Here is a 288,358-nt window from a genome sequence, read left to right as displayed (position 1 = left end):
TGCTCCTATGTACAAGAATATAACTACTATAATACTGCTCCTATGTACAAGAATATAACTACTATAATACTGCTCCTATGTACAAGAATATAACTACTATAATACTGCTCCTATGTACAAGAATATAACTACTATAATACTGCTCCTACGTACAAGAATATAACTACTATAATACTGCTCCTATGTACAAGAATATAACTACTATAATACTGCTTCCTATGTACAAGAATATAACTACCATACTACTGCCCCCTATGTACAAGAATATAACTACTATAATACTGCTCCTATGTACAAGAATATAACTACTATAATACTGCTTCCTATGTACAAGAATATAACTATCATAATACTGCCCCCTATGTACAAGAATATAACTACTATAATACTGCCCCTATGTACAAGAATATAACTACTATAATACTGCTCCTATGTACAAGAATATAACTACTATAATACTGCTCCTATGTACAAGAATGTAACTACTATAATACTGCCCCTATGTACAAGAATATAACTACTATAATACTGCCCCCTATGTACAAGAATATAACTACTACAATACTGCTCCTATGTACAAGAATATAACTACTATAATACTGCTCCTACGTACAAGAATATAACTACTATAATACTGCTTCCTATTTACAAGAATATAACTACTACAATACTGCCCCCTATGTACAAGAATATAACTACTATAATACTGCTCCTATGTACAAGAATATAACTACTATAGTACTGCTCCTATGTACAAGAATATAACTACTATAATACTGCTCCTATGTACAAGAATATAACTACTATAATACTGCTCCTATGTACAAGAATATAACTACTATAATACTGCTTCTATGTACAAGAATATAACTACTATAATACTGCTCCTATGTACAAGAATATAACTACTATAATCCTGCTCCTATGTACAAGAATATAACTACTATAATACTGCTTCCTATGTACAAGAATATAACTACCATAATACTGCCCCCTGTGTACAAGAATATAACTACTATAATACTGCTCCTATGTACAAGAATATAAGTACTATAATACTGCTTCCTATGTACAAGAATATAACTACAATAATACTGCCCCCTATGTACAAGAATATAACTACTATAATACTGCTCCTATGTACAAGAATATAACTACTATAATAATGCCCCTATGTATAGGAATATAACTACTATAATACTGCCCCCTATGTACAAGAATATAACTACTATAATACTGCCCCTATGTACAAGAATATAACTACTATAATACTGCTCCTATGTACAAGAATATATCTACTATAATACTGCTCCTATGTACAGGAATATAACTACTATAATACTGCCCCCTATACAAGAATATAACTACTATAATACTGCTCCTATGTACAAGAATATAACTACTATAATACTGCCCCCTATGTACAAGAATATAACTACTATAATACTGCTCCTATGTACTGGAATATAACTACTATAATACTGCTCCTATGTACAAGAATATAACTACTATAATACTTCCCCTATGTAGAAGAATATAACTTCTATAATGCTGCCTCCTATGTACAAGACTATAACTACTATAATACTGCCCCCTATGTACAAGAATATAACTACTATAATACTGCTGTTAGAACCTTGCTGTTAGGTTTTTTTTCCTTTGCTGGTCACATGACCTTGTTGGCCTATTTAATCCTGCTCCGCCCTTCTGGCTTTGCTGGACTTCATTGTATATCTACTTTCTAGCTAGCCTGTGCTCTGTGTCTTGCTCTGTTAGTTTGCTTGGTTTACTGACCTCTATGTTCTTTATATTTTGTTTGTTCGTCTGTCTGCTACTATTTCTGTTAGGAGGTGTCCCATATTCCTCCCAGTCCTTAGTACTTGTAGGGATTCCTCCCCCACATCTATAGGTCTTCGTACAGACTAGCTTAGGACTTTAGCAGGTCTGATCGCAGGATCAGGTTCCCTGTTACATCGTAGGGATTCAGCTGAGTTCTATCGTAGGGACAGATCTCCTCTCTTTCCTTAGCTCTGGTAGCAGAACATAACAGTAAGTCCAGCCAGCAAATTCTCTAAGGAAAGATTTTTCTGTTCCATCATGGTGTCGGTTCAGGATTTGGCTCATCGCCTGCAGGGACTCTCTCTGGAAGTGGCCGAGCTCCGTCAGCACGTGAGTAACTGTTCTGGAGCACATTTCTTGGAGCCTAAGGTATGTTTGCCGGATTTATTTTTTGGTGAACATCGAGAATTTTTTTCATTTAAAAATGCTTGCTTATTGTATTTTCGTTTGAGACCCAAGTCCTCTGGGGATGAATCCCAGCGCGTAGGGTTCATAATGTCACTTTTGCGCAAAGAGCCTCAGGAGTGGGCCTTTTCTTTGCAACCTAGTGATACATGCTTCAGATCAGTGGATAGTTTTTTTTCTGCTTTAGGACTATTATATGATGATCCTGACCGTGTCGCATCAGCTGAGACTGAGTTGAGACGTTTAAAACAAGGATCAGGTAATGTGGAAAAATATTGTACACATTTTCGTCGTTGGTCCACTCAAACAGGGTGGAACGATTCTGCTCTGAAAAGTCTATTTCTTGCTGGGCTCAGTGAAAGGGTTAAAGACCTGCTAATTGCTTATCCTACACCTGAGGATTTGCAACAGGCTATGCAATTAGCTATACGGGTGGATAGAAGACTGCGTGCTAGGGTTAATGAGAGCAAATCCTCTGCTATGTCAGTTTCTGGTTATGATAATGTGTGTACTAACAGTGGTGAACCGATGGAGATTGGATCGGTGGCACCTCGCTCTCAAGAAAAAGACCGTCGTTTTTCGAAAGGCTTGTGTTTCTATTGCGGAAAATCTGGTCATTTGATTAAAGGCTGTGAGCTTCGTATGAAGAAAGAAAAAAAAATGGTCAGTCACGCCCGTATTGCCTGTTTAAATTCCAAGGGTATATTTTTAGCTGCTTCCACGATTGCTCAGGAAAAATTAATGGAATTTCGGGTGTTTGTTGATTGCGGGTCTACACTGAATGTAATTGATGGGGGATTCGTGGAAAGACTCAATTTAAAACCTGAACCTTTGTCATCCCCCATTGCTGTGGTTTCTGTGGATGGTTCCCCTTTGAAGAATATTACTCTCAAGGTCAGTGAATTTCCTCTCACTATTAATGGTGTTCACCATGAGAAATTGGATTTGGTAGTTTTGAATAACTTGCCTTCTCCAGTAATATTGGGATTGCCTTGGTTAAAATGTCACAATCCTGTACTGGATTGGTCTACCAGTGAAATTAAATCCTGGAGCCATAAATGTTATGACAAGTGTTGTAACGGGCGTATTGCAGCTTTGGATAGGGGAGAATTGCCTGTTCCTATTCAGGATTTTTGGAGAGTTTTTTCTGAGAAGGAATCGCAGGTTTTGCCTCCCCATAGAGACTATGATTGTTCTATTGAATTTGTCCCTGGAGCGACTCTTCCTAAAAGTGGTTTATTTAACCTTACTATTCCTGAGAGGAAGGCTTTGGAGGAATACATACAGACAAGCTTGGCCGCCGGTCACATTAGGCCCTCTAAGTCTCCTGTGGCGGTTGGATTTTTTTTTGTAAAAAAAAAGGACGGCGGTTTACGTCCTTGTCTGGATTTTCGTGAGATTAACAAAATTACGGTACGCAATCCTTACCCACTGCCATTGATTCCTGATCTGTTTAACCAGTTATTGGGGGCCAAGTGGTTCTCTAAAATTGACCTTAAGGGGGCATACAATCTGTTGCGCATGAAGGAGGGTGATGAATGGAAGACTGCTTTTAACACTCCTGTGGGTCATTTTGAGAATCTGGTTATGCCTTTTGGTCTTACTAATGCTCCTGCATTTTTTCAGAATCTGATTAATGACATCCTTAGACCTTTGATCGGTAAAAATGTGGTTGTGTATTTGGATGACATTTTGATTTATTCGCCAGATCTGGAGTCTCATTGGCGGAGCGTGCGTGAGGTATTACAGTTATTAATGGACAATTCGCTTTTTGCTAAGCTGGAGAAATGTGAGTTCGCTGTACAGAGAATTAGTTTTTTGGGCTACATTATCTCCAGCAAAGGTTTTGAGATGGATCCGGTTAAGGTTCAGGCTGTGCAGGAATGGCCTAGGCCTATTGGTTTGAAATCGATACAGAGGTTTTTGGGTTTCGCCAATTACTATAGAAAATTCATAAAAAATTTTTCTAGTATTGTCAAACCTCTGACTGATCTCACCAGGAAAGGTGCTGATGCGGTTCAGTGGTCTTCTGAGGCCATTGAAGCTTTTGTGTATCTCAAGGAGAGGTTCACCTCTGCTCCCATCCTTATGCAGCCTGATGTTACTAGGCCGTTTTTGGTTGAGGTTGATGCTTCCTCTGTGGGGGTTGGCGCAGTATTGTCTCAGGATAACGGGGATGGATTACATCCCTGTGCCTTTTTTTCAAAAAAAATTTCGGAGACTGAATTGAATTACGATATTGGTAATCGGGAATTATTGGCTATTAAACTCGCATTTGAACACTGGCGCCACTTCTTGGAAGGTGCGGAATTTCCCGTTCAGGTTCTTACGGATCATAAAAATCTGATATATCTTGACGCTGCCAAGCGCCTGAATGCCCGTCAGGCTAGGTGGGCACTGTTTTTCTCGCGGTTTAATTTCTCCGTTACTTACATCCCTGGTACTAAGAATGTTAAGGCGGATGCCTTGTCTCGCAGTTTTTCTCCCATAGTCGGTGCTGAGAAAGAGGAAAACATTTTACAAGAAGGTGTTGTGATAGCTGCTTTAGACTCCGTTTTGGAAGATGAGATTCTTAAAGCTCAGGAGAATGCCCCATCTAACACTCCTCATGGGAGGTTGTTTGTGCCTGGGACCTTTAGGAGAGATTTGTTTGTTGAGTGTCACGAATCTCGGTTGGCAGGTCATCCCGGAATCTCTGAGACCAAGAGACTGGTGGGTCGCAGTTTTTGGTGGCCTGGATGGCAGGAGGAAGTCATTAAGTGGGTGCGCCAATGTACTATATGTGCTAGATCTAAGTCCTCACATACTCCTGCTGCGGGGTTGCTTTGTCCTTTGGAGGTCCCCAGTGCTCCTTGGACACATTTGGCTATGGACTTTATAACTGACCTTCCCCCCTCTGAGGGTTTTACTGTCATCTGGGTGGTTGTGGACCGTTTTAGCAAGATGTGTCACTTGGTTCCCTTCGTCAAACTGCCCTGCGCTAAAACTCTCGCTAAGGCCTTTGTCAAGGAAATTGTCAGACTTCATGGCGTTCCTACTGACATTGTTTCTGATAGGGGTCCTCAGTTCGTGGCTCGTTTTTGGCGTGCCTTTTGTGACAGGTTGGGAATTCATTTGTCGTTTTCGTCCGGATATCATCCTGAATCTAATGGCCAGACAGAAAGGAAAAACCAGGATGTTGAGCAGTTCTTGCGTTGTTTTGTGGCAGACAATCAAGAGGGGTGGTCTGAGTTTCTGCCACTTGCCGAATTTGCTCTGAACAATCATACATCTTCTTCTGCTGGTTGTTCGCCTTTTTTTTGTTGTTCTGGGAGACATCCGTCGTTTGGGTCGTTCTCCAAGTTGGGATCTGCCGTGCCTGAGGAGGAGAATTTTTCCGGTGATTTGGAAAGAGTTTGGACGGATGTGCGTGGTAATCTTCAGGAGGCCAACAGAAAATCTAAAGACTACTTTGATAGGAAACGACAGGAGGTTTTGTTCGCTGTTGGTGACATGGTTTGGTTGTCCTCTAGGAATCTGCGGTTGAGGATTCCTTCTAAGAAATTGGGTCCCAAGTTTGTAGGGCCCTTTAAGGTGCTTCAGGTTGTCAACCAATCTGCTGTTAGGTTGGAGGTTCCTACCTCCTGGAGAATTAATCCGGTCTTTCATGTCTCTCTGTTAAAAAAAGCTGTTGTGTCGGATGGTGACGCCTCTGCCTCTGTTCCTCCGGTGGTGGAGGACGGGGAATATGAAATTTCTCGCATCCTTGACTCTAGACGGTATAGAGGTAGTTTGCAGTATCTTGTGGCCTGGAAAGGTTTCGGACCCGAGGATAACTCTTGGGTGAGGTCAGATGATGTTTCCGCGTCCAGACTTATCAGAGCGTTTCACAGGAAATTTCCTGATAAGCCTGGTCCTAGGGGATCCGGAGGATCCTCTTAGAAGGGGGGGTACTGTTAGAACCTTGCTGTTAGGTTTTTTTTCCTTTGCTGGTCACATGACCTTGTTGGCCTATTTAATCCTGCTCCGCCCTTCTGGCTTTGCTGGACTTCATTGTATATCTACTTTCTAGCTAGCCTGTGCTCTGTGTCTTGCTCTGTTAGTTTGCTTGGTTTACTGACCTCTATGTTCTTTATATTTTGTTTGTTCGTCTGTCTGCTACTATTTCTGTTAGGAGGTGTCCCATATTCCTCCCAGTCCTTAGTACTTGTAGGGATTTCTCCCCCACATCTATAGGTCTCCGTACAGACTAGCTTAGGACTTTAGCAGGTCTGATCGCAGGATCAGGTTCCCTGTTACATCGTAGGGATTCAGCTGAGTTCTATCGTAGGGACAGATCTCCTCTCTTTCCTTAGCTCTGGTAGCAGAACATAACAACTGCCCCTATGTATAAGAATATAACTACTATAATACTGCTCCTATGTACAAGAATATAACTACTATAATACTGCTCCTATGCACAAGAATATAACTACTATAATACTGCCCCCTATGTAGAAGAATATAACTACTATAATACTGCCCCTATGTATAAGAATATAACTATTATAATACTGCTCCTATGTACAAGAATATAACTACTATAATACTGCCCCCTATGTACAAGAATATAACTACTATAATACTGCCCCCTATGTACAAGAATATAACTACTATAATACTGCCCCCTATGTATAAGAATATAACTACTATAATACTGCTCCTATGTACAAGAATATAACTACTATAATACTGCCCCTATGTACAAGAATATAACTACTATAATACTGCTCCTATGTACAAGAATATATCTACGATAATACTGCTCCTATGTACAGGTATATAACTACTATAATACTGCTCCTATGTACAAGAATATAATTACTATAATACTGCCCCCTATGTACAAGAATATAACTACTATAATACTGCCCCCTATGTATAAGAATATAACTACTATAATACTGCCCCTATGTACAAGAATATAACTACTATAATACTGCTCCTATGTACAAGAATATAACAACTATAATACTGCCCCTATGTACAAGCATATAACTACTATAATACTGCTCCTATGTACAAGAATATAACTACTATAATACTGCCCCTATGTACAGGAATATAACTACTATAATACTGCCCCCTATGTACAAGAATATAACTACTATAATACTGCCCCTATGTACAAGAATATAACTACTATAATACTGCTCCTATGTACAGGAATATAACTACTATAATACTGCCCCCTATACAAGAATATAACTACTATAATACTGCTCCTATGTACAAAAATATAACTACTATAATACTGCCCCCTATGTACAAGAATATAACTACTATAATACTGCTCCTATGTACTGGAATATAACTACTATAATACTGCCCCTATGTACAAGAATATAACTACTATAATACTGCTCCCATGTACAAGAATATAACTACTATAATACTGCTCCCATGTACAAGAATATAACTACTATAATACTGCTCCTATGTACAAGAATATAACTACTATAATACTGCTCCCATGTACAAGAATATAACTACTATAATACTGCTCCCATGTACAAGAATATAACTACTATAATACTGCTCCTATGTACAAGAATATAACTACTATAATACTGCCCCCTATATACAAGAATATAACTACTATAATACTGCCCCCTATGTACAAGAATATAGGTACTATAATACTGCCCCCTATGTACAAGAATATAACTACTATAATACTGCTCCTATGTACAAGAATATAACTACTATAATACTGCTCCTATGTACAAGAATATATCTACTATAATACTGCTCCTATGTACAGGAATATAACTACTATAATACTGCCCCCTATACAAGAATATAACTACTATAATACTGCCCCCTATGTACAAGAATATAACTACTATAATACTGCCCCCTATGTACAAGAATATAGGTACTATAATACTGCCCCCTATGTACAAGAATATAACTACTATAATACTGCTCCTATGTACAAGAATATAACTACTATAATACTGCTCCTATGTACAAGAATATATCTACTATAATACTGCTCCTATGTACAGGAATATAACTACTATAATACTGCCCCCTATACAAGAATATAACTACTATAATACTGCCCCCTATGTACAAGAATATAACTACTATAATACTGCCCCCTATGTACAAGAATATAGCTACTATAATACTGCCCCCTATGTACAAGAATATAACTACTATAATACTGCTCCTATGTACAAGAATATAACTACTATAATACTGCCCCCTATGTACAAGAATATAACTACTATAATACTGCTCCTATGTGCAAGAATGTAACTACTATAACACTGGCCCCTATGTACAAGAATATAACTACTACAATACTGCTCCTATTTCCAAGAATATAACTACTATAATACTGCCCCCTATGTACAAGAATATAACTACTATAATACTGTTCCTATGTACAAGAATATAACTACTATAATACTGCTTCCTATGTACAAGAATATAACTACCATAATGCTGCCCCCTATGTGCAAGAATATAACTACTACAATACTGCTCCTATGTACAAGAATATAACTACTATAATACTGCCCCCTATGTACAAGAATATAACTACTATAATACTGCCCCCTATGTACAAGAATATAACTACTACAATACTGCTCCTATGTACAAGAATATAACTACTATAATACTGCCCCCTATGTACAAGAATATAACTACTACAATACTGCTCCTATGTACAAGAATATAACTACTATAATACTGCTCCTACGTACAAGAATATAACTACTATAATACTGCTTCCTATTTACAAGAATATAACTACTACAATACTGCCCCCTATGTACAAGAATATAACTACTACAATACTGCTCCTATGTACAAGAATATAACTACTATAATACTGCCCCTATGTACAAGAATATAACTACTGTAATACTGCTCCTATGTACAAGAATATAACTACTATAATACTGCCCCCTATGTACAAGAATATAACTACTGTAATACTGCTCCTATGTACAAGAATATAACTACTATAATACTGCTCCTATGTACAAGAATATAACTACTATAATACTGCTCCTATGTACAAGAATATAACTACTATAATACTGCTCCTATGTACAAGAATATAACTACTATAATACTGCTCCTATGTACAAGAATATAACTCCTATAATACTGCTCCTATGTACAAGAATATAACTACTATAATACTGCTCCTATGTACAAGAATATAACTACTATAATATTGCTCCTACGTACAAGAATATAACTACTATAATACTGCTCCTATGTACAAGAATATAACTACTATAATACTGCTTCCTATGTACAAGAATATAACTACCATAATACTGCCCCCTATGTACAAGAATAAAACTACTATAATACTGCTCCTATGTACAAGAATATAACTACTATAATACTGCTTCCTATGTACAAGAATATAACTACTATAATACTGCTCCTATGTACAAGAATATAACTACTATAATACTGCTCCTATGTACAAGAATATAACTACTATAATACTGCTCCTATGTACAAGAATATAACTACTATAATACTGCTCCTATGTACAAGAATATAACTACTATAATACTGCTCCTATGTACAAGAATATAACTACTATAATACTGCTCCTATGTACAAGAATGTAACTACTATAATACTGCCCCTATGTACAAGAATATAACTACTATAATACTGCCCCCTATGTACAAGAATATAACTACTATAATACTGCCCCCTATGTACAAGAATATAACTACTACAATACTGCTCCTATGTACAAGAATATAACTAATATAATACTGCTCCTACGTACAAGAATATAACTACTATAATACTGCTTCCTATTTACAAGAATATAACTACTACAATACTGCCCCCTATGTACAAGAATATAACTACTACAATACTGCTCCTATGTACAAGAATATAACTACTATAATACTGCCCCCTATGTACAAGAATATAACTACTATAATACTGCCCCCTATGTACAAGAATATAACTACTATAATACTGCTCCTATGTACAAGAATATAACTACTATAATACTGCTTCCTATGTACAAGAATATAACTACCATAATACTGCCCCCTATGTACAAGAATATAACTACTATAATACTGCTCCTATGTACAAGAATATAACTACTATAATACTGCTCCTATGTACAAGAATATAACTACTATAATACTGCCCCCTATGTACAAGAATATAACTACTATAATACTGCCCCCTATGTATAAGAATATAACTACTATAATACTGCCCCTATGTACAAGAATATAACTACTATAATATTGCTCCTATGTACAAGAATATAACTACTATAATACTGCCCCTATGTACAAGAATATAACTACTATAATACTGCTCCTATGTACAAGAATATAACTACTATAATACTGCTCTATGTACAAGAATATAACTACTATAATACTGCCCCCTATGTACAAGAGTATAACTACTATAATACTGCTCCTACGTACAAGAATATAACTACTATAATATTGCTTCCTATGTACAAGAATATAACTACTACAATACTGCTCCTATGTGCAAGAATATAACTACTATAATACTGCTCCTATGTACAAGAATGTAACTACTATAACACTGCCTCCTATGTACAACAATATAAGTACTATAATACTGCTCCTATGTACAAGAATATAACTACTATAATACTGCTCTATGTACAAGAATATAACTACTATAATACTGCTCCTATGTACAAGAATATAACTACTATAATACTGCTCCTATGTGCAAGAATATAACTACTATAATACTGCCCCCTATGTACAAGAATATAACTACTATTATACTGCCCTTATGTACAAGAATATAACTACTATAATACTGCTCCCTATGTACAAGAATATAACTACTATAATACTGCCCCCTATGTACAAGAATATAACTACTATAATACTGCTCCTATGTACAAGAATATAACTACTATAATACTGCCCCCTATGTACAAGAATATAACTACTATAATACTGCTCCTATGTGCAAGAATGTAACTACTTTAACACTGGCCCCTATGAACAAGAATATAACTACTACAATACTGCTCCTATTTAAAAGAATATAACTACTATAATACTGCCCCCTATGTACAAGAATTTAACTACTATAATACTGTTCCTATGTACAAGAATATAACTACTATAATACTGCTTCCTATGTACAAGAATATAACTACCATAATGCTGCCCCCTATGTGCAAGAATATAACTACTACAATACTGCTCCTATGTACAAGAATATAACTACTATAATACTGCCCCCTATGTACAAGAATATAACTACTACAATACTGCTCCTATTTACAAGAATATAACTACTATAATACTGCCCCCTATGTACAAGAATTTAACTACTACAATACTGCTCCTATTTACAAGAATATAACTACTATAATACTGCCCCCTATGTACAAGAATTTAACTACTATAATACTGTTCCTATGTACAAGAATATAACTACTATAATACTGCTTCCTATGTACAAGAATATAACTACCATAATGCTGCCCCCTATGTGCAAGAATATAACTACTACAATACTGCTCCTATGTACAAGAATATAACTACTATAATACTGCCCCCTATGTACAAGAATATAACTACTACAATACTGCTCCTATGTACAAGAATATAGCTACTATAATACTGCTCCTACGTATAAGAATATAACTACTATAATACTGCTTCCTATTTACAAGAATATAACTACTACAATACTGCCCCCTATGTACAAGAATATAACTACTACAATACTGCTCCTATGTACAAGAATATAACTACTATAATACTGCCCCCTATGTACAAGAATATAACTACTATAATACTGCCCCCTATGTACAAGAATATAACTACTACAATACTGCTCCTATGTACAAGAATATAACTACTATAATACTGCCCCCTATGTACAAGAATATAACTACTACAATACTGCTCCTATGTACAAGAATATAGCTACTATAATACTGCTCCTACGTACAAGAATATAACTACTATAATACTGCTTCCTATTTACAAGAATATAACTACTACAATACTGCCCCCTATGTACAAGAATATAACTACTACAATACTGCTCCTATGTACAAGAATATAACTAATATTATACTGCCCCCTATGTAAAAGAATATAACTACTGTAATACTGCTCCTATGTACAAGAATATAACTACTATAATACTGCTCCTATGTACAAGAATATAACTACTATAATACTGCCCCTATGTACAAGAATATAACTACTATAATACTGCTCCTATGTACAAGAATATAACTACTATAATACTGCTCCTATGTACAAGAATATAACTACTATAATACTGCTCCTATGTACAAGAATATAACTACTATAATACTGCTCCTATGTACAAGAATATAACTACTATAATACTGCTCCTATGTACAAGAATATAACTACTATAATACTGCTCCTACGTACAAGAATATAACTACTATAATACTGCTCCTATGTACAAGAATATAACTACTATAATACTGCTTCCTATGTACAAGAATGTAACTACCATACTACTGCCCCCTATGTACAAGAATATAACTACTATAATACTGCTCCTATGTACAAGAATATAACTACTATAATACTGCTTCCTATGTACAAGAATATAACTACCATAATACTGCCCCCTATGTACAAGAATATAACTAGTATAATACTGCCCCTATGTACAAGAATATAACTACTATAATACTGCTCCTATGTACAAGAATATAACTACTATAATACTGCTCCTATGTACAAGAATATAACTACTATAATACTGCTCCTATGTACAAGAATATAACTACTATAATACTGCTCCTATGTACAAGAATATAACTACTATAATACTGCTCCTATGTACAAGAATATAACTACTATAATCCTGCTCCTATGTACAAGAATATAACTACTATAATACTGCTTCCTATGTCCAAGAATATAACTACCATAATACTGCCCCCTGTGTACAAGAATATAACTACTATAATACTGCTCCTATGTACAAGAATATAACTACTATAATACTGCTTCCTCTGTACAAGAATATAACTACCATAATACTGCCCCCTATGTACAAGAATATAACTACTATAATACTGCTCCTATGTACAAGAATATAACTACTATAATACTGCTCCTATGTACAAGAATGTAACTACTATAATACTGCCCCTATGTACAAGAATATAACTACTATAATACTGCTCCTATGTACAAGAATGTAACTACTATAATACTGCCCCCTATGGGCATAAATGTTACTACTATAATACTGCCCCCTATGTACAAGAATATAACTACTATAATACTGCCCCTATGTACAAGAATATAACTACTATAATAATGTCCCCTATGTACTAGAATATAACTACTATAATACTGCCCCCTTTGTACAAGAATATAACTACTATAATACTGCTCCCATGTACAAGAATATAACTATAATACTGCTCCCTATGTACAAGAATATAACTACTATAATACTGCCCCCTATGTACAAGAATATAACTACTATAATACTGCCCCTATGTACAAGAATTTAACTACTATAATACTGCTCCTATGTACAGGAATATAACTACTATAATACTGCTTCCTATGTACAAGAATATAACTACTATAATACTGCTTCCTATTTACAAGAATATAACTACTACAATACTGCCCCCTATAGGCATGAATGTTACTACTATAATACTGCCCCCTATGTACAAGAATATAACTACTATAATACTGCCCCTATGTACAAGAATAAAACTACTATAATAATGCCCCCTATGTACTAGAATATAACTACTATAATACTGCCCCCTATGTACAAGAATATAACTACTATAATACTGCTCCCATGTACAAGAATATAACTACTATAATACTGCTCCCTATGTTCAAGAATATAACTACTATAATACTGCCCCCTATGTACAAGAATATGACTACTATAATACTGCCCCTATGTACAAGAATACAACTACTATAATACTGCTCCCATGTACAAGAACATAACTACTATAATACTGCTCCTATGTACAAGAATATAACTACTATAATACTGTCCCCTATGTACAAGAATATAACTACTATAATACTGCCCCCTATGTACAAGAATATAACTACTATAATACTGCCCCCTATGTACAAGAATATAACTACTATAATACGGCCCCCTATGTACAAGAATATAACTACTATAATACTGCTCCTATGTAAAAGAATATAACTACTATAATACTGCTCCTATGTACAAGAATATAACTACTATAATACTGCTTCCTATGTACAAGAATATAACTACCATAATACTGCCCCCTATGTACAATAATATAACTACTATAATACTGCTCCTATGTACAAGAATATTACTACTATAATACTTCCCCTATGTAGAAGAATATAACTACTATAATACTGCCTCCTATGTACAAGAATATAACTACTATAATACTGCCCCTATGTACAAGAATATAACTACTATAATGCTGCCCCTATGTATAAGAATATAACTACTATAATACTGCTCCTATGTACAAGAATATTACTACTATAATACTGCTCCTATGCACAAGAATATAACTACTATAATACTGCCCCCTATGTAGAAGAATATAACTACTATAATACTGCCCCTATGTATAAGAATATAACTACTATAATACTGCTCCTATGTACAAGAATATAACTACTATAATACTGCCCCCTATGTACAAGAATATAACTACTATAATACTGCCCCCTATGTATAAGAATATAACTACTATAATACTGCCCCTATATACAAGAATATAACTACTATAATACTGCTCCTATGTACAAGAATATAACTACTATAATACTGCTCCTATGTACAAGAATATAACTACTATAATACTGCTCCTATGTACAAGAATATATCTACGATAATACTGCTCCTATGTACAGGAATATAACTACTATAATACTGCCCCCTATGTACAAGAATATAACTACTATAATACTGCCCCTATGTATAGGAATATAACTACTATAATACTGCTCCTATGTTCAAGAATATAACTACTATAATACTGCCCCCTATGTACAAGAATATATCTACTATAATACTGCCCCCTATGTACAAGAATATAACTACTATAATACGGCCCCCTATGTACAAGAATATAACTACTATAATACTGCTCCTATGTACAAGAATATAACTACTATAATACTGCTCCTATGTACAAGAATATAACTACTATAATACTGCTTCCTATGTACAAGAATATAACTACCATAATACTGCCCCCTATGTACAAGAATATAACTACTATAATACTGCTCCTATGTACAAGAATATAACTACTATAATACTTCCCCTATGTACAAGAATATAACTACTATAATACTGCCTCCTATGTACAAGAATATAACTACTATAATACTGCCCCTATGTACAAGAATATAACTACTATAATACTGCCCCTATGTATAAGAATATAACTACTATAATACTGTTCCTATGTACTAGAATATTACTACTATAATACTGCTCCTATGCACAAGAATATAACTACTATAATACTGCCCCCTATGTAGAAGAATATAACTACTATAATACTGCCCCTATGTATAAGAATATAACTACTATAATACTGCTCCTATGTACAAGAATATAACTACTATAATACTGCCCCCTATGTACAAGAATATAACTACTATAATACTGCCCCCTATGTATAAGAATATAACTACTATAATACTGCCCCTATGTACAAGAATATAACTACTATAATACTGCTCCTATGTACAAGAATATAACTACTATAATACTGCCCCTATGTACAAGAATATAACTACTATAATACTGCTCCTATGTACAATAATATATCTACGATAATACTGCTCCTATGTACAGGAATATAACTACTATAATACTGCCCCCTATGTATAAGAATATAACTACTATAATACTGCTCCTATGTACAAGAATATAACTACTATAATACTGCCCCTATGTACAGGAATATAACTTCTATAATACTGCCCCCTATGTACAAGAATATAACTACTATAATACTGCCCCTATGTACAAGAATATAACTACTATAATACTGCGCCTATGTACAAGAATATATCTACTATAATACTGCTCCTATGTACAGGAATATAACTACTATAATACTGCCCCCTATACAAGAATATAACTACTATAATACTGCTCCTATGTACAAGAATATAACTACTATAATTCTGCCCCCTATGTACAAGAATATAACTACTATAATACTGCTCCTATGTACTGGAATATAACTACTATAATACTGCCCCCTATGTACAAGAATATAACTACTATAATACTGCTCCTATGTACAAGAATATAACTACTATAATACTGCCCCCTATGTACAAGAATATACCTACTATAATACTGCTCCTATGTACAAGAATATAACTACTATAATACTGCCCCTATGTACAAGAATATAACTACTATAATACTGCCCCTATGTACAAGAATATAACTACTATAATACTGCTCCTATGTACAAGAATATATCTACTATAATACTGCTCCTATGTACAGGAATATAACTACTATAATACTGCTCCTATGTACAGGAATATAACTACTATAATACTGCTCCTATGTACAAGAATATAACTACTATAATACTGCCCCCTATGTACAAGAATATACCTACTATAATACTGCTCCTATGTACAAGAATATAACTACTATAATACTGCCCCTATGTACAAGAATATAGCTACTATAATACTGCTCCCTATGTACAAGAATATAACTACTATAATACTGCTCCTATGTACAAGAATATATCTACTATAATACTGCTCCTATGTACAGGAATATAACTACTATAATACTGCTCCTATGTACAGGAATATAACTACTATAATACTGCTCCTATGTACAAGAATATAACTACTATAATACTGCCCCCTATGTACAAGAATATACCTACTATAATACTGCTCCTATGTACAAGAATATAACTACTATAATACTGCCCCTATGTACAAGAATATAACTACTATAATACTGCTCCCTATGTACAAGAATATAACTACTATAATACTGCTCCTATGTACAAGAATATATCTACTATAATACTGCCCCTATGTACAAGAATATAACTACTATAATACTGCCCCCTATGTACAAGAATATAACTACTATAATACTGCCCCTATGTACAAGAATATAACTACTATAATACTGCCCCTATGTACAAGAATATAACTACTATAATACTGCTCCTATGTACAAGAATATAACTACTATAATACTGCTCCTATGTACAAGAATATAACTGTTAGAACCTTGCTCTTAGGTTTTTTCCTTTGCTGGTCACATGACCTTGTTGGCCTATTTAATCCTGCTCCGCCCTTCTGGCTTTGCTGGACTTCATTGTATAACTACTTTCTAGCTAGCCTGTGCTCTGTATCTAACTCTGTTAGTTTGCTTGGTCTACGGACCTCTATGTTCTATATATTTTGTTTGTTCGTCTGTCTGCTACTATTTCTGTTAGGAGGTGTCCCATTTTCCTCCCAGTCCTTAGTACTTGTAGGGATTCCTTCCCCACATCTATAGGTCTCCGTACAGACTAGCTTAGGACTTTAGCAGGTCTGATCGCAGGATCAGGTTCCCTGTTACATCGTAGGGATCAAGCTGAGTTCTATTGTAGGGACAGATCTCCTCTCTTTCCTTAGCTCTGGTAGCAGAACATAACAGTAAGTCCAGCCCGCAAATTCTCTAAGGAAAGATTTTTCTGTTCCATCATGGTGTCGGTTCAGGATTTGGCTCATCGCCTGCAGGGACTCTCTTTGGAGGTGACTGAGCTCCGTCAGCACGTGAGTAACTGTCCTGGAGCACATTTCTTGGAGCCTAAGGTATGTTTGCCGGATTTATTTTTTGGTGAACACCGAGAATTTTTTTCATTTAAAAATGCTTGCTTATTGTATTTTCGTTTGAGACCCAAGTCGTCTGGGGATGAATCCCAGCGCATTGGGTTCATAATGTCACTTTTGCGCAAAGAGCCTCAGGAGTGGGCCTTTTCTTTGCAACCTAGTGATACATGCTTCAGATCAGTGGATAGTTTTTTTTTTGCTTTGGGACTATTATATGATGATCCTGACCGTGTCGCATCAGCTGAGACTGAGTTGAGACGTTTGAGACAGGGATCAGGTAATGTGGAAAAATATTGTACTCATTTCCGTCGTTGGTCTACTCAAACAGGGTGGAACGATTCTGCTCTGAAAAGTCTATTTCTTGCTGGGCTCAATGAAAGGGTTAAAGACCTGCTAATTGCTTATCCTACACCTGAAGATTTGCAACAGGCTATGCAATTAGCTATACGGGTGGATAGGAGACTGCGTGCAAGGGTTAATGAGAGCAAATCCTCTGCTATGTCAGTTTCTGGTTATGAGAATGTGTGTACTAACAGTGGTGAACCGATGGAGATTGGATCGGTGGCACCTCGCTCTCAAGAAAAAGACCGTCGATTTTCTGAAGGCTTGTGTTTCTATTGCGGAAAATCTGGTCATTTGATTAAAGGCTGTGAGCTTCGTATGAAGAAAGAAAAAAAATGGTCAGTCACGCCCGTATTGCCTGTTTAAATTCCAAGGGTGTATTTTTAGCTGCTTCCACGATTGCTCAGGAAAAATTAATGGAATTTCGGGTGTTTGTCGATTGTGGGTCTACTCTGAATGTAATTGATGGGGGATTCTTGGAAAGACTCAATTTAAAACCTGAACCTTTATCATCCCCCATTGCTGTGGTTTCTGTGGATGGTTCCCCTTTGAAGAATATTACTCTCAAGGTCAGTGAATTTCCTCTCACTATTAATGGTGTTCACCATGAGAAATTGGATTTGGTAGTTTTGAATAACTTGCCTTCTCCAGTAATATTGGGATTGCCCTGGTTAAAATTTCACAATCCTGTACTGGATTGGTCTACCAGTGAAATTAAATCCTGGAGCCCTAAGTGTTATGACAAGTGTTGTAACGGACGTATTGCTGCTGTGGATAAAGGGGAATTGCCTGTTCCTATTCAGGATTTTTGGAGAGTTTTTTCTGAGGAGGAGTCACAAATTTTGCCTCCCCATAGAGACTATGATTGTACCATTGAATTTGTCCCTGGAGCGACTCTTCCTAAAAGTCGTTTATTTAACCTTACTATTCCTGAGAGAAAGGCTTTGGAGGAATACATACAGACAAGCTTGGCCGCCGGTCACATTAGGCCCTCTAAGTCTCCTGTGGCGGTTGGATTTTTTTTTGTAAAAAAAAAGGACGGCGGTTTACGTCCTTGTCTGGATTTTCGTGAGATTAACAAAATTACGGTACGCAATCCTTACCCACTGCCATTGATTCCTGATCTGTTTAACCAGTTATTGGGGGCCAAGTGGTTCTCTAAAATTGACCTTAAGGGGGCATACAATCTGTTGCGCATGAAGGAGGGTGATGAATGGAAGACTGCTTTTAACACTCCTGTGGGTCATTTTGAGAATCTGGTTATGCCTTTTGGTCTTACTAATGCTCCTGCATTTTTTCAGAATCTTATTAATGACATCCTTAGACCTTTGATCGGCAAAAATGTGGTTGTGTATTTGGATGACATTTTGATTTATTCGCCGGATCTGGAGTCTCATTGGCGGAGCGTGCGTGAGGTATTACAGTTGTTAATGGACAATTCGCTTTTTGCTAAGCTGGAGAAATGTGAGTTCGCTGTACAGAGAATTAGTTTTTTGGGCTACATTATCTCCAGCGAAGGTTTTGAGATGGATCCGGTTAAGGTTCAGGCTGTACAGGAATGGCCTAGGCCTATTGGTTTGAAATCGATACAGAGGTTTTTGGGTTTCGAAAATTATTACAGAAAATTCATAAAAATTTTTTCTAGTATTGTCAAACCGCTGACCGATCTCACCAGGAAAGGTGCTGATGCGGTTCAGTGTTCTTCTGAGGCCATTGAAGCTTTTGTGTATCTCAAGGAGAGGTTCACCTCTGCTCCCATCCTTATGCAGCCTGATGTGACTAAGCCGTTTTTGGTTGAGGTTGATGCTTCCTCTGTGGGGGTTGGCGCAGTATTGTCTCAGGATAACGGGGATGGATTACATCCCTGTGCCTTTTTTTCAAAAAAATTTTCGGAGACTGAATTGAATTACGATATTGGTAATCGGGAATTATTGGCTATTAAACTCGCATTTGAACACTGGCGCCACTTCTTGGAAGGTGCGGAATTTCCCGTTCAGGTTCTTACGGATCATAAAAATCTGATATATCTTGATGCTGCCAAGCGCCTGAATGCCCGTCAGGCTAGGTGGGCACTGTTTTTCTCGCGGTTTAATTTCTCCGTTACTTACATCCCTGGTACTAAGAATGTTAAGGCGGATGCCTTGTCTTGCAGTTTTTCTCCCATAGTCGGTGCTGAGAAAGAGGAGAACATTTTACAAGAAGGTGTTGTGATAGCTGCTTTGGACTCCGTTTTGGAAGATGAGATTCTTAAAGCACAGGAGAATGCCCCTTCTAACACTCCTCATGGGAGGTTGTTTGTGCCTGGGACCTTTAGGAGAGATTTGTTTGTTGAGTGTCACGAATCTCGGTTGGCAGGTCATCCCGGAATCTCTGAGACCAAAAGACTGGTGGGTCGCAGTTTTTGGTGGCCTGGATGGCAGAAGGAAGTCATTAAGTGGGTGCGTCAATGTACTATTTGTGCTAGATCTAAGTCCTCACACTCCTCATCTAAGTCCTCATACTCCTTCTGCGGGGTTGCTTTGGCCTCTGGAGGTTCCCAGTGCTCCTTGGACACATTTGGCTATGGACTTTATAACTGACCTTCCCCCCTCTGAGGGTTTTACTGTCATCTGGGTGGTCATGGACCGTTTTAGCAAGATGTGTCACTTGGTTCCCTTCGTCAAACTGCCCTGCGCTAAAACTCTCGCTAAGGCCTTTGTCAAGGAAATTGTCAGACTTCATGGCGTTCCTACTGACATTGTTTCTGATAGGGGTCCTCAGTTCGTGGCTCGTTTTTGGCGTGCCTTTTGTGACAGGTTGGGAGTTCATTTGTCGTTCTCGTCCGGATATCATCCTGAATCTAATGGCCAGACAGAAAGGAAAAACCAGGATGTTGAGCAGTTCTTGCGTTGTTTTGTGGCAGACAATCAAGAGGGGTGGTCTGAGTTTCTGCCACTTGCTGAATTTGCTCTGAACAATCATACATCTTCTTCTGCTGGTTGTTCGCCTTTTTTTTGTTGTTCTGGGAGACATCCGTCGTTTGGGTCGTTCTCCAAGTTGGGATCTGCCGTGCCTGAGGAGGAGAATTTTTCCGGTGATTTGGAAAGAGTTTGGACGGATGTGCGTGGTAATCTTCAGGAGGCCAACAGAAAATCTAAAGACTACTTTGATAGGAAACGACAGGAGGTTTTGTTCGCTGTTGGTGACATGGTTTGGTTGTCCTCTAGGAATCTGCGGTTGAGGACTCCTTCTAAGAAATTGGGTCCCAAGTTTGTAGGGCCCTTTAAGGTGCTTCAGGTTGTCAACCAATCTGCTGTTAGGTTGGAGGTTCCTACCTCCTGGAGAATTAATCCGGTATTTCATGTCTCTCTGTTAAAAAAAGCTGTTGTGTAGGATGGTGACGCCTCTGCCTCTGTTCCTCCGGTGGTGGAGGACGGGGAATATGAAATTTCTCGCATCCTTAACTCTAGACGGTATAGAGGTAGTTTGCAGTATCTTGTGGCCTGGAAAGGTTTCGGACCCGAGGATAACTCTTGGGTGAGGTCGGATGATGTTTCCACGTCCAGACTTATCAGAGCGTTTCACAGGAGATTTCCTGATAAGCCTGGTCCTAGGGGATCCGGAGGATCCTCTTAGAAGGGGGGGTACTGTTACAACCTTGCTCTTAGGTTTTTTCCTTTGCTGGTCACATGACCTTGTTGGCCTATTTAATCCTGCTCCGCCCTTCTGGCTTTGCTGGACTTCATTGTATAACTACTTTCTAGCTAGCCTGTGCTCTGTATCTAACTCTGTTAGTTTGCTTGGTCTACGGACCTCTTTGTTCTATTTAATTTGTTTGTTTGTCTGTCTGCTACTATTTCTGTTAGGAGGTGTCCCATTTTCCTCCCAGTCCTTAGTACTTGTAGGGATTCCTTCCCCACATCTATAGGTCTCCGTACAGACTAGCTTAGGACTTTAGCAGGTCTGATCGCAGGATCAGGTTCCCTGTTACATCGTAGGGATCAAGCTAAGTTCTATCGTAGGGACAGATCTCCTCTCTTTACTTAGCTCTGGTAGCAGAACATAACAATAACTACTATAATACTGCCCCTATGTACAAGAATATAACTACTATAATACTGCTCCTATGTACAAGAATATATCTACTATAATACTGCTCCTATGTACAGGAATATAACTACTATAATACTGCCCCCTATGTACAAGAATATAACTACTATAATACTGCCCCTATGTACAAGAATATAACTACTATAATACTGCTCCTATGTACAAGAATATATCTACGATAATACTGCCCCCTATGTATAAGAATATAACTACTATAATACTGCCCCTATGTACAAGAATATAACTACTATAATACTGCTCCCATGTACAAGAATATAACTACTATAATACTGCTCCCATGTACAAGAATATAACTACTATAATACTGCTCCTATGTACAAGAATATAACTACTATATTACTGCCCCCTATGTACAAGAATATAACTACTATAATACTGCCCCCTATGTACAAGAATATAACTACTATAATACTGCCCCCTATGTACAAGAATATAACTACTATAATACTGCTCCTATGTACAAGAATATAACTACTATAATACTGCCCCCTATGTACAAGAATATAACTACTATAATACTGCTCCTATGTACTGGAATATAACTACTATAATACTGCTCCTATGTACAAGAATATAACTACTATAATACTGCTCCTATGTACAAGAATATAACTACTATAATACTGCCCCCTATGTACAAGAATATACCTACTATAATACTGCTCCTATGTACAAGAATATAACTACTATAATACTGCCCCTATGTACAAGAATATAACTACTATAATACTGCTCCCTATGTACAAGAATATAACTACTATAATACTGCTCCTATGTACAAGAATATATCTACTATAATACTGCTCCTATGTACAGGAATATAACTACTATAATACTGCCCCCTATGTACAAGAATATAACTACTATAATACTGCCCCTATGTACAAGAATATAACTACTATAATACTGCCCTTATGTACAAGAATATAACTACTATAATACTGCCCCTATGCACAAGAATATAACTACTATAATACTGCTCCTATGTACAAGAATATAACTACTATAATACTGCTCCTATGTACAAGAATATAACTACTATAATACTGCTCCTATGTACAAGAATATAACTACTATAATACTGCCCCTATGTACAAGAATATAACTACTATAATACTGCTCCTATGTACAAGAATATATCTACTATAATACTGCTCCTATGTACAGGAATATAACTACTATAATACTGCCCCCATGTACAAGAATATAACTACTATAATACTGCCCCTATGTACAAGAATATAACTACTATAATACTGCTCCTATGTACAAGAATATATCTACTATAATACTGCTCCTATGTACAGGAATATAACTACTATAATACTGCCCCCTATGTACAAGAATATAACTACTATAATACTGCTCCTATGTACTAGAATGTAACTACTATAATACTGCCCCTATGTACATGAATATAACTACTATAATACTGCCCCTATGTACAAGAATATAACTACTATAATACTGCCCCTATGTACAAGAATATAACTACTATAATACTGCCCCTATGTACAAGAATATAACTACTATAATACTGCCCCTATGTACAAGAATATAACTACTATAATACTGCCCCTATGTACAAGAATATAACTACTATAATACTGCTCCCATGTACAAGAATATAACTACTATAATACTGCCCCCTATGTACAAGAATATAACTACTATAATACTGCTCCTATGTACAAGAATATAACTACTATAATACTGCCCCTATGTACAAGAATATAACTACTATAATACTGCTCCTATGTACAAGAATATATCTACTATAATACTGTTCCTATGTACAGGAATATAACTACTATAATACTGCCCCCTATGTACAAGAATATAACTACTATAATACTGCCCCTATGTACAAGAATATAACTACTATAATACTGCTCCTATGTACAAGAATATAACTACTATAATACTGCTCCTATGTACAAGAATATAACTACTATAATACTGCCCCTATGTACAAGAATATAACTACTATAATACTGCTCCTATGTACAAGAATATATCTACTATAATACTGCTCCTATGAACAGGAATATAACTACTATAATGCTGCCCCCTTTGTACAAGAATATAACTACTATAATACTGCTCCTATGTACAAGAATGTAACTACTATAATACTGCCCCTAGGTACATGAATATAACTACTATAATACTGCCCCTATGTACAAGAATATAACTACTATAATACTGCCCCTATGTACAAGAATATAACTACTATAATACTGCCCCTATGTACAAGAACATAACTACTATAATACTGCCCCTATGTACAAGAATATAACTAATATAATACTGCTCCCATGTACAAGAATATAACTACTATAATACTGCTCCCATGTACAAGAATATAACTACTATAATACTGCCCCTATTTATAAGAATATAACTACTATAATACTGCTCCTATATACAAGAATATAACTACTATAATACTGCCCCTATGTATAAGAATATAACTGCTATAATACTGCCCCCTATGTACAAGAATATAATTACTATAATACTGCCCCCTGTGTATAAGAATATAACTACTATAATACTGCTCCTATGTACAGGAATATAACTACTATAATACTGCCCCCTATGTACAAGAATAGAACTACTATAATACTGCCCCTATGTACAAGAATATAACTACTATAATACTGCCCCTATGTACAAGAATGTAACTACTATAATACTGCCCCTATGTACATGAATATAACTACTATAATACTGCCCCTATGTACAAGAATATAACTACTATAATACTGCCCCTATGTACAAGAATATAACTACTATAATACTGCCCCTATGTACAAGAATATAACTACTATAATACTGCCCCCATGTACAATAATATAACTACTATAATACTGCCCCTATGTACAAGAATATAACTACAATAATAGTGCCCCCTATGTACAAGAATATAACTACTATAATACTGCCCATATGTACAAGAATATAGCTACTATTATACTGCCCCTATGTACAAGAATATATCTCCTATAATACTGCTCCCTATGTACAAGAATATAACTACTATAATACTGCCCCCTATATACAAGAATATAACTACTATAATACTGCCCATATGTACAGGAATATAGCTACTATAATACTGCCCCTATGTATAAGAATATAACAACTATAATACTGCTCCTATGTACAAGAATATAACTACTATAATACTGCCCCTATGTATAAGAATATAACTACTATAATACTGCCCCCTATGTACAAGAATATAACTACTATAATACTGCCCCCTATGTATAAGAATATAACTACTATAATACTGCCCCCTATGTACAAGAATATAACTACTATAATACTGCCCCTATGTATAAGAATATAACTACTATAATACTGCCCCCTATGTACAAGAATATAACTACTATAATACTGCCCCTATGTACAAGAATATAACTACTATAATACTGCTCCTATGTACAAGAATATATCTACTATAATACTGCTCCTATGTACAGGAATATAACTACTATAATACTGCCCCTTATACAAGAATATAACTACTATAATACTGCTCCTATGTACAAGAATATAACTACTATAATACTGCCCCCTATGTACAAGAATATAACTACTATAATACTGCTCCTATGTACTGGAATATAACTACTATAATACTGCTCCTATGTACAAGAATATAACTACTATAATACTGCTCCTATGTACAAGAATATAACTACTATAATACTGCCCCCTATGTACAAGAATATACCTACTATAATACTGCTCCTATGTACAAGAATATAACTACTATAATACTGCCCCTATGTGCAAGAATATAACTACTATAATACTGCTCCCTATGTACAAGAATATAACTACTATAATACTGCTCCTATGTACAAGAATATATCTACTATAATACTGCTCCTATGTACAGGAATATAACTACTATAATACTGCCCCCTATGTACAAGAATATAACTACTATAATACTGCCCCTATGTACAAGAATATAACTACTATAATACTGCCCATATGTACAAGAATATAACTACTATAATACTGCCCCTATGCACAAGAATATAACTACTATAATACTGCTCCTATGTACAAGAATATAACTACTATAATACTGCTCCTATGTACAAGAATATAACTACTATAATACTGCTCCTATGTACAAGAATATAACTACTATAATACTGCCCCTATGTACAAGAATATAACTACTATAATACTGCTCCTATGTACAAGAATATATCTACTATAATACTGCTCCTATGTACAGGAATATAACTACTATAATACTGCCCCCATGTACAAGAATATAACTACTATAATACTGCCCCTATGTACAAGAATATAACTTCTATAATACTGCTCCTATGTACAAGAATATATCTACTATAATACTGCTCCTATGTACAGGAATATAACTACTATAATACTGCCCCCTATGTACAGGAATATAACTACTATAATACTGCTCCTATGTACTAGAATGTAACTACTATAATACTGCCCCTATGTACATGAATATAACTACTATAATACTGCCCCTATGTACAAGAATATAACTACTATAATACTGCCCCATGTACAAGAATATAACTACTATAATACTGCCCCAATGTACAAGAATATAACTACTATAATACTGCCCCTATGTACAAGAATATAACTACTATAATACTGCCCCCTATGTACAAGAATATAACTACTATAATACTGCTCCTATGTACAAGAATATAACTACTATAATACTGCCCCTATGTACAAGAATATAACTACTATAATACTGCTCCTATGTACAAGAATATATCTACTATAATACTGTTCCTATGTACAGGAATATAACAACTATAATACTGCCCCCTATGTACAAGAATATAACTACTATAATACTGCCCCTATGTACAAGAATATAACTACTATAATACTGCTCCTATGTACAAGAATATAACTACTATAATACTGCTCCTATGTACAAGAATATAACTACTATAATACTGCCCCTATGTACAAGAATATAACTACTATAATACTGCTCCTATGTACAAGAATATATCTACTATAATACTGCTCCTATGTACAGGAATATAACTACTATAATACTGCCCCCTTTGTACAAGAATATAACTACTATAATACTGCTCCTATGTACAAGAATGTAACTACTATAATACTGCCCCTATGTACATGAATATAACTACTATAATACTGCCCCTATGTACAAGAATATAACTACTATAATACTGCCCCTATGTACAAGAATATAACTACTATAATACTGCCCCTATGTACAAGAATATAAATACTATAATACTGCCCCTATGTACAAGAATATAACTACTATAATACTGCTCCCATGTACAAGAATATAACTACTATAATACTGCTCCCATGTACAAGAATATAACTACTATAATACTGCCCCTATTTATAAGAATATAACTACTATAATACTGCTCCTATATACAAGAATATAACTACTATAATACTGCCCCTATGTATAAGAATATAACTGCTATAATACTGCCCCCTATGTACAAGAATATAATTACTATAATACTGCCCCCTGTGTATAAGAATATAACTACTATAATACTGCTCCTATGTACAGGAATATAACTACTATAATACTGCCCCCTATGTACAAGAATATAACTACTATAATACTGCTCCTATGTACAAGAATGTAACTACTATAATACTGCCCCTATGTACATGAATATAACTACTATAATACTGCCCCTATGTACAAGAATATAACTACTATAATACTGCCCCTATGTACAAGAATATAACTACTATAATACTGCCCCTATGTACAAGAATATAACTACTATAATACTGCCCCTATGTACAAGAATATAACTACTATAATACTGCTCCCATGTACAAGAATATAACTACTATAATACTGCTCCCATGTACAAGAATATAACTACTATAATACTGCCCCTATTTATAAGAATATAACTACTATAATACTGATCCTATATACAAGAATATAACTACTATAATACTGCCCCTATGTATAAGAATATAACTACTATAATACTGCCCACTATGTACAAGAATATAACTACTATAATACTGCCCCCTGTGTATAAGAATATAACTACTATAATACTGCCCCTATGTACAAGAATATAACTAGTATAATACTGCTCCTATGTACAAGAATATAACTACTATAATACTGCCCCCATGTACAATAATATAACTACTATAATACTGCCCCTATGTACAAGAATATAACTAAAATAATAGTGCCCCCTATGTACAAGAATATAACTACTATAATACTGCCCATATGTACAAGAATATAGCTACTATTATACTGCCCCTATGTACAAGAATATATCTACTATAATACTGCTCCCTATGTACAAGAATATAACTACTATAATACTGCCCCCTATATACAAGAATATAACTACTATAATACTGCCCATATGTACAAGAATATAGCTACTATAATACTGCCCCTATGTATAAGAATATAACAACTATAATACTGCTCCTATGTACAAGAATATAACTACTATAATACTGCCCCTATGTATAAGAATATAACTACTATAATACTGCCCCCTATGTTCAAGAATATAAATACTATAATACTGCCCCCTATGTATAAGAATATAACTACTATAATACTGCCCCCTATGTACAAGAATATAACTACTATAATACTGCCCCTATGTATAAGAATATAACTACTATAATACTGCCCCCTATGTACAAGAATATAACTACTATAATACTGCCCTTATGTACAAGAATATAACTACTATAATACTGCTCCTATGTACAAGAATATAACTACTATAATACTGCTCCTATGTACAAGAATGTAACTACTATAATACTGCCCCTATGTACATGAATATAACTACTATAATACTGCCCCTATGTACAAGAATATAACTACTATACTACTGCCCCTATGTACAAGAATATAACTACTATAATACTGCCCCTATGTACAAGAATATAACTACTATAATACTGCCCCTATGTACAAGAATATAACTACTATAATATTGCTCCCATGTACAAGAATATAACTACTATAATACTGCTCCCATGTACAAGAATATAACTACTATAATACTGCTCCTATGTACAAGAATATAACTACTATAATACTGCCCCCTATGTACAAGAATATAACTACTATAAAACTGCCCCCTATGTACAAGAATATAACTACTATAATACTGCCCCCTATGTACAAGAATATAACTACTATAATACTGCTCCTATGTACAAGAATATAACTACTATAATACTGCTCCTATGTACAAGAATATAACTACTATAATACTGCTTCCTATGTACAAGAATATAACTACCATAATACTGCCCCCTATGTACAAGAATATAACTACTATAATACTGCTCCTATGTACAAGAATATAACTACTATAATACTTCCCCTATGTAGAAGAATATAACTTCTATAATACTGCCTCCTATGTACAAGACTATAACTACTATAATACTGCCCCCTATGTACAAGAATATAACTACTATAATACTGCCCCTATGTATAATAATATAACTACTATAATACTGCTCCTATGTACAAGAATATAACTACTATAATACTGCTCCTATGCACAAGAATATGACTACTATAATACTGCCCCCTATGTAGAAGAATATAACTACTATAATACTGCCCCTATGTATAAGAATATAACTACTATAATACTGCTCCTATGTACAAGAATATAACTACTATAATACTGCCCCCTATGTACAAGAATATAACTACTATAATACTGCCCCCTATGTATAAGAATATAACTACTATAATACTGCTCCTATGTACAAGAATATAACTACTATAATACTGCCCCTATGAACAAGAATATAACTACTATAATACTGCTCCTATGTACAAGAATATATCTACGATAATACTGCTCCTATGTACAGGTATATAACTACTATAATACTGCCCCCTATGTACAAGAATATAACTACTATAATACTGCCCCTATGTATAAGAATATAACTACTATAATACTGCTCCTATGTACAAGAATATAATTACTATAATACTGCCCCCTATGTACAAGAATATAACTACTATAATACTGCCCCCTATGTATAAGAATATAACTACTATAATACTGCCCCTATGTACAAGAATATAACTATTATAATACTGCTCCTATGTACAAGAATATAACTACTATAATACTGCCCCTATGTACAAGAATATAACTACTATAATACTGCTCCTATGTACAAGAATATAACTACTATAATACTGCCCCTATGTACAGGAATATAACTACTATAATACTGCCCCCTATGTACAAGAATATAACTACTATAATACTGCCCCTATGTACAAGAATATAACTACTATAATACTGCTCCTATGTACAAGAATATATCTACTATAATACTGCTCCTATGTACAGGAATATAACTACTATAATACTGCCCCCTATACAAGAATATAACTACTATAATACTGCTCCTATGTACAAGAATATAACTACTATAATACTGCCCCCTATGTACAAGAATATAACTACTATAATACTGCTCCTATGTACTGGAATATAACTACTATAATACTGCCCCCTATGTACAAGAATATAACTACTATAATACTGCTCCTATGTACAAGAATATAACTACTATAATACTGCCCCCTATGTACAAGAATATACCTACTATAATACTGCTCCAATGTACAAGAATATAACTACTATAATACTGCCCCTATGTACAAGAATATAACTACTATAATACTGCTCCCTATGTACAAGAATATAACTACTATAATACTGCTCCTATGTACAAGAATATATCTACTATAATACTGCTCCTATGTACAGGAATATAACTACTATAATACTGCCCCCTATGTACAAGAATATAACTACTATAATACTGCCCCTATGTACAAGAATATAACTACTATAATACTGCCCTTATGTACAAGAATATAACTACTATAATACTGCCCCTATGCACAAGAATATAACTACTATAATACTGCTCCTATGTACAAGAATATAACTACTATAATACTGCTCCTATGTACAAGAATATAACTACTATAATACTGCTCCTATGTACAAGAATATAACTACTATAATACTGCCCCTATGTACAAGAATATAACTACTATAATACTGCTCCTATGTACAAGAATATATCTACTATAATACTGCTCCTATGTACAGGAATATAACTACTATAATACTGCCCCCATGTACAAGAATATAACTACTATAATACTGCCCCTATGTACAAGAATATAACTACTATAATACTGCTCCTATGTACAAGAATATATCTACTATAATACTGCTCCTATGTACAGGAATATAACTACTATAATACTGCCCCCTATGTACAAGAATATAACTACTATAATACTGCTCCTATGTACTAGAATGTAACTACTATAATACTGCCCCTATGTACATGAATATAACTACTATAATACTGCCCCTATGTACAAGAATATAACTACTATAATACTGCCCCTATGTACAAGAATATAACTACTATAATACTGCCCCTATGTACAAGAATATAACTACTATAATACTGCCCCTATGTACAAGAATATAACTACTATAATACTGCCCCTATGTACAAGAATATAACTACTATAATACTGCTCCCATGTACAAGAATATAACTACTATAATACTGCCCCCTATGTACAAGAATATAACTACTATAATACTGCTCCTATGTACAAGAATATAACTACTATAATACTGCCCCTATGTACAAGAATATAACTACTATAATACTGCTCCTATGTACAAGAATATATCTACTATAATACTGTTCCTATGTACAGGAATATAACTACTATAATACTGCCCCCTATGTACAAGAATATAACTACTATAATACTGCCCCTATGTACAAGAATATAACTACTATAATACTGCTCCTATGTACAAGAATATAACTACTATAATACTGCTCCTATGTACAAGAATATAACTACTATAATACTGCCCCTATGTACAAGAATATAACTACTATAATACTGCTCCTATGTACAAGAATATATCTACTATAATACTGCTCCTATGAACAGGAATATAACTACTATAATGCTGCCCCCTTTGTACAAGAATATAACTACTATAATACTGCTCCTATGTACAAGAATGTAACTACTATAATACTGCCCCTAGGTACATGAATATAACTACTATAATACTGCCCCTATGTACAAGAATATAACTACTATAATACTGCCCCTATGTACAAGAATATAACTACTATAATACTGCCCCTATGTACAAGAACATAACTACTATAATACTGCCCCTATGTACAAGAATATAACTAATATAATACTGCTCCCATGTACAAGAATATAACTACTATAATACTGCTCCCATGTACAAGAATATAACTACTATAATACTGCCCCTATTTATAAGAATATAACTACTATAATACTGCTCCTATATACAAGAATATAACTACTATAATACTGCCCCTATGTATAAGAATATAACTGCTATAATACTGCCCCCTATGTACAAGAATATAATTACTATAATACTGCCCCCTGTGTATAAGAATATAACTACTATAATACTGCTCCTATGTACAGGAATATAACTACTATAATACTGCCCCCTATGTACAAGAATAGAACTACTATAATACTGCCCCTATGTACAAGAATATAACTACTATAATACTGCCCCTATGTACAAGAATGTAACTACTATAATACTGCCCCTATGTACATGAATATAACTACTATAATACTGCCCCTATGTACAAGAATATAACTACTATAATACTGCCCCTATGTACAAGAATATAACTACTATAATACTGCCCCTATGTACAAGAATATAACTACTATAATACTGCCCCCATGTACAATAATATAACTACTATAATACTGCCCCTATGTACAAGAATATAACTACAATAATAGTGCCCCCTATGTACAAGAATATAACTACTATAATACTGCCCATATGTACAAGAATATAGCTACTATTATACTGCCCCTATGTACAAGAATATATCTCCTATAATACTGCTCCCTATGTACAAGAATATAACTACTATAATACTGCCCCCTATATACAAGAATATAACTACTATAATACTGCCCATATGTACAGGAATATAGCTACTATAATACTGCCCCTATGTATAAGAATATAACAACTATAATACTGCTCCTATGTACAAGAATATAACTACTATAATACTGCCCCTATGTATAAGAATATAACTACTATAATACTGCCCCCTATGTACAAGAATATAACTACTATAATACTGCCCCCTATGTATAAGAATATAACTACTATAATACTGCCCCCTATGTACAAGAATATAACTACTATAATACTGCCCCTATGTATAAGAATATAACTACTATAATACTGCCCCCTATGTACAAGAATATAACTACTATAATACTGCCCCTATGTACAAGAATATAACTACTATAATACTGCTCCTATGTACAAGAATATATCTACTATAATACTGCTCCTATGTACAGGAATATAACTACTATAATACTGCCCCTTATACAAGAATATAACTACTATAATACTGCTCCTATGTACAAGAATATAACTACTATAATACTGCCCCCTATGTACAAGAATATAACTACTATAATACTGCTCCTATGTACTGGAATATAACTACTATAATACTGCTCCTATGTACAAGAATATAACTACTATAATACTGCTCCTATGTACAAGAATATAACTACTATAATACTGCCCCCTATGTACAAGAATATACCTACTATAATACTGCTCCTATGTACAAGAATATAACTACTATAATACTGCCCCTATGTGCAAGAATATAACTACTATAATACTGCTCCCTATGTACAAGAATATAACTACTATAATACTGCTCCTATGTACAAGAATATATCTACTATAATACTGCTCCTATGTACAGGAATATAACTACTATAATACTGCCCCCTATGTACAAGAATATAACTACTATAATACTGCCCCTATGTACAAGAATATAACTACTATAATACTGCCCATATGTACAAGAATATAACTACTATAATACTGCCCCTATGCACAAGAATATAACTACTATAATACTGCTCCTATGTACAAGAATATAACTACTATAATACTGCTCCTATGTACAAGAATATAACTACTATAATACTGCTCCTATGTACAAGAATATAACTACTATAATACTGCCCCTATGTACAAGAATATAACTACTATAATACTGCTCCTATGTACAAGAATATATCTACTATAATACTGCTCCTATGTACAGGAATATAACTACTATAATACTGCCCCCATGTACAAGAATATAACTACTATAATACTGCCCCTATGTACAAGAATATAACTTCTATAATACTGCTCCTATGTACAAGAATATATCTACTATAATACTGCTCCTATGTACAGGAATATAACTACTATAATACTGCCCCCTATGTACAGGAATATAACTACTATAATACTGCTCCTATGTACTAGAATGTAACTACTATAATACTGCCCCTATGTACATGAATATAACTACTATAATACTGCCCCTATGTACAAGAATATAACTACTATAATACTGCCCCATGTACAAGAATATAACTACTATAATACTGCCCCAATGTACAAGAATATAACTACTATAATACTGCCCCTATGTACAAGAATATAACTACTATAATACTGCCCCCTATGTACAAGAATATAACTACTATAATACTGCTCCTATGTACAAGAATATAACTACTATAATACTGCCCCTATGTACAAGAATATAACTACTATAATACTGCTCCTATGTACAAGAATATATCTACTATAATACTGTTCCTATGTACAGGAATATAACAACTATAATACTGCCCCCTATGTACAAGAATATAACTACTATAATACTGCCCCTATGTACAAGAATATAACTACTATAATACTGCTCCTATGTACAAGAATATAACTACTATAATACTGCTCCTATGTACAAGAATATAACTACTATAATACTGCCCCTATGTACAAGAATATAACTACTATAATACTGCTCCTATGTACAAGAATATATCTACTATAATACTGCTCCTATGTACAGGAATATAACTACTATAATACTGCCCCCTTTGTACAAGAATATAACTACTATAATACTGCTCCTATGTACAAGAATGTAACTACTATAATACTGCCCCTATGTACATGAATATAACTACTATAATACTGCCCCTATGTACAAGAATATAACTACTATAATACTGCCCCTATGTACAAGAATATAACTACTATAATACTGCCCCTATGTACAAGAATATAACTACTATAATACTGCCCCTATGTACAAGAATATAACTACTATAATACTGCTCCCATGTACAAGAATATAACTACTATAATACTGCTCCCATGTACAAGAATATAACTACTATAATACTGCCCCTATTTATAAGAATATAACTACTATAATACTGCTCCTATATACAAGAATATAACTACTATAATACTGCCCCTATGTATAAGAATATAACTGCTATAATACTGCCCCCTATGTACAAGAATATAATTACTATAATACTGCCCCCTGTGTATAAGAATATAACTACTATAATACTGCTCCTATGTACAGGAATATAACTACTATAATACTGCCCCCTATGTACAAGAATATAACTACTATAATACTGCTCCTATGTACAAGAATGTAACTACTATAATACTGCCCCTATGTACATGAATATAACTACTATAATACTGCCCCTATGTACAAGAATATAACTACTATAATACTGCCCCTATGTACAAGAATATAACTACTATAATACTGCCCCTATGTACAAGAATATAACTACTATAATACTGCCCCTATGTACAAGAATATAACTACTATAATACTGCTCCCATGTACAAGAATATAACTACTATAATACTGCTCCCATGTACAAGAATATAACTACTATAATACTGCCCCTATTTATAAGAATATAACTACTATAATACTGATCCTATATACAAGAATATAACTACTATAATACTGCCCCTATGTATAAGAATATAACTACTATAATACTGCCCACTATGTACAAGAATATAACTACTATAATACTGCCCCCTGTGTATAAGAATATAACTACTATAATACTGCCCCTATGTACAAGAATATAACTAGTATAATACTGCTCCTATGTACAAGAATATAACTACTATAATACTGCCCCCATGTACAATAATATAACTACTATAATACTGCCCCTATGTACAAGAATATAACTAAAATAATAGTGCCCCCTATGTACAAGAATATAACTACTATAATACTGCCCATATGTACAAGAATATAGCTACTATTATACTGCCCCTATGTACAAGAATATATCTACTATAATACTGCTCCCTATGTACAAGAATATAACTACTATAATACTGCCCCCTATATACAAGAATATAACTACTATAATACTGCCCATATGTACAAGAATATAGCTACTATAATACTGCCCCTATGTATAAGAATATAACAACTATAATACTGCTCCTATGTACAAGAATATAACTACTATAATACTGCCCCTATGTATAAGAATATAACTACTATAATACTGCCCCCTATGTTCAAGAATATAAATACTATAATACTGCCCCCTATGTATAAGAATATAACTACTATAATACTGCCCCCTATGTACAAGAATATAACTACTATAATACTGCCCCTATGTATAAGAATATAACTACTATAATACTGCCCCCTATGTACAAGAATATAACTACTATAATACTGCCCTTATGTACAAGAATATAACTACTATAATACTGCTCCTATGTACAAGAATATAACTACTATAATACTGCTCCTATGTACAAGAATGTAACTACTATAATACTGCCCCTATGTACATGAATATAACTACTATAATACTGCCCCTATGTACAAGAATATAACTACTATACTACTGCCCCTATGTACAAGAATATAACTACTATAATACTGCCCCTATGTACAAGAATATAACTACTATAATACTGCCCCTATGTACAAGAATATAACTACTATAATATTGCTCCCATGTACAAGAATATAACTACTATAATACTGCTCCCATGTACAAGAATTTAACTACTATAATACTGCTCCTATGTACAAGAATATAACTACTATAATACTGCCCCCTATGTACAAGAATATAACTACTATAAAACTGCCCCCTATGTACAAGAATATAACTACTATAATACTGCCCCCTATGTACAAGAATATAACTACTATAATACTGCTCCTATGTACAAGAATATAACTACTATAATACTGCTCCTATGTACAAGAATATAACTACTATAATACTGCTTCCTATGTACAAGAATATAACTACCATAATACTGCCCCCTATGTACAAGAATATAACTACTATAATACTGCTCCTATGTACAAGAATATAACTACTATAATACTTCCCCTATGTAGAAGAATATAACTTCTATAATACTGCCTCCTATGTACAAGACTATAACTACTATAATACTGCCCCCTATGTACAAGAATATAACTACTATAATACTGCCCCTATGTATAATAATATAACTACTATAATACTGCTCCTATGTACAAGAATATAACTACTATAATACTGCTCCTATGCACAAGAATATGACTACTATAATACTGCCCCCTATGTAGAAGAATATAACTACTATAATACTGCCCCTATGTATAAGAATATAACTACTATAATACTGCTCCTATGTACAAGAATATAACTACTATAATACTGCCCCCTATGTACAAGAATATAACTACTATAATACTGCCCCCTATGTATAAGAATATAACTACTATAATACTGCTCCTATGTACAAGAATATAACTACTATAATACTGCCCCTATGAACAAGAATATAACTACTATAATACTGCTCCTATGTACAAGAATATATCTACGATAATACTGCTCCTATGTACAGGTATATAACTACTATAATACTGCCCCCTATGTACAAGAATATAACTACTATAATACTGCCCCTATGTATAAGAATATAACTACTATAATACTGCTCCTATGTACAAGAATATAATTACTATAATACTGCCCCCTATGTACAAGAATATAACTACTATAATACTGCCCCCTATGTATAAGAATATAACTACTATAATACTGCCCCTATGTACAAGAATATAACTATTATAATACTGCTCCTATGTACAAGAATATAACTACTATAATACTGCCCCTATGTACAAGAATATAACTACTATAATACTGCTCCTATGTACAAGAATATAACTACTATAATACTGCCCCTATGTACAGGAATATAACTACTATAATACTGCCCCCTATGTACAAGAATATAACTACTATAATACTGCCCCTATGTACAAGAATATAACTACTATAATACTGCTCCTATGTACAAGAATATATCTACTATAATACTGCTCCTATGTACAGGAATATAACTACTATAATACTGCCCCCTATACAAGAATATAACTACTATAATACTGCTCCTATGTACAAGAATATAACTACTATAATACTGCCCCCTATGTACAAGAATATAACTACTATAATACTGCTCCTATGTACTGGAATATAACTACTATAATACTGCCCCCTATGTACAAGAATATAACTACTATAATACTGCTCCTATGTACAAGAATATAACTACTATAATACTGCCCCCTATGTACAAGAATATACCTACTATAATACTGCTCCAATGTACAAGAATATAACTACTATAATACTGCCCCTATGTACAAGAATATAACTACTATAATACTGCTCCCTATGTACAAGAATATAACTACTATAATACTGCTCCTATGTACAAGAATATATCTACTATAATACTGCTCCTATGTACAGGAATATAACTACTATAATACTGCCCCCTATGTACAAGAATATAACTACTATAATACTGCCCCTATGTACAAGAATATAACTACTATAATACTGCCCTTATGTACAAGAATATAACTACTATAATACTGCCCCTATGCACAAGAATATAACTACTATAATACTGCTCCTATGTACAAGAATATAAGTACTATAATACTGCTCCTATGTACAAGAATATAACTACTATAATACTGCCCCTATGTACAAGAATGTAACTACTATAATACTGCCCCTATGTACAAGAATATAACTACTATAATACTGCTCCTATGTACAAGAATATATCTACTATAATACTGCTCCTATGTACAGGAATATAACTACTATAATACTGCCCCCATGTACAAGAATATAACTACTATAATACTGCCCCTATGTACAAGAATATAACTACTATAATACTGCTCCTATGTACAAGAATATATCTACTATAATACTGCTCCTATGTACAAGAATATAACTACTGTAACATACCTGGCGGCGTCCTTGCATGGTGGTCCATCTCCCACTGTGCAAGAGCGCGCACTTGATCTCCAGTCCAGGGTGTCTCTCTGGCTTCCCTCCATGCTGTCTGTTTGTGTCTGTTTCTGCTGCTTAAGGGCGGCGCCCGATCACTTCCTGCTTTTTGTACCTGCTGTGGGTCACACCTCTTGTGCGTCCTCAGCCTATTGCTGTCTGTCACCTGGTATATAGCTCAGCTGCGCCCATCTATCCCTGCCTGAGCATAGTGTTTCATTCAGTGTGTGCTTGCACTCTGAAGGTGCCAGGTCCCGTTCTGTGTTCTCTTGTCTGCCTATCCTGGAGGCTGTATTTCCAGGCCTGTCTGAACACGCTCCTAGCCTGTTCCTCCTGCCTTCTAGGGGCTGATTACCTAGACCCGCTCCTGTATCTTGTTTGTCCTGTCTGAACACGCTCCTAGCCTGTTCCTCCCGCCTTCTAGGGGCCGATTACCTAGACTCGCTCCTGTATCTTGTCTGTCCTGTCTGAACACGCTCCTAGCCTGTTCCTCCCGCCTTCTAGGGGCCGATTACCTAGACCCGCTCCTGTATCTTGTCTGTCCTGTCTGAACATGCTCCTTGCCTGTTCGTCCTGCCTCTCTGGGGGCCGTATTCCCAGACCCGCTCCTGTATCCCGCTGCAGTGTCGGTCTCCTCCGTACGCTCAGTTCCAGTCTGAACTCTCTCCTATCCTTTACCTGTTTTGCCTCTATGTCCGTTCCTTTCCTTTTTCTGCAGAGTCTGAACTTGTACCTAACTCCTGTTTGTTGTCTCTGTACTCCCGTTTGTGAGTTTGTGGTCCACTCGTTACTTCACTGCAAGTACCCTGTGGGTATCTGGCTCTGCCTTTCTCTTCCTGTCTGTTCCGTGTGAACAGAGCCCTGTCCCCCCTACTCAGCCTTGCCTGCTCTGACTCCTTTGCTCACTGCTCCGGCGGTTCTAGCCTGCTCTGACTCCTTTGCTCACCGCTCCGGCGGTTCTAGTCTGCTCTGACTCCTTTGCTCACCGCTCCGGCGGTTCTAGTCTGCTCTGACTCCTTTGCTCACCGCTCCGGCGGTTCTAGTCTGCTCTGACTCCTTTGCTTACCGCTCCGGCGGTTCTAGCCTGCTCTGACTCCTTTGCTCGCTGCTCCGGCAGCCTTGCTCCGCTCTGACCCTTTTGCTCGCTGCTCCGGCAGTCTCTCTCCACTCTTGCTCACCGCTCCAGGCGGCCTCGTCCTGCTTTACTCTTGCTCACTGCTCCAGCAGTCTCGCTCAGCTCTGATCCTTTGTTCACCGCTCCTGGCGGCCTTGTCCTGCTCTACTCTTGCTCACCGCTCCAGGCGGCCTTGTCCTGCCCTGTTCTCGCTCACCTCTCTGGGCGGCCTCACTCTGCTGTGTTTGTCCGCCACATCTGTGGTTCTGTTCCTGAGTCCCAGTGTGTACTGGGTCCTATCCCGCCAGTGTCCCTACCTGCTAGTGCCTCCCTGTCTGCACTCTAGCTGTGCTTGCCTGTACCCCTCTGCCTGTATTGTTCCTGAGTCCCAGTGTGTACTGGGTCCTATCCCGCCTGTGTTCCTACCTGCTAGTGCCTCCCTGTCTGCACTCTAGCTGTGCTTGCCTGTACCCCCCTGCCTGCATACCCGCCTGCCTGCATACCCGCCTGCCTGCATACCAGTCGTGCCTGCCTATACCCACCAGTCTGTGTGCCAGCCTACCAGTCTGTTCCTGTATTCGCCTGTGTGGGTCAACAGCCGTGTCCGGGGTCTGTCCTGGAGTAGCACCTGGTCCCTCTGCTCGGTTCCTCCTTGGTGCACTGGCGTCGTATGCCGTCGTGCAACCCTGGTCGGATCGGGTGAATACCTAGTTACGCCCCTCCAGGCATTCACTCTCCGGCACGGTCCAGTGGAATCACTACAATCACACGCACACGCCGCTCAGCCCGGGCGTGTGCATAACAGCATGCTCAGGCCATGGTTCCCGTTGAGCCCCACGGCCTTCGCTCTCTGAGAAGTTTTCCAGCGAGTACATGCATTAAAATAAATAAATACATTTTTTTTTTCCTTAGCTGAGTTCCAGGCGAATTACGAACCGTCCAGATGGATCTATCAGCTCTCGTTCCTGCGGATCCGCCACGTTACTATGGGGATCCAAGACAGTGTCGTGCATTTGTGGAGCAATGCATGCTACACTTTAAGGCCTACCCTCTCTATTTTCCTTCCGATTGGGCTAAAGTGGCCTTTATGATTGACTACCTAGCGGTTGATGCCTTGAAATGGGTCACCCCCCTATGGGAAGCATGGGATCCTGTCGTCCTTGACCTGCAGGCCTTCCTGGTGGCCTTTCGTATGGTCTTCGAGGACCCTAACCCTGAAGCCCCTGCTGAAGCTTCACTTCCCAATATCCCGGAGCAGCCCCGACGGGTAATGTGTGTGGGTAGCGCAATAGTCCTCCAGCCCAATGAGACTACTGCCCACCCAGAATCCTCACAGGGTGACTACGCTTTCCGGAATACTTCTCCCAACCTCAAGAGGCAGTCCAGACGTGCTAGACGTAGAGGCAAGCCGTCACGCCAGGGTCTGTCCTCCCTGAGACCTCCTGACCCCAACCTTGAAGTCCCTACTGAAGCTTCATCTCCCTGTATCCCGGAGAAGCCCCAACGGGTAATGTGCATGGGTAGTGCACCAGTTCTCCTGCCCGAAGAGACTTCTGCCCATCCAGACTCCACACAGGAGAACTTCCTGCACCCGGCATCAGATGCTTCACCCACTTTAACCGGTGTGCATGTCCAAGGATGCTCCAAAGCTGTGGTTACCTCAGAGTCTGTGCACCTCTACTACCTGGTGGAGGACCCCCTGTTGCCTCCTGAATCCTCCGGGATACCGCTCGATGACAAATGGAGAGAGACTTCTCTACACCCGGTACTCGATACTTTGTCCGCTTCGTCCTGTGAGCCTGACAATGGGTACCCCAAAGTGGTAGTTACCCCCGAGTCTCTACACCCCTCCGACCAGGCGGAGGACCTCCAGTTGTCTCCTGAACCCTTCGGGGTGCTACCTGGTAGCGAAAGGACAGAGACTCTCCTATACTCTGTACCTGATACCTCGCTCGCTTCGTCCAGTGAGTCCAACCTAGTGTACTCCGAAGCAGAGGTTACTCCCGAGTCTCTACACCCCTCCGACCAGGCGGAGGACCTCCAGTTGTCTCCAGAACCCTTCGGGGTGCTACCTGGTAGCGAAAGGACAGAGACTCTCCTATACTCTGTACCTGATACCTCGCTCGCTTCGTCCACTGAGTCCAACCTAGTGTACTCCGAAGCAGTGGTTACTCCCGAGTCTCTACACCCCTCCGACCAGGCGGAGGACCTCCAGTTGTCTCCAGAACCCTTCTGGGTGCCACCTGGTGGTGAATGGACAGAGACTTTCCTATATCCTAGATCTGATACCTCACTTGCTTCGTCCAGTGAGTCCGACCTAGTGTACTCTGAAGCAGAGGTTACCCGTGAGTCTCTACACCCCTCTGACCAGGCGGAGGACCGCCAGTTGTCTCCAGAACCCTTCGGGTTGCCACCTGGTGGTGAATGGACAGAGACTTTCCTATACTCGGTACCCGATACCTCGCCTGCTTCGTCCAGTGAGTCTGACCTAGTGTACTCTGAAGCAGATGTTTTCTCTGAGCCTCTGCACTCTTCTGACCCGGCGGAGGACCTCCAGTTGTTTCCTGAATCCTCCGGGGTACCACCAGATAACAAAGAGACAGTGACTTTTCCTCATTATGTACCTGATAACCCGTCTATTTCTTCGTGTGAGCTTAACAAGATGTACCTCGAATCAGAGATTACCCCCAAGTCTCTGTCCCCCTGCAACCCGGTGAAGGACTTCCAGTTGTCTCCTGTACCCTCTGGGGTGCCACCTGAAAATATGTGGAGAGAGACTTCCTTGTGTGCTGTTCCTGGTACTCCACCCGTTTCGTCTGTTGCTGAGGATGGCTGGATAGGAGGTAGCATCCTAGCTAACCAGATGAGATCAGTTTTTCCTGTGGACAGTGGAAGTGATCTCCTTGAAGTGAACGACTGGTCCTCGAATTCCCTGCGGAAGATTCTGGCAGGCCTGAAGAAGAGGGGGCGTAAGGGGGGGGGTACTGTAACATACCTGGCGGCGTCCTTGCATGGTGGTCCATCTCCCACTGTGCAAGAGCGCGCACTTGATCTCCAGTCCAGAATGTCTCTCTGGCTTCCCTCCATGCTGTCTGTTTGTGTCTGTTTCTGCTGCTTAAGGGCGGCGCCCGATCACTTCCTGCTTTTTGTACCTGCTGTGGGTCACACCCCTTGTGCGTCCTCAGCCTATTGCTGTCTGTCACCTGGTATATAGCTCAGCTGCTCCCATCTATCCCTGCCTGAGCATAGTGTTTCATTCAGTGTGTGCTTGCACTCTGAAGGTGCCAGGTCCCGTTCTGTGTTCTCTTGTCTGCCTATCCTGGAGGCTGTATTTCCAGGCCTGTCTGAACACGCTCCTAGCCTGTTCGTCCTGCCTTCTAGGGGCTGATTACCTAGACCCGCTCCTGTATCTTGTCTGTCCTGTCTGAACACGCTCCTAGCCTGTTCCTGCCGCCTTCTAGGGGCCGATTACCTAGACCCGCTCCTGTATCTTGTCTGTCCTGTCTGAACACGCTCCTAGCCTGTTCCTCCCGCCTTCTAGGGGCCGATTACCTAGACCCGCTCCTGTATCTTGTCTGTCCTGTCTGAACACGCTCCTTGCCTGTTCGTCCCGCCTCTCTGGGGGCCGTATTCCCAGACCCGCTCCTGTATCCCGCTGCAGTGTCGGTCTCCTCCGTACGCTCAGTTCCAGTCTGAACTCTCTCCTATCCTTTACCTGTTTTGCCTCTATGTCCGTTCCTTTCCTTTTTCTGCAGAGTCTGAACTTGTACCTAACTCCTGTTTGTTGTCTCTGTACTCCCGTTTGTGAGTTTGTGGTCCACTCGTTACTTCACTGCAAGTACCCTGTGGGTATCTGGCTCTGCCTTTCTCTTCCTGTCTGTTCCGTGTGAACAGAGCCCTGTCCCCCCTACTCAGCCTTGCCTGCTCTGACTCCTTTGCTCACCGCTCCGGCGGTTCTAGTCTGCTCTGACTCCTTTGCTCGCTGCTCCGGCAGCCTTGCTCCGCTCTGACCCTTTTGCTCGCTGCTCCGGCAGTCTCGCTCCACTCTTGCTCACCGCTCCAGGCGGCCTCGTCCTGCTTTACTCTTGCTCACTGCTCCAGCAGTCTCGCTCAGCTCTGATCCTTTGTTCACCGCTCCTGGCGGCCTTGTCCTGCTCTACTCTTGCTCACCGCTCCAGGCGGCCTTGTCCTGCCCTGTTCTCGCTCACCTCTCTGGGCGGCCTCACTCTGCTGTGTTTGTCCGCCAAATCTGTGGTTCTGTTCCTGAGTCCCAGTGTGTACTGGGTCCTATCCCGCCAGTGTCCCTACCTGCTAGTGCCTCCCTGTCTGCACTCTAGCTGTGCTTGCCTGTACCCCTCTGCCTGTATTGTTCCTGAGTCCCAGTGTGTACTGGGTCCTATCCCGCCTGTGTTCCTACCTGCTAGTGCCTCCCTGTCTGCACTCTAGCTGTGCTTGCCTGTACCCCACTGCCTGCATACCCGCCTGCCTGCATACCAGTCGTGCCTGCCTATACCCACCAGTCTGTGTGCCAGCCTACCAGTCTGTTCCTGTATTCGCCTGTGTGGGTCAACAGCCGTGTCCGGGGTCTGTCCTGGAGTAGCACCTGGTCCCTCTGCTCGGTTCCTCCTTGGTGCACTGGCGTCGTATGCCGTCGTGCGACCCTGGTCTGATCGGGTGAATACCTAGTTACCCCCCTCCAGGCATTCACTCTCCGGCACGGTCCAGTGGAATCACTACAATCACACGCACACGCCGCTCAGCCCGGGCGTGTGCATAACAACTACTATAATACTGCTCCTATGTACTAGAATGTAACTACTATAATACTGCCCCTATGTACATGAATATAACTACTATAATACTGCCCCTATGTACAAGAATATAACTACTATAATACTGCCCCTATGTACAAGAATATAACTACTATAATACTGACCCTATGTACAAGAATATAACTACTATAATACTGCTCCCATGTACAAGAATATAACTACTATAATACTGCCCCCTATGTACAAGAATATAACTACTATAATACTGCTCCTATGTACAAGAATATAACTACTATAATACTGCCCCTATATACAAGAATATAACTACTATAATACTGCCCCTATGTACAAGAATATAACTACTATAATACTGCTCCTATGTACAAGAATATAACTACTATAATACTGCTCCTATGTACAAGAATATAACTACTATAATACTGCCCCCTATATACAAGAGTATAACTACTATAATAATGCTCCTATGTACAAGAATATATCTACTATAATACTGCTCCTATGTACAGGAATATAACTACTATAATACTGCCCCCTATGTACAAGAATATAACTACTATAATACTGCTCCTATGTACAAGAATGTAACTACTATAATACTGCCCCTATGTACATGAATATAACTACTATAATACTGCCCCTATGTACAAAAATATAACTACTATAATACTGCCCCTATGTACAAGAATATAACTACTATAATACTGCCCCTATGTACAAGAATATAACTACTATAATACTGCCCCTATGTACAAGAATATAACTACTATGATACTGCTCCCATGTACAAGAATATAACTACTATAATACTGCTCCCATGTACAAGAATATAACTACTATAATACTGCCCCTATTTATAAGAATATAACTACTATAATACTGCTCCTATATACAAGAATATAACTACTATAATACTGCCCCTATGTATAAGAATATAACTACTATAATACTGCCCCCTATGTACAAGAATATAACTACTATAATACTGAGCCCTGTGTATAAGAATATAACTACTATAATACTGCCCCTATGTACAAGAATATAACTAGTATAATACTGCTCCTATGTACAAGAATATAACTACTATAATACTGCCCCATGTACAATAATATAACTACTATAATACTGCCCCTATGTACAAGAATATAACTACAATAATAGTGCCCCCTATGTACAAGAATATAACTACTATAATACTGCCCATATGTACAAGAATATAGCTACTATTATACTGCCCCTATGAACAAGAATATATCTACTATAATACTGCCCCCTATATACAAGAATATAACTACTATAATACTGCCCCCTATATACAAGAATATAACTACTATAATACTGCCCCTATGTATAAGAATATAACAACTATAATACTGCTCCTATGTACAAGAATATAACTACTATAATACTGCCCCTATGTATAAGAATATAACTACTATAATACTGCCCCCTATGTACAAGAATATAACTACTATAATACTGCCCCCTATGTATAAGAATATAACTACTATAATACTGCCCCCTATGTACAAGAATATAACTACTATAATACTGCCCCTATGTCTAAGAATATAACTACTATAATACTGCCCCCTATGTACAAGAATGTAACTACTATAATACTGCCCCCTATGTACAAGAATGTAACTACTATAATACTGCCCCCTATGTACAAGAATATAACTACTATAATACTGTCCCCTATGTACAAGAATATAACTACTATAATACTGTCCCCTATGTACAAGAATATAACTACTATAATACTGCCCCCTATGTACAAGAATATAACTACTATAATGCTGCTCCTATGTACAAGAATATAAGTACTATAATACTGCCCCCTATGTACAAGAATATAACTACTATAATACTGCCCCTATGTACAAGAATATAACTACAAAAATACTGCCCCCTATGGGCAAGAATGTAACTACCTATAACACTGCCCCCTATGAGCAAGAATATAACTACTATAATACTGCTCCTATGCACAAGAATATAACTACAATAATACTGCTCCCTATGTACAAGAATATAACTACTATAATACTGCCCCTATGTATAAGAATATAACTACTATAATACTGCCCCCTATGTACAAGAATATAACTACTATAATACTGCCCCCTATGTACAAGAATATAACTACTATAATACTGTCCCCTATGTACAAGAATATAACTACTATAATACTGCCCCCTATGTACAAGAATATAACTACTATAATACTGCTCCTATGTACAAGAATATAACTACTATAATACTGCCCCCTATGTACAAGAATATAACTACTATAATACTGCCCCTATGTACAAGAATATAACAACTATAATACTGCTCCTATGTACAAGAATATAACTACTATAATACTGGCCCCTATGTACAAGAATATAACTACTATAATACTGCCCCTATGTACAAGAATATAACTACTATAATACTGCCCCCTATGTACAAGAATATATCTACTATAATACTGCCACTATGTACAAGAATATAACTACTATAATACTGCTCCCTATGTACAAGAATATAACTACTATAATACTGCCACTATGTACAAGAATATAACTACTATAATACTGCGCCCAATGTACAAGAATATAACTGCTATAATACTGCCCCCTATGTACAAGAATATAACTACTATAATACTGCCCCTATGTACAAGAATATAATTACTATAATACTGCCCCCTATGTGCAAGAATATAACTACTATAATACTGCCCCCTATGTACAAGAATATAACTACTATAATACTGCCCTCTATGTACAAGAATATAACTACTATAATACTGCTCCTATGTACAAGATTATAACTACTAAAATACTGCCCCCTATGGTAAAGAATGTAACTACCTATAACACTGCCCCCTATGGGCAAGAATGTAACTACTATAATACTGCCACTATGTAGAAGAATATAACTACTATAACACTGCCCCCTATGAGCAAGAATATAACTACTATAATACTGCTCCTATGCACAAGAATATAACTACAATAATACTGCTCCTATGTACAAGAATATAACTACTATAATACTGCACCTATGTACAAGAATATAACTACTATAATACTGCTCCTATGTACAAGAATATAACTACTATAATACTGCACCTATGTACAAGAATATAACTACTATAATACTGCCCCCTATGTACAAGAATATAACTACTATAATACTGCTCCCTATGTAGAAGAATATAACTACTATAATACTGCACCTATGTACAAGAATATAACTACTTTAATACTGCTCCTATGTACAAGAATATAACTACAATAATACTGCCCCCTATGTACAAGAATATAACTACTATAATACTGCTCCTATGTACAAGAATATAACTACTATAATACTGCCCCTATGTAGAAGAATATAACTACTATAATACTGCCCCCTATGGGCAAGAATGTAACTACCTATAACACTGCCCCCTATGAGCAAGAATGTAACTACTATAATACTGCCCCTACGTAGAAGAATATAACTACTATAATACTGCCCCCTATGGGCAAGAATGTAACTACCTATAACACTGCCCCCTATGGGCAAGAATATAACTACTATAATACTTCTATGTACAAGAATATAACTGCTATAATACAGCCCCCTATGTACAAGAATATAACTACTATAATACTGCTCCTATGTACAAGAATATAACTACTATAATACTGCTCCTATGTACAAGAATATAACTACTATAATACTGCTTCCTATGTACAAGAATATAACTACTATAATACTGCCCCTATGTACAAGAATATAACTACTATAATACTGCCTCTATGTACAAGAATATAACTACTAAAATACTGCTCCTATGTACAAGAATATAACTACTATAATACTGCCCCCTATGTACAAGAATATAGCTAATATAATACTGCTCCTATGTGCAAGAATGTAACTACTATAACACTGGCCCCTATGTACAAGAATATAACTACTACAATACTGCCCCCTATATACAAGAATATAAGTACTATAATACTGCTTCTATGTACAAGAATATAACTACTATAATACTGCTCCTATTTACAAGAATATAAGTACTATAATACTGCTTCTATGTACAAGAATATAACTACTATAATACTGCTTCCTATGTACAAGAATATAACTACTATAATACTGCTCCTATGAACAAGAATATAACTACTATAATACTGCTCCTATGTACAAGAATATAACTACTATAATACTGCTTCCTATGTACAAGAATATAACTACTATAATACTGCTCCTATGTACAAGAATATAACTACTATAATACTGCCCCCTATGTACAAGAATATAACTACTATAATACTGCTCCTATGTGCAAGAATGTAACTACTATAACACTGGCCCCTATGTACAAGAATATAACTACTACAATACTGCTCCTATTTACAAGAATATAACTACTATAATACTGCCCCCTATGTACAAGAATATAACTACTACAATACTGCTCCTATTTACAAGAATATAACTACCATAATGCTGCCCCCTGTGTGCAAGAATATAACTACTACAACACTGCTCCTATGTACAAGAATATAACTACTATAATACTGCCCCCTATGTACAAGAATATAACTACTATAATACTGCCCCCTATGTACAAGAATATAACTACTACAATACTGCTCCTATGTACAAGAATATAACTACTATAATACTGCTCCTATGTACAAGAATATAACTACTATAATACTGCCCCTATGTACAAGAATATAACTACTATAATACTGCCTCCATGTACAAGAATATAACTACTAAAATACTGCTCCCTATGTACAAGAATATAACTAGTATAATACTGCTCCTATGTACAAGAATATAACTACTATAATACTGCTTCCTATGTACAAGAATATAGCTACTATAATACTGCTCCTATGTACAAGAATATAACTACTATAATACTGCTTCCTATGTACAAGAATATAACTACTATAATACTGCTCCTATAAACAAGAATATAACTACTATAATACTGCTCCTATGTACAAGAATATAACTACTATAATACTGCTTCCTATGTACAAGAATATAACTACTATAATACTGCTCCTATGTACAAGAATATAACTACTATAATACTGCCCCCTATGTACAAGAATATAGCTACTATAATACTGCTCCTATGTGCAAGAATGTAACTACTATAAAACTGCTCCTATGAACAAGAATATAACTACTATAATACTGCTCCTATGTACAAGAATATAACTACTATAATACTGCTTCCTATGTACAAGAATATAACTACTATAATACTGCTCCTATGTACAAGAATATAACTACTATAATACTGCCCTCTATGTACAAGAATATAACTACTATAATACTGCTCCTATGTGCAAGAATGTAACTACTATAACACTGGCCCCTATGTACAAGAATATAACTACTACAATACTGCTCCTAATTGCAAGAATATAACTACTATAATACTGCCCCCTATGTACAAGAATATATCTACTATAATACTGCTCCTATGTACAAGAATATAACTACTATAATACTGCTTCCTATGTACAAGAATATAACTACCATAATGCTGCCCCCTATGTGCAAGAATATAACTACTACAATACTGCTCCTATGTACAAGAATATAACTACTATAATACTGCCCCCTATGTACAAGAATATAACTACTACAATACTGCTCCTATGTACAAGAATATAACTACTATAATACTGCTCCTACGTACAAGAATATAACTACTATAATACTGCTTCCTATGTACAAGAATATAACTACTACAATACTGCTCCTATGTACAAGAATATAACTACTATAATACTGCTCCTATGTACAAGAATATAACTACTATAATACTGCTCCTATGTACAAGAATATAACTACTATAATACTGCCCCCTATGTACAAGAATATAACTACTATAATACTGCTCCTATGTACAAGAATATAACTACTATAATACTGCTCCTATGTACAAGAATATAACTACTATAATACTGCCCCTATGTACAAGAATATAACTACTATAATACTGCTCCTATGTACAAGAATATAACTACTATAATACTGCTCCTATGAACAAGAATATAACTACTATAATACTGCTCCTATGTACAAGAATATAACTACTATAATACTGCTCCTATGTACAAGAATATAACTACTATAATACTGCCCCCTATGTACAAGAATATAACTACTATAATACTGCTCCTATGTGCAAGAATGTAACTACTATAACACTGGCCCCTATGTACAAGAATATAACTACTACAATACTGCTCCTATTTACAAGAATATAACTACTATAATACTGCCCCCTATGTACAAGAATATATCTACTATAATACTGCTCCTATGTACAAGAATATAACTACTATAATACTGCCCCCTATGTACAAGAATATAACTACTATAATACTGCCCCCTATGTACAAGAATATAACTACTACAATACTGCTCCTATGTACAAGAATATAACTACTATAATACTGCTCCTATGTACAAGATGTAACTAGTATAATACTGCTCCTATGTACAAGAATATAACTACTATAATACTGCCCCTATGTACAAGAATATAACTACTATAATACTGCCTCTATGTACAAGAATATAACTACTAAAATTCTGCTCCCTATGTACAAGAATATAACTAGTATAATACTGCTCCTATGTACAAGAATATAACTACTATAATACTGCTTCCTTTGTACAAGAATATAACTACTATAATACTGCTCCTATGTACAAGAATATAACTACTATAATATTGCTTCCTATGTACAAGAATATAACTACTATAATACTGCTCCTATAAACAAGAATATAACTACTATAATACTGCTCCTATGTACAAGAATATAACTACTATAATACTGCTTCCTATGTACAAGAATATAACTACTATAATACTGCTCCTATCTACAAGAATATAACTACTATAATACTGCCCCCTATGTACAAGAATATAGCTACTATAATACTGCTCCTATGTGCAAGAATGTAACTACTATAACACTGGCCCCTATGTACAAGAATATAACTACTATAATACTGCTCCTATAAACAAGAATATAACTACTATAATACTGTTCCTATGTACAAGAATATAACTACTATAATACTGCCCCCTATGTACAAGAATATAACTACTACAATACTGCTCCTATTTACAAGAATATAAGTACTATAATACTGCTCCTATGTACAAGAATATAACTACTATAATACTGCTTCCTATGTACAAGAATATAACTACTATAATACTGCTCCTATGAACAAGAATATAACTACTATAATACTGCTCCTATGTACAAGAATATAACTACTATAATACTGCTTCCTATGTACAAGAATGTAACTACTATAATACTGCTCCTATGTACAAGAATATAACTACTATAATACTGCCCCCTATGTACAAGAATATAACTACTATAATACTGCTCCTATGTGCAAGAATGTAACTACTATAACACTGGCCCCTATGTACAAGAATATAACTACTACAATACTGCTCCTATTTACAAGAATATAACTACTATAATACTGCCCCCTATGTACAAGAATATATCTACTATAATACTGCTCCTATGTACAAGAATATAACTACTATAATACTGCTTCCTATGTACAAGAATATAACTACCATAATGCTGCCCCCTATGTGCAAGAATCTAACTACTACAATACTGCTCCTATGTACAAGAATATAACCACTATAATACTGCCCCTAATGTACAAGAATATAACTACTATAATACTGCCCCCTATGTACAAGAATATAACTACTACAATACTGCTCCTATGTACAAGAATATAACTACTATAATACTGCCCCCTATGTACAAGAATATAACTACTACAATACTGCTCCTATGTAAAAGAATATAACTACTATAATACTGCTCCTACGTACAAGAATATAACTACTATAATACTGCTTCCTATGTACAAGAATATAACTACTACAATACTGCTCCTATGTACAAGAATATAACTACTATAATACTGCTCCTATGTACAAGAATATAACTACTATAATACTGCTCCTATGTACAAGAATATAACTACTATAATACTGCCCCCTATGTACAAGAATATAACTACTATAATACTGCTCCTATGTACAAGAATATAACTACTATAATACTGCTCCTATGTACAAGAATATAACTACTATAATACTGCCCCTATGTACAAGAATATAACTACTATAATGCTGCTCCTATGTACAAGAATATAACTACTATAATACTGCTCCTATGTACAAGAATATAACTACTATAATACTGCTCCTATGTACAAGAATATAACTACTATAATACTGCTTCCTATGTACAAGAATATAACTACCATAATACTGCCCCCTATGTACAAGAATATAACTACTATAATACTGCTCCTATGTACAAGAATATAACTACTATAATACTGCCCCTATGTACAAGAATATAACTACTATAATACTGCTCCTATGTACAAGAATATAACTACTATAATACTGCTCCTATGTACAAGAATATAACTACTATAATACTGCCCCCTATGTACAAGAATATAACTACTATAATACTGCTCCTATGTAAAAGAATATAACTACTATAATACTGCTCCTATGTACAAGAATATAACTACTATAATACTGCCCCTATGTACAAGAATATAACTACTATAATACTGCCCCTATGTACAAGAATATAACTACTATAATACTGCCTGTATGTACAAGAATATAACTACTATAATACTGCCCCTATGTACAAGAATATAACTACTATAATACTGCCCCTATGTACAAGAATATAACTACTATAATACTGCTCCTATGTACAAGAATATAACTACTATAATACTGCCCCTATGTACAAGAATATAACTACTATAATACTGCTCCTATGTACAAGAATATAACTACTATAATACTGCCCCCTATGTACAAGAATATATCTACTATAATACTGCTCCTATGTACAAGAATATAACTACTATAATACTGCTCCTATGTACAAGAATATAACTACTATAATACTGCCCCCTATGTACAAGAATATATCTACTATAATACTGCTCCTATGTACAAGAATATAACTACTATAATACTGCTCCTATGTACAAGAATATAACTACTATAATACTGCCCCTATTAGAGTCTACACCTCTTTACAGGACCTGACAATTGTTTTGTCACCGTTGTTATAACGAATGAGTTTCTCTTCACATCGTGCTTTGTTTAATATTTGATATTCGGGGGTCCCGCCGGCCCCGCACGACACATTGCCGTGGAGAATGTGCAGATAACAGAGAGCACTTCCTCAGTTTACTCTCATCTCATCCTTTATGATTTGTTTCCTATATACAAAGCGATGTCCCCCCTTCTCCTCCCGAGGGGTCGGCATGTAATATAAATAATGGGGGGGGCTGTTATTACAAGAGCTGTTAGCGTGGGGCAGGGGTCCTCTGCTGGATACGATTTCACAATTTACATTACCCCTAAATATGATGGAGACCCCCAGGCGGAGAAGTTTCTACAGACAAGGAGACAGGATGGAATAAACTTCAGCAGATTCTCATGCAACTTTTCTGAGACTTTGTGATTAAATTCTCCAACAGTTTAAGATCTCTGTTTGTTGTCAGTGGAGGGGAAAATTCTTGTAAGATCTCAGACTTCCTACAGCTGAGGGTTTGTTACAGTTGTGTCAGGTCCATTCTCTGTGGGATAAACACCCTGAACCTCAGACTGATACATTGTAACAAACTATCAGGACAGCAGAGGTTTGTGCTGCTGATGTCTGCACTTCTCTGCACTTTGGGAAAGTTTTCATTCTTTGAAAGCGAGCGGCGATCTGAAACGCCAAATCTATTAGAAAGTTGTAGAACGTCTCACAGATATTGAACAGTTTTTATATATAAAAGCCCAGAAAACAATGAGCGACCAAGGGCCTAGCGCCAGCTCTCGACCACGGCGGACATTGCTACTTGTGACTTTGAATGCAGCTTTGGTTGTAACTGGAGAAAAATGAAAAGAAAATCTGAAGGTAATTCAGTGTTTCCCCTGTTACTAAGTCAGACTCTGCAATGGAGGGTGCGGGTGGGAGTGGGGGGTGTTTGCTTTTGGAAATGGGTCCTTGTGGAAGCATTGATGGGAGTGACGATGTCTGGCGTCTTCTACTTCTTGGATACAATGGAGGATCCAGTGGAAACATCCGGAGACAGGACCCTGAGGAGAACATGTGCTCCGGTGCCCAGGACTGTGGGTCAAGTGGGCAGAACATCCGCCGTGGATGGAGTCCAGCCAGCGGCTGCCGGGATCATGGACCTCGTGGGAATGTTACATTGTAACCAGATACAAAGGTATTCATCAATAAAATGGAGTCTGCAGACCGTCGCCCCCCAACCACTGCCGGGGGTCTATAAGGGTCACCTACCATCCCCATAAAGTGTGTCCCGGCCATAAACACATACACAAGGGACCAACAACTGCCCTCAACTACCAAAAGTGAGCCTGAGATCCCCCACAGTGATACATGACACCCCCAGAGGCAGAGAGGTACAACCTGACACCCCCAGAGTTACAGAGGTACAACCTGACACCCCCAGAGTTAGAGAGGTGCAACCTGGCTCCCCCAGAGGCAGAGAGGTACAACCTGACACCCCTAGAGTTACAGAGGTACAACCTGACACCCCCAGAGTTAGAGAGGTGCAACATGGCACCCCCAGAGTTAGAGAGGTGCAACATGGCACCCCCAGAGTTACAGAGGTACAACCTGACACCCCCAGAGTTAGAGAGGTGCAACCTGGCTCCCCCAGAGGCAGAGAGGTACAACCTGACACCCCTAGAGTTACAGAGGTACAACCTGACACCCCCAGAGTTAGAGAGGTGTAACATGGCACCCCCAGAGTTAGAGAGGTGCAATATGACACCCCCAGAGTTAGAGAGGTGCAACATGGCACCCCCAGAGTTAGAGAGGTGCAACATGGCACCCCCAGAGTTAGAGAAGTGCAACATGACACCCCCAGAGTTAGAGAGGTGCAACATGACACCCCCAGAGTTAGAGAGGTGCAACATGACACCCCCAGAGTTAGTGAGGTGCAACATGACACCCCCAGAGTTAGAGAGGTGCAACATGACACCCCCAGAGTTACAGAGGTGCAACATGGTACCCCCGGAGTTAGTGAGGTGCAACATGACACCCCTAGAGTTAGAGAGGTGCACCATGGCACCCCAGAGGTACAGTAGTATATAGGAGGGTGCTTGCGCTGTACCCCAGTATATTGATGGGCGATTCATATTGAGGTGACAGATGTGTGGATAATGGGACACGGGAGGCATCCAGCAGGAATCTGGTGCGGAGCCCCCCCTTACACCCTTATATGCAGGGTTCCCTATTAATAGTTGCCGCCTGTTTGGAGCAGATATGAGGAGCAGCACAAACCCCCAAATCTCAGAGATCGAGCCCCTGAGGAATGTGGAGAGCAGATGAGGCGGCAGATTTATGTGCAGGCCCAGTCCTGGGTGTGGGGGGTGTGGGGGGCAGGATGTGGGGGTCTGGACCGGACTCCATGATTTGTCCACTTGTTTGGCTTTGACTTTGTGGAATGTTTATATGGAAACAACCAGAGATGGTCCTGACCCGTCCTGCCCATAAATAACACCCCACTCCAGCCCTGGGGCCAGACTTAACCCCTTCAGCTCCACCAACCCATAAACTAGTACTGCAAACATGAAAAATAACAGCGCCCCCTGCAGTTGAGAACACAGCATATATGATGTACGAATATGTCCTGCTCACACAGCTGGGGGTTTGTGACAATGGATAAATGGAGCCTAAAGCCCAGAACAGGAGAGACATTTGTGCTATGCACTTATATTATTGCTGTTATTTATTTACACTGATACATTGTTACAGACCCTCTGCAGTGAGCAGCATTAGGTCTGGACAGGTTTACAGAACAGATGACAGTATTTTAGTGCAGGAACATAAGCGTCTGTAATATGAGAGACATTTAGCAGGAAAAGTGCGACATTTTACAGAAAGTATCGCTGGAAAGTAGAAACAATGTTCAGTCTGAGCGCTGTCTCCCCCGGTGGAGACTTGTGGTATTACACACATTCTCTCGCCAGCTCTTGTGATGCCCTGAGGCTTCAGATCAAAGAGAACATGAAGGGCGAGAAAGCGGCTCCAGACCCTGATTAAAAACTGTCTGCGATTGTGTCCTCACAAGAGCCGCATTCACTGCAGCCCCCAACCTGAGAGCGGCGAGTGACAGGCGGGAGACGACAGCCCGGAATCACAGTGACAGCCTGGAATCACGACGACAGACACCCCGGAATCACGAAGACACCCCGGAATCACGAAGACACCCCGGAATCATGGCGACAAACAGTCCGGAATCACAACGACAAACAGTCCGGAATCACGGCGACAGCCTGGAATCACAACGACAGACACCCCGGAATCACGAAGACACCCCGGAATCACGACGACAAACAGTCCAGAATCACGACGACAAACAGTCCGGAATCACAACGACAAACAGTCCGGAATCACGACGACAGACACCCCGGAATCACGAAGACACCCCGGAATCATGGCGACAAACAGTCCGGAATCACAACAACAAACAGTCCGGAATCACGGCGACAGCCTGGAATCACAACGACAGACACCCCGGAATCACGAAGACACCCCGGAATCACAACGACAAACAGTCCAGAATCACGACGACAAACAGTCCGGAATCACAACGACAAACAGTCCGGAATCACAACGACAAACACCCCGGAATCACAACGACAAGCAGTCCAGAATCACGACGACAAACAGTCCGGAATCACAACGAGAAACACCCCGGAATCACAACGACAGACACCCCGGAATCACAACGACAAACAGTCCAGAATCACGACGACAAACAGTCCGGAATCACGACGACAAACAGTCCGGAATCACAACGACAAACACCCCGGAATCACGAAGACACCCCGGAATCACAACGACAAACAGTCCAGAATCACGACGACAAACAGTCCGGAATCACGACGACAAACAGTCCGGAATCACAACGACAAACAGTCCAGAATCACGACGACAAACAGTCCGGAATCACGACGACAAACAGTCCGGAATCACAACGACAAACACCCCGGAATCACGAAGACACCCCGGAATCACAACGACAAACAGTCCAGAATCACGACGACAAACAGTCCAGAATCACAACGACAAACAGTCCGGAATCACGACGACAAACAGTCCGGAATCACAACGACAAACACCCCGGAATCACAACGACAGACACCCCGGAATCACGGCGACAGCCCGGAATCATGACAAGACACACACCCTGGAATAACGATGACAGCCCAAATTACGAAAACAGCCCGAATCACGGAGACAGACACCCCAGAATCACAACGATAGTCCCGAATCACGATAACTGCCCAGAATCACGGCGAGACACACACCCCAGAATCACGACAACAGACACCCCAGAATCACGACAACAGACACCCCAGAATCACAACAACAGACACCCCAGAATCACGACAACAGACACCCCAGAATCACGACAACAGACACCCCGGAATCACAATGACAGCCCGGAATCACAGCAGCAACCTGGAATCACGGCGACAGTCCGGAATCACTGCGAGACACACACCCTGGAATCACGACGACAGCCCAGAGTCACGACAACAGACACCCCGGAATCACGGCGACACCCCGGAATCACAGCGACAGCCCAGAATCACGACGACAACTCGGAATCACGGCGACAGCTCGGAATCACGACGACAGCTCAGAATCACAGCAACAGCCGGAATCATGACAACAGACACCCTGGAATCACAGCGACACCCCAGAATCACGACAACAGACACTCCAGAATCACGACAACAGACACCCTGGAATCACGATGACAGCCTGGAATCACAGCAACAACCTGGAACACGACGACAGCCCGGAATCACGACAACAGGCCGGAATCACGACAACAGGCCGGAATCACGACGACAGCCCGGAATCACGACGACACCCCGGAATCACGACAACACCCCGGAATCACAGCGAAAGCCCGGAATCATGGCGACACCCCGGAATCACGGCAACACTCCGGAATCACAGCGACAGCCCGGAATCACGACAACAGGCCAGAATCACGATGACAGCTCGGAATCACGACGACACCCCGGAATCAAGACAACAGACACCCCAGAATCACGGAGACAGCCCGGAATCACAGCAACAACCTGGAATCACAGCGACAGCCCAGAATCACGGGGACAGCCTAAAATCACGGCGACAGCCAGGAATCACGACAACAGACACCTCGGAATCACGATGACAGCCCGGAATCATTGCGACAACCTGGAATCATTGCGACAACCCAGAATCACGACGACAGCCCGGAATCACAATGACAGCCCGGAATCACGGAAACAGAAACCCTGGAATCAAGATGAAAGACACTCCAGAATCACGGCGACAGGATGGAATCACGTCGAAACACACACCCCGGAATCACGGCGACAGCCAGGAATCACGACGAGACACACACCCCGGAATCACGACAAGAGCCCGGAATCATGACGACAACCTGGAATCACGATGACAGCCCGGAATCATGGCAACGGACACCCTGGAATCATGAAAGACACCCCGGAATCACGGCGACAGGCCGGAATCATGACAAGACACACACCCTGGAATCACAGAGACAGACCGGAATCACGGCGACAGTCCAGAATCACGATGAGACACACACCCCGGAATCACGACGACAGCCTGGAATCATGGAGACAGCCTGGAATCAAGGAGACCTTGGAATCACAATGACATCTCGGCATCATAACAACACCTTGGAATCACGACGACAGTCCGGAATCACGACGACAGCCCGGAATCACGGCAACAGACACCCTGGAATCATGATGAAAGACACCCCGGAATCACGGCGACAGGCCGGAATCACAGAGATGGCCCAGAATCACGGCGACAGCCCAGAATCACGGCGACAGCCCAGAATCACGACGAGACACCCCGGAATCACAGAGACAGCCCGGAATCACGGCGACAACCCGGAATCATGATGACAGTTCAGAATCATGGCAACAGACACCCTGGAATCATGATGAAAGACACCCCGGAATCACGGCGACATCTCGGAATCACAATGACAGTCCAGAATCATGACGACAGACCGGAATAACTGTGACAAACCCAGAATTAACGCAACACCCTGGAATCACTACACCCCGGAATCACGACGAAAGCCAGAAATTACGGTGACAGCCCGGAATCACGAAAACTCCCCAGAATCTCTGCGATAGCCAGGAATCACAGATATCCCACGAAGCAGCACTGTTCATAGGTGCTGATAGAAGGGTTACCCCATGTTTATAGGCCGTCCCCCACAGATGCAGATGCATAGCGTGCAATGTGCAGATTTGGAGTCTTTTTCCAATCTTCAGTTCTTCTACCTGATTGGACGTTTGTCATTAATGTGATATGGATTCAGCTGCCCATGGCCATGTGAACAGAGCTCAGAGCTCCCAGATGTCTCCCCCTCCTGTCTCACAGCAGCAGCATCTCCCTCCTCCCTCTCTGTTACTGTAAGTGGGCATCCAGACTCCTGTCCCACTCTTAAAGTCTCCTCTGTCCTTTTCCCTCCAGACCCCCTCTGTCCTCCGCCCTCCAGCATCTCCCTCCTCCCTCTCTGTTACTGTAAGTGGGCATTCACTCCCTCCAGACTCCTCTGTCCCTCTCCGTACCGCTCCTAGTCTCCTTCGTTCCCTTCCTCGTCTCCTCCTAGTCTCCTCCTTCCCCCTCCTAGTCTCCTCCTTCCCCCTCCTAGTCTCCTCCGTCCGCCTACCGGTCTCCTCTGTCCCCCTACCGGTGTCCTCCGGAAGCAGGACGGTCTCCTCCGTCCCCCTACCAGTCTCCTCCGTCCCCCTACCAGTCTCCTCCATCCCCCTACCAGTCTCCTCCATCCCCCTACCAGTCTCCTCCGTCCCGCTCCCAGTCTCCTCCGTCCCGCTCTCAGTCTCCTCCGTCCCCCTACCAGTCTCCTCCTTCCCGCTCCCAGTCTCCTCCGTCCCCCTACCGGTCTCCTCTGTCCCCCTACCGGTGTCCTCCGTCCTGCTTCCGGTCTCCTCCGTCCCCCTACCAGTCTCCTCCGTCCCGCTCCCAGTCTCCTCCGTCCCGCTCCCAGTCTCCTCCGTCCCGCTCTCAGTCTCCTCCGTCCCCCTACCAGTCTCCTCCTTCCCGCTCCCAGTCTCCTCCGTCCCGCTCCCAGTCTCCTCCGTCCCCCTACCAGTCTCCTCCGCCCCGCTCCCAGTCTCCTCCGCCCCGCTCCCAGTCTCATCCGCCCCGCTCCCAGTCTCCTCCGCCCCGCTCCCAGTCTCCTCCGTCCCGCTCCCAGTCTCCTCCGTCCCGCTCCCAGTCTCCTCCGTCCCGCTCCCAGTCTCCTCCTCCCCGCTCCCAGTCTCCTCCGCCCCGCTCCCAGACTCCTCCGTCCCGCTCCCAGTCTCCTCCGTCCCGCTCCGTCTCCTCCTCCCCGCTCCCAGTCTCCTCCGCCCCCTCCCAGTCTCCTCCGTTCCTCTACCAGTCTCCTCCATCCCGCTCCCAGTCTCCTCCATCCCGCTCCCAGTCTCCTCCGTCCCGTTCCCAGTCTCCTCCGTCCCGCTCCCAGTCTCCTCCGTCCCGTTCCCAGTCTCCTCCGCCCCGCTCCCAGTCTCCTCCGCCCCGCTCCCAGTCTCCTCCGCCCCGCTCCCAGTCTCCTCCGTCCCCCTACCAGTCTGCTCCGTACCGCTCCCAGTCTCCTCCGCCCCGCTCCCAGTCTCCTCCGTCCCCCTACCAGTCTCCTCCGTCCCGCTCCCAGTCTCCTCCGTCCCGCTCCCAGTCTCCTCCGTCCCCCTACCAGTCTCCTCCGTCCCCCTACCAGTCTCCTCCGCCCCGCTCCCAGTCTCCTCCGCCCCGCTCCCAGTCTCCTCCGTCCCCCTACCAGTCTGCTCCGTACCGCTCCCAGTCTCCTCCGTACCGCTCCCAGTCTCCTCCGCCCCGCTCCCAGTCTCCTCCGTCCCCCTACCAGTCTCCTCCGTCCCGCTCCCAGTCTCCTCCGTCCGGCTCCCAGTCTCCTCCGTCCGGCTCCCAGTCTCCTCCGTCCGGCTCCCAGTCTCCTCCGTCCCCCTACCAGTCTCCTCTGCCCCGCTCCCAGTCTCCTCCGCCCCGCTCCCAGTCTCCTCCGCCCCGCTCCCAGTCTCCTCCATCCCGCTCCCAGTCTCCTCCGCCCCGCTCCCAGTCTCCTCCGCCCCGCTCCCAGTCTCCTCCGTCCCCCTACCAGTCTCCTCCGTCCCCCTACCAGTCTCCTCCGTCCCGCTCCCAGTCTCCTCCGTCCCGTTCCCAGTCTCCTCCGTCCCGTTCCCAGTCTCCTCCGCCCCGCTCCCAGTCTCCTCCGCCCCGCTCCCAGTCTCCTCCGTCCCGCTCCCAGTCTCCTCCGTCCCGCTCCCAGTCTCCTCCGTCCCGCTCCCAGTCTCCTCCGTCCCCCTACCAGTCTCCTCCGTCCAGCTCCCAGTCTCCTCCGTCCCGTTCCCAGTCTCCTCCGCCCCGCTCCCAGTCTCCTCCGCCCCGCTCCCAGTCTCCTCCGTCCCGCTCCCAGTCTCCTCCGCCCCCTCCCAGTCTCCTCCGCCCCGCTCCCAGTCTCCTCCGTCCCCCTACCAGTGTCCTCCGTACCGCTCCCAGTCTCCTCCATACCGCTCCCAGTCTCCTCCGCCCCGCTCCCAGTCTCCTCCGCCCCGCTCCCAGTCTCCTCCGCCCCGCTCCCAGTCTCCTCCGCCCCGCTCCCAGTCTCCTCCGCCCCGCTCCCAGTCTCTTCCGTCCCCCTACCAGTCTCCTCCGTCCCGTTCCCAGTCTCCTCCGTCCCGTTCCCAGTCTCCTCCGCCCCGCTCCCAGTCTCCTCCGCCCCGCTCCCAGTGTCCTCCGTCCCGCTCCCAGTCTCCTCCGTCCCCCTCCCAGTCTCCTCCGTCCCGCTCCCAGTCTCCTCCGTCCCGCTCCCTACAGATTACTCTGGAAGCTGCTTATCTAAATGTAGACCTAAGGGATCTCCCAAGGAATTTCAATGTGCTCCTCACCCCCCGACAGCATCTATCCGGAGGCCGCCATACACATCAGACCGTTAGCCGATTCTACCAATATCTGCGGACTTGGCTGACTGTAGTCTAATGTGTATGGGGGCATAAACGAGTGGACTGAGGAGAAACAGAAAGGAGACGCCTTTCCCAAATAATAACCCTTATGTCTGGGCCTCATTAGTCAGTGGAATAGTCACTGTACATAGAGGTAAGACACTCCTGTGGGGTCCGGAAGATGCACAGCCCCCTCCTCTATGGGATCTTGTTCTGTATTGGGAATGGTGATTGGTGAAGCGGGAGAACAAGGCTGTTATCCTGGAGATGGAGGAGGGTGGCGGGAATAGTTAAGGCAACTAACCCATGACAACACTTCTTGTACTGTCCTGCTGGGTCCAAATCACTATTCACACTTAATTACAGCTACTCCTTCCCGGCAGGAGAAAGCTATTGATGTGAATGGTGACTTGGTTCCACATAAAATCCTGACAGCAAGAAGTGCTGTCATGGGGTCACAGGATGAAGGACTTTGGGTCTGCAACTGAAAACCTTGATAACCCAAAAGACTGGACTGAACAATGAGATGGAACCAAAAGTACATGCACATGGAGTATACAGCAGAGTATATAGCACCCCGATATTCAGGAGAGTTCTCATTTCCTTCTATGACAGAATCACTGACTGGGTGGATCAGGGAAATGCTGTAGATATAGTATATCTTGACTTCAGCAAAGCATTTGACAAAGTATCTCACACCATCCTTATTGAAAAAATGACCAAGTATGCAATGGACCAGGCAACTGTTAGGTGGATTCATAACTGGCTTAGTGATCGGACTCAAAGGGTGGTTGTAAATGGCTTCACATCCAGCTGGATGAATGTCTCAAGTGGGGTACCACAGGGCTCCGTCCTGGGACCTGTATTGTTCAACATCTTTATCAATGATTTAGATGAAGGAATTGAGGGTAAACTGATTAAATTTGCTGATGACACAAAGCTAGGAGGGATAGCTAATACTAGAGAAGAGAGAGAGAGGATTCAAAAAGACCTAAATAAACTGGAGCAGTGGGCAGCAACCAACAGAATGGTTTTTAACAGGGAAAAATGCAAAGTACTACATCTGGGCAATAAAAATGAAAAAAGCATATACAGAATGGGAGGAATAGAGCTAAGCAACAGTACATGTGAAAAAGACTTAGGTATACTAATAGATCATAGACTGAACATGAGTCAACAGTGTGATGCAGCAGCAAAAAAGGCAAATACAATTCTGGGATGTATTAACAGAAGCATACAGTCTAGATCACGTGAAGTCATTATCGGTCTCTACTCCTCTTTGGTCAGACCTCATCTGGAATACTGTGTACAGTTTTGGGCACCACATTTTAAAAAAGACATAGACAAACTGGAGCAAGTTCAGAGAAGAGCGACCAGAATGGTGACTGGTCTGCAAACCATGTCCTATGAGGAACGGTTGCAGGATTTGGGAATGTTTAGCTTGCAAAAAAGAAGACTGAGAGGAGACTTAATAGCTGTCTACAAATATGTCAAGGGCTGTCACATTGTAGAAGGATCATCTTTATTCTCATTTGCACAAGGAAAGACTAGAAGCAATGGGATGAAACTAAATGGGAGGAGACACAGATTAGATATTAGAAAAAACTTTTTGACAGTTAGGGTGATTAATGAGTGGAACAGGCGGCCACGAGAGGTGGTGAGTTCCCCTTCAATGGACGTCTTCAAACAGAGGCTGGACAGACATCTGTCTGAGATGATCTAGTGAATCCTGCTTTGAGCAGGGGGTTGGACCAGATGACCCAGGAGGTCCCTTCCAACTCTACCATTCTATGATTCTATGATTCTATGATCTCATGGGAACATTTCTCATTCTGTAATTATTTATAAAGCCAAAAAACCCTGAAAACTGACCAGCATCTCCGAACAGAATAAAGTGTGAACAGGACCAAGCTGCTGCGACTGCATTATGTACAAACCAGAGCACACAGCCGTCTATATACACCGGGTTATGTGCCGGATGGGGGGGATTGCACCACGTTATGTGCGGGATGGGGGGGATTGCCCAATTTGTGCTCCAAGTCATAGGGGTCAGAAGCAGGGACACATTGACTCAAGGACAATGCTAACAGTAAGGGCTGCACTGCCCCCTGCTGGCTAACAGTGGGAATGCAGTTTGATATTTGGCTCTTGCTGGTATTTACTGCCCCCTAGTGGCACATAAGGTTTATTTCTGATCATTTGATGAATCTAAACCAGGATTTCTGAAATTACTTTCTTTTGGGGACCCAGCGGACAGAAGATTGTGGCTGCCCAGCTGGGGCGCAGCATTTCTTTTATCAGGATTGAGGACATTTTGTTATTTTGAGGGGTTTGTGATTAGTAGTTTAGGTGAGGTTCGGATAGTTGGGTTGGAGGGATTACAAAGTTAAAGTTTCAGTGGTCAGGAATGAAGGTTAATATTGGATACAATTGTGGGAAGTTACAGTGGGTTTAGGATGGGAGTTTGAGTTAAATTATTGGGGTCTATTATTGAGGTGAAATGCAGGGGGATTGGAGAGTGAACAGGTTTTTTCTTATGCTGTGGTTCAGGTACCGTAGTGGGTACGTTCCCCAGCTCTAATGGGTGATATACTGTCATATTTCTCTCATTGTGGCCCCTGCATGCTGACTATGGGGGCAGGATGATGGGTTATGTCATGGCGTCACTGTGGCCCCTGCATGCTAACTATTGGGGCAGGATGACAGGCTATGTCATGGATTCACTGTGGCCCCTGCATGGTGATGGACTATGTCATGGAGTCAGTGTGGCCCCCGTATGCTATTATAGGGGCTGTATGGCAGGCTATGTCATGGAGTCACTGTGGCCCCTGCATGCTGACTATTGGGGCAGGATGATTGGCTATGTCATGGACTCACTGTGGCCCCTGCATGCTATTATAGGGGCTGTGACGATACAGAGTAAAATCTTAATTATGCCAGACATACTTTCTGATGGCAAGAGCAGCATACCTTTATTTATATGTTGACTCTTTAATCTGTGTTCTTCTTTAGTTGATTAACACAGATTTGTTGATTTGTATAACCCTGAATGTTATCTGCTCTTTGATTCTGAAACAATGATGTCTATTTACAAGAGTCCCTGTGATACAACCATGTAAATAGATTAGCTAGAACAATGAAGGTTTGCTAGATATCTTAAATACCATTGTAGGGTGTTTGCCAGTCCATCTTGGGGAATGAGCTGTGGATACTCAAGCCCTATGGAATAATATCATCCCTAATTCTTAACCTGTGGATGTGTATTTAAGAAGGGACATGTGTTAATGTGTCACCCCAGATCTGGATGCCACAAATATTAAAGGCTGTGGCTGAGAGCAGGAGGGAGGTTCCCTGGTTAGGGACAATTAGCATACAGCACCTCCTGTCCCAGGCCAGTAGGGGGAGCTGGCTGCCCCTATAAAAGCTGGAACTGGGGGCAGGGTTAGAGAGAACTGGACGACCTAGCTCAGGACTGAGACTACTCCAAGAGAAGAAGGGACAGTTCAGCTGTAGCTGAGGAGTCCGTGAGGCAGAGGAGAAACTGCAGGCCAGGGACAGAGGCGACGAGAGCCGGTCCTGGCAAAGATCCAATCTACCGGACATTGGGGTCCGAGGCTGTCAGGGTTATAAGCCCAGCAGCAGAGAACCAACCCACAAGTGATTTCAGGTCCCTTGGCCTAAGAAGCCCGGAGGCTCCGCCACAACAGAAGGGACCAGCAAGGCCAAGAGAGGCCAAAGGTAAAAGGAACCCAAGCTGCAAGCCATACGGGCGAGAAGTACACGGCCAGCTCAGGGACGTGGGCTATTACACCATGAAGAGGGGGATAGTCAGAAAGAGCATAGAGAGAACGGTAGGCCTACACACTCACCCTGACCAGTGGGGCTCGCCCGAATGCTCTCAGATACCCAGGCCCATTCCTAACCAGTACCACCGTTGGGTCAGTAATAATACCTACAATAAAGACCCTGGACTGTTTGAAGTGGACTCTGAACTCTTACTATTGCGGCCTGCACTATCACTCCCAGCATCCACCTACACTGCCCTGAGGCTATACTCTTCCCGTCGGGAGTTATCCTACCCCTGTGCTGCACACCAACACCAGCCTCAGCGGTCTGCCTTGCAGCGGCTGTTATCCCTGACCGCAATCCACAGGTGGCGGAGTCGGACATTCAAAACACTGATAAATAGACTGCCACAATTTGGTCTGACCACCCTGAGCCACGGGATCGGGTTGCCACTACTACCCCCAGCATCGCATAGAAGCCCAGTTCCGGGTACCCCACGGTCCAGGGGGCGAGTCATTTCTGTGACAGAATGAGACTTGGCACAGAAATTGGAAAGAGACTTTACAGGGAGAGTCAAGGATCAGACTCTCTGAGAACATCAGCTTGAAAGCATGGATTTTACCTAAAGAGACACAGATTTGAATTCTATATGATTCTAGTCTAAGGGTACCGGTCCTGACTGGAAAGGTTTGGATCTGCTCCAGGAACCATCAGAAAGACATGGATACATTTTGGGGAGTCCAGGAGAGGACGAAGAAGCCACCTGGCTCCATGGATATGTTGTTTGGGGTTGCTAGGAGGGACCCACTGGTCGTCTAGAACCCATGGAGACATTTCGAGTTGCTAAGAGGGACCCACCGGTCGCCTGGTCCCATGGAAACTCTCAGAGAGGCCAGGGTGGGACCCTCGGGTCTCCTGGTCTTGTACCTCGATGGACTTCTAGCTTCCTAAACTTGCCGTTACCTCCTCTCTGTGGGGGCCCACCAGAAGCAGGGGGCCACTGGTTGAGGTAGTTGGCCCTGGAAGTCACAGCTGTTCTATCCCAGGCGGACGGAGAAGGAAGGGTGAGACTGTGTAATGTTGCACCATCTTGAGTATTTGCTGGGACTGTTCTATCTGTTTATTGTCCGCTTTGTGGTTCAATAAAGTATTGTCACACTGGTTTACCCTCACCCTGTGTTGTCTGAGTAGCGATATGCCCACGAAAGACCCCCCCGGGGGCTGTATGACCGGTTATGTCATGGACTCACTGTGGCCCTTGCGTGCTATTATTGGAGCAGGATGACTGGCTACGTCATGGAGTCACGAAGGAGTCTGAAACTTGATATAGGGGCTGAATGACTGACTGTTATGGAGTCACTGTGGCCCCTCCATGCTGTTATTGGGGCAGGATGATTGGCTATGTCATGGAGTCACTGTGGCCCCTGCCTGCTGAGTATTGGGGCAGGATGACGGGCTATGTTATGGAGTCAGTGTGGCCCCTGCATGCTATAATTGGGGCAGGATGATTGGCTATGTCATGGAGTCACTGTACCCCTGCATGCTATTATTGGGTAAAAACCTGCAAGAAGCAAAAATGAACAAAAACCCTGCTGTAAAAAAAATAAAAAGCAAAAGTGCATTTATATAGCTTCCCTGCCCTTATTCACACACTGAGGTCAACTTTGACACATGGTAAGGTTTTAAATATTAGACAGAGTAGGACCATCCCGAATATGGGGTCACCGTGCCGTGGTTGGACGGCTTTTACACTATTTTTGATCAAAAACAGTGTTGCTAAAAACCCTATGTTATTTAAATGCACTTTTGCTTTTTATTTTTTTTACAGCAGGGATTTTGTTCATTTTTGCTTCTTGTAGTTTTTTTTTTGGAATTATGGTCAGTTTAAACGTGCATTTAAGTGCTGCATGCATACCAACTTAAACCAAGCTCAGTTTTTGTGTTTATGCTATTATTGGGGCAGGATGATTGGCTAGGTCATGGAGTCACTGTGGCCCCTGCATGCTATTATTGGGGCAGGATGACGGGCTATGTCATGGAGTCACTGTGGCCCCTGCATGCTATTATTGGGGCAGGATGACGGGCTATGTCATGGAGTCACTGTGGCCCCTGCATGCTATTATTGGGGCAGGATGATTGGCTAGGTCATGGAGTCACTGTCGCCCCTGCCTGCTGAGTATTGGGGCAGGATGACGGGCTATGTCATGGAGTCAGTGTAGCCCCCGCATGCTATTATTGGGGCAGGATGACAGGCTATGCTATGGAGTCACTGTGGCCCCTGCTTGCTATTATAAGGGCTGGAAGACGGCTACGTCATGGAGTCGCTGTGGCCCCTGCTTGCTATTATTGGGGCAGGATGACGGGCTATGTTATGGAGTCACTGTGACCCCTGCATGCTATTATTGGGGCAGGATGACGGGCTATGTTATGGAGTCACTGTGGCCCCGGCATGCTATTATTGGGGCAGGATGACGGGCTATGTTATGGAGTCACTGTGACCCCTGCATGCTATTATTGGGGCAGGATGATGGGCTATGTTATGGAGTCACTGTGGCCCCTGCATGCTATTATTGGGGCAGGATGATGGGCTATGTCATGGAGTCACTGTGGCCCCTGCATGCTATTATTGGGGCAGGATGACGGGCTATGTCATGGAGTCACTGTGGCCCCTGCATGCTATTATTGGGGCAGGATGACTGGCTATGTCATGAAGTCACTGTGGCCCCTGCATGCTATTATTGGGGCAGGATGACGGGCTATGTTATGGAGTCACTGAGGCCCCGGCATGCTATTATTGGGGCAGGATGACTGGCTATGTCATGGAGTCACTGTGGCCCCTGCATGCTATTATAAGGGCTGGAAGACGGCTACGTCATGGAGTCGCTGTGGCCCCTGCTTGCTATTATTGGGGCAGGATGACGGGCTATGTTATGGAGTCACTGTGACCCCTGCTTGCTATTATTGGGGCAGGATGACGGGCTATGTTATGGAGTCACTGTGGCCCCGGCATGCTATTATTGGGGCAGGATGACGGGCTATGTTATGGAGTCACTGTGGCCCCTGCATGCTATTATTGGGGCAGGATGATGGGCTATGTCATGGAGTCACTGTGGCCCCTGCATGCTATTATTGGGGGAGGATGACGGGCTATGTCATGGAGTCACTGTGGCCCCTGCATGCTATTATTGGGGCAGGATGACTGGCTATGTCATGAAGTCACTGTGGCCCCTGCATGCTATTATTTGGGCAGGATGACGGGCTATGTTATGGAGTCACTGAGGCCCCGGCATGCTATTATTGGGGCAGGATGACTGGCTATGTCATGAAGTCACTGTGGCCCCTGCATGCTATTATTGGGGCAGGATGACTGGCTATGTCATGAAGTCACTGTGGCCCCTGCCTGCTATTATTTGGGCAGGATGACGGGCTATGTTATGGAGTCACTGAGGCCCCGGCATGCTATTATTAGGGCAGGATGACGGGCTATGTAATGAAGTCACTGTGGCCCCTGCATGCTATTATTTGGGCAGGATGATGGGCTATGTTATGGAGTCATTGTGGTCCCTGCATGCTATTATTGGGGCAGGATGATGGGCTATGTTATGGAGTCACTGTGGCCCCTGCATGCTATTATTGGGGCAGGATGATGGGCTATGTCATGGAGTCACTGTGGCCCCTGCATGCTATTATTGGGGCAGGATGACGGGCTATGTTATGGAGTCATTGTGGTCCCTGCATGCTATTATTGGGGCAGGATGATGGGCTATGTTATGGAGTCACTGTGGCCCCTGCATGCTATTATTGGGGCAGAATGACGGGCTATGTTATGGAGTCGCTGTGGCCCCTGCTTACTATTATTGGGGCAGGATGACGGGCTATGTTATGGAGTCATTGTGGTCCCTGCATGCTATTATTGGGGCAGGATGACGGGCTATGTTATGGAGTCACTGTGGCCCCGGCATGCTATTATTGGGCAGGATGACGGGCTACGTCATGGAGTCACTGTGGCCCCTGCATGCTATTATTGGGGCAGGATGACGGGCTACGTCATGGAGTCACTGTGGCCCCTGCATGCTATTATTGGGGCAGGATGACGGGCTATGTCATGGAGTCACTATGGCCCTGGCATGCTATTATTGGGGCAGGATGACGGGCTATGTTATGGAGTCATTGTGGTCCCTGCATGCTATTAATGGGGCAGGATGACGGGCTATGTTATGGAGTCACTGTGGCCCCTGCATGCTATTATTGGGGCAGAATGACGGGCTATGTCATGGAGTCGCTGTGGCCCCTGCATGCTATTATTGGGGCAGGATGACAGGTTATGTCATGGAGTCACTGTGGCCCCTGCTTACTATTATTGGGGCAGGATGACGGGCTATGTTATGGAGTCACTGTGGCCCCTGCATGCTATTATTGGGGCAGGATGACGGGCTATGTTATGGAGTCACTGTGGTCCCTGCATGCTATTATTGGGGCAGGATGACGGGCTATGTTATGGAGTCACTGTGGCCCCTGCTTGCTATTATTGGGGCAGGATGACGGGCTATGTCATGGAGTCACTGTGACCCCTGCATGCTATTATTAGGGCAGGATGATGGGCTATGTTATGGAGTCACTGTGGCCCCTGCATGCTATTATTGGGGCAGGATGACAGGCTATGTTATGGAGCCACTGTGGTCCCTGCATGCTATTATTGGGGCAGGAAGACGGGCTATGTTATGGAGTCACTGTGGACCCTGCATGCTATTATTGGGACAGGATGATGGGCTATGTCATGGAGTCACTGTGGCCCCTGCTTGCTATTATTGGGGCAGGATGACGGGCTATGTCATGGAGTCACTGTGGCCCCGGCATGCTATTATTGGGGCAGGATGACGGGCTATGTTATGGAGTCACTGTGGCCCCGGCATGCTATTATTGGGGCAGGATGACGGGCTATGTTATGGAGTCACTGTGGCCCCAGCCTGCTGAGTACTGGGGCAGGATGACAGGTTATGTCATGGAGTCACTGTGGCCCCTGCAGGCTATTATTGGGGCAGGATGACGGGCTATGTCATGGAGTCACTGTGGCCCCGGCATGCTATTATTGGGGCAGGATGACTGGTAATGTCATGGAGTCACTGTGGCCCCTGCATGCTATTATTGGGGCAGGATGACGGGCTATGTTATGGAGTCACTGTGGCCCCAGCCTGCTGAGTACTGGGGCAGGATGACAGGTTATGTCATGGAGTCACTGTGGCCCCTGCAGGCTATTATTGGGGCAGGATGACGGGCTATGTCATGGAGTCACTGTGGCCCCTGCTTGCTATTATTGGGGCAGGATGACGGGCTATGTCATGGAGTCGCAGTGGCCCCTGCATGCTATTATTGGGGCAGGATGACGGGCTATGTCATGGAGTCGCAGTGGCCTCTGCTTGCTATTATTGGGGCAGGATGACGGGCTATGTCATGGAGTCACTGTGGCCCCTGCATGCTATTATTGGGGTACGATGACGGGCTATGTTATGGAGTCACTGTGGCCCCTGCATGCTATTATTGGGGCAGGATGACTGGCTATGTCATGAAGTCATTGTGGCCCCTGCATGCTATTATTTGGGCAGGATGACGGGCTATGTTATGGAGTCACTGAGGCCCCGGCATGCTATTATTGGGGCAGGATGACTGGCTATGTCATGAAGTCACTATGGCCCCTGCATGCTATTATTGGGGCAGGATGATGGGCTATGTCATGGAGTCACTGTGGCCACGGCATGCTATTATTGGGGCAGGATGACTGGCTATGTTATGGAGTCACTGTGACCCCTGCATGCTATTATTAGGGCAGGATGATGGGCTACGTTATGGAGTCACTGTGGCCCCTGCATGCTATTATTGGGGCAGGATGACTGGCTATGTTATGGAGTCACTGTGGCCCCTGCATGCTATTATTGGGGCAGGATGACGGGCTATGTTATGGAGTCACTTTGGCCCCTGCATGCTATTATTGGGGCAGGATGACGGGCTATGTTATGGAGTCACTGTGGCCCCTGCATGCTATTATTGGGGCAGGATGACGGCTATGTTATGGAGTCACTTTGGCCCCTGCATGCTATTATTGGGGCAGGATGACGGGCTATGTCATGGAGTCACTGAGGCCCCTGCATGCTATTATTGGGGCAGGATGACGGGCTATGTCATGGAGTCACTGTGGCCCCTGCTTGCTATTATTGGGGCAGGATGACGGGCTATGTCATGGAGTCACTGTGGCCCCTGCATGCTATTATTGGGGCAGGATGACGGGCTATGTCATGGAGTCACTGTGGCCCCTGCTTGCTATTATTGGGGCAGGATGACGGGCTATGTCATGGAGTCACTGTGGCCCCTGCTTGCTATTATTGGGGCAGGATGACGGGCTATGTTATGGAGTCGCTGTGGCCCCTGCATGCTATTATTACTGCAGGATGACTGGCTATGTCATGGAGTCACTGTGGCCCCTGCTTGCTATTATTGGGGCAGGATGACGGGCTATGTCATGGAGTCACTGTGGCCCCTGCATGCTATTATTGGGGCAGGATGATGGGCTATGTCATGGAGTCACTGAACCCCCAGAATGCTATTATTGGGGCAGGATGACGGACTATGTCATGGAGTCACTGTGGCCCCTGCATGCTATTATTGGGGCAGGATGACGGGCTATGTCATGGAGTCACTGTGGCCCCTACTTGCTATTATTGGGGCAGGATGATGGGCTATGTTATGGAGTCACTGTGGCCCCTGCATGCTATTATTTGGGCAGGATGATGGGCTATGTCATGGAGTCACTGTGGCCCCTGCATGCTATTATTGGTGCAGGATGACGGGCTATGTCATGGAGTCTCTGTGGCCCCTGCATGCTATTATTGGGGCAGGATGACGGGCTATGTCATGGAGTCACTGTGGCTCCTGCATGCTATTATTGGGGCAGGATGATGGGCTATGTTATGGAGTCACTGTGGCCCCTGCATGCTATTATTGGGGCAGGATGACGGGCTATGTTATGGAGTCACTGTGGCCCCTGCTTGCTATTATTGGGGCAGGATGACGGGCTATGTCATGGAGTCACTGTGGCTCCTGCATGCTATTATTTGGGCAGGATGATGGGCTATGTTATGGAGTCACTGTGGCCCCTGCATGCTATTATTGGGACAGGATGATGGGCTATGCTATGGAGTCACTGTGGCCACGGCATGCTATTATTGGGACAGGATGATGGGCTATGTCATGGAGTCACTGTGGCCCCTGCATGCTATTATTGGGGCAGGATGACGGGCTATGTCATGGAGTCACTGTGGCCCCTGCTTGCTATTATTGGGGCAGGATGACGGGCTATGTCATGGAGTCACTGTGGCCCCTGCTTGCTATTATTGGGGCAGGATGACGGGCTATGTTATGGAGTCGCTGTGGCCCCTGCATGCTATTATTAGGGCAGGATGACTGGCTATGTCATGGAGTCACTGTGGCCCCTGCTTGCTATTATTGGGGCAGGATGACGGGCTATGTCATGGAGTCACTGTGGCCCCTGCATGCTATTATTGGGGCAGGATGATGGGCTATGTCATGGAGTCACTGAACCCCCAGAATGCTATTATTGGGGCAGGATGACGGACTATGTCATGGAGTCACTATGGCCCCTGCATGCTATTATTGGGGCAGGATGACGGGCTATGTCATGGAGTCACTGTGGCCCCTACTTGCTATTATTGGGGCAGGATGACGGGCTATGTCATGGAGTCACTGTGGCCCCTGCATGCTATTATTTGGGCAGGATGATGGGCTATGTCATGGAGTCACTGTGGCCCCTGCATGCTATTATTGGTGCAGGATGACGGGCTATGTCATGGAGTCTCTGTGGCCCCTGCATGCTATTATTGGGGCAGGATGACGGGCTATGTCATGGAGTCACTGTGGCCCCTGCATGCTATTATTGGGGCAGGATGATGGGCTATGTTATGGAGTCACTGTGGCCCCTGCATGCTATTATTGGGGCAGGATGACGGGCTATGTTATGGAGTCACTGTGGCCCCTGCTTGCTATTATTGGGGCAGGATGACGGGCTATGTCATGGAGTCACTGTGGCTCCTGCATGCTATTATTGGGGCAGGATGATGGGCTATGTTATGGAGTCACTGTGGCCCCTGCATGCTATTATTGGGACAGGATGATGGGCTATGCTATGGAGTCACTGTGGCCACGGCATGCTATTATTGGGGCAGGATGACGGGCTATGTTATGGAGTCACTGTGGCCCCGGCATGCTATTATTGGGGCAGGATGACGGGCTATGTCATGGAGTCACTGTGGCCCCTGCATGCTATTATTGGGGCAGGATGACGGGCTATGTTATGGAGTCACTGTGGCCTCTGCATGCTATTATTGGGGCAGGATGACGGGCTATGCTATGGAGTCACTGTGGCCCCGGCATGCTATTATTGGGGCAGGATGACGCGCTATGTCATGGAGTCACTGTGGCCCCTGCATGCTATTATTGGGACAGGATGACGGGCTATGCTATGGAGTCACTGTGGCCCCGGCATGCTATTATTGGGGCAGGATGACTGGCTATGTTATGGAGTCACTGTGGCCCCTGCTTGCTATTATTGGGGCAGGATGATGGGCTATGTTATGGAGTCACTGTGGCCCCTGCATGCTATTATTGGGGCAGGATGATGGGCTATGTTATGGAGTCGCTGTGGCCCCTGCATGCTATTATTGGGGCAGGATGACGGGCTATGTTATGGAGTCACTGTGGCCCCGGCATGCTATTATTGGGGCAGGATGACGGGCTATGTTATGAAGTCACTGTGGCCCCTGCATGCTATTATTGGGGCAGGATAACGGGCTATGTTATGGAGTCGCTGTGGCCCCTGCATGCTATTATTGGGGCAGGATGACGGGCTATGTTATGGAGTCGCTGTGGCCCCGGCATGCTATTATTGGCGCAGGATGACGGGCTATGCTATGGAGTCACTGTGGCCCCGGCATGCTATTATTGGGGCAGGATGACGGGCTATGTCATGGAGTCACTGTGGCCCCTGCATGCTATTATTGGGACAGGATGACGGGCTATGTTATGGAGTCACTGTGGCCCCTGCTTGCTATTATTGGGGCAGGATGATGGGCTATGTCATGGAGTCACTGTGGCCCCTGCATGCTATTATTGGGGCAGGATGACGGGCTATGTTATGGAGTCACTGTGGCCCCTGCTTGCTATTATTGGGGCAGGAAGACGGGCTATGTCATGGAGTCACTGTGGCCCCTGCATGCTATTATTGGGGCAGGATGACGGGCTATGTCATGGAGTCACTGTGGCCCCTGCTTGCTATTATTGGGGCAGGATGACGGGCTATGTCATGGAGTCACTGTGGCCCCTGCTTGCTATTATTGGGTCAGGATGACGGGCTATGTTATGGAGTCGCTGTGGCCCCTGCATGCTATTATTAGGGCAGGATGACTGGCTATGTCATGGAGTCACTGTGGCCCCTACTTGCTATTATTGGGGCAGGATGACGGACTATGTCATGGAGTCACTGTGGCCCCTGCATGCTATTATTGGGGCAGGATGACGGACTATGTCATGGAGTCACTGTGGCCCCTGCATGCTATTATTGGGGCAGGATGACGGGCTATGTCATGGAGTCACTGTGGCCCCTACTTGCTATTATTGGGGCAGGATGATGGGCTATGTCATGGAGTCACTGTGGCCCCTGCATGCTATTATTTGGGCAGGATGACGGGCTATGTCATGGAGTCACTGTGGCCCCTGCATGCTATTATTGGTGCAGGATGACGGGCTATGTCATGGAGTCTCTGTGGCCCCTGCATGCTATTATTGGGGCAGGATGACGGGCTATGTCATGGAGTCACTGTGGCTCCTGCATGCTATTATTGGGGCAGGATGATGGGCTATGTTATGGAGTCACTGTGGCCCCTGCATGCTATTATTGGGGCAGGATGACGGGCTATGTTATGGAGTCACTGTGGCCCCTGCTTGCTATTATTGGGGCAGGATGACGGGCTATGTCATGGAGTCACTGTGGCTCCTGCATGCTATTATTGGGGCAGGATGATGGGCTATGTTATGGAGTCACTGTGGCCCCTGCATGCTATTATTGGGACAGGATGATGGGCTATGCTATGGAGTCACTGTGGCCACGGCATGCTATTATTGGGGCAGGATGACGGGCTATGTTATGGAGTCACTGTGGCCCCGGCATGCTATTATTGGGGCAGGATGACGGGCTATGTCATGGAGTCACTGTGGCCCCTGCATGCTATTATTGGGGCAGGATGACGGGCTATGTTATGGAGTCACTGTGGCCTCTGCATGCTATTATTGGGGCAGGATGACGGGCTATGCTATGGAGTCACTGTGGCCCCGGCATGCTATTATTGGGGCAGGATGACGCGCTATGTCATGGAGTCACTGTGGCCCCTGCATGCTATTATTGGGACAGGATGACGGGCTATGCTATGGAGTCACTGTGGCCCCGGCATGCTATTATTGGGGCAGGATGACTGGCTATGTTATGGAGTCACTGTGGCCCCTGCTTGCTATTATTGGGGCAGGATGATGGGCTATGTTATGGAGTCACTGTGGCCCCTGCATGCTATTATTGGGGCAGGATGACGGGCTATGTTATGGAGTCACTGTGGCCCCGGCATGCTATTATTGGGGCAGGATGACGGGCTATGTTATGGAGTCACTGTGGCCCCTGCATGCTATTATTGGGGCAGGATGACGGGCTATGTTATGGAGTCGCTGTGGCCCCTGCATGCTATTATTGGGGCAGGATGACGGGCTATGTTATGGAGTCGCTGTGGCCCCGGCATGCTATTATTGGCGCAGGATGACGGGCTATGCTATGGAGTCACTGTGGCCCCGGCATGCTATTATTGGGGCAGGATGACGGGCTATGTCATGGAGTCACTGTGGCCCCTGCATGCTATTATTGGGACAGGATGACGGGCTATGTTATGGAGTCACTGTGGCCCCTGCTTGCTATTATTGGGGCAGGATGATGGGCTATGTCATGGAGTCACTGTGGCCCCTGCATGCTATTATTGGGGCAGGATGACGGGCTATGTTATGGAGTCACTGTGGCCCCTGCTTGCTATTATTGGGGCAGGATGACGGGCTATGTCATGGAGTCACTGTGGCCCCTGCATGCTATTATTGGGGCAGGATGACGGGCTATGTCATGGAGTCACTGTGGCCCCTGCTTGCTATTATTGGGGCAGGATGACGGGCTATGTCATGGAGTCACTGTGGCCCCTGCTTGCTATTATTGGGTCAGGATGACGGGCTATGTTATGGAGTCGCTGTGGCCCCTGCATGCTATTATTAGGGCAGGATGACTGGCTATGTCATGGAGTCACTGTGGCCCCTGCTTGCTATTATTGGGGTAGGATGACGGGCTATGTCATGGAGTCACTGTGGCCCCTGCATGCTATTATTGGGGCAGGATGATCGGCTATGTCATGGAGTCACTGAACCCCCAGAATGCTATTATTGGGGCAGGATGACGGACTATGTCATGGAGTCACTGTGGCCCCTGCATGCTATTATTGGGGCAGGATGACGGGCTATGTCATGGAGTCACTGTGGCCCCTACTTGCTATTATTGGGGCAGGATGATGGGCTATGTCATGGAGTCACTGTGGCCCCTGCATGCTATTATTGGGGCAGGATGATGGGCTATGTCATGGAGTCACTGTGGCCCCTGCATGCTATTATTGGGGCAGGATGACGGGCTATGTCATGGAGTCACTGTGGCCCCTGCATGCTATTATTGGGGCAGGATGACGGGCTATGTCATGGAGTCACTCTGGCTCCTGCATGCTATTATTGGGGCAGGATGACGGGCTATGTTATGGAGTCACTGTGGCCCCTGCATGCTATTATTGGGGCAGGATGACGGGCTATGTTATGGAGTCACTGTGGCCCCTGCTTGCTATTATTGGGGCAGGATGACGGGCTATGTCATGGAGTCACTGTGGCTCCTGCATGCTATTATTGGGGCAGGATGATGGGCTATGTTATGGAGTCACTGTGGCCCCTGCATGCTATTATTGGGACAGGATGACGGGCTATGCTATGGAGTCACTGTGGCCCCGGCATGCTATTATTGGGGCAGGATGACTGGCTATGTTATGGAGTCACTGTGGCCCCTGCTTGCTATTATTGGGGCAGGATGATGGGCTATGTTATGGAGTCACTGTGGCCCCTGCATGCTATTATTGGGGCAGGATGACTGGCTATGTTATGGAGTCACTGTGGCCCCTCCTTGCTATTATTGGGGCAGGATGATGGGCTATGTTATGGAGTCACTGTGGCCCCGGCATGCTATTATTGGGGCAGGATGACGGGCTATGTTTTGGAGTCACTGTGGCCCCTGCATGCTATTATTGGGGCAGGATGACGGGCTATGTTATGGAGTCGCTGTGGCCCCTGCATGCTATTATTGGGGCAGGATGACGGGCTATGTTATGGAGTCACTGTGGCCCCTGCATGCTATTATTGGGACAGGATGACGGGCTATGCTATGGAGTCACTGTGGCCACGGCATGCTATTATTGGGGCAGGATGACGGGCTATGTTATGGAGTCACTGTGGCCCCGGCAGGCTATTATTGGGGCAGGATGACGGGCTATGTCATGGAGTCACTGTGGCCCCTGCATGCTATTATTGGGGCAGGATGACGGGCTATCTTATGGAGTCACTGTGGCCTCTGCATGCTATTATTGGGGCAGGATGACGGGCTATGCTATGGAGTCACTGTGGCCCCGGCATGCTATTATTGGGGCAGGATGACGTGCTATGTCATGGAGTCACTGTGGCCCCTGCATGCTATTATTGGGACAGGATGACGGGCTATGCTATGGAGTCACTGTGGCCCCGGCATGCTATTATTGGGGCAGGATGACTGGCTATGTTATGGAGTCACTGTGGCCCCTGCTTGCTATTATTGGGGCAGGATGATGGGCTATGTTATGGAGTCACTGTGGCCCCTGCATGCTATTATTGGGGCAGGATGATGGGCTATGTTATGGAGTCGCTGTGGCCCCTGCATGCTATTATTGGGGCAGGATGACGGGCTATGTTATGGAGTCACTGTGGCCCCGGCATTCTATTATTGGGGCAGGATGACGGGCTATGTTATGGAGTCACTGTGGCCCCTGCATGCTATTATTGGGGCAGGATGACGGGCTATGTTATGGAGTCGCTGTGGCCCCTGCATGCTATTATTGGGGCAGGATGACGGGCTATGTTATGGAGTCACTGTGGCCCCGGCATGCTATTATTGGGGCAGGATGACGGGCTATGCTATGGAGTCACTGTGGCCCCTGCATGCTATTATTGGGGCAGGATGACGGGCTATGTTATGGAGTCACTGTGGCCCCTGCATGCTATTATTGGGGCAGGATGACGGGCTATGTCATGGAGTCACTGTGGCCCCTGCATGCTATTATTGGGGCAGGATGACGGGCTATGTTATGGAGTCACTGTGGCCCCTGCTTGCTATTATTGGGGCAGGATGATGGGCTATGTCATGGAGTCACTGTGGCCCCTGCATGCTATTATTGGGGCAGGATGATGGGCTATGTCATGGAGTCACTGTGGCCCCTGCTTGCTATTATTGGGGCAGGATGATGGGCTATGTCATGGAGTCACTGTGGCCCCTGCATGCTATTATTGGGGCAGGATGACGGGCTATGTTATGGAGTCACTGTTGCCCCTGCTTGCTATTATTGGGGCAGGATGACGGGCTATGTCATGGAGTCACTGTGGCCCCTGCCTGCTATTATAAGGGTTGGATGACGTCTACGTCATGGAGTCACTGAGGCCCCTGAAAATCATGGAAAGGTATACTCAGTATGCTGCATATACTTATGTCCCACTTTGCAATTACCACACGTTGGAGAAATACATTCACCCTGCCCCAATGAGTGATGACACAGGTGGTCAGGGCATGCTGGGAGTTGTAGTTAAGTTATTAGAACATACTTTGTATCACTCGCGAAGAACGCACAGGACGCAGGAAGTGAATAGAAAACACAATCTTTATGGTCCACATTACAGTCATCAGGGAGGCAGGTGCTGCTTCAAGTTTAAGGCAACATTTATACCAATATCAGTTTTTGTGCTTGATCTTTTGAAGATTAAGAGGAAGAAGAGGAGCTGGCGGGATCCCTCACTTACATCCGTAACGAGGAGAGAATGCATCGAAAAAAGAGTCCATGATGGCCGCCGGGCTCAGACTGGAAGCACCGACCCATTGGTCACTATTGTGATTGGTACCGGTAGGTGGATAACAACATAATAAACAGGATACAGAATGCTGTAAAGTAAAGATGCGGGTATAGAAATGTATTATGTGCCAAGTAACAGTTATATGACAACTAATACCCAGACGGCAACCATCTCTTTATAATCTCTGTACCAAGCTAAAATTGGGGCGGAAAATGAGGGTACAATAGTGAAAAATAAACAGGCAGTGACATGACAACTGACGTTACAGCAAGGTTACACCCTTGCACCTACAACAGAAATTGTGCATGAAAAGTGAGAAAAGAATGAGTCCAACTTTTACCCCCAAAAAGTCAAATTATAGCACCTCTAACCCAATAAGAAGCAGATGTGACCTTTAAGCATCGACAACACACAATATTGTCCACCAGTAGAGATTGCAGTCACTAATTAAAATGTTAAATGTGGCGTGTCTGCGTCCCCCATCGCTGTCCCCTCTGTTTATGAATTATAAGGTGAGACATTGGTGATTGCTCAGATTTATCAGCATAATAAGCCATATTAATATAGGAAGAAAAAACTAAAATTATCCATTGTAATCAGTGATATACCCATAACTAGGGAGAGGAAGCAATCAGGAATTCATTTTTTGCAAACTTTTTGCAAAAGAGCTCAAAATACAGGCGAAATATAAACCTTTCGTCACAATGACTTCAAGATTCAGCATCAAGACCCACCCATCCATGTCATTTATACAGGGCAAGGACCATCTCCAATAAAAGGCAGTGGTTTAGTCCCATAATCTGTTACAATTCAGAAGGGTTAAGCTTCAGCCAGTCACAACTCACACAGGTACCGGTCTTCCAAATGTATGCCCACTTTTTTTTTTTTTTTTTTTTTACAGGAAACAGTGGGGTTTTTTTCACGTTGAATCAATGAAATACATATTGCACATTGAGAATTAAAAATCATAAAAAAAGTTATAAAAAAAAAATATAGGGGGCACTGTCTGCCACATTTGTAACATTTTGGGAAACTAACAAGATTGGTGCATTGATTTCTGCAATTTCCTATAAAAATTTTTTAAAAGATTTTCGTTAAAAAAAATATTTCAAAAATTCTCACCCCCCACACCCAAAAAAAAAAAAAAAAAAAAGGACCAAAAATGCTCCCACCCACTACCAGTGATACAGTCCATAGCGCCATACAGGCTTTTTGCACTCGTTGCATATAAAAAAAAACAAAAAAAAAAACAGAATTGTAACAATAGCGTCATATAAGAGCAAGAATTTTAGAAATTTAGTGCAAATATCAGTAAAGACCCCCAAAACACAGAGCCCATAACCCCACCTCAAAGTAGTATTCACCCCATTAAATACCCATAAGACAATCCTGTACATCATAGGCCCAGACCAGCGACTCTCAACCACTGTCCTCGATGGCGATAAACCCATCGAATCCGCACAAAAAGCCGTAAACAATTCAATACATCCCCCCGCAGCGACCCCTGTCCACCCCACGCATTGCACGTCCCACCCTTTTTGTACGAAAAGAAGAAAATAAATCTCATATTTTGGTTTTCTCTGAATGGATCCATTTCAGTAACAGAAAGAAAATGATATAAAACGCGACGTGTCCTCAGGACGCAGCAGGAAAAGACGACAACGCGTCACAGCGACCCGCGCCGGACCAGGCGAAGAGACGGGATTAAGTGCAACATCCGCTCCGTCCGTCCACCACATAAAATGTCTGACAGTGTTCACTACAAAAGTCAATAAAAAATACAGGAACGCGATAAAACGGCGGCAGGATGCGGATACGAGCGCCCGCCCCGAGCAGCAGCGGTGACCTCAGCCTAATGGCGAGCGTACGGTGCCGTCCATCCAACAACGGAACATTGGGGTGAACGCAAAAAGTCTAAATCCCCTCAGAAACCATGAAACACGAGCGGCTGCTTCTCCTGTAAGGCAACGAGTCAATGAGAAGGTGCGTGACCCCATGTTATTGCTTGTGGAGAGTGCAGGACCCCGATATGTCCAAACACTGATCCGGAATGGGGCCGATGCTCTACAGGGACCACTGGCCGCGTCATATCCAACCCAAAGGGTCCACATCCAGGAGGAGAGCCGGGCGACGGCGTCATGGAGGCCGGAGTCCTGTCAGGTGCTCCAGGTTTCCCATCTCTCAGACGTCCATCACTTGGACTCAGTCGGTCTGTATTCGGTTTCACCAGAAGACACTTGTGAGATGCGGCGGGTGGAACCCCAGAGTTTCCTGGTGAATTGTCCTGTTCTCAACTACAGAGAAAAACAGGATCAGAAATCAGCTAAAAGTATGATAACTTATTCTGTATTATACTCCAGAGCTCCACTCACTGTGTACATACATTACTGATTCTGTATTATACTCCAGAGCTGCACTCACTATTCTGCTGGTGCAGTCACTGTGTACATACATTACATTACTCATCCTGTATTATACTCCAGAGCTGCCCTCACTATTCTGCTGGTGCAGTCACTGTGTACATACATTACATTACTGGTCCTGAGTTACATCCTGTATTATACTCCAGAGCTGCACTCACTATTCTGCTGGTGCAGTCACTGTGTACATACATTACATTACTGGTCCTGAGTTACATCCTGTATTATACTCCAGAGCTGCACTCACTATTCTGCTGGTGCAGTCACTGTGTACATACATTACATTACTCATCCTGAGTTATATCCTGTATTATACTCCAGAGCTGCACTCACTATTCTGCTGGTGCAGTCACTGTGTACATACATTACATTACTGGTCCTGAGTTACATCCTGTATTATACTCCAGAGCTGCACTCACTATTCTGCTGGTGCAGTCACTGTGTACATACATTACATTACTGATCCTGAGTTACCTCCTGTATTATACTCCAGAGCTGCACTCACTATTCTGCTGGAGCAGTCACTGTGTACATACATTACATTACTGGTCCTGAGTTACATCCTGTATTATACTCCAGAGCTGCACTCACTATTCTGCTGGTGCAGTCACTGTGTACATACATTACATTACTCATCCTGAGTTATATCCTGTATTATACTCCAGAGCTGCACTCACTATTCTGCTGGTGCAGTCACGGTGTACATACATTACATTACTGGTCCTGAGTTACATCCTGTATTATACTCCAGAGCTGCACTCACTATTCTGCTGGTGCAGTCACTGTGTACATACATTACATTACTGATCCTGAGTTACCTCCTGTATTATACTCCAGAGCTGCACTCACTATTCTGCTGGAGCAGTCACTGTGTACATACATTACATTACTGATCCTGAGTTACATCCTGTATTATACCCCAGAGCTGCACTCACTATTCTGCTGGTGCAGTCACTGTGTACATACATTACATTACTGATCCTGAGTTACCTCCTGTATTATACTCCAGAGCTGCACTCACTATTCTGCTGGAGCAGTCACTGTGTACATACATTACATTACTGATCCTGAGTTACCTCCTGTATTATACTCCAGAGCTGCACTCACTATTCTGCTGGTGCAGTCACTGTGCACATACATTACTAATCCTGAGTTACCTCCTGTATTATACTCCAGAGCTGCACTCACTATTCTGCTGGTGCAGTCACTGTGTACATACATTACATTACTGATCCTGAGTTACATCCTGTATTATACTCCAGAGCTGCACTCACTATTCTGCTGGTGCAGTCACTGTGTACACACATTACATTACTGATCCTGAGTTACCTCCTGTATTATACTCCAGAGCTGCACTCACTATTCTGCTGGTGCAGTCACTGTGTACATACATTACATTACTGATCCTGAGTTACCTCCTGTATTATACTCCAGAGCTGCACTCACTATTCTGCTGGTGCAGTCACTGTGTACATACATTACATTACTGATCCTGAGTTACATCCTGTATTATACTCCAGAGCTGCATTCACTATTCTGCTGGTGCAGTCACTGTGTACATACATTACATTACTGATCCGGAGTTACATCCTGTATTATACTCCAGAGCTGCACTCACTATTCTGCTGGTGCAGTCACTGTGTACATACATTACATTACTGATCCTGAGTTACATCCTGTATTATACTCCAGAGCTGCACTCACTATTCCGCTGGTGGAGTCACTGTGTACATACATTACATTACTGATCCTGAGTTACATCCTGTATTATATCCCAGAGCTGCACTCACTATTCTGCTGGTGCAGTCACTGTGTACATACATTACATTACTGATCCTGAGTTACATCCTGTATTATACTCCAGAGCTGCACTCACTATTCCGCTGGTGGAGTCACTGTGTACATACATTATATTACTGATCCTGAGTTACCTCCTGTATTATACTCCAGAGCTGCACTCACTATTCTGCTGGTGCAGTTACTGTGTACATACATTACATTACTGATCCTGAGTTACCTCCTGTATTATCCTCCAGAGCTGCACTCACTATTCTGCTGGTGCAGTCACTGTGTACATACATTATATTACTGATCCTGAGTTACCTCCTGTATTATACTCCAGAGCTGCACTCACTATTCTGCTGGTGCAGTCACTGTGTACATACATTACATTACTGATCCTGAGTTACATCCTGTATTATACCCCAGAGCTGCACTCACTATTCTGCTGGTGCAGTCACTGTGTACATACATTACATTACTGATCCTGAGTTACCTCCTGTACTATACTCCAGAGCTGCACTCACTATTCTGCTGGTGCTGTCACTCTGTACATACATTACATTACTGATCCTGAGTTACCTCCTGTATTATACTCCAGAGCTGCACTCACTATTCTGCTGGTGCAGTCACTGTGTACATACATTACATTACTGATCCGGAGTTACATCCTTTATTATATTCCAGAGCTGCACTCACTATTCTGCTGGTGCAGTCACTGTGTACATACATTACATTACTGATCCTGAGTTACATCCTGTATTATACTCCAGAGCTGCACTCACTATTCTGCTGGTGCAGTCACTGTGTACATACATTACATTACTGATCCTGAGTTACATCCTGTATTATACCCCAGAGCTGCACTCACTATTCTGCTGGTGCTGTCACTCTGTACATACATTACATTACTGATCCTGAGTTACCTCCTGTATTATACTCCAGAGCTGCACTCACTATTCTGCTGGTGCAGTCACTGTGTACATACATTATATTACTGATCCTGAGTTACCTCCTGTATTATACTCCAGAGCTGCGCTCACTATTCTGCTGGTGCAGTCACTGTGTACATACATTACATTACTGATCCTGAGTTACATCCTGTATTATACCCCAGAGCTGCACTCACTATTCTGCTGGTGCAGTCACTGTGTACATACATTACATTACTGATCCTGAGTTACCTCCTGAACTATACTCCAGAGCTGCACTCACTATTCTGCTGGTGCTGTCACTCTGTACATACATTACATTACTGATCCTGAGTTACCTCCTGTATTATACTCCAGAGCTGCACTCACTATTCTGCTGGTGCAGTCACTGTGTACATACATTACATTACTGATCCTGAGTTACATCCTGTATTATACCCCAGAGCTGCACTCACTATTCTGCTGGTGCAGTCACTGTGTACATACATTACATTACTGATCCTGAGTTACCTCCTGTACTATACTCCAGAGCTGCACTCACTATTCTGCTGGTGCTGTCACTCTGTACATACATTACATTACTGATCCTGAGTTACCTCCTGTATTATACTCCAGAGCTGCACTCACTATTCTGCTGGTGGAGTCACTGTGTACATACATTACATTACTGATCCTGAGTTACATCCTGTATTATACTCCAGAGCTGCACTCACTATTCTGCTGGTGCAGTCACTGTGTACATACATTACATTACTGATCCTGATTTACATCCTGTATTATACTCCAGAGCTGCATTCACTATTCTGCTGGTGCAGTCACTGTGTACATACATTACATTACTGATCCTGAGTTACCTCCTGTATTATACTCCAGAGCTGCACTCACTATTCTGCTGGTGCAGTCGCTGTGTATATATACATTACATTACTGATCCTGAGTTACATCCTGTATTATACTCCAGAGCTGCACTCACTATTCTGCTGGTGCAGTCACTGTGTACATACATTACATTACTCATCCTGAGTTATATCCTGTATTATACTCCAGAGCTGCACTCACTATTCTGCTGGTGCAGTCACTGTGTACATACATTACATTACTGGTCCTGAGTTACATCCTGTATTATACTCCAGAGCTGCACTCACTATTCTGCTGGTGCAGTCACTGTGTACATACATTACATTACTGATCCTGAGTTACCTCCTGTATTATACTCCAGAGCTGCACTCACTATTCTGCTGGAGCAGTCACTGTGTACATACATTACATTACTGGTCCTGAGTTACATCCTGTATTATACTCCAGAGCTGCACTCACTATTCTGCTGGTGCAGTCACTGTGTACATACATTACATTACTCATCCTGAGTTATATCCTGTATTATACTCCAGAGCTGCACTCACTATTCTGCTGGTGCAGTCACTGTGTACATACATTACATTACTGGTCCTGAGTTACATCCTGTATTATACTCCAGAGCTGCACTCACTATTCTGCTGGTGCAGTCACTGTGTACATACATTACATTACTGATCCTGAGTTACCTCCTGTATTATACTCCAGAGCTGCACTCACTATTCTGCTGGAGCAGTCACTGTGTACATACATTACATTACTGATCCTGAGTTACATCCTGTATTATACCCCAGAGCTGCACTCACTATTCTGCTGGTGCAGTCACTGTGTACATACATTACATTACTGATCCTGAGTTACCTCCTGTATTATACTCCAGAGCTGCACTCACTATTCTGCTGGAGCAGTCACTGTGTACATACATTACATTACTGATCCTGAGTTACCTCCTGTATTATACTCCAGAGCTGCACTCACTATTCTGCTGGTGCAGTCACTGTGCACATACATTACTAATCCTGAGTTACCTCCTGTATTATACTCCAGAGCTGCACTCACTATTCTGCTGGTGCAGTCACTGTGTACATACATTACATTACTGATCCTGAGTTACATCCTGTATTATACTCCAGAGCTGCACTCACTATTCTGCTGGTGCAGTCACTGTGTACACACATTACATTACTGATCCTGAGTTACCTCCTGTATTATACTCCAGAGCTGCACTCACTATTCTGCTGGTGCAGTCACTGTGTACATACATTACATTACTGATCCTGAGTTACCTCCTGTATTATACTCCAGAGCTGCACTCACTATTCTGCTGGTGCAGTCACTGTGTACATACATTACATTACTGATCCTGAGTTACATCCTGTATTATACTCCAGAGCTGCATTCACTATTCTGCTGGTGCAGTCACTGTGTACATACATTACATTACTGATCCGGAGTTACATCCTGTATTATACTCCAGAGCTGCACTCACTATTCTGCTGGTGCAGTCACTGTGTACATACATTACATTACTGATCCTGAGTTACATCCTGTATTATACTCCAGAGCTGCACTCACTATTCCGCTGGTGGAGTCACTGTGTACATACATTACATTACTGATCCTGAGTTACATCCTGTATTATATCCCAGAGCTGCACTCACTATTCTGCTGGTGCAGTCACTGTGTACATACATTACATTACTGATCCTGAGTTACATCCTGTATTATACTCCAGAGCTGCACTCACTATTCCGCTGGTGGAGTCACTGTGTACATACATTATATTACTGATCCTGAGTTACCTCCTGTATTATACTCCAGAGCTGCACTCACTATTCTGCTGGTGCAGTTACTGTGTACATACATTACATTACTGATCCTGAGTTACCTCCTGTATTATCCTCCAGAGCTGCACTCACTATTCTGCTGGTGCAGTCACTGTGTACATACATTATATTACTGATCCTGAGTTACCTCCTGTATTATACTCCAGAGCTGCACTCACTATTCTGCTGGTGCAGTCACTGTGTACATACATTACATTACTGATCCTGAGTTACATCCTGTATTATACCCCAGAGCTGCACTCACTATTCTGCTGGTGCAGTCACTGTGTACATACATTACATTACTGATCCTGAGTTACCTCCTGTACTATACTCCAGAGCTGCACTCACTATTCTGCTGGTGCTGTCACTCTGTACATACATTACATTACTGATCCTGAGTTACCTCCTGTATTATACTCCAGAGCTGCACTCACTATTCTGCTGGTGCAGTCACTGTGTACATACATTACATTACTGATCCGGAGTTACATCCTTTATTATATTCCAGAGCTGCACTCACTATTCTGCTGGTGCAGTCACTGTGTACATACATTACATTACTGATCCTGAGTTACATCCTGTATTATACTCCAGAGCTGCACTCACTATTCTGCTGGTGCAGTCACTGTGTACATACATTACATTACTGATCCTGAGTTACATCCTGTATTATACCCCAGAGCTGCACTCACTATTCTGCTGGTGCTGTCACTCTGTACATACATTACATTACTGATCCTGAGTTACCTCCTGTATTATACTCCAGAGCTGCACTCACTATTCTGCTGGTGCAGTCACTGTGTACATACATTATATTACTGATCCTGAGTTACCTCCTGTATTATACTCCAGAGCTGCGCTCACTATTCTGCTGGTGCAGTCACTGTGTACATACATTACATTACTGATCCTGAGTTACATCCTGTATTATACCCCAGAGCTGCACTCACTATTCTGCTGGTGCAGTCACTGTGTACATACATTACATTACTGATCCTGAGTTACCTCCTGAACTATACTCCAGAGCTGCACTCACTATTCTGCTGGTGCTGTCACTCTGTACATACATTACATTACTGATCCTGAGTTACCTCCTGTATTATACTCCAGAGCTGCACTCACTATTCTGCTGGTGCAGTCACTGTGTACATACATTACATTACTGATCCTGAGTTACATCCTGTATTATACCCCAGAGCTGCACTCACTATTCTGCTGGTGCAGTCACTGTGTACATACATTACATTACTGATCCTGAGTTACCTCCTGTACTATACTCCAGAGCTGCACTCACTATTCTGCTGGTGCTGTCACTCTGTACATACATTACATTACTGATCCTGAGTTACCTCCTGTATTATACTCCAGAGCTGCACTCACTATTCTGCTGGTGGAGTCACTGTGTACATACATTACATTACTGATCCTGAGTTACATCCTGTATTATACTCCAGAGCTGCACTCACTATTCTGCTGGTGCAGTCACTGTGTACATACATTACATTACTGATCCTGATTTACATCCTGTATTATACTCCAGAGCTGCATTCACTATTCTGCTGGTGCAGTCACTGTGTACATACATTACATTACTGATCCTGAGTTACCTCCTGTATTATACTCCAGAGCTGCACTCACTATTCTGCTGGTGCAGTCGCTGTGTATATATACATTACATTACTGATCCTGAGTTACATCCTGTATTATACTCCAGAGCTGCACTCACTATTCTGCTGGTGCAGTCACTGTGTACATACATTACTGATCCTGAGTTACATCCTGTATTATACTCCAGAGCTGCACTCACTATTCTGCTGGTGCAGTCACTGTGTACATACATTACTGATCCTGAGTTACATCCTGTATTATACTCCAGAGCTGCACTCACTATTCTGCTGGTGCAGTCACTGTGTACATACATTACATTACTGATCCTGAGTTACCTCCTGTATTATACTCCAGAGCTGCACTCACTATTCTGCTGGTGCTGTCACTGTGTACATACATTACATTACTGATTCTGAGTTACCTCCTGTATTATACTCCAGAGCTGCACTCACTATTCTGCTGGTGCCGTCACTGTGTACATACATTACTGATCCTGTACTGATCCTGAGTTACCTCCTGTATTATACTCCAGAGCTGCAATCACTATTCTGCTGGTGCAGTCACTGTGTACATACATTACATTACTGATCCTGAGTTACATCCTGTATTATACTCCAGAGCTGCATTCACTATTCTGCTGGTGCAGTCACTGTGTACATACATTACATTACTGATCCTGAGTTACGTCCTGTATTATACTCCAGAGCTGCACTCACTGTGTACATACATTACATTGCTGATCCGGAGTTACATCCTGTATTATACTCCAGAGCTGCAATCACTATTCTGCTGGTGCAGTCACTGTGTACATACATTACATTGCTGATCCGGAGTTACATCCTGTATTATACTCCAGAGCTGCAATCACTATTCTGCTGGTGCAGTCACTGTGTACATACATTACATCACTGATCCTGAGTTTCATCCTGTATTATACTCCAGAGCTGCACTCACTATTCTGCTGGTGCTGTCACTGTGTACATACATTACATTACTGATTCTGAGTTACCTCCTGTATTATACTCCAGAGCTGCACTCACTATTCTGCTGGTGCCGTCACTGTGTACATACATTACTGATCCTGTACTGATCCTGAGTTACCTCCTGTATTATACTCCAGAGCTGCAATCACTATTCTGCTGGTGCAGTCACTGTGTACATACATTACATTACTGATCCTGAGTTACATCCTGTATTATACTTCAGAGCTGCACTCACTATTCTGCTGGTGCAGTCACTGTGTACATACATTACATCACTGATCCTGAGTTTCATCCTGTATTATGTTCCAGAGCTGCACTCACCATTCTGCTGGTGCTGTCACTGTGTACATACATTACATTACTGATTCTGAGTTACCTCCTGTATTATACTCCAGAGCTGCACTCACTCTTCTGCTGGTGCCGTCACTGTGTACATACATTACTGATCCTGAGTTACCTCCTGTATTATACTACAGAGCTGCAATCACTATTCTGCTGGTGCAGTCACTGTGTACATACATTACTGATCCTGAGTTACATCCTGTATTATACTCCAGAGCTGCACTCACTATTCTGCTGGTGCAGTCACTGTGTACATACATTACATTACTGATCCTGAGTTACATCCTGTATTATACTTCAGAGCTGCACTCACTATTCTGCTGGTGCAGTCACTGTGTACATACATTACTGATCCTGAGTTACATCCTGTATTATACTCCAGAGCTGCACTCACTATTCTGCTGGTGCAGTCACTGTGTACATACATTACATTACTGATCCTGAGTTACATCCTGTATTATACTCCAGAGCTGCACTCACTATTCTGCTGGTGCAGTCACTGTGTACATACATTACATTACTGATCCTGTACTGATCCTGAGTTACATCCTGTATTATACTCCAGAGCTGCACTCACTATTCTGCTGGTGCAGTCACTGTGTACATACATTACATTACTGATCCTGAGTTACATCCTGTATTATACTCCAGAGCTGCACTCACTATTCTGCTGGTGCAGTCACTGTGTACATACATTACATTACTGATCCTGAGTTACATCCTGTATTATACTCCAGAGCTGCACTCACTATTCTGCTGGTGCAGTCACTGTGTACATACATTACATTACTGATCCTGAGTTACATCCTGTATTATACTCCAGAGCTGCACTCACTATTCTGCTGGTGCAGTCACTGTGTACATACATTACATTACTGATCCTGAGTTACCTCCTGTATTATACTCCAGAGCTGCACTCACTATTCTGCTGGTGCAGTCACTGTGTACATACATTACATTACTGATCCTGAGTTACATCCGGTATTATACCCAGAGCTGCACTCACTATTCTGCTGGGCAGTCACTTTGTACATACATTACATTACTGATCCTGAGTTACCTCCTGTATTATACTCCAGAGCTGCACTCACTATTCTGCTGGTGCAGTCACTGTGTACATACATTACATTACTGATCCTGAGTTACATCCTGTATTATACTCCAGAGCTGCACTCACTATTCTGCTGGTGCAGTCACTGTGTACATACATTACATTACTGATCCTGAGTTACATCCTGTATTATACTCCAGAGCTGCACTCACTATTCTGCTGGTGCAGTCACTGTGTACATACATTACATTACTGATCCTGAGTTACATCCTGTATTATACTCCAGAGCTGCGCTCACTATTCTGCTGGTGCGGGTGTGTGATCACAGTAGTGTACAGTCAGTGGATCCCGACCTCTAGCGGTTGTCCAGCTCCCACCACGATCAGTTTTCCGTCCTCTAAGCCCACCAGGATGTGACTATTTTCTTTGGTCACGGACACACAATGTACAGGAACCTTCATGGGCAGCGGAGAGACTGCGAGGCCGAGGCTGTGGAGAAGGGAGATTATTACATCAGATAGGGAGGATGCAGCTTTGGATGTGACTAGAGCAGACAACATGAGGGCACAGGTGAATGGTCAGGGAAGCAGGGTGGGGATCAGTGGGGACGCGGCGGTTCTCACCTGCGGAGGTCCCGTATCTGCAGAGAGCAGTGCGTGGTGCCGAGGACCACGTAGTCCTGGGTGGCGCACAGAGCGGAGGCCGGCTCCTCCAGGCACACGGAGGACAGGTGCTTCCCGTTCACGGAGTATAGGTGCAGCGAAAACTTATCCTAGAAAGCAGAGGACGTTAGGATGGGGGGGGGGGGGTCTGCGGACTGGTGCATAGAACAGTCCTGGGAGACCACCAGAATTGAGGAGGGAGATGCAGCTGCAGGAGCGACCGAGGGGCGGGGAGGTCAGATCTGTGCGGGGTCCTCACCTTCAGCGAGCTCCTGCCTTCGATGGTGCTGTGGAAGACAATCTGCCCCTCCAGGCCCACAGCGAGGTGGGAGACCGTCAGCGGGAGGGAGCTCTCGCAGGGGGGCCGAATGCTCCTCATGAAGTGCCCCCGCCGGATGGTGTGGACGATGACCGTCCCGTCCTGCAGCGATACAGAAAAGCATTGGGCTAATTCATCACCGCTGGTAAGATCTCTGCTTGCTGTAAGAAGATGGCGACATTTCTGTTACATCGTCATTCTCACAGCTGGGGGTCTGTTACAATTGTATCCTCTGTGAGCTCCGGACTGTTACAATGTATCAGGGCAGGTAATGAGAGATCTGCGCTAGTGCGATCAGTTCATGCTGGATTCTCTAGTTTGACACATAGTAACGAACCCTCAGTTGTGAGAAGCATCAGGTTTATGCCTCTGGATGGAAGAAAGTTTCCGTTCCCTGACAGCAAGCAGATGTTCACAATATAGTCATTTTTCATTCAGCTACAGTCTTGATGCTGTGGTGGCACTACATCTCCCAGCACGGCCTGACACCACCGCTAGGAACGACTGCAATCGTGAAAGCCGACATGAGGACATCACCTTGGATCCAGAGACGGCCATGTCCAGCTCCGTGCTGATGGCCACACAGGTCACCTCGTGGTCGTGGCCGTACAGCACCTGCACCGGCTTAGGGGACAACCCAGCAGAAAGGCCGCCCTGCGACCAGAAGAAAAACATCGTCAATATACCGCACCCCAAAATATACCGCAGAATATAGGAGCAGGCCCCTCACCTGCTGCAGAACCTCCCAGATCATACACGTGGTGTCCCGAGAGCCAGATATGAGGTATATCCCGCACAGGTCCAGGGCCAGGCACGTCACCACATCTACCCCGGAAACAGACGGCACGGGTCAGACCACACAGGGGCCCCACCAAGGCTCTCAAAGTGTGGCCCCCATAATTACCGATGTGTCTGGTGATGTGACCGATGACTTTGCCCCGGCTCAGGGAGGTGACCCGCAGGCTGTTGTCCCAGTGGCCGCCACTGAACAGTAACTTTGCATCATGAGACACGACCAGGATTGTAGCGGAGAGGTCAGCGCCCGAAGCGAAGGGGCCGGAGAGGAAGCGATGGGTCCTAGACAAAGAGATGTGGTGATCAGGCTGTATACAGCGCCACATACACCCCGCCGTGGTGGGACAACCACAACGAGCAGACCACCATAGGCTAGGCTCTCCAGCAGGGCCATATGCGGCGGGTCGAGGGGTGCTCACCTGGTGTTGGAGATGGTGGGGTCCTTTGTGAAGCTGAAGTAATTGGAGAAGTTCTTGTCGTAGGGCAGCCAGCCGTGAGTGCCCAGGAGGCCGTTGGCACTGACCGTGACCTGTGAGGGCAGAGAGGTGGCTATGAGGACATCGGGAGATGATCTATGGGCCGACGTCCAGACCGAGGACTCACCAGCACGTCTGGAGACCCCTGAGTCATGAAGGAATGAGCCTGGTATTTGGGGACCATGGCCTGCACCAACGGGACCCCTTCCATCATACCCTGCAGGATGGACAGATGGCATTATACGGTTGCAATATAATAACTCTGTGCCGACAGCCGAAGGCGAATGTGGAGGCGCCCCCCCAACCACGTGAGCGGCCTCGCCCCGCGACCTCACCTCCACGAAGAACGGCTTCAGCTCCGATAACTTCTCAAACAGATTGGGCGAGTAGGTGTCCATCCTGGAGAGTCTCCGGGCGGCGTGCTCGGCGGTCAGCCGTGGCGGATGAGGCTCCTACATAGAATGAAATGATCCAGTTGATATAAATGCTCCGACGCCGTGCGAGAAAGTGACGCAAAAACTAACACTGTGGGGTGGCGGGTTTATGTGACAAGCAGCCATGGTTTTCTAATCACCTGCAAAAAACGTGGTACCACTCACACGTCATTAACCCTATGTAACAACAATACCTTGAGGAGCTGGCAGGGCGTCTGCCCAAAGTTACTGATGATCCCCTCCAAAGCTTTCCTCTCCGTCTCATCCGCTATAGCATCCAAGTCCACCACACCTGCCAAAGAGAGAACGAGCTGGACACAAACCCAAAGGAGCGAGAGCCCATTACATCTACATAAACCCCCTGTAACAGTCCAAGGGCTGCAAGGCTTCTGCCCTGTCCTAGGACCGCCTGCATGGTGGCCGCCATCCCTCTCTCCACATGGCAGTCACATCTCCTCTGTCCTAGGACCGCCTGCATGGTGGCCGCCATCCCTCTCTCCACAAGGCAGTCACATCTCCTCTGTCCTAGGACCGCCTGCATGGTGGCCGCCATCCCTCACTCCACATGGCAGTCACATCTCCTCTGTCCTAGGACCGCCTGCATGGTGGCCGCCATCCCTCTCTCCACATGGCAGTCACATCTCCTCTGTCCTAGGACCGCCTGCATGGTGGCCGCCATCCCTCCCTCCACATGGCAGTCATATCTCCTCTGTCCTAGGACCGCCTGCATGGTGGCCGCCATCCCTCTCTCCACATGGCAGTCACATCTCCTCTGTTCTAGGACCGCCTGCATGGTGGCCGCCATCCCTCTCTCCACATGGCAGTCACATCTCCTCTGTCCTAGGACCGCCTGCATGGTGGCCGCCATCCCTCTCTCCACATGGCAGTCATATCTTCTCTGTCCTAGGACCGCCTGCAAGGTGGCCGCCATCCCTCTCTCCACATGGCAGTCACATCTCCTCTGTCCTAGGACCGCCTGCATGGTGGCCGCCATCCCTCTCTCCACATGGCAGTCATATCTTCTCTGTCCTAGGACCGCCTGCATGGTGGCCGCCATCCCTCTCTCCACATGGCAGTCATATCTTCTCTGTCCTAGGACCGCCTGCAAGGTGGCCGCCATCCCTCTCTCCACATGGCAGTCACATCTCCTCTGTCCTAGGACCGCCTGCATGGTGGCCGCCATCCCTCTCTCCACATGGCAGTCATATCTTCTCTGTCCTAGGACCGCCTGCATGGTGGCCGCCATCCCTCTCTCCACATGGCAGTCATATCTCCTCTGTCCTAGGACCGCCTGCATGGTGGCCGCCATCCCTCTCTCCACATGGCAGTCACATCTCCTCTGTCCTAGGACCGCCTGCATGGTGGCCACCATCCCTCCCTCCACATGGCAGTCACATCTCCTCTGTCCTAGGACCGCCTGCATAGTGGCCGCCATCCCTCCCTCCACATGGCAGTCATATCTCCTCTGTCCTAGGACCGCCTGCATGGTGGCCGCCATCCCTCCCTCCACATGGCAGTCACATCTCCTCTGTCCTAGGACCGCCTGCATGGTGGCCGCCATCCCTCCCTCCACATGGCAGTCATATCTCCTCTGTCCTAGGACCGCCTGCATGGTGGCCGCCATCCCTCCCTCCACATGGCAGTCACATCTCCTCTGTCCTAGGACCGCCTGCATGGTGGCCGCCATCCCTCTCTCCACATGGCAGTCACATCTCCTCTGTCCTAGGACCGCCTGCATGGTGGCCGCCATCCCTCCCTCCACATGGCAGTCACATCTCCTCTGTCCTAGGACCACCTGCATGGTGGCCGCCATCCCTCACTCCACATGGCAGTCACATCTCCTCTGTCCTAGGACCGCCTGCATGGTGGCCACCATCCCTCCCTCCACATGGCAGTCACATCTCCTCTGTCCTAGGACCGCCTGCATGGTGGCTGCCATCCCTCCCTCCACATGGCAGTCACATCTCCTCTGTCCTAGGACCGCCTGCATGGTGGCCGCCATCCCTCCCTCCACAGAGTGGTCACATCTCCTCTGTCCTAGGACCGCCTGCATGGTGGCCGCCATCCCTCTCTCCACAGAGTGGTCACATCTCCTCTGTCCTAGGACCGCCTGCATGGTGGCCACCATCCCTCCCTCCACATGGCAGTCACATCTCCTCTGTCCTAGGACCGCCTGCATGGTGGCCGCCATCCCTCCCTCCACATGGCAGTCACATCTCCTCTGTCCTAGGACCGCCTGCATGGTGGCCGCCATCCCTCCCTCCACATGGCGGTCATATCTCCTCTGTCCTAGGACCGCCTGCATGGTGGCCACCATCCCTCCCTCCACAGAGTGGTCACATCTCCTCTGTCCTAGGACCGCCTGCATGGTGGCCGCCATCCCTCCCTCCACAGAGTGGTCACATCTCCTCTGTCCTAGGACCGCCTGCATGGTGGCCACCATCCCTCCCTCCACATGGCAGTCACATCTCCTCTGTCCTAGGACCGCCTGCATGGTGGCCGCCATCCCACCCTCCACATGGCAGTCACATCTCCTCTGTCCTAGGACCGCCTGCATGGTGGCCGCCATCCCTCCCTCCACATGGCGGTCATATCTCCTCTGTCCTAGGACCGCCTGCATGGTGGCCACCATCCCTCCCTCCACATGGCAGTCACATCTCCTCTGTCCTAGGACCGCCTGCATGGTGGCTGCCATCCCTCCCTCCACATGGCAATCATATCTCCTCTGTCCTAGGACCGCCTGCATGGTGGCTGCCATCCCTCCCTCCACATGGCAGTCACATCTCCTCTGTCCTAGGACCGCCTGCATGGTGGCCGCCATCCCTCCCTCCACATGGCAATCATATCTCCCCTGTCCTAGGACCGCCTGCATGGTGGCTGCCATCCCTCCCTCCACATGGCAATCATATCTCCCCTGTCCTAGGACCGCCTGCATGGTGGCTGCCATCCCTCCCTCCACATGGCAATCATATCTCCTCTGTCCTAGGACCGCCTGCATGGTGGCCGCCATCCCTCCCTCCACATGGCGGTCATATCTCCTCTGTCCTAGGACCGCCTGCATGGTGGCCGCCATCCCTCTCTCCACATGGCTGTCACATCTCCTCTGTCCTAGGACCGCCTGCATGGTGGCCACCATCCCTCCCTCCACATGGCAGTCACATCTCCTCTGTCCTAGGACCGCCTGCATGGTGGCCGCCATCCCTCTCTCCACATGGCAGTCATATCTCCTCTGTCCTAGGACCGCCTGCATGGTGGCCGCCATCCCTCCCTCCACATGGCTGTCACATCTCCTCTGTCCTAGGACCGCCTGCATGGTGGCCACCATCCCTCCCTCCACATGGCAGTCACATCTCCTCTGTCCTAGGACCGCCTGCATGGTGGCCGCCATCCCTCCCTCCACATGGCAGTCATATCTCCCCTGTCCTAGGACCGCCTGCATGGTGGCCGCCATCCCTCCCTCCGGTCATATCTCCCTTGTCCTCTCACCTTCATAAGTGCAATAATAAAAGACGTTTAGCGCCTCCACAGCAGCCTCCCCCCGCTGCTTGCAACCGAAGATCAAGTCTATCCATTCATGAAGATGTGCAGAGACGAACTCTGATTCCTGGCGGGGAAGACGCCACATCCCGTTATTACAGTGATCGCGGTCCGCCATGACAGAAATGTGGCGCAGACGTCACAGACAGAGGAGAACCTACCAGAGCCTGCCGGTGCTTGTGGAGGAAGTCCTCCCGGGATGAGGCCCAGCGCGGCAACACCACATCAGCCACCGGACTATTGGAGACCTGGAGACACCCCAGATCGAAACCTGGAAGAAGCAAAGGGGTTACTGGGGGCGGGATTACTTCATATACGGACCCCTCCCCCTCGTAATACACTGACCCCCTCCCCCACGTAATACACACTAACCCCTCCCGACCCCACCCTGTAATGCACTTACCCCTCTCCCGCGTAAGACACACTGACCCCTCCCCTGCGTATAACATCGACCCCCTCCCCCGCATAATGCACTGACCCCCTCCCCCACGTAATGCACTGACCCCCTCCCCTGCATAATACACACTGCCCCCCTGTGCATCAAACAAAAAATAACAAATTTAAGAAAAATAAATTATATATATATATATATAAAAATATATAAACGTCGCCCGGCTGGAGGGAGGGTAAGGGGTGCAGGTCAGGATGGCGCTCTGTGGCTGCTTCCTTCCACCTTGCCCCCCCCACAATCGCTGACGCTGCGCCCCTCCCCCGACTACCATTCTCATTCTCCAGGAATTCAGGAAAATAGAAGAACTCTGGAATCAGCTCTTTGACGTCCACGGGGTTCTCCATGCGGGCCTGCCAGGCGGCGGGGATGGAGTGGAACTGACGGTCTGAGCAATCAAACCTGAGAAAGGGGGGAAAGAAGAGATGAGCAAGGACTGCACAAATGCCCCCCGTGCAGCATCCGGCAGGATGATGGCCGCCCCCCGCCTCACCGGCCGCTCTGCAGCTGAATGTGCAGGGTGGTGAACGGCTCCATGCGGATCATGTAATGCATCACTCCCGCTGCGTTGGAGTAGTGGGTGCCATAATGGAACTTGTCCACTGTTCCTGTGGGGTCTTCAAAGCTCTCGTACCTGCGGGGGGATAAAAAGAGAGAATGACGCCTGTCACCGGATCTCCATCCACATCACAGCTCCTCGGAGGCAAAGTGCTGTGCAACGATGGGGGCTGTGCTCCCCACTTACTTCTCTTTCACCTCCCGGGCGTGCCGCTCATTCACCACCCCGATGGGTTTGGAGAGGTCGCGGAAGACCTCCGGGTCACTCAGGTCCAGGGTTTCAGAAATAAAATCTCTTAATATCCAAGGGAACTAGAATGGATGAAATAGAGAAGCAGAAACCTGTGTAATAGAGCAGGAATGAAAATGTATGGCTGTTGCATCACATCTCCAATCACATCCAAAGCTGCGTTCAGTACACTGATGGCTGCAGGCACTACAAGTCACAGCCGGAGACTGCCAGCTGACAGCTTCCGATCAGCTCGGAGGGAGATGTAGCCTTATAAACCAGCAATATCATTTATAGGCAGTGAATGACCTGGCAGAATTCTGAATGCAGCTCTAAATGTGACATATCGTGTGTGCTCACCACAGGATACTGCGACAGGTCGTTGTACGTCCTCCCGGCGATCGTGTTCAGCTGCATAAGGTACTCGAAATTAGAAATCTCCCTCCACACCCATTTCTGCAGAGAGATAGATAAGTCCAGTGAGAAGATGGGGCACAGCAGCAAAATGCCGCGCGGCGGGTGCAAAATGCAGCACGGCGGGTGCAAAACGGCGCGCGGCGGGTGCAAAATGACGCGCGGCGGGTGCAGATTCCTGGGGCGTCACTGAAAATAAAGGGGTTCATGCACATAACACCAAAAAAAGGATTTTCTGAAATTTCCCCGACCACTTCAGCCGCGATGGTCCCTGATGGTCTTTGTTTATTTCCTTGCAGCAATGACATGATGCACATCACTTGACCACTGCAGCCAATCATTTGTCTCAGTGGTCTTGAGTCACACATGCTTGCATCACCGATGAGGTGAGTGATTGACTGCAGGGTGACCTAGATGTCCATGACATCATCCCATTGGCTCCAGATGCCCACTGAGTGTCACATACCTGGGTCAGTCCTGAGGCCTGAAGAAGCTCCTGAGGGGACCGCCTCCCGAATAGAAACTGGTTGGGGGGATTTAATCCTAGAATCCGGGAATACACCACATTCCTGACCTGCAAAACAACAAGAAAAGTGACCAATCCGAGAAAAGGGAAAACTATAAATGTGGTATTGACTGCAAGGATCCCCCTAATGGTGGCTGTATAAATCTGTATGTAGTGAGCTCCCTCTAGTGGTGGCTGTATAAATCTGTATGTAGTGAGCTCCCCGTAGTGGTGGCTGTATAAATCTGTATATAGTGAGCTCCCCCTAATGGTGGCTGTATAAATCTGTATGTAGTGAACTCCCCCTAGTGGTGGCTGTATAAATCTGTATGTAGTGAGCTCCCTCTAGTGGTGGCTGTATAAATCTGTATGTAGTGAGCTCCCTCTAGTGGTGGCTGTATAAATCTGTATGTAGTGAGCTCCCTCTAGTGGTTGCTGTATAAATCTGTATGTAGTGAACTCCCTCTAGTGGTGGCTGTATAAATCTGTATGTAGTGAGCTCCCTCTAGTGGTGGCTGTATAAATCTGTATGTAGTGAGCTCCCTCTAGTGGTGGCTGTATAAATCTGTATGTAGTGAGCTCCCCCTAGTGGTGGCTGTATAAATCTGTATGTAGTGAGCTCCCTCTAGTGGTGGCTGTATAAATCTGTATGTAGTGAGCTCCCTCTAGTGGTGGCTGTATAAATCTGTATGTAGTGAGCTCCCTCTAGTGGTGGCTTTATAAATCTGTATGTAGTGAGCTCCCTCTAGTGGTTGCTGTATAAATCTGTATGTAGTGAGCTCCCCCTGGTGCTGGCTGTATAAATCTGTATGTAATGAGCTCCTCCTAGTGGTGACTGTATAAATCTGTATGCAGTGAGCTCCCTCTAGTGGTGGCTGTATAAATCTGTATGTAGTGAGCTCCCCCTGGTGCTGGCTGTATAAATCTGTATGTAGTGAGCTCCCCCTGGTGCTGGCTGTATAAAGCTGTATGTAGTGAGCTCCTCCTAGTGGTGACTGTATAAATCTGTATGTAGTGAGCTCCCTCTAGTGGTGGCTGTATAAATCTGTATGTAGTGATCTCCCTCTAGTGGTGGCTGTATAAATCTGTATGTAGTGAGCTCCCCCTGGTGCTGGCTGTATAAATCTGTATGTAGTGAGCTCCCCCTAGTGATGGTTGTATAAATCTGTATGTAGTGAGCTCCCTCTAGTGGTGGCTGTATAAATCTGTATGTAGTGAGCTCCCCCTGGTGCTGGCTGTATAAATCTGTATATAGTGAGCCCCCCCTAGTGGTTGCTGTATAAATCTGTATGTAGTGAGCTCCCCCTGGTGCTGGCTGTATAAATCTGTATGTAATGAGCTCCCTCTAGTGGTGGCTGTATAAATCTGTATGTAGTGAGCTCCCTCTAGTGGTGACTGCATAAATCTGTATGTAGTGAGCTCCCTCTAGTGGTGACTGCATAAATCTGTATGTAGTGAGCTCCCTCTAGTGGTGGCTGTATAAATCTGTATGTAGTGAGCTCCCTCTAGTGGTGACTGCATAAATCTGTATGTAGTGAGCTCCCTCTAGTGGTGACTGTATAAATCTGTATGTAGTAAGCTCCCCCTAGTGGTGGCTGTATAATCTGTATGTAGTGAGCTCCCTCTAGTGGTGGCTGTATAAATCTGTATGTAGTGAGCTCCCTCTAGTGGTGGCTGTATAAATCTGTATGTAGTGAGCTCCCTCTAGTGGTGGCTGTATAAATCTATATATAGTGAGCTCCCACTAGTGGTGGCTGTATAAATCTGTATATAGTGAGCTCCCACTAGTGGTGGCTGTATAAATCTGTATGTTGTGAGCTCCCTGTAGTGGTGGCTGTATAAATCTGTATGTAGTGAGCTCCCTCTAGTGGTGGCTGTATAAATCTGTATGTAGTGAGCTCCCCCTAGTGGTGGCTGTATAAATCTGTATATAGTGAGCTCCCCCTAGTGGTGGCTGTATAAATCTGTATGTAGTGAGCTCCCTCTAGTGGTGGCTGTATAAATCTATATGTAGTGAGCTCCCTCTGGTGGTGGCTGTATAAATCTGTATGTAGTGAGCTCCCCCTAGTGGTGGCTGTATAAATCTGTATGTAGTGAGCTCCCTCTAGTGGTTGCTGTATAAATCTATATGTAGTGAGCTCCCTCTGGTGGTGGCTGTATAAATCTGTATGTAGTGAGCTCCCCCTAGTGGTGGCTGTATAAATCTGTATATAGTGAGCTCCCCCTAGTGGTGGCTGTATAAATCTGTATGTAGTGAGCTTCCTCTAGTGGTGGCTGTATAAATCTGTATGTAGTGAGCTCCTCCTAGTGGTGGCTGTATAAATCTGTATGTAGTGAGCTCCCTCTAGTGGTGGCTGTATAAATCTGTATGTAGTGAGCTCCCCCTAGTGGTGGCTGTATAAATCTGTATGTAGTGAGCTCCCTCTAGTGGTGGCTGTATAAATCTGTGTGTAGTGAGCTCCCTCTAGTTGTGGCTGTATAAATCTGTATGTAGTGAGCTCCCTCTAGTGGTGGCTGTATAAATCTATATGTAGTGAGCTCCCTCTAGTGGTGGCTGTATAAATCTGTATGTAGTGAGCTCCCCCTAGTGGTAGCTGTATAAATCTGTATGTAGTGAGCTCCCCATAGTGGTGGCTGTATAAATCTGTATATAGTGAGCTCCCACTAGTGGTGGCTGTATAAATCTGTATGTAATGAGCTCCCCCTAGTGGTGGCTGTATAAATCTGTATGTAATGAGCTCCCACTAGTGGTGGCTGTATAAATCTGTATGTAGTGAGCTCCCTGTAGTGGTGGCTGTATAAATCTGTATGTAGTGAGCTCCCTCTAGTGGAGGCTGTATAAATCTGTATGTAGTGAGCTCCCTCTAGTTGTGGCTGTATAAATCTCAATGTAGTGAGCTCCCTCTAGTGGTGGCTATATAAATCTGTATGTAGTGAGCTCCCCCTAGTGGTGGCTGTATAAATCTGTATGTAGTGAGCTCCCTCTAGTGGTGGCTGTATAAATCTATATGTAGTGAGCTCCCTCTGGTGGTGGCTGTATAAATCAGTATGTAATGAGCTCCCTCTAGTGGTGGCTGTATAAATCTGTATGTAGTGAGCTCCCCCTAGTGGTGGCTGTATAAATCTGTATGTAGTGAGCTCCCCCTAGTGGTGGCTGTATAAATCTGTATGTAGTGAGCTCCCTCTAGTGGTGGCTGTATAAATCTGTATGTAGTGAGCTCCCCTAGTGGTGGCTGCTTAAATCTATATGTAGTGAGCTCCCCCTAATGGTGGCTGTATAAATCTGTATGTAGTGAGCTCCCTCTGGTGGTGGCTGTATAAATCTGTATGTAGTGAGCTCCCTCAAGTGGTGGCTGTATAAATCTGTATGTAGTGAGCTCCCTCTAGTGGTGGCTGTATAAATCTGTATGTAGTGAGCTCCCTCTAGTGGTGGCTGTATAAATCTGTATGTAGTGAGCTCCCTCTAGTGGTGGCTGTATAAATCTGTATGTAGTGAGCTCCCCCTAGTGGTGGCTGTATAAATCTGTATGTAGTGAGCTCCCCCTAGTGGTGGCTGTATAAATCTGTATGTAGTGAGCTCCTCCTAGTGGTGGCTGTATAAATCTGTATGTAGTGAGCTCCCTCTAGTGGTGGCTGTATGAATCTGTATGTAGTGAGCTCCCTCTAGTGGTGGCTGTATAAATCTGTATGTAGTGAGCTCCCTCTAGTGGTGGCTGTATAAATCTGTATGTAGTGAGCTCCCCCTAGTGGTGGCTGTATAAATCTGTATGTAGTGAGCTCCCTCTAGTGGTGGCTGTATAAATCTATATGTAGTGAGCTCCCTCTGGTGGTGGCTGTATAAATCTGTATGTAGTGAGCTCCCTCTAGTGGTGGCTGTATAAATCTATATGTAGTGAGCTCCCCCTAGTGGTGGCTGTATAAATCTGTATGTAGTGAGCTCCCCCTAGTGGTGGCTGTATAAATCTGTATGTAATGAGCTCCCTCTAGTGGTGGCTGTATAAATCTGTATGTAGTGAGCTCCCTGTAGTGGTGACTGTATAAATCTGTATGTAGTGAGCTCCCTCTAGTGGTGGCTGTATAAATCTGTATGCAGTGAGCTCCCCCTAGTGGTGGCTGTATAAATCTGAATGTAGTGAGCTCCCTCTAGTGGAGGCTGTATAAATCTGTATGTAGTGAGCTCCCTCTAGTGGTGGCTGTATAAATCTGTATGTAGTGAGCTCCCCCTAGTGGTGGCTGTATAAATCTGTATATAGTGAGCTCCCCCTAGTGGTGGCTGTATAAATCTGTATGTAGTGAGCTCCGCCTAGTGGTAGCTGTATAAATCTGTATGTAGTGAGCTCCCTGTAGTGGTGACTGTATAAATCTGTATGTAGTGAGCTCCCTCTAGTGGTGGCTGTATAAATCTGTATGCAGTGAGCTCCCCCTAGTGGTGGCTGTATAAATCTGAATGTAGTGAGCTCCCTCTAGTGGTGGCTGTATAAATCTGAATGTAGTGAGCTCCCTCTAGTGGAGGCTGTATAAATCTGAATGTAGTGAGCTCCCTCTAGTGGAGGCTGTATAAATCTGAATGTAGTGAGCTCCCTCTAGTGGAGGCTGTATAGATCTGTATGTAGTGAGCTCCCTCTAGTGGAGGCTGTATAAATCTGTATGTAGTGAGCTCCTCCTAGTGGTGGCTGTATAAATCTGTATGTAATGAGCTCCCTCTAGTGGTGGCTGTATAAATCTGTATGTAATGAGCTCCCTCTAGTGGTGGCTGTATAAATCTGTATGTAGTGAGCTCCCTCTAGTGGAGGCTGTATAAATCTGAATGTAGTGAGCTCCCTCTAGTGGAGGCTGTATAGATCTGTATGTAGTGAGCTCCCTCTAGTGGAGGCTGTATAAATCTGAATGTAGTGAGCTCCCTCTAGTGGTGGCTGTATAAATCTGTATGTAGTGAGCTCCCTCTAGTGGTGACTGCATAAATCTGTATGTACTGAGCTCCCTCTAGTGGTGGCTGTATAAATCTGTATGTAGTGAGCTCCCCCTAGTGGTGGCTGTATAAATCTGTATGTAGTGAGCTCCCCCTAGTGGTGGCTGTATAAATCTGTGTGTAGTGAGCTCCCTCTAGTTGTGGCTGTATAAATCTATATGTAGTGAGCTCCCTCTAGTGGTGGCTGTATAAATCTATATGTAGTGAGCTCCCTCTGGTGGTGGCTGTATAAATCTGTATGTAGTGAGCTCCCCCTAGTGGTGGCTGTATAAATCTATATATAGTGAGCTCCCCCTAGTGGTGGCTGTATAAATCTGTATATAGTGAGCTCCCACTAGTGGTGGCTGTATAAATCTGTATATAGTGAGCTCCCACTAGTGGTGGCTGTATAAATCTGTATGTTGTGAGCTCCCTGTAGTGGTGGCTGTATAAATCTGTATGTAGTGAGCTCCCTCTAGTGGTGGCTGTATAAATCTGTATGTAGTGAGCTCCCCCTAGTGGTAGCTGTATAAATCTGTATGTAGTGAGCTCCCCCTAGTGGTGGCTGTATAAATCTGTATATAGTGAGCTCCCACTAGTGGTGGCTGTATAAATCTGTATGTAATGAGCTCCCCCTAGTGGTGGCTGTATAAATCTGTATGTAATGAGCTCCCACTAGTGGTGGCTGTATAAATCTGTATATAGTGAGCTCCCTCTAGTTGTGGCTGTATAAATCTATATGTAGTGAGCTCCCTCTAGTGGTGGCTGTATAAATCTATATGTAGTGAGCTCCCTCTGGTGGTGGCTGTATAAATCTGTATGTAGTGAGCTCCCCCTAGTGGTGGCTGTATAAATCTATATATAGTGAGCTCCCCCTAGTGGTGGCTGTATAAATCTGTATGTAATGAGCTCCCACTAGTGGTGGCTGTATAAATCTGTATATAGTGAGCTCCCACTAGTGGTGGCTGTATAGATCTGTATGTAGTGAGCTCCCTGTAGTGGTGGCTGTATAAATCTGTATGTAGTGAGCTCCCTCTAGTGGTGGCTGTATAAATCTGTATGTAGTGAGCTCCCCCTAGTGGTGGCTGTATAAATCTGTATGTAGTGAGCTCCCCCTAGTGGTGGCTGTATAAATCTGTATGTAGTGAGCTCCCTCTAGTGGTGGCTGTATAAATCTGTATGTAGTGAGCTCCCCTAGTGGTGGCTGTTTAAATCTATATGTAGTGAGCTCCCCCTAATGGTGGCTGTATAAATCTGTATGTAGTGAGCTCCCTCTAGTGGTGGCTGTATAAATCTGTATGTGGTGAGCTCCTCCTAGTGGTGGCTGTATAAATCTGTATGTAGTGAGCTCCCTCTAGTGGTGGCTGTATAAATCTGTATGTAGTGAGCTCCCTCTAGTGGTGGCTGTATAAATCTGTATGTAGTGAGCTCCCTCTAGTGGTGGCTGTATAAATCTGTATGTAGTGAGCTCCCCCTAGTGGTGACTGTATAAATCTGTATGTAGTGAGCTCCCCCTAGTGGTGGCTGTATAAATCTGTATGTAGTGAGCTCCTCCTAGTGGTGGCTGTATAAATCTGTATGTAGTGAGCTCCCTCTAGTGGTGGCTGTATAAATCTGTATGTAGTGAGCTCCCTCTAGTGGTGGCTGTATAAATCTGTATGTAGTGAGCTCCCCCTAGTGGTGGCTGTATAAATCTGTATGTAGTGTGCTCCCCCTAGTGGTGGCTGTATAAATCTATATGTAGTGAGCTCCCTCTGGTGGTGGCTGTATAAATCTGTATGTAGTGAGCTCCCTCTAGTGGTGGCTGTATAAATCTGTATGTAGTGAGCTGCCCCTAGTGGTGGCTGTATAAATCTGTATGTAGTGAGCTCCCCCTAGTGGTGGCTGTATAAATCTGTATGTAATGAGCTCCCTCTAGTGGTTGCTGTATAAATCTGTATGTAGTGAGCTCCCCCTAGTGGTGGCTGTATAAATCTGTATGTAGTGAGCTCCCTGTAGTGGTGACTGTATAAATCTGTATGTAATGAGCTCCCTCTAGTGGTTGCTGTATAAATCTGTATGTAGTGAGCTCCCTCTAGTGGTGGCTGTATAAATCTGTATGCAGTGAACTCCCCCTAGTGGTGGCTGTATAAATCTGAATGTAGTGAGCTCCCTCTAGTGGAGGCTGTATAAATCTGTATGTAGTGAGCTCCCTCTAGTGGTGGCTGTATAAATCTGTATGTAGTGAGCTCCCTCTAGTGGTGGCTGTATAAATCTGTATGTAGTGAGCTCCCCCTAGTGGTGGCTGTATAAATCTGTATGTAGTGAGCTCCCCCTAGTGGTGGCTGTATAAATCTGTATGTAATGAGCTCCCTCTAGTGGTTGCTGTATAAATCTGTATGTAGTGAGCTCCGCCTAGTGGTAGCTGTATAAATCTGTATGTAGTGAGCTCCCTGTAGTGGTGACTGTATAAATCTTTATGTAGTGAGCTCCCTCTAGTGGTGGCTGTATAAATCTGTATGCAGTGAGCTCCCCCTAGTGGTGGCTGTATAAATCTGAATGTAGTGAGCTCCCTCTAGTGGTGGCTGTATAAATCTGTATGTAGTGAGCTCCCTCTAGTGGAGGCTGTATAAATCTGAATGTAGTGAGCTCCCTCTAGTGGAGGCTGTATAGATCTGTATGTAGTGAGCTCCCTCTAGTGGAGGCTGTATAGATCTGTATGTAGTGAGCTCCCTCTAGTGGAGGCTGTATAAATCTATATGTAGTGAGCTCCCTCTAGTGGTGACTGTATAAATCTGTATGTAGTGAGCTTCCTCTAGTGGTGGCTGTATAAATCTGTATGTAGTGAGCTCCCTCTAGTGGTGGCTGTATAAATCTGTATGTAGTGAGCTTCCTCTAGTGGTGGCTGTATAAATCTGTGTGTAGTGAGCTCCCTCTAGTGGTGGCTGTATAAATCTGTATGTAGTGAGCTCCCTCTAGTGGTGGCTGTATAAATCTGTATGTAGTGAGCTTCCTCTAGTGGTGGCTGTATAAATCTGTGTGTAGTGAGCTCCCTCTAGTGGTGACTGTATAAATCTGTATGTAGTGAGCTTCCTCTAGTGGTTGCTGTATAAATCTGTATGTAGTGAGCTCCCTCTAGTGGAGGCTGTATGTATCTGTATGTGGTCAGCCCCCCCTGGTGGTGGCTGTATAAATATGTAGTGAGCTCCCCCTAGTGGTGGCCGTAGACCTGTATAATCCATCTGAGCCGATATTATTGTGCCTTTGGCTGGTAGTGTGACATTGATCAGTTGCCCCTGGTCGCTGCCCCCTAGGGGTGAAGATGACCGCCCCGGCAGACAGAGATGAGTGCTGCTATAATAACCTTTTTCTTAAAGTTCACAAAGTAATTGGCCTGATCGATGAAGAAGAACTCCAGAGCGGATCTCCGCAGATTATACCTCCGCAGATGGACCTCGCGGAGCTGCGACAGGGGGCGTTTAAAGTCATAGCCAATACCTGCACACAGAAGGAAATCATGCCGCATTATACTTATTTTCAAGATCTCTGCCTGCGGTCAGTGAACGTGAAGAGCTGTAGAAAACGCCAGCGTCGTTACCTTCCTCCGTCTCCTCCTTCTCGCTGCTGAGGTCATAGAAGTAAATGTGCTGCGTGGTGACCTCCAGACGCCCGGGGATGACCGCCACGATGGTGATGAGCTCGCAGTCCTCCGAGATCACCAGCTTCTCCTTCTGACTCGGCTCCTGGATCTCCACGCTGCGGCACAGGAGGCAGGGGATCAGAGGGGGCAGCGGACACCCGGCCGCACACGATGGAGGCGGAGGGGCTTAGTGCCCAGGAATCAAGGGGTCTTCCTAGATTATGGGTTCGCGAGGTCACTGCTCCCACTGGTGACTGGCCCCTTCCTCACCCCCCCCCCACTATCAAGGTGGTATAAAAGTAATAACCGGCACAGCAGCCGAAAATCACATTAGATCAATGATCACTGAACCAATCCCACTAATTTCCAATAGAGAAATAGATTGTGAACTTCTAAAGTCATAGATGATGGGAGTTACACATTGCATGATAGGGAGAGTAGATCATGGGCTTCTGGGCTCATGGATATAGGAAGCGATCAATGAGACCAAACTGTGAACCCCTGGAGAGATGGATGATGGGAGTGATACATTCAGTATGTGACAGGGAGATAAGATTGTGAGCTCCTAGGTTCATAGACGATGGGAGTGATTTTTGCTCACTGGTAAATATTCTGCAGGTCTTCCTCGGCCAACTGATCGTCCTCCTGTTCATTCACTTTTGCCTCCTTTGCAACAGCAAGCGGGAAAGAATCTGTCACTATCAGGCCAGCATCAGTACCTGAGGGGAAGGTAAATGTCATTAATGGCAGCCGTCCATGTGTCACTGCCCCCTGAGCTATGATCTGGACACAGCATGCACACAGCCGTCCATGTGCCACTTACCCACCACCACCCGTCAGTTGTGATCCTGGGACAACATGCACACAGCCGTCCATGTCTCACTGACCCACCACCACTCCTAAGCTGTGATCCAGAGACAGCATGCACACAGCCATCCATGTGTCACTGATGCACCACCGCCCCTGAGCTGTGTTCCGGAGACAGCATGCATAGCGCTGTCCATGTGTCACTGACCCCTCCACCGCCCCTGAGCAGTGATCTGAAGACAGCATGCACACAGCTGTCCATGTGTCACTGTCCCCTCCACCGCCCCTGAGCTGTGATCTAGAGACAGCATGCAAACAGCTGTCCATGTGTCACTGACCCCTCCACCGCCCCTGAGCTGTGATCTGGAGAGCGCATGGACACAGCCGTCCATGTGTCACTGACCCCTCCACCGCCCCTGAGCTGTGATCTAGAGACAGCATGCACACAGCCGTCCATGTGTCACTGACCCCTCCACCGCCCCTGAGCTGTGATCTAGAGACAGCATGCACACAGCTGTCCATGTGTCACTGACCCCTCCACCGCCCCTGAGCTGTGATCTGGAGAGCGCATGCACACAGCCGTCCATGTGTCACTGACCCCTCCACCGCCCCTGAGCTGTGATCTAGAGACAGCATGCACACAGCCGTCCATGTGTCACTGACCCCTCCACTGCCCCTGAGCTGTGATCTAGAGACAGCATGCACACAGCCGTCCATGTGTCACTGACCCCTCCACCGCCCCTGAGCTGTGATCTGGAGAGCGCATGCACACAGCTGTCCATGTGTCACAATGTCAGGGTAAAAAAGAATGTATATATATTTTCTCTACTTTTATACGCTTTATGTACTAACCACCATTTTGTGTCTTATAACAATAAGCTTTCCTTGCTACGTATTACTTAAATCGAAACTTAAACTAAGACAGTTCCAGTGTTGCCAAGACTTATTTCAGAGAAACGAAACAAGATTATAAGCTGACGGCTGCAATATCTGCCCAGAGACTGAGATAAGGAGATGTGGTCCAATCAGGAGTGGCCAGACACTGGACTTTCATGGCTTACCCCGCCCCGGACAACCCCTTTCCCCTCCCCATTATGTAGTGTATTTAGGTTTGTGTATGTAGGAATAAACACAGAACATTGCTGAGAACGTTGTCTGTAGTAGTCTTCTGAGCGTGCTCTGAGTTTGAACCAGCTTGTTGTCTGACTCATTCTTTGAATGGTTGACCCATGCTCATAGCCTTAATTTGGAGTGACTGGAGGACGAGTGGAATGTCATCACGACCCCCACAACTGTCCCCTCCACCGCCCCTGAGCTGTGATCTGAAGACAGCATGCACACAGCTGTCCATGTGTCACTGTCCCCTCCACCGCCCCTGAGCTGTGATCTAGAGACAGCATGCACACAGCCGTCCATGTGTCACTGACCCCTCCACCGCCCCTGAGCTGTGATCTGGAGAGCGCATGGACACAGCCGTCCATGTGTCACTGACCCCTCCACCGCCCCTGAGCTGTGATCTGGAGAGCGCATGGACACAGCCGTCCATGTGTCACTGACCCCTCCACCGCCCCCCGAGCTATGATCCTGGGACAGCATGCACACAGCCGTCCATGTGCCACTTACCCACCACCACCCGTCAGTTGTGATCCTGGGACAACATGCACACAGCCGTCCATGTCTCACTGACCCACCACCACTCCTAAGCTGTGATCCGGAGACAGCATGCACACAGCCATCCATGTGTCACTGATGCACCACCGCCCCTGAGCTGTATTCCGGAGACAGCATGCACAGCGCTGTCCATGTGTCACTGACCCCTCCACAGCCCCTGAGCTGTGATCTGAAGACAGCATGCACACAGCTGTCCATGTGTCACTGTCCCCTCCACCGCCCCTGAGCTGTGATCTAGAGACAGCATGCACACAGCCGTCCATGTGTCACTGACCCACCACCGCCCCTGAGCTGTGATCTGGAGAGCGCATGGACACAGCCGTCCATGTGTCACTGACCCCTCCACCGCCCCCCGAGCTATGATCCTGGGACAGCATGCACACAGCCGTCCATGTGCCACTTACCCACCACCACCCGTCAGTTGTGATCCTGGGACAACATGCACACAGCCGTCCATGTCTCACTGACCCACCACCACTCCTAAGCTGTGATCCGGAGACAGCATGCACACAGCCATCCATGTGTCACTGATGCACCACCGCCCCTGAGCTGTGTTCCGAAGACAGCATGCACAGCGCTGTCCATGTGTCACTGACCCCTCCACAGCCCCTGAGCTGTGATCCGGAGACAGCATGCACACAGCCGTCCATGTGTCACTGACCCACCACCGCCCCTGAGCTGTGATCTGGAAACAGCATGCACACAGCTGTCCATGTGTCACTGACCCACCACCGCCCCTGAGCTGTGATCTAGAGACAGCATGCACACAGCCGTCCATGTGTCACTGACCCCTCCACCGCCCCTGAGCTGTGATCTGGAAACAGCATGCACACAGCTGTCCATGTGTCACTGACCCCTCCACCACCTCTGAGCTGTGATATGGAGACCGCATGCACACCGCCATCCTCACCCAGGTTGTCGCGGAGGGCACTGGCCTCACTGTGTGCATCAAACTGGTAATTGGGCACCAGCTTCAGCCGCATTCTGGAGTAGGTCTCGGCACTGGACAGCTTCCACCGCACCTCCGCCGGGTTCCTGTAAGAGGACAGATGAGTTACTGATACCTGGAGACCCCCAGCAGCGAGCGGAGACCCTCAATGAGAACTCACTGGTGGGCCCAGGCTCCGCGTGGGCCGGTCAGCAGGCGCAGCAGCGACCTCCACTGTCTGAGCACAGCGCTGTGGTGGCTGTTGATCTGCTTCAGCACGCTGTTATAGCGCTGGTTCTCCAAGCGGATCCTCTTCAGGACGGGCTCCAGCACCAGCTCCTGCACAAAGATGGCGCCAGACGGGCGAAACGCGAGAAGTCATATCTACGGCTCCGACAAGACACAGCCTTATGTGGGTTATACTCCAATCACATCCAGAGCTGCAATCCTAATGTGGCAGCTCTGGAGGTGACTGGTGGATAAGACACGATGTAACAGTAGAATAGTGACTGCAGCTCTGGAGGTGACTGGTGGATAAGACACGGTGCAACAGCAGAATAGTGAGTGCAGCTCTGGAGGTGACGACTTACCTGAAATCTGCCCTTGCTCTCCCCCTTCTCAGTCTCTCTCCGTAGGGAGCTGCTCATTAGGGCATCGTAGCAGGAGTTCCAGAAGGACGACATCTGGTTGTGGCTTTTTGTAAACGTCTCCTTTTCTAGTTGCTCCATTGCTGGCTGGACCTGGTGAGGAGGAAGGAGCCGCGTTACTTACACTGGCGTTATATGTCCCAGTTCCTCCTAGCTGGAGGTCGGAGTTTGAATGGAGGAGCAGGGTCTCGTACACTGCCGCTACATTCATTGTCTATAGGACTGATGGAGACATGCACAACCACGCCACCACATACTGTACAGCCGCCTTATACAGTCACCGTCGCTCCACACAGCCGCCACCACACAGCCGCCGCCCCATACAGTCATCACTCCATACAGCCGCCGCCCCATACAGTCATCACTCCATACAGCCGCCGCCCCATACAGTCATCACTCCATACAGCCATCACTCCATACAGCCATCACTCCATACAGCCATCACTCCATACAGTCATCACTCCATACAGTCATCACTCCATACAGCCGCCGCCCCATACAGTCATCACTCCATACAGCCGCCGCCCCATACAGTCATCACTCCATACAGCCGCCGCCCCATACAGTCATCACTCCATACAGCCGCCGCCCCATACAGTCATCACTCCATACAGCCATCACTCCATACAGTCGCCAACCCCCCAGTCATCACTCCATACAGCCGCCGCCCCATACAGTCATCACTCCACACAGCCGCCGCCCCATACAGTCATCACTCCATACAGCCGCCGCCCCATACAGTCATCACTCCATACAGCCGCCGCCCCATACAGTCATCACTCCATACAGCCATCACTCCATACAGCCGCCGACCCCCCAGTCATCACTCCATACAGCCGCCGCCCCATAGTCATCACTCCACACAGCCGCCGCCCCATACAGTCATCACTCCATACAGCCGCCGCCCCATACAGTCATCACTCCATACAGCCGCCGACCCATACAGTCATCACTCCATACAGCCATCACTCCATACAGCCGCCGCCCCATACAGTCATCACTCCATACAGCCATCACTCCATACAGCCGCCGACCCCCCAGTCATCACTCCATACAGCCGCCGCCCCATACAGCCGCCGCCCCATACAGTCATCACTCCACACAGCCGCCGCCCCATACAGTCATCACTCCATACAGCCGCCGCCCCATACAGTCATCACTCCATACAGCCGCCGCCCCATACAGTCATCACTCCATACAGCCATCACTCCATACAGCCGCCGACCCCCCAATCACTCCATACAGCCGCCGCCCCATACAGTCATCACTCCACACAGCCGCCGCCCCATACAGTCATCACTCCATACAGCCGCCGCCCCCCCATACAGTCATCACTTCATACAGCCGCCGCCCCATACAGTCATCACTCCACACAGCCGCCGCCCCATACAGTCATCACTCCATACAGCCATCACTCCATACAGCCGCCGCCCCATACAGTCATCACTCCATACAGCCGCCGCCCCATACAGTCATCACTCCATACAGCCATCACTCCATACAGCCGCCGACCCCCCAGTCACACTCCATACAGCCGCCGCCCCATACAGTCATCACTCCACACAGCCGCCGCCCCATACAGTCATCACTCCATACAGCCGCCGCCCCATACAGTCATCACTCCATACAGCCGCCGACCCCCCAGTCATCACTCCATACAGCCGCCACCCCATACAGTCATCATTCCATACAGCCGCCGACCCCCCAGTCATCACTCCACACAGCCGCCGCCCCATACAGTCATCACTCCACACAGCCGCCGCCCCATACAGTCATCATTCCATACAGCCGCCGACCCCCCAGTCATCACTCCATACAGCCGCCGCCCCATACAGTCATCACTCCATACAGCCGCCGCCCCATAGTCATCACTCCATACAGCCGCCGCCCCATACAGTCATCACTCCATACAGCCGCCGCCCCATACAGTCATCACTCCATACAGCCGCCCCATACAGTCATCACTCCATACAGCCGCCGACCCCCCAGTCATCACTCCATACAGCCGCCGCCCCATACAGCCGCCGCCCCATACAGTCATCACTCCACACAGCCGCCGCCCCATACAGTCATCACTCCAGTCGCCGCCCCATACAGCCGCCGCCCCATACAGTCATCACTCCATACAGCCGCCGCCCCATACAGTCATCACTCCATACAGCCGCCGCCCCATACAGTCATCACTCCACACAGCCGCCGCCCCATACAGTCATCACTCCATACAGCCGCCGCCCCATACAGTCATCACTCCATACAGCCGCCGCCCCATACAGTCATCACTCCATACAGCCGCCGCCCCATACAGTCATCACTCCATACAGCCGCCGCCCCATACAGTCATCACTCCATACAGCCATCACTCCATACAGCCATCACTCCATACAGCCATCACTCCATACAGTCATCACTCCATACAGTCATCACTCCATACAGCCATCACTCCATACAGCCGCCGCCCCATACAGTCATCACTCCATACAGCCGCCGCCCCATACAGTCATCACTCCATACAGCCATCACTCCATACAGCCGCCGCCCCATACAGTCATCACTCCATACAGCCATCACTCCATACAGCCGCCGACCCCCCAGTCATCACTCCATACAGCCGCCGCCCCATACAGCCGCCGCCCCATACAGTCATCACTCCACACAGCCGCCGCCCCATACAGTCATCACTCCATACAGCCGCCGCCCCATACAGTCATCACTCCATACAGCCGCCGCCCCATACAGTCATCACTCCATACAGCCGCCGACCCCCCAGTCATCACTCCATACAGCCGCCGCCCCATACAGTCATCACTCCACACAGCCGCCGCCCCATAGTCATCACTCCATACAGCCGCCGCCCCATACAGTCATCACTCCACACAGCCGCCGCCCCATACAGTCATCACTCCATACAGCCGCCGCCCCATACAGCCACCGCCCCATACAGTCATCACTCCATACAGCCATCACTCCATACAGCCGCCGACCCCCCAGTCATCACTCCATACAGCCGCCGCCCCATACAGCCGCCGCCCCATACAGTCATCACTCCATACAGCCGCCGCCCCATACAGTCATCACTCCATACAGCCGCCGACCCCCCAGTCATCACTCCATACAGCCGCCACCCCATACAGTCATCATTCCATACAGCCGCCGACCCCCCAGTCATCACTCCACAGCCGCCGCCCCATAGTCATCACTCCATACAGCCGCTGCCCCATACAGTCATCACTCCATACAGCCGCCACCCCATACAGTCATCATTCCATACAGCCGCCGACCCCCCAGTCATCACTCCATACAGCCGCCGCCCCATACAGTCATCACTCCATACAGCCGCCGCCCCATACAGTCATCACTCCATACAGACGCCGCCCCATACAGTCATCACTCCATACAGCCGCCGCCCCATACAGTCATCACTCCATACAGCCGCCGCCCGATACAGTCATCACTCCATACAGTCATCACTCCATACAGTGGCCGCTCTACAGTCATAGCCCCATACAGTGACAACCCCAGAAAGTGACCGCTGAATAGTCAGAGCCCCATTCAGTCACCGCCCCCCAGACAGACAGTCGCCACCCCCCAGACAGAAAGTCATCGCCCCCCAGACAGACAGTCGTCGCCCCATACAGCCGCAGCTCCGCACTATGGCAAGGGCTGCAATCTGTATGATCCAAGAATCCAGCTTGACCTAATCCGGCTCACACAGCTGACGGTGCGGAAAACGATGAGGAACTGAAACAGAGTTTTATTTATTAGGACGGTTCTTACAAGGACATTCAGATCACTCTCCTGACCTGCTTTTCTATGAAGACCCTCCACTCGGAGCTGCTGCAGAACCTCTTAAGGTCATCATGGAAGGTCGGACTCCCATTGGTAGGTGGCAGGGAGGGCAGATGCTGCTGCAGCTGGAGGCACTCATAACACTGGTCCATGATCGTCCGGATGATGGGCACCAGGCCTAAGAAGGTCTCGGACTTGGCGCCGACAGAGCTCAGGAGCGGCACCTGAAGGCTGCCCAGTAAGAAGCAAGCCTCCTCCTTCTTCAGGGCGGTGGCGTACTTCAGGATCTCGTGAAGCTTTGAGGAGGCCGATAAATGCATCTGAATGGAAGAATCACAGGTTAACACCAGCGCACAACTGATAGCAGCATGTAAGCAGTTAACAGCAGCACTCGGCTCTGGTTGCTCCTGATGTAGGCAGATGACATTGTGTATTAGCTCCTGAGCCCACTCCATACGCACGGACTGCTGCACATGCACCAGTATGAGGTCCACGATGGCCACTGCGACTGTCCTAATGCAACCAAGCCGTGGCCTCGTGCCGTCCGCCACGTGTGACCCTCACCTGTTGGTCATCGAGCTTGATGAACCCTATGATGATCCTGAGACCGATCTGTGCCATCTCCTTCAGGTCCGACGTCCCGTTTACCAAGTAATTCCACACATCCATCTTTTCCAGTAAGTTAGTGACCCCCTCGAATATCTGACAAGATGCAAATATTCTCTTTATAAACCAAGAAGCCTCTTAAATCTCAAAGTAAATGTGAAAACTAGAAAGTCACCTTCTCGCTCCAGAGGATTTCATTGCTGTCCCCCTCGGAGAAGAGGAAATCCTGCAGGAGGCGCAGTAGCTTCAGCACGCTGTGCCCGAGGCCGGCAGCGGAGGACGACGCTTCCTTCATATCCGTCAACGCTGATTCTAACATCATCTCCAGGAGGCTGCGGACAGACGGAGGACAGGAGGCTGAGCAACCCCTACGATGTCTGCTGGGGAACAGAGTCCTCGCCATCCCCTCACTCACTTCCTTTTGATCTCATCCGGGGGTCTCACCAGCTCACAGGCTGATCCCAGCTTGGTGAGGACGGAGAAGACCTGACCCCGCTCCTTCCAGGCTCCGTCTTCTTGACCTTCCACTCCCCTCCATGTGACGGAGAAGATGATGTTGGTGAGGAGGTTGCACAGCTCTTCTTCTGGGGTCTGCTGGAGGACAAGCACGTATTACACAGCAGAGAACAAAGAACATGTACAGAGCTGGTGTGGCACGAGGGGAGGGGGACGCGGCGCGGCACCGGGGGAGGGGGACGCGGTGCGGCACCGGAGGTGGGAGAGACATGGTGAGGCACTGGGGGGGGGGGGGAGACATGGTGCGGCACTGAAGGGTGGGAGGCATGGTGCGGCACTAGGGGGTGGGGGGGCACGGTGTGGCACTGAAGGGTGGGGGGGCATGGTGCGGCACTAGACGGTGGGGGCATGGTGCGGCACTAGGGAGTGGGGGGGCATGGTGCGGCACTGAAGGGTGGGGGGGCATGGTGCGGCACTGAAGGGTGGGGGGGCATGGTGCGGCACTGATGGTCACCTAGACACCTACCTGGGGGTTGCTGGTGTTGGAGATGGTGTCACTGGGCAGAGTCTCCTGGTAGCTGCTCTCGTCCAGAACATTAGACAGGCTGGAGCTCTTCCTCGCCCGCATCCCTGGAAAGGGCTTGAAGGTCTCCAGCGGTGAGGGGGTTCCTGGCTGGCTGATGGGGGTCTGGTTCCCGCTCTCGGCAGTGATGGCGGAGCTGACACTTCCCAGGTCCAAGCGCAGGTCGAACGGAGACATGGAGAAAGGGGAGAGGGGCTGGTAGACGTTTTCGTAGGGAGGTCCGTCCGGGCAGCTGGCCTCCTCCGAGGCATCGGCCATACTGGAGGAGCAGTGACTGGCTTGGTCCGAAGAGTCGAAGGACTTGAAGTTATAGGCGTGAAGCGGTTTTCCTTTGGCGGCCGGTGATATGGAGAGATCAGAAAAGCCTTCCGAGAAGTCGAGGTCGGCGGCCTCAAAGGTCTGGAAAATGGGATCCAGATCCGTCTGGTCAATCGAGCTGTCGCGGTAAATCCCCGGCTCCCCGTCCTTACTGCTGCCCATCCTCTTCAGGGGACCGGCCGCTCCTCCGTACACTGGGCTGCTCAGGCTGCGGGGCCGCGACTCATACGACTCCTTGATGTACAACTTGGTCAGGAGGTCCTGCCACCCGATCTGCTTGGCGAGATGTCGTACGATGTCTTGTTGGGAGTAGATGAGGTGAAAAAGCTGAAAAATACAGAAATACCCGAGTCATGAATGTATGCCCCTCTGCAATGCATCCTGGGAGACGTAGTGCAAAAATACCCAGAATCACGACTGAGTGCCTCTTTGCAGTGCATCCTGGGAGATGTAGTGCAGAAATACCCCGAGTCATGACTGTGTGCCCCACTGCAGTGCATCCTGGGAGGTTCTGTCTCCCCCCTCACACATACCAAAGATCACACAATCAACAGGCAACCCTAGCACACCAGCCTAACTAAAGAACTGCAAAGGGCCTCCAGGGTTGCTGAGCGCAGATGGAAAAGGTTCCACTCCAATGAGCACTTCATCGCATTCAAACAGTCCCTCACTACCTTCAAGTCCACACTCACTACAGCAAAACACACCTACTTCTCATCTCTCATATCCTCCCTGTCTCACAACACTAAACAACTATTCAACACCTTCAATTCTCTCCTCCGTCCCCCAGCGCCTCCTCCCTCTACTCTCAGCCGAAGACTTTGCCTCATTCTTCAAGCAGAAGATTGACATCAGACAAAGCTTCTCCCCATACCTTGACCCAACCCTGTCCCATCTCATCCCCGACCCTAACCCACCTCTTCAACCTGTCACTAACAACTGGTGTCTTCCCCTCATGCTTCAAACATGCCTTGATCACACCAATCCTCAAAAAGCCCTCCCTTGATCCATCCTCTCTGACTAGCTATCGCCCCATATCACTTCTCCCCTATGCCTCAAAACTACTGGAACAACACATCCATTCTGAGCTGTCCTCCCACCTCTCCTCCTGCTCCCTCTTTGGCTTCCGACCGCACCATTCTACTGAAACTGCACTGACTAAAGTCACCAACGACCTACTAACCGCCAAATCCAAGAGACACTACTGTCCTCCTCCTCCTGGACCTGTCCTCTGCCTTCGACACAGTGGACCATTCCCTCTTACTACAGACTCTCTCATCTTTCGGCATCACAGACTTGGCCCTATCCTGGATCTCCTCATACCTAACAGACCGGACATTCAGCGTCTCCCACTCACACACCATCTCCTCAACTCACCCCCTATCTGTCGGTGTCCCCCAGGGTTCAGTCCTAGGATCCCTGCTCTTCTCCATCTACACCTTTGGCCTGGGACAGCTCATAGAGTCTCACGGCTTTCAGTATCACCTCTATGCTGATGACACACAGATCTACTTCTCTGGACCCGATATCTCCTCCCTACTAACCAAAATCCCACAATGTCTGTCCACTATCTCATCCTTCTTCTCTGCCAGATTCCTAAAACTTAACATGGATAAAACAGAATTCATCATCTTTCCACCATCTCATTCATCCCCCCATCTGACCTATCCATCAACGTCAATGGCTGTCCACTCTCCCCAGTCCCTCAAGCTCACTGCCTTGGGGTAACCCTGGACTCTGATCTCTCCTTCACACCTCATATCCAAGCCCTTTCCACTTCCTGCCGACTCAAACTCAAAAATATCTCCCGGATCCGCACATTCCTCAACCACGAATCTGCAAAAACACCAGTGCACGCCCTCATTATCTCCCGCCTCGACTACTGCAACCTCGTGCTCTGTGGCCTCCCCTCTAACACTCTCGCACCCCTCCAATCCATCCTAAACTCTGCTGCCCGACTAATCCACCTATCCCCCCGCTGTTCCCCGGCCTCTCCCCTCCGTCAATCCCTTCACTGGCTCCCCATTGCCCAGAGACTCCAGTTCAAAACCCTAACCCTGGCATACAAAGCCATCCACAACCTGTCTCCTCCATACATCTGTGACCTAGTCTCCCGGTACATACCTGCACGCAGCCTCCGATCCTCACAAGATCTCCTTCTCTACTCCCCTCTTATCTCCTCTTCCCACAATCGCATACAAGATTTCTCCCATGCATCCCCCCTATTCTGGAACTCTCTACCCCAACGTATCAGACTGTTTCCTACCGTGGAAACCTTGAAAAGGAAGCTGAAGACCCACCTCTTCCGACAAGCCTACAACCTGCAGTAACCACCGCTCCACCATACCGCTGCACGACCAGCTCTACCCTCACCTACTGTATCTTCACCCATCCCCTGTAGATTGTGAGCCCTCGCGGGCAGGGTCCTCGCTCCACCATACCGCTGCACGACCAACTGTACCCTCACCTACTGTATCCTCACCCATCCCCTGTAGACTGTGATCCCTCGCGGGCAAGGTCCTCGCTCCACCATACTGCTGCACGACCAGCTCTACCCTCACCTGCTGTATCCTCACCCATCCCCTGTAGACTGTGAGCCCTCGCGGGCAGGGTCCTCGCTCCACCATACCACTGCACGACCAGCTCTACCCTCACCTACTGTATCCTCACCCATCCCCTGTAGACTGTGAGCCCTCGCGGGCAGGGTCCTCGCTCCACCATACTGCTGCACGACCAGCTCTATCCTCACCTACTGTATCCTCACCCATCCCCTGTAGACTGTGAGCCCTCGCGGGCAGGGTCCTCGCTCCTCCTGGACCAGTCGCCGTCACGTTTTGTTCAAGATTATTGTAATTGTTTTTGTATGTAAAGCGCCATGGAATAAATGGCGCTAAAATAAATAATAATAATAATAATAATAATAATAATAATAATAATAATATAGTACATAAATATCCCGGGTCATGAACGTGTGCCCCTCTGCAGTGCATCCTGGGAGATGTAGTGCATCCTGGGAGATGTAGTGCAGATATACCCCGAGTCATGACGGTGTGCCCCTCTGCAGTGCATCCTGGGAGATGTAGTGCGGATATACCCCGAATCATGACCGTGTGCCTTTCTGCAGTGCATCCTGGGAGATGTAGTGTGGATACACCCCGAGTCATGACCGTGTGCTCCTCTGCAGTGCATCCTGGGAGATGTAGTGCAGATATACCCCGAGTCATGACCGTGTGCCCCTCTGCAGTGCATCCTGGGAGATGTAGTGCATCCTGGGAGATGTAGTGCAGAAACACCCCGAGTCATGACCGTGTGCTCTGGGAGATGTAGTGCATGCTGGGAGATGTAGTGCAGAAACACCCCGAGTCATGACCGTGTGCTCTGGGAGATGTAGTGCATGCTGGGAGATGTAGTGCATCCTGGGAGATGTAGTGCAGAAACACCCCGAGTCATGACCGTGTGCTCGGGGAGATGTAGGGTCTTCGTGGTGACCTGTACGACATCTCACAGATTGCACGGCAGCACGGAGGACGTGACGATCATTAAGCCTCTCACCTTACGACAAACGTCCAGCTTCACCGGCAGCTCGGCCCTGTGCGACAGGTAAACCACGGCCAGAAGATCCTTGTAATTAGGGGTCACATCTACAGCCAAACACAGGAGATGCTAGAACAGCTGGCAGCGCGGCCCCAGCACGGCTCCGCGAGGCTGCACAGGGGCCACAGTCTTACCGGAGCCCAGGACCTGCTCGGAGAGGCAGCGGATCAGCAGCATGGACACCGGGACCTCGCTGAGGAAGGAGATCAGACCCTGGTACCCGACGTCCTTCAGCTTCAGCCGATGCTTCAGACGCTCGTTCACCTTCTCGTACTTCACCAACTTGTACAGGATCTGGAAGAAGCAGCGATGACAGATGTTACACCTGCAGGCTGTCCTCTCCTCACATCCTGGGCAAGCTACTGCCGCCTGGTATCAGCCATCTCCGGCCGGGGAGAAGCCAACACATTCACAGCCTGCAGAGGGCGCCGACAGCCCGCAGAGGGCGCCGACAGCTCGCAGAGGGCGCCGACAGCTCGCAGAGGGCGCCGACAGCCCGCAGAGGGCGCCGACAGCATGCAGAGGGCGCCGACAGCCCGCAGAGAGCGCCGACAGCCCGCAGAGAGCGCCGACAGCCCGCAGAGAGCGCCGACAGCCCGCAGAGAGCGCCGACAGCCCGCAGAGAGCGCCGACAGCCCGCAGAGAGCGCCGACAGCCCGCAGAGAGCGCCTACAGCCCGCAGAGGGAGCCTACAGCCCGCAGAGGGCGCCAACAACCTGCACGGCCAGAAAAAGCAGGAAATCACCGACCTTAAAGACTTTCTCCCTCAACTGATCGGAGAATTTCTTCTGGGCAAGAAGGAAATAGAAGATGTCAATGTTTCCTTGTTCCAGGAGGAAAGTGTAAAGCAGCTCGTTATTAATGTTTCCCTTCAAGAGGCTGAGAAAAACGTCCAGGATCCCACACACCTGAAATACAAGAAGCACAGGAAGACCTGACATTACTTATCCTGTATTATACTCCAGAGCTGCACTCACTATTCTGCTGGTGCAGTCACTGTGTACATACATTACATTACTGATCCTGAGTTACATCCTGTATTATACTCCAGAGCTGCACTCACTATTCTGCTGGTGCAGTGACTGTGTACATACATTACATTACTGATCCTGAGTTACATCCTGTATTATACTCCAGAGCTGCACTCTCTATTCTGCTGGTGCAGTCACTGTGTACATACATTACATTACTGATCCTGTACTGATCCTGAGTTACATCCTGTATTATACCCCAGAGCTGCACTCACTATTCTGCTGGTGCAGTCACTGCAGATCTGTGATCTGTCATTTCATTATTTCTGCTAAACTAACTCATTCCGTCCCTATAGTGTACCTGCTCCTCGTCATTCACAGACGATGTGTAATTCAGCAGAGTGTGCAAGTCTTCAAAACTCAGGTTCTTGGAAAGAAAATCCTTAATAAGAGAGAAGAGCGACATCTGGACAGTCTTCACATTGTCAGCAGTGATCTGCTCCTCCTTTTGGGTCCTGTAGTTTAGATATGAAATATATTATTTATGTAAAGGTTCTGTCTGCAGCCACCACTAGGGGGAGCTCCCTGAATACAGAGATACATGATAAGATTCTGCCCGTAGTCACCACTAGGGGGAGCTTCCTGCATACACAGATACATGATAAGATTCTGTCTGCAGCCACCACTAGGGGGAGCTCCCTGTATACAGAGATACATGATAAGATCCAATCTGCAGCCACCACTAGGGGGAGCTCCCTGTATACAGAGATACATGATAAGATTCTGTCTGCAGCCACCACTAGGGGGAGCTTCCTGCATACACAGATACATGATAAGATTCTGTCTGCAGCCACCACTAGGGGGAGCTCCCTGTATACAGAGATACATGATAAGATCCAATCTGCAGCCACCACTAGGGGGAGCTCCCTGTATACAGAGATACATGATAAGATTCTGTCTGCAGCCACCACTAGGGGGAGCTCCCTGTATACAGAGATACATGATAAGATTCTGTCTGCAGCCACCACTAGGGGGAGCTCCCTGTATACAGAGATACATGATAAGATTCTGTCTGCAGCCACCACTAGGGGGAGCTCCCTGTATACAGAGATACATGATAAGATCCTGTCTGCAGCCACCACTAGGAGGAGCTCTCTGCATACAGAGATACATGATAAGATTCTGTCTGCAGCCACCACTAGGGGGAGCTCCCTGTATACAGAGATACATGATAAGATTCTGTCTGCAGCCACCACTAGGGGGAGCTCCCTGTATACAGAGATACATGATACGATTCTGTCTGCAGCCACCACTAGGGGGAGCTCCCTGTATACAGAGATATAAGATAAGATTCTGTCTGCAGCCACCACTATGGGGAGCTCTCTGCATACAGAGATACATGATAAGATCCTGTCTGCAGCCACCACTAGGGGGAGCTCCCTGTATACAGAGGTACATGATAAGATTCTGTCTGCAGCCACCACTAGGGGGAGCTCCCTGTATACAGAGGTACATGATAAGATCCTGTCTGCTGCCTCCACTAGGGGGAGCTCCATGTATACAGAGATACATGATAAGATGCTGTCTGCAGCCACCACTAGGGGGAGCTCCCTGTATAGAGATACATGATAAGATGCTGTCTGCAGCCACCACTAGGGGGAGCTCCCTGTATCAGTGTATAATAGCAACATAATATCTAATCATATACTGTAATGTGTAGCAGAGATGGTTCCTTACCCATAATGCCTCCTGACAGAGTCCAGAATGTACTGCACCCCATATTTCCTCCGCACTCTCTGCTTTTGGTCCTTCATGATGGAGGAGAGATACTGGATGTGACCTGAGCAAAGACCATGAATCAATTAGTGTCTCTTAAAGGAGTTGTCCAGAACGTTTTATTCTCCCCCCCAATGTATTCACTCTGTGCCTATAAGGGTCTCTGTAATTACCTCCTGCTGTCCTCCTTGCCTGTGAGGGGCGCCATCGCTGGCCGCTCACAGGTGTCACGTGACCCCCGGCTGCAGCCGGCTCTGACATCCGCTGAGGTCACGTTAAGTTCCGGCTGCAGCCGGGGGTGACTCAGTGCTGGGGTCCCCGCGGTGGCTGCTAGGTTGTGGGCGAGGTTACCCCGTGCGTCACACCCAGCATCCACCGCGCGCTCTGCCTCTTCTCATTCATTGGGAAAGCGGGTGGTGGATGCTGGGTGTGACGCACGGGGTAACCCCGCCCACAACCCAGCAGCCACCGCGGGGAGCGCAGCACTGATATCACGCCTCACTTGATGTGACATCGGCGGGGGGGTCACGTGATGCCTCTGAGCGGCCAGTGATAGCGCCGCTCACGGGCAGAAAAGGACAGCAGGAGGTAAATAGAAAAACACTTATGGGCCCCGGATGAATACATTGGGGGGAGAATAAAAAGTTGTGGACAACGTCATTAACAAAAAAAGGCCATAACATGACAACAACTAGATGAGGCACAGAGGAGGCACAGAAGAAAACACAGAGGAAGCACTGAAGAAGAGCGGAGGAGGAGGAGGCGCGGAGGAGGAGCGGAGGAGGAGCGGAGGAGGAGGAGGCGCGGAGGAGGAGGAGTAGGAGGAGGCGCAGAGGAGGCATTGAGGAGGAGGAGGTGGCGTTGAGGAGGCGGCGTTGAGGAGGAGGAGGCGGCGTTGAGGAGGAGGAGGAGGCGGCGTTGAGGAGGAGGAGGGGGCGTTGAGGAGGAGGAGGCGGCGTTGAGGAGGAGGAGGCGGCGTTGAGGAGGAGGAGGCGGCGTTGAGGAGGAGGAGGCGGCGTTGAGGAGGAGGAGGAGGCGGCGTTGAGGAGGAGGCGGCGTTGAGGAGGAGGAGGAGGCGGCGTTGAGGAGGAGGAGCAGGCGGCGTTGAGGAGGAGGAGCAGGCGGCGTTGAGGAGGAGGAGCAGGCGGCGTTGAGGAGGAGGAGCAGGCGGCGTTGAGGAGGAGGAGCAGGCGGCGTTGAGGAGGAGGAGCAGGCGGCGTTGAGGAGGAGGAGCAGGCGGCGTTGAGGAGGAGGAGCAGGCGGCGTTGAGGAGGAGGAGGCGGCGTTGAGGAGGAGGAGGCGGCGCGTATTAGGTGGCGCGGAGGAGGAGGCGGCGCAGAGGAGGAGGAGGCGGCGCAGAGGAGGAGGAGGCGGCGCAGAGGAGGAGGAGGCGGCGCAGAGGAGGAGGAGGCGGCGCAGAGGAGGAGGAGGCGGCGCAGAGGAGGAGGCGACGCGGAGGAGGCGGCACTCACCGAGCCGCACAGCAAAATCGCTATTGCACCAGATGCGGAAGTCGAAGAGCAGGTGCTGGTGCAGATGGTGGAGCAGGAGGCCGTGGCCGTCAGCCGCTGTCTGGTCCATCAGCATCTGGGAGGCCATGAGCACGTTCATGTCCAGGGTGAGCGGCGGCACCTGGCAGACAGAGCGACGCTCGTTATCACCGCTCCTCTCTAGTGCTTCCTGTCACCTTACGTAAGGCAGCGGCTCTCACCTTCTGCAGGAGGACGCCCATGACGGCGGGGCCGTGGCACTGCAGCAAGCTCTCCTGATTGGTCGGGTGACCCTGGATGAAGTTCTTCATCATGAGGAGGAAGGCCGCCACGCCGTTCCGCTCCAGTCTGCTCTCTGCAAGTAAAAGATGGAGGGCGGAGTCACATAGGGGGCACAAGACCCCAGGATTGAGTAAAACTATCCAGGAGCTGCACACCAGTGTATCTACAGTACAGATAAAACCTCCGCTAATCTGGCATTTCTAGAACCTGGATTATCAGATGTTCTGGATTACTGGACATGATATATAGAGAGTATCTATGTTCCGTATCTCCTCGTTCTTCTTATGGTTTCTTTCATTCCTGGTCGGAGTAAGATTCCAGACTCCGGACTAATGGAGTTTCTGGATTAGAGGATGCCAGATTAAAGGAATGCACCTATACTTTAGAATCCAATATTGACGCACCGGAGGATTTTCCCAGGGGAAGCTGCATGGATTGGGCATTCCTGGAGGAGGTGAGCTCTGGGCCCACCAGATCGTGGGTCTCCTGCACATTGGGGGCTTCTTTGGTCTGTGACGCTACTTGGTGCAGCAGAGGCAGCAGGACGCCCATCCCCCCGACACAGTTCACCACGTCCTGCGGGAAAGAGGGCGAAGGTCAGATTAGAATATCACACACTGCTCCCTGGACGAGCCCTGTATAATCCGGGGGTGCCAGGACGCCCCGACAATAGATGTCATGTGATCTCAGTCACAGACCAATGGCAGAGTCCAGCCTGGGCTCTTAAAGAAACAGTACTTGCCTTTACATGCCATGTGACCACTCTGTGCCCTGTCAACCTCCCGTCAAACGCTCGACTCGGGGACAGGTCCAAGCAAATGTTATTTTTGGAAGCCTGAAAAAAAAAAAAAAAAACACAAAAAAATTGCATGGAAACTGGAAGAAAAAAAAAATCTAAATGTAAAATTTTTTAGAGAAAATTAAAAAAAAAAACAAAAAAAAACCAAACTCATCATAGTCAAGAGATAGAAATTTCTCAAATAACCAACTGAATCATATCAATCTCATTGTGCAATCCCTGGACATCTATCAATTACAGCAGCCCCTAGGCCAGCTGGGATATTAAAAAAAAGGTCTGGGTGGGTCTGAGGTCAATTTTAATATGTCGGTTGTTCCAAGGTTGTTTAAGGGTTAATGTTACTATCCTGTGTGGTCTACGGTAATTTACAGATAAATTATACTTGTGATGTTATAGAATAGTTCAAGTATTAATTCTAATATCCCTGGTGGTCAAGAGATTAATTATAACGTCACGGGCAGTCTAGAATATTTTACAGATCAACTAATATTTCTGTTGTTTTATGGCAGCATAGGGGATAGGGGATAATATTATACTTCCTAGGGGTTAAAATGAATTACTATAATATTCCTGGTGGCCTGGAGATCCAGCAAATCTTCTAGAATATTTTATAGATTAATCACATTTCTGTTTATAGTTAATATTAATATCCCTAGGGGTCTAGAGATCAAATATAATACCCCTGAAGGTCTAGAGGTCAATTACAGCAATTCCTAGGCCACCTGGGATATTAATTATAAGGTCACGGGCAGTCTAGAATATTTCGGTTCTTCTACGGCAGTTTTGGGGACAATATTCTACTTCTTTTGTTCTATAGATTAATTTTCATGTAACTGAGGGTTTGTACCAATTTACAAGTATGAATATTCCTGGTGGGATAGAGAGCCGTTAAATCTTCATAGGTCGTGTAGAATATTTTATAGATGAATCACATTTCTATTTATCAATGGCAGGTTAAAGTTAATATTAATATAGCTGGTGGTCTGGAGATCATGAAGAAGGTTCCTGGTGGTCTAGAGATCAACTATACTGTCACTGTGGTCCAGAGATAATATATTCTATCCCTGGTGGTTCAGAAATAATATTTAATGCCCCTAGTGGTCCAGAGATAATATGTAATACCCCTGGTGGTCCAGACAAAATATTTAACATCCCTAGTGGTCCACAGATAATATATTATACCCCTGGTGGTCCAGAGACAATATCTAATATTCCTGGTGGTCCAGTTGTAATATCTTATACCCCTGGTGGTCCAGAGACAATTTCTAATACTCCTGGTGGTCTAGAGATAATATATAATACCCCTGGTGATCCAGAGATAATATATAATACCCCTGGTGGTCTAGAGATAATATATAATACCCCTGGTGGTCCAGAGATAATATATAATACCCCTGGTGGTCCAGAGATAATATATAATACCCCTGGTGGTCCAGAGATAATATATAATACCCCTGGTGGTCCAGAGATAATATATAATACCCCTGGTGGTCTATAGATAATATATAATACCCCTGGTGGTCCAGAGAAAATATATAATACCCCTGATGGTCCAGAGATAATATATAATACCCCTGGTGGTCTAGAGATAATATATAATACCCCTGGTGGTCTAGAGATAATATATAATACCCCTGGTGGTCCAGAGATAATATATAATACCCCTGGTGGTCTATAGATAATATATAATACCCCTGGTGGTCCAGAGATAATATATAATACCCCTGGTGGTCTAGAGATAATATATAATACCTCTGGTGGTCTATAGATAATATATAATACCCCTGGTGGTCTAGAGATAATATATAATACCCCTGGTGGTCTAGAGATAATATATAATACCCCTGGTGGTCCAGAGATAATATATAATACCCCTGGTGGTCCAGAGATAATATATAATACCCCTGGTGGTCTAGAGATAATATATAATACCCCTGGTGGTCTAGAGATAATATATAATACCCCTGGTGGTCCAGAGATAATATATAATACCCCTGGTGGTCTATAGATAATATATAATACCCCTGGTGGTCCAGAGATAATATATAATACCCCTGGTGGTCTAGAGATAATATATAATACCTCTGGTGGTCTATAGATAATATATAATACCCCTGGTGGTCTAGAGATAATATATAATACCCCTGGTGGTCTAGAGATAATATATAATACCCCTGGTGGTCTATAGATAATATATAATACCCCTGGTGGTCCAGAGATAATATATAATACCTCTGGTGGTCTATAGATAATATATAATACCCCTGGTGGTCCAGAGATAATATATAATACCTCTGGTGGTCTAGAGATAATATATAATACCCCTGGTGGTCTATAGATAATATATAATACCCCTGGTGGTCCAGAGATAATATATTATACCCCTGGTGGTTTAGAGATAATATATAATACCCCTGGTGGTCCAGAGATAATATATAATACCTCTGGTGGTCTAGAGATAATATATAATACCCCTGGTGGTCCAGAGATAATATATAATACCTCTGGTGGTCTAGAGATAATATATAATACCCCTGGTGGTCTATAGATAATATATAATACCCCTGGTGGTCCAGAGATAATATATAATACCCCTGGTGGTTTAGAGATAATATATAATACCCCTGGTGGTCTAGAGATAATATATAATACCCCTGGTGGTCTAGAGATAATATATAATACCCCTGGTGGTCTAGAGATAATATATAATACCCCTGGTGGTCTAGAGATAATATATAATACCCCTGGTGGTCTAGAGATAATATATAATACCCCTGGTGGTCTAGAGATAATATATAATACCCCTGGTGGTCTAGAGATAATATATAATACCCCTGGTGGTCTATAGATAATATATAATACCCCTGGTGGTCCAGAGATAATATATTATACCCCTGGTGGTTTAGAGATAATATATAATACCCCTGGTGGTCTAGAGATAATATATAATACCCCTGGTGGTCTAGAGATAATATATAATACCCCTGGTGGTCTAGAGATAATATATAATACCCCTGGTGGTCTAGAGATAATATATAATACCCCTGGTGGTCTATAGATAATATATAATACCCCTGGTGGTCCAGAGATCATATATAATACCCCTGGTGGTCTAGAGATAATATATAATACCCCTGGTGGTCTAGAGATAATATATAATACCCCTGGTGGTCTAGAGATAATATATAATACTCCTGGTGGTCCAGAGATAATATATTATACCCCTGGTGGTCTAGAGATATCTTATACCCCTGGTGGTCCAGAGATACTAAATTATACTCCTGGTGGTCTAGAGATATCTTATACCCCTGGTGGTCCAGAGATACTATATTATACTCCTGGTGGTCTAGAGGTCATCTATAATATTCCTGGTGCTCTAGGGGGAGATTAGTGTGAGATATTAACTCCTTTATTTTTTCACCATTTCCTCTTTCTTCCATAACCTTTTCATTTTTCCACAGATGCGGCTTTGTGGGGGTCTTGTTTTTTGCACAGGGAGCTGTAGATTTTATTGATACAATTTTGGGGCACATAAGACGTCTTGATTACTTTTTGAACTACTAACTCCAGGCCTTTGCTTTGGACCTTGGGGACTTGTGGTCACATTGTAGTATATAGGAAAATTAGATATAAAAGGTATCAGCGTAAACCGGGATGAGACAACCACCTCTGTGGCGCCACCTACCTGTGGAGTGTAGAACAGCAGCAGCTTGGTGCTGAGATCAGAAAACTCGCTCTCCGGAGTGAAGGGCGACACAAAGTTTGGTCCTGAAACAAATACAAAGGGGATAAAAAAAAAAGCCGAAATATTATAGAATTCTTAACCCCCGAAAAAAGGCTTAAATAAACAAGACCCCCAGAGTCAGAGCTGATCCACTGGTATTACCGGCACAGTAACATTACAATATGGAGGTTATATCAGTGCTGGAGCGTTATAAGAGGTCAGACCCCTTGTTGACTCCTGCCCCTTCCCCACCATAGGACCTACCCGCCAGGTACAAGGCCTTTACATGAGCCGCCTGAATGGAGTCATGAAAGATGGACACGGTGCCGAGATGACCTTCTAATGAAGTGGGGGTCCCCCACTCTGTGTCCTGGGTTCCCGCCACAATGGTGGACACAAGACCCTCTCGCGAGCTCTGGGTGCCGCCGAGACCCCATCCGTGTCCCACCGAGGTGGCTGGAAAAGACTGGGAGCGGCTGAGCAGGGAGTGTGAGGCGAAGGTGAGGTCCGGGGTATGAGATGGAGAGGAGGACACTGTGGTGGTCGTGCGGTGGCCAGCGGACCCGATACAGCAAGAGGTGAAAGACTGCAAAGAGGAGACACAAGCTGTGGACGATGGAGTGATAGTCCATGCAGAAGGTACAAAATACGCTCCCGCCCCAATCTGTGCTATATAAATCTCTCCATGAACCAGAAGGCTCAGGATGAGCAAAGCTAAAAGTCCCTCCCTGAACATATGCATGTGTTACGGTTACAAAACTACGACTCCCAGCGCGCCTTTACAGACTGCAGAGGTCAGGGCATGCTGGATGCTGTAGTTCCTCATGGATTTACACATTTGCGCCTCAGTTCACCTCATTGAGTGATGGAAACCGGAGCGGCGCCATTTTCCTCAGCTGGCCGTCTGCGTAGATATGAACCATGTTCTGCCCGAACGGACGGCGCCCGGCCAGGTGCACGATGTCCACACAATGCTGTCAGATAGAGGATAGAGAGGGTGAACCTGGACCCGGCACTGCCCCCTGCTGACCAGTCAGAGCCCTCACGCCCCCGCGGGCCACTTACCCACATGGAGTCATTGAACTGCAGCTCGGAAACCGCGAGGGTCATATATTCCTTCTTCGTACAGACGGCCACCACCAGCATGCCGTCCATGGTGAAGAACGCCTCGAAGCCCGTCCCGCCCGCTGCAAAGAAACTGACACGCAAACAACGTAACGTCGATCGAGTCTGATCCAGGGGCGCTGCACGGTCATGTCCTCAGGGCGCCTGCAGTCCCATGTAAATACCGAAACGTTCCACAACTTTCTAAAAGGCTTTCTCTCTCACTTCCTAAGAATTTTGGAGATCTTTGCTTGCCATCAGTGAATCTGGCTACATTGTATCTCTCTCTCCCATCTCACGATACATTGTTACAGATCCATCACTGGATCAGCGCTGGATTCCTGGATGAGATCAGGCAGAGATCCCAAAAATGGAGAGGAAATTAAACAGAAGAGAAAGTTGGAGAACGCTTCATGATGGGAAACATCTTCTACTTTGGATTGACGGGTGCCGGATCATCAGATGATCGGAATATGTTGGCCACAGAAATCACAAATTAGCAGATTGTTGGATTACTGGATGTTTTATTACAGGCATTTCATCCCACACTGGCCTGAAGACTTAATCCAGCCCACCCAAAGACATGATATGTTCCCGGGGGGGTCTTTGTGGGAACTGTTCACACCTACAGCTGAACCTTGGATGGGCTCCCAGACAAGTATACCTCCCGGTATGGCCCCTACGGCTCTATCATTGGGGGTCCTCACCTGTATAGCTGCTTGCGTCTTCTTCCGGTCTGAGAATCTTCGCTGGTGTCGTCGTTCAGACAGATCCAGGCGTGGAAGGCAAAGCCGGCCCCGGGCCACTTCTGCATGGTGGGCACCATAATACCGGACATACTGGGGGTCAGGTCAAAATACTGCAATGCCCTCTCTGGCTCGTCCTTCCTGGCCATGGCCGACAAAGCCCGGATCACCTGCGTTGCATACGGATGTGTGGTGCTGCCGTTCACCCGGAGGAGTCGGATCAGGTCCCGGAGCTCGTTGGGTCTGATGGAAAGTCGCCCTAAAGCCTGCAGGAGGTGAATGAGGTTGTCTGCGCACTTTGCGTCCAGCTCGTGCGCGCTGCTCAGCGTGGTCAGGATGTGGGCCACCATTCCCGCCTGCACACAGGTCATGCGGTTACGCAGCGTGGCATCACAGATCTGGTTTAACCACTCCGAGACCAAGATCTGTAGATGTCTCGGAGAAAGATCCGGGATCCACTGGACCAAGATCAGCAGTGGCTGCTCGTTCTGGATGCAGTTTCTGGGATCGGAGTTGTATGGTCCTTCCACAGCCTGTAGGGGGCAGAGTTCACATAGGGATTAATGTTCTGTTGTCTGCTCATCTCAGTTAACTGGGTATACGGATCCTGGGCCTACAGCGACGGGCACACCACAGACAGATGAGGGGTGAACACACTATCCGTCCTGAGGGTCCAGTACACAGAGCACATTGACTCCAGCTGGGCATACAATGGAAGGGAGGAATAAGCTGCTGCCAGACTGATCTGTCCCCTCCAAAGCCCTCTGTCCCTCTAATCCCCGTCCAGAGAACGCTTTTCCTCTGTTCCCCTCCAATGCCATCGGTACCCCCCCCAGACTCTTCTGTCCTTCTCCAGACCTTCCCCCGTCCCTTCTCCAGACCCCCACCCCTTCTCCAGAACCCCCCCCCGTCCGTCCCTTCTCCAGACCCCCACTCCTTCTCCAGAACCCCCCCATCCCTTCTCCAGACCCCTCCCCCCTGTCCCTTCTCCAGACCCCACCCCCATCCCTTCTCCAGACCCCTCCCCCCTGTCCCTTCTCCAGACCCCACCCCCCTGTCCCTTCTCCAGACCCCACCCCCCTGTCCCTTCTCCAGACCCCACCCCCCTGTCCCTTCTCCAGACCCCACCCCCATCCCTTCTCCAGACCCCACCCCCGTCCCTTCTCCAGTCCCCCCCGTCCCTCCTCCGTCCCTTCTCCTCTGCCTTGTATCTAAACACCTCTGGCAGTGGATTCAGGACCCCATTCACACATTATATAGCTGTGGCGTCATGTAACATGTATGGGCACCTTGGTACCTTGGTAAAGTTGAGAGGGGGCTTAGATTAGGGCTCAGGATTCCTCATTGTTGATCTGTGCACCTTCCGATCCTATACAGGTGTGGATTACCTTATACCTCACCCCATCAATGACCTCAAACATGACAAAGGATCTTGGTAACAACTTTACTTGGGGACTCTCAACTTACTGACCCCCTAGAAGCCACCAGGACCCCATTATCAGTCCTCACCATGCTCAGTAATTGCTGGAGCAAACGCTTGGTGGGCTGGCTGCGGCTCTTCAGGACCTCGTATAGATGTGGATACCCGATCCGCTCCTTGAAGACTTCCTAGGAAAGCACAAAATATCAGAGTACAGCAACAGACACAGTCACACCAAGCACCCGGATCCCCGCACAGAACTCCGAAGATTCGGGGTCCTCAGTGCAGGACAGTAGTGGAACCCTGTAAATAGGTTAGAAGTAGGGTCCCCCCAGTGCAGGACAATAATCGCCCCCCCCCCAGCGCAGGACAGTAGTGGGGTCTACCTCCCAGATGAGTACAGTAGCAGGTTTCCCCCCAGTGCAGGACAGTAATGGGGTCCCCTCCCAGGTGCAGGACAGCAATGGGGTCCCACCCAGTGTACTACAGCAGTAGGGTTTCCCCAGTGAGGGACAGTAATGGGGACCCACCCAGTGAAGGACAGTAATGGGGACCCCCCAGTGTACTACACCAATAGGGTTCGCCCAGAGCAGCACGGTAATGGGGTCTCCCCCCTCAGTGCAGCACGGTAATGGGGTCTCCCCCTCAGTGCAGCACAGCAATGGGGTCTCCCCCCTCAGTGCAGCACAGCAATGGGGTCTCCCCCCTCAGTGCAGCACAGCAATGGGGTCTCCCCCCTCAGTGCAGCACAGCAATGGGGTCTCCCCCCTCAGTGCAGCACAGCAATGGGGTCTCCCCCCTCAGTGCAGCACAGTAATGGGGTCTCCCCCCTCAGTGCAGCACAGTAATGGGGTCCCCATCCAGTGAAGGACAATAGTGTTGCTCCCCCAGTGCAGGGCAGCAGTGGGGTTCCCCCCAAGCAGGACAGTAGTGTGGTCCCTCTATAGCAGGACAGTTATCACTTACCTTGGCAGAGGGAGAATTCCTCATGATCGAGGTCAGTACCCCGATGGCGTTAACAGTGATGGCGTCTGAATCGCTGTCAATCACCTAGAAAGTAAAAGAGATGAGTCGTCGTCTGATCGGGACACAACGATCAATGGCTCCAATCAGTGTCAGCCAATCACAATAGAGGTCGCAACACCAAGATGATTCCATGGAAAAGGCAGGAGAGGACAGGACCACCACCATCATCATCATCAGATCAGGGAGGCAACCACCGATCACCAGGGGGCGCTCAGACACAGGAAACTTTTAATTTTCAAATGCAAAATATTTCCGAATATTTGGCGTCTGAGAGTCAATCTCCATGAGAGGAAGACTGCACAACGCAGACCACCAGTAATAATGATCATTGCAGTATCGCTGCTTGCTGTTCTTGAATAGGACATTTCTGTTCACATTCAGAGGCTGATAACACATCCTGACTGGGTCCTGCTCAGACAGCAACAGAGGGGGTCTCCAAACCCTCATAAATCCTCTAAGGATCAACTGTGGGATGTGACTGCCCTCTGCTGGCACTGCTGAGCTACAGGGCGGACGCCAATAAAAATACGGCATAGCCTGCCAAATTGGGCAGCATGGTGGCTCAGTGGTTAGTACTGTACGGTGGCTCAGTGGTTAGTACATGGTGGCTCAGTGGTTAGCACTGTATGGTGGCTCAGTGGTTAGCACTGCAGCCTTGTAGCGCTGGGGTCCTGGGTTCAAATCCCACCAAGGACGACATCTGCAAGGAGTTTGTATGTTCTCCCCGTGTTTGTGTGGGTTTCCTCCGGGTTCTCTGGTTTCCTCCCACACTCCAAAGACTGATAGGGAATCTAGATTGTGAGCCCCGATGGGGACAGTGCCCATAATGGCTGGAAATTGTCTGAATTGTAAAGCACCGTGGAATATGTTGGCGCTATATAAATAAAAAGATTATTATTATACCCCAGCACCGGCGCTAGCTCAGCCCTGCTGACAGCCGCCTCTCAAGGACGCCTCCATTACAGGGATCCAGGGTCTGGGGACAGGCACGGTTGAGGGGCACATCTGCTGCCAAACATAATTAAGTCCCGGGGGGGGCAGATACTTTCCTGCTGAAGGATAGACTGCAGACATATGTGACTCCCCAGGGACAATCACTCTCATCATCAGGTTACTATATACCTGAGGAGTGATGTTCAGGTTCAGTGCACCTTTCCGGTGTCACCGGTCTCTTCTCAGCCGTTTCTCCCTCGCCTTTCACTGTCGGCCATATTGACTTTTAATGGATTGTTGCTTGTGTCATTTGGTCACCAACATGTTCCTCCCCTGCCCTCTCTCAGCTCCTCCTGGCAGCCCTTTACCATGAAGGACAAAATCAGTGGCGGGGGCTGGATGGTAAATGAGGGAGGAAGTAGCTAACTTCTCCTACATCTTAGGTTAGGAGATAAACGGCCCATGCTGATTTCTGACGGCCCCCCCCCCCCCCCGAGACGAAAATCACAAAGGATAAAGCACAGGAAGCAAAGCATGGTGTCAGCGGAGGGGATATAAGAGCGCGTTGATGGACAGGGCACCCCCAATTATTTCCCATCTACATGGTGTTAGGGGTCACCGCTAATTCTAGAGATTGCTGTATAGAGGACAGCGATGCCGGGAACTGTGCATAATGATGGGGCTGGAGCTTCAGGAAGAGGACAGGGGCCCCAGGCAGAAAGGGGAGCTCCCAAGAGAGGAGGCAGAAGGAGCCCGAGACTCACAAAGTAGAGGAGGCCCCCGGGGAGCGGGAGGCAGAGGAGGCCCCCGGGGAGCAGGAGGCAGAGGAGGCCCCCGGAGAGCAGGAGGCAGAGGAGGCCCCCGAGGAGCGGCCGGCAGAGGAGGCCCCCGGGGAGCGGGAGGCAGAGGAGGCCCCCGAGGAGCGGGAGGCAGAGGAGGCCCCCGGGGAGCGGGAGGCAGAGGAGGCCCCCGGGGAGCGGGAGGCAGAGGAGGCCCCCGGGGAGCGGGAGGCAGAGGAGGCCCCCGGGGAGCGGGAGGCAGAGGAGGCCCCCGGGGAGCGGGAGGCAGAGGAGGCCCCCGGGGAGCGGGAGGCAGAGGAGGCCCCCGGGGAGCGGGAGGCAGAGGAGGCCCCCGGGGAGCGGGAGGCAGAGGAGGCCCCCGGGGAGCGGGAGGCAGAGGAGGCCCCCGGGAAGCGGGAGGCAGAGGAGGCCCCCGGGGAGCGGGAGGCAGAGGAGGCCCCCGGGGAGCGGGAGGCAGAGGAGGCCCCCGGGGGGCGGGAGGCAGAGGAGGCCCCCGGGGAGCGGCCGGCAGAGGAGGCCCCCGGAGAGCGGCCGGCAGAGGAGGCCCCCGGAGAGCGGCCGGCAGAGGAGGCCCCCGGAGAGCGGGAGGCAGAGGAGGCCCCCGGAGAGCGGGAGGCAGAGGAGGCCCCCGGGGAGCAGGAGGCAGAGGAGGCCCCCGGAGAGCAGGAGGCAGAGGAGGCCCCCGGAGAGCGGGAGGGGCAGAGGAGGCCCCCGGAGAGCGGGAGGGGCAGAGGAGGCCCCCGGAGAGCGAGAGGGGCAGAGGAGGCCCCCGGAGAGCGAGAGGGGCAGAGGAGGCCCCCGGAGAGCGGGAGGGGCAGAGGAGGCCCCCGGAGAGCGGGAGGGGCAGAGGAGGCCCCCGGAGAGCGAGAGGGTCAGAGGAGGCCCCCGGAGAGCGGGAGGGTCAGAGGAAGCCCCCAGAGAGCGACGGGCAGAAGAGGCCCCCAGAGAGCGGGGGGTCAGAGGAGGCCCCCGGAGAGCGGGGGGTCAGAGGAGGCCCCCGGAGAGCGGGGGGTCAGAGGAGGCCCCCGGAGAGCGGGGGGTCAGAGGAGGCCCCCGGAGAGCGGGGGGTCAGAGGAGGCCCCCGGAGAGCGGGGGGTCAGAGGAGGCCCCCGGAGAGGGGGGGGTCAGAGGAGGCCCCCGGAGAGCGAGGGGTCAGAGGAGGCCACCGGAGAGCGAGGGGTCAGAGGAGGCCACAGGGGAGCAGGAAGCAGAGGAGGCCACCGGGGAGCAGGAAGCAGAGGAGGACCCCGGAGCAGAGGAGGCCCCCGGGGAGCGACGGGCAGAGGAGGCCCCCGGGGAGCAGGAAGCAGAGGAGGCCACCGGGGAGCAGGAAGCAGAGGAGGACCCCGGAGCAGAGGAGGCCCCCGGGGAGCGACGGGCAGAGGAGGCCCCCGGGGAGCGACGGGCAGAGGAGGCCCCCGGGGAGCGACGGGCAGAGGAGGCCCCCGGGGAGCGACGGGCAGAGGAGGCCCCCGGGGAGCGACGGGCAGAGGAGGCCCCCGGGGAGCGACGGGCAGAGGAGGCCCCCGGGGAGCGACGGGCAGAGGAGGCCCCCGGGGAGCGACGGGCAGAGGAGGCCACCGGGGAGCGACGGGCAGAGGAGGCCCCCGGGGAGCGGGGGGGTCAGAGGAGGCCCCCGGGGAGCGGGGGGGTCAGAGGAGGCCCCCGGGGAGCGGGGGGGTCAGAGGAGGCCCCCGGGGAGCGGGGGGGTCAGAGGAGGCCCCCGGAGAGCGGGGGGTCAGAGGAGGCCCCCGGGGAGCGGGGGGGTCAGAGGAGGCCCCCGGAGAGCGGGGGGTCAGAGGAGGCCCCCGGAGAGCGACGGGCAGAGGAGGCCCCCGGGGAGCGACGGGCAGAGGAGGCCCCCGGGGAGCAGGAGGCCACCAGGGGCGCATGGGGCAGAGGAGGCCACCGGGGGGCGAAGGGGCAGAGGAGGCCACCGGGGGGCGAAGGGGCAGAGGAGGCCACCGGGGGGCGAAGGGGCAGAGGAGGCCACCGGGGCGTGGGAGGCAGAGGAGGCCACCGGGGCGTGGGAGGCAGAGGAGGCCACCGGGGCATGGGAGGCCACCGGGGCATGGGAGGCAGAGGAGGCCACCGGGGCGTGGGAGGCAAAGGAGGCCACTGGGGCGTGGGAGGCAAAGGAAGCCCCCGGGGCGAAGGAGGCAGAGGAGGTCTCCGGGCGCAGGAGGGGATACCTGACACTATTCTGCCCTTAAACCACCACCTTGAGCCAGACAAAAAAGATCAAGAGGAACAGGTCCCGCTATCTAATGAGGGAAGGAAGACATGGCAGCAGGGTGATACATTGTATGACTGTGACCCTGTGACTGTGTATTAGGTGGCGCTGACCCTTCATCTATGATCAACAATACATGAGTGATCTCCCTATAGGACAGCGCCCCCTGCTGACACCATACCAGCCATGAGGATGTATTAGCAGAAAGCAATGGGACACAACACAATTCACTGCACTCATGACCAGGTAATACCTTCATGATATCGGGCTCGGTCAGCAGCCGAGTGGTCAGATCACCCCCACTCTCCTCTGGCCGGAGACCGCTGCTCAAATAAAGCTGTAGAGAGGTCACAGGCACAAAGAGCTGTTAATAACACGAGGGTCAGATGGACGGTGTCAGAGGATGATGGACACAACATGGGGCATGACGGACAGTGTCAGAGGACAGGACACAACATGGGGCATAATGGACGATGGTGTAAGAGGAGAGGACACACCATGGGGTATAATGGACAGTTTAAAAGGAGGGGTCATCACATGAAGGACAATGGACGGTGTCAGAGGAGACACAACATGGAGCATAATGGACGAAGGTGTCAGAGGAGGGGACACAACATGAAGGACAATGGACGGTGTCATAGGAGACACAACATGGAGCACAATGGACGAAGGTGTCAGAGGAAGGGACACAACATGAAGGACAAAGGACGGTGTCAGGAGACACAATATGGAGCACAATGGACGACAGTGTAAGAGGAGGGGACATCAGATGGAGGACAATGGACGGTGTCAGGAGACACAATATGGAGCACAATGGACGACAGTGTAAGAGGAGGGGACATCAGATGGAGGACAATGGACGGTGTCAGGAGACACAGCATGGAGCTCAATGGACGACAGTGTAAGAGGAGGGGACATCAGATGGAGGACAATGGACGGTGTCATAGGAGACACAACATGGAGCACAATGGACGAAGGTGTCAGAGGAAGGGACACAACATGAAGGACAATGGACGGTGTCAGGAGACACAATATGGAGCACAATGGACGATAGTGTAAGAGGAGGGGACATCAGATGGAGGACAATGGACGGTGTCAGGAGACACAATATGGAGCACAATGGACGACAGTGTAAGAGGAGGGGACATCAGATGGAGGACAATGGACGGTGTCAGGAGACACAGCATGGAGCTCAATGGACGAAGGTGTCAGAGGAGAGGACACCACATGGAGAACGAGGAGACAGAGGTGCAGGGGTTAGGCTGTAAGCACACGCAGGGGTCTGGGGGTTATGTCAGTCCTGGCACATGGAGGGTGCTTCACTAAATTTTGCTCCTTGGATTCCATTGCAGTTTTTATCTCGTTGATATATCTGCTGACAGCCGGAGCCAATTTCCAATACCGTCATCATTTTCCACTAGAGGGCGCTCTAACATAACAGACCCCTAATGCTTCAGGAGATTTGGGGGTCTCTTCACAAGGATTCTGAACTTCAGGAGGCTACACAGGCTTTTGGCCCCACGCAGGCCTTACCTTGCTGTTCTGGATCAGACGTATGATGTGCTCAAAGCAATTATTGCTGAGGAATATCGCTTGTAGGACGGGGCGGTCGCTGCAGTCCAGCATCTGAGGAATGGCGCCTAGAATCAAGGAGAGAAGTCAGCGAGCGTCTGATGAAGCAACTTCTGCAGCAACGCCCATATTAGCTGCAATTCAGTCTTTCTAAGATTGCAAATGCCAAATCAGCAGCAGGAATACAGTAGAAGTTCTAGTACAGTGGCCCCGCGGCTCTCCCGAGGTCTGGATGGCATCAGTTATGTGAGCCTGGGTGCAGAATGGCGGCCATATTGGCTGCCGGCTAAGAATCCAGGAGGACATGGATGCTATTTGGCTGCGGCACCCCCTGTACGCCTTGGCGCCTACTTACGCAGCATGTTGATGCGCAGGGCCAGCAGTCCTTCTTCCCAGTGGGGCCCCGGCGCGTTCTCCGGAGAACACAGGGGGCGGTCGCAGTTGAGGACCTTGAAATAGCAGTCAAGGATGTGTCTGATCTCCACCCTCCTGCGGCCGGGGCTGCTGCCGTGCAGGATGTGGATGATGGCGATGAGGCTGTCCAGTGCCAGCTGCAGCAGCCGCGGGTCCCGGTCCTCCTGCGCCGCGCACCAGCTCTGCAGGACCAGCATCAGGACGTCCACGGAGGCCGGGGTGATGAGGAGCAGCGCGTTCCACTGTAACGAGGCCCACCAATCATTCCACGGGACACGAAAAAAACACTTTATTGGACACGGCCCGCGATTATACAGCGTTTACACAGCGGTCGATTCTGAGGAAGCGCAAGGATAAGACGCGGGAGACATTTCTGTATTCTCTAGAACGCTCTCTAGTAATGAGGGGTTTCATCAGCCCCCAAGGGACCACGAGACGGTTTATTTCCAGCACCGGAGGGGATTTCACTGGTAGAATCATCACAAACTGTAACTAAAGGGGATTTCTACATTTATCAGTCAACCAGACATCAACTGGGGCTCGTTAAAGGGAGTGTCCCCCGTGGAAACCCCCTGTTACTATGGTGGGCTAGGGGAACCCCTGTAATCGCATCTGTCCTCAGGGTATGAAGTATTAATGAAAGGACACAGGTACACAAATTTTGGTTGATCAGAATTTAGTAAAAGTGCGGCCATGACGGGGGGACCCTCTATCTAAAGGGACTTAAGAAAACAGCCCCTTTAATGGGGACTAGGGAAAAACTTAGGTGTTGCCCTTAGGAACCAGCATAGCTTTAATATTCAAACTCATGTTGCCAATTGCAACCAGTCTCCAGCTGTCATCTTCTCAACCATTGTCCATAGCAACCAGAGTTTAGTGCACATTTTCTCTACATCTATGTCCATAGTTACCACAGTTCTTCTTATTTTGTCACCCGCAGTGTCCATGTAAACAAGATTGGAGATTTTCATTTTTTTCAACCCCAGCAACCAAATTTTAGTCGTTTTTCTGACCGCCAAAATATCCATAGCAACCAATCAGTGCTAGGCTTCCATATTTCTAATGCAAGTTAGAAAATGACGTTCAGGTTGCTATGGACACGGAGGTCGGGAAACTGAGCACTAAACCCTGATTGTTGCTATGGACACTGAGGTCCAGAAACTGAGCGCTAAACCCTGATTGGTTGCTATAGACACTGAGGTCCAGAAACTGAGCGCTAAACCCTGATTGATTGCTATGGAAAGGAGGTCCAGAAACTGAGCGCTAAACCCTGATTGGTTGCTATGGACACCGAGGTCGAGAAACTGAGCGCTAAACCCTGATTGGTTGCTATGGACACCGAGGTCGAGAAACTGAGTGCTAAACCCTGATTGATTGCTATGGACACTGAGGTCCAGAAACTGAGCGCTAAACCCTGATTGATTGCTATAGACACTGAGGTCCAGAAACTGAGCGCTAAACCCTGATTGATTGCTATAGACACTGAGGTCCAGAAACTGAGCGCTAAACCCTGATTGATTGCTATGGACACCGAGGTCCAGAAACTGAGCGCTAAACCCTGATTGGTTGCTATAGACACTGAGGTCCAGAAACTGAGCGCTAAACCCTGATTGGTTGCTATGGAACTGAGGTCCAGAAACTGAGCGCTAAACCCTGATTGGTTGCTATGAAACTGAGGTCCAGAAACTGAGCGCTAAACCCTGATTGGTTGCTTTAGACACTGAGGTCCAGAATCTGAACGCTAAACCCTGATTGGTTGGTATGGACACTGAGGTCGAGAATCTGAACGCTAAACCCTGATTGGTTGCTATGGACACTATAGATAAGGAAATGAAAGTGAAAATTCTGGGCAGTTTCTATGGCAACAAGGTGAATTTTTTGCTTCTAGCCTTAGAGGCCTACATTTTTTGTGATCGATAGCTGCCCCAGTACAAGATGATGTAGGGAAACAGGCAGGACCGCAGCGGCCCTACAAGTTGTCCCACGAGTGCGAGTCTTCATATCCAGCAGAAAACATGGCGGACTCTCACCTTAGAGCCGGTGATGATGGCTCCGAACAGATGGACCAGACGTAATTTGACTGAGACAGGAAGATGATCTCCATTGTGAAAGGCATCTACAAGAAGTATTAAACTTTATAAGCTACTACTCTAAGTTATCAGCCACCCCAAACTTGGAAGGTTCTGACACCATGTTGACCCTCCCCTTCCCCCGTATATTTTGCCCCTTACCATGAAAGAAGCTGCAGAACTCAGGAAGCAGCGCGGCGGGGGAGAACTTATATTTGCTCTTTTCTTTTGCACTCACAATTTCCCTATGAAAAAAAAATAGAGCAAAGTATAAAAATCGTCGTCAGCGGCGAATATCTCCAGTCCAGAGCTGCGCTCCGCAGGACCCCGCTCCGCACCCACCCGCCCTGCTGTCTCCTCCACGTCTGGTACGGATCAAACAGGCATTCGCACAGGTGCAGGGCGTAGACGGCAACGTTCTCAGTCAGCGAGCGCTGCGCTCGCTGCTCCTCTTCACACGCCGGACTCTTTAGCTGCAGGGGAGGAAAACAAACCATTCTAAATACTCAGAATAAAAAACAACAAAACCTATAAAAGCGACATCTTTACCTTGATCGTAGATGCGGTTAATAGATGAATGACCTCGCAAACGAAAACCGGCGTCCGTTCCTTCTCCACATTCTCCAAATTCCTGCAAGAAGACGGACGTCAGTGAAAAGCATGGCGGCTACTACACATACCAGCCAGATAATAGCCGGAGGGGACACTGTGATTTAAAGCCACCCCACCCAAAAACAGATTCTCCCCTCTGCGTCTGTACGAGCCCCGCGCTGCTAGTGACCGTTCAATCCTGGACGCCATTTTCCATGCCAGCGGCTGGGCCACGTTCACACAGGTTGGATGCGCTGCAGATATTTCTTCACCCGGAATCTGCAAGGAAAACCTGCTACAAAATCTGATGAATTTTCCGCAGTGGATTCCTCGGCACGTCATCGGAAGGGGCTACACGGAAAACACTCAAAGGCGAATGTACCGATCAGACAATTTTTGGATTTTTCGGTCCCATCTGAACGCAGTCATGTGACAACTAAGCTCCACCCAAAATAGGAAAACGTATAAAAAAGTGACCGGGAATGATGCATCATGGGATACGATGCAAGACTGCGGGATTTGGACAAATTGCTTTTACATTTCTTCGTCGGGGTGGGGGGGGTTGCTTTGCGGCCGTCCATGGGGACTCTTCATTTATAGAAGCCCCCTGCCCCATATTATCAGGCGCTGTAGGCCAGTATGGAGGATACAATTGTCCTGAATTTCACCCCTCTTCCATCCTAAAATCCTGCAGCCATGATGGAATTGGTTACCATGGTAACTGAAGGGTCCTGAGCTCTCACAGAGAGCAGAAGGAGGGGGGTTCGCAGAAAAGCGCAGTCGCCCCCGCCGACGTCTCCTCTATCATTACACAGGCGGGCGAGATATTTATAACTGGGATCCGCTCGCGCTGCGTACGGCCCAAAGAGATGAGCGACAATCCTGGCAGAGCGGTGCCGGCGGCCATGATGGCAGACACTCAGCTGAGAATGGACAGAAGAGGACAGAGACCGCCCAGGGACCCGCGAGAAGGACACTTCCTATATGATCGCCCCCCTACCTGCTGATGATGATGAAGAACTTCAGGAGGAGAAGCGCCTGGTTCAGGCTGATGTCGGAGCCAATATCCTCCGCACACACACCAAGCTGCTGGCTCAGGACCTTAAGAACATCTCTGGGTAACACCGGGATCTCCGAGGAAGAGTCCTCCGGCCTGGAAGGAAAAACACCAGCTTAATGACGCAACCGAAGAATAGTGACTGCAGCTCTGGAGGTGACTGCAGGATAAGATGTGATGTAACAGCAGAATAGTGACTGCAGCTCTGGAGGTGACTGGAGGATAAGACACGATGTAAAAGCAGAATAGTGAGTGCAGCTCTGGAGGATAAGACACGATGTAACAGCAGAATAGTGAGTTCAGCTCTGGAGGTGACTGGAGGATAAGACACTATGTAACAGCAGAACAGTGACTGCAGCTCTGGAGGATAAGACGTGATGTAACAGCAGAATAGTAACTGCAGCGCTGAATGTGACTGGAGGATAAGACATGATGTAACAGCAGAATAGTGAGTGCAGCTCTGGAGGTGACTGCAGGATAAGATGTGATGTAACAGCAGAATAGTGACTGCAGCTCTGGAGGTGACTGGAGGATAAGACACGATGTAACAGCAGAATAGTGAGTGCAGCTCTGGAGGATAAGAAAAGATGTAACAGCAGAATAGTGACCACAGCTCTGGAAGTGACAGGAGGATAAGACACGATGTAACACCAGAATAGTGACTGCATCTCTGGAGGATAAGACGCGATGTAACAGCAGAATAGTAACTGCAGCGCTGAATGTGACTGGAGGATAAGACACGATGTAACAGCAGAATAGTGAGTGCAGCTCTGGAGGTGACTGGAGGATAAGACACTATGTAAAAGCAGAACAGTGACTGCAGCTCTGGAATTGACAGAAGGATAAGACACGATGTAACACCAGAATAGTGACTGCAGCTCTGGAGGATAAGACGCCATGTAACAGCAGAATAGTAACTGCAGCGCTGAATGTGACTGGAGGATAAGACATGATGTAACAGCAGAATAGTGAGTGCAGAACTGGAGGTGACTGGAGCATAATACACGATCTAACAGCAGAATAGTGAGTGCAGCTCTGGAGGTGACTGGAGGATAACACATGTGGTGGTCGTCCGACTTTCCTACCTTCTTGGCTCCAGCGTGTTCACAGTGATGATCTTCTCAAAGTTGGTGACAAAAGCTTCCAGCCATTGCTGCAGGTAATTCAGGTCTTTCTGCAAGAAGGGAGGAGGCATCAGATTTAAGTAAGAGGAGCCCCCCATAAATCAGGACCCCAATCCCTGAGTGCTCTCCTGAGAAGCTGGGAGACCACCAACATGTCGTCATTGTTGATCACCGGTTTGCACAATATGATACGATACGAGTGATCAATAAATAATAAAATAACCAAAACCACTAAGGCCGATGGTGGCAGGGAGACTGTGACGCTCCGAAGAGGATTCCAAAGCAGCCGATCCCATAAGGAGAGACTGACGGCGAAAATCAGAGGCGCTCAGCCTCCGCAGAGAACACAATTAACCCTTTATGTTCACACCACCCCCAAAACAAAAAAATACAAGTAATTTCTATTGATGATGCAAAGAGGAAATCCTGCCGAGACCTCGCTCTTACTTCACTCCTGTCTTGATTTCCCATCCCGGGTACATCGCAATTACAGAGTGTTTTCCGGGGTAATCGGGGGGGGGGTGTAATTTTTGGTACTTCACTTCACTTTTTTTTTTTTTTTTTTTTTTTAAGATTTCAACTTCAAAATCAGGTGGCGGTGATGACCGCTTACAGATAAAAGGGTTCAGCAACACATTTCGCAATTTTTAAAGGTACACACACGCCTGGTCCGGCAGCAGTATTTCTTTCCCATGCTATATTTTACCATAGCCGAGCAGATCTGCCGCTCAGGAATCTGGTAATGCTGGGTGTGGGAGCTGCAGTGACAGCCACTCTGATCTCCCCCCCCTGCGGTAACGATTGACCTGTGATCCGGAACGCCCCGTGTTTCGGTACAGCGTCAGCGCTTTTAAAAAGGTCACAATTTTCTCCTCTAAGAATTTGTATTCCTTGAATAAGCAGAAATATCTCAGCAGCCGGCGGAGATCGAATATCTCGCATCACGGCGTACACACGGGTCTCCCGAGGCGCCGCAGACATCTACATCCCAGGGGTGAGGCTCGGCACTGGTTCTCCTCTACACATATAAGCTACAGTAATTATTTCTGACATTTTTCACATTTTCAAGATTAGGGTCCCTTTAAGGCTTAAAGTGACCTAATGTTTTTAAATTAAAGAACAGGTCACTTCAGATGTGATAATAACAAACTTCTCTGCAGAAAGGCACAGATAGGAGAGCCGAAAAGAGGAGGAGCATACAAAAAAAAAACAGCATTTCCCTTTAAGACAAATATAAGCGGGACAGCTCTCTCTGAAAAATGCCGCCCCCCCATCAGAAAATAAGAATAAAATCTACCATAGCTTTTTCCTAGAAAGATCATCAGCCATCTAAAGCTCTCCACCTGATGTGGAAGTACAGCTCCCACCATGCTGCCGGTTGTCAGGACATGCTGGGAGTTGTAGTGTTACAATAGCTAGAGTGCCACAGGTTGCTGCAACTTGTCCTAGAGGAAACACCTGCTTAAAGGAGGGACGGCAGGGGCGCAAGACGCGGCTCCTGACCGGTATGGAGTCTGACATTGTCCTCAAACATCAGCCAAAGAAACGACATAACGTGATGTCACGCGGCTCCGTTATCTGCCCGGGATCTGCCATCACACGTCTTATCACCGCAGCGCACTCACATCGTTTTGGGGGGTTTTCCATTAGACAATCTTACAAAACGTTTCACAAGAGAAGCAAAAAGACGACTCCATGGAGAGAAAAAAAATAACAAAAAATGCTGAAAAATAATCAAAAGCTCAAAATAAAACAATAAATTACCAAAAAATGTCATCATAGAATATAAGACTACGTCACTCCAGAAGGGCTCCGGTGATCCACGTAGGGGCAGAGCGCAGATGGTGCAGATTTTGTATCGGAGCCGTGTGAACGTTTCCTTCAGGTACCGGGCAGATCTGTCCGAAGCAGGATCCGCTTGTGTAAGACGCCGAAGTTCTTATCCGCAGATTTCAAAATATGCATTGAAAATTCACAGAAATAATGAACTGAGATTTCAAAATCCGTAGAAAATTCATCAAGGACTGTAAAGAAGAGTCCTGCGTTTGATACACTGTATCCTCTGAGTGCCTGTGACCCTGTACTGACGAGTCCTGTGTTTGATACATTGTATCCTGAGCACCTGTGACCCTGTACTGACGAGTCCTGTGTTTGATACATTGTATCCTGAGCACCTGTGACCCTGTACTGACGAGTCCTGCGTTTAATACATTGTATCTTCTGAGCACCTGTGACCCTGTACTGACGAGTCCTGCGTTTGATACATTGTATCCTCTGAGTGCCTGTGACCCTGTAATGACGAGTCCTGCGTTTGATACATTGTATTCTCTGAGTGCCTGTGACCCTGTACTGACGAGTCCTGAGTTTGATACATTGTATCCTGAGCGCCTGTGACCCTGTACTGACGAGTCCTGAGTTTGATACATTGTATCCTGAGCGCCTGTGACCCTGTACTGACGAGTCCTGCGTTTGATACATTGTATCCTGAGCGCCTGTGACCCTGTACTGACGAGTCCTGAGTTTGATACATTGTATCCTGAGCGCCTGTGACCCTGTACTGACGAGTCCTGAGTTTGATACATTGTATCCTGAGCGCCTGTGACCCTGTACTGAGTCCTGTGTTTGATACATTGTATCCTCTGAGCGCCTGTGACCCTGTACTGAGTCCTATGTTTGATACATTGTATCCTCTGAGCGCCTGTGACCCTGTACTGAGTCCTGTGTTTGATACATTGTATCCTCTGAGCGCCTGAGACCCTGTACTGACGAGTCCTGCGTTTGATACATTGTATCCTGAGCACCTGTGACCCTGTACTGACGAGTCCTGCGTTTGATACATTGTATCCTCTGAGCGCCTGTGACCCTGTACTGACGAGTCCTGTGTTTCATACATTGTATCCTCTGAGCGCCTGTGACCCTGTACTGACGAGTCCTGAGTTTGATACATTGTATCCTGAGCGCCTGTGACCCTGTACTGACGAGTCCTGAGTTTGATACATTGTATCCTGAGCGCCTGTGACCCTGTACTGAGTCCTGTGTTTGATACATTGTATCCTCTGAGCGCCTGTGACCCTGTACTGAGTCCTGTGTTTGATACATTGTATCCTCTGAGCGCCTGTGACCCTGTACTGAGTCCTGTGTTTGATACATTGTATCCTCTGAGCGCCTGTGACCCTGTACTGACGAGTCCTGCGTTTGATACATTGTATCCTGAGCACCTGTGACCCTGTACTGACGAGTCCTGTGTTTGATACATTGTATCCTCTGAGCGCCTGTGACCCTGTACTGACGAGTCCTGTGTTTGATACATTGTATCCTCTGAGCGCCTGTGACCCTGTACTGACGAGTCCTGTGTTTGATACATTGTATCCTCTGCTCTGAGCGCCTGTGACCCTGTACTGACGAGTCCTGTGTTTGATACATTGTATCCTGAGCGCCTGTTACCCTGTACTGACGAGTCCTGTGTTTGATACATTGTATCCTCTGAGCGCCTGTGACCCTGTACTGACGAGTCCTGTGTTTGATACATTGTATCCTCTGAGCTGCTTGTTGTTACAGTGTATCCGTCTTACACTGGACACATTTGTATCCACTCCTCGGCTCAGCGGGGGACCTGTGACAAGTGTTCTCAGTCACTGACAGCAAGCAGAGATTGCAGCCCTCCCCATTCTGCACGGCGATGGTTGGTGGCCGCAGGCTCCGCATGTCACCCTGAAAGGCGGCAGAAGAGCAGAGGACTCCGGCCACAGTTCTTCTTAGAAATTGGGGAATTGCACTTTTAGCACTTACCAGCCATAATCCTATCAACTAAAGAGAACGACAAAGGAGCCATTGACCGAACTGGGGGAGGGGTAGAAATGTGCGCGGGTTATATATATATATATATATATATATATATATATATATATATATATATATATATATATATATATATATATATATATATATATATATATATATATATATATATAAAATGCCCAATTATAGCTGATCTGCTACACGGGAAGGGAGGCCAACAGAGTAACAATATGTAAGGGGTGGACGACCCCTTTAAGGCGGCCATATTTGTCAGCCTTAGCAGTAACAGAGAGCTAGAGACTGGATTCAAGAGCGAAAAAGCACAAAAAAAAGCGAGAGGCGATGGCGGCCATTACTGGGAATATTCTCAGGATCCCGCACATCAGTACAGTATCGTCACCCGTAGTCAGTTACCTGCTCAGGTCGGAGCGTTATCATCCAGTCACAGGGCGCCATTATCCTGGCGGCCATGTTAGAAAGAACCATTCCTCCGAACCATGGGGGGAGGAAGTGTCACAGGATCGGGGGCACAAGCAGAAGAGTTGTCAGCTCTGCAGCGAGACTCAGAAGAGTAAGAACCAAACGTCAGGAAATGCAGAGTCACCGGGGCCAGCGCAACACTTCCTCTGCTATCTGCGCAACAAAACCACCACAAGCGAGCGCACCGCCGGCACCATGACAACCTGTGCCCTGCGAGCGGAGGCATCCTCCCCCGAACACAGAGATGCAGGTCATCAGTGTCACGGAAAATTATGTACTGCCCCTTTAAAATGTTTTTTTTTTTTTTCCTCCACATATCTTTGCTTTAAGCTTTGACTTAAAGGGGCAGTCAAGGTTCAAACACTTTCCTCACGGTGAGGTCTTATCTTTTATGGCCTCATTGGCATTTTTTTTTTTCTTTATAGCTCCAATTTCTCCTATAAAATTTTCATAAAATTCTGAATCTGAGTCTTCAGTTTTTCATCAGAATGTGTCCACCAGGGGGTGCTGTATTCCAATGTAATTGTGCTGATAGATGTCCCCGCCTCACACCCCTAGCATCCACTAGGAGGCAGTATGCGCTCAGGATGACAAGAAGCCTATGATAGTTCCTTGTTTTACATCCTAATTTGTCCACTAGGGGGAGCTATAACGCCGCAGCAAATTCGACTCTGTACAAGTTCTTCATGTCACGACCTCTGAGCGCAATGTTATCACCTGAGATGAATGAGGAGCACAGCTGCCTAAACGGAAAGGCAGGACCAGAAAAAAGGAATGGTTAATGCAGACCAACAGTTTAAGCCACGAGCAACCACAAGGAGGCGATGTCTGGGGGGTCGGAGACTAAGTCATCTGGAGGACAACCGGCTCATGCTCCAGTCACAAGAAGCAAGACTTCTGCTGGTGTGTTGGGTGATCCGCAGCCTGTCTACCTTGCACAATTATCAGAAAACAGCGTCCTAGGAACACTCCTAATAATCATGCAGTGTGAATGTGCCCCTAGTTTGCTTAAAAAAAAAAAACATTGGTCTCAGCAGCGTACGGACTTGTGTAACCAATATGTGCTGCCGAGAACGACAGACTATGCAACAGAACATGAGACGAGCAGTCGGCGTCTGAACAGGCTACTAAACTGCCTCCAATCAGGAGAAATGGGGCAATCAGCGGCCGTCTAACACCAGAGGTCGTTCAGCGTGAACCCACCTCTGCCGGATTATCAGGAGCCAGCTCAGGGGAACGCCGATAACCACGCAGAGTAAATCCAGCCGACATCGCCATCAGTACAAGTACAGAGATCAATAAGATGGTGCAATATTCCTTTAAGAGGAACCATAATATAAAAATACACAAGAAAAACCTCAAACCACAAAAACAAAGAATCAAAAGGGAAAAAAAAATAAATGAGGTGAAAATGGAAACTGGCTGAGAGCGGCGCCGACCTGATAGAGATCTGGAGATGTGCGGAGGACAGGCTGCTGCTCACAGGAGAGGACGGGACAGAGGACGGGCTGCTGCTCACAGGAGAGGACCGGACAGAGGACGGGCTGCTGCTCACAGGTGAGGACCAGACAGAGGACGGGCTGCTGCTCACAGGTGAGGACCGGACAGAGGACAGGCTGCTGCTCACAGGAGAGGACCGGACAGAGGACGGGCTGCTGCTCACAGGAGAGGACCGGACAGAGGACGGGCTGCTGCTCACAGGAGAGGACCGGACAGAGGACGGGCTGCTGCTCACAGGAGAGGACCGGACAGAGGACGGGCTGCTGCTCACAGGTGAGGACCAGACAGAGGACGGGCTGCTGCTCACAGGTGAGGACCGGACAGAGGACAGGCTGCTGCTCACAGGAGAGGACGGGACAGAGGAAATGGCTGCTGCTCACAGGTGAGGACGGGACAGAGGAAATGGCTGCTGCTCACAGGTGAGGACGGGACAGAGGAAATGGCTGCTGCTCACAGGTGAGGACGGGACAGAGGAAATGGCTGCTGCTCACAGGTGAGGACGGGACAGAGGACATGCTGCTGCTCACAGGTGAGGAGCGGACAGAGGACAGGCTGCTGCTCACAGGTGAGGACCAGACAGAGGACATGCTGCTGCTCACAGGTGAGGAGCGGACAGAGGACAGGCTGCTGCTCACAGGTGAGGAGCGGACAGAGGACAGGCTGCTGCTCACAGGTGAGGAGCGGACAGAGGACAGGCTGCTGCTCACAGGTGAGGAGCGGACAGAGGACAGGCTGCTGCTCACAGGTGAGGAGCGGACAGAGGACGGGCTGCTGCTCACAGGAGAGGACGGGACAGAGGACGGGCTGCTGCTCACAGGTGAGGACCGGACAGAGGACAGGCTGCTGCTCACAGGTGAGGACCGGACAGAGGACAGGCTGCTGCTCACAGGTGAGGAGCGGACAGAGGACGGGCTGCTGCTCACAGGTGAGGACGGGACAGAGGACAGGCTGCTGCTCACAGGTGAGGAGCGGACAGAGGACGGGCTGCTGCTCACAGGTGAGGAGCGGACAGAGGACGGGCTGCTGCTCACAGGTGAGGACCGGACAGAGGACAGGCTGCTGCTCACAGGTGAGGAGCGGACAGAGGACAGGCTGCTGCTCACAGGAGAGGACGGGACAGAGGACAGGCTGCTGCTCACAGGTGAGGAGCGGACAGAGGACGGGCTGCTGCTCACAGGTGAGGAGCGGACAGAGGACGGGCTGCTGCTCACAGGTGAGGAGCGGACAGAGGACGGGCTGCTGCTCACAGGAGAGGACGGGACAGAGGAAATGGCTGCTGCTCACAGGTGAGGACCGGACAGAGGACGGGCTGCTGCTCACAGGTGAGGACCGGACAGAGGACGGGCTGCTGCTCACAGGTGAGGACCGGACAGAGGACGGGCTGCTGCTCACAGGTGAGGACCGGACAGAGGACAGGCTGCTGCTCACAGGTGAGGAGCGGACAGAGGACAGGCTGCTGCTCACAGGTGAGGAGCGGACAGAGGACAGGCTGCTGCTCACAGGAGAGGACGGGACAGAGGAAATGGCTGCTGCTCACAGGTGAGGACCGGACAGAGGACGGGCTGCTGCTCACAGGTGAGGAGCGGACAGAGGACAGACTGCTGCTCACAGGTGAGGACGGGACAGAGGAAATGGCTGCTGCTCACAGGTGAGGACCGGACAGAGGACGGGCTGCTGCTCACAGGTGAGGACCGGACAGAGGACGGGCTGCTGCTCACAGGTGAGGACCGGACAGAGGACGGGCTGCTGCTCACAGGTGAGGAGCGGACAGAGGACAGGCTGCTGCTCACAGGTGAGGAGCGGACACAGGACAGGCTGCTGCTCACAGGTGAGGACCGGACAGAGGACGGGCTGCTGCTCACAGGTGAGGACCGGACAGAGGACATGCTGCTGCTCACAGGTGAGGACCGGACAGAGGACGGGCTGCTGCTCACAGGTGAGGACCGGACAGAGGACAGGCTGCTGCTCACAGGTGAGGACCAGACAGAGGACGGGCTGCTGCTCACAGGAGAGGACGGGACAGAGGACAGGCTGCTGCTCACAGGTGAGGACCGGACAGAGGACGGGCTGCTGCTCACAGGTGAGGACCGGACAGAGGACGGGCTGCTGCTCACAGGTGAGGACCGGACAGAGGACATGCTGCTGCTCACAGGTGAGGACCGGACAGAGGACGGGCTGCTGCTCACAGGTGAGGACCGGACAGAGGACGGGCTGCTGCTCACAGGAGAGGATGGGACAGAGGACGGGCTGCTGCTCACAGGTGAGGACCGGACAGAGGACGGGCTGCTGCTCACAGGTGAGGACCGGACAGAGGACAGGCTGCTGCTCACAGGTGAGGACCGGACAGAGGACGGGCTGCTGCTCACAGGTGAGGACCGGACAGAGGACAGGCTGCTGCTCACAGGTGAGGACCAGACAGAGGACAGGCTGCTGCTCACAGGTGAGGACCGGACAAAGGACGGGATGTAATTTCTCTCCTCCGATCGGAGGACACAAAGTAGAATTCTTAGAGGGATTGTCCACTTTAGCCCATCTGAAGGTAACAGGTGGATCCCTCTCAATGACGTAAGGTAGTGCAGCTGCACAGAGCGATGATCGCTTCCTCATCGTGGCCAAAACGAACTCCACAATCCGAAAGTCACCAAAGAGGACAATCACTTTAATAGTCAGCCAATGAATGTACTCTCTGTATGGGTTACACTCGGTTCTCAGGATCTCTGCAGACAGTGAAAACCTCCAGTGGATAATTAGCTCTCCGGTGATTCGCAGCTCTGGTGGTGGCACTGAGCCCTGCACCTGTGCGTCCATCACAGGACCGGAAGCGTCCTGTCCGCTGACCCCGAGCGCAGATCTAACAACCTCTTTACTGAGAGCAGAATTCCTTTTATAACGGCTAAAACCAATGGAGAAGAAGCCGCTAGAGTAACAGCTCCAACCGGGGGCCAAACTACAACTCCCATCATGGAGACTACAGAGTTGGGCTCATTGCCCTGAAATGCGTCAGGCTGAATAGCAGTCAGGCCACGGGCATCCATGTAACCAGCCGGGTGATGTGCAGGGCGCCGCGTGCCCTCTCCGGCCAGGAACCAGTTAAACCTTCCCAGTATAAACCTTCCACTTCCTTTATAAACAGTTATTATAACCGCTCTCCGCGCTGTTTATATTCACGGCTGAGAACAGCAGCGCCGAGAAAACGCGGAGAAGTGGGAAGAAAACGGAGATCTCTAAATATAAAATGTGACTTAAAGGGCAACTCCACCCATCACCGAGACAAGTCACAACAACCCCGAGTCACATGGGGGAGATTATATAACAAACGTTACTAGACCCCTTTATTTTACATGGAAAGTTCCCCCATCACAGGAGCCAGAGTCTACATCCTGGGAGGGGCTCCATCATGTGCCCTGCTGCCCTCTGCTGGCTGATGTAAGAAATACCAAAAAAAACTGGGGAAGGGAATCAAACACATTCATAAAACCTTCCATGAGAGCGTTACATAGTGTGTGCACTGTCCCTTTAAAAATACCTATGTACATTTCCAGGTACATTGGCCCACGTCCACATCACAAGTCACCAAGCGGTAACAACGTGGAGAAGAAAGCAAATATCTGCAAAGGCAATGAAAGATAAGAGTCAGGTGCGAGGAACCATGTCTCAGTGGCGGGGAGGTGCGAGGCGCCATGCACCGCGGGTCTAAGTGGCGGGGAGGTGCAAGGCACCATGCACCGCGGGTCTCAGTGGCGGGGAGGTGCGAGGCGCCATGCAGCACAGGTCTCAGTGGCGGGGAGGTGCGAGGCGCCATGCACCGCGGGTCTCAGTGGCGGGGAGGTGCGAGGCGCCATGCAGCACAGGTCTCAGTGGCGGGGAGGTGCGAGGCGCCATGCAGCGCGGGTCTCAGTGGCGGGGAGGTGCGAGGCGCCATGCAGCGCGGGTCTCAGTGGCGGGGAGGTGCGAGGCGCCATGCAGCGTGGGTCTCAGTGGCGGGAGGTGCGAGGCGCCATGCAGCGTGGGTCTCAGTGGCGGGGAGGTGCGAGGCGCCATGCAGCGTGGGTCTCAGTGGCGGGGAGGTGCGAGGCGCCATGCAGTGTGGGTCTCAGTGGCGGGGAGGTGCGAGGCGCCATGCAGCGTGGGTCTCAGTGGCGGGGAGGTGCGAGGCGCCACGCACCGTGGGTCTCAGTGGCGGGGAGGTGCGAGGCGCCATGCAGCGTGGGTCTCAGTGGCGGGGAGGTGCGAGGCGCCATGTCTCAGTGGCGGGGAGGTGTGAGGCGCCATGCAGCGCGGGTCTCAGTGGCGGGGAGGTGCGAGGCGCCATGCAGCGCGGGTCTCAGTGGCGGGGAGGTGCGAGGCGCCATGCAGCGCGGGTCTCAGTGGCGGGGAGGTGCGAGGCGCCATGCAGCGCGGGTCTCAGTGGCGGGGAGGTGCGAGGCGCCATGCAGCGCGGGTCTCAGTGGCGGGGAGGTGCGAGGCGCCATGCAGCGCGGGTCTCAGTGGCGGGGAGGTGCGAGGCGCCATGCAGCGCGGGTCTCAGTGGCGGGGAGGCGCGAGGCGCCATGCAGCCTGGGTCTCAGTGGCGGGGAGGCGCGAGGCGCCATGCAGCGTGGGTCTCAGTGGCGGGGAGGCGCGAGGCACCAAGGCTCTCAGAGTGGGAAATGTGTTTGTCCCTTTAATCGTACGTCTCCTGTACACAAAGGATGTAACGCCCGCTCTGAGGAATGAAGCGTACACATCCAGACATGAGGCTGCTCACTCCAGGAACTGGAAAATCAGGCTCTGGCCTCTGGGCGTGCTCCGTCTCCTCCTGCAAGAGCAAATCCACCGGCGTACGGGATGTTAAGAGAGGGCCCAACCAGCAAAGAACAGAAAACCAGAAGAGAAAGAAAGACTGGAGAAAGTTTGTTGATCTGGAAAGAGCCCGTCAAACAATACTTTATACTGCTTCCAAAGCGCTGCGTTATATGAACATAGGTGAATCCGTGTTCATTGAACCATTCACCGCACCCTATACATTGCACTGATCTAATTTCTCTTGTGGAGACCAGTGACTCCGCAAGAGAAATTGACATGCTGCGGTTTGGAAAGACGCGCCCCATGTCAGTGTCCGTGGGTGATCCGCAGGTGCACGGAGACGCATAGTGAACTTTCTACAAATCCCATCCATTATGCTGTGACATCCGGCCGCTGCAGGTTTGATGCTGTATAACACGCAGCGTCAAACCCACAGTGGCTCCTGGCCGTGTGCACACACCCTTAAAGAGACTTGAGCTTTATTCCGGCACGTTTAGGCTCATTAGCAAAAGCAACTTCACCAATAGTCGCAGAAAGTTACTTTACACCAGGACATGTGTTATGTATGGAGATGGAGGAAGAAGAGGGGGAAGTATAAGAAGAAGAAGGGGAAAGAGAAGAAGAAGAAGGGGAAAGAGAAGAAGAAGAAGGGGAAAGAGAAGAAGAAGAAGGGGAAAGAGAAGAAGAAGAAGGGGAAAGAGAAGAAGAAGAAGGGGAAAGAGAAGAAGAAGAAGGGGAAAGAGAAGAAGAAGAAGGGGAAAGAGAAGAAGAAGAAGGGGAAAGAGAAGAAGAAGGGGAAGAAGAAGAAGGGTAAGAAGAAGAAGAAGAAGGGTAAGAAGAAGAAGGGTAAGAAGAAGAAGAAGAAGGGTAAGAAGAAGAAGGGGAAGAAGAAGAAGAAGAAGGGGAAGAAGAAGAAGAAGAAGGGGAAGAAGAAGAAGAAGAAGGGGAAGAAGAAGAAGAAGAAGGGGAAGAAGAAGAAGAAGAAGGGGAAGAAGAAGAAGAAGGGGAAGAAGAAGAAGGGGAAGAAGAAGAAGAAGGGTAAGAAGAAGAAGAAGGGTAAGAAGAAGAAGAAGGGGAAGAAGAAGAAGAAGGAGAAGACGAAAAGGGAGAAGGAGAAGAAGAAGGAGAAGAAGAAGAAAAGGGAGAAGAAGGAGAAGAAGAAGAAGAAGAGGAGGGAGAAGAAGAAGAAGAGGGAGAAGAAGAAGAAGAAGAAGAGGGAGAAGAAGAAGAAGAAGAAGAGGGAGAAGAAGAAGAAGAAGAAGAGGGAGAAGAAGAAGAAGAGGGAGAAGAAGAAGAAGAAGAAGAGGGAGAAGAAGAAGAAGAGGGAGAAGAAGAAGAAGAGGGAGAAGAAGAAGAAGAAGAAGAAGAGGGAGAAGAAGAAGAAGAGGGAGAAGAAGAAGAAGAGGGAGAAGAAGAAGAGGAAGAGGGAGAAGAAGAAGAAGAAGAAGAAGAGGGAGAAGAAGAAGAAGAAGAGGGAGAAGAAGAAGAAGAGGGAGAAGAAGAGGAAGAGGGAGAAGAAGAGGAAGAGGGAGAAGAAGAGGAAGAGGGAGAAGAAGAAGAGGGAAAAGAAGAAGAAGAAGAAGAAGAAGAGGGAGAAGAAGAAGAGGGAAAAGAAGAAGAAGAAGAGGGAGAAGAAGAAGAGGAAGAGGGAGAGGAAGAAGAGGGAGAGGAAGAAGAAGAGGGAGAGGAAGAAGACAAGGGGGAGAAGAAGAAGAAAAGGGGGAGAAGAAGAAGAAAAGGGGAAGAAGAAGAAGAAAAGGGAGAGAAGAAGAAAAGGGGGAGAAGAAGAAGAGTTTGGCACCTTTCCCTAGATTTAGGTCACCTCTCCTTATTGGGATGCGAGGCCCATCCCATGGCTTGTAAGCCCCTGATGCGTGGCTCTTAGCTGTCTGCAGGAGCCACTCAAATGTAGCGACGTCCATAAGACACTTATACAGATAAAACCTGGGGGACGCCAGCTCCACCGCTCACGGTCTTATTGGCCGGAGGTCTCTTTAGGCCCACGACCTACACGGGATGGAGAGGAACACACATGACGCCAGCGCCCTGCAGTACGGATACAATAGAAAGCCCGTGCGGCACTCCTGTCTCCTGAGCCGCACAGCTATAGGGTTGTTTTTTTTTTTTAGTAATTGGTGGGTAACAGGGCCCGGAGCCCCACTGATCTTCCTGCAATTAAACTGACAAATTATATATATATATATATATATATATATATATATATATATATATATATATATATATATATATATATATATATATATATATATATACAGTGCCTACAAGTAGTATTCAACCCCCTGCAGATTTAGCTGGTTGACACATGCGGAATTAACTTGGCATTGTGACATTTGTACTGTAGATCAGCCTGGAAGTGGGAAATGCACTGCAGCAAATATTGTTTTTGTTTTTTTTTTATTTATTTTTTTAAAACGTTAAAAGTTAATTCAGAGTGTCATTTATTATTCAACCCCTCAAACCACAAGAATTCTGTTTGGTCCCCCTAAAGTATTAAGAAGTAGTTCAGGCACCAAGAATAATGAGCTTCACATGTGTGGATTAAAGATCTCTTTTGCCAGCCTTTTCTGACTATTTAAGACCCTCCCCAAACTTGTGAACAGCACTCAGACATGGTCAACATGGGAAAGACAAAGGAGCATTCCAAGGCCATCAGAGACAAGATCGTGGAGGGTCACAAGGCTGGCAAGGGGTACAAAACCCTTTCCAAGGAGTTGGGCCTACCTGTCTCCACTGTTGGGAGCATCATCCGTAAGTGGAAGGCTTATGGAACTACTGTTAGCCTTCCACGGCCAGGACAGCCTTTGAAAGTGTCCGAAGAGTCAAGGCTAACCCAAGGAAAACAAGGAAGGAGCTCCGGGAAGATCTCATGGCAGTGGGGACATTGGTTTCAGTCAATACCATAAGTAACGTACTCCACCGCAATGGTCTCCGTTCCAGACGAGCCCGTAAGGTACCTTTACTTTCAAAGCGTCATGTCAAGGCTCGTCTACAGTTTGCTCATGATCACTTGGAGGACTCTGAGACAGACTGGTTCAAGGTTCTATGGTCTGATGAGACCAAGATCGAGATCTTTGGTGCCAACCACACACGTGACGTTTGGAGACTGGATGGCACTGCATACGACCCCAAGAATACCATCCCTACAGTCAAGCATGGTGGTGGCAGCATCATGCTGTGGGGCCGTTTCTCTGCCAAGGGGCCTGGCCATCTGGTCCACATCAATGGGAAGATGGATAGCACGGCCTACCTGAAGATTTTGGCCAAGAACCTCCGCTCCTCTATCAAGGATCTTAAGATGGGTTGTAATTTCATCTTCCAACAAGACAACGACCCAAAGCACACAGCCAAGAAAACCAAGGCCTGGTTCAAGAGGGAAAAAGTCAAGGTGTTGGAGTGGCCTAGTCAGTCTCCTGACCTTAACCCAATTGAAAACTTGTGGAAGGAGCTCAAGAATAAAGTCCACATGAGACACCCAAAGAACCTAGATAACTTGGAGAAGATCTGCATGGAGGAGTGGGCCAAGATAACTCCACAGACCTGTGCCGGCCTGATCAGGTCTTATAAAAGACGATTATTAGCTGTAATTGCAAACAAGGGTTATTCCACAAAATATTAAACATAGGGGTTGTATAATAATTGACCCACACTTTTATGTTTAAAATTTAATAAAATTCAACTGAGCAACATAACTTTTTGGTTTGTAAGATTTATGCTTCTGTTCATAAAACCTACTCTCGTTTGCAGTTTGAAGGCTCTAACTTATTTGCATCTTATCAAACCAGCTAAATCTGCAGGGGGTTGAATACTACTTGTAGGCACTGTATATATATATATATATATATATATATATATATATATATATATATATATATATATATATATATATATCTAAAAGACACTCAGGACTCCTAAAACATTGGCTATATCCCAATATCCCCCCATTACGGAACTAATAGCACAAATGAAACATTATATGGAGGTAGAACAACATGCCCTATGTAATAAAGAGAAGCAAGGAGGCAAATACCTTCTAAAATGGAAATGTGGCACCCCAGGGGTCTGGTTTTCCACAGTAATGTAATGTTATGTCTGAGAGCAGGTGGGAGGTCCTTTGGTCAGGGATCCTGTGCATGCCACACCTCCTGCCCAGTCTTGGGAGGGGAAGAACTTCCCCTGTATAAACCCGGGGCTGAGGCAGGGTGAGTCAGACAAGGAGAGTGGAGACAAGAAGCAGCATAGGAAACAGCAGAGTTACAAGGAGTCAGGGGCTGGCAGCTGCAGAGCTCGCCCTGACTAAGAAGATTCTTTACCGGACCCGGAGTCCGAGGCTGTGGGGACTAACTCCTACCCAGCAGCAGAATCCGTCAGGCAGGGGATTTCAGGTCCTCTGGCCCAGAAGCCCGAAGGCACGGTCACACGCGTGGGACCAGCACCGCCATCGTGGAGCGGAAGCCATTAGAAGGCCCCGAGTCACCGGCCATACGGGTGAGCACCACACGGTACACTCAGGGACGTGGGCTACTTACATCAGCTTCTAGCAAGGTAGCCAGAAGAGTACAGTCAGTTTGGGAGGCCTACAACTACGCCTGGCCAGGGGAGATCCCATCTGCTCAAAGACTGACCAGGCCCCGTTTGCTAGCAAGTACTCCGGGAGGGTCTGTCGTTGTTACCAGTAAAGACCCTGAACTACACCGTACCGTCTCTGAGTGGTTCCTGCTACCCCCATCATCCACGTCGGCTGCCCTGAGGCCATACCCCTCCCGTTGGGGGTTATACTATCACGCTGCACAATCCTACCACCGGCCTCAGCGGTCTGCCCTGCAGCAGCAGCTTCCTGGCTGCACTCAACGGGTGGCGTAGTCATCAACTATTTACTACTAATAGACTGCCGTCTAGTTTGACTCCCTGGGCACGGACCGGGTCACCGCCACGAGACTACAACCCTCCACTGATCCGGCTCCGGGTAGGCTCCCGCGTGCGCAACGCAGCGCGACACAGGCCCAGGGGCGCGTCAACTTTGGCGTAGTCGGCAGGATTTCGTGCCCGCAACCACCGGGTACTGCGTGCCTGAAAAGCAAAGACTGTTCAAACTTACCAGTGGTGAAGGTTTCCCGCCATCCGGCGCCATCTTCTACCTTCTTCCCGCCATCCGCGAAGTTTTCCCGCCATCCGGTGCCATCTTCGACCTTCTTCCCGCCATCCGTGGAGTTTTCCCGCCATTGGACGCCATCTTGAGGACGCCGCGCGGGAAGAAGAGGGGCGTGGACTCCGAAAGCGCGCGAGAACTGAAGCCCCGCCTCACGTCCGGACGTTGCGTAAGGTCCTGGAAGGAGCCCAGCAGACGCCGACGTCACAGGAGCGCGACGGAAGGTCCTCAACCCTGACGATCCACTGCGGAGCCGCGGCCTACGGAAGAGGATCATCGCAAGGTAGGCCACGGTCCACTAGGGGGGAGGAAGATGTCGGATACGGAGGAGGGCTTCACTGCCTCAACCCCCGCCAGTGCTACCGCTGCTGCAGTTATGCCCTTCACCATGCCCTATATCCCGGGAGCAGCTTGGCTACCCCAGTACTCAGGGGAGTCACATACCCTGCATGACTTTAGAGAAAAGCTGGATAGCCTCTTCCAGGTGTACCCCCTCACAGAAGAGCAAAAAGTGAGCATCCTGGTGGCCCAACTAACCGGGGCAGCCAAAAGGGAAGTAAAATCCTGGCCACCTGGGAGGAAGACTGTCGCAGGGATACTAACCCGGCTGAAGAACACCTTTGATACCCGCACCTCAGCCGAGATTAAGCTTAGATTCTACGGGTGCAAGCAGCGAGCGCATGAGAGTATAAGGGACTATGCACTAAACCTACAAGAGGCCCTGAGGGCCATAAAGCAGACCGACCCTGATGGGGTGGGAAACGAGGACAGGCTATTGACTGAACAATTTATAGAGGGTTTATATTGCAATGCCCACCGAACCCAGTTGCGGGCAATGGCCTTACAGGATCCCCATCTGGACTTTGCACAGTTCAAGGATAGAGCTATCCGGGTGCTCCGAGAACCAGCACCGGGTGGCGTTGTTACCCACAGGCGCCCAGCTATCACTTACCACCAGGAGGCGGCGCCCTTGTCGGCAGGGCCTGTGGGAGCTGATGCGCAGGCCTTGGACAATGACCCGGCTCCAGACCTACACCATCAGGTCCAAGAGCTAGCTAAGAGCGTTGCTGCGCTAACCCGAACTGTGCAGTCTTTACAGGTTTCCACCCCAGGGAAGATCCAGCTGGCATCCGGACCGGAGGACATCCCGTGGCGTCGACCAAGGAGGACCCCACCGGCCAGAGGAAGACCCAGTGACCGATACAGCGAGGACGGACGACCCATCTGCCGCCGCTGCAATCAACCCGGACATATGGAAAGGTACTGTTCTTTAAACGGGCACAACCTGGGGTAGAGGGCCAACCCCCAGGAAAAAGATCACCAGGCCCATCGAACTGGCGCGACAGATATGTGGGAGGACGTCCAGTCTTGCCTGTGGTACTGGATGGCATTCCCATGAGTGCCCTACTGGATACCGGGTCACAGGTCACCACCATCCCGTACGTGCTCTTCAAGCAGTACTGGAATGACTCGGATATTACCCGCTACCCTGACGACGACTTGAGTATCATCGCCAGCAATGGCCAGCCCGTGCCACAGATCGGATTTAAAGAAGTGACCCTCAAAATCGGTAGAGTCGAACTAGCCGCACAGGGACTGATCATTGTAGATATTGATAAACATGAGAGTCACCCAAAAATAACTCTAGGAACTAACGTAATTGAAAATTGTCTTGCAGAGGTGATTTTCCTTCTACAGCAGGTTGCCAAGAACGCCAGCTCCGGCGAGCAGCGGGTGCTCCAGAAAGAGATCCGGGCACTGATGCAACGGCAACAAGTGGAACTCTCCGGCGGTGAGATTGGTAGCGTAAGAATGTGTGACCCTTTTCCTATTGCCATGCCCCCAAAAAGTGAAATGATGATTTGGTGCCGGGCAGCTATTGGTCTGAGAGGTAGAGATTACCAGGCAATGGTAGAACCAGTTTACTCAGACAGTAGGCCCACCATTTTGACAGCACGGGGGGTGGTCAATGTACGCCATGGGAGGGTGCCCATTCGCATAATAAATATCGGGGAGAGGGAAGTGTACCTGCCCCGGTATGCCACGCTAGCCAAATTATATACCACTAATCAAAATTCTATACAATCTGTGGAACCCTTGCCTCCATCTCACCCGGAGGAAGGTAACGGCTCTAAGAAAGACATGGAGGACTGGTGTCAGCAACTACATTTGGGTACTGATTCCACTCCCTCACATCAGAAACAAGGAGTCTATCGGGTGGTTCAAGAGTATGAGAGAGTGTTTAGTAAACACCCGTTAGACTTCGGGCGAGTCAAGGGGGTAGAACACCGCATCCCCACGGGAGATCATCCTCCCATAAAAGAGAGGTATCGACCCGTACCCCCTGCACATTACCAACACGCCAAGGGGATGCTTAGAGACATGAAGGAGGCTGGGGTAATCCGGGATAGCTGTAGCCCCTGGGCAGCCCCACTAGTTTTAGTCAAAAAGAAAGACAACACCATGAGGATGTGTGTAGATTACCGGAAAATCAACCGTATCACACACAAGGATGCGTACCCCTTACCAAGGATAGAGGAGTCATTGGCTGCTTTAAGATCTGCTAACTTCTTCTCTACCTTGGATCTCACTAGCGGGTACTGGCAGGTTCCTGTAGCAGAGGCGGACCGGGAGAAGACCGCATTCACCACCCCGATGGGACTTAGCGAGTTCACCTGCATGCCGTTCGGACTCTGCAACGCCCAAGGAACCTTCCAACGATTAATGGAGTGCTGTCTGGGCCACAGAAACTTCGAGACGGTCCTGTTGTACCTGGACGATGTCATCGTATACTCCAAAACTTATGAGGACCACCTGAAACACCTGGCGGAGGTGTTCGAAGCTCTGGCGAGTTACGGCCTAAAGGTGAAACCCTCCAAGTGTCACCTCCTGAAACCAAAGGTGCAATACCTGGGACACGTGGTGAGCGCTGACGGAGTGGCTCCCGACCCCGATAAGATCACCGCAATTAAGGGATGGCCAAGCCCCTCCAGCGTAAAAGAAGTGCGGCAGTTCCTAGGGTTGGTAGGCTACTACCGAAGGTTTATTCCCGGTTTCACCAAAAAGGCAGCGCCTATGCAGGACCTCCTGATAGGCCAGTCCCGAAAGGCCAAGAACCAGAAGCCGCCCTTCAAATGGGAAGAGCTAGAAGAAGAGTCCTTCCGCCAGCTGAAGATGGCCCTCACGGGGGATGAAATCTTGGCGTACCCGGACTATAGCCAGCCCTTCATCCTCTACACCGACGCCAGTAACATCGGGCTAGGAGCCGTACTGTCCCAGATTCAGCAGGGGAGAGAACGAGTAATCTCCTATGCCAGCCGAAAACTGCGACCCACCGAAAGGAACCCCGAGAATTACAGCTCATTTAAGCTAGAGTTCCTGGCCGTGGTATGGGCAGTCACCGAGCGCTTTAGGCATTACCTCGCTTCTTCCCGGTTCACCGTATACACGGATAACAACCCGTTGACACACCTGGACACGGCAAGACTCGGTGCCCTGGAGCAGAGGTGGATGGCCCGTCTGTCCAACTACGAGTTCACAATCAAATACCGGGCAGGACGCTCCAATACTAACGCGGATGCCCTGTCCAGGATGCCCAACCTGCCGGACGAAGGAGAAGATCCGGAGGGACTGGAAGAAGTTGAACTCCCTGCGTTCCACCGTCATGGGACTATCCAGTATTCCCACCGGGTAAGGGGTAAGCAGGCTGCTACGTTGAACCCCTTACCCCACTACAACTGGGCGGAAACGCAAGACAGCGACCCTGCCGTCCGACTGGTGAAGGAGATGCTGACTCGGCCGGAGGCTCGCCTTGAACCAGACGCTCCGAAGGAAGCCAAACAACTATGGGCGGAGAAGAGTCGACTATTCCTTTACAAGGGGAAGTTGTGCCGCAGAATGGTCGACTCCCGGACGCATGAACTACTCTGGCAAGTAGTGGTGCCACGAAGAGACGCAGCCATGGTGATGGAGGCATACCACGACGGAGCTGGACACTTCGGGTGGAAAAAGCTGGAGTTCCTGCTGCGCGAGCGGTTCCACTGGGTAGGCATGAGGGGAACCATCGAGAAGTGGTGCAGAGACTGTGGCCCGTGCAATCTGAGAAGGAAGGACCGGGCCAGCCAGAAGACTCCCCTGCAGTCCATCGTCACCCGGCAACCGTTGGAACTGGTAGCCTTGGATCATGTAAAACTGACCCCAAGCAGAAGTGGCTACGTCTACGCGTTAACCATCGTGGATCATTACTCCCGGTTCTTGGTTGTCGTCCCCGTCAAGGACTTAACGGCTCAAACAGCAGCTAGAGCCTTCCAGCAGCACTTCTGCCGTCCACACGGGTACCCGGACCAAGTGCTGACGGACCAGGGACCTGCCTTTGAAGCGGAGGTCTTCCAGGAATTCTGCAATCTGTATGGCTGCCGGAAGATAAGGACGACACCCTACCATCCGCAAACTAATGGACTTTGTGAAAAAATGAACCAGGTGGTAATGGATCTTCTAAAAACATTGCCCCTGGAAGAACGCAGTCTGTGGCCTGAGAAGTTGCCCGATCTGGTGGACCTATACAACCACATCCCGGTAGGTTCCACCAACTGTACCCCGGCTTACCTAATGAGGGCGAGACCTGGTAAGTTACCTGTTGACCTGGAAATGGGAGTCCTGACACCTGAGGACACTTCACCAGAAACAGACTGGGACACAGAGAGGCAGCAGCAGTACCGGAGAGTACAAGAGAGCGTGGAGCGAAGTCTCTGTCAGGCTAGGGAAAGACAAGAGAAGACTTACAACCAGTATGCTCCCGCTGTTCCCCTGGTACCCGGAGAGCAGGTCTTGAAGAGGAAAAGACGGCTCCACAAGTTGGATGACCAGTGGGAGAAGGACCCGTACACCGTACTGCCCTCAAGCCACGAGAACCCGAAGGTCTGTACCATCAGTAAAGACGGAGGGGAAACCACAGCCATTGTATCCCGGGACCACCTGAAGAAGTGTCCCGAACAACTGAGGAACCCTGAAGAAGAACAAGAAGACCATCGACCCGTAGAGGAAAGGGAAGATATGGTTAGTACCGTGCTCGGGGACTTCCCTCGGTCTTGGACTCAAGTCAATGGTGCAGTTGTGGTACCCGTACTCACCTTCCTCCAACCATCATCCCAAGAACCTACGGAGCAACGGGTAGAGCTGGAAGAACAGCCGGTCCAGGAGGCAGAAGACTCCACACGAGTAGAACAGGAGAATCAACCCTCTGCTTATAGTGAGCCTGCCGTACCCCTAGTGAGACAAAGAGCCGGTAGACAGCTGCCCAGTTTACCCTTGACAGCTCCTACACCCTGTAGTTCAGGGCCAGACAGTCAGCTCCGTAGGTCCACTAGGGCCACTAGAGGCCAGTTACCCGCACGCTGGAGAATTTGAAGTGTAAAAATAGTTTTATTTATGTTTATCTGTGTATTGTTGCTTGTGTATAATTTTGTGTTTCCAGTTGTTTTTAGGAAACCTTGGTGGATTTACCGGGAATCCTTGTATATAGTTGGAGCGTAACCCAGGATGGACTAGAGACTGTTAAGGACTCGGGGTAGGACAGACCCCTACCTGGTTACGTCTCCCTGTGTTGGTGAAATGGACACCTTTGCTTTTCTTCAAAGACTGCATCCGGTTGCGGACACGCCGTAACCATCTTATGTGTTTTTCTTATAGTATTGTTATTGTTATACTTTGTTATGTTTTTCTAAATGTGTTTAGTCCCGGAGTACTAAATTTCACTAGGGGGGAATGTGGCACCCCAGGGGTCTGGTTTTCCACAGTAATGTAATGTTATGTCTGAGAGCAGGTGGGAGGTCCTTTGGTCAGGGATCCTGTGCATGCCACACCTCCTGCCCAGTCTTGGGAGGGGAAGAACTTCCCCTGTATAAACCCGGGGCTGAGGCAGGGTGAGTCAGACAAGGAGAGTGGAGACAAGAAGCAGCATAGGAAACAGCAGAGTTACAAGGAGTCAGGGGCTGGCAGCTGCAGAGCTCGCCCTGACTAAGAAGATTCTTTACCGGACCCGGAGTCCGAGGCTGTGGGGACTAACTCCTACCCAGCAGCAGAATCCGTCAGGCAGGGGATTTCAGGTCCTCTGGCCCAGAAGCCCGAAGGCACGGTCACACGCGTGGGACCAGCACCGCCATCGTGGAGCGGAAGCCATTAGAAGGCCCCGAGTCACCGGCCATACGGGTGAGCACCACACGGTACACTCAGGGACGTGGGCTACTTACATCAGCTTCTAGCAAGGTAGCCAGAAGAGTACAGTCAGTTTGGGAGGCCTACAACTACGCCTGGCCAGGGGAGATCCCATCTGCTCAAAGACTGACCAGGCCCCGTTTGCTAGCAAGTACTCCGGGAGGGTCTGTCGTTGTTACCAGTAAAGACCCTGAACTACACCGTACCGTCTCTGAGTGGTTCCTGCTACCCCCATCATCCACGTCGGCTGCCCTGAGGCCATACCCCTCCCGTTGGGGGTTATACTATCACGCTGCACAATCCTACCACCGGCCTCAGCGGTCTGCCCTGCAGCAGCAGCTTCCTGGCTGCACTCAACGGGTGGCGTAGTCATCAACTATTTACTACTAATAGACTGCCGTCTAGTTTGACTCCCTGGGCACGGACCGGGTCACCGCCACGAGACTACAACCCTCCACTGATCCGGCTCCGGGTAGGCTCCCGCGTGCGCAACGCAGCGCGACACAGGCCCAGGGGCGCGTCAGAAACAGTTTATTATAAATTGCTGTTCAATAGAGGACAAAAGGAAAATGGTAGAACCAGTTACACCTACAGCCTGGTATATACTAGAAGATCTCAAAAATAACTTAGGTCCACTTCATTTAACTTAAAATGAAGAAGAGAATGGTGAGGAGAACAATCAATGGGCCGGGACTTCTGGCATAGATATAAATGCATTCATTATCCATGATGGCTTCAGTCAGATATTAGACATACTGTCAACTAATTCATTTAGTTGTTTGTTATATCTGTGATACCAATTAAATATGTGAATAGAGTTGTCATAGACCCAGCCTGCGTACGGGCTCTCTTACCTCTCCATGTACCAGATTAGATGTATGTTATGTATTTATGTTTTGAAAGATCAAATAAAAATTATGTTGAAAAAAAAAAGACACTCAGGCGACATTATTGCTTTATAGGGGGCAGACAGGACAATATTACTTTGCCGGGAGCACTTGGAGCGTTATTACTTTGTAAGGTGGCACCTGAGCATTACTTTGTAGAGGGACACTGAAAGGGCATTACTGTTTAATATGGGGGCACTAGAGGGATAAGTGCCTCATAAATGGGCATTGGGCCATTATTACTTTAGAAGATGGCATTATTATACGGGGCACGCGTGGCCTCAAAACTGTATAAGGGGGCATTGGGTCATTATTATAAGGGGGCATCAGGCCAATATTACTATATAAGAGCATTCCGCTATTATAAGGGGGCACACGTGGCCTCATTACTCTATAAGGGGCATTGGGCAATTATTATAAGGGGGAATTGGCGGATTAATTTCAGCGGGCACTTGGGACATTGTATCCTTCCTGGGGGCACACACGGGGCTGTATGATTTCTTGGCACAGACTGTGGCCATCAGAATTGTGAGGGTTCTGGGTAATAGGGGCATCGGCAGTGCGGGAACCAACAAGGGGCTTGTACTGGTCACCAGTCCTGTATGGAGATCTCCAGTCATATGGCGGCTCCCAGCTGTCCCCATCTGGGCATCCTATTAACCGTACCACCACCCACCGCCGCGGCTTTCATCAGCGTGAATTTTTGAGCCATTGTTACCAGAACCAGTTTTTCCGGCTACATCAGAACATTATATCTCAGGTTCAAAAGACAAAAATACCAAGGTTTCCTGCATTCTCTGCCGGTGATCCAGACGGTGCCCTCTGCCCGCTCCTCACCTCAATGGAATCCACAGCGGCGCTGCCAGCAAGGTGTTTACATGGGGAGCGAGTGGGCAGGGGCCGGTGTTAGTTACCAAAACAAGCGCAGCGATAATGACAGAACCGGGCAAAGTCCCTGAGCGGGACCGTAGCACTGACCCGTTGAGAGCTGGGTCAGAAATCTGCATTATATCTGCCTCTGGGACACCACTCAGTCTGGACCGTCACCCAGCTTCTCCTGACCTTCCATACTGTGTGTATACATATATACACTGTCTATACACACACATACAGGCATCTCTGCAGCGATTCGTTCTGTGAAGGGTTAAATATAAAATCAGGACACTTTGCATCAAGGACCATTAACCCTTCTGTGCTCAGCTTATCAGGCAGCAGATAACCAAGCCAAAGACTTTTCCACTTGTCCTGTAATGACCTCAGCAGTGACAGACATAGACCTGGCGCCGGGCAGGAGGCGGACATACTGCGCCAGATAGAAGAGCGGCCGGACAGCCAAGCAATGCCGGATTATCTACAATTCTGGATTAGCAGGTTCCCCCATTTAGTTTGGATGAAGAGGAAACTCAGGAAGTGGATTATGAGCAGAAAGCCCGGACTATCAGACGCTAGATTATCAGAATTTTATCTTACGTTTTATATCTTCTTCCTCGGAAGATCTCATGAATTTGGGGAACATTTACAATGATCCAGAGATAGGAATTCATCCAGCGATGTTACAGCTCAAAGCCCATCACCCGGCGACATTGCAGAACTTCGCCCATCATCCGGTGACATCACAGTCCAACGCCCATCACCCGGCGACATTGCAGAACTTCGCCCATCATCCGGTGACATCGCAGTCCAACGCCCATCACCCGGCGACATTGCAGAACTTCGCCCATCATCCGGTGACATTGCAGACCTTCGCCCATCATCCGGTGACATTGCAGACCTTCGCCCATCATCCGGTGACATTGCAGACCTTCGCCCATCATCCGGTGACATTGCAGACCTTCGCCCATCACCCGGCGACATTGCAGAACTTCGTCCATCATCCGGTGACATCGCAGTCCAACGCCCATCACCCGGCGACATCACAGACCTTCGCCCATCATCCGGTGACGTCACAGCCCGACAGCCATCACCCAGCAACGTCACAGCCCGACAGCCATCACCCAGCAACGTCACAGCCCGACAGCCATCACCCAGCAACGTCACAGCCCGACAGCCATCACCCAGCAACGTCACAGCCCGACAGCTATCACCCAGCAACGTCACAGCCCGACAGCCATCACCCAGCAACGTCACAGCCCGACAGCCATCACCCAGCAACGTCACAGCCCGACAGCCATCACCCAGCAACGTCACAGCCCGACAGCCATCACCCAGCAACGTCACAGCCCGACAGCCATCACCCAGCAACGTCACAGCCCGACAGCCATCACCCAGCAACGTCACAGCCCGACAGCCATCACCCAGCAACGTCACAGCCCGACAGCCATCACCCAGCAACGTCACAGCCCGACAGCCATCACCCAGCAACGTCACAGCCCGACAGCCATCACCCAGTAACTTCACAGCCTGACTTATCAACTCTCTATCTCACCTCTGATTGGCTGCTTTGGGTCGCTAGAAGAACTACTGTAGTAAAGTAGCAAGCAGCTTTCTACAACTGTGGTGGAATCTCAGTATAAATATGAAGACTTCCACAACTTTCTTGTAGCCTTTTTGTTTCAATTCCTCATTGTATGTGAGATCACTGCTTGCGGTCAGTGAATGACAGCACTAAAGTACATTCAGAAGCAGTAATGTACATGGGCGGCATCTCAAGAGGCAAAGCAGCAGCTGCAGCTCACCCCTCTGCTAGTTTGCTACAATGTATCAGTTGGAGTCCAGCATTGTGCAGACCAGATACAACTGTATCCACTTCTGAACCAGAGAGCAGGCGCAGCCATGTGCAGGGTTAGAGGCTGGAGAGTGTCCTCATTCACTGACAGCAACATCAAAAAAACAGTCAAGAATGAAACCAGGAGGGAGGGGGATCCGCAGACCCCCGGGCATCTTCACAGTTCTTTGGAATGAGATTTCTGGCACACCACCACACCTCTGCATAAATGCAGTGCATCCTAAAGACAGAAGATGATCTCAGCGCCCGCCCTGGCGAGGGGACACGTGTCCCAATATCTGCACCAGCCTCTGTCTAGAATGAACACATGTCTCACACCTTTCTGATCACGCCCCCTTTTGCTTAGCCACACCCACTTTTCTTGCTACTTTTTTAAAGTGTCAGAAAGGTAAAAAAAAAGTCACAAAATTGAGAGCAAATATCAAATCCAGCAAAATGAAAAACAGATCACAGGGGCCCCACGCTGTCAGTGCCCGCCCCTGCAGAACTGCATACGGGGGCCCCACGCTGTCAGTGTCTGCCCCTGCAGAGCTGCATACGGGGGTCCCACGCTGTCAGTGTCCGCCCCCTGCAGAGCTGCACACGGGGGCCCCACGCTGTCAGTGTCCTCCCCTGCAGAGCTGCACACGGGCGCCCCACACTGTCAGTGTCTGCCCCTGCAGAGCTGCACACAGGGCCCCACGCTGTCAGTGTCCTCCCCTGCAGAGCTGCACACGGGGGCCCCACGCTGTCAGTGTCCGCCCCTACAGAGCTGCACACGGGGCCCCACGCTGTCAGTGTCCTCCCCTGCAGAGCTGCACACGGGGGCCCCACGCTGTCAGTCTCCGCCCCTACAGAGCTGCACACGGGGCCCCACGCTGTCAGTGTCCTCCCCTGCAGAGCTGCACACGGGGGCCCCACGCTGTCAGTGTCTGCCCCTGCAGAGCTGCACACGAGGGCCCCACGCTGTCAGTGTCCGCCCCTGCAGAGCTGCAAACGGGGGTCCCACGCTGTCAGTGTCCGCCCCAGCAGAGCTGCACACTGGGGCCCCACGCTGTCAGTGTCCTCCCCTGCAGAGCAACACAGGGGCCCCACGCTGTCAGTGTCCTCCCCTGCAGAGCTGCACATTGGGGCCCCACGCTGTCAGTGTCCTCCCCTGCAGAGCTGCACACGGGGGGCCCCACGCTGTCAGTGTCCTCCCCTGCAGAGCTGCACACGGGGGGCCCCACGCTGTCAGTGTCCTCCCCTGCAGAGCTGCACACGGGGGCCCCATGCTGTCAGTGTCCTCCCCTGCAGAGCTGCACATTGGGGCCCCACGCTGTCAGTGTCCTCCCCTGCAGAGCTGCACACAGTGCCCCACGCTGTCAGTGTCCTCCCCTGCAGAGCTGCACACGGGGGGCCCCACGCTGTCAGTGTCCTCCCCTGCAGAGCTGCACACGGGGGCCCCATGCTGTCAGTGTCCTCCCCTGCAGAGCTGCACACAGGGCCCCACGCTGTCAGTGTCCTCCCCTGCAGAGCTGCATACGGGGGCCCCACGCTGTCAGTGTCCTCCCCTGCAGAGCTGCACACAGGGCCCCAAGCTGTCAGTGTCCTCCCCTGCAGAGCTGCATACGGGGGCCCCACGCTGTCCGTGTTCTCCGCTGCAGAGCTGCACACAGGGCCCCAAGCTGTCAGTGTCCTCCCCTGCAGAGCTGCATACGGGGGCCCCACGCTGTCCGTGTTCTCCGCTGCAGAGCTGCATACGGGGATCCCACGCTGTCAGCGTCTGCCCCTGCAGAGCTGCATACGGGGGTCCCACGCAGTCAGTGCCTGCCCCTGCAGAGCTGCATACGGGGGCCCCACGCTGTCAGTGCCTGCCCCTGCAGAGCTGCATACGGGGGTCCCAAACGGTCAGTGTCTGCCCCTGCAGAGCTGCATACGGGGGTCCCACGCTGTCAGTGCCCGCCCCTGCAGAGCTGCACATGGGGGCCCCACGCTGTCAGTGTCCTCCCCTGCAGAGCTGCATACAGGGGTCCCACGTTGTCAGTGTCCTCCCCTGCAGAGCTGCATACGGGGGTCCCACGCTGTCAGTGTCCTCCCCTGCAGAACTGCATACGGGGGTCCCACGCTGTCAGTGTCCTCCCCTGCAGAGCTGCACACGGCGGCCCCACGCTGTCAGTGTCCTCCCCTGCAGAGCTGCACACGGCGGCCCCACGCTGTCAGTGTCCACCCCTGCAGAGCTGCACATGGGGGGCCCCAAGCTGTCACTGTCTGCTCCTGCAGAGCTGCACATGGGGGGCCCCAAGCTGTCGGTGTCCTCCCCTGCAGAGCTGCACACAGGGGCCCCACGCTGTCAGTATCCTCCCCTGCACAGCCGCACAAGGGGGCCCCACGCTGTCAGTGTCCGCCCTCTGCAGAGCTGCACACGGGGGCCCCACGCTGTCAGTGTCCACCCCCTGCAGAGCTGCACACGGGGGCCCCACGCTGTCAGTGTCCGCCCCCTGCAGAGCTGCACACAGGGGCTCAGGACTCGTCTGCATCAGCTCCTCCAATACGAGACTGGATGACAGAGCGGCTCCAAGAAGGTGCAATATGGCAGAAGCACATCAGGCCGGCATTGCATGGCTGCCGGAAAGACAACTACTTTATGAGCTTTTATGTCATTAGTAATGTCACTCAGCTCTCCAGGGATCGGGCATCAGAGATGACTGAACAGAGAACATATAACCCCCCCGCCTCCCATAGGACACAATGATGAATGAACCCCTAGTTATTTTAAAATTATGTCACTAAACTTTTCAAGTCCCCATTAGCAGTCTCTTTCCCGTCCCGCGCAGTTCCCCGTATGCAGTACCTCCCCCCCTCCTGTCTAGTCCCCTACTGTGCAGTCACTCTTCCACCTCTGCTGCTGTCTCTTCCTCTAGACTTCGGCCTCCAGTATCTGGGGCAAGAAGAGGCAGCCTGAAACCACGGTCAGCCATGTTACCCCTCATGAGGATTTTACCTGTACCCCAATCACACACGGGTCCTGACCTCGTCACAGTGGACTCCCCCTAATTTTCCATCCATCACCTTTATTGGAGGAATGGAGGACAACATAGCTCTCTGGAGATGGAAGTAGCTAACGTCTCCTCTGGAATAACTACCTACCGTCTAGGATTTGTTAACAGATGGAGCAGGTTTTATTGCCCAGGAGTAGATATCGTCAGGTGCTTCCCTGTCTGGCATGTACAATCGCCCTTTGTATACCTCCTTCCGAACACAGGTCAGTGCATTTTCTAAATATATACCCCCCCCCCCACACACACACACACACACACACAACTTTCAGCAGTTCCCACAATGCACTGCTCTACTGTCAATAATTGACTGACGTCTCTATAAATGTAAACAAATATAACGTAGCGGTCAATCCCACCGCAGGATGGCTGGGGGGAAATATCTGCCCAAACAGGGATGAGGTGTAAAGGGCAATTTATTAAAGCAGCAGCGGCCGCCCTCTCCCCCGACTAATCTAATAACTGGATGACGACCGCTGGACAGGAACTTCAGATCGTTGTTTTCTGATCACAAGACATCTACACTACAGACCACCCAATGGTGGAAGCGAAAGACTCCAAACTTATCAAAGACTGACAGTCACTTCCAAACAGAGAACAGGAGGGAGCGAAAAGGTGCGAACAGGACTGAACAGGAGCATACTAAGAGCATCCATCTCCATATATAACAAACAAAGCTGCAACACTGTAACTCTATAGCAACATGGAGCATATGAGACTGTATTACTGCTCTAAAAAATAGGAAAAAAATGAAGATACTTAGTGCAGAAATTGGCCAATGTGATTCCTCTTCTGGGCTGATAGCCTACATATATATGGGGAAATGGTACAGGAGGTAACTCAGGATCAGTGATGTAATGTATGTACACAGTGACTGCACCAGCAGAATAGTGAGTGCAGCTCTGGAGTATAATACAGGATGTAACTCAGGATCAGTAATGTAATGTATATACACAGTGACTGCACCAGCAGAATAGTGAGTGCAGCTCTGGAGTATAATACAGGATGTAACTCTGGATCAGTAATGTAATGTATGTACACAGTGACTGCACCAGCAGGATAGTGAGTGCAGCTCTGGAGTATAATACAGGATGTAACTCTGGATCAGTAATGTAATGTATGTACACAGTGACTGCACCAGCAGAATAGTGAGTGCAGCTCTGGAGTATAATACAGGATGTAACTCAGGGTCAGTAATGTAATGTATGTACACAGTGACTGCACCAGCAGAATAGTGAGTGCAGCTCTGGAGTATAATACAGGAGGTAACTCAGGATCAGTAATGTAATGTATGTACACAGTGACTGCACCAGCAGAATAGTGAGTGCAGCTCTGGAGTATAATACAGGAGGTAACTTAGGATCAGTAATGTAATGTATATACACAGTGACTGCACCAGCAGAATAGTGAGTGCAGCTCTGGAGTATAATACAGGAGGTAACTCAGGATCAGTAATGTAATGTATGTACACAGTGACTGCACCAGCAGAATAGTGAGTGCAGCTCTGGAGTATAATACAGGAGGTAACTCAGGATCAGTAATGTAATGTATGTACACAGTGACTGCACCAGCAGAATAGTGAGTGCAGCTCTGGAGTATAATACAGGATGTAACTCAGGATCAGTAATGTAATGTATGTACACAGGGACCACAGCAGCAGAATAGTGAGTGCAGCTCTGGAGTATAATACAGGAGGTAACTCAGGATCAGTAATGTAATGTATGTACACAGTGACTGCACCAGCAGAATAGTGAGTGCAGCTCTGGAGTATAATACAGGATGTAACTCAGGATCAGTAATGTAATGTATGTACACAGTGACTGCACCAGCAGAACAGTGAGTGCAGCTCTGGAGTATAATACAGGAGGTAACTCAGGACCAGTAATGTAATGTATGTACACAGTGACTGCACCAGCAGAATAGTGAGTGCAGCTCTGGAGTATAATACAGGATATAACTCAGGATCAGTAATGTAATGTATGTACATAGTGACTGCATCAGCAGAATAGTGAGTGCAGCTCTGGAGTATAATACAGGAGGTAACTCAGGACCAGTAATGTAATGTATGTACACAGTGACAGCACCAGCAGAATAGTGAGTGCAGCTCTGGGGTATAATACAGGATGTAACTCGGGATCAGTAATGTAATGTATGTACACAGTGACAGCACCAGCAGAATAGTGAGTGCAGCTCTGGAGGATAATACAGGATGTAACTCAGGATCAGTAATGTAATGTATGTACACAGTGACTGCACCAGCAGAATAGTGAGTGCAGCTCTGGAGTATAATACAGGAGGTAACTCAGGATCAGTAATGTAATGTATGTACACAGTGACTGCACCAGCAGAATAGTGAGTGCAGCTCTGGAGTATAATACATGATGTAACTCAGGATCAGTAATGTAATGTATGTACACAGTGACTGAACCAGCAGAATAGTGAGTGCAGCTCTGGAGTATAATACAGGAGTTAACTCAGGACCAGTAATGTAATGTATGTACACAGTGACTGCACCAGCAGAATAGTGAGTGCAGCTCTGGATGATAATACAGGATGTAACTCAGGATCAGTAATGTAATGTATGTACACAGTGACTGCACCAGCAGAATAGTGAGTGCAGCTCTGGAGTATAATACATGATGTAACTCAGGACCAGTAATGTAATGTATGTACACAGTGACAGCACCAGCAGAATAGTGAGTGCAGCTCTGGGGTATAATACAGGATGTAACTCGGGATCAGTAATGTAATGTATGTACACAGTGACAGCACCAGCAGAATAGTGAGTGCAGCTCTGGAGGATGATACAGGATGTAACTCAGGATCAGTAATGTAATGTATGTACACAGTGACTGCACCAGCAGAATAGTGAGCGCAGCTCTGGAGTATAATACAGGATGTAACTCAGGATCAGTAATGTAATGTATGTACACAGTGACTGCACCAGCAGAATAGTGAGTGCAGCTCTGGAGTATAATACAGGAGGTAACTCAGGATTAGTAATGTATGTACACAGTGACTGCACCAGCAGAATAGTGAGTGCAGTTCTGGAGTATAATACAGGATGTAACTCAGGATTAGTAATGTAATGTATGTACACAGTGACTGCACCAGCAGAATAGTGAGTGCAGCTCTGGAGTATAATACAGGAGGTAACTCAGGATTAGTAATGTAATGTATGTACACAGTGACTGCATCAGCAGAATAGTGAGTGCAGCTCTGGAGTATAATACATAATGTAACTCAGGATCAGTAATGTAATGTATGTACACAGTGACTGCACCAGCAGAATAGTGAGTGCAGCTCTGGAGTATAATACATGATGTAACTCAGGATCAGTAATGTAATGTATGTACACAGTGACTGCACCAGCAGAATAGTGAGTGCAGCTCTGGAGTATAATACAGGATGTAACTCAGGATCAGTAATGTAATGTATGTACATAGTGACTGCACCAGCAGAATAGTGAGTGCAGCTCTGGAGTATAATACAGGAGGTAACTCAGGATCAGTAATGTAATGTATATACACAGTGACTGCACCAGCAGAATAGTGAGTGCAGCTCTGGAGTATAATACAGGATGTAACTCAGGATCAGTAATGTAATGTATGTACACAGTGACTGCACCAGCAGAATAGTGAGTGCAGCTCTGGAGTATAATACAGGAGGTAACTCAGGATCAGTAATGTAATGTATGTATACAGTGACAGCACCAGCAGAATAGTGAGTGCAGCTCTGGAGTATAATACAGGATGTAACTCAGGATCAGTAATGTAATGTATGTACACAGTGACTGCACCAGCAGAATAGTGAGTGCAGCTCTGGAGGCTGTACACATGTCTATATATTATGGTTGGTATTGTTGCTAAGATGCATTAAAGTGGTTGAGGTATAATACCACAAATGTCCTATAGACACATTTTATGCTGTTTTTGGAAGGAAGAAAACAACTTATTTTAAACTGTGTGCAGCATTTCTTATGACTTCCATGGATGGCACCATGGCAGCAGAGGTGCTGGATCTGTTTGCCTGCGGTGTGGAGCAGCGGCATGTTCCTCAGGTTGTAGGCAGCTTCATTGCTGCTGAGAGATGTTGTCATAGGAAATAGCAACTTCCTTCCCGGCAACTAAACTCAACAACAAGAAGCTGATATGAAAAATGGTGACGGGAGAGTGCAGGGTGGTCAGCACAGATCAGACCGCCACGTTCTTACAGGACTCATCACCGGATCAAGCACTGGGAAATAGCCCGCATGTGCCAGTACTGGCCCAGAGGTGCAGGTAGTGGCATTATAAGGCTGGTGTACTGAGGGTTTGGGTGCATTACATCCCCTTAATTTTGGAACAGTTCCCCACATGCACTCAACAACGTCAGTTGACAAAGTCTGGCACAGCATCCACAAGAAGTGTCATGTAGACACTTATACTACAGGAGTGACCCCACAAAGGAACAGTCTCTGGAGCCTTTACCGTCGGCAGTCACAGGACAGATGGCAGCGTCACCTTCTCTTCTCCAGACAATCATTCTTCTTCCAGATGATGCCCCTTCAGACTATTTGGGACATCAGATAAGATAATGTTACCCCCGCCCTCTGCAGTCCTGTACTTCCAGCAGTTATTTCTCTGATGAAGCCCCTCACACTTTTAGGTGGTCACTCACAATGTGCGGGGGCTTCTCATCCATGGAGGGGGTCACTCACAATGTGTGGGGGCTTCTCATCCATGGAGGGGATCACTCACAATGTGTGGGGGCTTCTCATCCATGGAGGGGGTCACTCACAATGTGTGGGGGCTTCTCATCCATGGAGGGGATCACTCACAATGTGTGGGGGCTTCTCATCCATGGAGGGGATCACTCACAATGTGTGGGGGCTTCTCATCCATGGAGCGGATCACTCACAATGTGTGGGGGCTTCTCATCCATGGAGGGGATCACTCACAATGTGTGGGGACTTCTCATTCATGGAGGGGATCACTCACAATGTGTGGGGGCTTCTCATTCATGGAGAGGATCACTCACAATGTGCGGGGGCTTCTCATCCATGGAGGGGATCACTCACAATGTGTGGAGGCTTCTCATCCATGGAGGGGATCACTCACAATGTGTGGGGGTATCTCATCCATGGAGGGGGTCACTCACAATGTGTGGGGGCTTCTCATTCATGGATGGGGTCACTCACAATGTGTGGGGGCTTCTCATTCATGGAGAGGATCACTCACAATGTGTGGGGGTATCTCATCCATGGAGGGGATCACTGACAATGTGCGGGGGCTCCTCATTCATGGAGGGGATCACTGACAATGTGCGGGGGCTTCTCATTCATGGAGGGGCTCATTCACAATGTGCGGGGGCTTCTCATACATGGAGGGGGTCACTCACAATGTGTGGGGGCTTCTCATCCATGGAGGGGGTCACTCACAATGTGTGGGGGCTTCTCATCCATGGAGGGGGTCACTCACAATGTGCGGGGGCTTCTCATCCATGGAGGGGGTCACTCAATGTGTGGGGGCTTTTCATCCATGGAGGGGCTCATTCACAATATGTGGGGGCTTCTCATCCATGGAGGGGGTCACTCACAATGTGCGGGGGCTTCTCATCCATGGAGGGGATCACTCACAATGTGTGGGGGCTTCTCATCCATGGAGGGGATCACTCACAATGTGTGGGGGCTTCTAATCCATGGAGGGGGTCACTGACAATGTGTGGGGGCGTCTCATCCATGGAGGGGATCACTCACAATGTGTGGGGGCTTCTCATCCATGGAGGGGATCACTGACAATGTGTGGGGGCTTCTCATCCATGGAGGGGATCACTGACAATGTGTGGGGGCATCTCATCCATGGAGGGGGTCACTCACAATGTGTGGGGGCTTCTCATCCATGGAGGGGATCACTCACAATGTGCGGGGGCTTCGGAGGGGGATCACTCACAATGTGTGGGGGCTTCTCATCCATGGAGGGGATCACTCACAATGTGCGGGGGCTTCGGAGGGGGATCACTCACAATGTGTGGGGGCTTCTCATTCATGGAGGGGATCACTGACAATGTGTGGGGGCTTCTCATCCATGGAGGGGCTCACTCACAATGTGTGGGGGCTTCTCATCCATGGAGGGGATCACTGACAATGTGTGGGGGCTTCTCATCCATGGAGGGGATCACTCACAATGTGCAGGGGCTTCTAATCCATAGTGGGGATCACTCAAAATTTTTCCTATGACCATGGTCATGAATAAAGAATGGGATCTAAACCTCCTCCAAGAACAACTTCTCCCATCATCCAGCACAATGTGGAGATGATGTTTTTCCTCTCCTCCATTATTAAGACCATGTCACAAGGCAAAAGTGAGAACTAAGTGGTCGGGGAACAAAACATTGACATTTTGTGTCCTTGTGGAGAATAAGGGGGCACAAGTGTGGAGAATAAGGGGGCACAAGTGTGGAGAATAAGGGGCAGAAGTGTGGAGAATAAGGGGGCACAAGTGTGGAGAATAAGGGGCAGCGCTGGGAATATTGATCTGTCACAGAAACTTCATGGATTTGTCAATAAAATGTAACAACTTATGGAATGTTTAGAATTGTCCGTCAGTAACCATAGAAACAGCTGAATAAAAGAGCGAAAACACTGAAGAGGCAAAATGTGAAAACTAAAATCTGTGTCAGAACTTTTGGCCACGACGGTACTCCTAATAATACATTTACTGTACAGGGGATTGTCTGGACAGATTACACTGTAACAAACCCTCAACTGTGAGTAGTAATAGGACAGTAGAAGTTTTCAAACTCTGGATTGGATGCACACAACAATGTTTCTATTCACTGACAAAAAGCAGAGATTAAGCGTAAGGAACTCTTCAGTTTCACCAAACCCCACCAGCCTTCTCCTTCACTGTCCTGCCCATCCTAGTTAGCTGGAACTTGTAGTTTCATTTAAGAAGGGACAATTGTGTAGCTAAGGCATTAGTACAGTGGAAGGCGCTGGTGTCAGGGGTCCGAGCAGCCCACCTTAGAATACCACAACGTACTAATGTAAACATTGACTGTGTCTATGGGGAAAGGACAGGGAGCCTCGCCCTGGGGGCAGTTTATGGAGGATTACACACATTCCTCCAGTCGTCTTCACTTCTGAACACCTGGAATTCAATGACAAAAGAAAGTCATGAAGGACAGTGCATGAACAACACTACCACTCCCACCATGCTCAGCACTACCTTCATCTATACGGGTATGTTCACATTGCATCTTTTTCTGCCGTTTAAAAACGTTAGTTTTATCAAACAGAAGTTCAGGAAACTCTTTATGTCTGGAGTAATTTCCTGAGCGGTTTTGCACATTTTTTCAGGATTTTTCGAGCATTTTCTCCATCATTTTCTGGATCTTCTTTGAACTCCATTAAGCAATGAAGAAAATGCTAAAGTTTCTTTTGCAGGAGAAACGCTACAAAAAATGCTCAAAATATGCCCAAGCGCCTTCCTTGCACGCTTTAGCCCTCCCATTGACTTATGTCGTAAGTACAGAACGCCTGAAGAACAGATATAATTTTTTTTATGTACATACTGAAAGTTATTGCATAAAATTGAATACCTTCAGTCTTTTGAGCATTTTTAATGGGTTTTTTTTTCAGTGTTTTTGGCACAAAAAAACAGCAGAAAAAGTCACAATGTGAACACACCCTTAGGGTGAGAACTGAGACACATTATTCAAGTGTCTGTGAGGTACCAGCCACAAGATGCGAGTGCGTCACAGCCGCATCTTCCTGTTTACCGACCACCGAGAGAGAAAAGAAGATGATGTGAGAACTAACGTGACACTAAGACGTCTCTGCTCTATAATTAGTGCTCCCCGAGTAGTAAATTATCTTATTGGAAGTGACCTCCATCATCAGGAAATAGAGGTTAGAAGACACTAAAGTCTGCTCCATCTGAGCCTCATACAGCCTGGATACAGCACCATGGAAAAGTGCTCACACTGTAACAAAACCTCAGCTCTGGATGATAAGATAATGTCTCTCGATGTCGTCATCCAGCTTTCCACAAAGGTCGAGAGACAAGTAACTCTTTCCCTTAAAGTGACCTTTACTGGAGGGTGTGGCCCTTTAAAGAACAGAACCTCTGAACATGTGACCTATGGATTGTTACATTGTATCACACACAGGGTTCTGCTCTTACCAGACTCCTCCCCTCCTCGCTGGAACCCCACCAGCTATTCAGGGCGACAATACCTGTGACCGGGGACAGGTCAAGAACCTGAGGAACCAGATGCACACACCTTCTGGGGCTATTTATGGGCTCCAGGTGTAACGTGTGGATACATTATCGTTAAAGGTCGCGGTCGGGAGTGTGAATCACGCCAACAACCCAAGACGACGAAGCTCTGCGTCAAATATGGATGACTCCCCCCCCACTCCGGTCAGTGCCAAACTGAACTTTGCTCTACTTAGGACGAAAATGGACTGTGAAGAGGCCGGAAAACAGCAACAGAGGGAAGTTTTCTACATAAACACCTTGAGAATCCGAGGATGCCAAGAAGAGGGAGAGAAGAAGGGACACACGCCACTGCCATGTGACCGCCGCAGAGGAGAGAAGAGACACACGCCACCGACATGTGACCGCCACAGAGGAGAGAAGAGACACACGCCACCGACATGTGACCGCCACAGAGGAGAGAAGAGACACACGCCACCGACATGTGACCGCCACAGAGGAGAGAAGAGACACACGCCACCGACATGTGACCGCCACAGAGGAGAGAAGAGACACACGCCACCGCCATGTGACCGCCACAGAGGAGAGAAGAGACACACGCCACCGCCATGTGACCGCCGCAGAGGAGAGAAGAGACACACGCCACCGCCATGTGACCGCCGCAGAGGAGAGAAGAGACACACGCCACCGCCATGTGACCACCGCAAAGGAGAGAAGAGACACAAGCCACCACCATGTGACCGCCGCAGAGGAGAGAAGAGACACAAGCCACCACCATGTGACCGCCGCAGAGGAGAGAAGAGACACAAGCCACTGCCATGTGACCGCCGCAGAGGAGAGAAGAGACACAAGCCACCACCATGTGACCGCCACAGAGGAGAAGAGACACACACCACCGCCATGTGACCGCCGCAGAGGAGAGAAGGGACACACGCCACCACCATGTGAACGCCGCAGAGGAGAGAAGAGACCCACGCCACCGCCATGTGACCACTGCAAAGGAGAGAAGAGACACAAGCCACCACCATGTGACCGCCACAGAGGAGAGAAGAGACCCACGCCACCGCCATGTGACCACCGCAAAGGAGAGAAGAGACACACGCCACCGCCATGTGACCACCGCAAAGGAGAGAAGAGACACACGCCACCGCCATGTGACCACCGCAAAGGAGAGAAGAGACACACGCCACCGCCATGTGACCACCGCAAAGGAGAGAAGAGACACACGCCACCGCCATGTGACCACCGCAAAGGAGAGAAGAGACACACGCCACCGCCATGTGACCACCGCAAAGGAGAGAAGAGACACACGCCACCGCCATGTGACCGCTGCAGAGAAGAGAAGGGACACAAGCCACCACCATGTGACCACCGCAGAGGAGAGAAGAGACCCACGCCACCGCCATGTGACCACCGCAAAGGAGAGAAGAGACCCACGCCACCGCCATGTGACCACCGCAAAGGAGAGAAGAGACACACGCCACCACCATGTGACCGCCGCAGAGGAGAGAAGAGACCCACGCCACCGCCATGTGACCACCGCAAAGGAGAGAAGAGACACACGCCACCACCATGTGACCGCCGCAGAGGAGAGAAGGGACACACGCCACCGCCATGTGACCGCCACAGAGGAGAGAAGAGACACACGCCACCGCCATGTGACCGCCACAGAGGAGAGAAGAGACACACGCCACCGCCATGTGACCGCCGTAGAGGAGAGAAGGGACACGCGCCACCGCCATGTGACCGCCCCAGAGGAGAGAAGAGACACATGCCACCGCCATGTGACCGCCGCAGAGGAGAGAAGAGACACACGCCACCGCCATGTGACCGCCGCAGAGGAGAGAAGAGACACACGCCACCGCCATGTGACCGCCGCAGAGGAGAGAAGAGACACACGCCACCGCCATGTGACTGCCGTAGAGGAGAGAAGGGACATGCGCCACCGCCATGTGACCGCCCCAGAGGAGAGAAGAGACACACGCCACCGCCATGTGACCGCCGCAGAGGAGAGAAGAGACACACGCCACCGCCATGTGACCGCCCCAGAGGAGAGAAGAGACACGCGCCACCGCCATGTGACCGCCCCAGAGGAGAGAAGAGACACACGCCACCGCCATGTGACCGCTACAGAGGAGAGAAGGGACACGCGCCACAGCCATGTGACTGCCACAGAGGAGAGAAGGGACATGCACCACCGCCATGTGACCGCCGCAGAGGAGAGAAGAACGGACACACGCCACCGCCATGTGACCACTAGAGGAGAGAAGGGACACACGCCACCGCCATGTGACCGCCGCAGAGGAGAGAAGGGACACACGTCACCGCCATGTGACCACTAGAGGAGAGAAGGGACATGCACCACCGCCATGTGACCGCTACAGAGGAGAGAAGAGACACACGTCACCGCCATGTGACCACTAGAGGAGAGAAGGGACACACGCCACCGCCATGTGACCGCCGCAGAGGAGAGAAGGGACACACGTCACCGCCATGTGACCACTAGAGGAGAGAAGGGACATGCACCACCGCCATGTGACCGCTACAGAGGAGAGAAGAGACACACGTCACCGCCATGTGACCACTAGAGGAGAGAAGGGACACACGCCACCGCCATGTGACCGCCGCAGAGGAGAGAAGAGACACGCGCCACCGCCATGTGACTGCCACAGAGGAGAGTAGGGACACGCGCCACCGCCATGTGACTGCCACAGAGGAGAGTAGGGACACGCCACCGCTATGTGACCGCCACAGAGGAGAGAAGGGACATGTGCCACCGCCATGTGACCGCTACAGAGGAGAGAAGGGACATGCGCCACCGCCATGTGACCGCTACAGAGGAGAGAAGGGACATGCGCCACCGCCATGTGACCACTGCAAAGGAGAGAAGAAGGGACACACGCCACCGCCATGTGACTGCCACAGAGGAGAGTAGGGACACGCCACCGCCATGTGACCGCTACAGAGGAGAGAAGAGACACGCGCCACTGCCATGTGACTGCCACAGAGGAGAGTAGGGACACGCCACCGCTATGTGACCGCTACAGAGGAGAGAAGAGACACGCGCCACCGCCATGTGACCGCCACAGAGGAGAGAAGAGACACACGCCACCGCCATGTGACCGCCGCAGAGGAGAGAAGGGACCCACGCCACCGCCATGTGACCGCTACAGAGGAGAGAAGGGACATGCGCCACCGCCATGTGACCGCTACAGAGGAGAGAAGGGACATGCGCCACCACCATGTGACCACTGCAAAGGAGAGAAGAAGGGACACACGCCACGGCCATGTGACCGCCACAGAGGAGAGAAGAGACACGCGCCACAGCCAAGTGACCGCCACAGAGGAGAGAAGGGACACACACCACCGACATGTGACCGCCACAGAGGAGAGAAGGGACACACGCCACCGCCATGTGACCGCCACAGAGGAGAGAAGGGACACACACCACCGACATGTGACCGCCACAGAGGAGAGAAGGGACACGCGCCACCGCCATGTGACCGCCACAGAGGAGAGAAGAGACACGCGCCACCGCCATGTGACCGCCACAGAGGAGAGAAGGGACACACGCCACCGCCATGTGACCGCCGCAGAGGAGAAGAGACACACACCACCGCCATGTGACCACCACAGAGGAGAGAAGGGACACGCGCCACCGCCATGTGACCGCCGCAGAGGAGAGAAGGGACACACGCCACCGCCATGTGACCGCCGCAGAGGAGTGAAGGGACACACGCCACCGCCATGTGAGCGCTATAGAGGAGAGAAGAGACACAAGCCACCACCATGTGACCGCCACAGAGGAGAGAAGAGACACACGCCACCGCCATGTGACCGCCACAGAGAGAAGAGACACACGCCACCGCCATGTGACCGCCACAGAGGAGAGAAGGGACACACGCCACCGCCATGTGACCGCCACAGAGGAGAGAAGAGACACACACCACCGCCATGTGACCGCCACAGAGGAGAGAAGGGACACGCGCCACCACCATGTGACCGCCACAGAGGAGAGAAGGGACACACGCCACCGCCATGTGACCGCCACAGAGGAGAGAAGAGACACACACCACCGCCATGTGACTGCCACAGAGGAGAGTAGGGACACGCGCCACCGCCATGTGAGCGCTACAGAGGAGAGAAGAGACACACGCCACCGCCATGTGACCGCCACAGAGGAGAGAAGAGACACGCCACCGCCATGTGACCGCCACAGAGGAGAGAAGGGACCCACGCCACCGCCATGTGACCGCTACAGAGGAGAGAAGAGACACGCGCCACAGCCAAGTGACCGCCACAGAGGAGAGAAGGGACGCACGCCACCACCATGTGACCGCCGCAGAGGAGAGAAGGGACATGCGCCACCACCATGTGACCGCTACAGAGGAGAGAAGGGACATGCGCCACCACCATGTGACCGCCACAGAGGAGAGAAGAGACCCACGCCACCGCCATGTGACCGCTACAGAGGAGAGAAGGGACATGCGCCACCACCATGTGACCGCTACAGAGGAGAGAAGGGACATGCGCCACCACCATGTGACCGCTGCAGAGAAGAGATACACGCCACCGCCATGTGACCGCCGCAGAGGAGAGAAGAGACACACGCCACCGCCATGAGACCGCTACAGAGGAGAGAAGGGACATGCGCCACCGCCATGTGACCGCTACAGAGGAGAGAAGGGACATGCGCCACCGCCATGTGACCACTGCAAAGGAGAGAAGGGACACACGCCACCGCCATGTGACCGCCACAGAGGAGAGAAGAGACACGCGCCACCGCCATGTGACCGCTACAGAGGAGAGAAGAGACACGCGCCACAGCCAAGTGACCGCCACAGAGGAGAGAAGGGACACACGCCACCGCCATGTGACCGCCACAGAGGAGAGAAGAGACACGCGCCACCGCCATGTGACCGCCACAGAGGAGAGAAGGGACACACGCCACCGCCATGTGACCGCTACAGAGGAGAGAAGGGACATGCGCCACCGCCATGTGACCGCTACAGAGGAGAGAAGGGACATGCGCCACCACCATGTGACCACTGCAAAGGAGAGAAGAAGGGACACACGCCACCGCCATGTGACTGCCACAGAGGAGAGTAGGGACACGCCACCGCCATGTGACCGCTACAGAGGAGAGAAGAGACACGCGCCACTGCCATGTGACTGCCACAGAGGAGAGTAGGGACACGCCACCGCTATGTGACCGCTACAGAGGAGAGAAGAGACACGCGCCACCGCCATGTGACCGCCACAGAGGAGAGAAGAGACACACGCCACCGCCATGTGACCGCCGCAGAGGAGAGAAGGGACCCACGCCACCGCCATGTGACCGCTACAGAGGAGAGAAGGGACATGCGCCACCGCCATGTGACCGCTACAGAGGAGAGAAGGGACATGCGCCACCACCATGTGACCACTGCAAAGGAGAGAAGAAGGGACACACGCCACGGCCATGTGACCGCCACAGAGGAGAGAAGGGACACACACCACCGACATGTGACCGCCACAGAGGAGAGAAGGGACACACGCCACCGCCATGTGACCGCCACAGAGGAGAGAAGGGACACACACCACCGACATGTGACCGCCACAGAGGAGAGAAGGGACACGCGCCACCGCCATGTGACCGCCACAGAGGAGAGAAGAGACACGCGCCACCGCCATGTGACCGCCACAGAGGAGAGAAGGGACACACGCCACCGCCATGTGACCGCCGCAGAGGAGAAGAGACACACACCACCGCCATGTGACCACCACAGAGGAGAGAAGGGACACGCGCCACCGCCATGTGACCGCCGCAGAGGAGAGAAGGGACACACGCCACCGCCATGTGACCGCCGCAGAGGAGTGAAGGGACACACGCCACCGCCATGTGAGCGCTATAGAGGAGAGAAGAGACACAAGCCACCACCATGTGACCGCCACAGAGGAGAGAAGAGACACACGCCACCGCCATGTGACCGCCACAGAGAGAAGAGACACACGCCACCGCCATGTGACCGCCACAGAGGAGAGAAGGGACACACGCCACCGCCATGTGACCGCCACAGAGGAGAGAAGAGACACACACCACCGCCATGTGACCGCCACAGAGGAGAGAAGGGACACGCGCCACCACCATGTGACCGCCACAGAGGAGAGAAGGGACACACGCCACCGCCATGTGACCGCCACAGAGGAGAGAAGAGACACACACCACCGCCATGTGACTGCCACAGAGGAGAGTAGGGACACGCGCCACCGCCATGTGAGCGCTACAGAGGAGAGAAGAGACACACGCCACCGCCATGTGACCGCCACAGAGGAGAGAAGAGACACGCCACCGCCATGTGACCGCCACAGAGGAGAGAAGGGACCCACGCCACCGCCATGTGACCGCTACAGAGGAGAGAAGAGACACGCGCCACAGCCAAGTGACCGCCACAGAGGAGAGAAGGGACGCACGCCACCACCATGTGACCGCCGCAGAGGAGAGAAGGGACATGCGCCACCACCATGTCACCGCTACAGAGGAGAGAAGGGACATGCGCCACCACCATGTGACCGCCACAGAGGAGAGAAGAGACCCACGCCACCGCCATGTGACCGCTACAGAGGAGAGAAGGGACATGCGCCACCACCATGTGACCGCTACAGAGGAGAGAAGGGACATGCGCCACCACCATGTGACCGCTGCAGAGAAGAGATACACGCCACCGCCATGTGACCGCCGCAGAGGAGAGAAGAGACACACGCCACCGCCATGAGACCGCTACAGAGGAGAGAAGGGACACGCGCCACAGCCATGTGACCGCCACAGAGGACAGAAGGAACACATGCCACCGCCATGTGACCGCCACAGAGGAGAGAAGGGACATGCACCACCGCCATGTGACCGCCGCAGAGGAGAGAAGAGGGGACGCACACCACCGCCATGTGACCGCTACAGAGGAGAGAAGAGGGGACGCACGCCACCACCATGTGACCGCCGCAGAGGAGAGAAGGGACATGCACCACCGCCATGTGACCGCCGCAGAGGAGAGAAGAGGGGACGCACACCGCCATGTGACCGCCGCAGAGGAGAGAAGAGGGGACGCACACCACCGCCATGTGACCGCCGCAGAGGAGAGAAGAGGGGACGCACGCCACCACCATGTGACCACCGTGAAGGAGGAGAGAGGGGCCAGCACAGTGTAGAGAACAACGCTGATCTATAAATCCCTCCGGAAAGCTGTGGAAATGGCGGACACTTATATCGGGGACTTCCGTCACCCGACCCCATACATACGTCTTCTCCAGCTCGGGTTTCCACTGTATAAACAGGAGGGCGGTGGATTTGCGCCATGGATAGAGGGCGGCAATTCAGGAGGACGCCCCCTGACACCTGAGCATTCCCTAAATAATGGATGCCCTCTCCCGGCTCCTGACGCTCCCGGATCAGTTTACGGACGGAGACCTGTGAGTTGAACGCGCTGCGGGCTGAGGGGCACGGCCCACCCGTTACAGCGACAGACATGACCCAACATCGGCTCTGGCCCACGGCGGTCAGGACGCCTCAAGAAAACCTTGTGGGGTAATTCCACACTATTTGGAGAAGGACACTATGTAAATGCAGAATCCACCTGCAATCTTCAGATCTAGTCCATAATTCCACATTCCTGTGATGCAGCATTTACAGATCTGCTGTTCAGGAGCCTCGGAAAGTGACTGACAACCAATATGGCCGCCGATCCACCTTATTCAGGAGTAGTCACCCAGCTTTCCATGAGTCCTGAACAGCAAATCTGCTCCGCAGTGGGGTCCGTTCACTCACCGGTCCGTTCTGTATGACATGAGCTTTAATGGTGGACATGTTTGCTGATATTTCCCAGGTGTAGGCAAAGGGTTAATTTGTGCCCCCCACACCCTGTGTAAACAGAGGCGAACCTTCTCAGGTAGCGTGTCCGGCCCATCCATTGTGTGAGCGGCCGTACAATACAAGACATATGTCATGGAGCAGGAAAAACGGGAACGTGAGAATCCGAGGAGATGAAAAGTAACCGGCAGGTGTGAGAGAGCTCATCCTGAGCCTCCTGGTTCATGAGTACAAAGCCACAGTGCCTGGTGACAACTCTTCCGAGCACTATAATGGCCACTTTCAGTGGGCATCACCGGCATCGTTACCATGGAGAAGACCAGATTATTATAAGATGTTATAGAAAAATCAGCTCACGTTATAACCTTATGACGGATCTGCGGACGGCTCGGCAGGTCCCGCCGGCCGCGGAGCCACAGCGCTCGGCAGGTCCCGCAGCCGCAGGGTCACAGCGTTCGGCAGGTCCCGCAGCCGCAGGGTCACAGCGCTCGGCAGGTCCCGCAGCCGCGGGGTCACAGCGCTCGGCAGGTTCCGCCGGCCGCGGGGTCACAGCGCTCAGCAGGTCCCGCCGGCCGCGGGGTCACAGCGCTCGGCAGGTCCCGCAGCCGCGGGGTCACAGCGCTCGGCAGGTCCCGCCGGCCGGGGGGTCACAGCGCTCTGCAGGTCCCGCCGGCCGCAGGGTCACAGCGCTCGGCAGGTCCCGCCGGCCGCGGGGTCACAGCGCTCGGCAGGTCCCGCCGGCCGCGGGGTCACAGCGCTCGGCAGGTCCCGCCGGCCGCGGGGTCACAGCGCTCGGCAGGTCCCGCCGGCCGCGGGGTCACAGCGCTCGGCAGGTCCCGCCGGCCGCGGGGTCACAGCGCTCGGCAGGTCCCGCCGGACGCGGGGTCACAGCGCTCGGCAGGTCCCGCCGGCCGCAGGGTCACAACACTCGGCAGGTCCCGCCGGCCTGATAGGGGACATCTACTCAAGGTCACGCAGAGATCTGGCAAGAATCCGCCAGGAGGGATCGGCAGAGCGGTGTCTGGGGCGGAGGAGGGTAAGGAGGTGGCCAGGTATTATCGTGTCCAGTCTGATGGCGCCATTATAATGGTGATATGATTTGTGCCACAGCTCCGCGTCCTCCCAGCGACATTCCTCCAGTGCAGCCACACGGCAGCCATGATGCATACAGGTGTGAGCGGAGCCGTCTGCCATCGTGTTAATGCCTGTCTGTGCGACCGGACGATGAAACACGAAGCGGCCCAACCTTGTAACCTAACCAGCGAGCGGAGGACTGCGCCCACCACCCCGGGCAACGCAGCGCCGCATCCTGCACACCTCAATGGAGCAGCACAAGACAACCTGCATCTAATCCCATCATGTGTGATACCGCCTGCTGAGCCGTGTATCTAATCCTATCCTGTGTGATACTGGCTGCTGAGCCGTGTATCTAATCCTATCCTGTGTGATACTGGCTGCTGAGCCGTGTATCTAATCCTATCCTGTGTGATACTGTCTGCTGAGCCGTGTATCTAATCCTATCCTGTGTGATACTGTCTGCTGAGCCGTGTATCTAATCCTATCCTGTGTGATACTGTCTGCTGAGCCGTGTATCTAATCCTATCCTGTGTGATACTGTCTGCTGAGCCGTGTATCTAATCCTATCCTGTGTGATACTGTCTGCTGAGCCGTGTATCTAATCCTATCCTGTGTGATACTGTCTGCTGAGCCGTTTATCTAATCCTATCCTGTGTGATACTGCCTGCTGAGCCGTGTATCTAATCCTATCCTGTGTGATACTGTCTGCTGAGCCGTGTATCTAATCCTATCCTGTGTGATACTGTCTGCTGAGCCGTGTATCTAATCCTATCCTGTGTGATACTGTCTGCTGAGCCGTTTATCTAATCCTATCCTGTGTGATACTGCCTGCTGAGCCGTGTATCTAATCCTATCCTGTGTGATACTGTGTGCTGAGCCGTGTATCTAATCCTATCCTGTGTGATACTGCCTGCTGAGCCGTGTATCTAATCCTATCCTGTGTGATACTGTGTGCTGAGCCGTGTATCTAATCCTATCCTGTGTGATACTGTCTGCTGAGCCGTGTATCTAATCCTCTCCTGTGTGATACTGTGTGCTGAGCCGTGTATCTAATCCTCTCCTGTGTGATACTGTGTGCTGAGCCGTGTATCTAACCCTCTCCTGTGTGATACTGTCTGCTGAGCCGTGTATCTAACCCTCTCCTGTGTGATACTGTGTGCTGAGCCGTGTATCTAATCCTCTCCTGTGTGATACTGTGTGCTGAGCCGTGTATCTAACCCTCTCCTGTGAGATACTGTCTGCTGAGCTGTGTATCTAATCCTATACTGTGTGATACTGTCTGCTGAGCCGTGTATCTAATCCTCTCCTGTGTGATACTGTGTGCTGAGCGGTGTATCTAATCCTCTCCTGTGTGATACTGTGTGCTGAGCGGTGTATCTAATCCTCTCCTGTGTGATACTGTGTGCTGAGCTGTGTATCTAATCCTATCCTGTGTGATACTGTCTGCTGAGCCGTGTATCTAATCCAATCCTGTGTGATACTGTGTGCTGAGCCGTGTATCTAACCCTCTCCTGTGTGATACTGTGTGCTGAGCCGTGTATCTAACCCTCTCCTGTGTGATACTGTGTGCTGAGCGGTGTATCTAAACCTCTCCTGTGTGATACTGTCTGCTGAGCTGTGTATCTAATCCTCTCCTGTGTGATACTGTGTGCTGAGCGGTGTATCTAATCCTCTCCTGTGTGATACTGTGTGCTGAGCGGTGTATCTAATCCTCTCCTGTGTGATACTGTGTGCTGAGCGGTGTATCTAATCCTCTCCTGTGTGATACTGTGTGCTGAGCGGTGTATCTAATCCTCTCCTGTGTGATACTGTGTGCTGAGCCGTGTATCTAATCCTCTCCTGTGTGATACTGTGTGCTGAGCGGTGTATCTAATCCTCTCCTGTGTGATACTGTCTGCTGAGCCGTGTATCTAATCCTCTCCTGTGTGATACTGTGTGCTGAGCCATGTATCTAATCCTGTCCTGTGTGATACTGTCTGCTGAGCCATGTATCTAATCCTCTCCTGTGTGATACTGTGTGCTGAGCGGTGTATCTAATCCTCTCCTGTGTGATACTGTGTGCTGAGCTGTGTATCTAATCCTCTCCTGTGTGATACTGTGTGCTGAGCTGTGTATCTAATCCTCTCCTGTGTGATACTGTGTGCTGAGCGGTGTATCTAATCCTCTCCTGTGTGATACTGTGTGCTGAGCTGTGTATCTAATCCTCTCCTGTGTGATACTGTCTGCTGAGCGGTGTATCTAATCCTCTCCTGTGTGATACTGTGTGCTGAGCTGTGTATCTAATCCTATCCTGTGTGATACTGTCTGCTGAGCGGTGTATCTAATCCTCTCCTGTGTGATACTGTGTGCTGAGCTGTGTATCTAATCCTCTCCTGTGTGATACTGTCTGCTGAGCGGTGTATCTAATCCTCTCCTATGTGATACTGTCTGCTGAGCTGTGTATCTAATCCTATCCTGTGTGATACTGTCTGCTGAGCGGTGTATCTAATCCTCTCCTGTGTGATACTGTGTGCTGAGCTGTGTATCTAATCCTATCCTGTGTGATACTGTCTGCTGAGCTGTGTATCTAATCCTCTCCTGTGTGATACTGTCTGCTGAGCGGTGTATCTAATCCTCTCCTGTGTGATACTGTCTGCTGAGCTGTGTATCTAATCCTATCCTGTGTGATACAGTCTGCTGAGCTGTGTATCTGATCCTATCCTGTGTGATACTGTCTGCTGAGCAGTGTATCTAATCCCATGCTGTGTGATACTGTCTGCTGAGCTGTGTATCTAATCCTATCCAGTGTGATACTGTCTGCTGAGCTGTGTATCTAATCCTCTCCTGTGTGATACTGTCTGCTGAGCAGTGTATCTAATCCTATCCTGTGTGATACTGTCTGCTGAGCGGTGTATCTAATCCTCTCCTGTGTGATACTGTCTGCTGAGCAGTGTATCTAATCCTCTCCTGTGTGATACTGTCTGCTGAGCCGTGTATCTAATCCTATCCTGTGTGATACTGTCTGCTGAGCAGTGTATCTAATCCTATCCTGTGTGATACTGTCTGCTGAGCGGTGTATCTAATCCTCTCCTGTGTGATACTGTGTGCTGAGCGGTGTATCTAATCCTCTCCTGTGTGATACTGTCTGCTGAGCTGTGTATCTAATCCTCTCCTGTGTGATACTGTCTGCTGAGCCATGTATCTAATCCTCTCCTGTGTGATACTGTCTGCTGAGCCTTGTATCTAATCCTCTCCTGTGTGATAGTCTGCTGAGCCGTGTATCTAATCCTCTCCTGTGTGATACTGTCTGCTGAGCTGTGTATCTAATCCTCTCCTGTGTGATACTGTGTGCTGAGCCGTGTATCTAATCCTCTCCTGTGTGATACTGTCTGCTGAGCGGTGTATCTAATCCTCTCCTGTGTGATACTGTCTGCTGAGCCATGTATCTAATCCTCTCCTGTGTGATACTGTGTGCTGAGCGGTGTATCTCAGCCTGGTATGTGATGCAGTCAGGATGCGGCTGTTGCTCTGGATGTGTCGGTGCCTCCAGTGCTGTTTCCTGCAGATTTTCGGGGGCATTGCGGCAGCTCAGGGTCCGGAGTGCGGTCGATGCTCCATTCTCATTCCAGACATGAAGCGACAGGACGCGGCACGTCGGCCCCCAGGTCCCGAGGCGCAGGACTCCACATTCCACCTGTGTCAGGTTCACGGGGGCCGCAGTAACACGGGGGGGGGGGGAGACTGAGGCCCAGCGAGACGTCCTCCAGGGCAGCTCGGCATCAATGCCGGGAGCAGAGCAGATCCCAGACGTATCCAAGGGCGCGCGGGTGATATCCGACCAAACACTGAACATGTGAACGATGTCTTACACAAACAATCGCCATCGTCCATGAACGCACCGCCGCCTCTCCCATCAGCATCATCTATACAATCCCCCGGCGCGGTGCGGCGCCCCCACATGCACACAGCCATTAAAGGGAGCGTGTGAGTCCAAACTGACTGTATGAACCACGCAGCGTCACAGGGACATCGCCCCAATAACAATCGTCCTTCTACTGTAATAATCGCTGCCTCCTCAGAAGAGGAAACATGCTAATTAGGTTGCTCAGTGCATCCTGGGTGTGGCCTATGGCTCCGCCCACTGGTTTTGCATGTCCCTCCCCCGTCACTGATGACTGACAGCGTTGGTTTGACTGATCTCCCTTTGCAGGCAAAGCCCGTTCCATGCTGTCAATCACCAGTGAGGGAGGCGGAGTGTGCAAAACCATTGGGCGGAAGAGCGCACCGAGCCTCTTGGCCACGCCCAGGATGTACCACGCATCCTAATTAGCATATTTGACATTTATAGCAACTATTTCCCTACAAGGCTGTGCTTAGTTCCTGCAGTTATTTTGGGCTGATGTTCACACGTTGCATCTTTGGTGCAGATAAATAAACTGAAATTCACAGTATCACAAATCCGCAGGTATTTCCAGCACTTATTCATCTGTTTTTATCAGGAAACACCAAATGAAGCAGAAGGAGTCAATGCCGGCGGCCGGTAACCTGCGGATTAAGGTTCCTATATTGTCGTAGATTTTATGACGCAAATAAAGGCAAATTCCAAACCAAAGAAAGAAAAGCAGCGAGTGGGTGAGATCCAGATAAAACCCACTGAGCCGGTGCGGTAAAATACTGAGGATGATGTGCGGAGCATCTGCACCAAATATGTGGCCCATCTTATACCGGAGGCACCACACAAGACCCACGGTATACCAGAGACACCCCCACAAGACCCGCCGTATACCGGAGACACCCCCACAAGACCCGCCGTATACCGGAGACACCCCCACAAGACCCGCCGTATACCGGAGACACCCCCACAAGACCCGCCGTATACCGGAGACACCCCCACAAGGCCCGCCGTATACCGGAGACACCCCACAAGGCCCGCCGTATACCGGAGACACCCCCACAAGACCCGCCGTATACCGGAGACACCCCCACAAGACCCGCCGTATACCGGAGACACCCCAACAAGACCCGCCGTATACCGGAGACACCCCCACAAGACCCGCCGTATACCGGAGACACCCCAACAAGACCCGCCGTATACCGGAGACACCCCAACAAGACCCGCCGTATACCGGAGACACCCCAACAAGACCCGCCGTATACCGGAGACACCCCACAAGGCCCGCCGTATACCGGAGACACCCCCACAAGACCCGCCGTATACCGGAGACACCCCCACAAGACCCGCCGTATACCGGAGACACCCCCACAAGACCCGCCGTATACCGGAGACACCCCCACAAGACCCGCCGTATACCGGAGACACCCCCACAAGACCCGCCGTATACCGGAGACACCCCCACAAGACCCGCCGTATACCGGAGACACCCCAACAAGACCCGCCGTATACCGGAGACACCCCACAAGGCCCGCCGTATACCGGAGACACCCCCACAAGACTCGCCGTATACCGGAGACACCCCCACAAGACCCGCCGTATACCGGAGACACCCCCACAAGACCCGCCGTATACCGGAGACACCCCACAAGACCCGCCATATACCGGGGACACTCACACAAGACCCACAGTATACCGGAGACACCCCCACAAGGCCCGCCGTATACCGGAGACACCCCCACAAGGCCTGCCGTATACCGGAGACACCCCCACAAGGCCCGTCGTATACCGGAGACACTCCACAAGACCTGCTGTATACCGGGGAACACCCCACAAGGCCCGCCGTATACCGGAGACACCCCACAAGACCCGCCGCATACCGGAGACACCCCACAAGACAAGCCGTATACCGGGGGCACCCTACAAGACCTGCTGTATACCGGGGACACCCTACAAGACCTGCTGTATACTGGAAACACCCCACAAGACCTGCTGTATACTGGGAACACCCCACAAGACCTGATATACCGGGAACACCCCACAACGTCGGCCCGTTTTGGAGATGCTCTGACCCAGTTGACTAGACGTCACACTTTGTAGTGTCAGAGTCATTCAGACCATTCGCTTATCCATTTTTCTTGCTTTCAACACAGATAGGTGAGAACTACAAGTCTCAGAATGCCAGAGAAAACCACTGAAAACCATGCTGGCACCTGCTAAGGTAGTGCTGGGTGCACGGAGGCACACACACCTGTGGCAGGTACAGTATCCTCCCTGCAGCTGAGCCGACACTGCAGCCGCTGCCTCTGTATGAACAGGATTATTTGGTTTGTGAAGTTATAGATTAACTGCAGCCAAAAAGGCCCGCACCGGGATCCCGAGGCCCGCACCGCCGCCCGCACCGGGATCCCGAGGCCCGCACCGAGATCCCGAGGCCCGCACCGCTCCCCGCACCGGGATCCCGAGGCCCGCACCGGGATCCCGAGGCCCGCACCGAGATCCCGAGGCCCGCACCGCTCCCCGCACCGGGATCCCGAGGCCCGCACCGCCGCCCGCACTGGGATCCCGAGGCCCGCACCGGGATCCCGAGGCCCGCACCGGAATCCCGAGGCCCGCACCGGAATCCCGAGGCCCGCACCGCTGCCCGCACCGGGATCCCGAGGCCCGCACCGCTGCCCGCACCGGGATCCCGAGGCCCGCACCGGGATCCCGAGGCCCGCACCGGGATCCAGAGGCCCGCACCGCTGCCCGCACCGGGATCCCGAGGCCCGCACCGCTGCCCGCACCGGGATCCCGAGGCCCGCACCGCTGCCCGCACCGGGATCCCGAGGCCCGCACCGGGATCCCGAGGCCTGCACCGCCGCCCACACCGGGATCCCGAGGCCTGCACCGCCGCCCGCACCGGGATCCCGAGGCCTGCACCGCCGCCCGAACCGGGATCCCGAGACCTGCACCGCCGCCCGCGCCGGGATCCCGAGACCTGCAACGACGCCCGCACCGGGATCCTGAGGCCCGCACCGCTGCCCGCACCGGGATCCTGAGGCCCGCACCGCTGCCCGCACCGGGATCCTGAGGCCCGCACCGCTGCCCGCACCGGGATCCTGAGGCCCGCACCGCTGCCCGCACCGGGATCCCGAGGCCCGCACCGCCGCCCGCACCGGGATCTCGAGGCCTGCACCGCTGCCCGCACCGGGATCCCGAGGCCCGCACCGCTGCCCGCACCGAACCTCGCTGCTACTTTCTAATATGTTTTGTGTTGCGAGCCGTCACCATTTTCTCGATCTTGGCTTTGCTATGAGTGAAGGAGAACACTCTGCTTTACATCCAGCTCACACTTCTCATTGCTGAGGGTTTGCTACAGCTATAACCAGTCTGGACAATCCTCTATCCTGTGCTGACTGTCTGCTACAATGTATCAGTCTGCAGTCTGGCCATTTCTCTACAGACTGGATACAATTGTAACAATCCCTCAGATCAGGACACATTTCCAACCCCTGGATGAGACCAGGAATGTTCTTATTCACTAAGGACAAGCGGATGATTTGAAAATAGAAAAAAACTCTGAATCTATATCTTAAAGTTGCAGGACTTTTATTATAGTCGGCTTTATCTGGGGCCTCTTCGATGATTCACATCCGGTTTATAAAAATGTGAAGAACAATTAAAGGGCCGGCACTCCTATTTGTCGGAGGCGGTCGGATCGGTGGCCACAGGTGAGTGATACTTGGTCCCAAGAATCTATAGAAAATGAGAGCGAGCTGATGAGTCACACAGGACCTGCCACAGCAAGCCCAACACTAATCTTATCAGGTCCTGACTCTGCCCTGCTGCACCCAAAACAATGGCCCCTGGGGGCGACGGCGGCCTGAACACCTCCATAATAGTGGACAGGGAAGAGACCTGACCACCCAGGGCCACAGTCATCACACTGGGGGAATGGCTGATAACTGGGGACAATCGCTTGCATTCAGCTGCACAATTATCAAGGGTCTGACCTACAGAGAGACGAAGGAAACACTTCCTGGCACTATCATCCCATCATCTGGAATCAGACCCGCACGGGGAACGAACTGCAAAACTCCTAATGTGTCATCTCACAGTCCAGAAATTCCAATAGTCCAGAAAATGTCAGAATAAAGAATCAGGGACTATCTAATCCAGAACATCTGATAATCCGGCACAGATATACAGAGGAGGCTTCCGGAGGAACTTACAAATAGACGAGATTTCCCCATGACAACACTGAGCATGTGAGGCGTGAGCTATAGCTCTCTGCAGTCAGCCATTTTCTGCAAACGCATCAGTAAATATCAAATAATTCGGTCCAAAATCTGATAAATTAGCCAGAGACCAAATTAATTCAGCACACATTAAATTTTTATTAATAAAATACACAGACACGCAATAGAAAAGAGATAAAAAAGCACCTCCACACTGTGAGGGATCAACCACTGCATATATATGCCTAATATTATATGTATATGGTATAAAATTAATACTATAACTTCCATAATAAATGCACTTTAATAAATCTTTGTACACTTAACATGATATGCCAAGGTATCACATTAGCACTGGAAGTCACTTTTACGCATGGTATTATATATATATATATATATATATCAGTGTCATACATCTATTAACATATTCACGCATCTATTCCTTACCTGTTCTAGGATAGGATATTTCTATATACACATATTGCTTCATTTATCTGACACTTATATCATTTTCATTCACTAGCACTCATATACTAGTCACACTTCATATTTTAATAGATTATTTACATTTTATGTATTGCACTATGCCCTTGGCACTTTAATTCATTTTGTCCTTTATACCACCCGCACACACTCCTGTTCGTTCATTTTTATACACTGCTAAGCACTCAGCACTCTCATTTATTCACACTAAATTATTTTATTATTGTATTCTAATCAGGCCATTCATCTGTTATTCCCTTCGTCGTCATCTCTGGCGCTGTCCTCTTTTCCTTCTTTGCCAATATCACCTGCTGGTGCGCTTGCGCCTTACGCTCAGAGCTCCAGACTTCGGGTTATCCGGCCACAGTGGGGGCGCACGCGCAGTAAGCATCATATCACCATGGTGACTCTGCAAGCGTGCGCTCCACGGGCCGGAACCCGGAAGTCTCACTTACAGGAAGCACTGCGGGGGGGGTTTAAGCACGCGCCACGCACAGTCGGTCCTAGCAGCTCTCTGTCCTGTGGCATCTGTTCCTACGTTTATTGGATCTCACCACACATAAAAAGGTAGTTACCTCTCTTACATTTCCACGCCCCCTGAGGAAGTCAATACGATGAAACGTGCGTAGGGGTTGAGGGACGCTGCATAACCTTGGTGCCTGCAATACAGCTGCTCTGTGGTATGTTTATCATCTTGTTACACCATGTTTTGCATTTTGCACTGTTAGGCTATGTGCCCACGATGCAGAAATGAAGCAGAAAATTTCTGCATCTCCCTGGCAAAAAAAAAAACGCATGTAGATTGTGCATGCGCTTTTCCTGCAGAATACATGAGGAATACATGCGGATTCACATGCGTTTCCGCATGCAGATTGAAAAGCGCTTTCCAGGCGATAGCATCACTTGGAAAGTGCTTGACAACTAGGTCACACTGTATAAATCCATGCAAACAGCAACCGGCATATATAGTGTGACCGTAAAACAATGCTTAAAATAAAGCTATACTCACCCCCGAGGCCCCGGCGTGGCTGCAGCGCTCGTTCCTGTCTGGCTCCTGGCTGCCGGCATCTCGCGAGACAGAGCGGTGAAGGGCCTGCGGTCACATGACTGTGACGTCAAAGAAGGTCCTTCAGCGCTGCCGGCATGCAGAGAGAAGCCGCCGGACAGGTGAATATAAACTTTATTTATTATTTTATTCTTTTTTTCACAGGTACAATGGTACCCAGGTCTGGATGACAGTCTTCTCTCCTCCAGACCTGGGTAACATCCGCACATTGAAACGCATATAATCCGCGTGTACAAATGTACAGACACGGATTATGTGCGTCTCAATGCAAGTCAATGGCGGCGCTTCCGCTGCGTGTCCGCAAAATTAATGAACATGCTGCGGATTTATGAGCGCTGCAGAAACGCTGCGGAAAAATCCGCACCATGTGCATTGACATTGCGGAATGCCATTGAGGACCATGGGGTGCGGATTACCAAGCGTTTTTGATGCGTTTCCACTGCGGAAATTCTGCAGTGGAAACGCATGAAAAACGCATCGTGGGCACGCAGCCTTAGGGTATTTTCAACTCACAGTTTGCACTTTAGCACTTTATGGAAGTTATAGTATTCATTTTATACCATATACATATAATATTAGGCATATATATGCAGTGGTTGATCCCTCACAGTATGGAGGTGCTTTTTATCTCTTTTCTATTGTGTGTCTGTGTATTTTATTAATAAAAATTTAATGTGTGCTGAATTAATTTGGTCTCTGACTAATTTATCAGATTTTGGACCGAATTATTTGATATTTATGGTTATGCTGGTTCAGCAACTATATTTGCAACTATAGGACAATATTTGCTTTTTGATTATAAACACATCAGAAAGTCCGGCCTATAGACATCCATGATAATCATGGCTGGAGTCTGCAGGACTATTGGAGTCGTACATTACATACGCTACCTCCAGTTATAGGTGACCATTATATAGGTGCCCATCACATACGTCGTTAGCACAGCGGAGCATTATACACCTTCTAAAGCCTCCGCGTCCATCATATACGAGGCTGGTTCATACCGGACACTTCTAGAAGTCACCTATGTATACATTATTGGCTCTAGCAGGGTGCAGGTGGGCACTGTATATATGCTGGGTATATAGGTGACCATTACTCACATGTCTGATTTACAAATTATCCATATATCACGGAGTCTATGTGATTACTAACCACGTGGTTAGCGTACACAGGACCATATATTATTATGTAGCACTTAGGTAACTATTATATACATGGCTGAAGTCCAAAACTAATGTGTCCGCTATATACAGTACAGACCAAAAGTTTGGACACACCTTCTCATTTAAAGATTTTTCTGTATTTTCATGACTATGAAAATTGTACATTCACACTGAAGGCATCAAAACTATGAATTAACACATGTGGAATTATATACTTAACAAAAAAGTGTGAAACAACTGAAAATATGTCTTATATTCTAGGTTCTTCACAGTAGCCACCTTTTGCTTTGATGACTGCTTTGCACACTCTTGGCATTCTCTCTATGAGCTTCAAGAGGTAGTCACCGGAAATGGTCTTCCAACAATCTTGAAGGAGTTCCCAGAGATGCTTAGCACTTGTTGGCCCTTTTGCCTTCACTCTGAGGTCCAGCTCACCCCAAACCATCTCGATTGGGTTCAGGTCTGGTGACTGTGGAGGCCAGGTCATCTGGCGTAGCCCCCCATCACTCTCCTTCTTGGTCAAATAGCCCTTACACAGCCTGGAGGTGTGTTTGGGGTCATTGTCCTGTTGAAAAATAAATGATGGTCCAACTAAACGCAAACCGGATGGAATAGCATGCCGCTGCAAGATGCTGTGGTAGCCATGCTGGTTCAGTATGCCTTCAATTTTGAATAAATCCCCAACAGTGTCACCAACAAAGCCCCCCCACACCATCACACCTCCTCCTCCATGCTTCACGGTGGGAACCAGGCATGTAGAGTCCATCCGTTCACCTTTTCTGCGTCGCACAAAGACACGGTGGGTGGAACCAAAGATCTCAAATTTGGACTCATCAGACCAAAGCACAGATTTCCACTGGTCTAATGTCCATTCCTTGTGTTCTTTAGACCAAACAAGTCTCTTCTGCTTGTTGCCTGTCCTTAGCAGTGGTTTCCTAGCAGCTATTTTACCATGAAGGCCTGCTGCACAAAGTCTCCTCTTAACAGTTGTTGTAGAGATGTGTCTGCTGCTAGAACTCTGTGTGGCATTGACCTGGTCTCTAATCTGAGCTGCTGTTAACCTGCGATTTCTGAGGCTGGTGACTCGGATAAACCTATCCTCAGAAGCAGAGGTGACTCTTGGTCTTCCTTTCCTGGGGCGGTCCTCATGTGAGCCAGTTTCTTTGTAGCGCTTGATGATTTTTGCAACTGCACTTGGGGACACTTTCAAAGTTTGCCCAATTTTTCGGACTGACTGACCTTCATTTCTTAAAGTAATGATGGCCACTCGTTTTTCTTTACTTAGCTGCTTTTTTCTTGCCATAATACAAATTCTAGCAGTCTATTCAGTAGGACTATCAGCTGTGTATCCACCAGACTTCTGCACAAAACAACTGATGGTCCCAAACCCATTTATAAGGCAAGAAATCCCAATTATTAAACCTGACTGGGCACACCTGTGAAGTACAGACCGATTCCGGTGACTACCTCTTGAAGCTCATCAAGAGAATGCCAAGAGTGTGTAAAGCAGTCATCAAAGCAAAAGGTGGCTACTTTGAAGAACCTAGAATATAAGACATATTTTCAGTTGTTTCACACTTTTTTGGTAAGTATATAATTCCACATGTGGTAATTCATAGTTTTGATGCCTTCAGTGTGAATGTACAATTTTCATAGTTATGAAAATACAGAAAAATCTTTAAATGAGGTGTGTCCAAACTTTTGGTCTGTAATATATATATATATACATACATACACAGTTGAAACCAGAAATTTACACACACTATATAAAAAGACACATTATTATTATAGCGCCATTTATTCCATGGCGCTTTACATGTGATCGGTGTATACATACAAAAACAATTACAATAATCTTGAACAATACAAGTCAGTGACTGGTACAGGAGGAGGGAGGACCTGCCCGTGAGGTCTCACAGTCTATATACATGTTTTTCTCAATATCTGACATGAAATCAGAATAAACCTTTCCCGTTTTAGGTCAGTTACGATTACCATAATTTTTAATATTTGCCAAATGCCAGAATAATGAGAGAGAGAGAAAGTTTTAAGGCATTTTTATTACTTACTGCAAAGTCAAAAGTTTACATACACTAAGATTACTATGCCTTTAAAGAATTCTGGACGGCCCATATGATGATGTTATGTGCTTTGAAGCTTCAGCTTTTTGGGCAACATCTGAGTTAATTAGAGACACACCTGTGGATGTATTTTACCGCACACCTGAAACACACTGCTTCTTTGTGTAGCATCATGGGAAAGGCTAAAGAAATCAGTCAAGATATCAGGAAGAGAATTGTGGACCTGCACAAGTCTGGCTCATCCTTGGGTACAATTTCAAGATACCTGAAGGCGCCTCGTTCATCTGTACAAACAATTATACGCAAGTACAAACAAGATGGGAATGTCCAGCCATCATACCGCTCAGGAAGGGTACGGGTTCTGTGTCCCAGAGATGAAAGTGCTTTCGTCCGACATGTGCATATCAACCCAAGGACAAAAGCAAAAGACCTTGTGAAGATGATGGTGGAAGCTGGTAAGATTGTGTCAATATCCACAGTGAAACGAGTACTGTATCAACATGGGCTGATAGGCCACTCTGCCAGGAAGAAGCCGTTACTCCAAAAGAAACACAAAAACGCCAGATTAATGTTTACAAATGCACACAGGAACAAAGACCTTAATTTTTGGAGACATGTCCTGTCGTTTTGGGCATAATGACCATCGTTATGTTTGGAGGAAAAAGGGAGAAGCTTGGAAGCTTAAGAACACCATTCCAACTGTGAAACATGGGGGTGGCAGCATCATGTTGTGGGGTGGTTTTGCTGCAGGAGGGACCGGTGAACTTCACAAAATAGATGGCATCATGAGAAAAGAAGATTATGTGGCAATACTGAAGCAACATCTCAAGACATCAGCCAGGAAGTTAAAGCTTAGGCAGAAATGGGTCTTCCAAATGGACAATGACCCGAAGCATACTGCCAAAATGGTAACAAAGTGGCTTAAGGATAACACAGTCAATGTTTTGAAGCGGCCATCGCAAAGCCCTGATCTCAATCCTATTGAAAATTTATGGGCAAAGCTGAAAAAACAGGTGCGAGCAAGAAGACCTACAAACCTGGATCAGTTACACCAGTTTTGTCAGGAGGAATCGGCCCAAATTCCCACCAACTATTGTGAGAAGCTGTGGAAGGAGATCCCAAACGTCTGACCCAAGTCATTCAGTGTAAGGACAATGGCACCAAATACTAATGAAATGGATGGAAACTTCTGACTTTGCAGTAAGTAATAAAAATGCCTTAAACCTTCTCTCTCTCTCATTATTCTGGCATTTGGCAAATATTAAACATTATGGTAAAATCCTAATTGTCCTAAAACGGGAAAGGTTTATTCTGATTTCATGTCAGATATTGAGAAAAACATCATATGTGTCTTTATATATAGTGGATGGAAACTTCTGGATTCAACTGTATATACACATAACTGCTATACACACTGACGGGATATACGGTAGATGACGACTATATCCATGATTATATACAGTGCAGGGATGCAGTGATCATTATGACCATTATACACACTGCTCTCCTCTATACAGGGGATGATTATATACCCCCCGGGTCCACACACTCTGTGTATAGTGGCAGCCGTAGGTAATTATCATATTTACTAACATCGTCACACACAATTATCAGTCACATGACCGCTGCAACAAAAGGGGCTGCACCTGTGTATACCATGTACCACTACAGAACACTCAGCCTGTACAGGGCTATATGCACCCACAGCCTGTGGACCCCCATATACCCAGCAGGAGGGAATAACAAGGATCTGGGGCTCCCCTGTTCTCCCCTGCCATGAAGGGGTTAACTCCGCTCTTACCACAGTCACAGCACATAACAGGTGGAGAACAAGGAATAAGTGACCTGCCGGATACCTGGGAAAGGGGGCGAGCCGGGGGTCCCCAGAATCAGCAGGACAGCAGAGTGAGGACCCAGGTCTACAAAGAGAGCAATAGCAGAACACTGAAAACCCCGGCACCGAGCTCTGGGGGTCCCTTCAGGACTGGGGGTGTATTCTAAGGGGCAGGGGTACAACTGAGGACCCCAATGTACCCAGCTCCACACTGCTGCAGGTATTATTGGGGGCTGCACCCGGCTGGATTATTGGGGGCTGCACCTGTCTGTATTGTACCTGGATTATTGGGGGCTGTATCTGTCTAGATTATTGGGGGCTGTATCTGTTTGGGTTATTGGAGTATGTATCTGAACTATTGGGGGCTGTACCTGCCTGTATTGTTGGTGGCTGCCATTCACCTGCGGACACTCCCTGCCCCTCCTGACAGTGACAGGAGCCCCCTCACCTGCAGCCCCCGTGTTGCTGCCTCCCCGCCCCCTCCTCGGCGCTCCCGTCACGCGCGGCCCCCGGGGGCCACACTCGCGTCTCACCTTGGTGAAGTAGAGGAGCCACAGTTCGTAGAGCTTCTCCTTGGACGCCATCCTCCTCCGCACAGGCTGCGGTCCCGGCTCACCTCCGCGCAGGCTTCGGCTCCATGTGTCTCCCCGGCAGGTGCGGGAGGTTGTGAGCTCCGGAAGGTGCGAGAGCAACAGAGGGGCCGAGAGCAGCAGCCGCCTCCTCCCGGCGGAGAGCGGGCGGCACCGGGCGACACCTGCGGACACTGCCGGTACTGCAGGCGGCGGGAGACACTGCGCCCACAGCGGGGAGAAAGTGACTCCCCCATACTGAGGAGACGGGAAGAGTGACCCCCCCAACACTGAGGAGACGGGAGAGAGGAGAGTGACCACCCAATACTGAGGAGACGGGAGAGAGTGACCCCCCCCAATACTGAGGAGACGAGAGAGTGACCACCCAATACTGAGGAGACTGAGAGTGACCCCCCAATACTGAGGAGACGGGAGAGAGTGACCCCCCAATACTGAGGAGACAGGGAGAGGGTGACCCACCCCCCCAATACTGAGGAGACGGGAAGAGTGACCCCAATACTGAGGAGACGGGAAGAGTGACCCCCCCAACACTGAGGAGACGGGAGAGAGTGACCACCCAATACTGAGGAGACGGGAGAGAGTGACCCCCCAATATTGAGGAGACTGAGAGTGACCCCCCCAATACTGAGGAGACAGGAGAGTGACCCCCAATACTGAGGAGACGGGAGAGAGTGACCCCCCCAATACTGAGGAGACGAGAGAGTGACCACCCAATACTGAGGAGACTGAGAGTGACCCCCCAATACTGAGGAGACGGGAGAGAGCGACCCCCCAATACTGAGGAGACGGGAGAGAGTGACCCCCCAATACTGAGGAGACAGGAGAGAGTGAACCCAATACTGAGGAGACAGGGAGAGGGTGACCCACCCCCCCAATACTGAGGAGACGGGAAGAGTGACCCCAATACTGAGGAGACGGAAAGAGTGACTCCCCCAATGCTGAGGAGACGGGAGCAAGTGATCCCCCAATACTGAGGAGACGGGAAAAGTGACCCCCCAATACTGAGGAGACTGAGAGTGATCCCCCTAATACTGAGGAGACAGGAAGAGTGACCCCCCCCCCAATACTGAGGAGATGGGAGAGAGTGACCCCCAATACTGAGGGGGCGGGGAGAGAGTGACCCCCCCCCAATACTGAGGAGGCAGGGAGAGAGTGACCCCCCCCCCAATACTGAGGAGACGGGAGAGATTGCTCCCCCCAATACTGAGGGGGTGGGGAGAGAGTGACCCCCCAATACTGAGGAGACGGGAGAGAGTGACCCCCCAATACTGAAGGGGTGGGGAGAGAGTGACCCCCCAACACTGAGGGGGCGGGGAGAGAGTGACCCCCCAACACTGAGGAGACGGGAGAGAGTGACCCCCCAACACAGAGGGGGCGGGGAGAGAGTGACCACCCAACACAGAGGGGGCGGGGAGAGAGTGACCACCCAATACTGAGGAGATGGGAGAGTGACCCCCCAATACTGAGACGGGAGAGATTGACCCCCCAACACTGTTGTGGGGGAGAGAGTGACCACCCAATACTGAGGAGACGGGAGATAGTGACCCCCCCAATACTGAGGGGGTGGGGAGAGAGTGACCCCCCAATACTGAGGAGACAGGAGAGAGTGACCCCAATACTGAGGAGACGGGGAGAGAGTGTCCCCCCAATACTGAGGAGACAGGAGAGAGTGACCCCAATACTGAGGAGACGGGAAGAGTGACCCCCCAATACTGAGGAGACGGGAGAGAGTGACCCCAATACTGAGGAGACGGGAAGAGTGACCCCCAACACTGAGGGGGCAGGGAAAGAGTGGCCCCCCCAATGCTGAGGAGACGGGAAGAGTGACCCCCCCCAATACTGAGGAGACCGAGAGAGTGACCCCCCCCAATACTGAAGACACGGAGAGAGTGACCCCCATTACTGAGGAGACGAGAGAGAGACCCCCAATACTGAGGAGACGGGACAGAGTGACCCCCAAATACTGAGGAGACGGAGAGTGACCCCAATACTGAGGAGACGGGGAGAAAGTGACCCCCCCAATACTGAGGAGACTGAGAGAGTGACCACCCCATACTGAGGAGACAGAGTGACCCCACCAATACTGAGGAGACGGGAGAGAGTGACCCCCCCATACTGAGGAGACGGAGAGAGTGACCCCAATACTAAGGGGACAGGGAGAGCGTGACCCCCTAATACTGAGGAGACGGGAGAGAGTGACCCCCCCAATACTGAGGAGACGGGGAGAGTGACCCCCCAATACTGAGGAGACGGGAGTGACCCCCCCCAATACTGAGGACACGGAGAGAGTGACCCCCCCCATACTGAGGAGACGGGGAGAGAGCGACCCCCCCAATACTGAGGAGACGGGGAGAGAGAGACCCCAATACTGAGGAGACGGGAGAGAGTGACCCCCATTACTGAGGAGACGAGAGAGAGGCCCCCAATACTGAGGAGACGGGACAGAGTGACCCCCAAATACTGAGGAGACGGAGAAAGTGACCCCAATACTGAGGGGACAGGGAGAGCGTGACCCCCTAATACTGAGGAGACGGGAGAGAGTGACCCCCCCCAATACTGAGGAGACGGGGAGAGTGACCCCCCAATACTGAGGAGACGGGAGTGACCCCCCCCCAATACTGAGGACACGGAGAGAGTGACCCGCCAATACTGAGGAGACGGGAAGAGTGACCCCCCAATACTGAGGAGACAGAAAGAGAGACCCCAATACTGAGGAGACGGAGAGAGTGACCCCCAATACTGAGGAGACGAGAGAGAGACCCCCAATACAAAGGAGACGGGAAGAGTGACCCCCCAACACTGAGGGGGCGGGGAGAGAGTGACCACCCAATACTGAGGAGATGGGAGAGAGTGACCCCCAATACTGAGGAGACGGGAGAGAGTGACCCCCAATACTGAGGAGACGAGAGAGAGTGACCCCCCAATACTGAGGGGGCGGGGAGAGAGTGACCAGCCAATACTGAGGAGACAGAAAGAGAGACCCCAATACTGAGGAGACGGAGAGAGTGACCCCCAATACTGAGGAGACGAGAGAGAGACCCCCAATACAAAGGAGACGGGAAGAGTGACCCCCCAACACTGAGGGGGCGGGGAGAGAGTGACCACCCAATACTGAGGAGACGGGAGAGAGTGACCCCCAATACTGAGGAGACGGGAGAGAGTGACCACCCAATACTGAGGAGACGGGAGAGAGTGACCCCCTAATACTGCGGGGGCGGGGAGAGAGTGACCCCCCAACACTGAGGGGGCGGGGAGAGAGTGACCAGCCAATACTGAGGAGACGGGAGAGAGTGACCCCCAATACTGAGGAGACGGGAGAGAGTGACCCCCAACACTGAGGGGGCGGGGAGAGAGTGACCACCCAATACTGAGGAGACGGGAGAGAGTGACCCCCCCCCAATACTGAGGAGATGGGAGAGAGTGACCCCCCAATACTGAGGGGGTGGGGAGAGAGTGACCCCCAATACTGAGGAGATGGGAGAGAGTGACCCCAATACTGAGGAGACGGTGGGAGAGAGTGACCCCCCCAATACTGAGGAGACGGGAAGACTGACCCCCAACACTGAAGGGGCGGGGAAAGAGTGACCCCCCCAATGCTGAGGAGACAGGAGAGAGTGACCACCCAATACTGAGGAGACAGGAGAGAGTGACCCCCCAATACTGAGGAGACGGGAGAGAGTGACCCCCCAATACTGAGACGGGAAGAGAGTGACCCCCCAATACTGAGGAGACGGGAGAGAGTGACCTCCCAATACTGAGGAGATGGGAGAGAGTGATCCCCCAATACTGAGGAAACGGGAGAGAGTGATCCCCCAATACCGAGGAGACAGGAAAAGTGACCCCCCAATACTGAGGAGACTGAGAGTGACCCCCCCAATACTGAGGAGACGGAAGAGAGAGACCTCAATACTGAGGAGACGGAAGAGAGAGACCCCAATACTGAGGAGAACTGGACAGAGTGACCCCAATACTGAGGAGACAGAGAGTGATCCCCCCAATACTGAGGAGACGGGAGAGAGTGACCCCCCAATACTGAGGAGACGGGAGAGAGTGACCCCCCTAATCCTGAGAGTGACCCCCAATACTGAGGAGACAGGGAGAGTGTGACCCCCTAATACTGATGAGACGGAAAGAGTGACCCCCAATACTGAGGAGACGGAAGAGAGAGACCCCAATACTGAGGAGAACGGGACAGAGTGACCCCAATACTGAGGAGATGGGAGAGAGTGATCCCCCCAATACTGAGGAGACGGGAGTGAGTGACCCCCCAATACTGAGGAGATGGGAGAGAGTGATCCCCCCAATACTGAGGAGATGGGAGAGAGTGATCCCCCCAATACTGAGGAAACGGGAAGAGTGACCCCCCAATACTGAGGAGACGGGGAGAGAGTGACCCCCCAATACTGAGGAGACGGGAGAGAGTGACCCCCCTAATACTGAGGCGACTGAGAGTGACCCCCAATACTGAGGAGACAGGGAGAGTGTGACCCCCTAATACTGATGAGACGGAGAGAGTGACCCCCCAATACTGAGGAGACAGGGAGAGTGTGACCCCCTAATACTGAGGAGATGGGGAGAGAGAGACACCAATACTGAGGGGACGTGAGAGAGTGACCCCAATACTGAGGAGATGGAGACAGTGACCCCCCAATACTGAGGAGACAGAGAGTGACCCCCCCCAATACTGAGGAGACGGGAGAGAGTGACCCCCAATACTGAGGAGGCGGGGAGAGAGTGACCCCCCAATACTGAGGAGATGGAGAGAGTGACCCCCCAATACTGAGGGGACAGGGAGAGAGTGACCCCAATACTGAGGAGACGGGGAGAGAGTGACCCCCCAATACTGAGGAGACGGAGAGAGTGACCCCCCCCATACTGAGCAGACGGAGAGTGACCCCCCCAATACTGAGGAGATGGGAGAGAGTGACCCCCCAATACTGAGGAGGCGGGGAGAGAGTGACCCCCCAATACTGAGATGGAGAGAGTAACCCCAATACTGAGGGGACAGGGAGAGCGTGACCCCCTAATACTGAGCAGACGGGGAGAGTGACCCCCCAATACTGAGGAGATGGGAGTGACCCCCCCCAATACTGAGGACACGGAGAGAGTGACCCCCCCCAATACTGAGGAGACGGGAGAGAGTGACCCCACAATACTGAGGAGACGGGGAGAGAGTGACCCCCCCCATACTGAGGAGATGGGAGAGAGTGACCCCCCTCATACTGAGGAGACAGGAGAGAGTGACCCCCCCCCCATACTGAGGAGACGGAGAGAGTGACCCCCCCATACTGAAGAGATGGGGAGAGAGTGACCCCCCCAATACTGAGGAGACGGGAAGAGAGTGACCCCCCCAATACTGAGGAGACGGTAGAGAGTGACCCCCCCCCATACTGAGGAGACGGGAAGAGAGTGACCCCCCCAATACTGAGGAGACGGGAGAGAGTGACCCCCCCATACTGAGGAGACGGGAGAGTGACCCCAATACTGAGGAGACGGGGAGAGAGTGACCCCCAATACTGAGGAGACGGGAGAGAGTGACCCCCCAATACTGAGACGGGAAGAGAGTGATCCCCCTAATACTGAGGAGACAGGAGAGAGTGACCCCCCAATACTGAGGAGACGGGAGAGAGTGACCCCCAATACTGAGGAGACGGAGAGAGAGTGACCCCAATACTGAGGAGACGGGGAGAGTGATCCCCCAATACTGAGGAGACGGGAGAGTGGTCCCCCAATACTGAAGAGATGGGAAAAGTGACCCCCCAATACTGAGGAGACTGAGGGTGACCCCCCCAATACTGAGGAGACGGGAAAAGTGACCCCCCAATACTGAGGAGACTGAGAGTGATCCCCCCCAATACTGAGGAGACAGGAAGAGTGACCCCCAAAAATACTGAGGAGAAGGGAGAGAGTGACCCCCCAATACTGAGGGGGTGGGGAGAAAGTGACCCCCCCAATACTGAGGAGGCGTGGAGAGAGTGAGCCCCCCCCCAATACTGAGGAGACGGGAGAGAGTGATCCCCCCAATACTGAGGAGACGGGAGAGAGTGATCCCCCCAATACTGAGGAGACGGGAAGAGTGACCCCCCAATACTGAGGAGACTGAGAGTGACCCCCCCCAATACTGAGGAGACGGGGAGAGAGTGACCCCCCAATACTAATGAGACGGGAGAGAGTGATCCCCCAATACTGAGTAGACAGAGTGACCCCCAATACTGAGGAGACAGGGAGAGCGTGACCTCCTAATACTAAGGAGATGGAGAGTGACCCCAATACTGAGGAGACGGGGAGAGAGTGACACCAATACTGAGGAGACAGGGAGAGGGTGACCCCCCAATACTGAGGAGACGGAGCGAGTGACCCCAATACTGAGGAGACGGGAAGAGTGACCCCCCAATACTGAGGAGACGGGGAGAGAGTGACCCCCCAATACTTAGGAGACGGAGATAGTGACCCCCCAATACTGAGGGGACAGGGAGAGCGTGACCCCCTAATACTGAGTAGACGGAGAGTGACCCCAATACTGAGGAGACGGGGAGAGAGTTACCCCCCCCAATACAGAGGAGACGGGAGAGAGTGACTCCCCCCATACTGAGGAGACGGGAGAGAGTGACCCCCCGCATACTGAGGAGACGGGAGAGAGTGACCCCCCCCCATACTGAGGAGACGGGAGAGAGTGACCCCCCCCATACTGAGGAGACGGGAGAGAGTGACCCCCCCCAATACTGAGGAGGCGGGGAGAGAGTGACCCCCCCCCCATACTGAGGAGACGGGAGAGAGTGACCCCCCCAATACTGAGGAGACGGGAGAGAGTGACCCCCCCCCATACTGAGGAGACGGGAGAGAGTGACCCCCCCCCATACTGAGGAGACGGGAGAGAGTGACCCCCCCAATACTGAGGAGGCGGGGAGAGAGTGACCCCGCAATACTGAGAAGACGGAGAGAGTGACCCCAATACTGAGGGGACAGGGAGAGCTTGACCCCCTAGTACTGAGGAGACGGGAGAGAGTGACCCCCCCAATACTGAGGAGACGGGGAGAGTGACCCCCCAATACTGAGGAGACGGGAGTGACCCCCCAATACTGAGGACATGGAGAGAGTGACCCCCCAATACTGAGGAGATGGGGAGAGAGTGACCCCCCCCATACTGAGGAAACGGGAGAGAGTGACCCCCCCCATACTGAGGAGACGGGAGAGAGTGACCCCCCCCATACTGAGGAGATGGGGAGAGTGACCCCCCCATACTGAGGAGATGGGGAGAGTGACTCCCCCATACTGAAGAGACGGGGAGAGAGTGACCCCCCCCATACTGAGGAGACGGGAGAGAGTGACCCCCCCCCATACTGAGGAGACGGGAGAGAGTGACCCCCCCATACTGAGGAGACGGGGAGAGAGCGACCCCCCAATACTGAGGAGACGGGGAGAGAGTGACCCCCCCCATACTGAGGAGACGGGAGAGAGTGACCCCCCCCATACTGAGGAGACGGGGAGAGAGCGACCCCCCAATACTGAGGAGACGGGGAGAGAGACCCCAATACTGAGGAGACGGAGAGAGTGACCCCCAATACTGAGGAGATGAGAGAGAGACCCCCCAATACTGAGGAGACGGGACAGAGTGACCCCCAAATACTGAGGAGACGGAGAGTGACCCCACCAATACTGAGGAGACGGAGAGAGTGACCCCAATACTGAGGAGACAGAGAGAGAGACCCCAATACTGAGGAGATGGAGAAAGTGACCCCCAATACTGAGGAGACAGGGAGAGCGTGACCCCAATACTGAGGAGACGGGGAGAGAGTGACCCCAATACTGAGGACACGAGAGAGAGTGACCCCCCAATACTGAGGAGACGGGAGAGAGTGACCCCCAAATACCGAGGAGACGGAGAGAGAGTGACCCCCCCAATACTAAGGAGACGGAGCGAGTGACCCCAATACTGAGGAGACGGGAAGAGTGACCCCCAATACTGAGGAGACGGGAGAGAGTGACCCCCAAATACCGAGGAGACGGAGAGAGAGTGACCCCCCAATACTGAGGAGACGGAGCGAGTGACCCCAATACTGAGGAGACGGGAAGAGTGACCCTCCAATACTGAGGAGACGGGGAGAGAGTGACCCCCCCAATACTGAGGAGACGGGGAGAGACCCCAATACTGAGGAGACGGAGGGAGTGACCCCCAATAATGAGGAGACGGGGAGAGAGACCCCCCAATACTGAGGAGACAAGGAGAGAGTGATCCCAATACTGAGGAGACAAGGAGAGAGTGATCCCAATACTGAGGAGACAAGGAGAGAGTGATCCCAATACTGAGAAGACGAGGAGAGAGTTACCCCAATACTGAGGAGACGGGAGAAGGTGATCCCAATACTGAGGAGAGAGTGACCCCAATACTGAAGAGACAGAGAGAGAGTGACCCCAATTCTGAGGAGACGAGGGGAGAGTGACCCCAATACTGAGAGGACAAGGAGATAGTGACCCCAATACTGAGGAGAGCGAGAGAGTGACCCCAATACTGAAGAGATGGGGAGAGAGAGACCACAATACTGAGGAGACGGGAGAGAGTGACCCCAATACTGAGGAGATGGGGGAGAGTGACCCCAATACTGAGGAGATGAGGGAGTGTGACCCCAATACTGAGGGGACGGGAGAGACTGACCCACCCCAATACTGAGGAGACTCGGGGACAAGGACCCCAATACTCATGAGACGGAGAGAGTGACCCCCAATACTGAAGAGATGGGGAGAGAGTGACCCCAATACTTAGGATACAGGAGAGTGTGACCCCAATACTTAGGAGACAGAAGAGAGTGACCCCAATACTGAGGAGATGGGAGAGAGTGACCCCAATACTGAGACGGGAAAGAGTGACCCCAATACTGAGGGGACGTGAGAGAGTGACCCCAATACTGAAGAGACTGGGGGACAAGGACCCCAATACTGAAGAGACAGAGAGTAACCCCAATGTTGAAGAGACGGGGAGAGAGTCACCCCAATAATGAGATGGGCGAGAGTGACCCCAATACTGAGGAAACTGGGAGATAGTGACCACCCACATAATACTGCTATATACATAGCCCACATAATACTGCTATATACAGCCCACATAATACTGCTATATACAGAGCCCACATAATACTGCTATATACAGCTCATATAATACTGCTATATACAAGCGACATAATACTCCTATATACAGAGCCCACATAATACTCCTATATACAGAGCCCACATAATACTGCTATATACAGAGCCCACATAATACCGCTATATACAGAGCCCACATAATACCGCTATATACAGAGCCCACATAATACTGCCATATACAGCTCACATAATACTGCTATATACAGAGCCCACATAATACTACTATATACAGAGCCCACATAATACTGCTATATACAGAGCCCACATAATACTGCTATATACAAAGCCCACATGATACCGCTATATACAAAGCCCACATAATACTGCTATATACAGTCCACATAATACTGCCATACACAGACCACATAATACTGCTATATACAGAGCCCACATAATACTGCTATATACAGAGCCCACATAATACTGCATATACAGCCCACATAATACTGATATATACAGCCCACATAATACTGCTATATGCAGAGCCCACATAATACCGCTATATACAAAGCCGACATAATACTGCCATATACAGCCCACATAATACTGCTATATACAGCCCACATAATACTGCTATATACAGCCCACATAATACTGCTATATACAGAGCCCACATAATACCGCTATATACAAACCCCACATAATACTGCCATATACAGCCCACATAATACTGCTATATACAGTCCACATAATACTGCTATATACAAGCGACATAATACTGCTATATATAGGCCACATAATACTGCTTTATACTGCCCACATAATACTGCCATATACAGAGCCCACATAATACTGCTATATACAGCCCACATAATATTGCCATATATTGTCCACATAATACTGCTATATACAGTCCACATAATACTGCTATATACAGGGCCAACATAATACTGCTATATACAGCCCACATAATATTGCTATGTACAGTCCAAATAATACTGCTATATACAGAGCCCATATAATACAGCTATATACAGCCCACATAATACAGCTATATAGAGTCCACATAATACTACTATATAAAACCCACATAATACTGCTATATACAGAGCCCACATAATACTGCTATATACAGAGCCCACATAATACTGCTATATACAGAGCCCACATAATACTGCTATATACAGCCCATATAATACTGCTATATACAAGCGACATAATACTGCCATACACAGACCACATAATACTGCTATATACAGAGCCCACATAATACTGCTATATACAGAGCCCACATAATACTGCTATATACAGCTCATATAATACTGCTATATACAAGCGACATAATACTGCTATATACAGTCCACATAATACTCCTATTTACAGAGCCCACATAATACTGTTCTATACACAGCCCACATAATACTGCTATATACAGACCACATAATACTGCTATATACAGTCTACATAATACTGCTATATACAGACCACATAATACTGCTATATACAGAGCCCACACAGTACTGCTACTGTGAAAAAGTGTTTTCCCCCTTCCTGATTTCTTATTCTTGTGCATGTTTGTCACTTAAATGTTTCAGATCAGAAAACAAATGTAAATATTACACAAAGATAACACAATGAAACACAAAATGCAGTTTATAAATGGAGGTCTTTATTATAAGGGGAAAAGAAATCCAAACCTACAGGGCCCTGTGTGAGAAAGTGTTTGTCCCCCCCCCCCCCCCCCTAAACATAAATTAACTGTGGTTTATCACTTTTGGGAAGCTGAGTTCAATTCCCCCAGCCACACACAGGCCTGATTCCTGCCACACCTGTTCTCAATCAAGAAATCACTTAAATAGGACCTGCCTGAAAAAGTGAAGTCGACCAAAAGATCCTCAAAGGCTACACATCATGCTGCGATCCAAAGGCATTCAGGAACAAATGAGAAACAAAGTAATTGAGATCTATCAGTCTGGAGAAGGTTATAAAGCCATTTCTAAAGCTTTGGGACTCCAGCGAACCACAGTGAGAGCCATTATCCACAAATGGGAAAAACGTGGAACTATGGTGAACCTTCCCAGGAGTGGCTGGCCGACCAAAATTACCCCAAGAGCTCAGTGACGACTGATCCAAGAGGTCACAAAAGACCCTACAACAACATCCAAAGAACTGCAGGCCTCACTTGTCTCAGTTAAGATCAGTGTTCATGACTCCACCATAAGAAAGAGACTGGGCAAAAATGGCAGCATGGCAGAGTTCCAAGACAAAAACCACTGCTGAGCAAAAAGAACATAAAAGCTCATCTCAGTTTTGCCAGAAAACATCTTGATGATCAAAACTTTTGGGAGAATACTCTGTGGACTGACAAGACAAAAGTTTAACTTTTTGGAAGGTGTATGTTCCATTACATCTGGCGTAGAAGTAACACAGCATTTCAGAAAAGGAACATCATCCCAACAGTAAACTATGGTGGTGGTAGTGTGTTGATCTGGGGCTGTTTTGCTGCTTCAGGACCTGCAAGACTTGCTGTGGTAAATGGAACCATGAATTCTGCTGTCTACCAAAAAAATCCTGAAGGAGAATGTCCGGCCATCTGTTCATGACCTCAATCTGAGGCGCACTTGTGTTATGCAGCAGGACAATGATTCAAAACACACCAGCAAGTCCACCTCTGAATGGCTTAAGAAAAACAACATTAATACTTTGGAGTGGCCTAGTCAAAGTCCTGACCTTAATCCGATTGAGATGCTGATGACCTTAAAAAGGCGGTTCATGCTCGGAAACCCTCCAATGTGGCTGAATTACAACAATTCTGCAAAGATAAGCGGCCAAAATTCCTCCAGAGCGTTGTGAAGACTCATTGTCAGTTATCACAAACGCTTGATTGCAGTTGTTGCTGCTGAGGGCCCAACCAGTTATTAGGTTTAGGGGGCAATCAATTTATCACACAGGGCCCTGTAGGTTTGGATTTCTTTTTCCCTTAATGATAAAGACCTTCATTTAAAAACTGCATTGTGTGTTAGTTGTGTTATCTTTGTCTAATATTTACATTTGTTTTGTGATCTGAAACATTTAAGCGACAAACATGCAAAACAATAAGAAATCAGGAGGGGGGCGAACACTTTTTCACACCACTGTATATACAAAGCCCACATAATACTGCTATATACAGCCCACAAAATACTTCTACAGTGCCTTGAAAAAGTCTTCATACCCCGTGAAATTTTCCACATCATTTTACGTTACACCCACAAAGGTAAATGTATTTTATTGTAATTTTACGTGACACCAACACAAAGTAACAAGTATTTGTGAAATGTAAAGAAAATGATACAGGGTTTTCTAATTATTTTAAAAGGATAAATCTGATAATTGTGCTTTGCATTAGTATTCACCCCCCTATAGTCTGATCACTCTAAATAACATCTCGAGTGACCAATCACCTCCAGAAGTCACATTATTAGTACATCGCGTCCACCTGGGTGTGATTTATCCTCAGTATAACTACAGCTGTTCTGTGAAGGCCTCAGAGGTTTCTGTGAGAAAATTAGGGCTCAAACAGCATCATGAAAACCAGGGAGCCCACCAGACAGGTCAGGGATAAGCTGAAAACCAAGGAGCCCACCAGACAGGTCAGGGATAAAGCTGTGGAGAACAGGAAAGCAGGGTTAGGTTATAAAAAATAGCCCAAGCTCTGAACATTTCACAAAGCACCGTTCAATCCATCATCCAAAGATGGAAGGAGTATGGCACAACTGCAAACTCTCCTACCAAGACATGGCCGTCCACCTAAACTGACATCCCAAGCAAGGAGAGCACTAAATAGAGAAGCAGCCAGGAGCCTCATGGTCACTGGAGGAGCGACAGATCCACAGCTCAGGGGGAGAATCTGTCCACAGGACGACTATTAGTCGTATATGTTACGGGTCCGGGTGGGGAACCTCTGTGCTTCGGTGCAAGCAGGGACCAGAGGGGCGTGACTAAGTACCTACTCAGCCTGAACAAGGTCGTACAGCGGCTCAATCGACTCCGTGAACCAGGGAGGGACCGAGCAGGGGGACCAATTTGATGGCCAGCAGCTCACGATCTCTTATGGAGTAATTGTGCTCAAACGAGGAGAAGATCTTGGAGAAGAAGCTGCAGGTTACCATTCTCCCGGACGAGGACTTCTGGGTGAGCACCTCTCCGGCTCCGGAGGAGGAAGCATCAACCTCCAGGAAGAACTGCTTGTTGCAATCCAGACGGTGTAGCACAGGGGCGGAAGAGAAGGCTTGTTTCAGGAGACGAAGGCCTCCTCCGCTTTGGAAGTCCATTCCCTGGTATTTGCTCCTTTATGGGTGAGTGCGGAGATGGGAGTGGTCCAGGAGGAGAAATGAGGAATGAAGAGGCAGTAATAATTTGCGCAGCCCAGGAACCGCTGAATCGCCTTCAACCCCTCTGGACGGGGCCACTTTAAGACGGCAGAGACCTTCTCGGGATCCATCCGCAGACCAGTCTTGGAGATAATATAGCCCAGGAACAGTAGAGAGGTCTGCTCAAAGAGGCATTTCTCGAACTTAGCGTATAGGCGATTCTGCCGGAGCTTTAGCAGAACCTGACGAACATCCCTCCGGTGTGAGGGCAGATCTGGAGAGAAGACCAAGATATCATCCAGGTATACCACTACGCAAGAATACAGAAGATGTTATTAACCAGCTCCTGGAAGACGGCTGAAGCATTACAGAGACCAAAGGGCATCACGCGGTACTTGTAGTGACCATCCTGGGTGTTGAATGCCGTCTTCCACTCGTCTCCCTGGCTGATCCGGATCAAATTATACGCCCCACGAAAATCGAGCTTAGTGAAGATCTTCGCGCCTTTAAGGCGATCGAACAGCTCCGAGATGAGAGGCAGGGGGTACTTATTTTTGATGGTAATCTGGTTAAGACCTCTGTAATCGATACAGGGACGTAGGGAGCCGTCTTTCTTCTTGACAAAGAAGAATCCTGCACCAGCCGGAGAGGTGGATTTCTGGATAAATCCCCTAGCAAGATTCTCCTCAATGTACTCAGACATGGCCCGGGTCTCAGCCAGTGACAAGGGGTAGATACGCCCGCGGGGAGGAGAAGCGCCAGGTACCAGGTCGATGGGGCAATCATACGGCCTATGAGGTGGCAGTGTCTCTGCTTCCTTTTTGTCGAAGACATCCGCATAGGACCAGTAGGGTGCCGGCAGACCAGGTAGATTAGCCGGAGTAGACGGGGGTCAAGCTGGACGAATCAGAACCAGACAGGACTCATGGCATTCCTGACCCCAACGGAGCACTTCACCAGATCTCCAATTCAGGACAGGCTCATGTCTTTGTAACCAAGGGTAAACCAAGCAAGAGGGAGTGAGAGAGACCAGACAGCACATGAAAGGAGATCTTCTCCGAGTGCAGCATTCCCACCTGAAGGCTCTGTGACGAGTAAGATGGTCTCCGGTAGAAGCCTCCCATCCACGGAGGCAACCGCCAATGGTTCAGCCAGGCGTATAGTAGGAATCTGATACAGCTCCACAACTGCCTGTTGAATGAGATTCCCAGCGGCTCCGGAATCCAGATGGGCAATCTCGAAGAAGCGGGTCTCACCACTGGAAATAGAAACAGACAGAGTCAAGGACGGAGAGGATTTACTCTTGCCTAGGACGACCTCTCCGAGCGGTCCTAGACACTGGAGTTTCCCAGCCTCACTGAGCAGGAACGGATCAGATGCTCTTTACTGCCACAGTAGAAGCAACTCCCCTCAGCTCGGCGCGTCTCCTGGCGAGACTTGACCATCCTGGTTTGGTCAATTTGTATGGGTTCAGGCGAGCGTGCCCAGGGAATTGCTGGTTGCGAGGCTGGCTCTTGGAATACAGGAGTGAGACGCGGAAATCTTCTCTCCCGGGTAGTCTCCTTAGCACGTTCCAGAAAACAGATGTCAATCCGGGTAGCTAATGACACCAGGTCATCCAGGGTGGAAGGGATGTCACTACCGGCTAGCTCATCCTTGATCCGTCCGGAAAGGCCGTCCCAGAAGGTGGACACGAGGGCCTCATTGTTCCAGGCAAGCTCAGATGCGAGGGTTCGGAAATGTATGGCATACTGGCCCACGGTGAGACTCCCTTGGCGGAGATGGAGAAGTGAGGAGGCAGTAGAAGATTTTTATCCGGGCTCATCGAAGACCTTCCGGAAGGCAGAGAGGAAAGCCGGAAGATCGGACACCAGAGGATCCCCTCTTTCCCACAGAGGGTTTAGCCATGCCAATGCCTCCCCGGTGAGGTGGGACATAATGAACGCCACCTTGGCCCTGTCAGAGGGGAACTGATGTGCCAGGAGTTCAAAGTGCAGATTGCACTGATTTAAGAAGCCCCGACATAAGACGGGGTCACCACCAAAACGTAGAGGCTCTGAGAGCCGGGGTCCAGAGCCGGGTGCCATAGCGCCAGTAAGTTGGGTTGCCGCCGGAGCGGGTGCCGCTCGGTTAGAGACGGACACAGACTGGGTGGACAGCGTGTCCAGGTGGGAGTTGACAGTCCGCAGATAGGACAGGATAGTCTCCTGTTGGGATCTCTGACGTGAGACCTCCTGGTACAGGTCAGAGCGGGAAGGAGCCTGGGGGCCACCGGGTTCCATGGCCCGTGCAAACTGTTACTGGTCCAGGTGGTGGAAACTCTGTGCTTCGGTGCAAGGAGGGACCAGAGGGGCGGGACTAAGTGCCTACTCGGCCTGACTAAGGTCGCACGGCGGCTCAGTCAACTCCGTGAACCAGGGAGGGACCGAGCAGGGGGACCAGGTGCCACTCTGGGACCGACCTTGTGTGAGAGCAGGTGACTCCCACGGGTCAGAGGGCAGGAACTGACCGGTACAGCGGATGACGGGTGGTCCGGGTAGATAAGCAGGCTGGTTCGGCAGATAGCCAGACTGGTGCTCCGGTTAGGCGAGCTGGCTTGCACGACAGGTAACAGGCAGGTGCTCCAGGTAGGCTGGCTGGCGGGCTCGACAGGTAACTGGCAGGTGCTTCCAGGTAAGCAGGCTGGCAGGCAGAACTATAGACAGGCTGGCGGACTGGACTGTAGACAGACTGGCGAGCAGGACTGACAGGCTGAGAGATGAAGCAAGTGATAGCACACAGAACAACAACCTTGCACAGGCACCTACATTTTGGAGGAGGTGCCTTATATAGGAGAAGTCCTCTGGCCATCGGCCGGGGACTCTTTAGGACGGCGCGCGGCCCCTTTAAGCGGGAGGGAGCGCGCGCGCCCTAAGCACAGTGCCCGGGAAGCTGCTTGCGGTGCGCGCCACAGCAGCAGGGTAGCGGGAGGATGCCGGACCTGGACCGCGGCGGTGAGGGGAACGGCGTCTCTGCCCGACAGGAGGCAGAGACGCCGATGCAACAGTATACTTGACAAATTTGGTCTTTATGGAAGAGCGGGAAGAAGAAAGACACATTTGAAAGCCATAAGTATGGTAGTCCCATTTGCAGTTTGCCATGTAGGGGACACAGCGAGCATGTCAATGAATGATTTAGAGCAGAGCATATTCCTGTGTGAACGGCGCAGTCACAGCCCAGACCCAAATCTCAGAGAATCTGTGACAAGACGTGAAAATTACTGATCACAGACGTCTCCATCCGATCACTGAGCGAGAGCGAGGGGGCAAAGAAGAGCGGGCAAAATGTCACCTCTAGATGTGCAAAGCTGGAGAGACAGACCCCAAAAGACTGCAGAGAAAGCTGGAGAGACAGACCCCAAAAGACTGCAGCGAAAGCTGGAGAGACAGACCCCAAAAGACTGCAGCGAAAGCTGGAGAGACAGACCCCAAAAGACTGCAGCGAAAGCTGGAGAGACAGACCCCAAAAGACTGCACTGAAAGCTGGAGAGACAGACCCCAAAAGACTGCAGCGAAAGCTGGAGAGACAGACCCCAAAAGACTGCAGAGAAAGCTGGAGAGACAGACCCCAAAAGACTGCAGAGAAAGCTGGAGAGACAGACCCCAAAAGACTGCAGAGAAAGCTGGAGAGACAGACCCCAAAAGACTGCAGAGAAAGCTGGAGAGACAGACCCCAAAAGACTGCAGCGAAAGCTGGAGAGACAGACCCCAAAAGACTGCAGTGAAAGCTGGAGAGACAGACCGCAAAAGACTGCAGCGAAAGCTGGAGAGACAGACCCCAAAAGACTGCAGAGAAAGCTGGAGAGACAGACCCCAAAAGACTGCAGCGAAAGCTGTAGAGACAGACCCCAAAAACTGCAGCGAAAGGTGGGAGAGAGACCCCAAAAGACTGCAGAGAAAGCTGGAGAGACAGACCCCAAAAGACTGCAGCGAAAGCTGTAGAGACAGACCCCAAAAACTGCAGCGAAAGGTGGGAGAGACAGACCCCAAAAGACTGCAGAGAAAGCTGGAGAGACAGACCCCAAAAGACTGCAGCGAAAGCTGGAGAGACAGACCCCAAAAGACTGCAGTGAAAGCTGGAGAGACAGACCCCAAAAGACTGCAGCGAAAGCTGGAGAGACAGACCCCCAAAGACTGCAGAGAAAGCTGGAGAGACAGACCCCAAAAGACTGCAGCGAAAGCTGTAGAGACAGATCCCAAAAACTGCAGCGAAAGGTGGGAGAGAGACCCCAAAAGACTGCAGAGAAAGCTGGAGAGACAGACCCCAAAAGACTGCAGCGAAAGCTGTAGAGACAGACCCCAAAAACTGCAGCGAAAGGTGGGAGAGACAGACCCCAAAAGACTGCAGAGAAAGCTGGAGAGACAGACCCCAAAAGACTGCAGCGAAAGCTGGAGAGACAGACCCCAAAAGACTGCAGTGAAAGCTGGAGAGACAGACCCCAAAAGACTGCAGCGAAAGCTGGAGAGACAGACCCCAAAAACTGCAGCGAAAGGTGGGAGAGACAGACCCCAAAAACTGCAGCAGGAACTGCAGCAAGGGTCATTATTCTCCATCTTTAAGGCCTGTCCTGGCCCCGAGCAGTGAAGACTCCAGCTGCCACTGCTGGAAGAAAGTGTCTTCTAGTCACCGGCAGGAGGTTTGGGAGGTGATTTTGAGTTCATCTTCATCTTGAAAAGGTCCAACGATCTCGTCTGTAATAATCCCACCCATAGCAGCTCCCACCTTCACCTCACTCATCAGTCCATAGAACCTGAGAAGAATCTGTATCAGATATTTCTTGGCCCAGTCCTAACATTTCCACTTCTGTGTCTTGCTCAGTGGTGGCCGGGCTCGGCCTCCTCACCTCGGCCGTGTCTCTGACATACCGCCATACACAGCCAATACTGCTTTGAGGGATGGGGACATCAGACTCTGGGACATTGCCCCCTGCTGGGAGATTTCTGCACGCTCGTCCTAATGTAAACCGCACTATAGGAAATTCTAATCTGGTTCCATAAATACAAACTATGGCTGAGAAAATAATTATAGAAATAGCACACAATGAACATCCCTTTAAATGTCCTGATTTCTAAAGCTTTTAAAGGGATAATTATGGAAATGTCCTAAAATCAATATAAATGAATTGCACCCAATTAGAAGAAGCGCCGGTCACTCCTAGATTCCTCTTATTAATGTTTTTTCTTCCTTGCACTTGTACTATTTGATGTAAAGCCCTTGTTCATAGCTGGAGGCGCTGTTGTATTAGTATCTATGGCAAATCAAAGCCCTCAGCAGTGGTGGAGAGCGGTACTGCAACTGACCATATATGTTTAAACTGCTATAAAATGTCAGTGTTGTGTCACAAGTTCATGGCCCCGGCTCATCGTCACCAGTGTGGGGCGCTCTACAAGACGCAGTGACTTTTATAACACATGATTGATTTCCATTAAATGAGCAAAAAATAAGCTCAGAAAATGACACAATGCGACTGACCTCACTCTCCCACGTAGACAACATCTCACAAGCGCCACGTGGACTGATCCGACTCCGGCACACGCGTTATAGGGTCCACGGCCCATTAGTTGCGAGCTGTGGGGATGAGAACCTGCTCATCTGCAGAAACACCAGGCTCAAGGGAGGAACGCCGGAGACTCCGGTGCAGAAGTGACTTGTACTAGCGACAGTCAGGTGGCAGTGATTCACCCCCAGGGGCGGCTGCGCTGTCATCATTGGAGCAATTAAGGGCTTTATTCTGGTAATTCCACCATTACATCCCATAGAGCAGGGTTAACCCTTCCAGGGGAGGCCTCTGGTGACTGCAAGAGGGCCCCCACTACTAGAAGGGGTAATGGGCCGAGGATGGAGGTCTGAGCAATGATCTGCAACAGGGTCCAAAGAAAAGGAGGTTTCATCATCATCCTCAAAGATGGCGATTCATTACTGTATAAGAAGTTGGGCTGTAGATTCTTTACTAAAGCCATTGATTCTTTACAGTACGAGCAATCAGGCTACAGATTCTTCTCTAAGCAGTGAGACAATGGATCCATTACTATACAAGCAGTGCATGTATGTATTCTTTACTGCACAAGCAGTGAGACTATGGAATCTTTACTGTACGAGCAGTGGAGCTATGTATTCTTTACTGCGCAAGCAATGAGACTATGGAATCTTTACTGTACGAGCAGTCAGGCTGTGGATTCTTTACTGCACAAGCAGTGAGACTATGGATCCACTACTATACGAGCAGTGGAGCTATGTATTCTTTACTGCAAAAAGCTATGAGACTGTGGAATCTTTACTGTACGAGCAGTGGAACTATGTATTCTTTACTGCACAAGCAGTGAGACTATGGAATCTTTACTGTACGAGCAGTGGAGCTATGTATTCTTTACTGCGCAAGCAATGAGACTGTGGAATCTTTACTATACGAGCAGTGGAGCTATGTATTCTTTACTGCACAAGCAGTGAGACTATGGAATCTTTACTGTACGAGCAGTGGAACTATGTATTCTTTACTGCGCAAGCAATGAGACTATGGAATCTTTACTGTACGAGCAGTGGAGCTATGTATTCTTTACTGCACAAGCAATGAGACTGTGGAATCTTTACTATACGAGCAGTGGAGCTATGTATTCTTTACTGCACAAGCAGTGAGACTATGGAATCTTTACTGTACGAGCAGTGGAACTATGTATTCTTTACTGCGCAAGCAATGAGACTATGGAATCTTTACTGTACGAGCAGTCAGGCTGTGGATTCTTTACTGCACAAGCAGTGAGACTATGGATCCACTACTGTACGAGCAGTGGAGCTATGTATTCTTTACTGCACAAGCAATGAGACTATGGAATCTTTACTGTACGAGCAGTGGAACTATGTATTCTTTACTGCCCAAGCAGTGAGACTATGGAATCTTTACTGTACGAGCAGTCAGGCTGTGGATTCTTTACTGCCCAAGCAATGAGACTATGGAATCTTTACTGTACGAGCAGTGCATGTATGTATTCTTTACTGCACAAACAGTGAGACTATGGAATCTTTACTGTATAAGCAGTGAGACTATGGATTCTTTACTGCACAAGCAGTGAGACTATGGAATCTTTACTGTACGAGCAGTCAGGCTGTGGATTCTTTACTGTATAGGCAGTGAGACTATGGAATCTTTACTGTACCAGCAGTGGAACTATGTATTCTTTACTGCCCAAGCAATGAGACTGTGGATTCTTTACAGGACGAGCAGTCAGGCTGTGGATTCTTTACTGTACAAGCAGTGAGACTATGGATTCTTCTGTACAAGCAGTGATATTATGGATTCCTTAATATACAAACAGTCAAGCTATGGATCCTTTACTGTACAAGTTGTCAGGTTATGGATTTTTAACAGTACAAGAAGTGAAAATACGAAGTCTTTACTGTACAAGCAGTCAGGTTACAGATTCTTTACAGTACAGGCAATGAGACTATGGATTATTTACTGTCCGAGCAGTCAGGCTGTGGATTCTTCACTGTACAAGCAGTGAGTCTATGAATTCCTTACTGTATGAGCAGAGAGACTATAGATCGGTGTCTCCAGTCCTCCCGGCCCCGACAGATCGTGTTCTCAGGATTTCCTTATTATTGCGCAGGTGATGGAAGAATTATCAAAGTATCAGGAATTCTCTCACCTGTGCGGCACGATGGGAATCCTGAGAACACGATCTGTCGGGGCCGGGAGGACTGGGAAACACTGCTGAAGATGCTGTACCCGGATGGGCAGGATGTCACCGCCATGCTAGCCATGGCCATAGGACAGGAGGGGACATCAGACGGGCGACTGCACAGCACTGGATGACAACAGCAGAAACAATATCTAATGCAAAAATCACCGTCCCTGCGGCTTCATTATAACGTCCAGGAGGCTGAAAATATTAACCTTAAGATCATAGTGAATCAAAATGTTAAGGGGGTTTTCCACTACTATGGTATCGATGACCATTATCAGATCTGTGAGAGTCCGACACCTAGAAGCCCCTCAAAATAGCTGTTATCATCTCTGGTGGCAAGCATATATCGAGGAGTAGCACAAACCCATCACAATGTGCACTGGACTCCTCAGCAGTGGAGATGATCTGCAGTACCAGCAGCTGCCACTACCCAGATGATGGTGCTGCAAGGTGATAACCGCCGCTCGCAGCTCTGGAGGATAATACAGGAGGTAACTCAGGATCAGTAATGTAATGTACAGTACAGACCAAAAGTTTGGACACACCTCATTTAAAGATTTTTCTGTATTTTCATGACTATGAAAATTGTACATTCACACTGAAGGCATCAAAACTATGAATTACCACATGTGGAATTATATACTTAACAAAAAAGTGTGAAACAACTGAAAATATGTCTTATATTCTAGGTTCTTCAAAGTAGCCACCTTTTGCTTTGATGACTGCTTTGCACACTCTTGGCATTCTCTTGATGAGCTTCAAGAGGTAGTCACCGGAAATGGTCTTCCAACAATCTTGAAGGAGTTCCCAGAGATGCTTAGCACTTGTTGGCCCTTTTGCCTTCACTCTGCGGTCCAGCTCACCCCAAACCATCTCGATTGGGTTCAGGTCTGGTGACTGTGGAGGCCAGGTCATCTGGAGTAGCCCCCCATCACTCTCCTTGTTGGTCAAATAGCCCTTACACAGCCTGGAGGTGTTTGGGGTCATTGTCCTGTTGAAAAATAAATGATGGTCCAACTAAACGCAAACCGGATGGAATAGCATGCCGCTGCAAGATGCTGTGGTAGCCATGCTGGTTCAGTATGCCTTCAATTTTGAATAAATCCCCAACAATGTCACCAGCAAAGCCCCCCCACACCATCACACCTCCTCCTCCATGCTTCACGGTGGGAACCAGGCATGTAGAGTCCATCCGTTCACCTTTTCTGCGTCGCACAAAGACACGGTGGTTGGAACCAAAGATCTCAAATTTGCACTCATCAGAGCAAAGCACAGATTTCCACTGGTCTAATGTCCATTCCTTGTGTTCTTTAGCCCAAACAAGTGTCTTCTGCTTGTTGCCTGTCCTTAGCAGTGGTTTCCTTGCAGCTATTTTACCATGAAGGCCTGCTGCACAAAGTCTCCTCTTAACAGTTGTTGTAGAGATGTGTCTGCTGCTAGAACTCTGTGTGGCATTGACCTGGTCTCTAATCTGAGCTGCTGTTAACCTGCGATTTCTGAGGCTGGTGACTCGGATAAACTTATTGTAGTGACGGCGTCCCTGCCCTCTGCTAGGCAGGGACGCTGTTCCCCTCACCGCTCTGCTCCGTGCCCAGCGTCGCTCTCCCGCTCTGCTGGCAGCGCGCGCTCCTTCCCGGTCACTGTGCTTAGGGCGCGCGCGCGCGCCCTCCCTCCCTCCCTCTTAAAGGGGCCGCGCGCGCCGTCCTAAGGAGTCCCCGGCCAATGGCCGGAGGACTTTACCATATATTAGGCACCTCCTCCAAAATGGAGGTGCCCGAGCAATGTTGTTGCACCGTTCTACTCTGCTTCAGCCCTCAGGTCCCGTTGCCAGTTACCTGCCAGTTACCTGCCAGATTCCTGCCAGCTTGCTGTCCTAATCCTGCCTGATTTCCTGTTACCTGCCTGCCTGCCTGAGGTCCGACGGTCTGCCTTACAACTCCGGTCAGTCTGTCTAAGGACCAACTTGCCCGCTCACCTGGGAGCGCACATCAGCTACCTGCCTGCTTGCCTGAGGTCCGACGGTCTGCCTTACAACTCCGGTCAGTCTGTCTATGGACCAGCTTGCCCGCTCACCTGGGAGCGCTTCTCCGCTACCTGCCTGCTTGCCTGCCCGGAGGCTCCGCTGTCACGTGCTGTGACCACCAGCTATTCCAGACTCTTGCCCGCTCACCTGGGAGCGCTTCTCCGCTACCTGCCTGCTTGCCTACCTGGAGGCTCCGCCGTCACGTGCTGTGACCACCTGCTATTCCAGAGACTCTCGCTTGCTCACCTGGGAGCACACATCCTCCATCTGCCTTGCTAGCCTACCTGGAGGTTCAGCCATCACAGGTCATACCTACCCTTTACCTAGAGACTGCCCCGGTCACTTGCCGTGACCTCCAGCCCGTTCACCCAGAGACTGCCCCGGTCACTTGCCGTGACCTCCAGCCCGTTCTTCCAGAGACTGCCCCGGTCACTTGCCGTGACCTCCAGCGCGTTCTTCCAGAGACTGCCCTGATCACTTGCCGTGACCTCCTGCCCGTACACCCAGAGACTGTCCCGGTCACCTGCTGTGACTGCCTGCCTGGTCGCCACCCGCTCCCTTACAAGGACCGCTCCCTTGTATAGTAGCCCAGAGGTTCCGCCTCCCAGACCCGTTACAGTTTGCTCGGGCCAAGGAACCCGGTGGCACCCAAGCTCCCTCGCTCTCGGACCTGTGTCATGAACTGTCCCGTCAAAGGTCCCAACAGGAGTCCATCCTGGGTCACCTGCGGAATGTCAATACTCGCCTGGACACTCTGACTGCTCCACCAACAACCTCCGCCAGTGCCATGTCTCGCAATTCGGCAGCTCCGCTGTCCACTAACACCATGATATCCTACCCCGGACCTCGGCTTTCTGCACCTCCTCGCTTCGGAGGCGACTCAGCCCAGGCTCGGGGCTTCATAAATCAGTGCACCCTGCACTTTGAACTATTGTCCCACCAGTTTAACTCCGACCGAGCCAAAATTGCATTCATCATGTCCCATCTCACCGGGGAGGCCCTGGCCTGGCTAAATCCTCTATGGGAGAGAGGAGACCCCCTGGTGTCCAACTTGCCTGCTTTTCTCACGGCTTTCCGGAAAGTCTTCGACGAACCCGGACGGAAGACCTCATCCGCATCATCGTTGCTACGCCTCCGTCAGGAAAGTCTCACCGTGGGCCAATATGCCATACGGTTCCGTACCCTTGCCTCGAAGCTGGCCTGGGATAACGACGCTCTGGTTTCCGTCTTCTGGGAGGGTCTGTCCGGCCGTATTAAAGATGAACTTGCCGGTCGGGACATTCCTACCACTCTCGATGACTTAATAACTCTTGCCACCCGGATTGACCTACGGTTCCAGGAGCGTGCCAGAGAGGTCACCCGTGAGAGGAGGTTACCACGTCTAGCTCCTACTTTTCAGAAACCCGTCACTCCTTCTGTCTCTAACCAGGTACACCCTCCTGAGCCTATGCAGGTCGACCAGACCAAGATGGTCAAGACCCGTCAGGACTTACGCCGTGCCGAGGGGACCTGCTTCTACTGTGGCAGTAAGGAGCACCGGATCCGTGCCTGCCCGGAGAGGTCGGGAAACGCCTGTGTCTAGGTTCGCTCAGAGAGGTCCACCTAGACAAGAATAAATCCTCTCCATCCCTGCTGTTGTCAGTTTCAATCGTCTACGGGGAGAACCGTTATTTCGAACTAGCCCAACTGGACTCTGGAGCAGCCGGGAATCTTATTTCACAGTCCCTGGTAGAGAAATACCGCATCCCCACCAAACCTCTGGCTGTACCCTTGTCTGTTGCTGCCGTGGATGGGGGGCTCTTACCACGCCCCATCCAACTCATCACCGAATCCATTACTCTGCAGGTGGGAATGCTGCATTCTGAAAGTATCTCCTTCCATGTTCTGCCTGGACTCTCTCACGCCCTCTTGCTAGGCCTACCTTGGCTCCAGAAACATGCACCCGTTCTTGACTGGCAGACCGGAGAAGTCCTTCGCTGGGGACAGGGCTGCCATAAGACCTGTCTGGTTCCCGTTCATCCCGTCCGTCCTTCTCCTACCACAGCTAATCTACCTGGACTTCCGATTCCTTATTGGTCTTATGCTGATGTCTTTAATAAAAAGGAGGCAGAGACACTACCCCCTCATAGACCATACGACTGCCCTATCGAACTGTTACCTGGTACTTCTCCTCCCCGTGGGCGTATTTATCCATTATCCACTGCTGAGACCCGGTCGATGTCCGAATATATTGAGGAGAATCTGGCCAGGGGATTCATCCGGAAATCTACCTCCCCGGCGGGAGCAGGCTTCTTTTTCGTCAAAAAGAAGGACGGCTCTCTCCGTCCCTGTATAGACTATAGAGGCCTTAACCAGATCACGGTGAAGAATAAGTACCCCCTTCCGCTCATTCCGGAGTTATTTGATCGTCTGAGGGGGGCTAGAATCTTCACCAAACTGGACCTCCGTGGGGCGTACAACCTGGTTCGTATCCGTCAGGGGGATGAATGGAAGACGGCATTCAACACCCGGGACGGCCACTATGAATATCTGGTAATGCCCTTTGGCCTCTGTAACGCTCCTGCCGTCTTTCAAGAGTTGGTCAATGACATCTTCCGGGACCTTCTCTACTCCTGCGTAGTGGTGTACCTGGACGACATCTTGGTCTTCTCTCCGGATCTCCAGACTCACCGGAGGGATGTTCGTCAGGTCCTGCTCAGGCTCAGGCAGAACCATCTCTACGCTAAATATGAGAAGTGCCTCTTTGAGCAGACCTCGCTTCCGTTTCTGGGCTACATTATCTCTCAGACCGGCCTACAAATGGATCCTGAGAAACTGTCTGCCATCGAGAAATGGCCCCGACCAGAGGGGTTGAAGGCTATTCAACGGTTCCTGGGCTTCGCCAACTATTACCGCCTCTTCATCCCGCACTTCTCTTCCCGGACTGCCCCAATTTCCGCGCTCACCCGTAAGGGTACTAATCCCAAAGAGTGGCCGCCCGAAGCAGAGGAGGCCTTTCTTTCCCTAAAACAGGCCTTCTCTTCCGCCCCGGTGCTGCATCGCCCGGACGGCAACAAGCAGTTCTTCCTGGAAGTTGACGCCTCCTCCTCTGGAGCCGGAGCGGTACTTACTCAAAAATCATCTTCCGGGAGAATGGTAACTTGTGGCTTCTTCTCCAAACTCTTCTCCTCTTCTGAGCGCAACTATTCCATAGGAGACCGAGAGTTATTGGCCATCAAGCTGGCGTTGGAGGAGTGGCGTTACCTACTCGAGGGGGCTCTTCATCCGGTAATAATTTACACTGACCACAAGAACTTGGCTTACCTCCAGCATGCCCAGAGACTTAACCCGCGCCAAGCCCGGTGGTCCTTGTTTTTTGCTCGCTTTGATTTTGTTCTTCATTTTCGCCCGGCTGACAAAAACGTCAAAGCAGACGCCTTGTCCCGATCCTTTCTGGTGTCCGATCTCGAGGAAGAACCTAAACATATCATCGATCCCGCCAGAGTAATGCAGGTGGCTCCCGTGAGTCTAAATCGTCTCCCTCCCGGTAAGACGTTTGTTTCAGTACCTGATCGGGAGAAGATCCTACACTGGGGCCATTCGTCTAAACTAGCTGGCCACGCCGGTCAGAAAAAGACCCTCCGGCTTATTGCCCGGCACTATTGGTGGCCTACCCTGCACAAGGACATAATAGACTTTGTTTCTGCCTGTGTGTCCTGCGCCCGCAACAAAGTCCCGAGACATCTGCCAGCCGGACGCCTCCTTCCGCTTCCTGTACCTGCTAGCCCCTGGCAGCATATAGCAATGGACTTTATAACTGATCTCCCCGTCTCTGCCGGTTGTACGGTCATTTGGGTGGTCGCTGACCGCTTTTCCAAGATGGCTCACTTTATTCCCCTGCCAGGCCTTCCGTCTGCACCCGAGCTGGCTAAAGACTTTATCCGCCACATCTTCCGTCTTCATGGCCTGCCCCTCCACATCGTGTCGGATCGTGGGGTACAGTTCACCTCACGTTTGTGGAGAGCCACTTGTAAACTACTAGACGTCACCCTGGACTTCTCTTCCGCTTACCACCCACAGTCCAATGGTCAAGTGGAGCGGATCAATCAGAACCTGACCAGTTACCTCCGGCACTTCGTTAATGCCCACCATTCTGACTGGGTGGATCTCCTGCCATGGGCCGAGTTCTCTTATAATAATCACGAGAGCGAATCCTCCTCCAAATCCCCGTTTTTTGTAGTCTTTGGTCAGCATCCTCGGATTCCTTTTCCTGTCTCCACCTCTGTGGACAACCCGGCTGCGGAATCTCTCGTTAGCAAATTTTCCTCCATATGGGAGAGTACCCGATCCGCACTCCTTCTGTCATCCGAGCGTATGAAAAGACATGCTGACAAAAAACGCCTGGATCCTCCACAATTTCGTCCAGGAGATAAAGTCTGGCTCTCATCTAAATATGTCCGACTCAAGATACCTTCTTACAAGTTAGGGCCTCGGTTCATCGGTCCTCTGGAGGTCATCAGTCAGATCAACCCGGTGGCCTATAAATTGAAACTCCCGGCCAACTTACGGATCCCTAACTCCTTCCATGTATCTCTCCTCAAACCCGTGGTGCTTAACTCTTTTTCCAAGTCTACAGGTACGCCTCCTGCTCCGGTTTCTGCTGAGGACGAGTTTGAGGTAGAGAACATTCTTGCCACCAAAAGGGTAAGAGGAAAGACCTTTTTTCTGGTAGATTGGAAGGGGTTTGGTCCTGAGGAGAGAACGTGGGAGCCCCGGGAGAACATCCATGCCCCTCTCATCCTAGCTAAATTTCTATCTGGCCTAAAAAAGGGGGGCCTAAAGGGGGGGGTACTGTAGTGACGGCGTCCCTGCCCTCTGCTAGGCAGGGACGCTGTTCCCCTCACCGCTCTGCTCCGTGCCCGGCGTCCCTCTCCCGCTCTGCTGGCAGCGCGCGCTCCTTCCCGGCCACTGTGCTTAGGGCGCGCGCGCGCGCCCTCCCTCCCTCTTAAAGGGGCCGCGCGCGCCGTCCTAAGGAGTCCCCGGCCAATGGCCGGAGGACTTTACCATATATTAGGCACCTCCTCCAAAATGGAGGTGCCCGAGCAATGTTGTTGCACCGTTCTACTCTGCTTCAGCCCTCAGGTCCCATTGCCAGTTACCTGCCAGTTACCTGCCAGATTCCTGCCAGCTTGCTGTCCTAATCCTGCCTGATTTCCTGTTACCTGCCTGCCTGCCTGAGGTCCGACGGTCTGCCTTACAACTCCGGTCAGTCTGTCTAAGGACCAACTTGCCCGCTCACCTGGGAGCGCACATCAACTACCTGCCTGCTTGCCTGAGGTCCGACGGTCTGCCTTACAACTCCGGTCAGTCTGTCTATGGACCAGCTTGCCCGCTCACCTGGGAGCGCTTCTCCGCTACCTGCCTGCTTGCCTGCCCGGAGGCTCCGCTGTCACGTGCTGTGACCACCAGCTATTCCAGACTCTTGCCCGCTCACCTGGGAGCGCTTCTCCGCTACCTGCCTGCTTGCCTGCCCGGAGGCTCCGCTGTCACGTGCTGTGACCACCAGCTATTCCAGACTCTTGCCCGCTCACCTGGGAGCGCTTCTCCGCTACCTGCCTGCTTGCCTACCTGGAGGCTCCGCCGTCACGTGCTGTGACCACCTGCTATTCCAGAGACTCTCGCTTGCTCACCTGGGAGCACACATCCTCCATCTGCCTTGCTAGCCTACCTGGAGGTTCAGCCATCACAGGTCGTACCTACCCTTTACCTAGAGACTGCCCCGGTCACTTGCCGTGACCTCCAGCCCGTTCTTCCAGAGACTGCCCCGGTCACTTGCCGTGACCTCCAGCCCGTTCTTCCAGAGACTGCCCTGATCACTTGCCGTGACCTCCTGCCCGTACACCCAGAGACTGTCCCGGTCACCTGCTGTGACTGCCTGCCTGGTCGCCACCCGCTCCCTTACAAGGACCGCTCCCTTGTATAGTAGCCCAGAGGTTCCGCCTCCCAGACCCGTTACACTTATCCTCAGAAGCAGAGGTGACTCTTGGTCTTCCTTTCCTGGGGTGGTCCTCATGCGAGCCAGTTTCTTTGTAGCGCTTGATGGTTTTTGCAACTGCACTTGGGGACACTTTCAAAGTTTGCCCAATTTTTCGCACTGACTGACCTTCATTTCTTAAAGTAATGACGACCACTCGTTTTTCTTTACTTAGCTGCTTTTTTCTTGCCATAATACAAATTCTAACAGTCTATTCAGTAGGACTATCAGCTGTGTATCCACCAGACTTCTGCACAACACAACTGATGGTCCCAACCCCATTTATAAGGCAAGAAATCCCACTTATTAAACCTGACAGGGCACACCTGTGAAGTGAAGACCATTTCCAGTGACTACCTCTTGAAGCTCATCAAGAGAATGCCAAGAGTGTGCAAAGCAGTCATCAAAGCAAAAGGGGGCTACTTTGAAGAACCTAGAATATAAGACATATTTTCAGTTGTTTCACACTTTTTTGTTAAGTATATAATTCCACATGTGTTAATTCATAGTTTTGATGCCTTCAGTGTGAATATACAATTTTCATAGATATGAAAATACAGAAAAATCTTTAAATGAAAAGGTGTGTCCAAACTTTAGGTCTGTACTGTATGTACACAGTGATTGCACCAGCAGAATAGTGAGTGCAGCTCTGGAGGATAATACAGGATGTAACCAGTATCAGTAATGTAATGTATGTACACTGACTGCACCAGCAGAATAGTGAGTGCAGCTCTGGAGTATAATACAGGATGTAACTCAGGATCAGTAATGTAATGTATGTACACAGTGACTGCACCAGCAGAATAGTGAGTGCAGCTCTGGAGTATAATACAGGATGTAACTCAGGATCAGTAATGTAATGTATGTACACAGTGACTGCACCAGCAGAATAGTGAGTGCAGCTCTAGAGTATAATACAAGATGTAACTCAGGATCAGTAATGTAATGTATGTACACAGTGACTACACCAGCAGAATAGTGAGTGCAGCTCTGGAGTATAATACAGGATGTAACTCAGGATCAGTAATGTAATGTATGTACACAGTGACTGCACCAGCAGAATAGTGAGTGCAGCTCTGGGGTATAATACAGGATATAACTCAGGATCAGTAATGTAATGTATGTACACAGTGACTGCACCAGCAGAATAGTGAGTGCAGCTCTGGGGTATAATACAGGAGGTAACTCAGGATCAATAATGTAATGTATGTACACAGTGACTGCACCAGCAGAATAGTGAGTGCAGCTCTGGGGTATAATACAGGATGTAACTCAGGATCAGTAATGTAATGTATGTACACAGTGACTGCACCAGCAGAATAGTGAGTGCAGCTCTGAAGTATTATACAGGATGTAACTCAGGATCAGTAATGTAATGTATGTACACAGTGACTGCACCAGCAGAATAGTGAGTGCAGCTCTGGAGTATAATACATGATGTAACTCAGGATCAGTAATGTAATGTATGTACACAGTGACTACACCAGCAGAATAGTGAGTGCAGCTCTGGAGTATAATACATGATGTAACTCAGGATCAGTAATGTAATGTATGTACACAGTGACTGCACCAGCAGAATAGTGAGTGCAGCTCTGGAGTATAATACAGGATGTAACTCAGGATCAGTAATGTAATGTATGTACACAGTGACTACACCAGCAGAATAGTGAGTGCAGCTCTGGAGTATAATACAGGATGTAACTCAGGATCAGTAATGTAATGTATATACACAGTGACTGCACCAGCAGAATAGTGAGTGCAGCTCTGGAGGATAATACAGGAGGTAACTCAGGATCAGTAATGTAATGTATGTACACAGTGACTGCACCAGCAGAATAGTGAGTGCAGCTCTGCAGGATAATACAGGAGGTAACTCAGGATCAGTAATGTAATGTATGTACACAGTGACTGCACCAGCAGAATAGTGAGTGCAGCTCTGGAGGATAATACAGGAGGTAACTCAGGATCAGTAATGTAATGTATGTATATAGTGACTGCACCAGCAGAATAGTGAGTGCAGCTCTGGAGTATAATACAGGATGTAACTCAGGATCAGTAATGTAATGTATATACACAGTGACTGCACCAGCAGAATAGTGAGTGCAGCTCTGGAGGATAATACAGGAGGTAACTCAGGATCAGTAATGTAATGTATGTACACAGTGACTGCCCCAGCAGAATAGTGAGTGCAGCTCTGGAGGATAATACAGGAGGTAACTCAGGATCAGTAATGTAATGTATGTACACAGTGACTGCACCAGCAGAATAGTGAGTGCAGCTCTGGAGGATAATACAGGAGGTAACTCAGGATCAGTAATGTAATGTATGTACACAGTGACTCCACCAGCAGAACAGTGAGTGCAGCTCTGGAGTATAATACAGGATGTAACTCAGGATCAGTAATGTAATGTATGTACACAGTGACTACACCAGCAGAATAGTGAGTGCAGCTCTGGAGTATAATACAGGATGTAACTCAGGATCAGTAATGTAATGTATGTACACAGTGACTGCACCAGCAGAATAGTGAGTGCAGCTCTGGAGTATAATACAGGATGTAACTCAGGATCAGTAATGTAATGTATATACACAGTGACTGCACCAGCAGAATAGTGAGTGCAGCTCTGGGGTATAATACAGGATGAAACTCAGGATCAGTGATGTAATGTAAGTACACAGTGACCGCACCAGCAGAAAAGTGAGTGCAGCTCTGGAGTATAAAACAGGAGGTAACTCAGGATCAGTAATGTAATGTATGTACACAGTGACCGCACCAGCAGAAAAGTGAGTGCAGCTCTGGGGTATAATACAGGATGAAACTCAGGACCAGTAATGTAATGTAAGTACACAGTGACCGCACCAGCAGAAAAGTGAGTGCAGCTCTGGAGTATAAAACAGGAGGTAACTCAGGATCAGTAATGTAATGTATGTACACAGTGACTACACCAGCAGAATAGTGAGTGCAGCTCTGGAGTATAATACAGGATGTAACTCAGGATCAGTAATGTAATGTATGTACACAGTGACTGCACCAGCAGAATAGTGAGTGCAGCTCTGGAGGATAATACAGGATGTAACTCAGGATCAGTAATGTAATGTATGTACACAGTGACTACACCAGCAGTATAGTGAGTGCAGCTCTGGAGTATAATACAGGAGGTAACTCAGGATCAGTAATGTAATGTATGTACACAGTGACTGCACCAGCAGAATAGTGAGTGCAGCTCTGGAGGATAATACAGGAGGTAACTCAGGATCAGTAATGTAATGTATGTACACAGTGACTGCACCAGCAGAATAGTGAGTGCAGCTCTGGAGGATAATACAGGAGGTAACTCAGGATCAGTAATGTAATGTATGTACACAGTGACTCCACCAGCAGAACAGTGAGTGCAGCTCTGGAGTATAATACAGGATGTAACTCAGGATCAGTAATGTAATGTATGTACACAGTGACTGCACCAGCAGAATAGTGAGTGCAGCTCTGGAGTATAATACAGGATGTAACTCAGGATCAGTAATGTAATGTATGTACACAGTGACTGCACCAGCAGAATAGTGAGTGCAGCTCTGGAGTATAATACAGGATGTAACTCAGGATCAGTAATGTATGTACACAGTGACTGCACCAGCAGAATAGTGAGTGCAGCTCTGGAGTATAATACAGGATGTAACTCAGGATCAGTAATGTAATGTATATACACAGTGACTGCACCAGCAGAATAGTGAGTGCAGCTCTGGGGTATAATACAGGATGAAACTCAGGATCAGTGATGTAATGTATGTACACAGTGACCGCACCAGCAGAAAAGTGAGTGCAGCTCTGGGGTATAATACAGGATGAAACTCAGGACCAGTAATGTAATGTAAGTACACAGTGACCGCACCAGCAGAAAAGTGAGTGCAGCTCTGGAGTATAAAACAGGAGGTAACTCAGGATCAGTAATGTAATGTATGTACACAGTGACTGCACCAGCAGAACAGTGAGTGCAGCTCTGGAGTATAATACAGCATGTAACTCAGGATCAGTAATGTAATGTATGTACACAGTGACTGCACCAGCAGAATAGTGAGTGCAGCTCTGGAGTATAATACAGGAGGTAACTCAGGATCAGTAATGTAATGTATGTACACAGTGACTCCACCAGCAGCATACTGGGTGCAGCTCTGATCAGCTGTTGCTCACTGTGGTGATTGCGGGTGTTATGTTCTGCTACCAGAGCTAAGGAAAGAGAGGAGATCTGTCCCTACGATAGAACTCAGCTGAATCCCTACGATGTATCAGGGGACCTGATCCTGCGATCAGACCTGCTAAAGTCCTAAGCTAGTCTGTACGGAGACCTATAGATGTGGGGAAGGAATCCCTACAAGTACTAAGGACTGGGAGGAAAATGGGACACCTCCTAACAGAAATAGTAGCAGACAGACAAACAAACAAAATATATAGAACATAGAGGTCCGTAGACCAAGCAAACTAACAGAGTTAGATACAGAGCACAGGCTAGCTAGAAAGTAGTTATACAATGAAGTCCAGCAAAGCCAGAAGGGCGGAGCAGGCTTAAATAGGCCAACAAGGTCATGTGACCAGCAAAGGAAAAAAACCTAAGAGCAAGGTTCTAACAATACCCCCCCTTCTAAGAGGATCCTCCGGATCCCCTAGGACCAGGCTTATCAGGAAATCTCCTGTGAAACGCTCTGATAAGTCTGGACGCGGAAACATCATCCGACCTCACCCAAGAGTTATCCTCGGGTCCGAAACCTTTCCAGGCCACAAGATACTGCAAACTACCTCTATACCGTCTAGAGTTAAGGATGCGAGAAATTTCATATTCCCCGTCCTCCACCACCGGAGGAACAGAGGCAGAGGCGTCACAATCCGATACAACAGCTTTTTTCAACAGAGAGACATGAAATACCGGATTAATTCTCCAGGAGGTAGGAACCTCCAACCTAACAGCAGATTGGTTGACAACCTGAAGCACCTTAAAGGGCCCTACAAACTTGGGACCCAATTTCTTAGAAGGAATCCTCAACCGCAGATTCCTAGAGGACAACCAAACCATGTCACCAACAGCGAACAAAACCTCCTGTCGTTTCCTATCAAAGTAGTCTTTAGATTTTCTGTTGGCCTCCTGAAGATTACCACGCACATCCGTCCAAACTCTCTCCAAATCACCGGAAAAATTCTCCTCCTCAGGCACGGCAGATCCCAACTTGGAGAACGACCCAAACGACGGATGTCTCCCAGAACAACAAAAAAAAGGCGAACAACCAGCAGAAGAGGATGTATGATTGTTAAGAGCAAATTCAGCAAGTGGCAGAAACTCAGACCACCCCTCTTGATTGTCTGCCACAAAACAACGCAAGAACTGCTCAACATCCTGGTTTTTCCTTTCTGTCTGACCATTAGATTCAGGATGATATCCGGACGAGAACGACAAATGAACTCCCAACCTGTCACAAAAGGCACGCCAAAAACGAGCCACGAACTGAAGACCCCTATCAGAAACAATGTCAGTAGGAACGCCATGAAGTCTGACAATTTCCTTGACAAAGGCCTTAGCGAGAGTTTTAGCGCAGGGCAGTTTGACGAAGGGAACCAAGTGACACATCTTGCTAAAACGGTCCACGACCACCCAGATGACAGTAAAACCCTCAGAGGGGGGAAGGTCAGTTATAAAGTCCATAGCCAAATGTGTCCAAGGAGCACTGGGGACCTCCAAAGGACAAAGCAACCCCGCAGCAGGAGTATGTGAGGACTTAGATCTAGCACATATAGTACATTGGCGCACCCACTTAATGACTTCCTTCTGCCATCCAGGCCACCAAAAACTGCGACCCACCAGTCTCTTGGTCTCAGAGATTCCGGGATGACCTGCCAACCGAGATTGGTGACACTCAACAAACAAATCTCTCCTAAAGGTCCCAGGCACAAACAACCTCCCATGAGGAGTGTTAGATGGGGCATTCTCCTGTGCTTTAAGAATCTCATCTTCCAAAACGGAGTCCAAAGCAGCTATCACAACACCTTCTTGTAAAATGTTCTCCTCTTTCTCAGCACCGACTATGGGAGAAAAACTGCGAGACAAGGCATCCGCCTTAACATTCTTAGTACCAGGGATGTAAGTAACGGAGAAATTAAACCGCGAGAAAAACAGTGCCCACCTAGCCTGACGGGCATTCAGGCGCTTGGCAGCATCAAGATATATCAGATTTTTATGATCCGTAAGAACCTGAACGGGAAATTCAGCACCTTCCAAGAAGTGGCGCCAGTGTTCAAATGCGAGTTTAATAGCCAATAATTCCCGATTACCAATATCGTAATTCAGTTCAGTCTCCGAAAATTTTTTTGAAAAAAAGGCACAGGGATGTAATCCATCCCCGTTATCCTGAGACAATACTGCGCCAACCCCCACAGAGGAAGCATCAACATCAACCAAAAACGGCCTAGTAACATCAGGCTGCATAAGGATGGGAGCAGAGGTGAACCTCTCCTTGAGATACACAAAAGCTTCAATGGCCTCAGAAGACCACTGAACCGCATCAGCACCTTTCCTGGTGAGATCGGTCAGAGGTTTGACAATACTAGAAAAATTTTTTATGAATTATCTGTAATAATTGGCAAAACCTAAAAACCTCTGTGTAACGGGTCTGGGAGGCGGAACCTCTGAGCTACTATACAAGGGGGCAGTCCTTGTAAGGGAGCGGGTGGCGACCAGGGAAGACGGGCAGGAGGTCACAGCAGGTGACCGGGACAGTCTCTGAGTGAACGGGCTGGAGGTCACGGCAAGTGACCGGGGCAGTCTCTGGATGAACGGGCTGATGGTCACGGCAAGTGACCGGGGCAGTCTCTGAATAAACGGGCAGATGGTCACGGCAAGTGACCGGGGCAGTCTCTGGGTAAAGGGTTGGTACGACCTGTGGCGGCTGATGATAGACGTGAGCTCCCAGGTGAGCAGGCGAGAGTCTCTGGAAGAACGGGTGGTCACAGCATGTGACGGCGGAGCCTCCAGGAAGACCAACAGACAGGCGGCAGATGAGCGCTCCCAGGTGAGCGGGCAGAAGACTCTGGACAGGCAGGTGGTCACAGCACGTGACGGCAGAGCCTCCAGGTAGGCTAGCGGACAGGCAGCAGATGAGCGCTCCCAGGTGAGCGAGCAGGAGTCACTGGACAGGCAGGTGGTCACAGCACGTGACGGCGGAGCCTCCAGGTAGACTAGCAGGCAGGTAGCAGGTGTGTGCTCCCAGGTGAGCGGGCAAGCTGGTCCATAGACAGACTGACAGGAGTTGGAAGGCAGACCGTCGGACCTCGGGCAAGCAGGCAGGTGGCTGATGTGCGCTCCCAGGTGAGCGGGCAAGCTGGTCCTTAGACAGACTGACAGGAGTAGTAAGGCAGACCGTCGGACCTCAGACTAGCAGGCAGGTAGCAGATAATCAGGCAGGCAACTGGCAGGTAACTGGCAACGGGACCTGAGGGCTGAAGCAGAGTAGTAAACAGTGCAACAACATTGCTCAGGCACCTGCATTTTGGAGGAGGTGCCTTATATATGGTGAAGTCCTCCGGCCATTGGCCGGGGACTCCTTAGGACGGCGCGCGCGGCCACTTTAAGAGGGAGAGCGCGCGCGCCCTAAGCACAGTGGACGGGAAGGAGCGCGCGCTGCCAGCAGAGCGGGAGGAGGACGCCGGGCACGGAGCAGGGAGGTGAGGGGAACAGCATCCCTGCCTAGCAGAGGGCAGGGACGCCGGCGCTACAGTACCCCCCCCTTTAGGCCCCCCCTTTTTTAGGCCAGACAGAAATTTAGCTAGGATAAGAGGGGCATGGATGTTCTCCCGGGGCTCCCACGTTCTCTCCTCAGGACCAAACCCCTTCCAATCTACTAGAAAAAAGGTCTTCCCTCTTACCCTTTTGGTGGCAAGAATGTTCTCTACCTCAAACTCGTCCTCAGCAGAAACCGGAGCAGGAGGCGTACCTGTAGACTTGAAAAAAGAGTTAAGTACCACGGGTTTGAGGAGAGATACATGGAAGGAGTTAGGGATCCGTAAGTTGGCCGGGAGTTTTAATTTATAGGCCACCGGGTTGATCTGACTGATGACCTCCAGAGGACCGATGAACCGAGGCCCTAACTTGTAAGAAGGTATCTTGAGTCGGACATATTTAGACGAGAGCCAGACTTTATCTCCAGGATGAAATTGTGGAGGATCCAGGCGTTTTTTGTCAGCGTGTCTTTTCATCCGTTCGGACGACTGGAGGAGTGCGGATCGGGTACTCTCCCAAATGGAGGAAAATTTGCTAACGAGAGATTCCGCAGCCGGGTTGTCCACCGAGGTGGAGACAGGAAAAGGGATCCGAGGATGCTGACCGAAGACTACAAAAAACGGGGATTTGGAGGAGGATTCGCTCTCGTGATTGTTATAGGAGAACTCGGCCCATGGTAGGAGATCCACCCAGTCAGAATGATGGGCATTAACGAAGTGCCGGAGGTAACTGGTCAGGTTCTGATTGATCCGCTCCACTTGACCATTAGACTGTGGATGGTAAGCGGAAGAGAAGTCCAGGGTGACGTCTAGCAGTTTACAAGTGGCTCTCCAGAAACGTGAGGTGAACTGTACCCCACGATCCGACACGATGTGGAGGGGCAGGCCATGAAGACGGAAGATGTGGCGGATAAAGTCTTTAGCCAGCTCGGGTGCAGACGGGAGACCAGGCAGGGGAATAAAGTGAGCCATCTTGGAAAAGCGGTCAGCGACCACCCAAATGACCGTACAACCGGCAGAGACGGGGAGATCAGTTATGAAGTCCATAGCAATATGCTGCCAGGGGGCAGCAGGCACAGGAAGCGGAAGAAGGCGACCGGCTGGCAGGTGTCTCGGGACTTTGTTGCGGGCGCAGGACACACAGGCAGAAACAAAGTCTATTACGTCCTTGTGCAGGGTAGGCCACCAGTAGTGCCGGGCAATAAGCTGGAGGGTCTTTTTCTGACCGGCGTGGCCAGCTAGTTTAGACGAGTGACCCCAGTGTAGGATCTTCTCCCGATCAGGTACTGATACGAACGTCTTACCGGGAGGGAGACGATTAAGGCTCACGGGAGCCACCTGCATTACTCTGGCGGGATCGATGATATGTTTAGGTTCTTCCTCGAGATCGGACACCAGAAAGGATCGGGACAAGGCATCTGCTTTGACGTTTTTGTCAGCCGGGCGAAAATGAAGAACAAAATCAAAGCGAGCAAAAAACAAGGACCACCGGGCTTGGCGCGGGTTAAGTCTCTGGGCATGCTGGAGGTAAGCCAAGTTCTTGTGGTCAGTGTAAATTATTACCGGGTGAAGAGCCCCCTCGAGTAGGTAACGCCACTCCTCCAATGCCAGTTTGATGGCCAATAACTCTCGGTCTCCTATGGAATAGTTGCGCTCAGAAGAGGAGAAGAGTTTGGAGAAGAAGCCACAAGTTACCATTCTCCCGGAAGATGATTTTTGAGTAAGTACCGCTCCGGCTCCAGAGGAGGAGGCGTCAACTTCCAGGAAGAACTGCTTGTTGCCGTCCGGGCGATGCAGCACCGGGGCGGAAGAGAAGGCCTGTTTTAGGGAAAGAAAGGCCTCCTCTGCTTCGGGCGGCCACTCTTTGGGATTAGTACCCTTACGGGTGAGCGCAGAAATTGGGGCAGTCCGGGAAGAGAAGTGTGGTATGAAGAGGCGGTAGTAGTTGGCGAAGCCCAGGAATCGCTGAATGGCCTTCAACCCCTCCGGTCGAGGCCATTTCTCGATGGCAGACAGTTTCTCTGGATCCATTCGTAGGCCGGTCTGAGAAATAATGTAGCCCAAAAACGGAAGCGAGGTCTGCTCAAAGAGGCATTTCTCGTATTTAGCGAAGAGGTGATTCTGCCTGAGCCTGAGCAGGACCTGACGAACGTCCCTCCGGTGAGTCTGGAGATCCGGAGAGAAGACCAAGATGTCGTCCAGGTACACCACTACGCAGGAGTAGAGAAGGTCCCGGAAGATGTCATTGACCAACTCTTGAAAGACGGCAGGAGCGTTACAGAGACCAAAGGGCATTACCAGATATTCATAGTGGCCGTCCCGGGTGTTGAATGCTGTCTTCCATTCATCCCCCTGACGGATACGAACCAGGTTGTACGCCCCACGGAGGTCCAGTTTGGTGAAGATTCTAGCCCCCCTCAGAAGATCAAATAACTCCGGAATGAGCGGAAGGGGGTACTTATTCTTCACCGTGATCTGGTTAAGGCCTCTATAGTCTATACAGGGACGGAGAGAGCCGTCCTTCTTTTTGACGAAAAAGAAGCCTGCTCCCGCCGGGGAGGTAGATTTCCGGATGAATCCCCTGGCCAGATTCTCCTCAATATATTCGGACATCGACCGGGTCTCAGCAGCGGATAAAGGATAAATACGCCCACGGGGAGGAGTAGTACCAGATAACAGGTCGATAGGGCAGTCGTATGGTCTATGAGGAGGTAGTGTCTCTGCTTCCTTTTTATTAAAGACATCAGCATAAGACCAATAAGGAATCGGAAGTCCAGGTAGATTAGCTGGGGTAGGAGAAGGACGGACGGGATGGACGGGAACCAGACAGGTATTATGGCAGTCCTGTCCCCAGCGAAGGACTTCTCCGGTCTGCCAGTCAAGCACGGGTGCATGTCTCTGGAGCCAAGGTAGGCCTAGCAAGAGGGCGTGAGAGAGTCCAGGCAGAACATGAAAGGAGATACTCTCAGAATGCAGCATTCCCACCTGCAGAGTAATGGATTCGGTGATGAGTTGGATGGGGCGTGGTAAGAGCCCCCCATCCACGGCAGCAACAGACAAGGGTACAGCCAGAGGTTTGGTGGGGATGCGGTATTTCTCTACCAGGGACTGTGAAATAAGATTCCCGGCTGCTCCAGAGTCAAGTTGGGCTAGTTCGAAATAACGGTTCTCCCCGCAGACGATTGAGACTGACAGCAGCAGAGATGGAGAGGATTTATTCTTGTCTAGGTTGGCCTCTCTGAGCGAACCTAGACACAGGCGTTTCCCGACCTCTCCGGGCAGGCACGGATCCGGTGCTCCTTACTGCCACAGTAGAAGCAGTTCCCTTCGGCACGGCGTAAGTCCTGACGGGTTTTGACCATCTTGGTCTGGTCAACCTGCATAGACTCAGGAGAGTGTACCTGGGTAGAGACGGAGGGAGTGACGGGTTTCTGAAAAGTAGGAGCTAGACATGGTAACCTCCTCTCACGGGTGACCTCTTTGGCACGCTCCTGGAACCGTAGGTCAATCCGGGTGGCAAGAGTTATTAGGTCATCGAGAGTGGTAGGAATGTCCCGACCGGCAAGTTCATCTTTAATACGGCCGGACAGACCCTCCCAGAAGACGGATACCAGAGCGTCGTTATCCCAGGCCAGCTCCGAGGCAAGGGTACGGAACCGTATGGCATATTGGCCCACGGTTAGACTTCCCTGACGGAGGCGTAGCAGTGATGATGCGGATGAGGTCTTCCGTCCGGGTTCGTTGAAGACTTTCCGGAAAGCCGTGAGAAAAGCAGGCAAGTTGGACACCAGGGGGTCTCCTCTCTCCCATAGAGGATTTAGCCAGGCCAGGGCCTCCCCGGTGAGATGGGACATGATGAATGCAATTTTGGCCCGGTCGGAGTTAAACTGGTGGGACAATAGTTCAAAGTGCAGGGTGCACTGATTTATGAAGCCCCGAGCCTGGGCGGAGTCGCCTCCGAAGCGAGGAGGTGCAGAAAGCCGGGGTCCGGGGTAGGATACCATGGTATTAGTGGGCAGCGGAGCTGCCGGATTGCGAGACATGGCACTGGCGGAGGTTGCTGGTGGAGCAGTCAGAGTGTCCAGGCGAGTATTGACATTCCGCAGGTGACCCAGGATGGACTCCTGTTGGGACCTTTGACGGGACAGTTCATGACACAGGTCCGAGAGCGAGGGAGCTTGGGTGCCACCGGGTTCCATGGCCCGAGCAAACTGTAACGGGTCTGGGAGGCGGAACCTCTGAGCTACTATACAAGGGGGCAGTCCTTGTAAGGGAGCGGGTGGCGACCAGGGAAGACGGGCAGGAGGTCACAGCAGGTGACCGGGACAGTCTCTGAGTGAACGGGCTGGAGGTCACGGCAAGTGACCGGGGCAGTCTCTGGATGAACGGGCTGATGGTCACGGCAAGTGACCGGGGCAGTCTCTGAATAAACGGGCAGATGGTCACGGCAAGTGACCGGGGCAGTCTCTGAATAAACGGGCAGATGGTCACGGCAAGTGACCGGGGCAGTCTCTAGGTAAAGGGTTCGTACGACCTGTGGCGGCTGATGATAGACGTGAGCTCCCAGGTGAGCAGGCGAGAGTCTCTGGAAGAACGGGTGGTCACAGCATGTGACGGTGGAGCCTCCAGGAAGACCAACAGACAGGCGGCAGATGAGCGCTCCCAGGTGAGCGGGCAGAAGACTCTGGACAGGCGGGTGGTCACAGCACGTGACGGCAGAGCCTCCAGGTAGGCTAGCGGACAGGCAGCAGATGAGCGCTCCCAGGTGAGCGAGCAGGAGTCACTGGACAGGCAGGTGGTCACAGCACGTGACGGCGGAGCCTCCAGGGAGACTAGCAGGCAGGTAGCAGGTGTGTGCTCCCAGGTGAGCGGGCAAGCTGGTCCATAGACAGACTGACAGGAGTTGGAAGGCAGACCGTCGGACCTCGGGCAAGCAGGCAGGTGGCTGATGTGCGCTCCCAGGTGAGCGGGCAAGCTGGTCCTTAGACAGACTGACAGGAGTAGTAAGGCAGACCGTCGGACCTCAGACTAGCAGGCAGGTAGCAGATAATCAGGCAGGCAACTGGCAGGTAACTGGCAACGGGACCTGAGGGCTGAAGCAGAGTAGTAAACAGTGCAACAACATTGCTCGGGCACCTGCATTTTGGAGGAGGTGCCTTATATATGGTGAAGTCCTCCGGCCATTGGCCGGGGACTCCTTAGGACGGCGCGCGCGGCCCCTTTAAGAGGGAGGGAGAGCGCGCGCGCCCTAAGCACAGTGGACGGGAAGGAGCGCGCGCTGCCAGCAGAGCGGGAGGAGGACGCCGGGCACGGAGCAGGGAGGTGAGGGGAACAGCGTCCCTGCCTAGCAGAGGGCAGGGACGCCGACGCTACACTCTGTATCGATTTCAAACCAATAGGCCTAGGCCATTCCTGCACAGCTTGAACTTTAACCGGATCCATCTCAAAACCTTCACTGGAGATAATGTAGCTCAAAAAACTAATTCTCTGTACAGCGAACTCACATTTCTCCAGCTTAGCAAAAAGCGAATTGTCCATTAACAACTGTAATACCTCACGTACGCTCCGCCAATGAGACTCCAGATCCGGCGAATAAATCAAAATGTCATCCAAATACACAACCACATTTTTGCCGATCAAAGGTCTAAGGATGTCATTAATAAGATTCTGAAAAAATGCTGGAGCATTAGTAAGACCAAAAGGCATAACCAGATTCTCAAAATGACCCACAGGAGTGTTAAAAGCAGTCTTCCATTCATCACCCTCCTTCATGCGCAACAGATTGTATGCCCCCTTAAGGTCAATTTTAGAGAACCACTTGGCCCCCACTAACTGGTTAAACAGATCAGGAATCAATGGCAGTGGGTAAGGATTGCGTACAGTAATTTTGTTAATCTCACGAAAATCCAGACAAGGACGTAAACCGCCGTCCTTTTTTTTTACAAAAAAAAATCCAACAGCCACAGGAGACTTAGAGGGCCTAATGTGACCGGCGGCCAAACTTGTCTGTATGTATTCCTCCAAAGCCTTCCTCTCAGGAATGGTAAGGTTAAATAAACGACTTTTAGGAAGAGTCGCTCCAGGGACAAATTCAATAGAACAATCATAGTCTCTATGGGGAGGCAAAACCTGCGATTCCTCCTCAGAAAAAACTCTCCAAAAATCCTGAATAGGAACAGGCAATTCCCCTCTATCCACAGCTGCAATACGCCCGTTACAACACTTGTCATAACATTTATGGCTCCAGGATTTAATTTCACTGGTAGACCAATCCAGTACAGGATTGTGAAATTTTAACCAGGGCAATCCCAATATTACTGGAGAAGGCAAGTTATTCAACACTACCAAATCCAATTTCTCATGGTGAACACCATTAATAGTGAGAGGAAATTCACAGACCTTGAGAGTAATACTCTTCAAAGGGGAACCATCCACAGAAACCACAGCAATGGGGGATGATAAAAGTTCGGGTTTTAAATTGAGTCTTTCCAAGAATCCCCCATCAATTACATTCAGAATAGACCCACAATCAACAAACACCCGAAATTCCATTAATTTTTCCTGAGCAATCGTGGAAGCAGCTAAAAATATACCCTTGGAATTTAAACAGGCAATACGGGCATGACTGACCATTTTTTTTTCTTTCTTGATACGAAGCTCACAGCCTTTAATCAAATGACCAGATTTTCCGTAATAGAAACACAAGCCTTCAGAAAATCTACGGTCTTTTTCTTGAGAGCAAGGTGCCACCGATCCAATCTCCATCGGTTCACCACTGTTAGTACACACATTCTCATAACCAGAAACTGACATAGCAGAGCATTTGCTCTCATTAACCCTTGCACGCAGTCTCCTATCCACCCGTATAGCTAATTGCATACCCTGTTGCAAATCTTCAGGTGTAGGATAAGCAATTAGCAGGTCTTTAACCCTTTCATTGAGCCCAGCAAGAAATAGACTTTTCAGAGCAGAATCGTTCCACCCTGTTTGAGTAGACCAACGACGGAAATGAGTACAATATTTTTCCACATTACCTGATCCCTGTTTCAAACGTCTTAACTCAGTCTCAGCTGATGAGACACGGTCAGGATCATCATATAATAGTCCCAAAGCAGAAAAAAAACTATCCACTGATCTGAAGCATGTATCACTAGGTTGCAAAGAAAAGGCCCACTCCTGAGGCTCTTTGCGCAAAAGTGACATTATGAACCCTATGCGCTGGGATTCATCCCCAGAGGACTTGGGTCTCAAACGAAAATACAATAAGCAAGCATTTTTAAATGAAAAAAATTCTCGGTGTTCACCAAAAAATAAATCCGGCAAACATACCTTAGGCTCCAAGAAATGTGCTCCAGGACAGTTACTCACGTGCTGACGGAGCTCGGCCACCTCCAGAGAGAGTCCCTGCAGGCGATGAGCCAAATCCTGAACCGACACCATGATGGAACAGAAAAATCTTTCCTTAGAGAATTTGCAGGCTGGACTTACTGTTATGTTCTGCTACCAGAGCTAAGGAAAGAGAGGAGATCTGTCCCTACGATAGAACTCAGCTTAATCCCTACGATGTAACAGGGAACCTGATCCTGCGATCAGACCTGCTAAAGTCCTAAGCTAGTCTGTACGGAGACCTATAGATGTGGGGAAGGAATCCCTACAAGTACTAAGGACTGGGAGGAAAATGGGACTGTAACGGGTCTGGGAGGCGGAACCTCTGAGCTACTATACAAGGGGGCGGTCCTTGTAAGGGAGCGGGTGGCGACCAGGGTAGACGGGCAGGCAGTCACAGCAGGTGACTGGGACAGTCTCTGAATGAACGGACAGGAGGTCACGGCAAGTGACCGGGGCAGTCTCTGGATGAACGGGCAGGAGGTCACGGCAAGTGACCAGGGCAGTCTCTGGAAGAACGGGCAGGAGGTCACGGCAAGTGACCGGGGCAGTCTCTGGATGAACGGGCAGGAGGTCACGGCAAGTGACCGGGGCAGTCTCTGGGTAAAGGATTGGTACGACCTGTGGCGGCAGATGATAGACGTGAGCTCCCAGGTGAGCAGGCGAGAGTCTCTGGATAAACGGGTGGTCACAGCATGTGACGGCGGAACCTCCAGGAAGACCAACAGACAGGTAGCAGATGAGCGCTCCCAGGTGAGCGGGCAGGAGTCTCTGGACAGGCGGGTGGTCACAGCACGTGACGGCAGAGCCTCCTGGTAGGCTAGCAGACAGGCAGCAGATGAGCGCTCCCAGGTGAGCGGGCAAGCTGGTCCTTAGACAGACTGACAGGAGTTGGAAGGCAGACCGTCGGACCTCAGGCAAGCAGGCAGGTAGAAGATGTGCGCTCCCAGGTGAGCGGGCAAGCTGGTCCTTAGACAGACTGACAGAAGTTGGAAGGCAGACCGTCGGACCTCAGGCTAGCAGGCAGGTAGCAGGATATCAGGCAGGAATTAGACAGCAGACTGGCAGGAATCTGGCAGGTATCTGGCAGGTAACTGGCAACGGGACCTGAAGGCTGAAGCAGAGTAGTGAACAGTGCTACAACATTGCTCGGGCACCTCCAATTTGGAGGAGGTGCCTTTTATATGGGAGGTCCTCCGGCAATTGGCCGGGGACTCCTTAGGACGGCGCGCGCGGTCCCTTTAAGAGAGGGGGAGCGCGCGCGCGCCCTAAGCACACTGCCGGGGAAGGAGCGCGTGCCGGAAGCAGGGGGAGAGAAGCGCTGGAGGACGCCGCGCCAGGAGCGGGGAGGTGAGAGGGACGGCGTCTCTGCCTAGAACGGGGCAGAGACGCCAATGCTACAGTACCCCCCCTTTAGGCCCCCTCTTTTTTTGGCCAGAAAGAAATTTCTCAAGAAGCGGGGCATTGATGTTCTCCCTGGGTTCCCAAGTTCTCTCCTCAGGACCAAACCCCTTCCAATCTACCAGAAAAAAGGTTTTTCCTCTTACCCTCTTGGAGGCCAGAATACTCTCTACCTCAAAGATGTCATCAGCGGAAACCGGAGCAGGAGGGGCACCTGGATTTTTGGAAAAAAAGTTAAAGACAACGGGTTTGAGGAGAGATACGTGGAAGGAGTTGGGGATCCGTAGGGTGGCCGGGAGTTTTAATTTGTAGGCCACAGGGTTAATTTGCCTGAGGACTTCGAAGGGGCCGATGAATCGAGGACCCAACTTGTAGGAGGGTACTTTGAGCCGCACATGTTTGGATGAGAGCCAAACCTTGTCTCCCGGACGGAACTGGGGCGGATCCAGACGTCTCTTATCAGCATATCTCTTCATCCGCTCAGAGGAGAGAAGAAGAGCGGACCTGGTGCTCTCCCAAATAGTAGAAAATTCGCTGACAAGAGACTCCGCAGCAGGGTTGTCCACAGAAACGGAGACAGGAAGTGGAATCCGGGGATGTTGGCCACCGACTATAAAGAACGGGGATTTGGAAGAGGACTCGCTCTCATGGTTGTTATAAGAGAACTCGGCCCATGGTAAGAGATCCACCCAGTCCGAGTGGTGAGCATCAACGAAGTGCTGGAGGTAGCTGGACAAGATCTGATTGATCCGCTCCACTTGACCATTGGACTGAGGGTGGTAAGCGGAGGAGAAATCCAGGGTAATGTCCAGCAGCTTACATGTGGCTCTCCAGAAGCGAGAGGTGAACTGAACCCCACGATCCGACACGATGTGGAGGGGCAGACCATGGAGACGGAAGATGTGGCGGATAAAGTCTTTAGCCAGCTCGGGTGCAGACGGAAGACCAGGCAGGGGAATGAAGTGGGCCATCTTAGAAAAACGGTCAGCGACAACCCAAATGACAGTACAACCGGCAGAAACTGGAAGGTCGGTGATAAAGTCCATAGCGATGTGTTGCCAAGGAGCAGCAGGTACGGGAAGGGGCAGGAGATGGCCGGCAGGTAGATGTCGGGGAACTTTGTTACGGGCACAGTATGAACAGGCCGCGACGAAGTCTACCACGTCCTTACGCAGGGTAGGCCACCAGTAATGCCGGGTAATAAGTTGGAAGGTCTTCTTTTGGCCAGCATGGCCAGCTAGTTTAGAAGAATGTCCCCAGCGAAGAACCCTCTCCCGATCTGGCACAGCTACGAACGTCTTACCGGGTGGAAGACGAGTCAGATCCAAGGGGGCCACATTCATCACCTTGGAGGAGTCGATGATGTGCATAGGTTCCTCCTCTTGATCGGAGGACAGGAAGGACCGGGACAAGGCATCAGCTTTGACGTTCTTGTCCGCCGGACGGAAATGAAGAATGAAGTCGAAGCGGGCAAAAAACAACGACCACCGGGCCTGGCGAGGATTGAGTCTCTGGGCATTTTGGAGATATGCCAGGTTTTTGTGATCCGTGTAGATAATTACCGGGTAGAGAGCCCCTTCAAGCAGATAGCGCCACTCTCCCAGTGCCAATTTGATGGCTAGCAATTCCCGGTCTCCAATGGAGTAGTTGCGCTCCGACGAGGAGAAGATTTTGGAGAAGAAGCCGCACGTTACCATTCTCCCGGTAGAAGACTTCTGGGTGAGCACCGCTCCGGCTCCGGAGGAGGAGGCATCAACCTCCAGGTAGAATTGTTTATTACAGTCCGGACGGTGCAGGACGGGAGCAGAGGCGAAGGCTTTCTTTAGGGAAAGGAAGTCCTCCTCGGCTTCAGGCGACCATGTCCTGGGGTTAGCCCCCTTACGGGTAAGTGCAGATATGGGAGCAGTCCGAGACGAGAAGTGTGGGATGAAAAGACGATAATAATTAGCGAAGCCCAGGAATCGCTGTATCGCCTTCAAACCTTCAGGACGAGGCCATTTTAGAACGGAAGAGAGCTTCTCGGGATCCATTTGCAGACCTGTTTGGGAGATGACATAGCCCAAGAACGGAAGGGAGGTCTGATCGAAGAGGCACTTCTCGTATTTGGCGTAAAGGTGGTTCTGCCGAAGCCTAAGCAGGACCTGACGAACATCCCTCCGGTGTGTGGGGAGATCCGGAGAGAAGACCAAGATATCGTCCAGGTATACCACTACGCAGGAGTACAGGAGGTCACGGAAGATGTCGTTGACTAGTTCCTGAAAGACCGTGGGAGCATTACAGAGACCGAAGGGCATCACAAGGTACGCGTAGTGACCGTCCCGGGTATTGAATGCCGTCTTCCACTCGTCTCCTTGACGGATACGGACCAGATTATACTCTCCTCGTAGATCCAGCTTGGAGAAGATCCTGGCGCCCTTGAGACGGTCAAACAATTCGGAGATGAGTGGCAGGGGATATTTGTTTTTTACCGTGATGAGATTGAGTCCTCTGTAGTCAATACAGGGACGTAGCGAGCCGTCTTTCTTTTTGACAAAGAAGAATCCGGCTCCAGCCGGGGAGGCAGATTTTTGGATAAATCCCCTAGCCAGATTCTCTTCAATGTACTCAGACATGGCTCGGGTCTCGGCTGCAGACAACGGGTAGATACGCCCACGGGGAGGAGTGGTGCCAGGTACCAGGTCGATCGGGCAATCGTATGGCCTATGGGGTGGCAACGTCTCAGCTTCCTTCTTACCGAAGACGTCCGCATAGGGCCAGTAGGGAGCCGGGAGACCAGGTAAGTTAGCTGGAGTAGGCTGAGGGCGAAGTGGACGGACCGGGAACAGGCAGGTCCTATGGCAGTCAGGACCCCATCGGAGTACTTCACCGGACCGCCAGTTCAATACGGGTTCATGTGTCTGGAGCCAAGGTAGACCTAGCAACAGGGAGTGAGAAAGTCCGGAAGAGCACATGGAATGAGATCTCCTCAGAGTGCAGCTGTAACGGATCTGGGAGGCGGAACCTCTGAGCTACTATACAAGGGGGCGGTCCTTGTAAGGGAGCGGGTGGCGACCAGGCAGGCAGTCACAGCAGGTGACCGGGACAGTCTCTAGAAGAACGGGCAGGAGGTCACGGCAAGTGACCGGGGCAGTCTCTGGATGAACGGGCAGATGGTCACGGCAAGTGACCGGGGCAGTCTCTGGGTGAACGGGCAGATGGTCACGGCAAGTGACCGGGGCAGTTTCTGGGTGAACGGGCAGATGGTCACGGCAAGTGACCGGGGCAGTCTCTGGGTAAAGGGTTGGTACGACCTGTGGCGGCTGATGGTAGACGTGAGCTCCCAGGTGAGCAGGCGAGAGTCTCTGGATAAACGGGTGGTCACAGCATGTGACGGCGGAGCCTCCAGGAAGTCCAACAGACAGGTAGCAGATGAGCGCTCCCAGGTGAGCGGGCAGAAGTCTCTGGACAGGCGGGTGGTCACAGCACGTGACGGCAGAGCCTCCAGGTAGGCTAGCAGACAGGCAGCAGATGAGCGCTCCCAGGTGAGCGGGCAGGAGTCACTGGACAGGCAGGTGGTCACAGCACGTGACGGCAGAGCCTCCAGGTAGGCTAGCAGGCAGGTAGCAGATGTGCGCTCCCAGGTGAGCGGGCAAGCTGGTCCATAGACAGACTGACAAGAGTTGGAAGGCAGACCGTCGGACCTCAGGCAAGCAGGCAGGTAGTTGATGTGCGCTCCCAGGTGAGCGGGCAAGCTGGTCCTTAGACAGACTGACAGGAGTAGTAAGGCAGACCGTCGGACCTCAGGCTAGCAGGCAGGTAGCAGAATATCAGGCAGGAATAAGACAGCAAGCTGGCAGGAATCTGGCAGGTATCTGGCAGGTAACTGGCAACGGGACCTGAGGGCTGAAGCAGAGTAGTGAACAGTGCAACAACATTGCTCGGGCACCTCCATTTTGGAGGAGGTGCCTTATATATGGTGAAGTCCTCCGGCCATTGGCCGGGGACTCCTTAGGACGGCGCGCGCGGCCCCTTTAAGAGGGAGGGAGAGCGCGCGCGCACGCCCTAAGCACAGTGGCCGGGAAGGAGCGCGCGCTGCCAGCAGAGCGGGAGGAGGACGCCGGGCACGGAGCAGAGAGGTGAGGGGAACAGCGTCCCTGCCTAGCAGAGGGCAGGGACGCCAGCGCTACAGTACCCCCCCCTTTAGGCCCCCCTTTTTTAGGCCAGACAGAAATTTAGCAAGGATGAGAGGGGCATGGATGTTCTCCCGGGGCTCCCACGTTCTCTCCTCAGGACCAAACCCCTTCCAATCTACTAGAAAAAAGGTCTTTCCTCTTACCCTTTTGGTGGCAAGAATGTTCTCTACCTCAAACTCGTCCTCAGCAGAAACCGGAGCAGGAAGCGTACCTGTAGACTTGGAAAAAGAGTTAAGTACCACAGGTTTGAGGAGAGATACATGGAAGGAGTTAGGGATCCGTAAGTTGGCCGGGAGTTTCAATTTATAGGCCACCGGGTTGATCTGACTGATGACCTCCAGAGGACCGATGAACCGAGGCCCTAACTTGTAAGAAGGTATCTTGAGCCGGACATATTTAGATGAGAGCCAGACTTTATCTCCAGGACGAAATTGTGGAGGATCCAGGCGTTTTTTGTCAGCGTGTCTTTTCATCCGTTCGGACGACTGAAGGAGTGCGGATCGGATACTCTCCCAAATGGAGGAAAATTTGCTAACGAGAGATTCCGCAGCCGGGTTGTCCACAGAGGTGGAGACAGGAAAAGGAATCCGAGGATGCTGACCGAAGACTACAAAAAACGGGGATTTGGAGGAGGATTCGCTCTCGTGATTGTTATAAGAGAACTCGGCCCATGGTAGGAGATCCACCCAGTCTGAATGATGGGCATTAACGAAGTGCCGGAGGTAACTGGTCAGGTTCTGATTGATCCGCTCCACTTGACCATTGGACTGTGGGTGGTAAGCGGAAGAGAAGTCCAGGGTGACGTCTAGCAGTTTACAAGTGGCTCTCCAGAAGCGTGAGGTGAACTGTACCCCACGATCCGACATGATGTGGAGGGGCAGGCCATGAAGACGAAAGATGTGACAAATAAAGTCTTTAGCTAGCTCGGGTGCAGACGGGAGGCCTGGCAGGGGAACGAAATGAGCCATCTTGGAGAAGCGGTCAGCGACCACCCAAATGACCGTACAACCGGCAGAGACTGGGAGGTCAGTTATAAAGTCCATTGCTATATGCTGCCAGGGGGCAGCAGGTACAGAAAGCGGAAGGAGGCGACCGGCTGGCAGATGTCTCGGAACCTTGTTGCGGGCGCAGGACACACAGGCAGAAACAAAGTCTATTACGTCCTTGTGCAGGGTAGGCCACCAGTAGTGCCGGGTAATAAGCTGGAGGGTCTTTTTCTGACCGGCATGGCCAGCCAATTTAGACGAGTGACCCCAGTGAAGGATCTTCTCCCGATCAGGTACTGATACGAACGTCTTTCCGGGAGGGAGACGATTTAGACTCACGGGAGCCACCTGCATTACTCTGGCGGGATCGATGATGTGTTTCGGATCTTCCTCGAGATCAGACACCAGAAAGGATCGAGACAAGGCGTCCGCCTTGACGTTTTTGTCAGCCGGGCGAAAATGAAGAACAAAATCAAAGCGAGCAAAAAACAAGGACCACCGGGCTTGGCGCGGGTTAAGTCTCTGGGCATGCTGGAGGTAAGCCAAGTTCTTGTGGTCAGTGTAAATTATTACCGGGTGAAGAGCCCCCTCGAGCAGGTAACGCCACTCCTCCAATGCCAGTTTGATGGCCAATAACTCTCGGTCTCCTATGGAATAATTGCGCTCTGAGGAGGAGAAGAGTTTAGAGAAGAAGCCGCAAGTTACCATCCTCCCGGAAGATGATTTTTGAGTAAGTACCGCTCCGGCTCCAGAGGAGGAGGCGTCAACTTCCAGGAAGAACTGCTTGTTGCCGTCCGGGCGATGCAGCACCGGGGCGGAAGAGAAGGCCTGTTTTAAGGAAAGAAAGGCCTCCTCTGCTTCGGGCGGCCACTCTTTGGGATTAGTACCCTTACGGGTGAGCGCGGAAATTGGGGCAGTCCGGGAAGAGAAGTGTGGTATGAAGAGGCGGTAGTAGTTGGCGAAGCCCAGGAACCGCTGAATGGCCTTCAACCCCTCCGGTCGAGGCCATTTCTCGATGGCAGACAGTTTCTCTGGATCCATTCGTAGGCCGGTCTGAGAAATAATGTAGCCCAAAAACGGAAGCGAGGTCTGCTCAAAGAGGCACTTCTCGTATTTAGCGAAGAGGTGATTCTGCCTGAGCCTGAGCAGGACCTGACGAACGTCCCTCCGGTGAGTCTGGAGATCCGGAGAGAAGACCAAGATGTCGTCCAGGTACACCACTACGCAGGAGTAGAGAAGGTCCCGGAAGATGTCATTGACCAACTCTTGAAAGACGGCAGGAGCGTTACAGAGACCAAAGGGCATTACCAGATATTCATAGTGGCCGTCCCGGGTGTTGAATGCAGTCTTCCATTCATCCCCCTGACGGATACGAACCAGGTTGTACGCCCCACGGAGGTCCAGTTTGGTGAAGATTCTAGCCCCCCTCAGACGATCAAATAACTCCGGAATGAGCGGAAGGGGGTACTTATTCTTCACCGTGATCTGGTTAAGGCCTCTATAGTCTATACAGGGACGGAGAGAGCCGTCCTTCTTTTTGACGAAAAAGAAGCCTGCTCCCGCCGGGGAGGTAGATTTCCGGATGAATCCCCTGGCCAGATTCTCCTCAATATATTCGGACATCGACCGGGTCTCAGCAGCGGATAATGGATAAATACGCCCACGGGGAGGAGTAGTACCAGGTAACAGGTCGATAGGGCAGTCGTATGGTCTATGAGGGGGTAGTGTCTCTGCCTCCTTTTTATTAAAGACATCAGCATAAGACCAATAAGGAATCGGAAGTCCAGGTAGATTAGCTGGGGTAGGAGAAGGACGGACGGGATGGACGGGAACCTGACAGGTCTTATGGCAGTCCTGTCCCCAGCGAAGGACCTCTCCGGTCTGCCAGTCAAGCACGGGTGCATGTCTCTGGAGCCAAGGTAGACCTAGCAAGAGGGCGTGAGAGAGTCCAGGCAGAACATGAAAGGAGATACTCTCAGAATGCAGCATTCCCACCTGCAGAGTAATGGATTCGGTGATGAGTTGGATGGGGCGTGGTAAGAGACCCCCATCCACGGCAGCAACAGACAAGGGTACAGCCAGAGGTTTGGTGGGGATGCGGTATTTCTCTACCAGGGACTGTGAAATAAGATTCCCGGCTGCTCCAGAGTCAAGTTGGGCTAGTTCGAAATAACGGTTCTCCCCGCAGATGATTGAGACTGACAGCAGCAGAGATGGAGAGGATTTATTCTTGTCTAGGTCGACCTCTCTGAGCGAACCTAGACACAGGCGTTTCCCGACCTCTCCGGGCAGGCACGGATCCGGTGCTCCTTACTGCCACAGTAGAAGCAGCTCCCCTCGGTACGGCGTAAGTCCTGACGGGTTTTGACCATCTTGGTCTGGTCGACCTGCATAGGCACAGGAGAGTGTACCTGGGGAGAGACGGAGGGAGTGACGGGTTTCTGAAAAGTAGGAGCTAGACGTGGAAACCTCCTCTCACGGGTGACCTCTTTGGCACGCTCCTGGAACCGTAGGTCAATCCGGGTGGCAAGAGTTATTAGGTCATCGAGAGTGGTAGGAATGTCCCGACCGGCAAGTTCATCTTTAATACGGCCGGACAGAACCTCCCAGAAGACGGATACCAGAGCGTCGTTATCCCAGGCCAGCTCCGAGGCAAGGGTACGGAACCGTATGGCATATTGGCCCACGGTGAGACTTCCCTGACGGAGGCGTAGCAGAGATGATGCTGATGAGGTCTTCCGTCCGGGTTCGTCGAAGACTTTCCGGAAAGCCGTGAGAAAGGCAGGCAAGTTGGACACCAGGGGGTCTCCTCTCTCCCATAGAGGATTTAGCCAGGCCAGGGCCTCCCCGGTGAGATGGGACATGATGAAGGCAATTTTGGCCCGGTCGGAGTTAAACTGGTGAGACAGGAGTTCAAAGTGCAGGGTGCACTGATTTATGAAGCCCCGAGCCTGGGCGGAGTCGCCTCCGAAACGAGGAGGCGCAGAAAGCCGGGGTCCGGGGTAGGATACCATGTTATTAGTGGGCAGTGGAGCTGCCGGATTGCTAGTCATGGCACTGGCGGTGGTTGCAGGCAGAGCAGTCAGAGTGTCCAGGCGAGAATTGACATTCCGCAGGTGACCCAGGATGGACTCCTGTTGGGACCTCTGACGGGACAGTTCATGACACAGGTCCGAGAGCGAGGGAGCTTGGGTGCCACCGGGTTCCATGGCCCGAGCAAACTGTAACGGGTCTGGGAGGCGGAACCTCTGAGCTACTATACAAGGGGGCGGTCCTTGTAAGGGAGCGGGTGGCGACCAGGGTAGACGGGCAGGCAGTCACAGCAGGTGACTGGGACAGTCTCTGAATGAACGGACAGGAGGTCACGGCAAGCGACCGGGGCAGTCTCTGGATGAACGGGCAGGAGGTCACGGCAAGTGACCGGGGCAGTCTCTGGAAGAACGGGCAGGAGGTCACGGCAAGTGACCGGGGCAGTCTCTGGATGAACGGGCAGGAGGTCACGGCAAGTGACCGGGGCAGTCTCTGGGTAAAGGATTGGTACGACCTGTGGCGGCAGATGATAGACGTGAGCTCCCAGGTGAGCAGGCGAGAGTCTCTGGATAAACGGGTGGTCACAGCATGTGACGGCGGAACCTCCAGGAAGACCAACAGACAGGTAGCAGATGAGCGCTCCCAGGTGAGCGGGCAGGAGTCTCTGGACAGGCGGGTGGTGACGGCAGAGCCTCCTGGTAGGCTAGCAGACAGGCAGCAGATGAGCGCTCCCAGGTGAGCGGGCAAGCTGGTCCTTAGACAGACTGACAGGAGTTGGAAGGCAGACCGTCGGACCTCAGGCAAGCAGGCAGGTAGAAGATGTGCGCTCCCAGGTGAGCGGGCAAGCTGGTCCTTAGACAGACTGACAGAAGTTGGAAGGCAGACCGTCGGACCTCAGGCTAGCAGGCAGGTAGCAGGATATCAGGCAGGAATTAGACAGCAGACTGGCAGGAATCTGGCAGGTAACTGGCAACGGGACCTGAAGGCTGAAGCAGAGTAGTGAACAGTGCTACAACATTGCTCGGGCACCTCCAATTTGGAGGAGGTGCCTTTTATATGGGAGGTCCTCCGGCAATTGGCCGGGGACTCCTTAGGACGGCGCGCGCGGTCCCTTTAAGAGAGGGGGAGCGCGCGCGCGCCCTAAGCACACTGCCGGGGAAGGAGCGCGTGCCGGAAGCAGCGGGGAGAGAAGCGCTGGAGGACGCCGCGCCAGGAGCGGGGAGGTGAGAGGGACGGCGTCTCTTCCTAGAACGGGGCAGAGACGCCGATGCTACAGGGACACCTCCTAACAGAAATAGTAGCAGACAGACGAACAAACAAAATATATAGAACATAGAGGTCCGTAGACCAAGCAAACTAACAGAGTTAGATACAGAGCACAGGCTAGCTAGAAAGTAGTTATACAATGAAGTCCAGCAAAGCCAGAAGGGCGGAGCAGGATTAAATAGGCCAACAAGGTCATGTGACCAGCAAAGGAAAAAAACCTAAGAGCAAGGTTCTAACAGCGGGTGTGGTGGCTGCAGATCCTGCTGTGTGCTCCTGAGGTCTGTGAGAACCAACACCTCTCCACCTGGGGACCTGCTCTCTCTCTTACCCAGGGAGGGAGCTGGTTTCTGGGATGAGTGATGGAGCCAAGCCCCAGGCTTCTGCTTCCCGAACCAGGCCGGCGGGGGGCAGAAGAAACCAGCAACAGGCCTGCACATCAGAGGACTCGGGGGTGAGACGCTCCACCAGGAGTCGCAGTAATGTGGCTCCTACTCCCCCCCGGGACTGTGGAGACTCCCAAAAGCCGCAAGGCTTCCAGCATGGAGGTGAAGCCTGACATCGGCGTGCATGATGGCGTTTCTTCCGGAGGAAAGCTGAGTGCTCACGGAGGTGAGGCCGACCTCCCTGAGGAGGGTTGGGCGCTGCAGGGACCCCGGGAGTCTGTGTCCACCTATGCCTCTCGGGTCATGATCCACCTCCGTGAGTATGAAGATGCCAGTAAGCTGGTCAGGAGACTTCGGGAGGAGCTGCGCTAAACAAGCGCAAAAGCTGCGGGGGCCTCCAATCCAAGGAAGGCAAAACTCCAGGCTGACCAGCGAGATTCACCTGCTGGAACTAAGGAAAGCCACCATCAGAGAGCAGAGTGGTCCATTCAAGGAAAAGCTGATTAATGAAGACCGCTTCAGATAAATGGCTGATACCAGAGAGCAAAGGCAGATGGGGCTGCAGCCTGAGAGCCAGGTGGATGATGAGAGTGATGATGACCAGCAGGAAGCCCCACCTGGCAGCCTGCAAAGTCACCCACAGGCCACGTGCAGCGAGCTCCCTGCAGGACAGGTGACAATGACATCCGGTCGCAGTTCTGCCGGCTCTGGGGAGGACAGTGACAGCAGCGGCCAGGTAGGGGCGCTAATGGCGGAGATTAAGCTCCTGGAGTCCCCAGTGTGCCTCCAAAACTTCCATCTTGGTGACGATCTACCAGAAGAGGCACCTGGGGGCCACAAAAATGCTAAGAAGGCCAAGTCAAAGCTGCAGGAGGCGGTAAGCTATGTATATGCCCCCCTCCCTGTACCCCCTGAGTCGGCGGCAGGCTCAGCTCACTGTATAAGCCCCGTTGCCCAGCCCAGCCCGGGCTCTGCTGTGGATCCGGTGCAAAGGCGCGGGGAGATTACAGAGCGCGGTAGTGAGGCGCAGAGCTCCGTCTCTGCTTGTAGTAGCGGGGACGTAGCAGGAGGTGCATCAGCCGAGAGGCTGGACAGTGAGGGCGGCCCGGCGGCGGGCGTTCCGTCAGGCCACGATGCTGTGGTGCGCTCCTCAGTGGGAGGGGGGAGCGGCCTGGTGTCGGGGGCAGCTCCGGTAGCCTCGGCACCTCTGAATGCTGTTGCCGCTGATCACTTAGTTGAGGAGCTGCGGCAGTGTGAGGGGGCTGTCAGGGCTGAGCGTTCCAGTCCCTCCACCAAAGTGCTATTCTGTGTTGGCGCCTCTGGTCAGGAAGATCCTGATGCTAGAGATCAGCGGCGCCTCACAGTGGCTAACGATCAGCGGCGCATCACTACAAATTCAAAACAGCGGAAATTACCGACTGATGATGTGGAGGGCACACACAAGACCAGGGGTGAGGTCGCCTCCAGTTCTATGGAGGTGACTGAGCCCCTTGTGCCTGATGCGGAGGTCAAAAGGTCATCCACCATTGTCACTGGTCCAGCAGGAATGAATGTGGTGGTGGGTGTGAATGAGGATAATTCATTGTCTAGTGGTGTGGTTGCTGGTTTGGTGGAGGGTGAGATGGAGGTGGGTAATGGTGATGCTGTTGGGGCTGATTTAGTCACTGGTCCGGTTGCCCCCCCGGTGGGCATCCTCCTCCTCCTCGTCTCCGGGCTTTGGGGACGGCATGTTGCAACGGCACCTTCTGGAGGCTCTAAAGAAGGGTGAGAGAACACTAATGGTAGAGGGTCGAGAGGTTGATCTATTCTTCTGGATAGAGAGGCATGGCCTCGGGGCCTTCCGAGAGCAAAAAGGGGGGGATACAGTGTGGTCCATCCCAACAGCCGGGCCAGGCAGTGTGCGTAGGAATTTGGTCCGTCTTCGGTGGAGGGGCAGTGATGCATGTCCTCCAAGGTCTAAAGTTGTGGAGCTCCTGCTGAGGATGGGCTTCAAGGCGATTGACATCTACTCCTTGATACATCCCTATTCCACGCCTGAGTTTGATGTCAGCTTTGTTCGGCCGGAGGGGCTTGAGCTCTTCTGGATGAATTATGAGTTGGCAAAAAATGAGCCCGGCTGGCGAGACTTTGCCGTTCAGGCAGTGTCTCGCCAAAACCAAATCAAGAAAGTGACCGTGATGACTCGTAACGAGTCGCTTTCTTGTTATGACATCATGACGTGGCTTGGTCGGTATGGAGAGGTGGTGGAGATGCCAAAGAAAAACCGCGACGAGTTTGGTATCTGGTCAGGGGCCTGGACGTTTATGGTAAAACTTAAGCGTTCAGGTGGTACGGTTGCCCACATTCCATCGTCTGCCTTCCTGGGTAGGGATCGTATCCTGGTCTTCTACCAGGGGCAACCGAAGCTCTGTCACAGGTGCGGCGACCCCACACACTTCAGTGCAAACTGCACCGTGCAGAAATGTGCGTTGTGTGGGGGTGTCGGCCATCTTGCCGCCTCTTGTGTGGAGATTAGGTGCCACCTGTGTGGTGAGTTAGGTCACCCATTCAGCCGTTGTCCTCGCTCCTTCGCTAATGCAGTCGAGACCCCGGTGGGAGTAAGCCGTGAGGCCGATTCTGCTGGGGAGGGGACTAGCAGGGGTGGGGGAGCTGAGGGGCCAGGGAAGAAAAGCAATAAAAAGACGCCTGCCCAGCTGAGGCGTCTAGACAAGCGCAGACAGGAGAGGGAGCGGGGCGAGCCCCAGACTACCGGGGCAGCCCCTGTCCTGGATGCCAGTCTTGCTGCTGAGGCCCCGAGGGATGATGAGTTGGATGAGGAGGTCAGGAGGATCCACAGGGAGGAAACTGCCTCTGCTTCAGAATCCTCCCATTATGAAAGTATGGATGAGGATAATAAGCGGTGGCTAGAGAACAAGCGTAAGCTCGGCACCAAAAAGAAGAGAAAGAAGGGAGATAAAACATCTTCTCCCGCTCTGACCAAGGTACCTAAGGAAGGTAAAACTGACTCCCCTCTAGTTGGTCTAACCGGTTCCAAGCCCTTGATAATGATGCACCCCTGGGCCTGTGTCGCACAGCGTTGCGCATGCAGGAGCTTACCCGGAGCCGGATCTGTTGAGGGTTGTAGTCTCGTGGCGGTGACCCGGTCCGTGCCCAGGGAGTCAGACTAAGTGGCGTTGTATTAGCGGTAGATGTTGGACGACTACGCCACCCGTTGAATGCAGCTATGGAGCTGCCGCTGCAGGGCAGACCGCTGAGGCCGGTGGTAGGATTGTGCAGCGTGGTAGTATCACCCCCAACGGGAGGGGTATGGCCTCAGGGCAGCCGACGTGGATGATGGGGGTAGCAGGAATCACTCAGAGACGATGCGGTGTAGTTCAGGGTCTTTACTGGTGATAAAGATAGACCCTCCCGGAGTACTGGCTAGCGATCGGGGCCTGGTCAGTCCTTGAGCAGATGGGATCTCCCCTGGCCAGGCGGAGTTGTAGGCCTCCCAAACTGACTGTACTCTTCTGGCTACCTTGCTAGAGGCGGGTATAAGTAGCCCACGTCCCTGAGTGTACCGTGTGGTGCTCACCCATATGGCCGGTGACTCGGGGCCTTCTAGTGGCGTCCGCTCCACGACGGCGGTGCTGGTCCCACGCGTGTGACCGTGCCTTCGAGTTTCTTGGCCAGAGGACCTGAAATCCCCTGCCGGGCGGTTTCTGCTGCTGGGTAAAGATTAGTCCCCACAGCCTCGGACTCCGGGTCCGGTGATAGCTTCTCAGTCAGGGCGAGCTCTGCAGCTGCCAGCCCCTGACTCCTTATAGCACTGCTCCCACAGAGCTCCTGATGTTCTTTTCCTATATCTGCTTCTCTTCTCTGTCTCTACTTCTTCTCTACACACTAACCCTGCCTCAGCCCTAGGTTTATATAGGGGAAGTCCTTCCCCTCCCAGGACTGGGCAGGAGGTGTGGCATGCATAGGATCCCTGACCAAGAGACCTCCCACCTGCTCTCAGACATAACATAGCTGTTACTGTGGAAACCAGACCCCTGGGGTGCCACATTCCCCCCTAGTGAAATTTAGTACTCCGGGACTAAACATATTTTTAGAAAAACATAACAAGGTATAAACAATAATAATACAATAAGAAAAACACATAAAGATGGTTACGGCGTGTCCGCAACCGGGTGCAGTTTTGAAGAAAAGCAAGGTGTCCATTTCACCAAAACAGGGAGACGTAACCAGGTAGGGGTCTATCCTGCCCCGTGTCCTTAACAGTCTTTAGTCCATTCCTAGGTTACGCTCCAACCAATTGTACAAGGATTCCCGGTAAATCCACCAAGGACTCCTAAAAATAACTAGAAACACTTAATTATTTACAAGTAACAGACAGGTGACCACAAATAAAACAATTTAAACACTTCAAATCCTCCAACGTGCGGGTAACTGGCCTCTAGTGGCCCTAGTGGACCTACGGAGCTGACTGTCTGGCCCTGAACTACAGGGTGTAGGAGCTGTCAAGGGTAAACTGGGCAGCTGTTTACGGGCTCTTTGGCTCACTAGGGGTACGGCAGGCTCACTATGAGCAGAGGGTTGATCCTCCTGTTCTGCTTGTGTGGAGTCTGCTGCCTCCTGGACCGGCTGCTCTTCCAGCTCTACCTGTTGCTCCGTAGGCACTTGGGATGCTGGTTGGAGGAACGTGAGGACGGGTACCACAACTGCACCATTGACTTGAGTCCAGGACCCTAGGGAAGTCTCCGAGCACAGTACTAACCATATCTTCCTTTTCCTCTACGGGTCGAGGGTCTTCTTGCTCTCCTTCTGGGTTCCGTAGCTGTTCGGGACACTTCTTCAGGTGATCCCGGGATACAATGGCTGTGGTTTCCCCTCCGTCTTTACTGATGGTACAAACCTTTGGGTTATCGTGGCTTGAGGGCAGTACGGTGTACGGGTCCTTCTCCCACTGGTCGTCCAACTTGTGGAGCCGTCTCTTCCTCTTCAAGACCTGCTCTCCGGGTACCAGGGGAACAGCGGGAGCATACTGGTTGTAAGTTTTCTCTTGTCTTTCCCTAGCGAGACAGAGACTTCGCTCCACGCTCTCCTGTACTTTCCGGTACTGCTGCTGCCTCTCTGTGTCCCAGTCTGCTTAATAGCTCTCAGGGCCTCTTGTAGGTTCAGGGCATAGTCCCTTATACTCTCGTGTGCTCGCTGCTTGCACCCGTAGAATCTAAGCTTGATCTCGGCTGAGGTGCGGGTATCAAAGGTGTCCCTCAGCCGGGTTAGTATCCCTGCAACAGTCCTCCCCCCAGGTGGCCAGGACTTTACCTCCCTTTGGGCTGCCCCGGTTAATTGGGCCACCAGGATGCTCACTTTTTGCTCTTCTGTGAGGGGATACACCTGGAAGAGGCTATCCAGCTTTTCTCTAAAGTCATGCAGGGTATGTGACTCCCCTGAGTACTGGGGTAGCCAGGCCGCTCCCGGGATATAGGGCATGGTGAAAGGCATGACTGCAGCAGCGGTGGCGCTGGCGGGGGTTGAGGCAGTGAAGCTCTCCTCCGTATCCGACATCTTCCTCCCCCCTAGTGGACCGTGGCCTACCTTGCGATGATCCTCTTCCGTAGGCCGCGGCTCCGCAGTGGATCGTCAGGGTTGAGGACCTTCCGTCGCGCTCCTGTGACGTCGGCGTCTGCTGGGCTCCTTCCAGGACCTTACGCAACGTCCGGACGTGAGGCGGGGCTTCAGTTCTCGCGTGCTTTCGGAGTCCACGCCCCTCTTCTTCCCGCGCGGCGTCTTCAAGATGGCGTCCAACGGCGGGAAAACTCCACGGATGGCGGGAAGAAGGCAGAAGATGGCGCCGGATGGCGGGAAAACTTCGCGGAAGGCGGGAATCTTCACCACTGGTAAGTTTGAACAGTCTTTTTCAGGCACGCAGTACCCGGTGGTTGCGGGCACGAAATCCTGCCGACTACGCCAAAAGTTGACGCACCCCTGGGCCTGTGTCGCACAGCGTTGCGCATGCAGGAGCTTACCCGGAGCCGGATCTGTTGAGGGTTGTAGTCTCGTGGCGGTGACCCGGTCCGTGCCCAGGGAGTCAGACTAAGTGGCGTTGTATTAGCGGTAGATGTTGGACGACTACGCCACCCGTTGAATGCAGCGAAGGAGCTGCCGCTGCAGGGCAGACCGCTGAGGCCGGTGGTAGGATTGTGCAGCGTGGTAGTATCACCCCCAACGGGAGGGGTATGGCCTCAGGGCAGCCGACGTGGATGATGGCGGTAGCAGGAATCACTCAGAGACGATGCGGTGTAGTTCAGGGTCTTTACTGGTGATAAAGATAGACCCTCCCGGAGTACTGGCTAGCGATCGGGGCTTGGTCAGTCCTTGAGCAGATGGGATCTCCCCTGGCCAGGCGGAGTTGTAGGCCTCCCAAACTGACTGTACTCTTCTGGCTACCTTGCTAGAGGCGGGTATAAGTAGCCCACGTCCCTGAGTGTACCGTGTGGTGCTCACCCGTATGGCCGGTGACTCGGGGCCTTCTAGTGGCGTCCGCTCCACGACGGCGGTGCTGGTCCCACGCGTGTGACCGTGCCTTCGGGTTTCTTGGCCAGAGGACCTGAAATCCCCTGCCGGGCGGTTTCTGCTGCTGGGTAAAGATTAGTCCCCACAGCCTCGGACTCCGGGTCCGGTGATAGCTTCTCAGTCAGGGCGAGCTCTGCAGCTGCCAGCCCCTGACTCCTTATAGCACTGCTCCCACAGAGCTCCTGATGTTCTTTTCCTATATCTGCTTCTCTTCTCTGTCTCTACTTCTTCTCTACACACTAACCCTGCCTCAGCCCTAGGTTTATATAGGGGAAGTCCTTCCCCTCCCAGGACTGGGCAGGAGGTGTGGCATGCATAGGATCCCTGACCAAGAGACCTCCCACCTGCTCTCAGACATAACATAGCTGTTACTATGGAAACCAGACCCCTGGGGTGCCACAATAACATCTCTTCCTCTGAGCAGGAGGCTGAGGTTGAGGTTCCGGCTTCAGCGGAGCTTACAGGGGGCGCCGAGTCTCCTTCTCCTGGGGATGTAGGGTCCTTGGGGAGAGGGACTGGCCCAGAGTCCGGAGACGAGGACGAAAAAAAAAGGAAAAATGTGGGAATGGACACCTCTGTATGATTAAAGAGGGGGAAGGATTCCTCCTCTGAGGCAGAGGATAAGAGGAGTGAGAAGAAGAAAGCCATCTAACTCAATCACCAATGATGGCGGTACCCACTCCGTTGATGCTGGCTTCCATTAATGTCACCAGCATTAAGTCAAATATGGCTAGATTTGCGGCCTTTGATTTTCTCAGCCGGGTTGAAGCTGACATTTTCTTTTTGCAAGAGACCAGGCTGCCAAATATGGCAGAGGTGTTTATAGCTAAGAGGGAGTGGAGACTCGGGCCCTCCTATTGGTCTCTTGCGGCCGAGCCGTATAGCGGAGTGGCGGTCCTTTTTACTGCACCGGTAGAATACCGACGGGTTATTGAGTTAGAAATGGGGAGGTGCCTGATATTAGATGTCCTCATGAAGGGACAGGAGCTTCGGCTCATTAACATCTATGGTCCCCAATCTAAGTGGGACCGGAAGTGTCTCTTTATGAGGATCAAGCCCTACCTTTTTACGAGTCGGCAGGTCGTCTTTGGAGGGGACTTTAACACTGTCACAAGACCCCGGGATAGAGGAGGTTCCAGAGACAAGCTGACTTATGATAGCGTCGCCCTTAATAGTATAGCTAGTGAGGCTCGCCTGGTGGATGTCCACATCCGGCACACCCCAGGCCACGAGGGGTTCACCTATCATAGAGGTAACTGTAGGTCCAGGATAGACAGGTTTTATTTAAAGGAGGAAGCCGTCTCTTCAGCAGTATCTGTTGTTGAGGTGGAGTTCTCCGATCACTGTTTGATTTTGTTTTCCCTGAATGTTACAGAGACCCCCCGGATGGGAAGAGGCTTTTGGAGGCTCAATTCGTCTCTCTTGGAAGAAGCGGAGATAAGACAGTCCTTTGAGGATTTTCTTCAGAGCCAGGTACCCTTACTGGATCTTTGTAGTAGTAAGTCAGAGTGGTGGGAGATGTTCAATAAAAGGTTGGTGAGATTCTTCCGGCAGCTCTCGAGCCTCAGGAGCCTGGACAGGTACCACCTGTATCAGGGCCTGAGGAGGAAACTCGAGCATCTTGTCTCAACTGGAGGTAGCCGCGAGGAGATCTCCAGAGTGAAATCTTTGCTAATGAGGTGTCAGTATGATAGACAAGCATCTTTGTTTTTTGAGAGGTATTATGGGAAGTACCGCTCGCCCGACCCTTACAGAAACTGCAAGATGTCAGTGAATAGTAAAGTTGTTACAGGACTGGTTGACACTGCGGGTTCCCTGAAAAGATCCAGATCAGGGATCCTGGAGGTCATCAGATCCTTCTACTCGCACCTCTTGGGGAAGAGGGATCTGGATTGGGATGAGATGTCAGCTTTTCTGGCTGAAGCCGTCCTCGAACCAGGGGTAGACCCCTCTCTTGGCGTTTTGACAGAGATGATCAGGGAAGAGGAAGTTAAGTTGGCAATTGAAGGGCTTGCCCTAAAGAAATCTCCCGGTCCAGATGGCTTAACATCTGAATTCTATAAGACCTTTAAGGACGCCTTGGTTCCCCTCTTGACTGAGGTATTCAATGAGTGTCTTTCCTCGGGCACTCTGCCAAAGTCAATGAGGAGGTCTGCCCTGATCATCTTGTCAAAGGGTAAGGACTCATCTTGCATTGAGAATTGGCATCCCATAGTGCTTCTCAATGCAGGCAGGAAGGTTTTGGTAATGGTGCTGTTTAATCGGCTGGTGAAATTTGCACCCCGACTCCTTTCGGGGGCCCAGCATTGCTCTGTTCCGGGCCGCAGTACAATTAGTGCTGTACTCTGTGTCCGAGAGGCGGTGGAGCAGGGTAGGGCTGGCCACTGGAAGGGGCACATGCTGTCATTGGACCAGTCAAAAGCATTTGATCGGGTAATCATGAGTACCTCTGGTCTGTCCTTCTGAGGTATGGCCTGCCGGGGGGTTTTGTTGACTGGCTTAACACCTTGTACGCTGGGGCAGAGAGTTTCCCGCTTGTGAACGGTTGGATTGGCAGCTCTTTTGAGGTTGGGTGTGGTGTTCGCCAGGGTTATCCCTTGAGCCCGCTGCTGTACGTGTTTGCGATTGACCCACTTCTCAGGAGGGTGGAGCGTGGACCGTTGGCTGGGATCGGGGTGGACCGGGCAGCATCGGAAGCCACTCTGAGAGTGGTGGCGTATGCCGATGACGTCACCGTTTTTGTTTCCTCTGATGTGGAGGCAGAATGGCTGATGTCAGAGGTAAATCGCTACTCGGAGGCATCCGGGTCTAAGATCAACCGGGATAAGTGTGAGAGTCTCTGGCTGGGAGGAGGAGATCCTGGTTTTGATCTCCCGGACTCCCTTCCAGGACCTAAAGTCTCTGCAAAAGTTCTTGCCATCGAATTTGGCCAGGGGGATTACCCCAAACAAAATTGGGACAGCAGGCTAGAGATCGCCACTCAGAAGGTGAACCAATGGAAGGGTTGGTCTTTGACCCTAAGGGAAAGGGTAAACCTGATCAAAACTTACTTGCTCCCTTTGCTGATCTATCTGGGCAGTGTGTGCATCTTGCCAGAGCCTCTCTGGACTCGGGTCTACAGTTTGTTCTTCCAACTGTTATGGGGGAATAGACTGAACCTGGTCAAGAGGGAGGTTACTTACCGTACGAGGAGACTAGGAGGGTTGGGTATGGTCAACCCTGTGGTATTCCTTGTGAATACCTTCATTAAGATCAGTATTGCAGACCTCTGGAAAGAGAGGGCTCCTCCGTGGGTATTCTCCTGTAAGGGATGGTTTCAGCCTTTCTTCCAGGAATGGGAGACAGGAGGGCAAGTGAAGGATCTACGCACACCGCATGGACATCTCCCGGCTTACGCTACCGTGGTTCTGAAGGTAATTCGCCGTTGGGGTCTGGGAATGTGGGAGATCAGGACTCTGCCGAGGAAGCTCCTTGACAAAAAGGTTCTGTTGACCCATTTCAGAGGCCTCTGGCGCTCAGGGATTGCCCAAGTCGGGATCTTGGGGTGGGTCTGCATCTTTTGAATTCTATCAGGATCCCATCGAAGTTTTGGGACTTGGCTTGGTGCTGCTTCCATGGGAAACTGTGTGTGAGGGACAATCTGAAGAGTAGGAGCTCTGAGGAGAGGAACTGTCCTCGGGAGCATTGTGGTACCATGCTTGAAAGCATGGACCACTTCCTGCTTCGTTGTCCCTTTAACACAGAGGTGTACAACAGGGTGGGCGCCTCCATTGGCTGGCCCCGGCTGGCCGGTCTCTCTTATGCGGAATGGGCCTATGGAGCATTCGGGGACCTGGGTGGTCGGGACGGCTGCACCTTATTTCTAGTTAGCGCAGTGGTTAGGTATCACACGTGGAACGCACGGTGCTTAGTATCAACGCAACGGAAAATCCTCCCAGTGGACGATGTGTTTAGGACCATACTCGGTGACCTGGTGAAGGTGCGTTCTCTGGAGTATGAGAGACTGGGTACACGGAGGGCCGCTCTCCTCTAGAGGGGCTTTTCTTTTAGTGTGCCCTAGTCTGGTCGTCTCCTCTCCTGGTGGTGGGCTGCTGCTGACACCATAGATTTTTGTTTTATTGATCAGTAGACAGTGATGTAGGGCTGCAGGCGCCGAACTTGGGCTTTGTCAGTTGTGGTTATTGTATTGTTTGTTTCTGTATATATTGTATATATGGGTTTGGGTGTAGGTGTTAGGTTGGGTGGTGGGAAAAGGGGGGAGGTGGGTTCATCTTCTGGGACTTTGGGACACTGGTTATTTGGGTGAAAAACTGGCACTGCCTGATCTTTCCTATGGACGTTGGACTGAGGCATGAGGCGCAAGACCAGCTCTCAGGTCAGTGCCGGGGAGGGACTGGTGGACTTGAGTGTGGGGGGTTTTGTTTTGTCTTGTATATATTTATATAGCTAGTGTTTATTTTATATTAAAATTTAAAAAGAAATAAAAAAAAAATTTAGATAATAGTTTGTATATCCACTGCTCAAAAAAATAAAGGGAACACTGAAATAACCACATCCTAGATCTGAATGAATGAAATCTTCTCATTGAATACTTTGTTCTGTAGAAGCTGAATGTGCTGACAACAAAATCACACAAAAATCATCAATGGAAATCACATTTATTAACCAATGGAGGCCTGGATTTAAAAGTTAATTAAAGTGGAGAAGCCCACTACAGGCTGATCCAACTTTGATGTAATGTCCTTAAAACAAGTCACAATGAGGCTGAGTATTGTGTGTGGCCTCCACGTGTCTGTATGACCTCCCTACAACGCCTGGGCATGCTCCTGATGAGCCTGAGTATTGTGTGTGGCCTCCACGTGCCTGTATGTCCTCCCTACAACGCCTGGGCATGCTCCTGATGAGGCTGAGTATTGTGTGTGGCCTCCACGTGCCTGTATGACCTCCCTACAATGCCTGGGCATGCTCCTGATGAGGCTGAGTATTGTGTGTGGCCTCCACATGTCTGTATGACCTCCCTACAACACCTGGGCATGCTCCTGATGAGGCTGAGTATTGTGTGTGGCCTCCACGAGCCTGTATGACCTCCCTACAACGCCTGGGCATGCTCCTGATGAGGCTGAGTATTGTGTGTGGCCTCCACGAGCCTGTATGACCTCCCTACAACGCCTGGGCATGCTCCTGATGAGGCTGAGTATTGTGTGTGGCCTCCACGTGCCTGTATGACCTCCCTACAACGCCTGGGCATGCTCCTGATGAGGCTGAGTATTGTGTGTGGCCTCCACGTGCCTGTATGACCTCCCTACAACGCCTGGGCATGCTCCTGATGAGGCTCAGTATTGTGTGTGGCCTCCACGTGCCTGTATGACCTCCCTACAACGCCTGGGCATGCTCCTGATGAGGCTCAGTATTGTGTGTGGCCTCCACGTGCCTCTATGACCTCCCTACAACGCCTGGGCATGCTCCTGATGAGGCTGAGTATTGTGTGTGGCCTCCACATGCCTGTATGACCTCCCTACAATGCCTGGGCATGCTCCTGATGAGGCTGAGTATTGTGTGTGGCCTCCACGTGCCTATATGACCTCCCTACAACGCCTGGGCATGCTCCTGATGAGGCTGAGTATTGTGTGTGGCCTCCACGTGCCAGTATGACCTCCCTGCAATGCCTGGGCATGCTCCTGATGAGGCTGAGTATTGTGTGTGGCCTCCACGTGCCTGTATGACCTCCCTACAACGCCTGGGCATGCTCCTGATGAGGCTCAGGATTGTGTGTGGCCTCCACGTGCCTGTATGTCCTCCCTACAACGCCTGGGCATGCTCCTGATGAGGCTCAGTATTGTGTGTGGCCTCCACGTGCCTGTATGTCCTCCCTACAACGCCTGGGCATGCTCCTGATGAGGCTGAGTATTGTGTGTGGCCTCCACGTGCCTGTATGTCCTCCCTACAACGCCTGGGCATGCTCCTGATGAGGCTGAGTATTGTGTGTGGCCTCCACGTGTCTGTATGACCTCCCTACAACACCTGGGCATGCTCCTGATGAGGCTGAGTATTGTGTGTGGCCTCCACGAGCCTGTATGACCTCCCTAGAACGCCTGGGCATGCTCCTGATGAGGCTGACTATTGTGTGTGGCCTCCACGAGCCTGTATGACCTCCCTACAACGCCTGGGCATGCTCCTGATGAGGCTGAGTATTGTGTGTGGCCTCCACGTGCCTGTATGACCTCCCTACAACGCCTGGGCATGCTCCTGATGAGGCTGAGTATTGTGTGTGGCCTCCACGTGCCTGTATGACCTCCCTACAACGCCTGGGCATGCTCCTGATGAGGCTGAGTATTGTGTGTGGCCTCCACGAGCCTGTATGACCTCCCTACAACGCCTGGGCATACTCCTGATGAGGCTGAGTATTGTGTGTGGCCTCCACATGCCTGTATGACCTCCCTACAATGCCTGGGCATGCTCCTGATGAGGCTGAGTATTGTGTGTGGCCTCCACGTGCCTGTATGACCTCCCTACAACGCCTGGGCATGCTCCTGATGAGGCTCAGTATTGTGTGTGGCCTCCACGTGCCTGTATGACCTCCCTACAACGCCTGGGCATGCTCCTGATGAGGCTCAGTATTGTGTGTGGCCTCCACGTGCCTGTATGACCTCCCTACAACGCCTGGGCATGCTCCTGATGAGGCTGAGTATTGTGTGTGGCCTCCACATGCCTGTATGACCTCCCTACAATGCCTGGGCATGCTCCTGATGAGGCTGAGTATTGTGTGTGGCCTCCACGTGCCTGTATGACCTCCCTACAACGCCTGGGCATGCTCCTGATGAGGCTGAGTATTGTGTGTGGCCTCCACGTGCCAGTATGACCTCCCTGCAACGCCTGGGCATGCTCCTGATGAGGCTGAGTATTGTGTGTGGCCTCCACGTGCCTGTATGACCTCCCTACAACGCCTGGGCATGCTCCTGATGAGGCTCAGGATTGTGTGTGGCCTCTACGTGCCTGTATGACCTCCCTACAACGCCTGGGCATGCTCCTGATGAGGCTCAGTATTGTGTGTGGCCTCCACGTGCCTGTATGACCTCCCTACAGCGCCTGGGCATGCTTCTGATGAGGCTGAGTATTGTGTGTGGCCTCCACGTGCCTGTATGACCTCCCTACAACGCCTGGGCATGCTCCTGATGAGGCTGAGTATTGTGTGTGGCCTCCACGTGTCTGTATGACCTCCCTACAACACCTGGGCATGCTCCTGATGAGGCTGAGTATTGTGTGTGGCCTCCACGAGCCTGTATGACCTCCCTACAACGCCTGGGCATGCTCCTGATGAGGCTGAGTATTGTGTGTGGCCTCCACGTGCCTGTATGACCTCCCTACAACGCCTGGGCATGCTCCTGATGAGGCTCAGTATTGTGTGTGGCCTCCACGTGCCTGTATGACCTCCCTACAACGCCTGGGCATGCTCCTGCTGAGGCTGAGTATTGTGTGTGGCCTCCACGTGCCTGTATGACCTCCCTACAACGCCTGGGCATGCTCCTGATGAGGCTGATTATTGTGTGTGGCCTCCACGTGCCTGTATGACCTCCCTACAACGCCTGGGCATGCTCCTGATGAGGCTGATTATTGTGTGTGGCCTCCACGTGCCTGTATGACCTCCCTACAATGCCTGGGCATGCTCCTGATGAGGCTCAGTATTGTGTGTGGCCTCCACGTGCCTGTATGACCTCCCCACAACGCCTGGGCATGCTCCTGATGAGGCTAAGTATTGTGTGTGGCCTCCACATGCCTGTATGACCTCCCTACAATGCCTGGGCATGCTCCTGATGAGGCTGAGTATTGTGTGTGGCCTCCACGTGCCTGTATGACCTCCCTACAACGCCTGGGCATGCTCCTGATGAGGCTGAGTATTGTGTGTGGCCTCCACGTGCCTGTATGACCTCCCTACAACGCCTGGGCATGCTCCTGATGAGGCTGAGTATTGTGTGTGGCCTCAACGTGCCTGTATGACCTCCCTACAACGCCTGGGCATGCTCCTGATGAGGCTGAGTATTGTGTGTGGCCTCCACGTGCCTGTATGACCTCCCTACAACGCCTGGGCATGCTCCTGATGAGGCTGAGTATTGTGTGTGGCTTCCACGTGTCTGTATGACCTCCCTACAACGCCTGGGCATGCTCCTGATGAGGCTGAGTATTGTGTGTGGCCTCCACGTGCCTGTATGACCTCCCTACAACGCCTGGGCATGCTCCTGATGAGGCTGAGTATTGTGTGTGGCCTCCACGTGCCTGTATGACCTCCCTACAACGCCTGGGCATGCTCCTGATGAGGCTCAGTATTGTGTGTGGCCTCCACGTGCCTGTATGACCTCCCTACAACGCCTGGGCATGCTCCTGATGAGGCTCAGTATTGTGTGTGGCCTCCACGTGCCTGTATGACCTCCCTACAATGCCTGGGCATGCTCCTGATGAGGCTGAGTATTGTGTGTGGCCTCCACATGCCTGTATGACCTCCCTACAATGCCTGGGCATGCTCCTGATGAGGCTGAGTATTGTGTGTGGCCTCCACGTGCCTGTATGACCTCCCTACAACGCCTGGGCATGCTCCTGATGAGGCTGAGTATTGTGTGTGGCCTCCACATGCCTGTATGACCTCCCTACAATGCCTGGTCCTGCTCCTGATGAGGCTCAGTATTGTGTGTGGCCTCCACGTGCCTGTATGACCTCCCTGCAATGCCTGGGCATGCTCCTGATGAGGCTGAGTATTGTGTGTGGCCTCCACGTGCCTGTATGACCTCCCTACAACGCCTGGGCATGCTCCTGATGAGGCTCAGGATTGTGTGTGGCCTCCACGTGCCTGTATGACCTCCCTACAGCGCCTGGGCATGCTTCTGATGAGGCTGAGTATTGTGTGTGGCCTCCACGTGCCTGTATGACCTCCCTACAACGCCTGGGCATGCTCCTGATGAGGCTCAGTATTGTGTGTGGCCTCCACGTGCCTGTATGACCTCCCTACAACGCCTGGGCATGCTCCTGATGAGGCTCAGTATTGTGTGTGGCCTCCACGTGCCTGTATGACCTCCCTACAATGCCTGGGCATGCTCCTGATGAGGCTGAGTATTGTGTGTGGCCTCCACATGCCTGTATGACCTCCCTACAATGCCTGGGCATGCTCCTGATGAGGCTCAGTATTGTGTGTGGCCTCCACGTGCCTGTATGACCTCCCTGCAATGCCTGGGCATGCTCCTGATGAGGCTGAGTATTGTGTGTGGCCTCCACGTGCCTGTATGACCTCCCTACAACGCCTGGGCATGCTCCTGATGAGGCTCAGGATTGTGTGTGGCCTCCACGTGCCTGTATGACCTCCCTACAGCGCCTGGGCATGCTTCTGATGAGGCTGAGTATTGTGTGTGGCCTCCACGTGCCTGTATGACGTCCCTACAACGCCTGGGCATGCTCCTGATGAGGCTGAGTATTGTGTGTGGCCTCCACGTGCCAGTATGACCTCCCTACAACGCCTGGGCATGCTCCTGATGAGGCTGAGTATTGTGTGTGGCCTCCACGTGCCTGTATGACCTCCCTACAACGCCTGGGCATGCTCCTGATGAGGCTGTTTATTGTGTGTGGCCTCCACGTGCCTGTATGACCTCCCTACAATGCCTGGGCATGCTCCTGATGAGGCTCAGTATTGTGTGTGGCCTCCACGTGCCTGTATGACCTCCCCACAACGCCTGGGCATGCTCCTGATGAGGCTAAGTATTGTGTGTGGCCTCCACATGCCTGTATGACCTCCCTACAATGCCTGGGCATGCTCCTGATGAGGCTGAGTATTGTGTGTGGCCTCCACGTGCCTGTATGACCTCCCTACAACGCCTGGGCATGCTCCTGATGAGGCTGAGTATTGTGTGTGGCCTCCACGTGCCTGTATGACCTCCCTACAACGCCTGGGCATGCTCCTGATGAGGCTGAGTATTGTGTGTGGCCTCAACGTGCCTGTATGACCTCCCTACAACGCCTGGGCATGCTCCTGATGAGGCTGAGTATTGTGTGTGGCCTCCACGTGCCTGTATGACCTCCCTACAACGCCTGGGCATGCTCCTGATGAGGCTGAGTATTGTGTGTGGCTTCCACGTGTCTGTATGACCTCCCTACAACGCCTGGGCATGCTCCTGATGAGGCTGAGTATTGTGTGTGGCCTCCACGTGCCTGTATGACCTCCCTACAACGCCTGGGCATGCTCCTGATGAGGCTGAGTATTGTGTGTGGCCTCCACGTGCCTGTATGACCTCCCTACAACGCCTGGGCATGCTCCTGATGAGGCTCAGTATTGTGTGTGGCCTCCACGTGCCTGTATGACCTCCCTACAACGCCTGGGCATGCTCCTGATGAGGCTCAGTATTGTGTGTGGCCTCCACGTGCCTGTATGACCTCCCTACAATGCCTGGGCATGCTCCTGATGAGGCTGAGTATTGTGTGTGGCCTCCACATGCCTGTATGACCTCCCTACAATGCCTGGGCATGCTCCTGATGAGGCTGAGTATTGTGTGTGGCCTCCACGTGCCTGTATGACCTCCCTACAACGCCTGGGCATGCTCCTGATGAGGCTGAGTATTGTGTGTGGCCTCCACATGCCTGTATGACCTCCCTACAATGCCTGGTCCTGCTCCTGATGAGGCTCAGTATTGTGTGTGGCCTCCACGTGCCTGTATGACCTCCCTGCAATGCCTGGGCATGCTCCTGATGAGGCTGAGTATTGTGTGTGGCCTCCACGTGCCTGTATGACCTCCCTACAACGCCTGGGCATGCTCCTGATGAGGCTCAGGATTGTGTGTGGCCTCCACGTGCCTGTATGACCTCCCTACAGCGCCTGGGCATGCTTCTGATGAGGCTGAGTATTGTGTGTGGCCTCCACGTGCCTGTATGACGTCCCTACAACGCCTGGGCATGCTCCTGATGAGGCTGAGTATTGTGTGTGGCCTCCACGTGCCAGTATGACCTCCCTGCAACGCCTGGGCATGCTCCTGATGAGGCTGAGTATTGTGTGTGGCCTCCACGTGCCTGTATGACCTCCCTACAACGCCTGGGCATGCTCCTGATGAGGCTGAGTATTGTGTGTGGCCTCCACGTGCCTGTATGACCTCCCTACAACGCCTGGGCATGCTCCTGATGAGGCTGATTATTGTGTGTGGCCTCCACGTGCCTGTATGACCTCCCTACAACGCCTGGGCATGCTCCTGATGAGGCTGATTATTGTGTGTGGCCTCCATGTGCCTGTATGACCTCCCTACAATGCCTGGGCATGCTCCTGATGAGGCTCAGTATTGTGTGTGGCCTCCACGTGCCTGTATGACCTCCCCACAACGCCTGGGCATGCTCCTGATGAGGCTAAGTATTGTGTGTGGCCTCCACATGCCTGTATGACCTCCCTACAATGCCTGGGCATGCTCCTGATGATGCTGAGTATTGTGTGTGGCCTCCACGTGCCTGTATGACCTCCCTACAACGCCTGGGCATGCTCCTGATGAGGCTGAGTATTGTGTGTGGCCTCCACGTGCCTGTATGACCTCCCTACAACGCCTGGGCATGCTCCTGATGAGGCTGAGTATTGTGTGTGGCCTCAACGTGCCTGTATGACCTCCCTACAATGCCTGGGCATGCTCCTGATGAGGCTGAGTATTGTGTGTGGCCTCCACGTGCCTGTATGACCTCCCTACAACGCCTGGGCATGCTCCTGATGAGGCTGAGTATTGTGTGTGGCCTCCACATGCCTGTATGACCTCCCTACAACGCCTGGGCATGCTCCTGATGAGGCTCAGGATTGTGTGTGGCCTCCACGTGCCTGTATGACCTCCCTACAACGCCTGGGCATGCTCCTGATGAGGCTCAGGATTGTGTGTGGCCTCCACGTGCCTGTATGACCTCCCTACAGCGCCTGGGCATGCTTCTGATGAGGCTGAGTATTGTGTGTGGCCTCCACGTGCCTGTATGACGTCCCTACAACGCCTGGGCATGCTCCTGATGAGGCTGAGTATTGTGTGTGGCCTCCACGTGCCAGTATGACCTCCCTGCAACGCCTGGGCATGCTCCTGATGAGGCTGAGTATTGTGTGTGGCCTCCACGTGCCTGTATGACCTCCCTACAACGCCTGGGCATGCTCCTGATGAGGCTGAGTATTGTGTGTGGCCTCCACGTGCCTGTATGACCTCCCTACAACGCCTGGGCATGCTCCTGATGAGGCTGAGTATTGTGTGTGGCCTCCACGTGCCTGTATGACCTCCCTACAACGCCTGGGCATGCTCCTGATGAGGCTGAGTATTGTGTGTGGCCTCCACGTGCCTGTATGACCTCCCTACAACGCCTGGGCATGCTCCTGATGAGGCTGATTATTGTTTGTGGCCTCCACGTGCCTGTATGACCTCCCTACAACGCCTGGGCATGCTCCTGATGAGGCTGATTATTGTGTGTGGCCTCCATGTGCCTGTATGACCTCCCTACAATGCCTGGGCATGCTCCTGATGAGGCTCAGTATTGTGTGTGGCCTCCACGTGCCTGTATGACCTCCCCACAACGCCTGGGCATGCTCCTGATGAGGCTAAGTATTGTGTGTGGCCTCCACATGCCTGTATGACCTCCCTACAATGCCTGGGCATGCTCCTGATGATGCTGAGTATTGTGTGTGGCCTCCACGTGCCTGTATGACCTCCCTACAACGCCTGGGCATGCTCCTGATGAGGCTGAGTATTGTGTGTGGCCTCCACGTGCCTGTATGACCTCCCTACAACGCCTGGGCATGCTCCTGATGAGGCTGAGTATTGTGTGTGGCCTCAACGTGCCTGTATGACCTTCCTACAACGCCTGGGCATGCTCCTGATGAGGCTGAGTATTGTGTGTGGCCTCCACGTGCCTGTATGACCTCCCTACAACGCCTGGGCATGCTCCTGATGAGGCTGAGTATTGTGTGTGGCCTCCACGTGCCTGTATGACCTCCCTACAACGCCTGGGCATGCTCCTGATGAGGCTCAGTATTGTGTGTGGCCTCCACGTGCCTGTATGACCTCCCTACAACGCCTGGGCATGCTCCTGATGAGGCTCAGTATTGTGTGTGGCCTCCACGTGCCTGTATGACCTCCCTACAATGCCTGGGCATGCTCCTGATGAGGCTGAGTATTGTGTGTGGCCTCCACATGCCTGTATGACCTCCCTACAATGCCTGGGCATGCTCCTGATGAGGCTGAGTATTGTGTGTGGCCTCCACGTGCCTGTATGACCTCCCTACAACGCCTGGGCATGCTCCTGATGAGGCTGAGTATTGTGTGTGGCCTCCACATGCCTGTATGACGTCCCTACAATGCCTGGGCCTGCTCCTGATGAGGCTCAGTATTGTGTGTGGCCTCCACGTGCCTGTATGACCTCCCTGCAACGCCTGGGCATGCTCCTGATGAGGCTGAGTATTGTGTGTGGCCTCCACGTGCCTGTATGACCTCCCTACAACGCCTGGGCATGCTCCTGATGAGGCTCAGGATTGTGTGTGGCCTCCACGTGCCTGTATGACCTCCCTACAGCGCCTGGGCATGCTTCTGATGAGGCTGAGTATTGTGTGTGGCCTCCACGTGCCTGTATGACGTCCCTACAACGCCTGGGCATGCTCCTGATGAGGCTGAGTATTGTGTGTGGCCTCCACGTGCCAGTATGACCTCCCTGCAATGCCTGGGCATGCTCCTGATGAGGCTGAGTATTGTGTGTGGCCTCCACGTGCCTGTATGACCTCCCTACAACGCCTGGGCATGCTCCTGATGAGGCTGAGTATTGTGTGTGGCCTCCACGTGCCTGTATGACCTCCCTACAACGCCTGGGCATGCTCCTGATGAGGCTCAGGATTGTGTGTGGCCTCCACGTGCCTGTATGACCTCCCTACAGCGCCTGGGCATGCTTCTGATGAGGCTGAGTATTGTGTGTGGCCTCCACGTGCCTGTATGACGTCCCTACAACGCCTGGGCATGCTCCTGATGAGGCTGAGTATTGTGTGTGGCCTCCACGTGCCAGTATGACCTCCCTGCAACGCCTGGGCATGCTCCTGATGAGGCTGAGTATTGTGTGTGGCCTCCACGTGCCTGTATGACCTCCCTACAACGCCTGGGCATGCTCCTGATGAGGCTGAGTATTGTGTGTGGCCTCCACGTGCCAGTATGACGTCCCTACAACGCCTGGGCATGCTCCTGATGAGGCTGAGTATTGTGTGTGGCCTCCACGTGCCAGTATGACCTCCCTACAACGCCTGGGCATGCTCCTGATGAGGCTGAGTATTGTGTGTGGCCTCCACGTGCCTGTATGACCTCCCTACAATGCCTGGGCATTCTCCTGATGAGGCTCAGGATTGTGTGTGGCCTCCACGTGCCTGTATGACCTCCCTACAACGCCTGGGCATGCTTCTGATGAGCTTGCGGATGGTCTCCTGTGGGATCTCCTCCCAGACCTGGACTAAAGCATCCGCCAACTCCTGGACAGTCTGTGGTGCAACGTGACGTTGGTGGATGGAGCGAGACATGATGTCCCAGATGTGCTCAATCGGATTCAGGTCTGGGGAACGGGCGGGCCAGTCCATAGCTTCAATGCCTTCATCTTGCAGGAACTGCTGACATACTCCAGCCACATGAGGTCTGGCATTGTCCTGCATTAGGAGGAACCCAGGGCCAACCGCACCAGCATATGGTCTCACAAGGGGTCTGAGGAGCTCATCTCGGTACCTAATGGCAGTCAGGCTACCTCTGGCGAGCACATGAAGGGCTGTGCGGCCCTCCAAAGAAATGCCACCCCACACCATTACTGACCTACTGCCAAACCGGTCATGCTGAAGGATGTTGCAGGCAGCAGATCGCTCTCCACGGCGTCTCCAGACTCTGTCACGTCTGTCACATGTGCTCAGTGTGAACCTGCTTTCATCTGTGAAGAGCACAGGGCGCCAGTGGCCACTTTGCCAATCCTGGTGTTCTGTGGCAAATGCCAAGCGTCCTGCACGGTGTTGGGCTGTGAGCACAACCCCCATCTGTGGACGCTGGGCCCTCATACCACCCTCATGGAGTCGGTTTCTAACCATTTGTGCAGACACATGCACATTTGTGGCCTGCTGGAGGTCATTTTGCAGGGCTCTGGCAGTGCTCCTCCTGTTCCTCCTTGCACAAAGGTGGAGGTAACGGTCCTGCTGCTGGGTTGATGCCCTCCTACGGCCCCCTCCACGTCTCCTGGTGTACCGGCCTGTCTCCTGGTAGCGCCTCCAGCCTCTGGACACTACGCTGACAGACACAGCAAACCTTCTTGTCACAGCTCGCATTAATGTGCCATCCTGGATGAGCTGCACTACCTGAGCAACTTCTGTGGGTTGTAGAGTCCGTGTCATGCTACCACGAGTGTAAAAGCACAACCAACATTCAAAAGTGACCAAAACATCAGCCAGAAAGCATTGGTACTGAGATGTGGTCTGTGGTCCCCACCTGCAGAACCACTCCTTTATTGAGGGTGTCTTGATAATTGCCAATAATTTCCATCTATTGTCTATTCCATTTGCACAACAGCATGTGAAATTGATTGTCAATCAGTGTTGCTTCCTAAGTGGACAGTTTGATTTCACAGAAGTTTGATTTACTTGGAGTTATATTCTGTTGTTTAAGTGTTCCCTTTATTTTTTTGATGATTTTTGTGTGATTTTGTTGTCAGCACATTCAATTTTGTACAGAACAAAATATTCAATGAGAAGATTTCATTCATTCAGATCTAGGATGGGTTATTTCAGTGTTCCCTATTTTTTTGACCAGTGTATAATACTGCTCCTATGTACAAGAATATAACTACTATAATACTGCTCCTATGTACAATACTATAACTACTATAATACTGCCCCTATGTACAAGAATATAACTACTATGATACTGCCCCCTATGTACAAGAATATAACTACTCTAATACTGCTCCCTATGTACAAGAATATAACTACTATAATACTGCTCCTATGTACAAGAATATAACTACTATAATACTGCCCCCTATGTACAAGAATATAACTACTATCATATTGCTCCTGTGTACATGAATATAACTACTATAATACTGCCCCTATGTACAAGAATATAACTACCATAATACTGCCCCCTATGTACAAGAATATAACTACTATAATACTGCCCCCTTTGTACAAGAATATAACTACTATAATACTGCCCCCTATGTACAAGAATATAACTACTATAATACTGCTCCTGTGTACATGAATATAACTACTATAATACTGCCCCTATGTACAAGAATATAACTACTATAATACTGCCCCCTATGTACAAGAATATAATTACTATAATACTGCCCCCTATGTACAAGAATATAATTACTATAATACTGCTCCTATGTACAAGAATATATCTACTATAATACTGCCCCCTATGTACAAGAATATAACTACTATAATACTGCTCCTATGTACAAGAATATAACTACTATAATACTGCTCCTATGTACGAGAATATAACTACTATAATACTGCCCCTATGTACAAAAATATAACTACTATAATACTGCTCCATGTACAAGAATATAACTACTATAATACTGCTCCTATGTACAAGAATATAACTACTATAATACTGCTCCTATGTACAAGAATATAACTACTATAATACTGCTCCTATGTACAAGAATATAACTACTATAATACTGCTCCTATGTACGAGAATATAACTACTATAATACTGCCCCCTATGTACAAGAATATAACTACTATAATACTGCCCCCTATGTACAGGAATATAACTACTA

General features: G+C 49.2%; 1 protein-coding gene across 4 annotated transcripts; it reads right to left on the bottom strand.

Moving 5' to 3' along the window:
• Positions 1 to 81,963: 81,963 nt before the first annotated feature.
• NBEAL2 (neurobeachin like 2) lies at positions 81,964 to 209,616 on the bottom strand. Of its 4 annotated transcripts, none has more exons than XM_073677094.1 (55): positions 209,389 to 209,616; positions 148,403 to 148,491; positions 147,261 to 147,413; positions 146,219 to 146,300; positions 146,012 to 146,142; positions 145,832 to 145,914; positions 145,631 to 145,716; positions 143,542 to 143,842; positions 143,148 to 143,254; positions 141,868 to 141,951; positions 137,589 to 137,672; positions 136,712 to 136,810; positions 135,164 to 135,735; positions 134,418 to 134,550; positions 134,207 to 134,326; positions 133,617 to 133,938; positions 133,314 to 133,396; positions 129,572 to 129,664; positions 129,234 to 129,405; positions 128,769 to 128,902; positions 128,530 to 128,689; positions 127,019 to 127,121; positions 125,643 to 125,796; positions 125,060 to 125,218; positions 124,445 to 124,604; positions 124,269 to 124,357; positions 120,342 to 121,043; positions 119,775 to 119,953; positions 119,535 to 119,691; positions 119,318 to 119,455; positions 118,768 to 119,073; positions 114,911 to 115,060; positions 114,502 to 114,659; positions 114,303 to 114,427; positions 111,516 to 111,633; positions 110,873 to 111,030; positions 110,639 to 110,772; positions 102,309 to 102,416; positions 101,789 to 101,884; positions 101,387 to 101,511; positions 101,135 to 101,275; positions 100,913 to 101,043; positions 100,355 to 100,464; positions 100,143 to 100,260; positions 96,851 to 96,948; positions 96,558 to 96,674; positions 96,350 to 96,439; positions 96,166 to 96,275; positions 95,856 to 96,028; positions 95,682 to 95,776; positions 95,489 to 95,605; positions 94,892 to 95,053; positions 94,594 to 94,742; positions 94,324 to 94,459; positions 81,964 to 84,465 (listed from the first exon to the last, which is right to left on the bottom strand). In XM_073677094.1, the coding sequence occupies exons 1-55, from the start codon at positions 209,437 to 209,439 to the stop codon at positions 84,364 to 84,366; spliced, it is 8,307 nt and encodes a 2,768-aa protein (XP_073533195.1). In that variant the 5' UTR covers positions 209,440 to 209,616; the 3' UTR covers positions 81,964 to 84,363. The 4 variants fall into 4 exon arrangements, with proteins under 4 accessions (XP_073533195.1, XP_073533193.1, XP_073533194.1 ...); XM_073677092.1 differs by lacking the exon at positions 209,389 to 209,616 and adding an exon at positions 152,654 to 152,740; XM_073677093.1 differs by lacking the exon at positions 209,389 to 209,616 and adding an exon at positions 152,654 to 152,740 and having other exon boundaries at positions 119,775 to 119,950.
• Positions 209,617 to 288,358: the final 78,742 nt, after the last annotated feature.

The sequence above is a fragment of the Phyllobates terribilis genome, unplaced genomic scaffold, assembly GCF_046119375.1.
Source record: "Phyllobates terribilis strain yellow unplaced genomic scaffold, ASM4611937v1 Scaffold_4__5_contigs__length_816908805, whole genome shotgun sequence".
In the NCBI taxonomy this organism is placed as follows: Eukaryota; Metazoa; Chordata; class Amphibia; order Anura; family Dendrobatidae; genus Phyllobates; species Phyllobates terribilis.
Note: the sequence above shows the minus strand (reverse complement) of the source record. Positions and strands in the feature narration are given on the sequence as shown.

Coding starts and splice junctions, on each gene's coding strand:
- NBEAL2 (XM_073677092.1), bottom strand. CDS start 152,725: ATGGTTCTTTCTAACATGGCCGCCAGGATAATGGCGCCCTGTGACTGG. Junction 128,903..129,233: donor TCCCCTGGGAAAATCCTCCG/GTGCGTCAATAT, acceptor TTTTACTTGCAG/AGAGCAGACTGGAGCGGAAC. Junction 125,797..127,018: donor TCTGTCAGGAGGCATTATGG/GTAAGGAACCAT, acceptor TCTAAACTACAG/GACCCAAAAGGAGGAGCAGA.